At 37.5% G+C, this 288,358-nt stretch overlaps 15 protein-coding genes across 24 annotated transcripts; 5 read left to right on the top strand and 10 right to left on the bottom strand.

Annotated features, from left to right (window-relative positions):
* Positions 1-12,125: 12,125 nt before the first annotated feature.
* On the top strand, positions 12,126-15,072 carry LOC149942692 (uncharacterized). 3 transcript variants are annotated; one of them, XM_090178395.1, is made up of 8 exons: positions 12,126-12,252; positions 12,308-12,449; positions 12,506-12,733; positions 12,791-12,878; positions 12,941-13,310; positions 13,368-13,906; positions 14,106-14,210; positions 14,291-15,072. In XM_090178395.1, the coding sequence occupies exons 1-6, from the start codon at positions 12,160-12,162 to the stop codon at positions 13,410-13,412; spliced, it is 966 nt and encodes a 321-aa protein (XP_090034521.1). In that variant the 5' UTR covers positions 12,126-12,159; the 3' UTR covers positions 13,413-13,906; positions 14,106-14,210; positions 14,291-15,072. The 3 variants fall into 3 exon arrangements, with proteins under 3 accessions (XP_090034521.1, XP_090034520.1, XP_090034519.1); XM_090178394.1 differs by having other exon boundaries at positions 13,368-14,210; XM_090178393.1 differs by lacking the exons at positions 12,126-12,252; positions 12,308-12,449; positions 12,506-12,733; positions 12,791-12,878; positions 12,941-13,310 and having other exon boundaries at positions 13,440-14,210.
* A 1,137-nt stretch (positions 15,073-16,209) lies between these two features.
* On the bottom strand, positions 16,210-16,950 carry LOC149942691 (uncharacterized protein F54H12.2-like). The gene has a single exon (XM_090179508.1). It carries the CDS (start codon positions 16,948-16,950, stop codon positions 16,210-16,212), a length of 741 nt encoding a protein of 246 aa, XP_090035634.1.
* A 1,235-nt stretch (positions 16,951-18,185) lies between these two features.
* On the bottom strand, positions 18,186-18,716 carry LOC149942690 (uncharacterized). The gene has a single exon (XM_090179507.1). The coding sequence runs from the start codon at positions 18,714-18,716 to the stop codon at positions 18,186-18,188; it is 531 nt and encodes a 176-aa protein (XP_090035633.1).
* A 10,401-nt stretch (positions 18,717-29,117) lies between these two features.
* Positions 29,118-34,159, bottom strand: LOC149942689 (leucine-rich repeat-containing protein 40-like). 2 transcript variants are annotated; one of them, XM_090178490.1, is made up of 15 exons: positions 34,098-34,159; positions 33,752-34,034; positions 33,478-33,672; positions 33,194-33,411; positions 33,058-33,131; positions 32,826-32,955; positions 32,633-32,756; positions 32,427-32,569; positions 32,103-32,366; positions 30,420-30,583; positions 29,921-30,028; positions 29,733-29,846; positions 29,586-29,663; positions 29,339-29,524; positions 29,118-29,271 (listed from the first exon to the last, which is right to left on the bottom strand). In XM_090178490.1, the coding sequence occupies exons 2-15, from the start codon at positions 33,894-33,896 to the stop codon at positions 29,166-29,168; spliced, it is 2,049 nt and encodes a 682-aa protein (XP_090034616.1). In that variant the 5' UTR covers positions 33,897-34,034; positions 34,098-34,159; the 3' UTR covers positions 29,118-29,165. The 2 variants fall into 2 exon arrangements, with proteins under 2 accessions (XP_090034616.1, XP_090034617.1); XM_090178491.1 differs by lacking the exons at positions 32,103-32,366; positions 34,098-34,159 and having other exon boundaries at positions 33,752-34,086.
* A 688-nt stretch (positions 34,160-34,847) lies between these two features.
* Positions 34,848-36,636, top strand: LOC149942688 (clavesin-2-like; the record flags this gene model as incomplete). Its single annotated transcript, XM_090179506.1, has 6 exons — positions 34,848-35,022; positions 35,097-35,226; positions 35,282-35,459; positions 35,522-35,755; positions 35,819-36,027; positions 36,088-36,636. Coding segments are annotated over 6 exons (1,032 nt in total), but the record flags the coding sequence as incomplete, so codon positions are not given.
* Positions 36,321-41,130, bottom strand: LOC149942687 (protein Hook homolog 3-like). Of its 3 annotated transcripts, none has more exons than XM_090177022.1 (16): positions 40,712-41,130; positions 40,538-40,623; positions 40,404-40,476; positions 40,092-40,343; positions 39,558-40,028; positions 39,446-39,488; positions 39,289-39,374; positions 39,049-39,213; positions 38,809-38,878; positions 38,660-38,750; positions 38,253-38,593; positions 38,076-38,185; positions 37,914-38,006; positions 37,782-37,853; positions 37,591-37,718; positions 36,321-37,142 (listed from the first exon to the last, which is right to left on the bottom strand). In XM_090177022.1, exons 1-16 carry the CDS (start codon positions 40,742-40,744, stop codon positions 37,091-37,093), a joined length of 2,166 nt encoding a protein of 721 aa, XP_090033148.1. In that variant the 5' UTR covers positions 40,745-41,130; the 3' UTR covers positions 36,321-37,090. The 3 variants fall into 3 exon arrangements, with proteins under 3 accessions (XP_090033148.1, XP_090033150.1, XP_090033149.1); XM_090177024.1 differs by having other exon boundaries at positions 36,322-36,880; positions 40,712-41,129; XM_090177023.1 differs by lacking the exon at positions 36,321-37,142 and adding an exon at positions 37,173-37,427 and having other exon boundaries at positions 40,712-41,129.
* Positions 41,131-57,023: 15,893 nt separating this feature from the next.
* LOC149942685 (A disintegrin and metalloproteinase with thrombospondin motifs 18-like) lies at positions 57,024-94,486 on the bottom strand. Its single transcript, XM_090178653.1, has 22 exons — positions 94,424-94,486; positions 68,549-68,621; positions 68,102-68,484; positions 67,856-68,030; positions 67,468-67,787; positions 67,187-67,395; positions 67,064-67,116; positions 66,883-66,988; positions 66,685-66,819; positions 66,040-66,199; positions 64,188-64,289; positions 63,453-63,631; positions 63,301-63,367; positions 63,112-63,229; positions 62,846-63,040; positions 62,666-62,777; positions 62,154-62,196; positions 61,974-62,088; positions 61,477-61,637; positions 60,699-60,951; positions 60,021-60,147; positions 57,024-57,458 (listed from the first exon to the last, which is right to left on the bottom strand). Exons 1-22 carry the CDS (start codon positions 94,424-94,426, stop codon positions 57,278-57,280), a joined length of 3,270 nt encoding a protein of 1,089 aa, XP_090034779.1. The 5' UTR covers positions 94,427-94,486; the 3' UTR covers positions 57,024-57,277.
* LOC149942686 (uncharacterized) lies at positions 93,125-94,343 on the top strand. The gene is made up of 2 exons (XM_090178378.1): positions 93,125-94,092; positions 94,154-94,343. The coding sequence occupies exons 1-2, from the start codon at positions 93,264-93,266 to the stop codon at positions 94,285-94,287; spliced, it is 963 nt and encodes a 320-aa protein (XP_090034504.1). The 5' UTR covers positions 93,125-93,263; the 3' UTR covers positions 94,288-94,343.
* An 8,343-nt stretch (positions 94,487-102,829) lies between the features above and the next one.
* On the top strand, positions 102,830-105,098 carry LOC149942684 (KICSTOR subunit 2-like). 3 transcript variants are annotated; one of them, XM_090179887.1, is made up of 9 exons: positions 102,830-103,010; positions 103,074-103,220; positions 103,287-103,600; positions 103,668-103,805; positions 103,885-104,023; positions 104,076-104,134; positions 104,198-104,263; positions 104,327-104,489; positions 104,791-105,098. In XM_090179887.1, the coding sequence occupies exons 1-9, from the start codon at positions 102,888-102,890 to the stop codon at positions 105,064-105,066; spliced, it is 1,425 nt and encodes a 474-aa protein (XP_090036013.1). In that variant the 5' UTR covers positions 102,830-102,887; the 3' UTR covers positions 105,067-105,098. The 3 variants fall into 3 exon arrangements, with proteins under 3 accessions (XP_090036013.1, XP_090036012.1, XP_090036014.1); XM_090179886.1 differs by having other exon boundaries at positions 102,831-103,010; positions 104,076-104,263; XM_090179888.1 differs by having other exon boundaries at positions 102,908-102,975; positions 103,061-103,220; positions 104,076-104,263.
* Positions 105,099-105,135: 37 nt separating this feature from the next.
* Stt3A (catalytic subunit 3A of the oligosaccharyltransferase complex) lies at positions 105,136-108,807 on the bottom strand. Its single transcript, XM_090179882.1, has 14 exons — positions 108,680-108,807; positions 108,223-108,347; positions 107,982-108,164; positions 107,772-107,917; positions 107,502-107,699; positions 107,331-107,441; positions 107,177-107,257; positions 106,947-107,103; positions 106,635-106,870; positions 106,404-106,562; positions 106,154-106,342; positions 105,874-106,093; positions 105,469-105,657; positions 105,136-105,410 (listed from the first exon to the last, which is right to left on the bottom strand). The coding sequence occupies exons 2-14, from the start codon at positions 108,332-108,334 to the stop codon at positions 105,265-105,267; spliced, it is 2,127 nt and encodes a 708-aa protein (XP_090036008.1). The 5' UTR covers positions 108,335-108,347; positions 108,680-108,807; the 3' UTR covers positions 105,136-105,264.
* Positions 108,808-109,450: 643 nt separating this feature from the next.
* On the bottom strand, positions 109,451-197,477 carry LOC149942682 (epidermal retinol dehydrogenase 2-like). Of its 2 annotated transcripts, none has more exons than XM_090179885.1 (4): positions 196,375-197,477; positions 146,711-146,955; positions 132,364-132,480; positions 109,451-109,908 (listed from the first exon to the last, which is right to left on the bottom strand). In XM_090179885.1, exons 1-4 carry the CDS (start codon positions 196,828-196,830, stop codon positions 109,773-109,775), a joined length of 954 nt encoding a protein of 317 aa, XP_090036011.1. In that variant the 5' UTR covers positions 196,831-197,477; the 3' UTR covers positions 109,451-109,772. The 2 variants fall into 2 exon arrangements, with proteins under 2 accessions (XP_090036011.1, XP_090036010.1); XM_090179884.1 differs by lacking the exon at positions 109,451-109,908 and adding an exon at positions 129,486-130,174.
* Positions 197,478-197,795: 318 nt separating this feature from the next.
* On the bottom strand, positions 197,796-200,045 carry Fip1 (Factor interacting with poly(A) polymerase 1). Its single transcript, XM_090178488.1, has 5 exons — positions 199,862-200,045; positions 199,468-199,758; positions 199,077-199,409; positions 198,798-199,016; positions 197,796-198,722 (listed from the first exon to the last, which is right to left on the bottom strand). Exons 1-5 carry the CDS (start codon positions 199,988-199,990, stop codon positions 197,880-197,882), a joined length of 1,815 nt encoding a protein of 604 aa, XP_090034614.1. The 5' UTR covers positions 199,991-200,045; the 3' UTR covers positions 197,796-197,879.
* Positions 200,046-202,984: 2,939 nt separating this feature from the next.
* On the top strand, positions 202,985-204,319 carry LOC149942680 (uncharacterized). Its single transcript, XM_090178918.1, has 6 exons — positions 202,985-203,167; positions 203,227-203,372; positions 203,431-203,545; positions 203,608-203,879; positions 203,944-204,112; positions 204,179-204,319. The coding sequence occupies exons 1-6, from the start codon at positions 203,137-203,139 to the stop codon at positions 204,301-204,303; spliced, it is 858 nt and encodes a 285-aa protein (XP_090035044.1). The 5' UTR covers positions 202,985-203,136; the 3' UTR covers positions 204,304-204,319.
* Positions 204,320-204,353: 34 nt separating this feature from the next.
* On the bottom strand, positions 204,354-206,536 carry LOC149942679 (zinc finger protein 346-like). Of its 2 annotated transcripts, none has more exons than XM_090178920.1 (7): positions 206,352-206,536; positions 206,033-206,278; positions 205,900-205,972; positions 205,698-205,830; positions 205,486-205,632; positions 205,259-205,416; positions 204,354-204,948 (listed from the first exon to the last, which is right to left on the bottom strand). In XM_090178920.1, exons 2-7 carry the CDS (start codon positions 206,089-206,091, stop codon positions 204,856-204,858), a joined length of 663 nt encoding a protein of 220 aa, XP_090035046.1. In that variant the 5' UTR covers positions 206,092-206,278; positions 206,352-206,536; the 3' UTR covers positions 204,354-204,855. The 2 variants fall into 2 exon arrangements, with proteins under 2 accessions (XP_090035046.1, XP_090035045.1); XM_090178919.1 differs by having other exon boundaries at positions 204,356-204,951.
* Positions 206,537-234,094: 27,558 nt separating this feature from the next.
* On the bottom strand, positions 234,095-287,460 carry LOC149942678 (uncharacterized). Its single transcript, XM_090178295.1, has 6 exons — positions 287,099-287,460; positions 239,659-240,054; positions 238,760-239,332; positions 238,489-238,688; positions 238,148-238,415; positions 234,095-237,609 (listed from the first exon to the last, which is right to left on the bottom strand). The coding sequence occupies exons 2-6, from the start codon at positions 240,040-240,042 to the stop codon at positions 237,352-237,354; spliced, it is 1,683 nt and encodes a 560-aa protein (XP_090034421.1). The 5' UTR covers positions 240,043-240,054; positions 287,099-287,460; the 3' UTR covers positions 234,095-237,351.
* Between the last annotated feature and the right edge of the window lie 898 nt (positions 287,461-288,358).

Below are 288,358 nucleotides of genomic sequence, written 5' to 3'. Positions count from 1 at the left end.
GTTTTCCGTGTTTGTGTTGAGCTTCTAAAAGTATGGGGGGAATGAACAAAAAGGGGAATTTACTTTTTGCGACAGGTTTTTTAACATGAGGCCGCCGTTCCTTCTTTACTTCTTCCATGCTGTTACCTTCCCGCTGAAAGTCCAAGGGACGTTTTGGTCACTCTAGAATGACATTGTGCTCTTATATTTTTTGAAGAAATAAATCATTTTAGGTATCGTAAATAAATGCCCTTTCCGAAATTTGGTACCGATTTGGCCCCGCGCTCGCCATGTTGGGTGGAAATTTTTTATCTATAGGTTTTAGCATAGGTGACGTTGGCCTACGTCACACTGTTAGCTCCCTATTATGGAGAAAATATTTTGACAGTGTTTCTCAGAGTGGTACACAGTTAATTTTTAATATACCAGTGATTATAGGGAGCTAACAGTGCGACATGTTGTGACGTCATCCATGCTTTTCCCTATTGAAAAAAAATTCCACCAAGATGGCCGCCATGGCTAATGCTAGGACTGCCCACCGGGACTGTTATCTCCCTATTTCTCAGCCAGAATAAAATTCATTTATTAAATTGTGCCATTTCGATCCCACAGATCGTTGTCAGCACTGCGCGATACTGTGCCGTCAGTCTTACGATAACTATCGTCGTATCATAGATGATAAAATATGTGGATATACAAAATCTTTAATATATCAATGATGAAATCTAAACAAAAAAAACCCTACAAACCGTTGTCAGGAAACTATTTAATCCATATCTCACTCATTATTTTAAGGTGCGGTATCTAATCACGTTTATTATGAGGCCGGGGGTGCAACAGTCTGCAGTCTTGCCATCCGTAGGATAGTTATCGTCGTAGAGATACAAAATCTTTACTCTTTAATATATCAGTAAATGATTTTACGAATTATACAGTATACGATCAATTCAACTAGCTGGGGCTTGCCAGTTAGTGTATTTATATAGTATGAACAATAATAATAATTAAGATCAATGATGAAACAATGATTATGTGGCGACAATCAACGCCTTTTTTCCCGTTTCACGGGGGGGGGGGCATAATTTCACCTACGTTTAATTTCATTGCGTCGGGAGCCAATGAAATACCCGGATGATTTTATTTATTTTAAGCGGAAGAAAGTACCGGGGGGGGGAGGCAACGGGTAAACGGAAAGAAACGCTAAAGAACGTCTCGAAATACTAGACAATCTCCCTAGGTATAAATAAATACATTCTTGATATAACTATTCGGAAGTATTGAAAACTGAACCCTCCTCTTGCTTACGCCACTGAAGCCCGTGAGAAAAGAGGTTTCGTGAGACCTTCGGACGGATCATCTTGACGTTTTGAACCACGAGACCGCCATTGAAATTATACAGGTGAATGTAAGGAAACGGACGTTCCGTCCTAATGCAGAGAGGCCAGCTAAAAATGTGAATTTACGCCCCCTCCCCTCAATTATGTTCACGCGCCTATTGAGGACTAACACGATTTTCACTCGTATTTATAACCACCAAACCAAGAATGTATTTATTTATACTCAGGGAGAATGAATATGTAGAGACTATCGACGGACGCGTTGAGGCCCTAACCCCATCACGCTAAGGGGGGGGGGGAGGGAAAAAGGAGGCGGTCTTATTTTTTGCGTCCTCGCTGTAGCGTTAATCGCGTCGAAAAACGTAATTTTTAAGAACCAATGAGATTGCAGTATTATTTGATTTTATTAAAGCGGAGGAGCATACCGGGGGGCCCAACGGGTGGAATTGGAGAGACGCTAAAAATAATCTCGACATATTCATTCTCCCTAAGTATAAATAAATAAATTACTTTATATTTCCAGATATTTCTGTAATAATTTGATAAATCGGTAAATCGGTAACTTAAGCTAAAATTAAATTTAATGAATTAGGTATTTAGTGTTTACTTTTTCGATTTCGAATAAATTTGCATTTCCCTTTATACAGCAAAAAGTCATTGGCAATTTAATAATTTGAAAAAAATTTCTTGAATAAATGAAAAAACCATTCAGAGCGAGATAAACTTTACAGCCACTTTATTTCGGGAAACAAAACGAGGGCGGGGGGCGCTTTTTAACAACCAGTGCTTCAAGGGGTATAATCTTAAGCTTGACCGAGATGTCCCTAAAACCCTGATACCTTGCAGCAGAGAGTTGGCGCCTACAAGACACGACTCTTGTTGGCACAGAGGTTTTCACATCTAAATGGCGTCAAGGCCGTAAAAGGCTTCGCGGGCCATAGACGACGCGATTTTTCGAGCGACCACGACTCGCGGTCGTTTGTCCTTGAAAAAATCGTACCGTGTGTACCGTTGTTGGGAGACCAAAGACAGCGATTGCGACCGTCGCTGGTCTTCCGACCAGGGCGGGAAATTTCAGCGATTTTCCCAAGTCGCAAACAAAAATCTTCTCGTGTATGGGCTAGTCGGCAGACCAGCTAACGAAAATTTCTAATTTTCTTTAAATATCTATTATTTATTTATTTATTTATTAATTAATCTAAGTAATATAAAATTATGTTTATATAAATAATAAATAATTATTTATGTAAAATATAAATATATTTAAATAATATGTATTAAATATATGTATATATAATTTAATCAAGATTTGATTAATCTAATCAAGATTTGATTAATCTAATCAAGATTTGATTAATCTAATCAAGATTTGATTAATCTAATCAAGATTTGATTAATCTAATCAAGATTTGATTAATCTAATCACGATTTAAACGAGATTAAATCATTCTAATCATGATCTAATCGTTCTAATCATGATCTAATAATTCTAATCATGATCTAATCTTTTTAATCAGGATTTAATCATTTTAAACAGATTTAATAATTTTAATCAGATTTAATAATTTTAATCAGATTTAATCAATATAATCAGTCGAATCGAGATTTTATAATTAAAATCATCCGCTTGTTCTAATCACGCAAATTATAATCATTCCAATCACCAATTGTGATTCTCGTTCTAATTTCTAATCGCGATTTAATCATACTAATCACGTTTTAATCATTTTAATCAGATTTAACCATTTAATAATGATAAAATCATATTTAAACATTCGAATCACGATTAAACGTCATTTAATCAACATAATCGTGATTAAATTGAATTTAATCAAAATAATCATGATTAAATCAGATTTAATCTTTCGAGGGGTGCGTCGTTAATCAAGGAAGTGACCTACCCCTCGGTTTGGTCAAATCTTTCCAGTTTCGAAACATCGGGGTTTTCGCGTGTGTGGCAAAAACCGACGAGCGATCGCGATCTCCCGGATCGTAGTGACAAGTCGCCCCCCAAAAAATCGCATCGTGTACGAGTAGTCGCCTAACACCATTTATATATGGGATTGTACCATTATGAAAAAAAATTACCAGAACTTGAATTTTCAATAGAGTTTAACAAACAAATTTCTGGGCCTAGAAATTAGAATGCTAAAACTGTCTGCATATTATCATAAGTAACATAACGGAAGTATGACAACGAATGTTTTTTATAATAGTCCGTTTTATCAAGGGACAGTGGTCGATTGACCATATAAATCATTACGTGGCTAAGAATAAGCGTGCGCACGGGGGGACCGGGAGTACCTAAATTCTTCTGAGGGACGCAAAATTCAGGTAAATATGGGCGCAAAATAATGAAAAGAGAGTGTAAAATCCACCGTAATAAAACTTTAAAATATGTTTGATTTTTTTTGTACAATAGCGACAAGGCACATGATGCCATTTTGAGGGAGAAAAACGTCACCCCCCACTGCAGGGCCTGGGGTGCGCTAAATAATCAGTTAACACCCACCTGACGAAAAAGTTAAATCGAGTACATTCATTTCGATTCTGACGGTGGTTATTTTAGAATTTAAGGTCGTAACGCGTTTTACTTGCATATATAGGGAGCTAGCACTCCGTAGCATTTTCCATGGCCGCCATATTGGTGGGTAAGACGTCACAAGCATGGCCGTATCTAGACAGGTACGAGTGGGAATCTAAGAAACTGTTTTATTGCAATTGTTCAAGGTTCTAAATAACTAACTAATAACATAAATTAATAATAAATCCCTTCGAGAGTAGTACCGTTTGAAGGGGTTTATTATAAACTTCTGGTAATAAGAATATTGATACAAAAAAATTGAATATACACACTTGAGCCTACAACATTTGATCTGGATATAGGAGAGGTTATTTCTTCGGCGCTAGTACTTGGCCTAGGAGAAGAGTCGTTTTGGCACGGCATTCGCCCTTTTCCTCGTCTTCCTTCGAAGCAATTTCCTAAGGTTCTTCGTTATTTTCATCTAAAGAAAATATATATTAATTAATGTTGGAACAACATTCAACGAAAACGTATTGAACAAGCAATTATATTTGTTTTTGTAAGACGTTTTTGATTTTAATGGTGTTAGGCAGTTTAGTGGCGTAGCCAGGATTTGGTTTCGGAGGGGGCACACAATGTACAAAACAATTAAACAAAGAGTACATACAACCATACGTTTCGGGGGGGGGGACGTGCCCCTATACTTCCTCCCTGGCTACGCTACTGAGGCAGTTTCAGCAAAATTTCCCAAACACGAACGTCTAGGCATCCACAGTGCTTTTTATGTGACGTGTAAGCGCCTAGAAAATTTACTATGGAAGCCTAGACGTTCGCGTTGAAGAAAATTATGTTGAAACTATGGACTCAAGCCGAAATAACAAAACCAAAAAAATAGTTACCTTGAGCAACGTTCTGGTCCTCGATAGAATCTACACCAGACTCTTCCATAGTCGAAATTGGGCGATCAAAAAGAACGCGGTGCATCTCGTTATAAAATTTCACCTTTATACATCCGCTACCCGAATACTTCCCGGTTCGTTTCGCTTTATATTACTTGTTCTTAACTGCTCAGAAGTACGATCAACATCCGAAATTTCATTGAACTTAATCGCGACTTCTTTAAACACATTACTATTTTTATGATGCTTTCCATTTGAACTCTCTAAAATCTTTTCATCTGCAATTATATTAATCAAGCTATAAGTGTCATTATGCGACCACTGGAAATTTTTCTGTTTGTCCTCCATACCGAACGCCGAGCTTGCAAATGAACTAAGGTCAGAATTTTAACCTATAAAGATGACCAAAAACGTAACGGGAAAACCCCTACTTTCAAAGAAAAATCCCCCCAAGCCAGCGAAATACGCGTTTAAGTGTTTTAATTGTATTGTAATCTGGTTTTTCTGAGCAAATACGGGTAAAAAATCCAACCTACCGAAACACGGGTTTTCTCGCACCGCATGTGTTTTCATTGTAGATAGTTCGGATTTCCAAAATCCGTGCTACAAAAAAAACGGATTTTCTCCCCCGTGTAAACGTAGTGATGGTTACAGGAACCAATGACGTAAGCATATCCTATTACAGGAACCTTTTCTTCTTTATGAGTCCGAAGAAGTATTCTAGAGGGATGTAGCTTGGGCAAAGTGATGTCTCTGAACAAGTCCTTGAACGTCTCAAAAGAGACTAACGTAAATGCATCTTGCGTGTATGCTCAGCTCCTGCTGGTGCCGTCCCGGAGAGGGTATATAGAAAATAGTGTATTCGTCTTCTATCTTTGGAATTTCTCGCTTCCGAGATGGCGTAACGTCAGAATCGGTCGTCGTTTGTATTTCATGCAGTCGATTGTTACGATGACGACCTTGAGGATCTCTAGGAACAGTCGATTGGCCACTTTTATTTGCAGACAGACATACTCTCGCCACATGACCAACTTTCTTGCAATATGAACACACAGTATTCTTGTGCGCACATGTATTGGCTTTGTGACTTGGATGCCCACATCTATAACACTTCTTATCTGTTCCACCACCTTGGTACGGTTCTTGGATTATGAACCTAAATTCTTGCTCGCTTCGAATCTATCATCTTATTAATACTCCGTTTTGTGGTCGAAACAGGTGGTTTTGGATCTGAAATAGGTAATTTTTAATTCATTTCATTCATATTCTTAGTAGTTGACTCCATCCTTGTAGCAATTGAAACGACCTTTTGAAGTGTTAATGGCTTCATCCTGGATACCACTGATTAAGCGATCTCGCAAAGCAACATCCAGGTTTGCTCCGTGGTTACAGTGTTCAGCTAAACGCTTAAGCCAAATAAGTAGAAACTGAGTCCCCGGGGTGACGATTTCCGAATTCGTCTACTGATATTATGACGCTCCACTATGGCAGATGGTGGAAGGCAAAAATGACTGCTAAGTGCTGTTTGAAGTTCTGTTAGCGTCTTTTAAGCTGTCATCGTTGGACTGATGAAGTTTCGTAGTAATGCATATTGTAACGGACACAGGTCTGGGAAACGCCAGCAGCCCAGAGGGGGAATCCCGGGGACGATCGTCCGGGCACAGGGGAAAATACCGCGAACCGACCGGGAAGTCCCGGAGCCGACTATCTCCCCCCACTCGGACTCCCCCCGCTCGCCTCCGGGGAGTGGGGTATAAAAACCCCTGTCGCTGGCTCATCAGGGAGAGAAGCAGAGTGGGACTCGAGCGACCACTACGAACGACCTAGACGTAGCCAGCCCCGACCAGAACTACCGCCGCCAGCAGGAGGGAACACTTTGCCGCTTCCACGTCCACCAACGCCGCTAGTCCAGGAACCGCATCCGCCGCCTGTCCAGCTACCAACTCCGCCGCCCGCTCGAGATTTTTCGATCGCCGTTACCCGTCGCTACGATCTCCGACCACGCCGTACCCTGGTCTTTTACAACTCCTGTATTCTTAAGAACAAATAAAGTCTTCAAACCCAAATACACTGTTTCAATATGTAGTAGGGCCCAGTAATGAGAGGAAAGTAGCTTTCTTCATGGAATCGTCATCAAAGCCGTTGGCAGTAAAATAGTATTCCATGCGCTTCAAATAAATGGTCCAAATTGTTCGAAACGACCAATTAGAGGCATCTTGTAATTGAAATACCTGGGAAGAACTGATCGAACCCTTATTCCAGTAACAAGTTTAAAGTAAAAACTGACATACGCGGATCATCCCATCCCCGTCACAATTTTATTGTGATTTATATGTTAAAATAATAGAAACGTTTAGGTTGACAGTGCGAGTATTTTTCATGACATTTAAGATTATCAATACATATTTATACGTGATTAAAAATGAATTTATCGGAGTACGATAATATAAAAAACATGAAATACAAAGATACTAATTATACAGTCAAAAGTCATATTTATAAAAAAAAAACTAGATACGATTTGTATCAAGAACCATCGTACTTGATTCCAGACCTGAGCCAAGCTTTTTGCGTTTAGTTTCCCTTACGAGCCTCTTGTGTCCGTAAATGATAATACTCGATATAAAGGATTATATTTCATTCGGGAACATAATATCGAGCATAATATTTACATAGAAAATGATAAGGGAAAGTTTGGCATGGTAGAGGTGACCTACTCAAGGCATCGACGTTGGAGGTTGATGGCCCTTTTCGAAACTTGATCTCATACGAATATGCAGCGAGCATAAGAGACCACCGTTGAATCCTGGCGGCTGCCATTGGCGGAATTGGTTTGTGAGCAGCTAAAAGTGATACGATGGGTTGATGATCGGTGTAGAGCGTGAATCTCTTCCCATACAGGTAGTCCTTAAACTTCTTCACCCCGTATATTAAGGCTAAACGCTCCTTGTCGAGCTGTGAGTAATTTTTCTCAGCGAGGGTTAGGCTACTCGAAGCGAAAGCAATTGGTTTTTCCTGTCCGTCTATGAGATGAGATATGACGGCTCCAACGCCTACTGGAGAGGCATCACACGCGAGGGTGATGTCCTTGTTTATGTTAAAATCGAGGTTAAAATCTACCAGGAGATTTGACGTTTGCAGTGTCTTCTTTGCGTTTGAGAATGCGGCTTCTTGTTCTTTACTCCAATTCCAAGGCGTATCGTGTTGAAGCAGCGAGTAGAGCGGTGCAAGGCGTGAAGAATTGTTCGGGAGAAAGAGGGAGTAATAATTTAAAAGACCAAGGAATGACCGTAGTGTGTTTATGTTTTCAGGCACTGGAGCGTACATGATGGCGTTCATCTTGGCTTCCAAAGGATGAATGCCATGTTCATCAAGCCACTGTCCAATGAATTCGACTTCTCGTTCGTGATTCCATGTCTAGTTCGACTTGATTGTATGGGTCGCGAAGGTCCAATTTTGAGAAAAACGTACATCCGGCCAATCGCGCCAAGATGTCTTCTGGTTTTGGTAAAGGGTACTGATCAATGTTCAGTTGAGGGTTAATCGTTGTCTTGTAATCAGCGCATGTACGTATGCCTCCATTTGGTTTTTGTACCGTGACCATAGGTGAAGCGTAATATGAATAGTCCACTTTCGATAATCCCTTCTCTTTCCATTCGCCGGAGCTCGTCCTCCACTCGCTCCTTGCGAGCGTAGGGTATGGAACGAGCGTTACAATACTTCGGTTTTGCACCTTCAACCATGTACAGGTGAGCTTGGATTCCTTTCAGCTAGTAGTAGTTTAAATGAGAGAACTGAGACCGAGGGTATCACTTCCCATAGGGTATCATGGGGTTTCACTGATTCTATGCTGTGTGAGAGAACTGGGACCGGGGAGGTATCGTGGGGTATCGTAGGGTATCGCGGTGAGAGAATTAGGACCGGACTGTCAGTGGACCATAGGGTATCAGAGAGAACTGAGACCGAGGGTATCACTTCCTATAGGGTATCGTGGGGTTTCACTACCGAGAAGGTATCGTGGGGTATCGCGTTAGAGAATTAGGACCGGACTGTCAGTGGACCCTAGGGTATCAATTCTTCGTAAGGCAACGTGGAGTGTAAGACCCTTGATTTTTATGGGGTATCGTGGTATAGTTTTTTTTCGCACGGAAAATCGGTGCGGTATCGAATTTTTGACTAGATATATGAACGGGACACCGTGGCTTGCTTAATGACCAGATGACTATAATCTTGTACAAGATAGTAAAATGAAACGTGCAAAGTTCGGAAAATAAGTATAAAAAGAACGTACTCCTCACAAGTAAACCATCAGTTCATTTTGGTCATCACCAAACTTAAGAAAACGTTAAAAAATGTAAGTAAAACGTTTTTTTCCGTTAAAATAAATAAGTTGCATCTATTGAATAGGTCCAACGATTTTTCATGCGCAATTGAAGTAAATTTCCTTAGAGCTGAAAACAAATATATAATTAAAGAACTGGCGTTTCTAGTCTTGGAAACTGGCGAAAATGATGTTTTCACGTTTAAACCTCCGTTTCCGTATAGTGAGTTAAGTGTCAAAGACAAAAGACTCTGTTCGTGGATCTCTAGAAGTTTATGTGGAATTCAATGGAATGAGGGAGACTATGATATCGAAGATTTGGGTCATATACTGGCACGTATTTCACTTAAGGCGAAAACCTTTTTGACGAAAGGACTAGAAAAATCAAAATATTTATCAAAAAGTCTCGGAAAAAGTGTTATCAACGTAGAAAATAACGGGTGTCCCAAATTAAACAAATTATCGTTAGTGCGTTGTCCATTGTCTTGCAAGTATCACAACCATAATGACATGAATTGTGCATTATTTAAAGCGTACGGAATTTCTCTCTGGAGAAATAATACATGAAAATACTTATATTCAATCTTTCTGTATAATCTCAAAATAAAATTTATTATCAGTGTAGTGTTTTGTTTTCTTCAATACATATCAAGTACGTGTATTAGGAAATTTAGTTTTGAAATATATTAGTGGTGACAGTTCAAGATCAATTACACACAAGTTCACTATATAAAGGTCATCTCTATCTCAAAATAAAATATATTATCAGTGTAGTGTTTTGTTTTCTTCAATACATATCAAGTACGTGTATTAGGAAATTTAGTTTTGAAATATACTAGTGGTGACAGTTCATAGATAGTACACAGCAGTACACTATATAAAGGTCATCTCTCAATATAGGGAAATCATACCAGCCTCCTGATTCATTCGGACAGACTTAAAACTTTTCGTTGGACAATGAACTATTCAAAAGTAGACAAAAGTAAGGCTATGTGCATTCTACGATATACGTTGATTCCAACTTCCGACCCCGGCAAGAAAATGGTAAGCTTCGGTGTGCTGGACGCCGTGGTAAAAACCGTTCACGATAACAAATTCTACACAAAATACGTGGCAAATGAAAAAGAACGCCAGATCGATGTCCATACAAAATTGGAGAAATAAACTGGGAGAGGCGTCCACCTATATACAGGTATATGTATTACATTTATATGCTTTCAAGTAGATTAACGTCAATGGATTTAGTTTCAGTTGAATATTCATATGACTTTTTATTTTATTTCTGTAATAAAGTAATGTATAATATTGTTCTTTTAAGGGATGATTCGGTATCGCAGGAAGACGACGAACTTGCCAACATTCTAATGGGGTTATCGTCTCCATCAACTTCCTCGACGCCGTCCGAACCGACATCAAGTGTTACTCCTCAAAAAACAGGAAAAAATTTAAAAAAACGTTCGCTTGAAGCGGGTACGGAAACCGCACCAATTAAGGCAAAAAAACAAGGGACTTATTTATGAATCGGACCTCGACCATTTAATCGAGTTGGAGCAGAGAGCCTTATCTGCAGTAGCGTCCGTACATATTTCGGATTCTGAAAGTGAATCGGGCTACATAAATCGAAAATAATAAAAAAAATTGAATTTTTGTCAATAATAAATTTTAATTTAATAAAATAATTTCTATATAGGCTAATTCACCATAAATATAATAATATATTTCTCTTGAACGGGATAATTTAAGAGTTTAATTTTGTAAGGTCCGTAGTACGATGTACATTTGAAGATAAACGAATTGAAACGCTATTTTCAAGTGTCATGACGGATAAGGATTGGTACATTGTTGTCGATTTTTTTTTGAAGTGAAAGGTCTAGTCAACGTAGTATAAAACCCACGAAAAATTGTGCTAATACCATTTCCGAATAAGACGGGGAAACACCATCATGCTTTCTTGTAGCGTTTGCAAGAAAGAGTTTGCTAGAAAATGTACTCTAAATCGACACATACGCGAAGTTCATGAGGAAAATAAACATTCTTGCGAGGGTTATGGACAATCGTTCGCGCGCAAAGATCGACTTTCCAGACACTTTCGTGTTCACGAGTGCCACTCTGAATTAACTAACCGAGACGACCCTCAAACATCAGAGCAACAGCAACCTGTAAACTTAACAGATAGGTATGCGCCTACCGATAATTTTCGGGATAATATTGAAGAACTTTCAGTTTTGAGAAACGCCGTACTTAGTACGCGGTATTCACCAAAGTCGACCCACACAGACTTTCATCTATTAATTGAGGAAATTCAATTTGGATTAATAAGGTACTTGGAAAAACATTTAATTGTTAATAACGGTATGAAATGGAACATTTTCATACGTGGACGTTATTCACGCGAACTGAACAATGGGGAAGAAGTGGAAGCGCTTCCATATTTCCGAAGCAAAAATCAATGCACTTTAGTGTCCGATGAAATCCCCCGTCAAATTGATACGTGTCTAGATCAGATATGCAAGGCAATGGAGGAATTTCAAGACATCGGTAGTGGATGGATAATTAATAGCATTATGTTTTTGCAAGTAGACATAATAAAGTACAGACCACTTGTAGGTGGTGCGCTTGTTGTTCTCCCCGCTAATCTTCGTAATTGCAAAGGAATAGTGAATATAAAATCAAGGGATAAGAAGTGTTTTTTGTGGTGTATTCTCGCAAAGCTCCACCCCGCCAAATACCACAGTGAAAGAGTCCATCTATATACTCCATTTGAGATGGAATTAGATTGCTCCGATATTACGTTCCCTTTTCATCTTAACACATTTATGCTTAAAAAATTCGAAAAAAAAAACCAATCTGTCAATTAATATCTTTAGTTGGGAAAAAAATGAGGTCTTTCCTCGTCACATTAGTGATAATAAAGTTTCCCAAGTTAGACAAATTGACCTTCTGTACATTGTTTCCGGAGAAAAACACAATTTTTGTCTGATACGTAATATGAGTAGATTGCTGTGCAACTCCACTAAACATAATGGTAAGATTTACGTATGTCGTTATTGTCTACATCGGTTTTCTGGAGAAAATTCTAAACAAAACCACCAAAATCATATGGAAAACTGTTATATTCATGGACCCCAACGTATAAAAATGCCTCTGAAAACTCCCATTTTGAAATTTGACAAATTTGGATGGATACAAAAGGTAACTCGATATTGTTTTTTTCTTGGAAAATATTAAATGTACTTTATTATTTCAGGTGCCGTACGTTATAATTGCCGACTTCGAGTCTCTAATTGTGAAAATTCAGACTTGTTTTCCGGATTCAATCTTATCATCTACTACCACACTGTCAGAACACGAAGCATGTGGATTTAGCTACGTTGTTGTAGGACCAGATGGTATCGTATAATTGTAATATTTTCCTGTTCTACACTTTAATTTTATTATAATTTAGGCACACCAAACGCACCTGTGACTTATAGAGGTACAGATGCTTTCGACGTGTTTCTGGAGAGCCTACTAGCGGAACAAAAAATCATCGTCGATTTATTAAAGAAAAACGTCCCGATGGACCTCACACCCTCAGAAATTGAAACGTGTTCGAAAGCCACTCATTGCTATGTTTGCTCCGAAATTCTAACTCTCACCGATCCACCGGTCAAAGATCATTGTCATTATTCAGGTAAACATATAAATATATATAGCTTGTGTATAGAATATAATTATTGAACACCTTCAGGGCGTTTCCGTGGAATTGCACACAACTCTTGTAATTTAAAGCTACGAGTGGGGAAGTTCATACCAGTTATTATGCACAATTTATCTCGGTACGTTTATAGAATATAATTTAATCAATTTTGCTTAAAGAGTGTGGATTACATATTAACAGGTATGATGCTCACCTTATCATGCAAAGAATAGGTTTAAAGAAGGAAGAAAAAATTACATGCATCCCTTCCACCGCAGAAACTTACATTAGTTTTACTTTTGGACGACTACGTTTTATCGATTCCGTTCGATTTATGCCAGCATCTCTGGAAACCCTTGTCTCTAATTTAGCAAAGGGTGGACCTGACAAATTCCCTATTCTTAACTCTGTCTATTCACCTAGTGAAGTTACTCATTTACTTAAAAAATTATCGTACCCTTATGACTACATGAGTGATATGGATAAATTTAATGAAACAAAATTACCACCGAAAGAAGATTTTTTTAACGCTCTAACCGACGAGGAATTATCTGATGAATGTTACGAAAATGTACGTCAGGTGTGGGAGACATTTCATATCCAAACGTTTGATTATTCTATCTTACAGGAGAGTTACACGACTTTTATGTGCGTTTGGACACACTACAATTAGCAGATGTTTACCAAAGCTTCCGTACTATGTGCATTGAATTTTATAAACTAGACTGTGCACACGCTTACACCGGACCCGGATTAGCTTTTGAAGCTGCTCTTTACATGACGAATGTCCGACTAGAGCTTATACAGGATATAGACATTCATTTATTTATTGAGCGTGGAATACGGGGAGGCGTTTCCATGATAAGTCATAGATTTGCCCAAGCGAATAATAAGTATATCCCAGAAACTTACAATTCCAAAAATCCGAGTAATTATATAATTTACTTGGACACGAATAACTTATACGGTTATTCTATGATAGATTATTTCCCAATGAGTAAGTTCGCTTGGGTACCTTTAAATGATTTATTGTCCTTCACTAATAAACATGTGTTAAATTTACCAAACGAGTCGCCTTACGGTTTCATATTGGAAGTTGATTTGGAATATCCCCAAGAACTTCATCAAGAACATAATTGCTATCCACTCGCTCCCGAATCGCGGATAGTAAATAAGGATATGTTTTCACCATATTATAAACTAATGTTACAAGAGCTAAAGCTCCCGCAAAAAAACACGCTTCCAAAATTGGTCCCCAGTTTGATGAACAAGGAAAAATATGTTGTACACTACAGAAATCTTAAATATTACGTCTCCAAGGGGTTGAAATTAATCCGAGTTCATAAGATTTTATCGTTCAATCAAGGACCGTGGCTACGACCATTCATTGAATTCAACACCGAGAAGAAAAAAATGGCCGAAAACGATTTTGAACGTGACCTCTTCAAGCTCCAAAACAATAGTGTCTTTGGTATGAAACAAACAAAGAGAAAAACAAACAAAAATTTACCCTTTGTTTAATTTTTTTATTTTTTATTTTTTTTATAACAGGTAAAACGATGGAGAATTTACGAAACAGAATAGATTTCCACTTAGTTCAAACACCTGAACGGGCAATTAAAAAAGCGTCTTCCCCCTGTTTCGAAAAATTCACAATATTCCATAATGAACTTGTGGGTATTCATATGAAAAAGAGAAGTTTAACGTTGAATAGACCAATATACACGGGGTTTACCATTTTGGAGTTGTCAAAACTCTGTATTTATGAATTCCATTACGATTATATAATGAAGAAATACAAGAGTAATGCGAAGCTTCTTTTCACGGACACCGATAGTCTCACCTACGATATAAGGACTGATGACGTCTACGCCGATTTTAAGAATGATTCCGAACTTTTTGACTTCTCAGGTTATCCTATCGACCATCCTTCTTACAGTGACGCAAATAAAAAAGTGATATAAAAAATGAAAGATGAAATGGATGGAACACCAATTCAAGAATTCTGTGGTTTGAGACCAAAAATGTATAGTTTAATTTCGAAGAGGGGGGAGAAAAAACTCTAAAGGGCATTTGCAAAAAAGTGGTAAAAAACAAAATTCGACATGTCCAATATCGCGAGTGTTTGTTTAAGAGAAAACTAACTATTAGCGAGATGAAGCGCATCGTCAGCTTGAAACATGACCTTTATACAATATCTCAAAATAAAATGGCTTTAAACCCTTGCGACAATAAAAAATATATTTTGGGGGATGGTATTAGAACTTTATCTTACGGCCATTATTGGATTGACCTTTTGAAAAAGCATACAAACAGAAACAAAAACGCGTGAATCCCAATCTCGTTCTGATCATATTTCAGAATAAATAAGAGTTTAAGAAATATTAAACTATCTTTGTTTTATTGTTCATAAGCAAGTTTCGTTAATATTCAGTTTATTGTTCTAATAATTGAATATTTTGAATACATAAATTCTTTGATCATTTTGTCATTGACAGTTTTATTTTTCGAAAATCTAGTCACAATATGAAACATTTTTACACCTCTAAATCGATTTATAGCGAAATACACGCAAAACCCTCCACACGTCATACTGCGATTTGCTTGTAGTTGTAACGAATTGAAAGTAATAGTTTTACTGTTTCTTTCGACGAAGTCATGAAAGCGGAACATATCCGGAGGATTATCGTAGGAGTCGAAAAATTCAGTATTTTTGTTTCTCGAGAAGTACAATATGACCCAATGTTCTCCCGAACTCGACGATGTAGCCGTGTTAACGATATATAGCGATGGGAATGTCGTCACGAATTTAGGTAATTTGTTCGCGGCAAATACTCCACGAAATAGGTCCTTCGCGAATTTATCTTTCTCCATAATTTCGGTCAATTGTAGCGTATCCACGTAATTTAGTCGAGAACAACGGTTCTATTTTTATCAATCTCAATCAAACTCTGAAATTCCGCGTACACAATTACTGCGATAATTTCTGGTAATGAAGAAGCGAATTTTATTTCCAGTCTTAAATTTCCGTTTTTAACCAAATGGAAATGTGACGCGTTGCTTATCAAATCAGCCGTCAAATCATAAGCGAAAAGACAATTTCCTCCCGCGTAGTCTTCTCGACTGATCTGATTTCCTTCGTCTATATTCCACTGTCCAGTTTGAAGAAATAAATTAGCGTACGCCTGTATATAACTATTCTTAGCGAAATTTGGGGTAAGTGCTTTATGCGGTACACTACTACCGTCTACGTACAACCCAATGTGATTCAAATTAAAATGTTGGAAATTATATGGTGACAATTTTATGTCACCTAGAAAAGAACCCTGGGAGACTAATCCTATAACGACTTTAGACAAATGGTCTTGCACGGCGCCCATATTTCCGCTAGGAATCGAAAAAGAAGTACATTCGGTGCGGGTAATGGGGTATTTAGCTCTTGCCATTTGTAAAACTTTGGCGTGCTATAACTAAATTTCCGGAATTAGATTTACTTTTCTGAGATAAAGGGATGCAGATTTGATCTCTAACTGACATTTTACATCACTTTGTAAACAGAATTCTTTGTTTGGTTTTCCGAAAACAAATTTCAAATCCACTAAGTTCAATAGATATCGAGGTTGTTGACATATATCTAAATGAACGACACCGATCATATCTATCGTCCCCTGTTGCGCAAAAGAGGCCCTCTTTAAGAAACCTTGGTTTTTTTTTAAATCGTCAAATTTAGCGGTCGTGTCGCGATAGAACAAAGAACTAGTTAGATGGCTCGTTTTTGCCGAATCACCAAAGGTTAGCATAGTTTGAATCATACTTTTATACGGATAATTATTAGCGTTGGACGTAACAGACTTTTCGTTTAAAAATAAATGAACTTCTGGAAAGAGGCTGTGCAAAAATAAATTGACGGGTGCAATATTATCGGCAGGTGTAGTAACTGTACCATCCGGCGCAATAACAGCGGCTTTAGGGTAAGATCCATCTTCTTTTTTGATATCCACCTGAACGTGTAGAAGTGTTTGTGATAAATCAACATACGCTTCGGAATTTCCACTTATGCAAAAGGTTAATGATGAGTTGTTAGTAATGCTCGAAATGGGATTGTATTCGACCCATTCACCGCTGACGATACCAGTTTGAGACAGAGGAACTTGAAAAAGGTCCAATTCAGAATTGACACACCCGCTCGAGTGGGGATGTAAAAGAGCCATAACACTTATGAAAATAAATCAGAGTGAGAAGGAAACGATGTTTTCTTCTTCTTAGATTTCTTTCGAGTGACTTTGCGAACCACACCACGTTTCCTTTTAAGTCCCAATCCAGTCATATCCTTCACTCGCTCCCTCGCTGATAACAGAGTTTCTTTGCCCGCGTTCATTGATCTGTTTCTCAGAGCTGTTGTGATTGGAATTCCACTAACCACATCTGAAACCACTTTCGCTCCAGTGTCAAGGGCTTTTTTACCCAGAAACACTGCTCCACTCTTAATGAGAGGGATAGCACTCCTAAATAAGGATGCTAGTATGTTACCCAATCCATAACCTTTCTGAACACCTACACCAGTATACACGGGAATGGCTCCATAGCCGGCCTGATTCAAATAATATTTATCGTAATCATTAACGGCGGGGTTGTACGGTTGTCGCCGCATGATGTTGGTCTCGCGTTGAGCTATACTAAAATGATGTGTTAAACACGTCTACAGCGGATGTTATAGGGAACTCCGATCTCTTCGCGGTCTGAAATGTAAGGTAACGTGTACCTTACCACGCTCGAATTGGACTGGGTTCCCTAAGTCATCCATTATATTAATTTCGATAATTTGGATGTTTGGGCTGGCGACGGGTAAATAGTGTGGTTTAGTGAATATCGAGTCTAGTTTCACCATCTTTCCCTTTAACACTAATAATTCTTAAAAGAGGTACGTTCCTGTCCCCCACGATCGTACTTCCAACGATATCGGAATACACAAACAAAGAATGTAATCCCACGTCCATATCTACGGTATGTGGGGCTAGCGTAGATTTCCTAATTTTCAATTCGCCTTCTTGCTTAAGAGAAAACCCCAATATCATCGCTATATTAGGAGGTATTTTACAGTAAAACCCCTTAGTTATATGAACCTCAACTCGTTTCAGATGTTTATGGTATTTGAACTCGACCCTTTCATTCTCAAATTTAAACATTTCAAGTAAATCTTCGATAGAAGAGAAATTTGCTTTAGGTATATACCTAAAATCTTCCAACATGATATCATCCGTACCAACTCGTACTACCTGTTCTTCCTTGATATTGTTCCAAGTTCTAGGATAACTTATTTCCGCTAAACCTACTTCGTAAGACCCATTCAGCTGAACATTCTCCGGAAGGTAAGCTCTGAATTTGCTCAAAGTATTATCGGGAAAATAATTCAGCGAAGAATCGGATGGTAGAGTGATGTAAAAACTCATTCTAAGTCTACTTCTTGAACCCAACTGTCAAATTGCGGTCCGTACCCCTTCCAGCGTACGAGTAACTCGACTGAATTATCAGATTTGCGTCGCCTCCTGAGCACTTTTTCAATTTGGAAAGCGCACGTCTCGAGATCTTTACCCACTTTTTGTACTTCTTCCTTGTAAAATACTCCCAAAATGGGTTCTGAATCTAAAGCCTCGAGTTTATATACCGGAGGTTGTCTCGGTATCCTCTTAATCACTCGAAACAGTTCTTCCGAAAAATTGGCAAGGTAGCCTTTTTCAAATAATCCTTTCTTTTTGCTAATTCTTACAATGTCACCAATTTCGAAATCATACATCGCTGGTGGACTAAAGTCAACATCTCCGTACAGGTTGTTCCAAATCATTTTAGAGTTTTTAGAGGTCACTTCGATTGGTTTACATTTAATTGACCGATGGTAACTGTTATTATACGCTGCAACTAAATCTTGAAGCACGTCAATGTATATCATTGTATTTTTCCCGATGAAATATCGATACATTCTTGATTTAAACGATCGAATAAACCGCTCGACGACGCTCGCTTTAACTTCCGAGTTCGTCGCGAAGAAATCTACTTCTCGTGATTTTAACACAGATTGAACGTTTTGACAGACAAACTCATTACCGTGATCACTCTGCATCCGTTTCGGTTTTCTTCCTTGAGCTAAAATCTTTTCCAACGCGCTCACTATGGTATTCCCCTTTTTATCTTTCACTGGCTCAACAAAGGCAAATTTACTAAAAATGTCAATACAAGCCAATATATAACGATTTCCCTTATTTTGTTTCGAAAGTTTTTTTTAATCAATTAAATCAGCTTGCCACTGTTCATCAATACCGTACACTATGGTCTTGTTTCTTTTATAGCGCCACTTGGCTTTTTTGTGTAAAGTATACGTGTCTTGATCTTGTAAAAACTTCCTCACGGTTTTCAGAGTAACTTTTATATCCTTTTCTCTAGCGGAAAGATGCAACCCTCGAACACCTACGTACCCACCTGAGTCCGCTACGTTGTAATAAACATTCTTTAATTCATCCATAATAGGTACTATTTACGAAATTGAGTAACGTATAGCCCCATAAAATGAAATCAAACAGCTCAATTAGGGAAAATATTAATACTATTAAGAAAGCGGTTAAGAGTTTTGGATTTTTCGAAAAAGAAAAGGTTAATCTTGAGACGACATCAACAGCTACGGTTTCTGCACAACCATCCATCTTGGAATAATGATGTTAAATAAATACTCTCAACACACGCTTCACATTTTATTAATAAATCACAATTACACCGTTGCCCACTGTGATGGGTTAAGTGGTGGTGAACGGTACGATAGCGAATTTAGAATCCTTAATCTAGTGGGATTTTTGATATATTTTTTGGAACATTGTTGTTTTGTAAGGTTTCATAAAAGTTATTAGTGCCTATAGGATCGGTAACAGCTTTTGTTTTTCTGACAGCATCATGAATTAAATCAATAACGTTAGTTCCTAGAACGACTCGCCCTCCAATTTCCAATTCGCCGAGCTCAGACCATGATATATTTTTATTTTGCTGAGCCCAAGTGTACAACGAAAATGCATCATTGATAAGGCTAGGTGGAATTCCAGAAGCTATTTCTTCATACCACGTCTTTTTTACGTTTGTTTTTTCTATTGGTTGACGATTCCTAATTAAATATCGTTGTAGCGTTTGATTATATAAATTGAGTTTTTCAGATTGGTTCATATGGTCGTTATTGAGAATGGAATCTATTTCTTTATCCAAAGTGGGAACTTGTTTTTCTTCGGTAATTCCGTTTTTCAGTCTTCGAAGGACGTCTTCGGATACTAATATCATTTTGCGGGCCATTTATTTGTTGACGGCACGACTTATCACCGCTCCGGCTACTGAAGTAACGATCGAAAGTAGCGGTGCTAATAAAAAGGGAAGGAAACCTCCTTTTTGAACTAATATATCTCTTCTTTTTGAAAAAGGAATTTTTCCACAAATATGACGTAAAACGAAGCGATGTTTCTTTAACCGTCTCTTTTGAGCATCTGTTAATTTTACATTCCCACAGAGGACATTTATACAACATTCCACCAGCGCCAAGATAGCGTCACGACCCGCTAGCACTATTGCCGCTTTTCGTTGTTTGGTATTACAAGTACATAAGTATTTCAAAAAATGAACATTCTTTGAAACTCTGTTCGATGTCGTTCTGTTCATTTTCCTTTGGGGACAAAAACGACAGCTTCTTCTCCTGGTATTACTCCGGTTCGTAGTCGAAATTCATCTGGCGTATTTGGTTTTAAGTCAATAAATAAATAGCCATAAGGCTTCTGTACAGCTTGACGAAAAGCATCAATGACGAATTTCGTATTGGACGGGGATATTTGTTTAGCTATATTTAGTACACTGGAGACGTTTCTAGCGGAACGAAATATTATGAGGTATTGAGAATTCAGGTTGAGGGTTCTCACCTCTTTCCCATGATAAAACAAATTTTGCATTAAAATCAGAACCGATGTGTTCCGATGATGTGATCCTCGTACAAATAAGTTTGTCACTTCTTTATTGTTTGCTATTTCACATAATAAATCGTCCAGAATGATAAAATTTCTAATTTCAGGATTCAAACTACCAGGGTCTAACAATCCTTCGTGAAATTCCAATGATGGATTACTTTCTAATACTGAATTAAATAAAAGTGGTTGCTATTCAGTATAGCACCATATTACTCGCTCTGGTGGGGGATAAATGCAATATTTATTATGCTTAATTAAATTAGCGATAAAATGTGATTTTCCACACTGTGTTGGTCCCGCTACGAGTCCCGTGAAAGGGTGTTTCATGGTAGGATCCATTACTAAAAATGACGTACGAAATAAAAGACTTAGCAGTTTTAACAAAATATTTCTATTATAGTTTTAATTTATTCATCGTCACTCTTATACAATATTTTTTTAGAGTTGCATACAATATGAGCCATAATATTATCAAGTAAATCTTCTTTTAAAAAAGTATCAATTTTTGACGTAATTTTGGAATAACATAATTGGTTCATAGCGTGAAACAAGTGCATTTCTACTCTTGAGTTCCAATCCACCATTAAACACTCGTGCTGCGTTTGCGAAGGGTGCTCAACATCGCAACCATAACAATTCTTTTTTATTAAAATAGTAAGTTCTTCGATTACAAATTTTTCAATTTCGCTATAAACTCGTTTCACTTCATTGTGGTAGGCCATCACTTCATCATATTTATCTAACAAAGCTTTCCAATGACGATTGGTAATGGTAAATCCTTTTTTCGTCAAGTAACGCTTCGCGTAGTTAGCTCCAGAACCTTGCACAATTTCTCTAACGTCAACTACCCTTCTGTTTTTAAAAATACTTAGTTCGACTCGTTTCGTATCCGACCCGTCAAAAGACCAAACGGCGGTTGGAGTCAAATCGTTGTCCATGAACGTTGATATTTGATGACTTTCCCTCCGCAGTTGTTTGAATTCGTCTTCCGTAAGTGTCATGTCCGAACTTCCGTCTAATCTACCAACCTGGATAAGACACTCCGGAGTGACCGCAATTCCCTTGGTACAAGAAATGGGGAAAACTTTGCCGGTGTTCCTATAAAATTAGTTTTTAGAATAAATTTCAAATGTTTTATGAGCGGAAAATTCTATTTACATTTCTCAAAAATTCTGGCTTCTTCTTAGACTTGAGGAGGATCCAAATGAACTGATGGTTTACTTGTGAGGAGTACGTTCTTTTTATACTTATTTTCAGAACTTTGCACGTTTCATTTTACTATCTTGTACAAGATTATAGTAATCTGGTCATTAAGCAAGCCACGGTGTCCCGTTCATATATCTAGTCAAAAATTCGATACCGCACCGATTTTCCGTACGAAAAAAAACTATACCACGATACCCCATAAAAATCAAGGGTCTTACACTCCACGTTGCCTTACGAAGAATTGATACCCTAGGGTCCACTGACAGTCCGGTCCTAATTCTCTAACGCGATACCCCATGATACCTTCTCGGTAGTGAAACCCCACGATACCCTATAGGAAGTGATACCCTCGGTCTCAGTTCTCTCTGATACCCTATGGCCCACTAACAGTCCGGTCCTAATTCTCTCACCGCGATACCCTACGATACCCCACGATACCTCCCCGGTCCCAGTTCTCTCACACAGCATAGAATCAGTGAAACCCCATGATACCCTATGGGAAGTGATACCCTCGGTCTCAGTTCTCTCATTTAAACTACTACTTCAGCTTTCCCATACCTGAGGTGAAAAGATTGGAATGTTTTTCCAACAGCGCTTTGACACTTCGATCACCGCTCCGAATGGTGTGTACAGCTGCTGGTGACTGGTTGACAGAGGGTAGAATGTAGAGTTGCGAGTATAGCCACTTCCGGCCACAAAGATTTTGTCCCTCCCCTTTTACTATAACGAGTGGGAGGTTATCCTCACGAGCGCCAAATTTGATATGTACTTTGGCTTGGCCAATGATGTCTATGGGGTGTCCGGTGTAGGATTGGAGTCGACGTGAGAAAGGGTAAATCGCGGAATGTTCGTATAATATTTGAAAATCTCGTTCGCGAATCATTGTGTACCCGATCCATTGTCAATCTCGAAAGACACATTGTGTCCGCTAACTTTTAGTCGTATTTTATCGGGAGGCGGAACCTCTTCGTCAGAAGCGTGGATATTCTGGACCGAGGTCGTGTTTACGTCCTTCGTGGCTGGTGTACCGATGTCGGCGGTTCTTCCGGCGTCGCTAATGTGATAGACGTCGGCCTCGTACTCGTCATTGTAGCCCGATTTGTCTTTCGGAGTTTCGTCTATGTTGTTCGATTGATTTCCCCGCTTTGGTGGTACCTTTTTTTGCTCGTTAGCATTGCCTGGAGGGCTGAGGCACGCTTTCGCAATGTGACCTTTGCGGTCACATTTATGACACTTGGTATCCTTGAAGGGACAGGCGTTAGCTTTGTGTTGGTCGCTTTTTTTCATCGGAGACATCGGCTGTAATCAGGAATGATTTTTCCGTCTTCCTTGCCTCTGGAGTCGTGAGGTCGTGACCCTGAACGTCCATTGCCAGGATTATTAGAGGTGTAGTTGGACCGTCCTCGATTAGGCCTGTTGTCGGTGTTTTGCGAACGTATGCGATTTACTAGCGTCTGCTTTAATTTCTTTATCCTCATTTTTAATTTCACCAAGGTTGCGTTTGGAGTTTTCCATTGCGAGGAGTATCGCGGTGGCTCTAGTGAGCGTGATTGCTGTTTTCTCATCTTCCTCGGCTATCAATTTCTGCTGCATGGCGGGTTCGTTTATTCCAAAGATGATTTTATCCACAATCATCTCGTCCCGGTTAGTGAATTTGCAGTTTATCGATAGGGCTTGAAGATCGGCAATGTACGCCTCCACCGACTCTCCTTCGGCGCGGTTGCGGCGGTAAAAACGCAGGCGCGCGATGCATCGAAGCGGTACCGGGTTGAAGTGCGTGGATAACGCCACCACGAGTTCGGCGTACGTTTTCGAGTCCATGGTGTCGGGGCGCAAACGATTGGGTAATAACGTGTAAGTCGCCAGACCTAGCGCGGTTTGTAAAATTGCCTTCTTTTTGGCGGGAGCGGTGATGTCATTATGCCGTGAAATAAGCGACTCAGTTTTATTGTCGAAAACGTTCAAGTGTCCAAACAATGCCATTTTGACCGGTGCTGCGTCGTCTGTCATGGAATATTCTCACACTGGCTGAACGATTTGCGAACTCACGATAATCGGAGGAATTTCGCGAATATTTGTCACACGTTGTTTTCTTTTCGTATAATAGTAAATTTATTTACCCGATGGAAGCGGATTCACGTATCCGGATTCTTGTTCCACGTGGTTGAAGACAATGGTGTTTTGCTGCGTTAAGCCTTGTCGGCGCCCTTTTGTTTGATCGCTGGATATCTTCTAAAAGTCAGATGTTTTCTTGAACCTTTTTCTCTTTAGTGTTGACATACCATATCCGTCGCCATTTTGTTGTGTCCATAAATGATAATACTCGATATAAAAGATTATATTTAATTCGGGAAAGTTTACATGCTAGTGCTCAGTATGGAGCCAGGAACAAGAATATGGTCGCCGGTCTCGCGGGAAACTAGCTAGCTTATCTCGCTAGTTAGGTGGCGCCCTCTACATTATTGTATGGGGTCTTAGGGTTTTAATATAAAAATGTGTGGGTGTAACCGAGCCTATTGGGGCGTGACACTACGTGGGCGTATGACTTTTGACGGACGATTGCTCGTGCCTCTCTGAAGGAGACATCCTCTGTGCGGCGGACTTGTAATACTTTCTGCTCCCGTTTCAGAGAAGGGCACTCTGAAGACTTGGAGCTGTGGGCGCCTTTACAGTTGACACAATATGCCGTCGCTTCACACCTCTGAGTAGGATCATAGACGTGATCCTTTCCGCATGTGGCGCAGATCTCGTATGCCACCTGGGTTCTGCAAACCGAAGCAATGTGCCCGTAGTGCCGGCACTTGTAACACTATAGTGGGCGAGGGGTGTAATCTAGAACCCCAAAAGCCATGCCATACATGAAGATTTTCCTCGGAATGGATTCCTTGGTAAAACCGATGAGAAAAGTATTGGAACGGCCACCAAGACGGCGGACCGACTTGACCGCCTGCTGCCTGGAGTGTAAGGCCTCCTCTATATCCGCTTTGGTAATGTCCGTTGGGACATGAATAGTCCGCCGTAAAGCCACTTCCGATGCAGTCTGGGATCCCACCACTCCAAATTTGAAATCTCAGAAAGCGGTCGCTGATTTGATAGCCGCAGCCTGCTCCTCTGTTTTCGGGAAGACCAGCAGGTCCCCCTGTGGGAGGGGCTGAAAAGTGACCCTTTCGCCGAAAGCACCAACGGTATACAAGTGATATTGTTTTGTACCCAGGCTTGATAATTTCGCACCTTCTAAAGACGGATTCAGACGGGGGGGGACCGGTGAGGTGGTGCCCCGGGCGCCGAGAAGTCCTGAAAGTCGCGGTAGGGGGGGGGGGGGACGTACGTAGGAATGTTCCCCGACACTCGGTGAATGTGAACGCTTGGCTTGGTTGATCGGCCGGCCGCGGCGATCCACGGTGATGTAGCCGGATCATCTACCCATACGGAAACGTAGCTCAAGCTAAAACTTTAACCTAAGCCTATAGCGCCGTCTTACGGCATATATGTGAGTACATATAGTTTCGTCTGCTTGACGTATGAAATAACAAGTAGTAACGGGTTTTTCTTTGGTTTAGTAGTGGAAACTGATTTTAATTAGTGGAGGAAGCTAAATGTTTGGTTTTTGTGGCAAAATATTGTTATATCTAATTAAACAATATATATTTACCAATATTTGTCTCTTTTTTACTTTATTAAATATCATTATAGTTGTGTTTTATGAAATAACAAGTAGTAACGGGTTTTTCTTTGGTTTAGTAGTGGAAACTGATTTTAATTAGTGGAGGAAGCTAAATGTTTGGTTTTTGTGACAAAATATTGTTATATCTAATTAAACAATATATATTTACCAATATTTGTCTCTTTTTTACTTTAGTAAAAATCATTATAGTTGTGTTTTTGGGAAATTAAATTAAACGCTTTTCCCTGTTTCATTGTAAAAACTATAAAAACACGTGGCGTGCCAACAACTAGCAGACGATAATATTTTCTTAAGTTCAAACTATTTCCGCTAGATGTTCAGTTCAATGGCTTAACGTTGCTCAGCCTACCTACCCAGTCTACCCCATAATTTCCTAACCATAATTTCCATCCTCCTAGGTTAACCTATGAGCAAAAGATATGTGTAACTATGGTTTGAGCGCCCCTAGCGGAATATTATTTTTGGAATAGTTTTTGCATTGAATCCAATATAAAAACGAGCGTGGCACTGATCTCGTACAGTTTATAGGGGGAAAATCCTTGCTCACGGAAATTCAACGAATGGGTTGGCCGCTGTAGCGCGAGAGATCAAAGTTGGCCGTGGGCCAACTAAGCGATCGCCTTGAGCGCAGACCTCAGGGGCCGCAGAATTTAAATTTTGTACATATGGACGGTAGATAAACGGCTTGTTTACGTGTATTTTTTAAACCTTATTTACGGTGTGCAATAACTGGTTGCTTTACCGGGGAGTCGGGCTTCGGCTCTTGTAACCCATAAGGGCGGTGCCACACTGGGATATGTTGATATCGTTTTCCTGGACTTCCGAAAGGCCTTCGACTCAGTTCCCCACGAACTCCTCAAAACTAAACTCCACTCTTACGGTATCAAAGGGCATACCCTTAACTGGATTTCTGCATACTTAGAAGGCAGAAAATTCGGATTGGTTGTTCCCGGAGCCCAGTCGGAGTGGTATCCTGCGTCGTCGGGTGTTCCTCAGGGGTCTGTCCTTGGATCATTGTTGTTAATAATAATAATAATAATAATAATAATAATAATCAGCTAGGCTAATACATCAATGATCTTGGCGACAACGTGGTCTCAACCCTACGTCTTTGCGGATGATGTTGCTCTCTCTCTCGGGCAATTTTCACTAACCAAGACGGTGCCACACCCCAATCTGACCTTTCTAAAATTGAGGATTGGAGCGCGACTTGGATGCTACCGCTCAACTCCAAGAAGTGCACATTCCTATCGCTCCACAACCACCTCTCCCACGCCACAGTTTACTTTCTGGGCGGTGAGCCCCTCAAGCAGGTCACGTCCCACAAATATTTAGGAGTGACCTTAACGCCTACCCTCGAGTGGAACACTCACATTGGCCACATAACGTCTCGGGCTGCGCGTTCCTTAGGACTTGTAAGGTGCCACTTTTCGCACTGCTCATTCACCACGAAAACCTTAGGTATAACTAAGTACGTTCTGCCTACCCTCGAATACTGCTTCGCAGTCTGGTCCCCAAACTCCACCAGCAGTAATCATGAAATCGAAACCATCCAGCGGCGGGCTGCTAGGTTCGCCTCTAGCGTTGGGTTCTCCTAGAGTTTCAGTATCACCCACGTACTAGACAACCTCAAGTGGACATCCCTAGCCACTAGAAGGCGTCTGTGGGGCACTTACACCTCTGTCCAAAACTATATCGTCGTGGTCCCGCCCCCCAAGAGGCATCCGAAATGCCACGTACATTCTTCCGGGTTTTCGTCTCACAACGCGAAAGCACTCCTTCCGGCCGTCCTCTGTCCGCGACTGCAACTCCCTCCCTGAACACCTGAAGGTCCTCCCACAGCGTGCTCAGTTTCGGAAAGCACTCGCTGCGTACTTTGAAGTGCACGACTAAAATCCCCCTGTCTTGACGTGATGGGTCTATGACCCTTTGTTAAGCCAAAATTGAACTAAAGAACTAAAGAACTTAGCTGTGGTCAAATGGTCCTTTATCCACCTCCAACTTATGTCAGGTAGGGGCCGGAAACTGAGTTTCAGCTCTTAGTAACGTAGAGCTTCCAGGCATCCTGCTGTGGGGCGGTGGGTGTCCGCCGTATGAGGCGCAGTGACCCTTTTTCCCAGCCTTTGGAGCCACACCGGGATCTCTGGTGCCAGCTGTGCCGGGTTACGTGGGCTGCAGTGTGCACGTCATTCTTTTTTATGAGCCTTTACTGAAGGGCTGGGCTACGTACGTAGGGTGTTGGCGTGCGGTGCTAGAGCATCCGCTCTCTATCCCACAGCTGTGCGCGAAGTGGAACTGTGGAAGCTGGTTGCCCCATTGCTGTGTCTTTCGGCGGGATGAGTGGATTGCGTCGAGGGTGAGACCATCAGTAGTAGGGCTCTACTGCCCATCACTGTTTTGTCACCTGCCCGGGCTTAGGGCATAATTATGAGACCACCGGTGTAGTAGGCCGTCATGATACGCTTGGAGCACCGGTATACAAATATCTGACAACATGGGAATTCCTTGAAAAATAAATATTAATGTTAAACACCAATAGGCGCTTAAATAAAACATCTTCAAGTAAATCGCCAAAAAGTAATATTTCTGAGAGCGCTATATAAACGGTAACACGCAGGTCCTGTCTCTCTGAAATATTACTTCTTTACAATTTCCTATAATATAAGGCGAGTAAAAAATTAAATTTATATGGGAGACCAATAAGAAACTGATAAAAAAAAGTAAAAGCGCGCTTAATTTGAAAAAATAAAAGCACATCATTTTACGTGCGAACAATATTTATTGGGTATAAAAAAACAGCACAAGCTTTAGCTTGCTATATAACATTATATTATTTAACATTTAACAATATTTTAAATAAATATATGTAGTGGAGTATTTGATTTTTAAAGAGACGCTGCCAAAAATGTTCTGCGTGACTTTCAGGTATCAAAATTGAAAAATAAGCATGAATTTTGAATATGGTGTTGAAGGAGTTTGAATTAAGAGTAAAGGAGTAAAGTTTCAAGCTTTCTTTCAAGGTCCCTCGCATTTGCTTTTCATAAAGCTATGCCACAGCATTAAATTTCTTCCATTAAAGCTTCTTACTCTTCTACTACATACTATTCATATTCTACGATGATTTTAAATGCAAGATATTGTGTAATTATTTGAGCATTTCAGATCTTTTCGCATAAATCCAAGCTTATCCATCAAAGTAGCAGACTAGCTTTTAAATTAACTTCTATAAAATATTTAATAATTCTACAAAAATAAAATTAACAACAGCTGGCTGCCTTTAAATTAATTCTATAAACAAAAACAACGTAAAAGTCTAAAATTTCACTACAACATTTCAAAGGGTGGTGTGAGGGGTCGTAAGTTGACCGAAACATCATCAAAGTGTAACTTTGTAAATTCAACCCCTCCACAGCTCTCCCTCAAAAATCCCTTTAAAACAATTTTAAAAATTAAGGAAGTAACAAAATCCTTTTCTAAAAATTGTTCGATTTAACTTCTATGATATAAATTTGAACTTTTTAATGAAAAAAATTATGATTTAATGAAAAATTTAACGAGGTATTCGGTCCCTAAGATATTCAAGTATATGGGGTGTTCCTTTAGCTAAAACTGCAGGACGAGGACATCGAAATGGATTTCCCTCTAGCTGCAAAGACCTTCGAAAAAAGTCAATTTGTTCAAGACCACATAAAAAAAAATATTTCCTTTTCTAATATTACGTACCTTAGCTGCTTGAGGTTCCCCAGTTCGGGTGGAATGATCAAAATGTCATTGTTGGTTAGATCAAGAGTAGCTATCATTCGTAAATCAGATAAAGAATCTATCTCCAAAGAATTGATGCTATTGTCATTAGCGAACAATATCTCCAGCTTCAGAAAGTTGTATATCACTTTGGGGAGAGTTTTAAACCTGAAACCAGTAAAAAAATTTCCTTAAATAGTAAACTTTAACAAAAAGGATTAAAAAATACTTATTGCAAGAGATGGTCAATTCCCTTAAATTTTGGGCTGAAGAAAGTTCCATTGGCAAGTCTTCTAGCTGATTATTTCTAGATAAACGTTCAATTGTCTTCATAAAAATTTTAAAATTTGGTAGAGAAAAAACTTTAAAAATGTACCTTAAGTCAAGAAAAACCAGATTTGTGGCTAAAGTGGCACATTCAGGACGAAAACTACTTATTCTGTTAAAAGTCATTTTTAATTCTGAAATTTGAGGCATCAATGGGTCTAATCTACGTTTCAAAAACAGGGGCAATAAAGAAATTAATAAATTATTTTCAGTAAATTTCATCAGACATCGAATTACGTTTCAGGCATGTCTGTGAAGGCATTTTTGCTCAAATCTACGACGTCAATTTCCACTTCCACACATAATTCAACCAGCTTTTGAGGCAAACTTCGAATTCCCCGATTACTAAAAAGTGCCAATAAAACATTTTAATTAGGGATGTGCGAGTATTAATTTTACGTTTTCAAGTCGAGTATCGAGTATTAAAAATTTTGTTCTTTGTAAATTTTATCGAGTTTATCAAGTATCCTATCAACACCTGTTTTTAACTTAATTATCGAGGACCAATATTTAAACTAGCCTTTGGCTAATTTTTGATATCCTCAATAAATATGCTTTTATTATTATTATTATTGTAGGGCCTTTGCAAAAATTGGCCTATGGATTACTCGAAAAGCTAAGCCTAAGATTCGAAAAAATTTCAAGGTTTTTTTTTATAAGACTTTTTGCATATCGAGTAGAGCTCTCACAATTGCCTTATTTTAATCCTTTTTATTGTTTTTAATGAAATACTCACCAAATTTCCAGTGCACGCGCATTCCTCAAACTGTATTTATCATAAGCCCTCAACAGTTCGGCTTCAGTAGGAACATTCTGCCCGTTCATATCCAAACGCTTAGAGCTGGGGCTATCATCATCCATTCTGCTTTTCAACCATTTTAGAAGTTGAACTGTTCCACGCTGGAAAAAGAAAAAGCTTTTAAATTGGAGAATTATATTACTTGGGGTAGATTCACTATGGCTTATCTTTGTGATTTTTTATTTTTATGATGGGTAATCCCATTTTCCTAATTTTTATCAATGAAAAACCTATTTTATACTTAGTGTTGGCCGATATCGTGATTTAACCAATTCCGATATCAATGTTCAAAATATACCGATACCGATTAATTTACCAATATTGGAGATTGGGGAAATAATTACTACTACCATAAGTAATATAATACAAATTAGTATGACACTCCATATTCTCACAAAGCTAAGTTCTTTAATGATAGTCTGTTTCGCCAATAACCATATAAATCATTACGTGGCTAAGGACCTACAAGGCAATTGACTATCGAATTTACGATCATAATAATTAGTTATTATCAAATTTGAGACTTGAACCCATTTTCGCTCATATTTATAGCCAACAAACTAATTTGGAAGTAATTTCGCCAGTAAAGAGAGAAATAAAGGGAAAGTTTTCAGTTACGTGACTTCCAATAACGCAACCTCTCTTCGACAGACTATTATTAACCAAAATCGTTCAGTGTCATATTATTATTATAAACATATTATTATTATTATTATTATAATTATAAATACATTATTAATATAATAAATATATTATTATTATTAATATAATAAATATATTATTATTATTAATATAATAAATATATTATTATTATTAATATAATAAATATATTATTATTATTAATATAATAAATATATTATTATTATTAATATAATAAATATATTATTATTATTAATATAATAAATATATTATTATTATTAATATAATAAATATATTATTATTATTAATATAATAAATATATTATTATTATTAATATAATAAATATATTATTATTAATATAATAAATATATTATTATTATTAATATAATAAATATATTATTATTATTAATATAATAAATATATTATTAATATAATAAATATATTATTATTAATATAATAAATATATTATTATTATTAATATAATAAATATATTATTATTATTAATATAATAAATATATTATTATTATTAATATAATAAATATATTATTATTATTAATATAATAAATATATTATTATTATTAATATAATAAATATATTATTATTATTAATATAATAAATATATTATTATTATAAATAAATTATTATTATTATTATAATAAATACATTAACAGAAAACGCGGTCGCAAATATAAAAGGTTAGTAGCGCCTTCATCCTTATTTTTAAGAAAATGGGGTTAAAAATATCAGGAAAAAATAGGTAAAGGGTAAAATTGTGATTTCAGTAACCGATACCGATATTGGTTTCAGCCCATCACCATTTATAACACAATAGGAAAGCTTATTTTCCAGATGCCATCAATAGAAAACAGAATATGAAAAGGAACCTGGCGAAGGAGCCCTTACTTTCCCCATGCATCATTGTGTACAGCTTATCTTGATAATTTTATGGGAAAAAGCTTATCTACCCAAAAATTATAATACTTGTAAAATATCCCTCCTGATGGCCTTTAAAGGGTTTCCCTCTAAAAGCAATGATTTCAAATGTGGTAAGGTTGAAATTGAGTAAGGCAAACTGGCTAAGTTGTTATTTGTGATGTCAAGTCGTTCGAGGTTCCTAATATTGACAATATCATCCGGAATATCACTCAATTTATTATCTCTCAGATCAAGCACTCGAACATTAAACAAACATTCGCAGAATCTTGGAGTTATTGAGGAAATGCAATTGTTTCCCAGTTGAAGTTCCTGCCGTAACAGAATATTTTTTAAAATAAATAAGAAGTAAATAATTTCTATAATTTTAACCTTTAAGGCAGGATATTCGTGTGTATCCGGAAAGTTTTCAATTTTGTTATGACGCAAATAAAGTTGTTCTAAGTACGGACAAAGACCCAAATCCTCCGTTAATTCTGTTAAACAATTATTGGATAAATCTAAACATCTCAAACCTAAGGAATTAAAGTAGAAATTAAAATTAGTTTCCAAATGGTATTTTTTTTCCAATAATTTACCACTCATGCTCGATATCTCATTGGGAATATATTGAATCTGATTATTGGACAAATTAAAAAATTTTGCTCGACTGACAAATCCTATTGTATTGGGAAGCATTGTCAAATTATTATTCGACAAATTCTAGAAACCGAAAAAAATACGTAAATTAACATTACTTTTATTATTTTTCATATCATATTATATAGTTACAAGTTCTTCAAGGCCGCTTAAGTTTCCAATATCGTCATTAATATCCGTAAGCTGATTATAGCCTGCTAGTAATATCTTTAAGTCGGTCAGTTTAAAAATGCAATCTGGCAACTCCTTAAGTCTGTTACGGCTATGAAATTAAAGCATTATATGTTAAAATAAAGCTATAATAACTGGGATAAGCATGCAAAATTGTAAATAAAATTGGGAAGATTTTGAGAAAAGAAACCACCTGAGATCAAGCTTAGTAAGACATTTTAGTTCACCGAGAGAATCTGGCAAAGCTGTTATTTGATTATCATGAAGCTAAAAAATTAATGATAATAAATTTTTAGATTTTAAAATCTTCTCAATATATGTCTACTCACATCAAGAACAGTTAAGGAAACTAAGTTTTCAATATCACCAGGAATTGTAGAGAGTTTGTTAGAAGCTAATATAAGTTTGGTTAAATCCACATAGTCCCACCACCGTTCAGGATCTTCCTCCTCATTAAGAGGCGAATCAAAAGAGACTGTCATTAATTTGCCTTTACTATTAGATGGCTGACTTAATGCAGAATTCATGTCCCAGACGATATCAGGAACTAATTAAGGGTTACGTATCAGATTTACTGAAGCTCCGCTGGTTGGTGGAAAACATTCAATCTTACCCTCTATTAATCCTTTGTTTGAAAGATTTAAATAGCCTGTCAATCGAGCTTGTTTAATAGTAGTTGGAGGTAGTCCTTTTGGTTTCTCTTGTTTTTGAAAGCAAGCACCAAAGTTCCCAGAATTGCGAAAGCTTCCAGAACGATCCAAAGGACTGTGCAAAGAACGTGGTCTAGATCTTGATTTACAAGGCGTTCCTATTTTGGTTGAGAGACAAGTTTAACGATAAACAAAGAGTTTGCCATGGAGCCACAAATACACTATAATTAGTGATACCTTGATTCTCATTAGCACCATCGGGTGAATGTGATGTTGATTGAGAACGTGCCAATCCATTTTTAGTATTACCATCAGAAAAGCTTTTCCTTAAATATGATCTTCTAGTAGGTATACCACTTGCTCGTGAATTATTATTTGACATGTTTCACTGCTGTATTCCTCACTTCACCTTTTTCCTCTCAGGTTTCACATTCAACTACATGGCTATTTGAGATTAACAAAACTTCATAGCATTGATAATTTTTACTTCTTAAAGAAAATTTTAGGTTTTTAGAGTAGTCTGAAAAATCACCAAAAAATGTAAACAACTCCGGTCGATCAATTTTCAAAAGAAGCCATTGACCTTATCTTCACTGTTGCCAGTCGGAAGGGTTCGGATCGAAGTTATCGTAGGGAGTTTCGATTTGAAAATAAAAGATTCTGACCTCCTTGAGCCAGCAGCAGCTGCGTTCATAGAGCAGCGTTACTGCTGAAAACTTCATTAAGACCGTATTTTGCATGTGTTATTATTTTATTCCTCTGTTTAATTAGTAATAAGCTTTCCTAAGCTTAGTAGCTTTTATCTTTCGTAATAAAATATATACAATCCCATAATAATAATCGTAATAATTATGTAGTACCAACGTTCTGACTGTATGGCAGCTCTGCTTTTCTTTTCTTTTAAATAGTAGCACTAAAGTAGAATTATGGTAGTATTAAAAATTAACCTCTGTTCATTATTATTGGCTGTTAGCATGCTGTTAGATTAGATTTGGTACAAATAACTCAATTTGGTACAAATAACTCAATAAGGTTCATTTGGGTGCAAGTTCCGTGAACGACGTGACCTGTGAACTGTAAAAAAATTGTAGTTTTTTTAATTGTTCCATTCCGTAGGTTATTCTTAAATTAAGTCACCTAAGAGCTTTGACTTAGGTATATTATAGCCTACGATGTCTATTTTAAGCGTAAGTAATGGTAAAGAAGTATCTAATGATTTTAGCCTCAGGCCTGGGCGTTATAAGTATTAAAAATCACAGGATAGAAAAGCTTGTTTTCATGTTAAAAAAATTACAGAGGTAAAACTGAGTAACTGTATACCTTTTTACAGTGACTAGCTTCACTCAAGCTGGATAACGTAAAAGATGTTTCAGGACCAGCCGGATTTGGTTGGGATCTCACGGAACAAACACAGGCAAAAGCTAAATCAGAACTTAACGAAGTTCCCGAAAAGCGTGCTATTTCTATCAGAGAAATTAAACTCTTGATAACAAGCCGCCCAGATATATGTAATTATTCGTTTAAGTTTTTAATAATTTTCAAAAAAATGTATTTCTAACTGATACACTTTTCTTTGAACAAGGTTTCTTAAGAACAGATGATGCATTTATTTTACGTTTCCTCAGAGCTCGAAAATTTGATATCACATCCGCATTTAACTTATATTGTCAATATTTTCAATACAGACAAAAAAATAGGACACTTTTTAAAGCGTAAGAATTGAATGGTAAAAAAGCAAACTAAATTACCGTTAATTATCCTCTTTAGCTTTCAAGCATCCGAAATAGGAATTAAACAAGCTTTGCTCGATGGCTTTCCTGGTGTATTACCCCAACCTGATCATTATGGGCGTAGAATTTTAATAATTTTCACGGCAAATTGGGACCACTGGCGTTATGGAATGGTTTCTATCTATAGAGCCCTATTATTATCTCTGGAAAGATTGGTTGGTATCCTTTGAAAAAAATTTAAGATATGTGAAACTTACCCTAAATTACATCATTTAAGCTAGAAGATGAAGACACCCAGGTTAATGGCTTCATAATTATTGTTGACTGGACAGAATTTAGCTTCAAACAATCTTCCCAATTAAATCCTAAACTGCTCAAACTAATCATTGAAGGCTTGCAAGATTGTTTTCCAGCCAGATTTTCTGGAATTCATTTTATAAATCAGCCGTGGTATGTTGAGGCAGCTTTAACAGTGATGAAACCATTTCTAAAAGAGAAAACAAAAGAAAAAGTAAATACAATCTTATCGTCGTTTTTGGACATAAGCTCAACGAAAATCTAAATATATTTTTAGATATTTATGCATGGGAACAACTTGACCAATTTACATTTGCATATACATCGAGAAATCTTACCAGCTGAATTAGGTGGTTCAGGTCCTCCTTACAATAATGCATTTTGGGCTAAGCAGTTAATAGGTGATGAAACATTCAGCTACAGTGACAAACAAATATTTTGGCCTCTACATAATGAAGAACCTCGTTCGAATTCTTCTCCTTTAAGGTGCTTTATCTTAAATTAAACTGATATTTACTTTAGTTATAAAATTGTTTTTAATGTTAGAGCTCCAAGATCTGAAACATGCCCAGTAAGACTTCATAGAGGCACCAGCGAACTTGGACGCCCATCTTGTACAGAACTAGACGAAGATTTCTTTATGTCAGAATAATATCTTAAAAATGAGGCTACTTAATTTATGTTTTGCTTAATTTATATACTGTTTTGTTAATGAATTAACTTATCAAAGATTATTTATTTTTATACGCAATATTTTAACTTATTTCAAATATATTTTTTAATTGGATAAAAACATGGATGTTCTATAATGTTTAATTGTTTATCTTATTAAAATGGCTTTAAATTTAAAATGATTAAAAACAATTAAGGGTGAAAAAATGTTCTAGTATTCATTGTAAATTTTTTTCTTCTAAGCTACGCCTTGTGACCACACTGTGATGTTTTAGTGATCTTTCTAATTATTTTTTTAACGTAATTTACCCAATCCAAAACAAAAATTACTTTAGGAAAATTGGGGACAGTGCTTCTGTACTCGGTTAAATACAAAATTCACTACCATGTAATTTCAATCAGTTTAAAATAAAGATCCTAGAACTAGAATTGAAGATGGACTTTTTTTATCTTGACAAAATACTAATTACGTAAATTCCATTAGTTCACAATATATATACAATATATTTTTTTCATCACATTACATTTTTTTCAGAAACCGCAAATAATCCTATCATTAAGTACTTTTTCATTTTAAATTTTGTTCATCACGCAATTTGGAACTAAAACCTTTCATATATACACATTTGTCTCCAAATTCGTAATCAAGCATCACCGTTTCCAAAGCCTATCATATAACCATAAAAAAACCTATATTTATTATCTATACACAATTTTTATTAATATTTCTAAATCTAAAATGATTCTAATTATTAAATATTTTTAAATAAAAGGAGTTATGAATAACAAAGTTATATCCCCAACACAGACCTACATTTCAATCACCCACTTTCTAAAAAAAGTAGGTCTGGAGAAAACCACCAAAAGGCACTTTTTTTTATAAATGTTCCACAAAAAATTTTGTATATAGTTCTTTCATGCTACCTAAGCTAATTTAATAAAAAAAAAGAACACACTTTAAATAAATTTAAAAAATATATACCACTATGAAACATGTATTTGTAGGGCACACAAAAATCAAAATTGATCATAAACAACCTTTAAAAATTAGTATTTGGAATACACGTTAAACACATGCATTTCTCGAAGGGATAGATAAGGAAGGAATCAAAATCATCACTTTTTTTTAAATTAATCTTGTAGCAAAGGCAGGCCATGCAGATTAATAAAGGAACGAAATGGAGTCATAGTTGTCTTAATAATCAAAGAACTCGCTGGAAAATGGAAATGACAAAAAGTTTTTTTTTAAGTATAATCTTTGTAAAGATTTAAAAAAATCATGCTAGAAAAAAAGGTTTGTAAAGCAAAATGTGGCAGAATGTTATAATAGATAATTATCTTTAAACCATTAGAAAGCGTAATTATTAAGAAATTCACCTAGTGGCTACTCCTGGAAGATTTAAACGTTTTGATGTAGCTTGTCGTTGTCTAGATAAGAATGTTTGAGGTTGAGGTGATATCTGACGTAATCGCTCTTCGGCTGTTTTACGTTGAAGTTGAGCACTCTTTATCGCGTATAAGGAAAAATATTTGTTATATATGTAAATTCCGTGATTTATTATTCTTACCATATTGTAAAAAGCCGAAGTGACAAGTTGGGATTCGTACTCTCTCATTGCTGCTTCTTTCTGCGATTCTCGCTAATTGTGACGTAATTTAGTAAGAATGGTGTTAAACACAGATTATAATCTGTAACATACCTCAAGGGTGGCAATTATTTTATCCTTCTCGTGTAGCTGGTTTTTGAGCACCATAATATCAGGACTCTGTTCTGAATCCAATATTTTAGCAATCTATAAGCCAAAAGTAAAAACGGTTAGAACAAAATATATTGGTGACTTAATGTCAAGAAGAAAACTTACGTTTTGAGCTTTATCCAAGCACAATTTGTACTTGTCATTCTTCTCTTTGAGCTGCTTAATATCGTCTTCTTTCTTGCTAAGATGCTCTTGTAATACTGTTAATTTTTGGTCTGAAAATACAGGATCACAACAATATGGTGGATCTTCCTCAGTTTTCGTTATATATTGTCAAAATACCTTTGGTTTGAATATCTAGCTCAGCCTGATCGAGGGATGATTTCTTCCTATCCAATTCTGTTTCAGCTTCTTCAAACTTCCTAGCTAGCATTCCCATCTGTTTTCGCAACTCGGCTCCAACGCTGCTGCTACTAGCTGCCTGATTTTCCTGGAAGTCCTGAATGTTTCCTTCCAATTCCATAATGCGTTGGTTTGCCAGTCTGTTTTCAGATTCAAACTCACTAAGTCTAGATTTTGTATCATCCAAAAGAGCTTGCAAGAAAGTGACTTGTTGCTCATCAGCTGTGTTTTGTTTCAGCTTCAGTATATTATTTTCATGCTGAAGTCTTATCAGCTTCTCCCTGTTAAAAATTTAAGCTTAAAATTCTAGAATTCTAAGAAAACCTAAACAATAAAATTTTAAATACTTAATTTCGGGACTGACAGCATCGAGAATTTCAGCATCGGATATTATACCTTCGGGCCTTTTAGACCCATTTTCTTGCATCTCTTCATTAGCTTAAAATGAAAATAAAATTAACAATGAAAATAAAGGTTTAAAATGAAATTATAATACCAATTTGCACTTGCATGCACTTCAACTCTTCAATAGTTTCTTTCATCGAATTCCTTTCACTAATTAGTCTCTAAACGTGGATTTAAAATGAAAAACCTTTAATTTTAAAAGCCTCAACTAGTGTTTTCAGTTAAATAGAGAACTTCATAAACTGTTGGATTTTGCTATTATAAAACACAAGAATCTGCTTAGCAGATGAAAATCTAGCAATTTATGAGCTTCTTGAGTTGGTTAACTAACGTCTTTCTCTTTGTGCAGGGAATCTAACTTCTCCGCCAAACGTTTAGCTTCAAATTGACTTTTGTCAGCTCTTCGTGTTTCTTCGAATAATTTACTACTAAGTTCTTGAGACTGTTTCTTAAAGACATCCATTTGGGATTTCAATAATGATAACTTCTTAATTTCCTGTTTGAAAAAAATAAAATAAATACCAGAAGAAAATTGCAGAAATTGAACGCTCATTTGAGTTATTACACATACTTCTTCTAGTTCCATATTTCTTTCGACGTACGAAGTATTTGTATCCTCCAGTTTCTTAATTTGCCGTTTTAAATCACTTTGATCCACTAAATCGAAACATTAGTAATGTACAACGTTATTGTTCAGCTTCAATAACTTTTGAGGAAAAACAACTCACTCAATTTTTTCTTATAAGATTCAATTGTTGATTCATAGCCCTCCTAAAAATTTAGTTGTTAACAGACCAGAAGTAAGTAATATTTCAACTAAACATGATAAATATAACTCACAACTTTGTCAGCTTTATGCCTCAAAACATCAAGTTCATCTTTCATGGTACGCATTGTTTCATTGAATTTTGATAGCTCTTCATTTTTAGATTGTAAATCTGTTACTTCCTTCTCTAACAATTCTGCTTTCCCTTTAAATTCGTCTCTCACTGTTTCAAGATTAAAAACTTCATCTTGTAGTATATTAAGCTTATGTTGCATTTGCTGAAACCTCCGCCCAGCAATGGTACTCGGATCTTCTAGGCTTTCAATGTGATTAAGCCTCTCGTTTAATTTATCATTTTCAGAAACAAGCAGATTCTTTTCTTCTTGTAAAATATTGACTTGCATGTCGAGTTCGTGGCATCTAGCTGTAACTTGCTCCCTCGCATCATTTGCTATGCGTAATTCGTGTGTGGTTCTTTTCAGTTGCTCATTTAGCTCTAAGAATGAATCTGGAGCAATGGCTGTAGGAACTTCAGTCATTATAAGCTGTTTATTAAAAAAAATATTTTTTAAGTAAAAAGATTGTAAATATTTATACATAATATTCACTTCTTGAATAGCATTCATAACAACTTGCTGCACATTTTCTTCTAGACCCATGATTGCTTCAATATAGACCTGCTTTTTGGCGCAATTTACGGCACAGCCTAATATCAGTTGTAAAAGCCGAGCAAGTTGAGTGGGGTCTTCTTTTTCAGCAATTTCATTGATATTGGGTATTTGAAATTCCATAATTTGTTGGCCTAAAACTTCCATGTTGTAGTCTAATACCCCTTTGAGAACCTTTTTCAGATTGCTTTGCTGAGGTGTGAAAATGAATAATATAAAATGAATTACTGAAATAAGTAATAGAAAGCTTACTCGAAGTCTCCAATTATCAGGAGAAGCTGTTTTCAATTTGGATAACCATATTGGATTGAAATAATCCGGTGCACTACAAACAAACTATGTAGTTCATAAAATGTTATAATAATGAATACATATAAAAGATATACATCTGAGAAAGAATCTGAGCAAGAGCAACACCGTCACAAATTTCCGCAGCTGTGGTATGAGGTGCTTCAACTTTAAATGTTTTAACCTAAAACGTAAATTCATAAAAAGTAGGTAAACAATAAGAACACCTACTACAAAATACAGGTAAATAAAAACGAGAAGCCTTGGTTTACCCAAGTAATTAGGCTGTCAGCAATTCCTTCCATTTCTACAATTTAATAGGTATCAATAAAATTTATTTGGTTGTTAGTTTATGGTGGCATAATCAAAATTATTATTATAGTTTAGACTATTTTTAAAACTAAATAAATGCCAAAAATATCCCTATCCGTCAAGCTTCGCTACATTCCGATGACGACTGAACTGAGGCACAGCCAACTTAGATTCTATTCTAATCCCACTAGTGCAAGTAGCAGTGAATCTAAGTTGGCCGTGCTAGCTTTTGAATCGTGTTATCATATGTAACATATTTGCTTATAAGTATGCCACTTAGCTCTATTTCTTCACCACGGCCAACTTCGATCACGCGTACCGCGCTTTAGCGGCCCCGTAAATCGCCTCGCATCTAATGTTAATTTGCGTCTATGAATAATCCCGATAGGGGCGCTACATACGACCAAAAACCTACTATCGCCAAAGGCAGGGAATACAAGCGAAATCGCGGAAAAATGTTTTTTCTTCGGTTTTCCACTTTCCTATTTAGAAAAAACAAGGTATAGTAAGTTAAACTATCTTTTCGCAATATATTTATGTATAATTCATAATTTAAAAAAATATTACCTTATAAATATTAAATTAAGAAAAAGAGACGCGTTTTTTACGCGAAGGCGCCATATTAGAACACGTAGAGGTGTTTAGAGCGTTTTGACGCGTAAATAATGTATCTCTTAAAATTTATAAATCTTTAATAATAACAAATCGTTATTAATAGTATGTATATATAGTATTTTCTGTAAATCTAATTAGTTTTAAGAGTAAGAATCTTAAAACTAATATAATTGAAGTTAAAAGATGGAACTAAATAGGTAAAGATTTCAAGGAGGATGATTTCTGGAAAAATTTCAGTCAGATAAAATTACAAACGGGCCCTTTCTAAATATAAAATATTATTCTAGGTTTAAAAAGATGAAAGCTTAAAACTTGTTGAAACCCAAAATTATAATTTATTGCGCTTATAATATATTTTAACTTAATATTATTTAATAAAAAATGTTAAAATAATATATTTACCCTGAAGTTACAGTGATCTTCTTTTCACTTTTTGTTTTATTTATTTATTTACTTGTGTTTCAAGTATTAACAGTGGTTTAGTCGAGCCACGGCCAACTTTGATTTCGCGCTGCCGCGCTATAGCGGCCATAACAATCGCCGTGTTTTTGCAAAATAAGATTTTCCCGCCAGGGAGAAGTAGCGCTAGAACTCCTCACATATTTTCTCTTTTTATTGGCGCCATAGATATATACTGTCTATGTTGGCGCCTTCCAGTGCAATCATAGACAGTATATATCCCTAAGGATTTTGTAATGGTTCATTGAGGCAGCACTTCCTTATTTACGAGAATCAGCAAGAATTAGCGAAAATATTGAAGCTCCCGTGTTGCCGAAACTTACCAGGTGTCCAATTTTGCATTGCAATTTTAATGTCCCTCATGCCTCGATATCTGCCAAATTTATCTGTGACAAAATAATACCAACCGTAGTTTATAACATAACTAGGACAATTTGATTTGAGAAAGTAAAGGAACTAGTTTACAAACCTCAATTGAGAAAACTTCTGAAAATGTAAAGGTCTTTCATCTTCATTATGGATTTTCATATTTTGATCACCATACACCAGTGATACTTCATTGTTTTCCAGGATTCTTTCATATCTACCATTCATAATTACCAGTTTTCATTCATATCTACCAGTATTCATATTTACCAGTGTTCATTTATATCTACGAGTATTCATATAATCATATTTACCAGTGTTCATTCATATCTACGAGTATTCATATAATCATATTTACCAGCGTTCATTCTATTCTACCAGTATTCATACTTTTTTTTACCAATGTTCATTCGTGTTTTCGTTCATTATCACTATTATTCCAACTATATATGTCTCTAAAATTTTATGAAAAAATGCAATTATTAACTTTTACGTCAAACAAATTATTTCATAAAAATATTAAAAGTATTTTTTATGCTCATTACACTAAAATTTTAGTTGCATCACTTTAAATATCAGTTTAATTGTTTATCTACTTGCCATAAAATAGTTTAAAATCCAAACTAAAACGTTTGATGAAAAATTCCACATGTCGGTTTGTTTACATTCCATTCTAAACACGTGATTTTCATTGGCGCCTGAGCGGGCCGGTGGCACTTTTGGAAATAGTCGATCCTGGCGGGAAAAATGAATTAGAAAATTTTGAAAAGGGTTGTAAATCATGGAAAAAGGTTTACTCTACCTCTGACATCGACGAATATATCGAATAGTTTTCAATAAATTCCTTAAAGTAACGAAAAACCATAATCGTTCCATTCGATTCTATGCTAATAGTTAGGTCCGGAGGTGGCTTCAGCGCCTCCGTAGCGGCAAAGAACGAATTTCGCTATTTTTGATCTTTTGGGTAGGCCGCCTGGTGTGAGCGTAGTGAGCGCGCGAAGTTGGCCATGGTCGAGCCAGGGCGGGGCAGGGCGTCACCCCGGTGCTTTTTTCATTTTTCCAGGGCGCGCCTTGCTTCTATTTCGTAAATCATTTTTCTCGAATAAGGGTGTGTGAATTTATTATAAATTCTGCCCGCAGAAAAATACCATCACAATGTCAAATCGTTACCTAGGTACGGCCAACTTTGATCACGCTAAAATTCGAAGTTGTACCCATAGAAATCTCATAGGTAACTAAAATGCTGCCGTGTAACTGGCAAATGGACCAAACGCCGTGGCAGACGATAGCCAGATCTCAGCCAATCAGAGCTCAAAGAGTGGTTCTGCCAAGAATTTAATGTCACCCATCTCCCACTATAGTAGCAGAATCAAGAAGGATTATTATCCTCCTTGGCAGAACCACTCTACGGCCTCTCATTGGCTGAAGGTTCAAAATGAACTGGCGTCAAGCTCGGCCGTAGGCGGCAGCATTCTAGTTACATATGAGATTTCTATGGTTGTACCTACAATTATAGCAGCCGGTACAGCCAACTTCGGTTACGCGTGAAATCGAAGTTGGCCGTACCCAGGTAACGCCCCGGTTCTTTTTATTTTAGGACTACACCACTGAGTATTAAACAATAATACTGTGTTGCTGGCAGCATCTAGAGGATGTTCTTGGTTTCTGTTTAACTCTTTTATAATTTATAAACACCGTTAAAAAATTTGAATCATGAAAAAATATTATACTATTAGTTAAATATTAACCTACATTCGGTTTAATTCAATGTTTTTCAAAATTTATTTAAAAATAATTGTTTTTTGTGGATTTTTCCTATCTGACTAACGTTAAATTTTGGTCGTAGCGAAAGCCTGGTGGGAAAATATATACACGGTAAATTCAGGCGATTGACGGGGCCGCTAAAGCGCGGTACGCGTGATCGAAGTTGGCTGTGTCTTCACTAACTGTTTGTTTAACAGATATTGCGTCATCCGTACCCTACGTAATATTTGACGTCATCGAATCTCGGATGTCGATAATGCCGTCGTATAATTAGGTCCATAGAGATATAAAAGAAGTAGAGGGAAGATTAACGCGTTAAGGCACCCCTGTTTTTGACCGGGAAAATTCATCCCCCCCCCGCGCATGTATGAAAGCGGAGATAGGCAGAATTTGCAACGCCATCTATCCTTCTTTTGTTTACATTAAATGACAGTTGATTTTCAAAAAGGCGTAATGTATTTCATTTCACCGCTCATCGAGGGCGCCATGTAATCTGCCCATCTCATAGCTTCCTACATTGGCGAAAAGGGGGTCGTCACTCGCGGTCAACTTCGCCAGATACAATAATGCCTCTATTTCTTTTCTATCTCTATGATTAGGTCTACGTCTGATAAACCGACGGCCATTATTTTAGTATACTGGTATACTGCGCGTCCGGTGAATCCGCCCAGGCGCGAACTTTAAATGAAAGGATATACTCCTGCCTGGACAATGATATGATATGTTTTAAAGAGGAGGGCAAAAATGCGTATCTGATGGGAGATTTTAACGGCCATATTTCGGACTTGGGAAAGGAAAACGCTGGCGGAAAACGACTTAAGAGATTTGTGGAAAACCATGCCCTGGTCATTGGAAATTTGGCACCGATATGCGAAGGAATATATGCAAGAAAAGGCCTAAAATCATTAACGACAGTGGACTATGTGCTGTATTGCGAGACCTTACTCGAAGCTGTAACCCATGTCAAAATAGACGACACTGGAATGGAAAGTGTTACCAGTGATCATTTTGGGATTTTTTCTACTTTGGACCTAACTGCTCTGCACCAGATGAAGAAAGCGGATGTCGGGAGTACTCACGAAGTATTACACCCTAAAATCTTTTGGGCTTTTAGTGACGAGGAGGGTTTGAAAAACTTCTCGCTGGCAATGGAAAGTGAAGCGGAAGTGGGACTGCACTCCTACGATAGCTTCGTCAACCGCCTACTGTTGTGCCTGAAAATGAATCTTAAGACCAGGCGGGTGAGTGAGAATTTGAAAGGTGGTTTCACGCCCAAACCCTGGTGGGACCAAGAAGTAGCCCAGAGCATTACAGACCGGAAGCTAGCAAATAGGGACCACCGACATGCCATTTCAATGAACATGGGAGTGGAAGAAATATAAATGGCTTGAGTACCAGAAGGCTCGAAGGATCTCAAAGACCTTAATCGAAAAGAAAATAAACGCCCACAAATCCAGGTCGAGAGAGAAATTGAAAAATCTGGAAAGGATAAAGGGAAAAAATTCTGGAAGTTTATGAAGGGTATCTGTAATCACAACAAAGTTGAAGCCCGAAAGTTTCAGGGGGTCAAGGCTAGAGACGGTTCGATCCTAGTACGGAGGAAAGAAATTGCGAATCGGGTTACCGAATATATGAAAGACTTGGAAAACGCGCTTCTTTCCCCTGGAAGACAGGACAGCAACCGGGAGAATGACGTACAAAGGCCTGTTGAGTATATAAATAAAACTGCTGATCCCTTCACAATCCAAGAACTATTGACAGGCATTGCCAATTTAAAAACTGGCAAAGCTGCGGGAAGAGATGACATCTATGCTGAATGTCTCCGGGCATTGGGACCCATAGCAAAGGAGAGTCTCATACAACTTCTAAACACAATCCTCGAAACTGACAATGTATGGGCTGCTTGGCTGGAGGCTCGGGTCAGTCTGATCTTCAAAGGAAAAGGAAAAGATGAACTAGACATAGAAGCGTACCGCCCCATTGCAGTCACATCGGTCATCTATAAACTATATACGATTATATTGAAGAATCGCCTCTCGACGCTTCTTGAAGATAAAGATCTACTTACAAGGAGACTACCCGAGGTGTTACACACCGATTTTGTTCAAACTCGGTGGATTGGTAGACTTTCATTTAACTTGAAAAATCCTAAAGGGATTTTATTCAATGGGCAACAGGTTTGCCATGGCAACGAAAAATGTTTTTGGCAACATAAAATTGAAATTTTCCCATTGAAAATAACATGGGATTTTGTCCGATTTCCCTGTGAAAAAAAAATAAAAAAATTGATAAAAAATGTGAGAAATTTTATTTTTTTCGTCAATTTTTATTATTTTGATATTTTATTTTATTTTTCAATTTTGTAAAATGTTTCACAGGCGGACCCTTGGAATAAATAAATTCCAATTTTGCTGGGAGGGTCGTCATTTTTACCCACCTTTTAATAAAGGCCTATATAATTTTATTGTTGCATTTCCAGTACTCTTTATTTTATATTTTACGAGATATTTTATTTTTGGTTTACTGTTGTGTATTGTTGTTAAGCCGTGCTCCATTTAATTTGGTGACGCCGCCCCGATTTCAAGGGGTTGTACTTTGTACGGGTTTACCCAGGGGCGTGCTTAAATCTTAAATCTTAAATCAAAGACCACTAAGCAGCGTTGCCAGATCGAAAATCTAAAGTTATCTTTCTTTCTGCAAAATTATCGCACATTTCTTTTTGACACTAAATTTGAATTCATACATAAATGCGTTGAATAGACGCTTCAATAAATTATCCTCCAAGGAAATCGCCAAAAAGTAATATTTCCGAGAGCCAGGACCTGTACGTCACAGTTTATATAGTGCTTGTTAAAATAATCGATGACGTCAAATATGACATCAAATATGACGTCAAATATTACGTAGGGTACGGATGACGCAATATCTGTGAAACAAACCATTAGTGAAGAAATAGAGCTAGTGGCATACTTATGAGTAATTATGTTACATATGCTATTATCATTATTAACTGAACTTAATTTGTTTAAAAATATTTTAAAAACGTTTGACAGCTAGGAGTAATAAACTCACACTCAGGATTACGCAGCACGTTCGGCAGAAAATGTATATCATTAATTTTTAAGTAGAAAATCTATAAATTAATAATAAAATTTAAATCGTTCGTAGGTTTTTAAAAAAAAAATAATTATCGTACGTTGAGGCAGAATTATCGAAATAATGGTACGATATCGTACGCCATAAAAATTATAGTACAGAGAGTGTATAGTATACACTCTCTGTATACTATACACTCTCTGTTATATTACGCCCTAAAAATTTCGATTAAATTATCGCACTGTGTGATAATTATCGTACGTCTGGCAACGCTGCCACTAAGACAAGAAACAGCGTTGCAAAGTTACCTATTCAATACCAACAATTGAAAATTTTCGTTTTCTTGGTCGATTTATCGAAGGACTCTAAAATAAAATTATATCATATTACAATCGTGCGCCCTCTCGATTTGTACCTTACCCAATCCCCCCCTTGAGACCTTAAAACGTTTTAAAAATTTTAAATTGCATCCCCCCCTTGAGACACCTTCATGAAACCCTACGTCTAAACTGAAGAAAATTAAAAAATTTTTGATGACGTTGTGTTTTTACTATACTAATTTTTTTTTTCGCGGGTTTTTTGGTGCGGAAGGTGTCTTTTTTGTCTCCGTCTTTTCTTTTACCTTCCCTAGTTCCTTTTTTTCTAAGCCTATTGGGACTAGCTTCTTTTGACTTAGCTTTCCCAGTCCCTATCCTGCTTAGTTTTTTAGCTTTGCCCGTCCTGTTTTTTTTTCGCCTACTTTTGGGACTATGGCTTCTTCCTCGGAATTTGCCGGCGTTTCTCAAGATATGGAGTTGGCCGAAGATGACTCTTCCAGCTACATCACCGTGGATCGCAGCGGCCGGCCGATCAACCGAGCCAAGCGTTCGAGTTCGCCTGAAGCCGTCTTTAGAAGGTGAGAAATTCTCAAGCCTGGGTACAAAACAACTTCACGTGTGTACCCTTGGTGCTTTCGGCGAAGGGGTAACTTTTCAGCCCCTCCCACAGAGGAGCAGGCTGCGGCTATCAAATCAGCGACCACTTTCGGCGATTTCAAATTTGGAGTGGTGGGATCCCCGACGGCATCGGATGTGGCTCTACGGTGGATTATTCTTGTCCCAACGGACATTAACAAAGCGGATATTGAGTAGGCCTTACACTCCAGGCAGCAGGCGGTCAAGCTGGTCCGCCATCTTGGTGGCCGTTCCAATACAGTTATCATCGGTTTTCCCAAGGAATCCGTTCCGAGGAAAATCTTCATGTATGGCATGGCCTTTGGGGTTCTAGATTCCACCCCTCGACCACTACAGTGTTACAAGTGCCGGCACTACGGACACATTGCTTCGGCTTGTAGAACCCAGGTGGCACACGAAATCTGCGCCACATGTGGAAAGGAACAAGTCTATGATCCTATCCAGAGGTGTGAAGCGACGGCATATTGTGTCAACTGTAAAGGCGCCCACAACTCCAAGTCTTCAGAGTGCCCTTCTCTGAAACAGGAGCAGAAAGTATTTCAAGTCCACCGCACAGAGGATGTCTCCTTCAGAGAGGCACGAGCAATCGTCCACCAAAAGTCATACGCCCACGCTGTGTCACGCCCCAGGAGAAGAACCCCACGCAGGCCACCACCGTCAGCTGCGTCCGCTCCAGAGGTGAAGACGGCCGCGACACCGGGTCTTTTTTCGGCTGCTGATATTTATCTGATGGTGGCGCACATCATGGCCGCAGTTTTGGAAACCTACGAAAAGATCCAGGGCACCCAGGACAAACGCTCGGTCTTGAAATCCCTTGTGGCTTCTCTTACCTCCGGCTTTGTGGGAAAGTTCAATAGAAAATTGCATACGTTTCTGTAATGTCGGTGCTTATCGATTAAAATGACACTTAGTTATGAATAATAACAATCTTTATTAGTGAACTTTTCGTCGGAACCCAGTTCCTAACTCTAGCGTCGTCTGCTCTTTTTATGTTTTGGAATAGGGCTGATAATATTAGTACTAAAGTTTAGTTCTTCTGAACCTGACAGTTTCGAATTCTACTATGGCTTTTTATTTTGCACCGTTTAGATCAGGAACAAACTTCAACAAATACCATAAACGGGCTACTTCTAACATCGCAAAATGTAATCACTGGGGGTGGAAGCAGCCAGTTTGAAGTCAAAGCTGCTATGTAGGACTGGATGAAGAAACGAAAATAAGTATCATCAGAAGCGCTCTCCCCTCGTCAACCAGAAGCATAGAAATCTTATACTCCTACCTAGAATGCTCCCGTCTACGGGAGAACCTGACTCCAAGTCATTTTGTAGCAACGACTAATGATTATATAGTCTTTGCTTAAGCTTCAGCCAATCAGCCACCATTCGTTGACTACGGCAAGCCGCTACCGCCATAGAATGGCGGTTAAAAATAGTAGAAGCTCAGACGATGTTTACAAGATCCATCAGAACCAAGCTCGCACAATTCCCATAGGTTTTTGCTGGAGTTTTTCACATGAACTACTTCAACGTGTTTGGATTTTTATTTAATAAAAGTGTTAAGATTTTAGTTTTGTTTTCATATTTACTTATTATTAGGAATATTTAAATGCCATTGTGAGGAAGATAAATAAGATTTCGTTTAGGTACGCTTTCAAAATATTTAAGCCTAGGCCTGACATAGGCCTAACTTTTAAAATAGCAGGCAATGCCAATGGCAGTTTTGGGAGAAGCAGTGACTGAAGGTTCTTAGTATTAACCTTTGTATTTAAAGGTTATTTCACATTTAAAGTAAGTAATATTATATTTATTATTATGTTTGTAGAAACTTAGATAAACAAAAACCTTATGAAAGAGTAATTATATCCCAGAAAAATTACATTACACTAACGAATGACACTTATGACGAATGTCATTGAATTAAACAGCAACAATCATACTAATAATGGTTTTATTTTTCAAAACTTTACCTTCTATTTAATAATATGCTTTTTGTCTTAGAAGCTTAGCCAAGATAAATGCCTCGCACTCTGCCTAAATTCAACATTCCACTGTTAAACAACATAAGAGATAGTACTCAACGAAGACCGATGTTTACAATGTTAAATAAAGGGTTTTTAAAAAATCGGATATTTCAGTAATTATAGTCCTGACTCGTTGTTCCACTAGGCTCACTGAACTTCCTGAAGTAATTTTTACCAAATCATCAATTTGAAAGCCCGCCGTTTGTTAACATTTCAAATGGCCCCGAGGCTTAAGGAAACGCAAACTTTTACCTGTACAACGACACATTATCGTCTACCGCAAGTCGTTTTATACATGTGGAAATGAAGCATCGAGGAGCCATATAGTTATCCAAAACGTTTGCATATAGGAGAAAAATCTTTACGAGTAAAGAAACAGTCTACCATGTTTAAAAACTACATTAAACTCGATTGACGTGAGTCAATCAAATGCTGGTTCTTAAGGTGACGTAATCTAAAATCGAATTATTATTTTCAGTAAGTCAAACTAGATGGCAACGAGTCTTTGCCGTAATCACTCTTTGAATCGTTATTGGTTGATAATGACGAAACCTACAAAATTTTTGACCCATTTTGTATTTATACGGAATCATTCTATGTTATAAGATTTCTATGCTAGCGGCCAAGACTACCAAAGCTCTCTGCATCTCCCAGGCGGCTCAGATTGAGGGCCACCTCGTCGACTGAAACTCGAGCTGATCGCCGGAACTATTCTTCGTTCATCGTCTACCTTCCTGCGCAAGAAGCTCCCCTTGCTTTTGCGCCAGAACGTTGGACCAAAGGAATCACCGTGGACTTCTATCGTTCCCCTGCTCAACAACCTCACTCATCCTGTGCGACAGAGCAGCGGGATACTCCACCATCGTCGCAATGACTCGGTTGAACCCGGATCTCCCTCCTGTACACCATCATCGACTCGCTTAAGACGAAGCACTACGCACTCCGTGCCTATATTGATATACATCGTCCTCCCTTCATAGCGCTCACCGAAACCACGCTAGATGCTAACATATCGTCTTTCGAGCTTTTTGGTCCTGACTTCGATGTCTACCGGAAAGACAGGAACTCACACGGAGGTGGTGTTTGCCTGGCCGTCGACAAAGACCTCAAGTCCTACCCATTGGCAACGAGCTTTCTACATACTCTCCTGGCCTCTCACCCCAGTCAGCGTGTCACTGAGCCCCCCAGGGTACGTGATTCAGCTGCCAACATCCTTGACCTGGTTCTGGTTTCCGAACATTCTTGAAACTGTCTCCCATCTTCCGGGCAACCGTGACCATGATTTTCTCCTGCTCAATTTTCGTGGTGTCCGCCCCCTACCTAGGAATCCTCCTAGATCAGTCCCTGACTTCAATAAGGCCGACTTCGCGTCCATGACACGCTCGCTATCTGATATCCACCTCCCCGATGCTACTTGTATTGAAAAGACGTGGAGCGCTTTCACCTTGGCCGTCAGGCAAGCGGTGCCGGATCATGTTCCTATCCTCCAGACATAATCTCCAGTGGGTAGGTTCTTACCTCAGACGTCTGATGCGCTTCACAAAGCGTAGGTACAACCGCTCCTGGAAGTACCGTTCTGCTGCCAATGTACAAGCCTTCAGTCAGCATCGTGCTATGGTCAAATTTGCACTCCGAGCGGCGAGCACCCATCAGGTTGCAAAGTAGCGTCGGATATCACAACCCACAGGAAAAAGTTCTACCAGCTCAAGGTTAGTAAATTTTAGGCAATAAAAGGTTGCCTCGATACGCGGTGGTTTCTAAGGGCTAAGGTTGGTAACTTCGTTGCTAACGAACATCGTGATGTCACTGAGATGAGATCCTATTGAAAATCAATGGGATCTCATCTGGGTGACGTCAGCAACAGACGAATTTTGGAGGCAATCCAAAAATTATTTCAAATCGTTTGTCGATCGAGACCCCGTTGCTACCAGCTAGTCTCCAAGAAGGCGATCTCTCCAGCTCTGGAACGACGTTCACCACAGCAGTAGACAAAGTCAATGTCCTGGCGTCTACCTTCCGGCGTATGATGTAGCCGTAGTTCCGCTCTTGGCGCCTCTTGCGCCACCCATGTCGGACATCATATTCTCAGTCAAAGGAATACACCAGCTGTTGACCAAAGTCAAACAGCATAAAGCCCCTGACCCGGACGGCATCCAGTCAATTGTATTGCGCCAGTGCGCCGATGCATTAGCGGCTCCTTTTACGACCATCTTCCAGCTGTCTTATGACGCCGGTACTATTCCGTGTGATTGGAGTCGGGCTAACGTCACGCCAATACCCAAGGGTGGAGATAAATCCGATCCTACGGAGTACCGATAAATTGCTCTCCTGTCCCAAGTTCTGAAAGCCGATGAGCATGTATCTGCGTCTGCCATTTCTAAGCATTTCATCCAGCACGATCTGATGAACCCGTTCCAGCACGGCTTCAGGAGTGGCTTCAGCACCGAAACCCCGCTCCTATGCTGCGTCGAGGATTGGACCTCTGGTCTTGAACCGGCTGGCCGTGTCAACATCATCTTCCTTGACTTCCGCAAAGCATTTGATTCGGTCCCCCACGAGCTTCTAAAGGCCAAGCTCCACTCTTATGGGGTCCGGGGTCGTACGCTAAACTGGCTCTCTGCTTACCTTGAAAATAGGGAGTTTCGGGTTGTTCTGCCCGGTGCCACTTCCGATTGGCTCCCAGCATCGTCTGGGGTCCCACCTCTCCTCTTCATCATCTATATCAATGACATTGGAGACAACGTCGTCTCTAAGATGTATGTCTTTGCGGATGATCTTCTCGTCGCAGAACTGTAACACTCTACAATCTGACCTAAATACTATTAGCAAGTGAAGTGACCAGTGGCTTCTCCCGCTTAACACAGCCAAATGCTCTGTCCTTTCCCTTCGCAGGGTGGGCCAGCTAGCGCATGACGCTAAATATACTCTTCAATATGTCGACCTCCGTTTTTTCACATCCCAAATGTATCTTGGGGTGACCCTCACTGATAACCTCAAGTGGACTACGCACATCACCCGGGTCGCCACCCAGGCTGCGAGAGCGCTTGGGTTCATTCGACGTTACCTTTGCCACTGCGCTTTTGCCACGAGCTCACTCGGTGTCAAAACCTATGTATTCCCAATCCTGGAATTCTGCTCAGCTGTTTGGTCTCCTTCGACAACGAGTGGAATTCACGCAGTAGAAAAAATCCAGCGCCGAGACCTCCGCTTCGCTGCCAGCGTTGGCTACGCGTGGAGTACCTCCATGACGAGGGTTCTTCATAACTATAGGTGGAACACCCTGACTGCGCGCCGCCGTCTGAAGAGGCTTGTTATTGTGAACAGTGTCGTGCATCGCACTTCTGGTGCCCTAGCTCCACTTTCGACGGTCATTTCCGGTTGGCATCGCCTCCCCCGAGGGAATAGTGTAGCCTCCATGGTCCTACCGGGTTTCCGTCTCGCCGTTCGGAAACATTCGTTTCTCCCCTCCTCCGTCCAGGAGTGGAATTCAATTCTGGAACACCTGAAGGACACTCCAAGTCGCGCGCAATACCGGAAGGCGCTTTCCTCGGTCATGGACCTGTACGAGTAATGCTTCCCTGTCTCGACGTGATGGGTTTTAACCCTTTATTGAGCAAAAACCGAACTCAAGAACTATAGCACCTTACAGCTGCAACCGATGGAGGCGAATTTTTCAAGTGCCAGAAGTGGGTACTCGCTTCGCTATAAAATGGGCTGCGTTCAGTAACTCTAAAAAAGCCCATCGCTTAGCTCAACGGTCAGCGGTTTTTTACTGAACGAGTTTTTTACTTCCGGTTTTGACGTCACGTTGCCGGTCGGTTGAGCAACGAAGTCATCGGCTGTGGAGCAGGTTCTTCCGTTGCTCAATGGTCAAGTGACGTCGCAGCACGGAGTTAGGCTAGCTGCAGACGCCACCACAGACGATAATTTACAAAATTTAAGACAAGCGTAAAAACGAAAAATTGACCAATGTCTCAATAGAGACAACGGCCCGGGTTTCCTATTAGCTGATTTCTGGTTTAAAAATCTATATAACTCTACACTTGACACGTGATCATTTCTATGTATATTTATTCCCCCCTCTTTTGTATGTTTTTTATCGCGAAACGTAGTTTACTTCATTTGGAATTTGTATTCTCCTGACCAGACCTGATGATGCCTCTGTATAGAGAGCGAAACTAGTCGTCGATTTTAATTTGTTTTTAATTCAAATTTGTATTACGTAAACAAAGTGGTTTTTAATTTTTTTTCTTTATTTACCTTATACGTAAGTAACCGTCTTAGATCATTATTAAAGCGTAAAAAGCGTTCAACAATTAAGATCCTACGTCAACAAAAAAAAATTTCAGCTACTTTGTTGCGAGTTATTGAACGCAGCCATAGTCAATCGGAAAGCTCTCTGAATTCGAATCTAGGGTACGGAGTTCTATATTATCTTTGCTATTATCCCGTACGAAGACTTTCATCCTTCTAGCCATTATAAATACTCGAGAGTATATAGGACTACGTGAAATAGAGATAAATTCGCGGGGTGGGGAGTAGTCTATGTTGAGGAGCCTTAGAGCAAGCTTTAAGGGTGTGGAACTCCGATATATAGTGGTAGATATTATTGGTAGTGTCCATCACCAAGCGCCTCTGTATAAACTACAAAGCTATGGCCTAGATGGCCACATCCTCCGTTAGGTGGAAAATTTCCTGTTTCCTAGTGAACCACACGTCTCAAGTCAGCGTTAATGGAGAGCTTTCGGCGGCTTTTGCTGTTACGAAGTTCTGTCAGTCCCATTCTTTTAAACGTCATTCTGAACGGAATCCAACAGCTATGTCCAAGGTCGGTGGGTCATGGGGAACATGTTGACGATGTAGCTGCCTGGACTTGCGGTCGGGGTCTTCCAACTAAGTATTTGAAAATGCAAGCCACTCTGGACAATATTTTAACTTACACGGAGTCACTTGGGGCCTCAACTTACAACCACTTTGTACGTGGTCTTCACCAAAGCGAAATCGATCCCGGCAGGTCTCACCATCAAACTTGGCAGTGCTTTCCTGAGTTTAGTACTTTCCTACAGCCTATCCTGGAAATCCCATATCGACAACCTTACTTCCTCCTCGATTAAGCGCTTAAGCCCTTTGCGGGCCCTTTCAGCAAAATATTGGTGTGCGGGTCCTGGTGTTCTTCGGCTCTTGTACTACTCCAGTCCGCTCTATGCCCCAGCTACGGCAACCCAACTCACTAAACTGGATAAAGTACAAAATGCGGCTTTACGTGTTATTTTAGGTATTCCACCGCTGATGGAAGTGGAGGCGGCCAGTTGTCCAGTAATTTTTTAGATGAACCCTACTTTACCTACTCACATTAGCTACGGAATTCTACCCAGCTCTCCTGAAGGACGCATGAGCGCCGTTGCAGGTCCTCGAGCACCGCTTCCTTCCTGGCAGGCTCCCTTCACAATCTGACTTGGCTTTTCCATTCCTCCAGGCGGTGCCTACGTTATAATAACGTAGGCACCACTCCAGGCAATACATTCTTCAGACGTTGACTCCGCCATGGGAACCACCAACGGTGACGATTGTTTATCGTTGGCTCTCTACTCCGAAAGAGGCTCACTTGCCCGGATTCGGGCCGTTAGTTATATGTTCGAATTCGAAAGCGCCCTTACTCAGCTTGCCTCGTGTTCTACCGATCCGGTGGTTACATTAATCCATGCCCTCTTTCCGGACCTTTGCTATGGTGTCTGGCCCATGTTGGAATCCCTGGAAACGAAATGGTTGACAACCTGGCCAGGGTTGCTCTACTTTATCCTTCCTTCTACACTCGCTGAGTTAAAGGGTGTGCGTGAAAGAGGCCAGGAATCGTAGAGACAACCAGGACTGGGACCCCACCGATGTGATAGCCTGTCTAAAGGCCTGTAGACATGCTATCACATCGGTGGGGTCCCAGTCCTGGTTGTTTCGTTGATTCCTGCATGGCCTCTTCGTGAAGCGAAGCTCAACCCCGGATCCCACACTATCATGAGCGTGAAACTTCAGCGCCGGGATTATAAGTTGCTTGCGGCAGGCTTCCTACTAAGGTCACTTTATATCGTTTTCGGACTCCTGTGGTCACCCAGGATTTTTTTCCTTGGGGGGGATTGGGGGGGACGATGAGTCAAATTACATTTTTAGGTAGAGGATTGCCCCTTTAGGAGGAGGAGCCCCTCAAATTTAAGCGTTGCAAATATTTTTAATAAGGTGAATAATTAATCAAGTTCCCCAGAATATAGGCTGTGTCCGAAAAATGTTGATAAATAGAAATCATAATATTTTATTCGGGATTGTAACGTGTGGGACTAATTCAGTCCGCTCGTCCACCTGATTAATCAGGGCGAGATATGTGTAACGGCCACGTAAACAGGTCCTCCTCACACGGCCATCCGCAAACTCTGCCTTCCAGACGCTTGGGATTACAGGAGTACGCCACAACTCCCGGCCGAAATCATAATACATTGGAGATATAACCACAGACTAAACATGCGACAACTTCGACGTCCATCCGTCCGTCGCGTCGCAAAGCTGATATGTGTAAGAATTTAGCTCCATCTAAAATATATTTTCGCGAATACTACTGTAGGTCTGAGATCAAAATGATTATTTTGAAGTATTAACCAGAATGTGTAGGAGTGTTGCATGTACAAGCTGTATACAAAAAGGTACGGCTACACGTTATAAAAGTTTTCCCTACCTTTTTTAGAGCTGGCTTAAAAACCTCGCTACGTTGCTGAATTTGAGGTCAAGAACGCATTTTCACTGATATTTATCGGCGCCATCGTAACCTGGTAGTATTGACATGTGTGCGTGGTGTGAAGGCCTCCGCTATATACACACATTTCTCACTCTTGTTATTCTGCCCCCCCCCTCATTCTAACAACAAAAAGATATAAACTTCTACTATAAAGTATAGTTCAAAGCCCATTTAGCACCTGCTTTCATGGTGAAACAAAGATCATCAAAATCGTTAAAAAAAGCTTTATTAATTTATTAAATTAATTATCTTTTCTGTGTAAAAACGAACAAACACCGTCATCTTTGGCTGGTTCTTTGAAAAATAAATAAATTCCGAATTATTGGTCTAAAGCCAGGCGTCTCTTCTCGTAAAAATAAATACGTATTTGTACGTCGGCTACAATAATCGATCCATTCCGACTCTTCGCTGGCGAATACAGTTCCGAATACATCAAGATAATTCCAATTTGGAATGCCTAGGAAATCTAGGAACGCTAAACGAAACACGGCGGAAGAATACATTTTTCCGTGGACGCCGGACGAGAGTGTGGACAGAAATGGTCTTCGACTAACGCGAACAATTTCGCTTCAATCTCTTGGACGCAAAGGACATCTCTTCTCTTAGTCGCGGTACCGCAAGTCGAAGGACAAGTTCCCCACTCCCCAATTCGCCATCTAGACAAAAAATGAAATATTAAACTCTCTGGTACAAGTGGTTACGTTATAAGTTTATAATTATATTTCACGTAAGTGTGTCTGTTAGACTGTTCCTTATCTTCTTTGAACCTTTTCTTGGGAGCCATTTCAAGAGTGTCCACGAATTTTTGGTGAACTTCAGACTAAATCATTACTCGTAATATTTGCTCTTGGCTTCGTCGTAACCTAGGAGCAACAAACACAGCACCCCACACAAGGAGAACGCAACCCGTCAAAAGTCGTGGATTTTCTTGTGTACAATTTTCATTGGTTAGACGCTTTAGCGCCTGCTGCCATCGGAAGGGGAAAATCCTGAAATTGTCTTCCCCCCGCCCGTAAAACGTTCAGCGTAAAGGTTCGTCCAATGAAATTTGTACACAACACCGCCTTAGCGTGTTTAAAGGCTAGCTGCGTTCTCCTTGTGTTTGTTGCTCCTAGGTCTTAACAAGGAGACGTGCCAAAGAAAATATACAAGAGGAATAGAAATGGTCGCTTCAGCATAGTCGCATTAAAAATTGTTGTAAAACCGATTCCTTCTTGTTCATTATGGTGTGTAAAATATTAACTAATTCTATACCGATACCATATCTTAATTCTATATCGATGCCATATCCTAATTCTATATCGATGCCATATCCTAATTCTATATCGATGCCATATCCTAATTCTATATCGATGCCATATCCTAATTCTATATCGATGCCATATCCTAATTCTATAACGATACCATATCCTAATTCTATATCGATGCCATATCCTAATTCTATACCGATACCATATCCTAATTCTATACCGATACCATATCCTAATTCTATATCGATGCCATATCCTAATTCTATATCGATGCCATATCCTAATTCTATATCGATACCATATCCTAATTCTATACCGATACCATATCCTAATTCTATATCGATACCATATCCTAATTCTAAATCGATGCCATATCCTAATTCTATATCGATGCCATATCCTAATTCTATACCGATACCATATCCTAATTCTATACCGATACCATATCCTAATTCTATACCGATACCATATCCTAATTCTATACCGATACCATATCCTAATTCTAAATCGATGCCATATCCTAATTCTATATCGATGCCATATCCTAATTCTATATCGATACCATATCCTAATTCTATACCGATACCATATCCTAATTCTATATCGATACCATATCCTAATTCTAAATCGATGCCATATCCTAATTCTATATCGATGCCATATCCTAATTCTATACCGATACCATATCCTAATTCTATACCGATACCATATCCTAATTCTATATCGATACCTATATTATCAATTATTATAAGGTATACTAGAAATCTAATTTTGAAAGAATTTAAATAATTTTAAATAATTAAGGTTCATGTAATTGAGGAGGTTGCGAATTTGTTACGTAATTTCGGGGGTTGGGATGTCGAAAGGCCGTTTTTTTTCGATACATAATTTGTGGGCAGCTCGCGACTTTCAAAGCCTTTTAATCAGGTGGCCGTGTAGGAAGATAGTGGCAAGCCCTTTATGCCACTGAAGTAAACAGCTCCCTACACTTACTATTACAGTTAAGCTTAACAAGTTTTTATGGAAATGTTATGGAAGAACTCGAGGAAAACCCCTTTAACTAGTGGGGATCATATAACTTTCGAACTAAAAGCAGAACGAGTAGTTCCGAGTATTCACCCAGTGTCACAAACTGGGAACGAACCTGGCTCCTCTTTCTGCGAGGAGAAAGTGCTTATCAGCAGAAGTGCTATCAACAGAAGTCTTCAATAAACCCCCTTTGGGCTGGAAGTATGAACGCTTAGTCAAATCGAGTAACAACAGAGTACCACCGTAGTGCTCGCATTGGAAGATCGTGAATTCAAATCCTGACGAGACTGAAAGTTAATTTTTTTTAATTTCTTTAAAAATTTATTTTTTTGATAAAAAAATTATAAAAATTATAATTTTGTACATTATCAGCCTTGGTTCCCACTAGCGCGCGTAACGGCGCGTCACTCAATTTTGGGACGTACAAACGTTTTGAGGAGCTTAAAGAAAAATGCATTACGACGCGCGCTAGTGGAAAGCAAGCATTACGTGTGCTATAGTTTTGATTTTGACAAAACTTAGGCAAAACTCACGTTATGACTAAAGTGCGCAACGGCAGATGTCTCCACTGTGGCGAAAGAAAAGCACCGAGTTTTCAACAACTGTATTTGTTGCTAATTTTATAGTTTATGGTGAAACTCTGTTGTTTACGATTTTTAGCACGGTGGGTGTATGCGATTCCATACCCCCCTCCCCCGAAGAGGGTTTATTACAGATTTCTGTTATCAGTAATTATTTGACTAACTGGCACCAGTGGCGTAAATAGCGCCCCCGAAGACCACGCGAGAACTAGGGGCCCCCAAACGTTTATGACTAATATCGGTGCTATTTAAAAGGGCCCAGAGTTGTTTTTCGCGGGGGGGGGGTGGAGTTCATAGTTACGCCACTGACTGGCACACACGTGGAAATAATTATTTAGTTATGATTGACGTCAATTACCTTCCGGAACATTTATGACTGTTACAAATCATCCATCCCGGATCCGTAGGTTTCTCTATGGAACTGCAAAGGCTGTTGGACACTTTACGACCATTCAAATGGCACGACAATGAAACGTACGATTTTCCTATAATAAATATATTAAATATTGGTGTGGAAAGGTAACGTACTAACAAGGAGAGTACCCGAGGTGTTTATTGCCGATTTTGTTCAAAGTCGGGCGTAATGTAGACCTATAAGAGATATGAAATTTCACAAAAGGAGACGTTGCACTACCCATTCGTTTTGCTATAGCAACCGAAAATGTTTTTGATCACTTAAAACAATAAAATCTCCAATTAAAAAGCATGGGATTTTCTCGGTCACGAAATTTTTTGAAAATTTTGAAAATCACAAAATGTGTAATTTGGACCACATTTAGGTAAATTTCATCAAGTTTGGGTAAATTGAAACATTTTTAGGGTAAATTTGTAACAAATTTTTGGTAAAATAAGGGAAAAATCTTATTTTGGTTGTAAGTGACCAAAAACATTTTCGGTTGCTATAGCAAAACGAATGGGTAGTGCAACGTCTCCTTTTGTGAAATTTCATATCTCATATAGGTCTACATTACGCCCGACTTTGAACAAAATCGGCAATAAACACCTCGGGTACTCTCCTTGTAAGAGTAGAACTGACCTCCCCCGCAGGGTTTGGAACAATCGCTGACGGCCACCGCCCATCGGTAACTATTTTGACTCTTAGAACCATTATGCTGGCCAACTACAACGCTGACACTTTCATCTAACGATATCGTACTACTGTTCCGTCCAATTCTGTCCAGTTTGTCCATGGCGTTCAAGTCCCGCTTCCAAACTCCTTTGATCAGTTTACGGACTTCTACCACGTGAACCACGTCTTTGTCGGATGGCATATTTTGATGGTCGAATTCCTGTTATAAACGAGATAGTATACAAACCAACCTTTATTCGAAATTCGGTCATATCTATCGCCTAGTCACACGTACGTGCCAACATTTTGGCAAAACATTGTTGGTGAGCACAATATTCGGCTACATTTCATACGCTTCGCAAAGAGTTGCTGATATTTTGCGCGTTAACTGGCGAGGGAAATTAAAATACCTGTTCTACTACAAATATGTCAATTTACATTAATAAAGGTGGACATGCACTATTTTATTTATACACCCCGTACCGTAAGAAGAATACGAAGGTCGACAATATTAATATTTGCATTTTGTTCATTAAAGAGGACAAGTAACAAAATTATTCGATTTAAATATTTGGAGCTTAGCCTCGGCCATAAAAACAGCCGTTCTTCAAAACTTAACCAACAAAAGCGTTTATGGAAATTCTTTCTCGGTTCAAACGGAGCAATTCGGTTTGCGACTCGTATTGACAATCAATGTTTCGCGAAAAGGTTTGCTCGTGTGACTAGATCTGTAGTTGCTTCGTACCAAACATCTTCCTCTGAGACAGTACGCTTTGTATCTCAAGTCCGAACCGCTGCAGTCGGTTCCAAAAGGAAACATACCATCCTCGAAAACGTCCATTTGGTAATGAGTGTCCTTCCAAACTCTGTCTTGACAAGCAACTACGCAAGCCGAATGGCGATTTCCTTTGTTGCAAGGATAAAAATGATTAGATTTGGTCTTCTCTAACGACAAAAAACCTTATAGGGAAACGAACATTTACAGCAAAGTCATTAGAGGTTCGATTTAAATGCATTTATTTATAATAGATGGCGCCAATTTAAGATTTGTAGCGGGGAAGGCATACGTACGCATTTACTAAAGAAACATCCGAGACGTAAAAATAAAAATAAAATTGCGATTCAGCTTGTTGGCGGATACAATCTTATAAGACTTGCCGTATTTCAAAACCTACCTCTAATGTCGTTACCCCGTGAAAGGATCTTCTCCATTATTAAATGTGTATCGTATTAAATATTTACCAGGTCTGGACGGTAATTGTCTCCCCCGACCGCTCAACAAATTGGGGTACTTCCCGCTGTAACGAAGACAGACGTCGTCCGCGTAATCTTTCGCCGTTCGACTGGCCATACACGTCTTAACGATCAAATCAGAACTTAATTCAAAACATTATTCAGATCGAAAGTGCACTCGATATTTACCTTGTTACACAATCGAAAAGACTCCCGATTTCCCAAACACCCGCTAAGCAACGAGATAATTTCAATTTAAGGAACAATATTTTCGATATAATAAGCTTGGTTGTCTGATTAATATCGATTTGATTTAAATTAGTGATTGTACTCAAATTTCTTTTTAAAATCATTGATTTATATCGCCTATTATATTATATTATATTATTATTATTATTATTATTATTATTATTATTATTATTATTATTATTATTTTGAAATATGTACAAAAGTAGTCTTTGTAGCAATGTCAATTCCGAGAAAATTACAATAATTAAATTTAATTGAGATTAATTTAAATTTTAGTTTACAATACCGCTGCACGTAAATTATGAAGCACTTTCTCAAGTAAAAGAGACGAAATGTTTAAAGAAACATTAAAATCATTTAAAATAAAAAAATCTAATTGAAATAAAATAAATCGATTTTTCGATTAAAACAATAATAATCAACAACTTTGAACTGGTAAGTCTTTGTCTTACGCAGAATTGCATTCCCTCGTGGCCAACTGGAACCCAGCGCCGCTTAAAATACACGAAGACCTGCAATCGCTCGTCTCTCTCCAAACCAAACGCCTCTCTGACGTGGCTGAACCTTTAAACGATACATCACATCATTATTCAGTACAAAGAAATGGCGGAATTATCAAATAAATCTCTTACTAGAGCAAAGTAAATCGTCCTGGCCATCGGTACTTTGTCCATTACAATCAAAAGCCTGACATTTTCCATTCAGGCAGTAGCGATTCTGTTTGACGCCGCCTAGCTTCCAACAAGGAGTCCCGTCCGGGATCTTCCAGCCGTGCGTCATGTAGCCTCCACCCCGTTTGTGACACCAAACGTAGCAAGAATGAGAATCTGATAGACATACAAACATACAGACGTATAAGCCTGATAACGTACAAATGGCGTGTATTTGTAAAACATACTGTCATTGCTCGGGAACTGTGTGCCTCGAGTTTCGATGGAAGAGTCTCTAATGGACGCCCGAAGACAGGTATCGGCCACGTACTGGTCTAAGGATAACCGCCGGGATGTACTGCAAATCTAGCGTAATTTATAGTATCTTAGGAAACAAAATCTACGGAACGAACCAGGCTAAGTATGAGCTACGTTACTTGATGAGCGTCGCACATTCTCGACCTCTTCTCGCTGCCATCGCAAAATCTGCCCCCATTCTGAGGACTAGAATGTTAACGGGAATGTAATTAATTTCGTGGCCAAGTAACGGGTCGCCAAAAATGACGGTAATAGTAAGAATAATCCGCACTTGGGATTATCGCAACGTCTACGAGAGACCATGACGCCAATGACTTCGTTGTCCCTCATAACGCAGTCCGAGTAACAATTACTGTAGGGGCTCCAGGGACTCCAACCACCGTGGACGGCCCTTTGCGGCGCTTGCATCAGCGCTTCTTGCCTACTAAAACAACGACCCGATCTGCACCACTACATTCCGTGGACAAAAGATAATTAACGTCATCCGACTAAATTGTACCGGTAACGACAATCGAAATCGCACCGAAAAATTAAATCTTTTTCACTTTCGCTTTGTTCTACATATTAAGATTTCTATTTTTGATAAGCCTAATTGGGCATAGTATAAAGATGGGCAAAAAAAGTAATTTTAAGACCATTTAAAAGTAATCGAATACCTCAGGGCGCGAAGTTGGCACGGTAATTGGACTCAATGTGACGAGAAAAGAAAACGCGTTTTCGAAAAGTGTCACAAGGTCGGTCCGTTAGCTACGGAGAAACTCAATCCTGGTGAACCAGAAATAATTAGAGCGTGAAATTAAACGCTTTTTTTTTCTCATTCTCAAAAAGACTTACGAAGTCAGTTAAAGAAAACAAAAAACAGAGAAAGTATGTTTCTAAATTGTGGCCCCCTTTTTTTAATCCCCCGTTTTATTTTACTTTTTTTTGGGTAAGAAATAAATTGTATGAATATTAGTAATTTGACGATTGCGATATCGTTAAAAGATATAATGATGGTATTTCTTACTTTGTCTCTTCCGCAGCGGGTACCTTCCAAGGCGGGATGTGCAGTGAAGGATATCCCCGATCCGTGCGATCCCGTCTCGCATCGAAGTATCCGACAAACTTCCTAATAATTCGACACAAAGATGATTTTTAAAGTTAACAAAAACATTTAAACCGTACTCCTTTTAGTTTCAAATAGTCCTAGTCGATATTACGCCAAATTTTTAGTTATTTCAATAATCTGAATAGCTCTTTCTATAATATAGTCAACACATGCTTAAAAGTTATATTTTGTTGTCATACGATGTTCAATTCAAATCATAAAAAAGCACGCGCTCTTATCTTTAATAAAACTAACATAAACACGTGACCTCCCGTATTTTATAGAATCTCCTATTTGGGCTGCGTTCAACAACTATCAACGGAGAAAAACCGTTATCGTTGAGTTCTTTTAATCAACGCTACGTCACAAAAATCTAAAAGTTGTTGTACGATTTATAGTTCGCTGACTTAACGAACAAAATATCGTCTGCTACCCCCCCCCCTTTAACTTTGTCGAATGACGTCACGACACCGATGAGCAACGGAAAAACCATCTCGCTCAGCCGATGTTTCCGCTGAGTCTCCGATGATCAACGTGACGTCAAAACCGGAAGTCCAAAAACCCGTTCAGCAAAAAACCGCTGACCGTTGAGCTCAGCGCTGAGCTTTTTTAGAGTTGTTGAACGCAGCCCTAGTAACACCAAAGATAATATAAACCTCGATATAATTGCCTCGCGTGTAGTCAATAGCATTTACCCACTTCCTGCCGGAACTCCGAAAAAAATTAGCTTCATAGTTACCATGGTAGCCAACTATAGATACGACCACGGCCAAGTTTGATGACCAGAGCGTCACCCAATTTGGTCGTGATAGGACAAAGGGTGTACTTTGTACGAGCAAATAAAAAACAAACTTTACAAAACCGTCAATCGGAAACTATCAGAATTTGAATCTAGATAGGGTACGGAGTTCTATATTATCTTTGGTAACACTTCCATCTTTTTTTTTGGCCGTCTGAGACATTTTAGTCTGGCCGCGCTGTTTCTCCAGATCGAAAATGGCGGATGCTTAGTAGTTCTATAAATATTTTGGTACGTCGCCGTAAATTCTCGAAAGCTTATCGGTGGATTTTCAACCGTTATTTTGATTAAATATCGACCAAGACTATTCCAGATACACAAAGGAAGGCTTAACCAGTTACAATTAGGGGGTTATTTCCGGTGAAAACATTGCGTCATCTGTTATGATTTATTTTGCGTAATGCCAAACTATACCGGTTGCATATTCTGTTGCAGTCGATACGACGTTAAACTAGTTAAATCTTGCAGATTGTATTTGGTGCATTAAGTGCGTCAAGTTAGTCAGAACAATTTCTTATTTTAAAGAAATCTTTTAAGAAAAATTCATAAAGAACACTTTGTAAATCTGGCAAGTCAAACATACCGAATCATAATCTGAAACTCTAAGCCTTGAATTTTCATTGATAAACGTTCGATAAATTTTAATAAAAAATTAACTTCCTATCTGTAAGACATCCTATTTTTAACATAAATTGTGCTAATTTAACCCAAAAACGTTTAGGACTCGCAATTTTATTACTTTTAAATCGAAATTTCTAATGTGCCATATTAAATTCTCGTTCTAAACTATATCCAAATCAATCTTACGAATTTTGCAACAACGACGACTCTAATCGTTTTTCTTCCAGCTCGAAAAACCGTGAAATTGACGAAATGCCAACAAATCTTTCAAAACTTGCAAGATTTCTTATTAACTTGACGTACCCATTGTAACATTCTGTGTATTAGATTACAAAGAAAAAACGCCAGTACCTCCGGTGGTTGCAGGACCGATCTACGGCTTCCTTTGCCGTATCTGAGCACGCATTGTTGGTCGGCGTCAAACTTGTCTCCGGGAAGATCTGGTGGCAAGGGATACGCCGACGTCCCAGGGGCGCTGTTCAGTGTCGCCAAACAATACGCCTGACTCGTTCTGAATCCAAATACAATTTTTGTTTTCATATTATTTTAGTTATTGAAATTTATAACTCCTACTTTTCTGCTTTGGCGAGAATTTTAAATGGTAATGACAAGAATGCTTTCAGTTTCACGTGTCTCAGTACCTAAGAATATCTGAAGGCAGAAATACTAAAACTATCCTTATTGCGGAAGTTAGTCTGCTTTCGAATTTTGTCACACTACCGATCACCTTCTATATTTATGGTTTGTTTTTAAAGGAAATATAACCTCTAGTATTTCTGTCAGTGACCGTCAAATTGCGTTTGACATTTGTGTCGCTGCTTAATGGCTTGTTCAGTAAAGAACGAGTTTTATGATATATTCCCTTTAAAAAGCAGACGAACTTACGCTACGGTATATGTGAGGATGGTACCAGAAAGATGTACGTGAACACATTCTTAGTAGTCATAATTCATTTAAAAGTCTCGAAAGTTAATAAAATCTGTCATGATATTCTACCTCAGAAATTTCTCGAGATATTCGCGGCTGCAAGTGGACCACGTTGTTTTTCCAGCTCCAAGCGTCGGAGACATGATAAAATGATGCGGATCGCACATGTTACCGTCTTGGGGTCCGTCGTGTTCCATACCCAAACTTATAAATAACGTAAGCATTGTAATTACCGACTCGCTTAGACCTGGAAATTAAATCAAATACCTATGTCCTATTTCGTGGCCAGCTACCAGAACTGTTTGAAAGCTAGTGCCTTCGCTAATGGTACAGCTGTTTAACGGGTTACACATACCGCTAACCGGTGCCAAACCTTAATTGTGAAATGTACCAATTAGCAATAACCAAGTCTTTCATATCTACTCAAACGTGTTAGTTAGTTACTTACCTACAACGTGCCGTTTTCTTCGCCCTCTATCGTCAACTACATACATGTTAATTCTTGAGGTGAGAAAAGTTTCAATTAGGCTCAAATAAAAAGGAAATCTTCGTAACAAAGACAATGTCCTACCCGGATAATAGCAGAGCGTGATCCCAACGAGGTTGACCCGACCTCAAGTACATTCGGCGTTTGTGCTGCCAAACGCAGAAATTCGTCAAGTACGTATCGATGTTATCGGAAGGGTGGAGATCATGAGGTTGGGTTTGAAAAACGTCCAACATGACTAAACTTAATTCCAGACTTCTACCCAGCGAAGACTGCCGGAAAAGTAATTGAACCTTGGGGATGTAATTGATTTATTTTAACCGCCATGTCCACCGGGTAAATTGCGCGATTCGGACGATTCTTACCGCGTTCATGATTGTAAGGATGTAATTGACCAATCGCGGACCCGTGTCCGCTGGGAACGCCTTCCTCATGACGTCGTGAAGAGCTTGGTCGACGAAGACCGCCGTCTCGATGACCACTGGTTTTCCGTATGGAACGGATCTTTTGGAGCGTCGGCCCCGGCTGCGCAGAGAGTCGTAAGTGGATGATGAAGATGAGAAGGGAAGAGGGTGTTGGTACTGGTGGTAATGGTGAGATGGAGGGAAACGCGAATTGTAGGAATCCTGAGACGTAGAGTGGCCGGAATAGCTCATCATGCTCGGTGGGAATTGGTGACGGGTTCCTGTAACATTTCTACTATTAGACATACCTTCGTTATAAGATCTCGAATCGAAATACGAAGATAAGTACTCGAAGCATCTTTGGTTTTCTTGTGCGGGCACTGGTACGGTTCCGAATTATCCTGTTTAACCACAATATGCGGTACACTCGTACCATTTTCGTAGGGACGACCCGATCTTTCCCACACCGACCTTGGTAATGGTTGAATTAGGAAGAGCCCGTGATCCGTTTCGATAACGCCTCGCTGTATTGAAAGAACAAAAGCGAGTGAACTCTTTGTTTCGCGACGCGTCGATGGCCTCGGATGAAACCTACCATTCCCTTTTCGCAGAGAGACATCGCGACTGAGCAAGAGGTTCCACCGCCAACGCATTGCCCCTGGTAGAAACATTTCTTGGCCAGGTTGGCGCTGAATGACTTAGAATAGGGCTCTTGTTGCACCTTGAACCCAGGCGAGACCAAGTGGTCGTTGGGTCTCATACGAAACTTCAGGTCTTCCCCGAAGACCTTCAAATTGATGGCGAGCTCATTCGGCCTTCGCTCGCTATCGTAGTCTTCAGTTTCAACAAACTGACTCGTACCATCGCTGTTGTTCTTGTAGTGGAAGTTGGGACTCAAAACCTTGGGCGACCTTTTGTGCCTGCGAGGTTTGTATATATTTTCGGGCGAAAATGTTTCTAGTACTTCGTACTGTGGCACTAACAAAGAAAAGTAAACGCTTATTTACGGATAACTTCAAACAGAATCGTACCGTCGACCAACCTTGGCTTGAGGAACCCAACAAGAGAATTCTCTCTGAATTTGTTAAATAATTATGAAGATCTAATGTAGACCTCTGGAAAAAAAACAGAAAGAACATTTAATTTCATTTATTTACACCCGTGTCTCCACCCAATTTATCCCAATGACCGCGAGGTCAGATTAAATCAACGCGCTTTCTTTGACCACCGAGCTAGCACGCATTACACCCGATAAATGACCGCGTAATATACCCCTGGAAGTGTAGCAGAACGGCGCTCTTTCTATTACATTAAGGGATCTAAGACGAACCAAAACCGTCGAAAAAAACAACAGTAACGAACAATGGGGGATCATTCAAAAGCCGCGAGGGTCGTGCAACTCTTTTGAGTTTCCCTTCGCGGCGTTAACAAAAGGTTTTCTTTTTGTAAGAGATGCTACTGGAAATAATTGGAGGTGAATTCTTGACCATCTTTTGTATTCCGCTTGCCGGAAAGGTAAGTAGGGAGGGTGAGCGAGCGTTTTCTATACGTGAGTAAAATTAAATTTTACGAGATAAAACATATCTAATGGAATCAAAAACGTATTTAGGTTACTGAGAACGTACGAGTCGATCCGTCTACAGAAACCAGAAGTATTTACTCCTTATCCAGACTGAAATTAACAATTAAAATTATAACAGTTACGCTAACTGTTGATAACTTGTATTAAAATATTTTCCTTGATAGTCAACGAACTATTTTGCTTCTTGCGATAAAATCGTTAAATTCGATATTTTTAAAGAGATGGGCGAACTAAAATAAGGCTAAATATAAACGTTATATTAATGAAAAAGAAACGTTATTACCAGCGATACTAGATGTTACTATACAATAAGGTAGGAAAATGAAGAGTTTCCGATCGAGAGGAGGAGCTTAATCGCTAGACTCGTACTTTCATAGTAATCTAAATACGATCTTTAGGATATTAAATAACTTGAATGTACTCCTGAAATATTTAGTGACCCCATAGGTGAAATAGTTCCATCATGGGCGTAGCGGCTTTTCTTATTTGGAGAGACGGGTTCAAACCCATAAAACCATTGTCCTTTTTATCATTGAACTTTTTATCATTTTCTAAAATGGGTTTTTATGAAAATGGTACAAATCTTATAAATTTCTACTATTCATCATTGGTAGACCAAAATGGCTGAATTTTCACAATAAGTGTTTCCATAAAATAAAACTATAAAAAAATTAAAAGTATAAAAATGTTTTTATCCGCGTCACGAGCTTGAGCTTTTTAGTGCTTTATTGGCACGCGCGTTTCGCACGTCGACTTCAAAAACCAAAGTCTTGATCGACTCGAGCGCGCGCTCTCTATCTTCAATAACTTTAGCTAGTGACGTAGAAAAAACATTTACACAAGACCTCCCGTAATTTATAGAAACACCTATTTCATTTGGTATTTAATTCGGAGATTTAAAGAAGCATTTTCGGAGTAGCTAGCTACTAGGAGCAACAAACACAACACCCCACACAAGGAGAACGCAACCCGTCAAAAGTCGTTTATTTTCTCGCGTACATTTTTCATTGGCTAGACGCTTTAGCGCCGGCTGCCGTCGGAAGGGGAAAATTCGGAAATCATCTTCTCCCCCGCCCGTAAAACGTTCAGCGTAAAGGCTCGTGACGCTCGTCCAATGAAATTCGTACACAACACTTCGTTAGCGTGTTTAAAGGCTAGCTGCGTTCTCCTTGTGTTTGTTGCTCCTAGCTAGCTACAACTAGCTTTCCCCCCTGGGTTGAGTTTCACAGTCTTAAATATAGTTTCACATTGAAAAGGATGTATGACCAAATTGAACACCGTACTCGTGTTGACCTATACCCATTGAACTCCATATTACGTTATTTATAATAATATCCAGAATTTTAAAGACTCAATCGCGTTGTCAACCTTGGCAAGCTATTCCCTATATCGTCGTATTGATGGAAAAATTATTAATAAAATTAAAAAAATTGAAGGATGATCCCAGGAACGCGCGACATTTTGAGAGGATTGTCAATTCCACCATCCATACACGCGATGTCAATTTCCTTTGACCCCTCGAAGTTGAATGGCCACGCGGATAAAGTATCGCAATCGGATGGATGGTATTCCATTCTCAGTTCGTGTACCCTAATCCACTGGTCCACTACATTTTTAAAGCGACTATAACCCCCCCCCCCCGCCCTCTCCCCCATTCCAATTGTCCGATTACAGAAAGATCGACGTACACGGAACAATTTATTATTGTACATTTATACATTTAATCCACCCCCGATACCCGGTGCGGTGTAGCGTACTTGGACAAATAATATTGAAAAAAAGATAGTCGCGTTTCCTTCCCTTTCAAAGATCGCAGTTTTGACAACGCGAAATCATTTCTGTTTGGGGTTTCTCGTGAAAAAAAAAGCCCGTAAAAAAGCTGGCCAACAGACCAGAAACATGAACTTATTAAATGTGGGATGACCCATAAAACACTTAAAACATTATACATTTTTTTTTTCAACGAAGGAAACACGACAGATACCCTCCCATAGTAGTTACGCAACTTCGTATATTTATCGTCTATTCATCCGAGGTTAGACAAGGCAAATAATCTAAAAAAATCCATGGGAGATTGATTTTTTGGACCGATTTCTACTGGCGTGTAAGGAATGTTAAAATACGTCTTTCTCTTAAGAAAAGGGCTGTTATTTTGGATGAAATCGCGTGCCTTGGAAATCGCGCACGTACGAGCTATAAACTCCCAACTGCGATTTCACTTTAGCCGCAGATTCTTTTGTTTCGTTACTGACGCGAACAAATTGGTCTATTTCTGCCTCTCGCAATTCTTTTTCGAGATTTAAGAGAATGTTTAGAGAGTCGTGGGATAGCGCTCTATACGCTTATTTGCTTTCTGTAAAATATTATTATTTTTCAATTACCTTTTTTTATTACCTACAGATGTCTAAGGAAAACTATCCCAATAATAATGCCGATTATGCTGTTCGCCGAAATCCCACGGGCTAATGACACTGGCGGCGCCATAGGGTAGCCAAGGTACGCCATGACCTACCCTTAAATTTTAAATGGGCCCCTAAAGCCTATCAATGGAGGCCCATGGACATAAATACATTATTGCATGGAAGGGGTTTAAAAATTGAAATTTTAAATCCCCATATTTTGCTAGCTTTAATAAATTAAAAGGGCCTTAAAATCCTTCAAAGAGCCAAAAAAATATAAATAAGAGCCCCCTCCTATACTTGATCTACCTAAAATAAAAACCCAGGCGAAACTCATTGGAAAAAAGTTCCGCTTTTTTGGTATTTCAAACCCCTTTTGAAACGTAGCTTCAAGTCAAATTTCAGCGGATATCGTCGTCTCAAGTCAAACTTCTAGTCAATTAAACGAATTATTCCCGACCATTTGGCAGACGAAACTTAAGACACGTCAAATCCCCTTTAAATTCTGATACATTTCCTAGCCTCGCTAGACAGTGCCGCGTTTTTCGTCTAGATCTTTATTCTTTTCCGTTTCATTTGAAAGAAACGGGTTTCTCTGGAACTTAATAAAACCCGGACGGTATCCGATAACGCTGACGATAAAAAAAGTGCCCAGACAGCTAGTATAATAATTGCCCCTGTCAAATTATTAAAGCCAATGAAAAATAAAAAGTTAATAATTTTCAAGGAATAAAAAACACCACCCTTTGGGTCCGATAATTTAAAAAAATAAAGTACAGTCGTATAGAGGTCTTTTTTTCGGATGGAATATGACACCGCTACAAGCCCAATATCAACGTACTGGTACTGATTCTGCGGCCAGACTCGGCGGTGCTAGTTGGGTAGCGCGTCATCCTTCGCGGAGGCAACCCCAGAAGGACAATCCCGGGATTATTTTTCAATTTATTTTTCTTATGATACGAATAATTTTCCTTTCAAACCATTCATCACTCTAAGTATTCCACCACGGAAAAAGAAATGTTGTTCTTCTTCTTGGCCGCTTCTACGAGTGGGTTTTGTTTTTAAACCGGTGGGTGACGGTGCCCCTGACCTCTTGAACGTGTCGAACCACGTGACTAATTCGAGAAGGGGTGTCACTTTTACATTTCTCTCTCTTTTTTTCCGACACTGACAGGCGCTAATTGATCCGAGCCTTCAACGCCATCCTAGTACCACTACCACCCCCGACCAACAACTACTATTATTATTGTTATTATAAGACAGAGCGCGAGTATATTGAACCCCTCGAGACGGTAAAATAAACTTTTAGACGAAATATAGAGGTGTAGAGCCAAATAGAATTTATAAGCGAAAGATACGCGCTCAAAAGGGACTTGGTACGAAATCGCTTACTTTTTAGCAAGGACACATTTTTCATACCGAACAAGGTCGAAGTCTTCGGAAAAATACGATCGACTGATGGGTTTTGTTTCGTATCCCCCTTAAACCTTGGATTAACAGTCCTCCAACTGGACGCGGAAGGTTAAAACGAAATAACACGAACGCGTCCACTTTCTTCGCGCGCTACTGACCTATAATCTCCGGCGACATTATGTTTATTCCGGGAAAAAAATTAAGTATAAATAAAAAAGACTCTTTTAATACACGTATAATTTATAGAAGATTATACACTCTACAATCTTGGAAGAAAGGAGGGAAGAAGTGTGAAACGGTGCCCTTAATTAGCGTGTGACAAGCTATTAATTCCAAGCCTTGTTTAAGTAAAAAAACGAAAGAAAGCCAACTAGGAAACGTTTGCAATTTTTATTTCATTTAAATATAAAAAAGTCATTTTCTCGGCCTGGTTCGCGAAGTTTTACAGCTGGCGAAATGTTTTCAGAGTACTCCAGAAGGTTTTGAATCCCATTCCCCAGAGCCAATTAGGTTTAAAACACACGCGCGAGCTACATACACTAAACTCGTATTCGACTTTCTTAAACACAAGGGATTAAAATATTATTTATTTATCGCCCTCTCACCCACCTTCATGTTTTCAAGCCTTAATTACCGTATTCGCTGGATAGTTCGAGTGACCAAACTTTTCCCGAGAAAGGGTCATTTACACCGTAAGCAATATAGTTATATAAATTTGGCACTAATTAAGTCTCTTAATGTTACGGAAGAACGGGGGGTTGCCCGTCAAATAAATGTAAACATCTTATGAACGCGAGAAATTATGACGACTCTGCTTGAGAAAAGCGACTCGTTCAAATTAAAGGAAATTACGCAACGAAAAATAAAAAATAAAGTAATTTTGGACATTCAACTATTTCAGATTCCAATCAGGAAGGCTAAATTATAAAATCTAAATAAAACGTTGTTCTAACCGTGTATTTATATATATATACATTTTTTTTAAATCTTGTTTTGCCAAATGATGATGGGTTTTGAAGAGTAGGAATTTTGTTTTATTAAAAGTTTTAAGAGTATATTTTTTTAATTAATTTATAGTTAAAAAAACCCACTTCGAAATCGTATAAATAGTCTCCTTAATTACCATTTTATTTCCTAGAATAAGCCTTGGGCGACGATTATTGAATCAATTTTTCAAGTATTTCCTCATACTTTCTAAGACAATTAACGTTCGAAAAATGTCGGATGTACCACGAGCGACAGATCGGAACAATAATATACATATTTTTTAATATCGGATGTGGTCCAACATTTAAGTAGTTCACAGGGTAAATAACTAATCATGCGAAAACAATGATTAAAAAGTGGGAAAAAATATTCCGCCGCGGATGAGTCTAACGCTCTCGTAAAAACAATGGGATGCTCGTATCTTACATTAAGCGTATGTTTCCGTTTATTCCAATTATTGTTATTACCAGCAGCCGATCCATTGTTTGAAATATCCCAACGTGTACGTATTACCAGACAGCACCGATCTCGGTATGGCTCGGAATGTATTCGCGATAATTAAACCACCCGCCCACTACAAATATGTCGCCTTAAATTATTCATACGATGACGTCAATTTTAAAATAAATAGGTCAAAAATAGGCCTACGCCTATCGGAGGTTTAATATCCGGATACCTACCCATGTAATTATTTAGTGACAATGTCACTATCTAGATAGTGGTCTATCCCCTTTTTTTAAGTATATGAAATTGCGAGACAATTAAGGCAAAACTCGGTGTTCGAGATACTAACTGGTTTATGGAGAATAATAAGGAGGCTAAGCACGTCCTACAAAACTAGTAAGTAGTACTTGTAGGAATGTACACGCTAAAGCCACGTCTAGCGGTTCTTTCTATGCGTCTTTGGACGAGCTTAATTTCTCTAATTAAAAGCGACATAGAAGAAAGTTTATAGTTTGGGTTTTCTAACGTGTTCTTTCCTTTTATACTGTACGTAGAAATCTCTGTTCTCCAATAGAATCACAACGGAAAATATTTAACAAATCAGCTTGATATTGAAAAATACTTGCTTGAATCATTTCGACCAATTTTGGAATAATTTTCAAACAAATGCCATTGAGTTTTCTCTCGTTTTTGCAAACTGATTTATGAGTTGGAAATGTGTACATTTAAAACTGTTATCGTACACAATTAAGTTACGACCTTTACGTTCTTATTTAGCCACTTAATATCTCAAACTAAAAACGAAATTACAGAACACAAAATTGAATAATTCTATAATTCTGTGTTTTCTAACATGATTTTTAATTTTATACTCATAAAAGAGGTTCGCATTCAATGGAAAATATATGTCAAATAAATTAAACGTTTTCTCGAATAAAGCAAATATTAAAGTTTTTAACTTGGCGATTGGACGCGACTGTGAACGAAATGTAAAACAAAAACAAAAAAAAACGGGGTGTCACTATCCCGCATAAATTTTGCGTAAATCGTCTTTGAATAATTTGCAATAGCCGGTTAATAACAATGGCCTACCAGGATCAAAAATCGGGGCTAAGCAGAAAACGAACTCATTTACGAACGAGATCCGCGGACACTACGTTCGAAGGCGAGGATGAGGTCCTCCCGTCATCGATTTCGGTGTCCGATAACTCAATCAGCATATTGAACAATAAATACGGGTTTCGCTTGATCAACAACACCCCAACCTAACGAAGAAAGAGAACTCGCCCAAAGCATTTATTTGAATTATTTATATCATTATTTGGTTTTGGTTTAAAGGGAGACGTATAGTGCGATTTTTTCCTAATGGTCCAGTTACCCGAATCGAAGGAATTTATACGGAGCCAGTGTTCAATATAATATCAAGTGAACCTAATTTCGAAACGCGCCAGTATTTTTGAAGTTTGAAGTATTCGAAGGACGTATATTTTAGATAGACCCTTTATTTTTTATATATATAAATATATTGTGTGTTAACGTGAAATGCATTTTTGGTTCTTCTAAAGTTAGAAATAAGTGATCTTGAGAATATATTGTTAGTTTTGAAGCCGGGAAAATTGGCTAATTTGCCAGGGAAACCGTTTGTTAAAAATGTCTAATAAAAATAAGAGGTTTGAAATAAAACGTTGTAAATTATTTAAACTATAGAATAAATAAACTTTAGCTTAATATAATAGACCTGTATATGCGTTTGAAGATGGCAGCGTTTTGGCGAGAAGCCGAAACATGTAACGCGACCTTTAATTTTTTAATTATAATTAAAATTTTTATAGTGTACTTGCAATCGTTGTTAAGGTTTATTTATTACCTCCTAATGACATCTTACACTAGTTCCGAATAACGTACTCCATATTTCAGTTCAATTACTGCGAGACAAAATTGGTCAAATGATCGAAGACTGGTAGTGCACTCAAAATCTGTTTTTAGTGCTTCCAAGCGATTCTCAGATAACAGTTGCTTTGTCTGACCCGAGCAAATAATTGTGAGTTATCAGATATCGGATTATCCACGTTTACGTTCAGATATTATCAGATCAGTTGATACGGGCTAAAATGCAAACCAGGGCCGCGTCCAAATTCTATAAGAATTCTTCCCTTGATAGTGAGAATTTTCTATTTTCAAAATTTTGACGTTCCTTCTCACAGGAAGTGACGTAATCTCTTCTCACGAGTTCCCTTGAGAAAAGTGAGAATGCCACCGAATATTCTCACTTGGTCGAAAAGGGGCGGTAATTATAAAAAAAAATGGCCGTTAATATAATAATCACTTTACTTGATGCTGAAGAAAATAAACAGTATGATATTTTTGTTAACGAAAATGAATTTCAGAGAATACAGAATGGCAAAATAAAATGTTTTCTTCCGTTATATATGGCCTTAAAATTGAGTAAAAATAATATTTTTTGTCAAAGGCTTAGTTTACAACGTTCGTGGCATTGTCGTAAGCCGCCATCTTTAGAAGAATCTTTTTACATTTGACGCTTTTTAGCGAGTTCTCACGGAGATAAAATTTCTCACGAAGAACTCTTCTCAAGAGTAAAACAGAAACTGAACTCATTGTAGCCGACAGATAGAAAGTGAGCAGATTTCAGAGGCCCCACAGTTATTGAATTCCTTTATATATTATATAAGCACAGTAGTATAGCCAGATTTTCGGTTGGGGGAAACACAATGGAAAAAAATTAAAAACAATTGTACATATAACAATACGTTTAGCTGGGGCACGTGCCCCCCTGGCTACGCCACTGATTAAGCGTAATAACATGTTCAGTTAAATTAATCTGGTGAGAGGAATTAGAGCAGATTAGTTCAGATCGGTTACTTGGGAGAATACATCAGATACTGGGTGATGGGAATTTAAAAGATTTGCCTGATCTGAGAATTGCGATCTGAATATTCTGATCAGTTGGCCGTTAGTAAAAATAACGCTCGAATACTCCATAAAGGTTGAAATTTTAGCACTAAATCAATTAACAATCATTTAAAAAACTACTTTTGTGTGATTCTGTAACATTTTTTTTTAAACAAATGAAAAGTTTATCTGTAGCTAGGCTCTTTTAAAATATTTATTTTTTTACAAAATAAATTACTTCATAGTTTAGCTAAGATCAAAGTGTAGTATCTTTTCGCGTGAGCTGTGAAACGTATCTCGCCACGATCGTACGCCACCCATAGTAGTAACGTTCAACTAGATTTTATATTAATAAACTATTCACTATTCAGTATAGAAATTGAGACAGCTCCACACTTTTTTCTTCAATATTATTTTCCAAAATTTGGATAATTTAAATATTTATAAAATTATAATATCAAGCTTCAGGTATATTTAAAAAATAATACATTAAAAAAAGTACCGAATTTGTTATACGTGTCGTTCTCGATTTCATAATTTTCGACCCGATATGCAAATAATTTCGCTTTAGCAGTGAAAAAGGTCACAGGAACATTAACCCTTTTTTGTAACTTTTACCTTATTTAAATTAAAACAAATATACGTTAGTAATGAGAAAGTACGCGCGACAACGCGGATACGTTGAAAGTGAGCGGAGATTAAAGGCGAGTTAAAAACAAGAACGCCAATAGCTGATATAATTGTCGTTTCTCTCGAAACGACACCCGAAACTTCATTTGTACCTCGAGATAAACATCTTGGAAAACCGAAAGCGTTCTTTTAATCAAAGCTTCGACGCGAAACCGAACGCGTTAAGATTGACTCCGAAATAAAGGGTCCGTTCTATCGGAAAGTCGTCAACAACGTTTTGATTGTAAACAGTTCCCAGAAACAAGGAGATTGATCGTTTTGGGATGATAAAATTATGATAATGCGATTCTCCTTTTCGGGAGGTTTTGCGTAACATTTTCTGGTTCCGGGTGACGTTCGGTTACAGAGGTGAGATTGGAACACAAAAAGGCATTGTTTTAATCCCAAACTTCCTCACTGCCCTGTCATCCTCTGTATAACAGCCCTGCTTCCATGATTTCTACCTCACGACACGGGAAATTAATGTCACGAATATTTAGGTGATGTTAAACTCACTCGATATTGGACCTTTTCAAAATTAACTCCCCCCCTTCCCCCCACGTAGGTGGTATCAAAAGTTAGAATTAAATATAAAATATTGTTATAAGTCTTTCAGAGTAATATACATTTCAGGGTGCCCTATGTGTGCAATCCATTGTAATTTATAGTGAAATTCTTCGCCAATTATTGCTCGGGCTTCCGTTGAATTCTCAGAGTAGTTGATTGTTTTTATCAAATTAATTTTTTATTTGATTTAAATAGTTGTTTTTAAACAAATTAGTGAATAACTTGATTTAATGTAAACTATAATTTAAATTATTCTTAGTTAAATTTAGTTACTTTTTGTAATTTAGTTGGCTCAAAATTGGCATTGCTACAGGAACTACTTTTGTAAATTATAATAAATCATTTAAAGTGATCGGAGATTTAAATAACTAATTTTGATTAAAAAAAAGACAACCCTGAAATCTCGGTTATATTTTTCCAGGATAAAAAATAATTAACCAATTTCAAATTAACATTAAAGTAGATTATAAATAGCAATTATAGGAAATTTCGAAAATCTACACGATTATTTGGTTTCCAAACTGAAGGTAAAATCAGCTATAATTAAATATAACCGCACCAGAAAACGCATACGAGGAACGTGTAGAATTATAAACAAATTCTTATTCCTTATCCGTTCTCACTACAAGCTATTTTACGGAATGGTCTAAACCTATCAAAGGGTCCAATTTGATTCAGTTACACTATTCCAAAAATAAGTGATAATTTCCAAGAAGCACTCAAGTTTTCAAAGAATTTAAATTGGGCAAAATAATTAAATATAATTTATGTACTCCCAAGCGCAAAATATTATAATAATGGTTAACTTCCAATATTAACTTTATATTAATTATAAATATATAGATCTATCTATGAATTAAATAATATTAACTGTATTTTTCGAGCTGTCAGAAACTTGCAAATTTTGTTCGGATATCCGAAAATTGATTTTGAGATTTCGCCCATATTCCAGAATTTCCCAAGATAATTTTAAATATTTGTAAAATTTTTGTTCCATAGAATTTGAGGGAGTTTTAAAGATATAATTAATATTATCAGTTACGTATCTCGTTAATTTAAAAGGCGGATTTAAATAAAAATATGAAATGAAAATATTTCGTTCAAACCTGATGTTTTTGATGAGAAGAAATCACAAGATGAAAAAAGTTCGAGAATGTGTAAAAAAAGAGAGCGGTCCAGAAGATGACCGGCGGCGGCGTAAACCTTCGATTGTCCGTGCGCTTGATGGCGGTTTTGCATTTGGCGCGCCATAATACCAACATACTTAAGTACTCCGCGAAATTAAATTAAACACCAATCGCGTATCAACAAAACAAAAAAAAACACCGATTAATAAAAATTAGTAATCTACAGTAAATCCGTCATATTGGTCAAAAATTCTCTAAAGAAAAAACAAGGTTGAATATATATATTGGACGGTCCGCGAAATTGCAAACAAGCACGCGCTCCGCTCGCAGCGTGGCCTTTAAAAAATACTCAAATCTTTCGTGAAGCGAAACCCAAACAGAGTAACAGACATTATATATATATATATAAAAAAAAACTTTTTATATTTTGAATCTACGCGCTGAAAAGCATGAGGTGGGGGCGTCCGTAGCGTAGCGGGGGGGAGGGAAAAGGCGAGGGGGGTAAAGGGGGTTTCTCGGATTGCTGGCTACAGCCGACAGTCACGCGGGACGACGTGGAAGCTAATTTTTTTTGAAGGGGTATGGTACGATCCGTATCATAGCCAGGGAGGCTGAGGGATTATTCCAGGGGTCATTTATACCGCTGTGGCGATGACGCCCGTTTCATCCGTACCACGAATGTCATCCTGCCAATTGACTGTCCGTTTGACAAAAGACGAATTTCAAAGTCGACATTGATGGTTAGAATGAAACTAATACCCGCAAGTATTCGCTATTTCATAGCTATTAACCTCGAAAAACACGATTTTACGAAAATATTACATTATCTGTATGAAGCGAAAACTACCACTTAAGGGGGAAGAATACAGTAAAAGCCTCTTTTTCGTTCAAGCTGAACGTTTCTGTTTTAACAACTACATAATTGAATTATATTATTCTTATTAGGCTGAACCTTTCTCTAGTACTTAAAATAATTTTGATAATTCTAATATCAATAGTTAACGAGATATAAGGTCCTAACTAAAGGGTAGTTTGGGCGCTTGCCCAGCTTGTTTAGCTCCGAAGGTCCGAATTAAAACGTAATAATTAACTTAATTACTTTAAAATTTAAGATTGTCAAAATTATTTTAAGCACAAAACAATAGGCTGTTCTACACTTAAATATTAATTTTATAAGTTAAAATACAAAATTAAAAGAGTTCAGCTTGAAATAGCGCGAAAGTAGACAATCGCTACTGTAGTCTTCCCCTTAAGGGACAACTTCTGGTTTCTAGTATCAAAATAAGTATATAAATATATTTAATGTAAGTGTCTCAGTTTCTTTATCTTCCCCGCGTTAAAATTTGTAAAATGACTACACATTTTTGGTGGGATTGATACTACGTTCTTAGGCCTAATAAGTGCTCATTACCATACGACCCCGGCGCATTTACACTTAACTTTCGATACACCTATAGACTTATGGGTACACCCTTTATTTTTTATTTACACTATGAAGAACCTATTTATGTCCCTAAGAACTTTGTACCAAAGCAATACTGGGGCCATTGCCTTATACCTCAAATAAACAAGCTCGCAGAACAATCTGCAAAACTATGAGATTGATTTTATTGAGTAGATCAGGTACAAATCCCGAATTTCTTTGTATAACATTCTGCTAAAACGTATTATATTATTTTAAAATTGACTAAATAGGTAAAATATATTTTTACTGATGTTAAACTTAAGTTTTTGATAGTTTAAAATTAATTATTAAAAAATTTAGTTTAATTATTTAAAAAATATATCATGTCAAGAAAAATTATTATTATGCAAATTTAATGTGAAATATAATACGTTATTAAAACGTTTATTCAAAAAAGTTTAACCCTGGGTCACTCAATAAGAAAAATATCTCAGTCTTGAAACATCCAGATGGTGCTCCATACAGATGTTAGGGGCATCGCCAATGTTCTAAAATGTACAAGAGCATAGCAGTAAAAGCCAACGTTACCGTTGAAGGTTCTTAAAGACCTAATTTGGTTCTTGACACTATTAAAGCTATTTTTTAAACTAACTTAGTTCCACGAGGTTTTTTTAGCGCTGGTTGGCTTCACCTTTTATTGTTGATTAAAAAAGTAAATATTTAAAACGAGTAATTTTTTTTCTACCGACCCCCACATAATCCCCCTCCCCCCGATATAACCCTTTGCTATGGCCTCTAGGTCAACGTTCGACCATTAATTAACACATCGACAACCAGGAGGCGATACGAAAAAAAAAGTTATACAGGTCAAAGATTTGATCCATACATGGAATTTTTTGGTATTAATTCAAAAAATATCTAAATTAGACCAATAACGCTTATGGACTGGAATCTCACGGTGTTCCACCCAAATATTAAACACGCAATAACAATATGATAAGAGAACGACATTAGGCCTAATATTCTTAGCTCATTATAACGTGGTTTGTATTTGGGTGGAAGTATTTCGGGATTTTCTCGGTACAAGCGCTGGCGAGCGAAGCATATTGAAGAATATCATTTTTGTTTATGATTCGTGTCCAGTAGTTTATTTGTCCAAGGTTTAGCATGTGTAAGAGTCGATAACATTTAGTTGGGACAACTGAAGTTATTATTCATTTAGTAGACGTACGCGTCCTCGTTTGCGAGAAGGTTCTTAACCTCTTCCTTCCGTTTATGTGTAAAGCGAACTTGAAGATAAAGAAGATGGATTAATTTCGCGGTAAAATGTTACGAAACCGTCACAAAAAAACCCGTCATATCGTTTGACAAATTCTATTTTCATCCGCCTGACAATTTGTAGCGGACGAATTACACCCTCCGCCATAGACAGGGCGTTGAAAAATGAAGTTGAAAATGTTTGTCTTGGCGTTTTCTAAAAATATCGTCCTTCGCGAGTCGTAGATGATAGTCGCGATAAAGCGACGAACAGTATGCTATTGAAATTTTTACTTAATCTGACACTAACGGTTAAAGGCGTTTACCGTAAACTTTACCGCCATCCGCGTCTTTAACTTCCATGAGGAAATTATCTGAGCCTAAGGTTGGCAAAGTCGGGGTTCTCGACCCTGCCGCGCTTGAGTTTTTTAGCTCAAATTTCTATTTCTCTTCCTCCGGAGAACTTTGACATTAGGGATCTTTGTCTCGATTTAAATATTCACCCCCCCCCCCTCCAAAGTTGAATTTCTAATGACATTAAATCCCTAGAATCCCTAGCTGTATTTGGATGTACGCCGCTCTTGTTAATTGTTCGACGAAGTTCTCGCGAAATAAAATGCCTGGTTTTTGGGAAATAGTTTGTGAACTTCGCTGATGGGAAGACGATTTCGCGAACGTTGACTTTTAAGATGGTTATTCGAGATTTTCAAACGGAATTTTATTTTTATAGTACGATTTAAAAATGAAAATTACTCTCGAGATAAGAGTCGTCGTCGAATCAATTGAAACTTACTGTTTTCTTTCGTGTCGTTTACTGGAAATGTTCGTTACTTAAAGGGAATATAACCTCTAGTATTTCTGTCACCCCCCAAGAGTTCCAATATTGGCCGCTCGTAAAATTCTGGCACTGCTTAGTGGTTTACTGTGGGGATCATCCCTAATATTGTTGCGATCTTTCGTAAAGAACGCGTTGTAAAAGGATTACTTATTTATGGTGGATCCCCTAATTTCTTCTACCAGGCTTAACAGAAGCTAGAGTAACTGGCCCTAGTTACCTTAAAAAAACAGGTCGTTGAGCGTATTCACGGACGAATTACAATACAGGGTTGCCACAATATTTTCAAATTCAAAATTCCCTGACCTTTCTTTAAGGTCAAAATTAGTCAATTTTCAACTTTGATTTAATTTTTCTCATAAGTTAATGAATTTACTTAGTAAAAAATGTTAGGTTTAAACTGAAAGAGTTTTACCGCAAGGCTTACAAAATTTTAGTTTTTATAGCACAATTTCGTAAAATTTCCCCTCACATTTTACCTTTCAGGCACCCCTGGGCAACCTTTTTCATATGGCCAAACATATACAGGGTGTTTCAAAAGGTTATGCAATAATTTAAAGGAGTTGTAGGGGGTGAGTTGGGAAGTATGCCTGTGTTTTTCCCATTTTCCTTTCCATGAGTTAAAAGAGTGCCAGAGAGATCGAAAGTGTGGCCTACTAGCCCCTGGAAGTAGGCTGCAATAAGCACAAAACCAAGCAGATTATTTATTTGTCATTTTTGATTTTTACAGAATACAACCCTTAAAAATAAACCGCAACCATATGGGTAAATTTCCCGCCAGCTAGTAGAATTTTTCTTCAAGTCAGCTACCAGGGGCAGTTTAATCTTTTAAATGAACCATATTTAAAAAAAATTAAATTGCTTTAGAAATTAAATTTCTTTTTAAAGTAAAATTCCTTTTTAATAACATATATTTTATTAGAATAAACATAAGTACGTACGCTAAATTTCTCAATGTTGTTTTCGTGAAGTGAAAGAATGACCGAAAAGTGTGGTCAAATAAAAAATGACCCACTCGCCCCAAAGCCCAGTAACGAGCGCGGTGTCAATGATGTCCGCAACCCGCCCTTTTAGGTCAACATGTTTTCTTTTTGTTGCGTTTCTTTTTCGTCACATCCACCAGCGGGCGCTGTCAAGCGAGACGCCCGCGATGGCGAACCTTCAGTGACCTTACTTGTACCAGAAGTCGATAAATTGATTCGATAATTATTAAATGTCGGATTCTTCACGTTAATCTTTTTTACTGACTGCTATTCGTAACGCAGACTCTATAATGAGCTTTGTCGTAGTTTCGTGTTCGCTGGCTCTCGCGTCTAATGGAGCCTTTGACAGCGCCTCACTATAGAGCTATTTTATTCACCACGTTACAATGGGTCATACCGTTGTTAAAATCCCGTACACTTTACAGAAAAAAAAAGATTTTACAAATCTTAAAATACTTTGAAAATAGCAAAATTCGCTCGAAATCGATCCTGAAATCCAAATTTTGCGGGAAAATCCAGCCTTAAACCAAAAATACTGCACGAAAATGAAGTCTTAAATCAAAACCACTGCGTGAAAATCAAACCTTAAATCAAAAATACTGCGCAAAAATCAAGCCTTAAATCTCAAAATCAACATATTTAAACGGAAATTTTAACGAAAATCTTAAAATTGTATTCGTCATTTCCAAGATCAGCTTCAAATTCGAAATCGCGTATGCAAAATTCGAAAATGTCAAACCCGTCGCTTCGATAATAGCTCTTAGAAAAAGTTTTCCCAAAGAGACATACTTATGAAAAAAAAGCATTATTGACTTCTGACAACACGTAGCGGCAAATCGAGAAAGTTTCTGGAATCGTTTTCTTTTCTCTTGAATTTCTTTCTCCGTGTGTCTCTTTCAAAGTCCGCGATCCGGAACAGCGAGTCCGTCCTTCAGTATCAATTTTCCTCTTTACTCGCGAATGAAACGAACCCGTAACCTCCGATCCGCTCTCATTTGGACGTTGCCTCAGCACGGAGACACGGCCGAGGCTCGTCCTGCCATTCCTTGGGTGTGGATGGCATCGTCTCGCATCCAGAAGAAACAACGGCGGTTCTTCCCCGTCTCGCCGGTTGACACCCATCGTTTTCGCTGACATCAGACAATAATGTCTTTCTAATTGCCGCGTACTCGCCCGGTCAAATGGTCGACGCGAGGTACACTCAACTTTCTCTCTTTGTGTCGAAATACCAAAGCTAATACGTTATTACCTGTCAAACGCGAAAGTACGGCGTAACGATAAATCATTTGGGAGAGCCTCGAAGCGTTTATTTATGCTCTCCTCGAACAGCGTAAAGAACAATTTTTTCGTTTTTGTTAATTAAGAAATATTATGATTTAGTTGAGTCTACTAGTTGGGGAGATAATAATTTGATCTTAAATAAACGAAGAAATACAAAGTAATTAATTTATACGAAGTAGATTATTTTGTTGATACTTCACAACGGTTATGAAGTTTATTAATAAATTTAAAAAGTATATATTTTATACAACGTCATATAGTTTCTTGATCTTAGACAAGCCACGAAGAAGCTAATTATTAGATTTCTAAAAAAAATATTTTATACTTTATTGCGTACAATCTACAATTTCTGCCTACACTTTTTCAACCCGTAGATTTAGCAAAACCAAGCAGCAGGAAAATGCTAGGTACTTCACTTAATTTTTTACTTGAACTTCTCTGCGGCTGGTTCGTTACAAACGTATTGTTCGTTTTACAGAACAAATTCATCGTACCACTGAAATCGCATTTCCCTGATGCTTGGTTTCGCGCTTGTTGCATCCTACTTCCAGGGGCTAGTAGGCCACACTTTGAAGCTCTCTGGCGTCCTTTTCACTCATCGTAGGAAAATGGGGAAAAAACAGGCATACTTATCAACTCACCCACTACAACTCCTTAGAATTTTTGCGTAACCTTTTGAAACACCCTGTATAAAGCGGAAACTTCGTGGTAGCGGGGCCCTTATAAGGGTGCAAGTGGACCCTTTTTCACTGGGCCACCAGGATTTTGAACTACCCCCGTCTCTGCAACGCCTAATGGATGTATAGAGTATACCGTTAAGTAAGATGTGACTTGGAAATTAAATGGGACGGAGACTCATAACAAATACTCTAACACTAACTATTTCAACATTAAAACCAGCACCGGAAGAATGACTAAATATGTCTGTACCAAGTGTAAAATAATCACTATTAAGTATTCTATAAAAAAGATATAGTTCCTATTTCAAGGGGTTCAAGGGATGTGACGTAAATTGCGTAACTTCCAACACGTGATGAATTTCGCTTCATCAACAGGGGCGTAGTTGGAAGGGGGAGACAAAATTAACCCCAGCCGATTGGTGTACTTTCGGAGGTTTTCGGACTTCGAAACTCAACCAATGATAACCACGTCATATTTGTTCTGGACGAAAAAGACTAGATATTGTGATAATGTTATAAGTTTATAATTATTTGTTTTAAAATAGTGCCTTTAATCATGACACCTTTGTTTATTATTTGAATTGTAATTAAATAATGGTTAGGTTGACGACTAAATTCCTTATAACGCAAGTTTTAGATGAGAAAATAACGAAACCATTCGCGCTACAGCAAATTGGAAGGTGCCATAGTTAGTGATGCGTTTTTAGCGTTATTGGTCGGCCATTTTCCAAGATGGCGGATACTTCCTCGAGCGGCTGATTGAGGGAGACTGTACCACGCGAAAGAGAGCCTCAATTTCTGTACAGATGACGAGTTCTGTACAGATAATTATTTAGTGTTGTTAATTTTTGGGAAAAATAAAACGCGGAAAAATTTCCAGAACATTTTTAAGGGTTTTTAGTTTTTTTTTTACTTTTTATCGATATATAATGTCTAATAACGATAAACATACTACAAAACATTAATAATGTTACATTGTTAATCAGTTTAAAGCTAGTCTAGTGGTTTAGTTTTACTTTTAGATTCGAAAAAATGAGGCGAAAATGCCGCTTTATTTAAATTTGCAAACCATAAATTAGACTAATCATGGAATTAAAACTTTTTTTATTTTTTCTGAAAAATACGGAAAATTTTCCGGAAAAAGGCCTTGGTCATTTTCCAACTTACAACACTATAATAATTTGTCAAACCCTGTATTACGAATCTGGTCATCTACATTCAAAATACGTAATTACAACGGGGAAATTAAGAAAAATTTCCCTAAACAAATAAAAATAAGAAAATAATGTAATTATAGGAAGACATTGAAAATATAGGGGGGAAAATAAAATATAGGAGTGGTTGCCGCGAGAGGGCGATAAAAAGTTATAAAAAGAATAGTCGAGAGCGGACATGGACACGAGTATTAAAGCCTATTATATAAAAAGAACGATAACACCTTTTTAAATGCCCCAAATTCGGGAAATTCTAGCATGGAAATTATATTTAGTGAAAAAAAGATGGGTATCAAATAGTGAAACATCCCGACAGGCAGCCAACGGTAAATCCGGGGTACTCGAGATAATATGCCATCCACACAACTTTCCCTTTTCACCACCGTCATCATCGCATTCAAACGAGCGACGCGCTCTACCCAGAGAAACCCGAGTACTTGGCCCCATTAAAAAAAGGGAGGGGGGAGATGGCCTGTTTCCCGTGCACGAGGGAGGGGGCAGAGTGAAGAAGGGGTGAAACATGGTGACCACAGGACGCGGAGTCGCCCAATCCCTCTAAAAAGAATACTTTTCATTATTACAAAACAGGCTCTCTGGTAACCAAGAAATTATTAAAATAATGGGAAATGAGTTCACGGTTTCGACATTAAATAAGACCGCCTCATTATAAACAGCAGCGGCGACTAAGGTGCCAAATTCCGAGAAAATATCCCCCCCCCCTATCCTCATCCCAACGTGTCGTTATAATCACAGTCTCTGGTTAAATGAATACACCGAAAACACTTATTTGCATATTTAACCTCTCCCCCGCTATACGTGGGATTCTACTACGCCGATAAATTCCTCAAAGATAAGGGAAACATTTAACAACCGAAATCCCGAATAAAAGCGCGATTAAGAAGCTCCGAAACAACTTTCTCGTAGGTTTATCGGGCGTCTGTCATCTCCACTAAGATCGTTTAACTCTCCCACACAGCCAGAAGTGAAGCGAAGGAACATTAAAATAAAATATAAGATTATCTCCTAAGTTGTTTAAAGCTTAAAGCTATAAATAATAATCTAAAAAGTCATCTAGTAACACCCAAGAACCTATTTAGATTTTTTGAGAAAGTACGAGGCTGCCTTTATGTTTGGAGAAATAAAGATTGCATCTGTGACTAGTTGGCCGTTAGGGTCGATCGACCTTGGCGCCATCTCTATGCGGTGAAGGCGATTATATTCTTATTTTGAATTCACCGCGTATAATAATAATAATCAGCTAGGCACCACCTAAGTCATCATGCGACTTTTAAAGCCATTAATTCAGGTGGCCGGGTTACAATGCGTAGGAGGATGGTTGGAAGCCCCGCATGCCACGCGAGCCAACAGCTCCCTACACTTACTATTACCGTTAAACTCAACAAGTTTTTATAGAAAGGGAAACCGAAGAGCTCGTGGGAAAACCCCATTAACCAGTGGGGAGATAACTTGCAAACTCAACGCGGAAGGAATCGTTCCGAGTTTTCACCCAATGCCACAAGCTGGGATCGAACCCGGCTCCTCTTGCTGCGACGTGAAAGCGCTAAACACTCCGCCACCCCACAGATGAATCCCCTTTTTGAGGATATGCCAGCCATTCACAGGTGACACAAAACATCTACTCGCTACTCGTAATCTCAATTTAAAAATTCCATTAATTTTATAATAAAATAACCAAATGGTTGGTAGATTATCAACTGCTGTGTCAAGAAAAATATTTTTAAACAAGTCCCCGATATTTGAAACTGTCTATACTATAGGTAGTACTCGATAATGTAAACGCGTACGTTCTCACTGACCAAAGTAAGCTCTTGGTTAAAATCTGGAATAGAGTGATAGAAACCAATATTAAAAATTTAGCTTTTTGAGTTTACATAGCACCCAAAGCTGGGTTTTATGAATGACGAAGCGTCTGTTTAGTAGACGAAAAGCCAGCAGTTTGTGAGCTAATCGCGTTGGCTGTTACGTGGCTCTTTGTAAACTCAATGAAACGCACTATCTTCGTGTAAGTACTTTTATTATATACTTAGAATTAGACTTACTCACTGTCGATTTGGAAAAATACCAAACCAAAGTTTAACAATTTGCGAACTAGCAAATAATTTAACGTATTATTTAAATACGATTCAATTCATTTAATCATAAAATAGTAAATTAGTTGGTAGATTCCCAACTTCTGAAAACCCAAAAAATATTTTAAAACAAGTTCGTGACCGATGGCATTTTTGTTTCAATCAGGAACCAAATTGCCTTATATCGAGTAATACCATAAGTGTATAATATTTTTACATAAGTGTGACACTTCCTATTCTTCACATGCAAAAGTTTTACTGACAGATATTCACAAGGAAGACTGCATTACGGGCTTCATCACCGTTTTGAGTCCGCTTGATAACGCGTCACACGTAGCCTTTGATAGCGCATCGCTAGGGGGAGATGTTCGTCTTGGGATGCGTCACTCCGTTACTAGCTCTCTGTAAAATTTTCTCCAAAGTGAAAAACTTATGGAACAATATTATAGACTTATGGTAACACTGCTATCACGATTATCTTGCAGAATATTGGTTACCTTATTTCGTCAAAAATTATATTTGATAAAAATAAATTTAATTTATTAAAAATAGAACAACGCAATACAAAACTCATAAAAACCACCAATAATTTTGAAACTGTATCTATTTTTAGTATAAATCAAGGTTATTTGATTGATTTTGGAACTAAGGCTTAATATCAGTCTTCGAAAAAATGGCCTTAACTCAAATACTTTTTAACCACTACGGTTTCATTCGAATAAAAAATAATAAAAACAAGTTTGTGAAAAGGCACCCATCGGTTCCTAATTGGCCTTTCCTTTTCCGAAGTTGTATTATAGATATTTAAAGGGGGTTGCTTCAAAATGCTACCAAGCGCGAAATATTGTTGGTCCACCAAAATAAGCGTGTTTTGTCAAACGAAATTCGTTTTTCTGGAACGGAATTGAGAAAAATACCGCCTTCCGCCGCGCAACCTAAAATGTGATTTGTAACGCCAGAAATAATCCCAGGTTTAATAGAGGTCGCGACCAAAATCAATTGTTCGGAGTTAAGTAACCATGATTCTAGTTCGCCAGAAGAAAGCCAACGAAAAAAGGGGGACTTGACCTCTAACGTCCTCAATGACTAGCTACACATGCTATATTAAACACTTAGACACCATTTTGCCGTGTCGTCTTTTACGGTTTTCTGCGCGCTAATGGACGCTTCAATAAAAGATACTCGGTTTCTACTCCCCTCTCCAAATTCTTCTGGGAAGGAGCTATTTCCGGTCGGTCGGTTAAACGGTTAGAATGGCTAGCCACAAGTCATATTTAAGCCAATCGGAGACGCGTTTTTGCCCTTATGAGAATTTTGCGTCAGATAAGAAACGCGTCGTATAAGGAACATACTAATGTTTATTTTCGATAATATATTTTAAGGTAACATATATAATGTTTTTAAAACTAAGTATAAGAAGATAATATTATTATTATTATCATCCTCTTATGGTATAAATAATTAAAATTATATTTAATATTTTTATAATACCAGGCAATTTTAAAGCTTCTCATGGAGGCAAAGTTAATTCATTTCGTATAAAATTATCTTTTGGAAAAAGATGAAAACTCATTCCTTTAGAACTAAACATATTACTTTTGCGGTACGGTATGCAACAATTGTTTCCTTTTAACCAGGTAACTTTTTTGGCATGTTAAGGCTTAGCAAAAAACTGATGTTACGTTCGAGCAAAGATAATTTAAACTCGTACCCTAGATTCGAAATCACTCTCTCGCGCGTTGCCGATAGCGTTTACCCACTTCCCGCCGGAACTCAGAAAAAATTCGCTCCATGGTTTGCGCCTTACCGCAACCACGGCCAACTTCGATCACGCGCTGCCACGCTATATAGCGCGGCAGCGCGTGATCGCAGTTGGCCGTGCCACAACCGATGGAGCTTGATTTTTCTGAGGTCACGTGCCGGAAAAGGGTAAACGCTTCGTAACAAAACCGTCAATGGGAAAGCTCTCAGTATTCGAATCTAGGGTACGAGTTTAAATTATCTTTGGTTCGAGAAAGTTTCCAGCTTTCTATTCACCAAGCACTATATAAATAATAACTTATGAGTCCTGGCTGTCGGAAATATTACTTCTTGGCAATTTCTGGGTAGATGTTTTATTTAAGCGCCTATTAATACAGCGACGTTTTGGTACCACTGCAAACGCTTACTCCCATCCCTCTATCGGAGAAAATAGATATAACAGCTAGTGCCCATGCGCGAAGTTATCACCAGTTCGACAAGAGGGTGGGGAAGCCGGTACAAATTACCGGGGCCCGAGTAGCCTGGGTTTTAACAATTTTTTCCCCGAATGTCTCCTGGCAAAAGTATAGCTATTTCCAGTAGTAACGGTTTCCTTAGGGCCTGGAATTATTAATTTACAGGGGCCCGGGTCCGCTCTCGGATCCCATGGTATCACAGGAAGTGTCCATATTTGAAAATGGATCTTAATAATATTATTATTTCGATTTAAAAATTGGACATTAGTGAAGCAGAGTACGCTATTTAATAGGGTTGCCATGCTTATTTGGTTATAGTTTTTTTTAATCGAAAATGGTCTTCATTTAAGGAACCTATCTTGTATCTTGATAGGATTCCGACCAGTGTGAGAAATAAGGCACTATCACTGGCCAATCTCCAGTTTAAAAATTAATTGCTTGGGGTGTTAGTGACCACTTAATTAATTCAAAGTTTTTTCCCTTCAAGATTTTAGTTCATTAAAAAAATTCTATATTAATCCCTAAAATTGTTTGATCTTGGCTTTTATGCTGTGTGCTTGGCCTTGTGTCAATTGTGTGTATGGGCGGGTGACTGGGGTCGTGAGTCTGTCTACTCTACACTCTATTTGACCATAAATTATGCAAGCCTGATTTTGAAGGTTAAAAATGGTAAGTGGCCATTGGCCAGTTTTTTAATTAAACTACCTAGGCTCTACTGGCCACAGGTCCAGTTTAAAAAAATACCTTTTTTCTCAACCTGATTCCGACTAGTCGTTGGAAAACTTGGTTGCCATTCTTTTTCACGATAACTTAAATGATGCAAAAGATGCATGGCAACCCAGTTAAAATAGCGTCTGCTTCACCACCAAGCTCCCAGAAACTGCCGCTTGGGGAAACAGGTATAACGACAATTAGTACAAGTAAAGTTGCAGCACGCTTAGCAGGCTTGGAAATAAGCGGTGGTCACCGGGTCAAAGACCAGTTTATTAATTGCTCGGACCAGTTTTTTTATTCAAAAGCTAGGGGTTCACTGGTCCAGTGTCCAGTTTATTAATTCAAAATTATCTACCGTATTATTAACCAACTGGTCTACGTGACCACTTAAATAATTCAAGAGTTTGGAGTCACTGTCCAAATAGACCAGTTTAGAAATAAACCTTATTTCCAAGCCTGACGCTTAGTGCTAGTTGTCCGTGATTCCTCCAAGGTTGTACCCCGATTATGTCGAATAGTCTGACACTGCTAGTGTTAAAGTAGACATTTTATGACGCATTCTGATCGAAATAATGAAAATAAAATTAAAGAATAGCATCATACACTTATTCCTGTAATATTTTAAAAATGAGATGTAGCACAATTCCGCGCTATTCTATTCCCTCATGGACGAAGAATCGAAGATCCGTATGTTTATTTCGAAAACACGGACTATTAGCGCCATCTATTGCTTAATTATCTAGCTTGAAAAGTTGTACAAAAAAAATAATGGTGTGAAGGCCTCCGCTGCCATATACACCAATAAAGTCTTTCTTATTTTTGAAAAAAAAAAGTTGTACAAAAATGGCCGCGTCCATTCGATGTCTCAATCTTTTGAATAATATTTATAGAACTAGATTAATTATACGTAGTATTTCTTTAAATAGGTCAGTAGTTTATAACGAAGACAAGAATGAATTACCGACTAATAGAAGTTCAAATTCTATGAATGATTTTATAAAGCATTTATCTAACAAAACTATTCGTAAAACTGTCAACACTTTTACAGAAGTTCAGGAACCAAGATCGACAATCTTCACACTTGAAAAATCAAATAGAAAAAAATTTATTAATAAAACTGATGAGAAATGCGATAAGGAAATATTAGGAAAATTAAAAGAAGGCTTTGATGAAGCATTTGAGTGCTTAAAACGATACGACAAAGCTAACAGATACCCAAAGCGAGAAACATTTATGATTTTAATACAAACCTCTTTAAAAGAATTGGATTTAGAAAGAATGAACAAAGTTATAAACTTTGTATCCAGAGTTTATCCTAAAGAATACCAATGGGAAATGGAATACAAACATTACATTGCTGAATATTATTGGAAAATAGGCAACTACAATGAAGCCTTTACTATATTTGAGGAGTTATTCTCAAAACATCCCCAACGTAAAAAGAAACTTAGTGACATGATCAAGTTTATGGCCAGAAAAATTATAAATGAGGGCTCAGAAGATGAAGTGAACTTTCTAGTTGGTTTTGTCAATAGATTGATTGATAAACAGAACATTTATCTCCCCTGTACTAATGTTTGGTACCTGTTATTTATAAGTGAAAAGGGAAGTTACCACAATCTTTCAAGGACGCTACTGGGTTACAATCCAGATCAAATGGCTCCATTCATAGTTAATAAAATTAGTGGTATTTTGAAAGTTGCCTTTGAAAAATCAAATATCGATTATATTCAAAGATTGATTGAGACCATTTTATTCTTTCAACTTAAATCTGAATATACCAAAGTCTTTAGTGCTCTGTTGGAATTACATTGTAAGTTATCTAAGCTAAGCATTTATTACCTCAATAAATTTAAAAAAATATATATTTATAGGTTTGATAGGCAATTCTTCAAGTGCCAAAGAAACTTTTAGATATTGCAGTAATGAAGGAATTGCCTTAGAAGGAACTGCAATTTATCAGTATTCCGCGCTACTTTCTGGAAATAAAAACAACCCTCCACAATAATAACTTGAAATTGAAGTTTAATCTTAAAATAATACATTGGTTGTGTTTTATAATAAAATATTTAAATAATAATTGTTTTTGGTCTTTCCAGAAAATAGTTGATAGTATTTAACCCAATTAATTTTCTGTATCTTACCATTATTGATGAAAATGTAACATATTTAAGTGGTCAACTTTGTGTTTAAGCTTGATCTTAACAACAGCAGAATATGATCAAGAAATGCAAATAATAAAAATACACATGGAGCAAGTATTTATAGATAATATAAAAAACCGTAATGTGTATTATTTAGTATTTAGTGCCTATCCTTCTCTGCCTCTACTAAAAAAGTTTTTTTTGCTTCTTCAGCAACATGTTTGGTAAAATTATCTGCAACTATTTTATTTCATTGAATTTTCTGATTATGCCATTTGTAAGTGCACTGGTCACTGGATTTGTCACAAAAATCATCAGTAACATAGATCTGATTTCTATGGCTTGTCATCAGTCTCTTTAAGGTTTGAATTTCCCTAATTTCCCGCGTAACCCTTCCTGAACCTTCCAAATTAAAGACTGCGTTCAGCGAGAAACCGCTCGGTTCACTGACGACGTGAGAAAAAGAACCGGGAACGTTAGAGATACAGTGTTCATCATGACAGAACGTCGTGTAAAAAAAAAAGCTATATTGTTAAAAGGAAACATTTATTGCATACCGCACACGTGAAAAGTTTCCATTATTTCAACAAGGACTATATAAACAGTAACTTGCAGGGCTCAGTTTCACAATATAGACTGGCTCTTACCATAGAAATAGAAATGAGACTAGAGCCACTGCGATTTTCGCCAATCCCAAAGGAAACAGGCAATCTGGAAAGCTGCCATTAGGGTGGAATCGGGCTCATCGCGCTATCTGACAAGCGCTTTAAACATTGTTGCCATAGTTACAGCGGAAATTTGAAGGTTGCGAGCTACTGCGCGTCGCGATGCGCACTGACGGTACTTTTATGTTTGCATAACCGCGGAAAATTAAAAATTGTAAAAAATTGCGTTTTGGACCAGACCTGGGTCAAAGGAGTGTGAGCGTGTAGTTTATTACAATAAGTTCTGCAACTGCTACACTTCGTCTCTCTAGTTAGTATTTTGAAAAGGGCCCTTTCACGTGTGTAAGCCACCATAGAAATCTCATAGGTAACTAGAATGCTGCCGCCTACGGCCGAGCTTGACACCAGTTCATTTTGAACCTTCAGCCAATGAGAGACCGTAGAGTGGTTCCGCCAAGGAGGATAATAATCCTTCTTGATTCTGCTACTATAGTGGGAGATGGGTGACGTCATTCTCTCTGGTGACATTAAATTCTTGGCAGAACCACTCTTTGAGCTCTGATTGGCTGAGATCTGGCTATCGTCTGCCATGGCGTTTGGTCCATTTGCCAGTTACACGGCAGCATTCTAGTTACCTATGAGATTTCTATGTAAGCCACCTGATCCAACGAATGACCCATCGAGCATGCGGAATACGTTGACATTTCACTGTAGGACGCATAGAAATCTCATAGGTAACTAGAATGCTGCCGTGTAACTGGCAAATGGGCCAAACGCCGTGGCAGACGATAGCCAGATTTCAGCCAATTAGAGCTCAAAGAGTGGTTCTGCCAAGAATTTAATGTCACCAGCGAGAATGACGTCACCTATCTCCCGCTATAGTAGCGGATCCAAGGAGGATTATTATCCTCCTTGGCGGAACCACTCTACGGCCTCTCATTGGCTGAAGGTTCAAGGCGAACTGGCGTCAAGCTCGGCCGTAGCAGCATTCTAGTTATCTATGAGATTTCTATGGTAGGACGCTAATCATCTCCAGTAGAATGTGAAGTTAAGGCATCCTGATTGTTAGAGCCCTGACTCTGAGGGGGTTGTTGAACTTTTCCACAAAGCCGGCGGTAAGAGAAGCCGCAAGGGATTTCAAAACCAACCATGGTTGTCCTGGATCATTTCGTACGTTTCCACAACGGCGGTTACGATGTGCGCCACAAATCAGAGATATATCAGAAGCCAAAAAAAGACCCCAAGTGGCCGCAGCGCCGTAACCAGCCTTAAAATTTGAGTAGGGCACTAGTAGGGCACTGTTTTCAGTGGCGTAGTATAAGCGAGCGAGGCGCTCCGCAATGTATATTTTTAAATAGACCTTTCCTAATGTTCGTTACGGGGAAGGAAAACTGTTTTTGCAAGGATATTTTAGATCAACGTTATATATATTACTCCTTGATTTTACCCTCGCTCGATTCTTGAGCTCGGTATGTCGTCTGCTGCCGAGTGTAAGTATTTACAAAACAGGGCGGATTAAAATTAATCCCAGTAATTTTAATAAATTTGTGATATCAAATGTTTAAAGTATAAAATATTTCGTTTACTTCACTAGTCATAATAGGAGGGGATTTAAATATTTAAAATAACGAAAAATTTTACATGGTTTCGATGATGTTTAACAATTATGTTTATAGTCTTGTGAACTAAGGCTTAACATTTCATTGACAGCCACAGTAGTGTATCGGGTTAAGATTAATTGTTGTTTATCATAAAATATTAGCTAATAAATATATTAACAATACTTTCACAGAGTTGATATAAGTATTGCAATAATAATTCATTCAATTAGTATCAAAAATAAATTAAAATCAGTTTGAATTCTGAAGTCACTAAGCCTAACCCGAGCTCCGCGTAAAATGTTTCGGGAAATTTTTACCGGAAAATGCAAAAAGTACAGCCAACTTTTTGTTTAGTTTGAGCGAAATTGGTGGTGGGTGACGTAGAAAAAACAATGAAAGCACGTAGAAAAAATTGATGGAAAGGCCTATTGATGAAAATTATAATGTTTTAACTGTCATCCAATGTGCGATGGGCAGTCAATCAGAGACTGTAACCAAAGCTGAACGGGCTCGTCTCACACTAAGAGCCCGAGCTCGATTTGAGACTGAGCCCAAGCTTTATTAAGAAAATGATTCGAGCCCGAGAAGAGACCAAAACGTTTTGTTCATTTAATGTGAGACCGAGATGAGACCATTTTAATATAGCGTATTTTTGTGATCTCGAGATGAGACCATTCAAATATAGTAAATTGCTGTGAGGCTGAGCAGAGTAATATTATAAAGTCCAACTGATACCATATTTTTGTAACGAGCCCGATATGAGACCTTCTAATTTTTAAGAGACGCTTATGTGGCCGTTTTTCCACGATTATGTTTCCCTTGGCCACTAGGGAGTGCTGCGGCGCATAGCAACACGTGCCGTAACCGTACCACTTTTGTTCTCTCCGATACGACCAACTTTGATTACGTGCTGTTTGCGCTATAGTTTGGCGTGACATTTTATAGCTAAAGCTCGAACAGCGCGTGAGCACAGTTGGCCGTGTGAAGAGAGCTCTGGCCTACAGGGTTAATTCGGAGTTTACGTAAAAGACGCTTCAATAAATCATCCTCCCAGGAAATCACCTAGAAGGAATATTTCGGAATATTTCTGAGAGCCAGGACCTGCAAGTCACTGTTTATATAGTGCTTGTTAAAAAAAATTGACACTTTTTACCTTTACAAGCCACAAGCGTTCCCCATGGCGTTATATTTTAACCCGTTAGCTTTTTCGACTTAATAAGGCTTGGCAAAAACACGACGTTCTGTTTACAGGTGAAAACTTTCCATTATTTCCACAAGCACTATATAAACAAAAACCTTGCGGTTCCTGGCTCTCGGAAATATATCTTCTTGGCGATTTCCTAGGAGGATGATTTATTTAAGCGCCTATTGGCTATTTCGGATAACGTGACTTAGCCCAGTGGTTTTCTGATTGGTCCAAAGTAGTATACCTTCTGGTATTTTCGAAGATTGTTGTAGTGAAGAGAGTACCAAGCCTGGTCGCCCGGCGGTTTCGTTTGACTTCCTATTTTTCATATTGATAAATAAATCATAAGAATTAAAAGAGATATTGAGAGACTGGAATGAGAACCGCGAGTTATGCAAATTCTTATTAACTTGACTGATACGAGCCCTTGTTAGTAACAGAAATAAGTATGAGCCCGATACAAAGCACTAATGTTTATGGAGAGGAATGAGTTCGAGACGAGCTCTTGTGTTTGGGAGAAAATAATATGAAACCGAGACGAGCTCTCGTGTTTAAAAAAATTCATGAGTTCGAGACGAGCTCTCGTAGTTAAGAAAAAACTATGATCCCGAGACGAGCTCTCGTAGTTAGGGAAAAAAAACTATGAGCCCGAGACGAGTTCTCGTAGTTAGGAAAAAAACTATGAGCCCGAGACGAGCTCTTGTAGTTAGGTAAATATCTATGGGCCCGAGACGAGCTCTCGTATTTCGGAAAACGAACTTATGAGCTCGAGACGAGCTCTCGTGTTTTTGGGGAAATTCTTATGAGACCGAGACGAGACTAAGGCCAAACAAAACGTTTGGTGACACTGAGCGCGAGACCAAGTCTTGGTGTGCAGCTATGCCTGTAACGAGTGACGGGCGCCCCGTTTGTATTAGATTTACTGCAAGTTCATAATATTAACTTTTCGAGTGGGGTAGGTACACACCGTTTAACTCACACGATAGAAATATCTTTGTATATCAGGTGTAATGACGAAGAGAGATATATAGACTATGGAAAATTTTAGTTTATATTTTTTTTTATAATTTTATTTGTTTATATTAATAATTATAATAATAAATAGAAGAAAAAAAGAAAAAGAAAAATGCGTACAACTGAAAAACTTTAATGATCTCCAAAATATCTGGGTAGGGCAATTTCCTCAGATTTCAATTTCATCTCAAAATTCTAGGTAGGGCACTTCAAATTCCAGGTAGGGCACGGCCCGTGTGGCACCCCCCCCCCCCTGGTTACGGCCCTGAGTGGCCGCCACCTTTACCTCTGGAGCAGATAATTCCGACGGGGTGGCCTGCATGGGTTTTTACTCCTCTGGTGAGCCACAGCGTGGGCGTATGACGAGAGATCCTGGCATAATAATAATAATAATAAAACGTCTTAACATTAAATAAATAAAATTTCAAAGTTGGCACTTCATTAAGTGCATTTTACCTGAGAGTACTCTTATTTTCGCGTTTTCACGATAAGCAGACTGATCAGAATGAACCCCGCAAATCGCGTCTTCCTGTTGTGGACCAGGTGTCGCATCAAGTTTCCTTATAGCCTCAAGCTATTTCTTTACTTAAAGGGCAACGCAAGTGGTAATGCAGGGGGGGGGGGGGAGCTATGTTTTCTTCAACAAGCCGTAAGTAGGTTTTCCAAGGATGATTTTATACAGCGCGAAAGCCTTATTCTTTTTGGTGTAGCCACGTGGCGCAATTTCGCTCTCATTCGCGAATTTTTCGATTTTCTTCGCTGAGTTAGCTCGCGATCAACGAATCCAGGAATTTAGGCCTAGCTTAATTTATTTATTATGGAGAAAAGAACTGGGTTAGTTTCCGAGAGTTGGACTTTGATATTTTCGATTTAACAATGTTTTGGAATAAAATTATTTGTGAATTGAATATTTTTAATAATGGAAGTTGAAACATTAGGCCTTGGACGCGGTAAATCTCTGCCGCTAGCCTCACATTGGATTAAGAAAATTTAACATCACACACACTCCTATATCCCGTCTCCCTTAACAATTTCCCTAATATTATACCCCGACAGAATATTTATCTTTTTTTATTACATTTATTTTGTAGAAGTTTAGGATCCGATTTGTCGGTAAGCACGGAGACTTCACTTTCCTCGGCCATTTTCGCGACTAAAGAATGCGTGGATTTTGCGTAAAAACCGCGAGAGGCGCATTTATACAAAATAAATTCGGCAAATATGGTTCTGCTTTTTTACAGAGGGAAAGGCTATGGCAGATAGCGCATGCGCAGTCGTTCTTTTTATCTATAAGATAATTTACCCCCCTGCGTGGTCACTTGCGTTGCCCTTTAAGTCGGTCTTTTAATTGGGAATCTCAATATTAAATCATTACTTCTGATAAATCCCTTATTTCATATTATACACTTATGCATTGAACATTTTTGTTTCTACCGGTATTAACACAACCTTTAACTAAAACGTTTCGACCCATTATGGTGTTTATTAAACAATTACAATAGCTTATTAAACAATTACAATAACCTATTAAAATAATATTTAATAATAAATCACGGTAACTTCGAAACGCGTTTAGTTTGCTAAGCGTAATTCTCCGTTTAAAATTTTGCGTCAATTTCGCGCGAAGCAACGTCGTCTGAAAGTAAAATCCACGTAATTAAATACGCAAATCCGAATGATATACGTGGATTTTGCTTTCAGGCTTTAATGATTCCCACCGCTAGAGATAGATGGCAACATCGTCGAGTGATAACGTTTCTGATTTGAAGCTAAATCTTTGTCCCTCGACTACCAGATTTCAATTGTACCTTTATTGATTCCCAACTCAATAGCCCTATAAAATAAGTTTTCCTAGTTTACGAGGGCTTGACTAATCGACACACCGACACATTGTACACACCCGTCACACTTTTGTTCCATTCAACTCCGAGACTAAAAAAACACACCTCACACACCGTACACACCCGACACACCGGTTTTCTCTCTCGTTCGTAACGACTAATTTCCCAACACAAACAATTTTTCACATTGTCTCAGCAACATACTCGCATTCCTTCGTCGTTAAGCGACTCGATCTACGAATTGGAAAAAGGTGTGTACGGTGTGTATCGGAAAATAATACACACCTTTTCTAATTGACTCAACGACACACCGACACACCGTACACACCCGACACACTTTTTTTTGTTTCCGTCTTCGTAGAGACCGGCGAATTGGAAAAAGGTGGGTACGGTGTGTATCGCAAAATACACACCTTTTCTAATAGCCCAAAGCTGTGTAACGTACAATCATAAGTAATTATATCCATAAGTACGACACTGAATGAAGCTGTGAAACGTACAATCATAAGTAATTATATCCATAAGTACGACACTGAATGAAGCTGTGAAACGTACAATCATAAGTAATTATATCCATAAGTACGAGACTGAATGAAGCTGTGAAACGTACAATCATAAGTAAATATATCTATAGGTACGACACTAAATGGAGTTAAAAATGGTGTGTTGAACGTACAATCATAAGTAACAATGTCCATATGTATGATACTAAGTGAAATCTTAATATCAATTAGCGATGGTTATAAATGACGCTGTACGAGTCTTTGTCTTCGGTAGAGATCGACGAATTGGAAAAAGGTGTGTACGGTGTGTATCGCAAAATACACACCTTTTCTAATTGATTAAACAATGCAGTGACACACCTTAAACACTTTTTTGTTTCCGCCTTCGGTAGAGATCGGCGAATCTGGATGCTAACTAATGATGTTCCCGCTAGGTTCGTGACCGAGCTAGCGGTCCTCTAAGCAGACGATGGATAATTTTGGCATATAAAAGAACGTGTCGTCCGCTTAGAGGACCTCTAGCTCGGTCATGAACCTAGCGGGAACATCATTAGTTAACATCCCCATTGGAAAAAGGTGTGCGGATGAAGTTAAATAACGAGTAGTTTAGAAAAAGAGAAGGTTGGGGAAAATTACCAATAGTACGGTTCGATTCAGAGATTACTTTCCGAAAATGGAACAAGTCGTCGAAGTGGGATATTCCACCAGCGTTTTAAAAACCCATACCAAGCCTAGAAGAGTTAGGCCTAGGCTCAAAAGAATCTGTAGATGCCCCAGAAAAGCTGAACCTGAATTTCAACTATTTTTTCGATAAACCTACTTCTTTTATTTGACAATGCAAATTTATTTCAGAACCTGAGTCTCCGAAAACTTTATTAATTGCATTAACAGCACTTGACAGTATATTGTATTTCATTTTAGCTCCTAAGCCTTGGTTGTTCAAACCGGTTCGTTTACTAAAATAATGGCCGTCGGTTTATCAGAAGTAGAGCTAATTGAGCGACGGCATTATCGGCATTTGAGATTCGATGACGTCAAATATTACATCAAATATGACGTCAAATATTACGTAGGATACGGATGACGCAATATCTGTGAAACCAACCGTTAGTGAAGAAATAGAGCTAGTGGCATACTTATGTTACAGCTTCATTCAGTGTCGTACTTATGGATATAATTACTTATGATTGTACGTTTCACAGCTTCATTCAGTGTCGTACTTATGGAGATAATTACTTATGATTGTACGTTTCACAGCTTCATTCAGTGTCATACTTATGGATATTCTTACTTACACAGCTTTAGGCTATTAGAAAAGGTGTGTATTTTGCGATACACACCGTACTCACCTTTTTCCAATTCGTAGATCGAGCCGCTTATCGACGAAGGAATGCGAGTATGTTGCTGAGACACTGTGAAAATTTGTATGTGTTGGGAAATTAGTCGTTACGAACGAGAGAGAAAACCGGTGTGTCGGGTGTGTACAGTGTGTGAGGTGTGTTTTTTAGTCTCGGAGTTGAGGGGAAAAAAGTGTGACGGGTGTGTACGGTGTGTGAGGTGTGTTTTTTAATCTTGGAGTTGAGGGGAAAAAAAGTGTGACGGGTGTGTACGGTGTGTCAATTAGTCAAGCCCGTTTACGATCCAAGGTTTGGATATGGCGGAGAATGCTTTACTTAATGTCAGTGATGAATATGTTTTGGCTAAAGAACAACAAGTTTTGGAAACTTATTTTCATTCTCTGGGTCAGTTCTCTTACGATAAAGCGAAAGAGACTGTGGTTAGCATCATTAAATCCACAAATGACTTATTATTTTGATTTTACATTAGCCTTTCTCACTAGGAAAAAGAACGAGATGCCATTCATAAATCTCACCAAACAACTGCCGTCTACAGCAGTTTACTTACTGCTTTATCTCAACTGTCATCAGCTGAAAGAAATTACATTTCATTAATGTTCTTTGTGCCAAAAGGTTTTCTTAGAAAAGATGTCAGTACGCATTTCTAACACCTAGTAATATTGAATCCTTATTAACTTGAACTCTTTTCAAATTAGAGTTCGTTGAAAGCGATGTATGAAGCCTTGAAAACAGAATTTGCGAGACTCGATGACAGGAGTAAAAGCCAACCTTCTCCTAGTCCTAGCACACCACATCCTCCTCAATTACCAATTTCTCAAACCCCAACCTTTGTAAGCTTCATAACCAAAGTTTCTTCAAACTCCAAAGATGCCCCTAACCTCGACTCCTGGAGCTCTATGGGAACAAACCGGGGTCCCAAACAAGGTTTTGATGTGTTAGATAAACTAGCGGGACATATTTGTTCTCATTTACTACAATTTGTCTCAGCACGTCTAGAAACTATGGAATTGTATCCTTTTATTCAATAATAATTAAGTAAAATATTGTAGTTACTTTTTCCAATACCGTATATCAAGTTACGATAAACTACAAACCCTGTCAACAATTCGTTTTATTAAATATGACGAACTCTTGATGTGTTTGAATGAAATTTTAAGCAGATATCAGAAACACTTTCATCACCCTCTCTTAACTCCTTTAAAAACCACTTTCAAGTAAAAAAACTATGTGGCTTTATAGTCTATACGCAAATGCCATAAAGAAAAGTTACATTGTTCTTTTAATCTAATCCAGTTTTGAATGTGAAATCTTGCAAAAACTTTTGGAAGCCCAAATACAAATCCAAAATTGGCAGTTTTTACCGTCTCTCTTACTTATTCATGAAGCTCATTCTAAATTGACAGCGTGGGCTTCAGCTTCATTTGCTAAAGAGGTAGTTAAAATATTGAATTAATTAACTACCACTACTAATTTTAATTAATTAGAATAGAAGACAATATACTGTCATAGTCCGACCAATGTCAGCACCTGCTTTATACCTATGGTTGGTCAAACTAAAATCTCTCTTAGTTTCGAAGTTTACCCTTTATTTTCACGATGTTTTAAGTCAACAAACAACGCCTCAAGATATGAAATCTTGGAGTTCAAAGAACTTTGTAGATTTATATCATAAGTACTAATTATATTGCTAAATGTTTTTAGAACTATTTGTATTTGAAAAAAAAATATTTTTTAGAATTGTATCATTTCAACGCCGAACTGACGCTTTATGCATAGCTTTAGTGTTGGAAACAGATGGCTTTCCTTACAGAGGCAACGGAGGATACAACCACCCTGACAAATATTTTGAAGCGCCAAAGGGAATTGACTCCTATCGTGCGGTATTATGTTACCCAGGTGTAAGTTTGGTTAAGCGAAATCATAAGGGGCAGGAGAACTTACCTATATCATGGATAATTTCAGTTAGTGTACTTCTGATTCTAGCTAAATTGGGAAAAAGTATAAAAAACAACTTGTCAAAATTTTTGTTAAACCATTGCTAACAGCAGTTCCTCTGTCCATTTTTACGGCAAAAAATCAGTACAAATTAATAGTCATTATCAGTAAAAACCAATATCTGAACTGGTTAAATATAGATATCAGCCAACACTTATTTTTCATTAAGCCCCAAATGTGAAATTTTGTTCCTGTTTATTGCAGGAAAAACCAGCCTCACATTGGCCCAATGTGATAATGATAATCAACGATAAGAATCGAGAGCTTAACAATACAGACAATGTAGTTTACTTTTATGATAAACAAGTGAGGACTACTTATTACGTTATTAAAGTTGAGCCAAGGTTAACCCTTCTAGCTCTATTTGAAGCCAAGAAGTTAGAACGGTCCGATAATAACATTTCGTATTTCCTTCAAGAAACGTGTATTCATTTACGGTGCAATAAGCTCTTTTCTATGCTCAAACCTGGAAATAAATAAATATTAAAATGTTCAAAAGTAGCTTACTGTACAATGATTAATAAAATAATAAGACTTTTTTTTACAAAATTAAAGAAAAGAACCCTTTATTTATATTCTTTTGCACTTCCAATCACTCAACCCATTTTTACATTTTTTAAGTCATATCAAGTAAAAAATAGAGATGGTTTTTTTTGTCGCAATTTGTCTTCTTTCAAATTAAACGCCTCGATTAGGCAAATCTTTAACTTTGTAAATCCTAACGAGCCAATGTTCAGTAGTATAAGCTTCTTCCAATACGTCAAGTTCAAAATCTTTGTTGCCAATTTCAGCGTTTCGAACTCTATCGTAACCAGGTGGTTTTCCTAATCATAAGCCCAAAATTAGATGAAAAGTGAAAGTCAAATTAATAGAGTCCATTACCAGCTTCGGTGTAAACGGATCCAAAACGATAATAACACATTTTATACATCAAACAGTTCAACAAAGTAGGAGAGCCTTCTCTGTCCACTCTAAATTCTCCGGAAGAAGTGTAATAATCTTGTTCTTTAATATGTTGTCCTCGTTCAGTACTTCCACCAATTCTTACCATCCACAGAAATTTGTTTATATCTGCAAGTTTTTAAAAATATACAAGAGTAGTTTTTTTGTACAGTAAAGCTATTAGCACAATTATTTAGCCTATTTTTTATTACAGGGAGGGGTGGACACACACACACAAATGTGTTACATTACGGTGGCTCATGGAGAAGAAACCATCATTAAATTGTCAAGAGGAATACACTGCTAGGTAATTTAAATAAAGCCAATTGTAGTTAAAGAGCTTACCATCAGAAGAATAACCTGTCATGCCTCCAAATATCACTAACACGTAATTTACATCAAGTTCTCTCATGATTTCGTAAGCTTTCTCTTCCGATGAAGCCATAGCCTGTCCAACACGTGATATATGGGTATTGTTCCAAGTATTATTATCCACTAATATTGTCCGATTAGCCATTGCTGTTATCTGATATCCATAATCCCACCAAGACATAACTTTAGCATCCTATAAATAAAAAACCACATTTTATTTACCCTTATTACTTGTATATCATTTTAAACTCACTTCCGGAGTGTTGTGTCTTAACCAATAATAAGCTTCGCGAAAATCATCAAAAATAATTCTGGATCCGTCATGACTCCTGGCAGATAATACGATAGAAGGTGAAGAGTAGGCTTCTGATGTAACCCAGATGCAATGGAATGTATACGTAACCAAAAATACAGTCATGATGGCTATGAAAGCGGTTGCAACCTAAGGAGCAAAATATTCGTAACAAATAGGTTCCATGGATAAATATGGAATTAGTCATTACTTCATTCTTCATAAAGTAGTTGCTCTCAAATTTCTTAGCTTTCTTGTCACTAGAGCTTTCAAGTTGTTTGCAGTACGTTGACAGCATGGCTGAGACTCCGATTCCAGATAAAATACACATGACAGGGGCTAAGACTAACATTAAACGAACCATAACACCCTAAAAATGCAGTAAATTACTATTTGATAACTGAAATTAGACAAATGAAGATAAATGTTATAAGAATTATACCGCAAAATAAATGCTAGTAACTCCGTAGAGTATAATGAAAATGTTGGCATCTGTTAATTTAGCAAAGCAAAAATAAAGTCCAGCTGGAAACATGAAAACTAACAACTGCAAGTCAAAATAAAAAGAAGACCACGATGTCGGTTGATGTTCAGAGACAGATGCAATAATGGGAATATTGTTTTTGGCGTACGAAGGGTCTAAGAGGGAATAGAATCTTCCAGTCCAAGGTGATATTTCTATTTAACGCATATCGTAAAGGATAAAAAAAAATTGAAATTTTTTAGCTTCCCATTAAAAAAGGAAAAAGGATACTTCCGCTCAGAGTTAAAATAGCAGCTGCAATTGCCGAGATAATGCCCGTAATGGTAACTACAGTCTTAAAAAGTATTTCAAAATCTTCTTTACTCAATCGTGAACGCAGGTAATCAACAAAAGCATGTAATTGGCATAAACCAAATACACCCAAGGCCTAATTGAAGATTGATTAATTAATTAATAAAACTTTATTATTGAATAAATAGTAGCTAGGAAAAATTACGGACAGCCATATGTTCGCTAGATTGTACGGGTTGGAAGCCCACAAATGAAATCTGCATGGAAAGTAGCGTTCCTAAAACATACATCTTGAGAAAAATGAATAAATTAGGTTTTTGAGAAGAACCTTTTAAATTAAGATTAAAATTAGTATATTATTACTGTGCTGTAGGCTACATAAATTCGATGGGAAAATCGACCAGTGACCATAAGCGCAATAACATGAAGAGGAATGAGGTTAATCAAGAACACGTAACCACCCCATGAAGAAACCTGAAATAAAACAATACTTAGATACACAAAAAAAACATGAATTTAAAAAAAGAAACAAACCATGTAAAAATATGCAACGGCACAAACAGAAGACCAGAATATGGACCCAGTTTTAACTGCTTTTATCCAAGTGTAGTAAGTGAAAAGCATGCAAAAAATTGCAATGCCTTCATTATCGTATGAACCCGCAACTGATCTTGAAATGTAACCAGGTACTATAGATATCATGGCCGCAGCCACCAAACCAGCACCAGCATCCTACATTTGAATATTAAGAAAAGATTATTTCAATATTTTGCCAAAAAATTCAATGTATTCACAGATATTTGCCTTAAGTTCTTTGGTTAACAAATACGTGATGATTGTTGTAAGACTAGAAAAAAGTGGTGCAAGAAATACGCAGACATTTCTAATATCTATGGTTATGTTTATGTACTGAAGGACATGATATATTGCAGCGGATGTCACCATTAACCCTATAAATTATTGCACATTATATAATTTTGTGAAAAAATATAATATTAAACTTCTGAAATGCACCTGGGTAAATGGTTCCACCAATGATACGACCCAGAGGGTACCATGCTCTATCATCAAACCAATTGTGGAAACTATAAAATCCTTTTTCTGTTAAATACCGAGTGGTACGGTAGTTGAAATAAGGATCAAACTCATGAATGACACTTTCGAATCTCAAAACGGAGAAAAGACGACAGGAAAATGCTGCAAATTTTAATGGCCATTAAATTAACTACGCAAAAAAATAAAATGACAAACTTACATAGAATAGCAGCCATTGAAAGAATGAACATTTTTAACAAGGTATCTTGCTTTTCTGGTGACATTCTCATCCACCATCCTGGACGTTTATATAAAACCCCTGTCCCTGTCATTTTAACTTTTCCACTATCAAAACATAATAATGTTATCAAGAGTTATGGAAAACTAATAGGTTATATATTAAATAAAAACAATTAAATTTCATAATTTACAAACTGTCAAACTCTCAAATTCAATGGAGAAGTAAAGGGGGGGGGGGAGAATTAGTAACACGTGTAGAAAATTAGAAATCTTATCAAATTTGGCATAGGCTTAACACGCCGGTATGGTTTGTTGGTTTAAAGTATTTAACAGCTAAAATATGCGAAATTTAAATATTGCTTAGCAACATATAGTGTTAATTTTTTAATACACAATGCAAATTTGTTGAATTACTTATTTTAAATTGGAAAAATTACCTAATCCAACTTCAGAAAATTAGCCGACGTCTCCAACTTCTCAAGTGCGGCTTCAGTCCGGCCGGCTTGACGTCGTAGTCGCTGGATGGCGCTATAAGCGTAGTGCTTTCTGTCACATGATCTCCTCATTAAATTATAGTTATTCAATTTGAAATTAAAACTAACCGATTAAGTATTAAGAAAATTACAATAATTATTGTATTTAACTAAGCAATATTTTTATAATTAACCAAATTTTATTGTATAAATGTGTTTAATACGTAGGGATTATTTTATCTAGGAGTGCTTAACCATCTTGGCTTAACCGTAAATCGTTCGACATCGTCTGCTACACGGAAAATGTTAAGGCAATTCGAAAAAAAACATAAATTGAAAATATTTTGAAAAATACTTTAATTTCAAAACGGACATCAGTTTCTTTTGACACAAGAACAAAAACACATAAAAAAACTTTGAAGAATGTCCTAAACCTTATACATTACATAAAAACAAAATCGTCCCAAAAAATACTATCAAAATACTAGCTTTTAAAAATGTTTAATGCTTAAAATACTTTAAAAAGTGCCACGTTATAACAATAAAAATATTCTAATATACAATAATATTTTTGACAAAACATTTTGGCACAAAAATTAATATTGCGTCAATAAGGATGTACTATATATTCAAAGTTATGACGTTTTTCAAATTGCACGACTTCTTTAACAGTGGACACCATTACCGATAAAAATTCTTCTCTATGAAAATTAATTGAAATTTCAAATGGTTCATTCTTAAACTACAAACAATACATTTCTGGAACTTTAATTACACAAAGAAACTAACTAAAGGGTATTTCCAAGTAATATATTCGGCTTTGCCTGAGCTCAGTGACTAGTTTCGATCCAACAAAATCAAGACATTTTTCGTGGTTTAAAAATTTAAAATAATTGTTGCGTTAATTTGCGCAGTCGAAATCGAGACAAAAGTATTCTGTTGGGGAGAAAACGCCGCTACCAGCAGCGTATTCTGTTGAAATTTAAAAGTGTTTCTCGAAGTAAATTTGTGGTATGTTTCTTTTAGGAACACAAAAACATCGTTGGGGGTGTTTGAATCAGCCCCTTTGGCAGAGAGCCGTTTTGCCTTCAACTTCACCTTGCGTCAGAAGGTCACGACCTTTGAAACCTTCCATGGTATCGAAAACTCTCATGGCTCGGTAGGCTTCGTGTTGCGCTTGAATGGGCATCCAGCTGTAGGCGTCCGCGAGAAATACAAAAAAGGAGGACAATGGGAGGGGAGGGAATCCAGAGGATTTTAATGACGTAAACACAAGACAGTGCACGTTACGATCATTTACAACGACACCACCAACACCAAAACGAAATAGAAAAACACAAATTATTCCCTTTACAGAAGTTCAAAGAAAGAGATAGACAGACAGTAAAACGAGAAACACCAAACGAAAACTTCGTCTTCTCGAAGATAGATGGCGACATATTCGCTAAAAAACGTTAAAAAATATTACAATTCTCTTTCTGCCCCACAAACTTACTTTCTGGATAAACGTGTCCACAAATAATAATCTCGTATGGTATTTTAATAAATATAGTAAAAATATTTACATCTATGATCGATAGATAATTTTAATATTAAAAGCCTTTCTAGTATATCATTAAAATTTAATTAGCAAAATTATTTCAACAGTATTAAATGAACCGCAAATAAAGATAGCTAAATAATGGCAACAAAAACAAAGTGAAGTTTATGGGGACTGGGGAGTGGTTACAGGGAGGGGCCCGCGATAGACGAAGATTAATGAGTGGATTAAAGCTATCGGAAAAGGAGACGAGCCAAGTATTATCCGGAGGAAATGAGCCGGATAAACTCGGACATTCTAGGCCTACCAACGTTATTTTTTTATATTATTATTATTTTTTCTAACTGAAAAATAGAAGTCCCCTTCTTTCTTGACAACATTTATCTCAGTTCGAACTTTATTTTGCTTCGACCTATTTTTTTAACGTTCAAGTTTCAGTGCAGAGTCAAGTTGAGGCCCAGCTGACCAGTTTTTGGCCCCCTTCTGACAACGTCAGTTTAGACGAGATGATTGTATTTTGAAAATAAATCAAAAATCAAAAAAATTGAAGGTTATCAAGCCCTCAACGTAACAGAGGTTCAGGGCGGGTTTTTTAATCTCTCAAGATGAATATTTACGAATGCCTCTTTGGAGCCTCTTTAAAGGGAATGTTAAGTAGGATGTTCAACTAAATGTCAGTTTTTGACACTAGGAGCGCCGTTGATTAACTTTTAAAGTTAAAAGTCTGTAGGAGCTTAAACTTTTCCCAGTATGCGTTCCTCCTAACTTAGTAGGAACTGAGTTCTTCAAAGAAAACTCTACTAAACAACGCATTGCGTAAACTGGAGGAAAACTGCTATTATACTATTCCGGAGTGAAGATTTGTCAGAGTGCGAAATGGGGATTGGAAATTAATTTACTGTCCACGTAATTATTAGCCCCCAATTTTCAAAACACTTTCTACTCCCTTTAAATACAGATTTTAGACGATGAGAAATTTCAATACGCGAATTAATCGACCTCGAGGGATGGTATTCTTTGCGATCTAATCGTGGCGTGCTTATTTTACCAGTCGATAGTTAATGATTTTGCCAAATAAATGGGAAAAACACCGAGTAATGCCATCGGCGGCTGATTGATGTCTTCTATTTGTCTGGCTATTCCAAGCGCAAGATTGAAGACTTGTAAAAACGGCATTCCAACAAATATACAACATTTTAGGAACATTGCACATACTACAATAAGTACGACACACGCCTATTTATTGTTTTGAATTTTTTTACGCCTCGGCTTCGTGCGAGCGGAGGCGATTACGTTCACGACGTCGCTACCGGATGGCGCCAGTTCCTCCGAAAGCGGGCCCGGGCCCCAATAAAATATTAATTTCGGGACCCAAGGGAGTCGCAACTACTGGAGATAGCTATCCTCTTTAGGAGAGAAACCCGGGATAAGTCCTGGGCCCCCAGTCTGCATGGGCCCCGGGAATTTGTTTCGGCTTTTCCCCTTACTTGTCGGGCCTGAATATTTTCGGCGTCACTGTGGAGAAAGGATGCAGTAAAACCATTTAAAGTAGTGTCATACTTATCTTGTTATGTTACTTATGATATTATTGGTAAATATATGGTATTCCGGTAAATAATGATAAAATATTAGTAAATAAATATTTACGGTGAAATTAAGTAAATTACTCGAAAACAGGTTGAAAAGCTCGCTTCTATAAAACTTTATTTACATTACAAAAACAGTTCATAACGTCAGCATCGGATAATTGATTAATTACCATTAGCTACCATATCTATGAGGTTTTTAATTTGATTAAAAAACATTATTTAACACCTGTTAATTTCCATTTCGCAACGCTACTTAAATTTTTTTTAGAGTGAACTGAGAAAGAGCACGGGATAACTTGTTCGCGGTTTCGCGTGAGACACCCAAATGGACCCGCACTTTTCGTGGGGTTTATATTTGATTTTTTCTCTCTACTAAATTTCCTTCGGAAGAAATGTGCGGCGCATTTTTTTGGCCGTTTCTCAAGAGGGAGAGAGAGAGAGAGAGAGAGAGAGAGAGAGAGAGAGAGAGAGAGAGAGAGAGAGTATGAATAGATTTCGAAGCCCATCAACATCAAGGCTATGAAGAATAACCCTTCAAAAAGCGCGAAGAACGCCGACTAGAGAGAAATAATAAAAAAATATCCTCCCTTGATATTGAAAATATGAATGCCAACCAAAGGATAAAAATAAAAACGCGAAACGGTTTTCTTCTTATTTTCTGTTTTTTTATTTATTCCCACTTTAATAAAAGACAGAACCAAAAGAGGGGTGGAAAATCGCCCCCCCCCCCCCCACCTGGCCCGTTAAGTCTGCACCGAATAATAATAAAGGTAGGATCTTTTTTCCCTCTATCCAGCACCGAAGGATATTACTAAGTGAAATTACCCGGATAGCCTACTTTATTTTGCCTACAGCTGTTATGTCGTTGTAACCGATACTGTTGGCTCCACTCGAACGACCCATAAAAACTTTAGAATAATTAAGCAGCATTTATTTTAAATATTATCTAATTAGGATTAGAGACGTTAATGAGATAGAAAAAAAGTATACGATTCTAAGGAAATATTTTTAGTAAAAGTGAATTAAAATTTTTCAAACTACAACTTCGATAATTTTTAAGTAGTGACCGATACGGTAATTTAACCGATTTCAATATCCATATCGATAGTGAGGTTCGGAAAATCGATTGCGTTTTGTTAACTATTACGTCGGGATGTCAAAGCAAAAGTATCGGCAGTTTTTACCCCTTAATCTATTAAAATAGGTATCGATAAATATTTCCCGATTAATCGGTAAAAATGGATAACGATAAATTTTCCCCGATTAACCGGTAAAAATGGATCACGATAAATATTCCTCGATTAAATGGTAAAAATGGATAACGATAAATATTCCCCGATTAACCGGTAAAAATGGATAACGATAAATATTCCCCGATTAACCGGTAAAAATGGATAACGATAAATATTCCCCGATTAACCGGTAAAAATGGATAACGATAAATATTCCACGATTAACCGGTAAAAATGGTTAACGATAAATATTCCCCGATTAACCGGTAAAAATGGTTAACGATAAATATTCCCCGATTAACCGGTAAAAATGGATAACGATAAATATTCCCCGATTAACCGGTAAAAATGGAAAACGATAAATATTCCCCGATTAACCGGTAAAAATGGAAAACGATAAATATTCCCCGATTAATCGGTAAAAATGGATACAGATAAATATTCCACGATTAACCGGTAAAAATGGTTAACGATAAATATTCCACGATTAACCGGTAAAAATGGTTAACAATAAATATTACCCGATTAATCGGTAAAAATGGATAACGATAAATATTCCCCGATTAACCGGTAAAAATGGAAAACTATAAATATTCCCCGATTAATCGGTAAAAATGGATACAGATAAATATTCCACGATTAATTGGTAAAAATCGGTTAACGATAACGATCTTATATCGGTTTGTGACCTGCATCAATAAATTTAAAAGTGGCGAATTTTGTAATAACACTAGAGGGGATTTGTTCAACTTTATTTTTCAGGGATTAAACCTAACAAAAAGTTGACGCGTATTGAGGTATTTTAGTCGCTGTCGTCTAGACATTAAAATTAAAATATTTTAGAAATTAATATAGTGTTTTATAAATGGGGGTGACAACTTGTCAAAATATATCCCGTCGTTAAGACTGAAAGTCTTCGAACCGTGTTTAAAAGTCTCCCCAGGGCTTAACGTTTTAGGGTTTAGTTGCTTAAACAGCATTTTTAGCCGCTTCATTACGGCCTAAAACTTTCTCTCAGAATATAAGTTACGCACGACGGAAATATACTAAAATTGATTCGAAAATTAATCAAATTAATGAGACTGCACGTTTCTGAAAAGTGTCGGTAACGATTCGTTATTGCCGCAATTCGTTCACTCAGCAATCACGCACGTTATTCAACTTTTGTTTCTCGAACTCGACCTCTCATCAACAACTTTGAGACAAAATGTTTGGATCCTGTATATAGATGAATAGAATATAAATAATTTAATAATAATATTATTATTATTATTATTAAATTCAAATTCTTTATGATGATATTATTGATGTTATATTATTAATAAAATGGATCTTGTATATAGCTGAGCATACTAATATAATTAATATTTAATATTATTAAACAAGATATTTTTAAGCTTAAAGTGTCAAAATGGATATATATAGAAGTTTATTTTTGGTTATTTATGAATATTTAAATATTGTGTTATTTGTTGTGTACGTCTGAGCTGTTGGTATGCACATTAAAAAGCACAGAACATAGTCATTTTCTTTAATGAACCTTGTTCACGGGATATGACGTAAATTACGTCACTTCCAACTCTGTGTCGAAAAACGCGTCATCAGCTTTACTAATGAAAAATAGAAGCTAATGAAGCAGATTTTTAAAATGCGCAAAATTCCTCGCGATTTGGCCAGGGTTGTTCCAAATGCAAAATTCCTCGCGCTTTGGCCAGGGTAGTTCCAAATGCAAAATTCCTCGCGCTTTGGCCAGGGTAGTTCCAAATGCCAAATTCCTCGCGCTTTGGCCAGGGTTGTTCCAAATGCAAAATTCCTCGCGCTTTGGCCAGGGTTGTTCCAAATGCAAAATTCCTCGCGCTTTGGCCAGGGTTGTTCCAAATGCCAAATTCCTCGCGCTTTGGCCAGGGTAGTTCCAAATGCAAAATTCCTCGCGCTTTGGCCAGGGTAGTTCCAAATGCCAAATTCCTCGCGCTTTGGCCAGGGTTGTTCCAAATGCAAAATTCCTCGCGCTTTGGCCAGGGTTGTTCCAAATGCCAAATTCCTCGCGCTTTGGCCAGGGTAGTTCCAAATGCCAAATTCCTCGCGCTTTGGCCAGGGTAGTTCCAAATGCCAAATTCCTCGCGCTTTGGCCAGGGTAGTTCCAAATGCCAAATTCCTCGCGCTTTGGCCAGGGTTGTTCCAAATGCAAAATTCCTCGCGCTTTGGCCAGGGTTGTTCCAAATGCCAAATTCCTCGCGCTTTGGCCAGGGTTGTTCCAAATGCAAAATTCCTCGCGCTTTGGCCAGGGTTGTTCCAAATGCAAAATTCCTCGCGCTTTGGCCAGGGTTGTTCCAAATGCCAAATTCCTCGCGCTTTGGCCAGGGTAGTTCCAAATGCCAAATTCCTCGCGCTTTGGCCAGGGTAGTTCCAAATGCCAAATTCCTCGCGCTTTGGCCAGGGTTGTTCCAAATGCCAAATTCCTCGCGCTTTGGCCAGGGTAGTTCCAAATGCCAAATTCCTCGCGCTTTGGCCAGGGTTGTTCCAAATGCAAAATTCCTCGCGCTTTGGCCAGGGTTGTTCCAAATGCCAAATTCCTCGCGCTTTGGCCAGGGTAGTTCCAAATGCAAAATTCCTCGCGCTTTGGCCAGGGTAGTTCCAAATGCCAAATTCCTCGCGCTTTGGCCAGGGTTGTTCCAAATGCAAAATTCCTCGCGCTTTGGCCAGGGTTGTTCCAAATGCAAAATTCCTCGCGCTTTGGCCAGGGTTGTTCCAAATGCCAAATTCCTCGCGCTTTGGCCAGGGTTGTTCCAAATGCAAAATTCCTCGCGCTTTGGCCAGGGTTGTTCCAAATGCAAAATTCCTCGCGCTTTGGCCAGGGTTGTTCCAAATGCAAAATTCCTCGCGCTTTGGCCAGGGTTGTTCCAAATGCAAAATTCCTCGCGATTTGGCCAGGGTTGTTCCAAATGCAAAATTCCTCGCGATTTGGCCAGGGTTGTTCCAAATGCAAAATTCCTCGCGCTTTGGCCAGGGTTGTTCCAAATGCAAAATTCCTCGCGCTTTGGCCAGGGTTGTTCCAAATGCAAAATTCCTCGCGCTTTGGCCAGGGTTGTTCCAAATGCAAAATTCCTCGCGCTTTGGCCAGGGTTGTTCCAAATGCAAAATTCCTCGCGCTTTGGCCAGGGTTGTTCCAAATGCAAAATTCCTCGCGATTTGGCCAGGGTTGTTCCAAATGCAAAATTCCTCGCGATTTGGCCAGGGTTGTTCCAAATGCAAAATTCCTCGCGCTTTGGCCAGGGTTGTTCCAAATGCAAAATTCCTCGCGCTTTGGCCAGGGTTGTTCCAAATGCAAAATTCCTCGCGCTTTGGCCAGGGTTGTTCCAAATGCAAAATTCCTCGCGCTTTGGCCAGGGTAGTTCAAAATGCAAAATTCCTCGCGCTTTGGCCAGGGTTGTTCAAAATGCAAAATACTTTCTCCATAACTCAAAATGCAAAATGCAAAATACTTTCTCCATAAGTCAAAATGCAAAATACTTCCTCCATAACTCAAAATGGAAAATGTAAAATGGAAAATGCAAAATGCAAAATACTTTCTCCATAACTCAAAATGGAAAATGTAAAATGGAAAATGCAAAATGCAAAATACTTTCTCCATAACTCAAAATGCAAAATGCAAAATACTTTCTCCATAACTCAAAATGCAAAATGCAAAATACTTTCTCCATAACTCAAAATGCAAAATGTAAAATGCAAATAGCAAAATGCTTTCTCCATAACTCAAAAATGAAAAATGCAAAATGCAAAATACTTTCCCCATAACTCAAAATGTAAAATGCAAAATACTTTTTCTAACTCAAAATGCAAAATGTAAAATGCAAAATACTTTTTCTAACTCAAAATGCAAAATGTAAAATGCAAAATACTTTCTCTAACTCAAAATGCAAAATGTAAAATGCAAAATACTTTTTCTAACTCAAAATGCAAAATACTTTTTCTAACTCAAAATGCAAAATACTTTTTCTAACTCAAAATGCAAAATACAAAATGGTATATTGGATTTTGCATTTTCGAAATGCATTTTGGACAACCCTGGCTTTAACCATCTTAATTGTGTCTCGCGATCAATTGATTTCATGTCCATGATAACCTTTTCAATAGAGCAAGGATTATAAGAATTTTGCATATTTGGGTCCGCTTATTGTATGTACCGTGTGAAACAATGTCTGGAAAACATTTCAATGGAAATGTTATACAGAGGCATACATACGATAAAAGTATGTGATATACTTCCTCTATTATTAAATGTATAGTAACAAATGGTAGCGTAAGAAAAGTATACTGGTCCAATTCCCAACAAACAGCTACAAAGAACAATATTGGAGGGCAGATTTCTAAAAGGATCTAAAGAACAAATATGAAGGACGTTTATGGCAGGATCATTCTCACCGAGTTAGCGAGGAAAAAAATCCAGGGAAAAATGAAAGAACGAGAGGGGAAATTGCCGGAGGGCAGAAGAGGCAGCCCGGTTTTCACTTGAGCCAAAACGACGCGACGCAAAAAAATCCGCTTTAGGCCTAATACCATTTTATGGCGACGACGGTATCCGTCGCGGCGTTTAGGACCTAGTGAAAACTAGGCTTTCTATCGGGTGCACTAATATTGTCGTAACCGAAACTGACGTGAAGGAGCCGGGAGTCGTTATTATTGACCATTTCGACAGAAACCATCGGGGGCAAAGTTGCCTGCTTCCATTAGATAAGGAAGAGAAAGCTAACAATTAAGGGATCTAGCGACCTCTGGAGGCTGTCCAAGAAAACACTTTTCCGCTACATTTAGCGTCATGTAGTCTTCCACCCGTCCTACTTTCATTTATTTAGGTTTTTTTTTGTTCTTAAGGCTTTTATAACGTTCCGCAAATTCTTCTAATTTTGGTAGGCTCTTTCTTACCGCATCCTTAATTTTATTAACACTAACTTTAAAAGGAGTACAGGCTTCTTGGGGAGTTCCAATTGCTCTCGGAAGTAACGATGAATGAGGGAAAACTGTCGGTTCTTGCGCAAGCCTAAATTTTGAGCTAAAAACATTCATATACGAAAGCAGTCTACTTTTTCCTCATAAATTTTGTCAAGCTTAGGAAATATAGCGCCATCTGCCTTAATATCAGTCAACTAATTACGTGAAGAAATAGCAGACAACTTTTCAATTTCTATGTTTTTAATTTGAAACTTTCACCTGTTGTGCAGAGATAATTTTGAACGAGCAGACAGCTTTCATATATTCAATTTGAAACTCATTCGAAAGGTGGCGATACTTTAAACTACGTACGAAGCCTATTAAAAGAAAATTGTGCTATTTTTTTTTGTAAAATAACGCGACTTACGGGGAAGGCTAGTCGTTCTGTTAAACTTAGCGAGCCGCAGCCACTGGCAATGCAGAGTACAAGCGGATGGCAGCGCCATCTAGGAAACGCTGTCGTAAATCTCGTAATGTACTAAATCGAAAAATCGTCTGCTAAAACGCTATAAGACTTGTTTTTTAACGTAATTAGTGCCAGATACCCCTATTATCTTTGTTAAAAATAGTGTAACAAATTAGCTATAAATCTGTAACTTGCTGCCTTTAGAAGATGGTAAAAACAAAGAGTATGGAGGAAATAGAGATAAAACAACCGGGAGAGGTCCGCAACGAAACGTTCCCCACCGAGAGGGGGTTGACAATGGGGGAAAACATCTGTAAGCCGAACTTCAAAATAGCTACCGCAGCGCCATTTCGGGATTCTTCGTAATCGAAAAGGCACACATTTAATTGCAACAATAGCGGACCTCTCCCGGTTGTTTTATGTCTATTTCCTCCATACTCTTTGGTAAAAATAATATTAATTCATCCCGTTTTTGCTAAGCCTAAGCCTAAAGAATCACAATTTGTTGATATTAGAAAAATAAGAAGCATCTTGTAAGGGGAATATATCTAAAAAAACAGCCACGTCGCAAAAATGTCACTCCAGATATCTCGGGTATATGGTTTGCCAATAATTTACACAACTTTTTTTTATATCATATGATAGTTCGGGGGGGGGGGGGTGGCAGATTTCAAACGCCTGAACGCAATAGCCATTAAACCCAGAAACAAGCCCTCGTTTCCAGCTGTAACGGTTTTCGTTCCATTGACCGCCGTATATTTTTGCGTCTCTCGTTTCGGGGGGGCGTTGCCGAAAAAGCGTTTTTCGCGTTCTTTTCGGCTTTAGGTTAACGCGCCGTTTGCGTTCTCGTTGCATCGCACAAAAGACGAAAGTAGTTTGCGGATTCATAAATTCGCCCGAAAGACGGCGTCATTTTGATTTTGCGGAGTTAATCGTCCTAGGTCTGCTTTTATGGCTTGAATTACTTCGAGTTGAAAATCCGGGAATAGAAGTGGAAAGAAAAATATATATTGGTCCGTAATAATAATATTAACGCCTAAGTCATCAAGCGACTTGTAAAGCCATTAATTCAGGTGGCCGGGTTACAATGCGTAGGAGGGTGGTGGCAAGCCCTTCATGCCACGCGAGCCAACAGCTCCGTACCCTAACTATTACCGTTAACCTCAACAATTTTTTATGAAAGGGGAAAACCCCTTTAACCAGTATGGAGAAACTTGCAAACTAAACGCAGAAGGAGTTGTTCGGAGTTTTCACCCAGTGCCACAAGCTCGGATCGAACCCGGCACCTCTTGCTGCGAGGCGAAAGTGCTAACCACTCCGCCACCCCACTATTAGACTAGAGTCTCCATGGAAACCGGGAGGGGAGATCAAAAATTCAAACTCTTTCGCGCGTAGCTACGAAATAGGTAGCCATTTTGTTGGTCATCTCATCAAACCGACAAAACGTACAAAAATTAGATTTATGCTTTAAAATTTTTAAATTAATAAACAAAGGTTAAGATTTTCAATCCGGGTTATTTAAATAAAATAGCATAGGACGTCAGGAATATCTACGAAAAGAAGTTGTTGAAGTTTATCAAATTAGGCTTTTGACAATTACCTTCGGTATCGAATAAAATGACAACTACTCGAACAATTTTTAACAAGGCAGTTAACCATTTTTAACGTGCAACTAAATTCTTAATCATTTGCAACTAATTAAAATCCGTAAACAGACGATTGCAACTTAACTCTCGCGTTTTACTAAGAAATCTACACCAACAAAATGGCGGCATTGTACGGTTTATTTTTACTTCAATTAAATATTTATTCTTGGTTCATATATACTTGGAACTGCGTCATTGATGACGTAAGGATGCAAACTATGTAAATAGTACTGGTTATTTCAACTTTTTTATTTTTGTATTCAAGAAAGTAGCATTGAAGCTAAATTCACGGTAATTTTTGAAAATTGACGGAGAATTTAGTTCTTTGGCCGAAATGCTTAGGCGGTTTAAGGACAGCCTACCCATTTAATAGTTCCGAATAGCCATGGCGCAACATTTTTTCGAAACTATAGAAAAAATTTCCCTAAATTACAAAGAAATAAATCCAAGAACAATATCTTAGCCGCATCTTTGGCGGCAAATCTTTAATTCCTTTCACCCAAAAACTTAAAAGTACTTTTCCAAATCCCATTCAGCAATTGCATTCCGTCAGTTCCCCTATTCAGTCAGAGGGCTTACTTGGAAAGGACCCAAGGTCCTCTTTTCATCCGGGGTGCCTCCTCGCAAAACCGTCCCGCGATTTACAATCATTCCATAATCAACCAGCCATCATCGATTGATAAAAGGTCAGCGACGATTCGCGAATAAATTCTTAAACGAATCTTTAATAGAAGAAGCTTTGAATTCGCACCCTTTTAATATACAAGAGTCGGTCCAATTTTTCGCTCGGTGCCAGAGAAGAGAATCTAAAAATAGGGAATTTCTTAAGAAACCACCGAGGCTTATACCGCCCGAGTTGCTGGCCAAAATAAGAAGAAAAAGTGGCCAATTGCGCGGCTTAAAAAGAACTTTCCTTTCCCGGAGTTTTCCCCCTCAAACTTGATCCATCTCTCTCTCTCTCTCCTTCGATATTTTGGGGCTCTTTTCGATTGAGAAACTTTTTTTCTTCTTTTTCAGAGGTTGGCTTTTCCGCGGAAGATTGGAAAAATTTATTATGGAAATTTATTTAGTTTGTCGGGGCGGCGACGCGCTGAAAACCGATGGATTCCGGCGCTCGCTTTAAGATTCCCGCCGCGTGTTTCATTCTACATCATCCGCGAAAGAGAAATTTTTCACTTGTTTACTTAGTGTATTTTCTACTCTCTTACAACCGATCGGTCAGTTTAGTAGTTGTCGATTAGTCTGGGAAGGTTTTGACTTTTGGAAAATATTTATCCAAAGTTTATATACTGGTTAAATTAACGTTTAAGTCGACGTAGAACCAACTACTAGATTTTCGTTTGCTAAAAGTGCAAAACTACTGGATTTTCGTCTGCTAATGCAAAAATACTGGACTTTCGTATCCTAAAATTACAAAACAGCTGGATTTTCATTTGCTATTGTAAAACAACTGGATTTTCATCTGATATTGCAAAACAACTGGATTTTCATCTGATATTGCAAAACAACTGGATTTTCATCTGATATTGCAAAACAACTGGATTTTCGTTTGTTAAATTGAAAAAACATCTGGATTTTCGTTATCGTTTCCTACCTCAAAACTACTGAATTATCGTTTGCTACTGCAAAACTACTGAATTATCGTTTTCGAGGCGGACTAAAATCTAGCAGTTTATGAATTTCTATCGTTGTTCGCTAAGTGCCCCCATAATTTTGTCTACAAACGCCTGTAGAAGTGTTGCACTTGCAGTACTCCGGTGTCGATTAAGAAGTTAACTTTAATGGGACCAAGAAAAATATGAAAACGGGTCAAAATTCGGTTTGTAAAACGAATTTAAATTTGATCTATTTTGACCTACAAACCCCGGTAAAAATGTTCCAGTTGCGGCACTCCGGTTTTCTGAGAGAAGAGAAGATAACTTTTAATTTGGCCGAACGGGTAGTCAAATTCAGTAAGGGTAACGGAACTTTATTAAAACTACTCCCAATACAACGCGATAAGGAAAATAAAACTATAAATTGTATCAAACCGGAAAAAAGGGTTCTAAAATTCTCCAGATTGATAAAATGAAGCGGAAAAATAATAATACGAAGGACTTGTATTTTAGTCACGTCTTACGAAAACGAGATGAAGCGATTCGTTAGAGGAATAAAATTTATTATATATACAAAAACCGTTCAGAATGCAAAACATCTTAAGAATAATTTACGTAAAACGTTTCTTTGTTTCCTACATCGTGGGAATATTAAGAACTTTCCAAATCCTTAAAGACATTAAAAAATTCCCTCAGTATTTTAATTTTAAGAACTTATAGAACAAATAAATTTAAAGAATATTGTTAGAATCGCGAATTGTCCTAGATAGTTTTTGGTTTTTGTAAATTATATTGAAAATATACGTTATTTCATTTCATTTATTTTTTCTCTTAGACGCAAATTGATATAATTTAAGGTAATTTTAAGTACGTTTGTATAATTTTTCCTTCATCGAATCAGGAATAAAATTTATTTAATCTTAGCAATTTAGAAAAATGACAATAACGTAATCATAAATAACACCAGGAGTTATAATATATACTACGATAGAAGTATCCTTCTATGCCCCTAGGCTTCGAGCTTCTTTGTGATGCATGGGCCCCAGCTCTTGGTGGGTCCCTAGGTTTCAGACTAGTCAGCCTTATGGAAAATGCGCCACTGCTTATAGGTCATTTTTTCATGGTATAAAATTGTAAAATTTAACACGTGGACATTGTTGCAACAAAAAACATATTTACAAGAATTGTTGAAAAACAAATGTAGTAATTCGACCATACCTCAGTCGCAATTACGCCAACATAATGGTGTTTTTACATTTTTAAATTTATTATCGTAAAAGTTTTACTTTATCCAATTAGAAAGTAAATGCTTGAACGATGAATATTCATTTTAAAACAAGGCTACTTTGTGCCGCAAAACCTACAGGAGGTGAAGTTATATAGCCCGCCCTTAATTCGTTTTGCATAATTTTCGAAAACTAAAATAAAATACCAGTTAACGTAAACTTAATTGCGTTATAAATACTCTAAACTTTGATATAGTTATGATAGGCAGATGTGGGCGAATTTACTAAATACACATCTTTTTAAATGGTTGAATTTTTTCATGAAAAAAACGTTGAACCTTTGGAGATTTTCAATTCTCATTATTTAGTTTTTTAAAGAAATGTGCATTAATTTTTTTTAAATTTTGCCGGAAATTTGCTGAAGGAGGAGATTGTTTCACGGGGGTAATGCCATTAGAGGTTGATTTTTAAAGAACCTCAGTCTTACCAGATGTCGCCAGTAATCTAAAATTACGAATCTTAAAATTTTTTTTCGTATTTTGTTTATAGTTTATACATAAAATATCGTTTAAATTAGTGTTAAAATTATTTATCGTCATTAACCATTATTTATTTATATTTCGATCAAAAGGTATTTATTATTTATAAATAAAAATGTTAAAAATCGACTCGTGAATCAGTCTATTGTATTGTACTTTTTCAAGTGGACGAAACAATTTTTTTACCGCAAAGTGTCTCCACTTTCTGCTAAAATTCCAAACAGTCACGGGATCTAAATGTACGCAACTTCTTGTTGAACTAAAAAAAACCCAAAAAAATTCGCGGCCATTGATCTTGATATAGAAAAATTGCGCGGCTGATTTCAAAGGGAGTCGGCGATCCGCAATTTTTGAAAGTAAGAGAAATCTTCACTCTTATACGCGGATAAAAAAAACCCGAAGCCGGAGTTAATCAAACATTCACCGCCGTTTTCTATCGCCTAAAATGGGTTTCATTCTCAAGAGGATGCGAGAGTTCATTGCGCCAGAAGCCAAGTTCAGCGAGCGTCTGCCGACCCACTGACACACTTTTGGCCGAAGAGAAAATACCCCTCAAAGAAAAATACACGTCTCATTTAAATCTGACTGAATGTATAGACATACTTTCGATCGTACACGCTCGAGATGAAAAAACCGTAAATCTCTATATTCGCCGCTTATACGAGGCTAACAAAATTTACCATATCATTATACTTTGAAATTATAATAATTACATTATAATATTTGCGGTAGGGTTAAAAATAAATATTTTCTACGTAAATTTCCAAACATTGTAAATTATACTTCGTAACGTAATAAAAAATTATATTATTTTGTTATATTAATAATATTTTAAAAATAATTATAATTTTAAATAAGAATAGTCACATTAAAAACGAAATATTAAATCGTAGTTGGAAATGTAATTAATTCGTAATATTAATAATATTTAAAAACCATTATACATTGAAATTATAATATTCATAGCAGGGCCGAAAATAAATATACGTAAATTTCGAAGAGAGTTTATCAAATTACATTATTTTGTAACATTAAAAAATAATGAAACTTTAATTATTATAATAACTACATTATAATATTCACCGAAATAGGAATACAGACATTTCTCAGCGAGTTTAAAACGAATTATGAAATTGCAGTTCAAAAAATGACATTCTTACGCCATATTAATATTGAAACTTTAAAGATTAGTGGAGGCGTGTTTAATATCCTAAATAACGCTGTAAATAATTAACCAAAAACATTTTTATTTAAAAAAAATTGCCTTTAATAGTAGTGGCTTATAAATTGAAATCAGGAGCGCAAAAGTTCATCCGTTATCGAAATTGTCCGCTGGGGATCGTAACACATAGCATTCATTACGACAGCATGTCGACCCGAATCGACAGAGTCCCAGCCCCGCAGTAATCTACAAATGAGATCGTATACGTCACGTCGAAATACAGTTGGCTACCGAAAGTCGTACTTAGTTCACCTTAATGTTTTTTTAATTTAAAGTAATTTCGATAAATATAATACGAAATAAAGTTGAAATGGGTGAATCGCCACATTTCGTCATAAGGGTTAAGATTCCCCGAAACAGGTTTGACCAGAAACGTACGTTGCGCCATTTCATTCGGCGCCAAAGAATTCGTATTGTATAAATTACGAACCAGAAAATACGACCATCTTAATCAGTTTCTTTAAGACGACAAATTATACGTATAAAACAAGTTCCCTTTAGATAAAAATACCGAAAAATTACTAAAGGCAGAGGTTCATTACGAGTGAAGTATCCATTTTGGACGTACAAATGAAACGTTTTCTGTACGCAAATTCCAGTAGAAATTATTTTCCGGAAAAAACCCGCGGAAGCATACATCGAATCACGGCTGAATATTTACCGGGTATTACTCCGCCTGACGATGGAAAAAATTAAAATTTACTTATTTCTAAGCCATATTTTATCTTTGTAATATCCTCGCACGGTTTTTAATTACGAAAAGTAGGGCGTAGGAACGGGGCGTCAGGGAGGCAATGCCCCTCTAAAGCCATTTGCCGGGGGGAAACTAATGGAATTGCCCCCCCCACTTTATGCTCGGTTGAAAATTAAAATTTATGAAATAAAGGTAGAAACGGCATAATCGAGCAAATATTAAACTATGGTCCTTAATTTCTTAAAAAATACTTACCAAAATATCTTCTAGTTTTATGTTAATTATCAATTTAAATTTTCCAAATGAAAAAACTACTACTGCCCCCGGACCACCGGATTTAAACTGCTTTGCCTCCCCACCCCAACTTCTCCAACTTCATCGTTAGAGATGTTATAACCACGAACTAAATGTTGAGTTTTTAAAAAATTCTTAAGAATTAGGGACAGCTGGTACTTTGTTTATTGCCTTTTGTCTTGTCTTTGAAGGTCAGGGTTACTGATTTTGGTTTTTTAAAAAAACATTTATTATTTTTATGTAAATCGAAATTTTATTATTATATTATTTTTTAAATATTTTGTGCTCGTTTCTCTTGATAAATTAATAATTTACTTGTAGTGGTAATGTAAACTAAAATTTAATTAAATTTAAATACTTGTAATTTAGTTTACTCTTAACTGGCGTTGCTACAGAAATTTCTACGTTTTCATAAATACGCTGAATTACCAGAATTCAACTATTTAAAAAATCATTCGATTGAAATCAGACAAAACCCGTTGAAGATAGAGATGACGTAGCATACAGCGGATTAAACTAAACCTTCTCCTATAAAAATGTTAGTTTATTCGTAGGTTTAATTTAATATAAAATAAAATATACTAGCCTAAATTTTAACAGACAACACACTATTACCGATTCAAATATAAAAAGCCTTAAACGTCTCAAAAATGAATAATTAATGAGGTGAAAAAAAACCCCCTAAAATCTGTTTTGCAATCGTGGCGTAAGATAAATACTTGACGGTTTAAAGCGGAAAGATTCTTTCCCGCGGTAAAAAGAAGTGGCCTAAAAATATATCTTTTTTCGGTTATGTACAATATTCCATTCGACTGTTAAAAAAAATAAAAGTTTCGAAAAAGAGGTTATTTTTTGTTGGAACGCGCGAGTTAGATCCATAACTCCTTTCCAAGATATAGTTTAGCCTAAGCTCCCTTAGATCTACGAATAGCATTTTACAGAATATTTTCCACAAAGAGTGTGAATAAAATAAAGAGAATTCGAGAGCGGAGGTTTTGAGGGGAAAAAATATATATTTCTTTCTCTCGTTTACAAAAATATAAAATTGTATATTTCGCGCGATGTTGTACAAAAAGAAAATCTTTTTTTTTAGTTCAAAGTTTGAAAACGGCCTTGCAGAAAACCCCCTTTCATATTTTTTTTATTACTTTTCAACGACTAACAAAGTATTATAAAACCACTGTCAAAATGAAAAATAGCAAAGAACTTCTATGGCCTAGAATTTCTGGAAACTTTTCAATTACGTACCAGACGCCCTTATGTCTTTATGGACAATGATATAGAAGTTAGCTAGGATTGAATTTTATTAGGGAGTTTAAGCACCGAAAAAAAAACGACTAGGGAAAAACGTGTAAAATATTAGCTTTTATTCAGAACGTTATTTAACCCTAACTAAACGCTACGCTTATTGAAGTTAATATTTTAGACGTTTCTTCCGACTCGTTTCCGCATTGTTTAAATATCAGACCACTTAATATCCAACGGGATTAGTAACGCGGAGGGTATTTTTATAAGTCGACTTGTGGGACATCTGTTGTCGGTTTCTATAAGCTTTGAAGGGGCTTCGTCAAATACTTAAAATTATAAATATTTTATGAATTATTACGAATACGATAAGAGCTTTAAAAGATCGTATGGAATTTTACGAGTAATTATATTTAAAAGGCACTGTATGTTGATGGCGCTGCCAACAATTTATCCGCTGTCGTAAGGTGACGAATATTTTGGTTGAGCCGTTACGAGTCCCGTTGGACGTAAATGGTCTTGGTTTAAACTCATCTTATTTTATATTTATACAAATATACAATGTGAAAAACTAGCGCTTCTTTCAAATAAAAATTGCAAAAAAGATAAATATTCAAGGTTATGTCAGTCGCGAAAATTTAACGAATTTAAATAAAACAAGTTTTTGTTATTTCGAAATTCCGCCGTGGGGAGTCCTCAGACTGATTCTTGGAGCTCCACGTACAATAGAGATCAAGTCAACATAAAAGGTCTCGTTTCTTCCAAGACATTTCTTATACGTAACACCCTAAGTCCATAATCATGTTCCATAAGTGTGTCGGTTAGTGGAAATAATTACTGGTTGAGTCATACCCAAAAAAGATTGGTTTCAGAAGTTACAAGTTGACTTTAGCCAGAGTGGTTCCTTGGGTACTTAGCTGATGATTATTATTATAAAATATTAAACAAAATATCACTCGTTGGTCCTAAGCGTTGGCAGGGCTCCCCGCACGCGCTTACTATGACGACGAGGCAAAGAACAGGTATTAAGTCTAATGACTTAAGTGTGAAGTCCACCGAAAAATGTGTGGTCATTCTAAAAATGGATCTCAGTAAAAAAATTAAAACGAGGAAGACAGGGAACATGACACACTTTCGCGTAACGTAATTATCAGAGGCGTAGCGAGGGGGCGCTAGGGGCACCCAAAGTATTACATGTAAAATGGATTTGTTGGATCATATATTAAACCATAAGCCTATCATAAGGTCCCCCATAAGTAAAGGTCTAGCATAGAGCCCCATGTTAACGGCGTTGTCCTGGAGATAAGAAAATGAACGTACACTGTTTAAAAAGTCTTCGACAGGTGAAATTTTGGCCCTCTTTTTAATTCTGCTAGAAAACTATAATAGATAGATCGATGAAACCAATTGCAACTATTATTTATTTTCCAATATCATTCGTTATTTATCGGTTTCGTCCACCAAAAATTAATAGTTTTGGAAGCTACCGTCAAAACTCATTTTTGACAACTTTTTAAATATTGGTTCTACGGCACTGACTCGCGCGTTTTTGAATTCACAATGGTCGATTCATATTTAGAAAGTGGAAAAATTTCCCTCTACAACCAACGGTTAAGAAGTTATCGCTTTCGTCGAAATTGGGAAACACCTAAAATGCATCAAGCGATTATTAATAACGCAACTTCGACAGTGATTCAATAACATTGAAAATATATTTAATTAAAGGCCGGTTTAAAAAAAAACAAATCCCAAGAACAACTTAGCAAGTGGTTTTAGGAATATGCTTTTTATACGCTAAAGCTTTTAAAAAGCTATTTGCGTTAGAAATTGTTTATAATAATGGTTACCACAATTTTAAACCAGCCTTTAATTAAACATGTTGTTGGATCGCTGTCGAAGTTGCGTTATTAATAATCGCTTGGTGCATTTTAGTTGTTTCCCAATTTCGACGAAAGTTTGTAAACGCGATAACTTCTCAACCGTTGGTTGTAGAGGGAAATTTTTTCCACTTTCTAAATATTAATCGACCATTGTGAATTCAAAAACGCGCGAGTCAGTGCCGTAGAACCAATATTTAAAAAGTTGTCAAAAATGAGTTTTGACGGTAGCTGCCAAAACTATTAACTTTTGGTGGACGAAACCGATAAATAACGAAAGATATTGGAAAATAAATAATAGTTGCAATTGGTTTCATCGATCTATCTATTATAGTTTTCTAGCAGAATTAAAAAGAGGGCAAAAATTTCACCTGTCGAAGACTTTTTAAACAGAGTGTACGACGATAGGGCAGTAGCGACATCTTCTTTTTAAAAATTTCTACATCTAAAATATTATCCTACTTGTAGAGCAGCCACGCTCGGGTTGATAAATGCCACAAAACGCGTCTAAATCTCAAATTTGAAAAATAAATACCTTCAGAAACGCAACTCTTATTTCTAATAAGTTTTACGTTCTAATTTTAAGTTTTAAGGCGATAAATTGCGAATAAGCTACGGTACTACGGGCAAGGGGTGGATATTTTTCTCCCGTGTGGTTCTAAGTTTAAAAACGTTCGCGCACGGCTTCTGCGAATTCATAATGCATTTCGCGAAATTTATTTCAGAAATGCATAGTTGAAGGCGTAGCCACTAGGAGGTGCAGATTTTGAATACCTACCTCTTAATAACGGGTAAAAATTTGGCCTAGACCTTTGCTTATGGGGACCTTATGATAGGCTTATGATTAAACTCATTTTTCTTAAATAAAACAAAATAATGTGGTTTTCCAGAGGCAACGGAAGGAGGGCTCCAAATATCCTCGCTACGCCACAGGTAATTATAAACTTATCCTGAAACGGGTCGTTAGGCTTAGGAAATGTCTTAAAAACGCTTGATACAGGGTGAGATTTTCTGATAATAAAATGATAAATTAAGATTTTTACATTACGATCAGGGTGAAAGAAATAATTGCGCTGGTTTTAAGTCGATGTATGGTTGGAAACGCGCGTTAGTCAGTTCGCACTATCTCGAATGATTGAAAAAAATGAGGCCAGATAGTTAGCCCAAAACAACGCGTCAAATGGAGACAGTCGAGGTGTGTTTAACAAAATTTAGTGGCAAGCTTTGAGGTCATTCTTGACTGGCAAGTTGTTATTTAAGTGTTGGACATCGTCCACGTTGGGCTGTCGGCCCTTATAGGAGGACATGGCGGTAGATATGCCAAAGACACGCATCGCGTCGTCAACCACTTTGCTGGGGAACCACCTGCAAAGAGAGACACACGCGGGTCGAGGGTCGTCGTGTCAGTCAATTGCGCAATGCGACGCCTCCACGGACGCGGCCAGACGGACAAGACAATGGACAATGGCGCTTAAACCAAATCAAAGCATCGACCTACATCTCCGGAACGAGCCTACTGGCGAGGGTCCTATTAACGTTAAACTAGGTGCCAAACAATAGCCTTTTGTCTCTCAGTTTTTGGGGCTTCGTGAAAAAATGCCGCGGCGAGAAAACGAAACAAACAAACAAAAATGCAGCCAACTTTCCTAACGAACAAGCTTCTAAAGGAAATACGATAACAATGGGTCACTCAAATTGGATATATCTCCGTTTCCCTAAATCGAATTGACGTAACGTGGGTTAAGAACAATAGCGTCACTAGAGGTGGTGATTGATGGCTTTTAGAAATTATTCAGATTCTTCTGGTCGTTATTCCCTTTCGTTCGCGTTGTATTTCTATTTCATTTTTCAAATTTGTTATTTTATTTTTGGGCAAACAAATATGGAATGTGCCACTACAAGGATTACCAAGAAATTATATACGTAAGCACTTGACTTTGAAGGTGGTACCTTGGATAAATAGTAGTTCCTACCTGGATATATCACTGTAGCGTTCCGCGTGCATTTCCTAAGTGTTTGTTACGGGTTAAGTCCCGCTCGTTTCTTCCGAAGCATTCTCAGCACGGAATCCATGAATGATTAGACATTCCAAGTGTTTACATATATAGATTCCTGGTATTACTACCTAAAATTAATACTAAACTTCTAGTATTATATATACTAACAAGGAGCGTACCCGAGGTGTTTATTGTCGATTTTGTTCAAAGTCGGGAGTAATGTAGACCTATATGAGATATGAAATTTCTCAAAAGGAGACGTTGCACTACCCATTCGATTTGTCATGGCAACCGAAAAACCAAAAAATCTCCATTTAAAAAAGCATGGGATTTTTTCGGTTTAAAAATTTAAAAAAAAATTGAAAATCACGAAATGAGTAGTTTGGATCACATTTAGGTAAATTTCATCAAGTTTGGGTAAAATGGAACATTTTTGGGTTAAAATTGTAACATTTTTGGATAAAATAGGGAAACTTTTTTAATTTGTTTTAAGTGGTCAAAAATATTTTCGGTTGCCATGGGAAAACGAATGGGTAGCGCGACGTCTCCTTTTGGGAAATTTCATACCTCATATAGGTCTACATTACGGCCGACTTGGAACAAAATCTGAAATAAATACATCGGGTACTCTCCTTGTCAGTGATATATCCGCAATAGTACGAAAGTTATTATTTAGAAATTAAAACGATAAATGTTGCTTATCCTGATAAAGATGGTGCAAAAAATGACATCATGATTTAAAGCACCCAGTGACACCGCCCTTAGTGACGCCACTGATTTAGAATCCGAATAAAATGAATGTTCTTAAATCTAATTAACTTTTCAATGAAACGCGCTTCAAGTTCATCCGTATAACAAAAGCCAGATCAAAAGCGGCAACAAATGACGAAAAACAACAAGTGCAACACGCCCATAGGAATTCACAAATCAATTACTCTAAATTGAAGACATTTCAAGGATACTTCCTGGTACACTGTTAGCGATAAATTTTAGTACGTCGCTAACGACAAAAAAAGATTTTTCGATTCGTTTTTTTCCTCGTTTACAAAAGCAATCGTGTAATCGGGTGAACGGAGAGTGTAAGGGCAGCACCCTGTATAGTGGAATCTAGGAGCAACAAACACAGCACCTCACACAAGGAGGACGCCACCCGTCAAAAGTCGTGCATTTTCTCGCGTACAGTTTTCATTGGTTAGACGCTTTAGCGCCTGCTGCCGTCGGAAGGGGAAAATTCGGAAATTGTCTTCCCCCTTTCCGTAAAACGCTCAGCGTAAAGGCTCGTCCAATGAAATTTGTACACAACACTGCGTTAGCGTTTATAAGGCTAACTGCGTTATCCTTGTGTTTGTTGCTCCTAGGTGGAATCGTGAAAACAGAGGCTATAGTGGCAGTTACATATTCTCCGTGAACTCGAGCACATTCTTGATAGAAGTCATTAAGATAGAAACACAATATCATGCAAAAGCGTTCTTCACGCCGAAGCCAATAGCCAGCCATGCCAGTTAAGCTCGCGATATAACGAGGCTTAAAAGAAAATTAACTCGGTTTTTTTCTTACGATTTGAGCGCCACCAAAAAGTAGAAAACGCGAGGAAGCATCAGAATTTCTTGGTTCGTCCTGATCGCCGCCACGATCTCGTCCGCCACGTAGTTAGGATCCAGCAACGAGAAGCACCTGCAAAAATTACAATATTTTAGACAACGATTGATTCTCGGAACTACTTTAAATATAATAACAACAAACAGCTAGGCTAATATTCAAGGCACCACCTTAGGCCTAAGTCATCTAGCGACTTATAATGCCTTTAAACAGGTGGCCGGGTTACAACGCGTAGGAGGGTGGTGGCAAGCCCTTCATGCCACGCTAGCCAACAGCTCCCTACACTCACAATTAAAGCTTTTACCCCACAAGTTTATATGTCGGGTGTTTTATAAAATTAATTTCGCAGCGCCATCTGTGTGCAGTTCTACTGTATATGGATGGTTCTAAAATTGAGTATACTATCCCAAAATTTTCAGTCTGGAAATCATTTTGGGTAGTGGTAAAATTGGTTTTGGGAACGAAATTTGGAAAAAGCTATATAACTTTTCATAAATTTTGGTTAATTTTGAGACGTAAAATTTTATTTACAGGTTTATCGTTGATCACTAAAACGTTGGTTGTTAAAATATATTTATATTATGAACTTTCAACGGTTTTTGGTCTCATAATTAATTTTGTTTCGTTTCACAATGCGATTCTCACTTGAGTAGTTTTAACAAATCCTTAAAACAAGCATTGTTAAAAGTAGCTTGACTAATTTACATAAATGTAGTTTTCTCGATGAAATGGAGTGTCTATTGAAAAAGACTTTATCCAAAATGATATCTTTTCAAGAATGCGTGTAACGTCAAAAGAAGTATCAAGTTTGCATTTCGTAAAACCAGAACTTTATTATAGAATGCTAATAGAGAGGTTAAGCAGAGCACCCTAGAAGTTTCAACAACAACGTCGGGAGTCACGGGAACATTTTAGACCTTTAACTTTTCCCGTTTGTACTTCGGAGTGGAATATTTCACAACTTCAAGACGACGCCATATTTATGTCAAGCCAGTGGCGTAGCTGATGGTCCGCAGGGCCCGCGGTACGGGGGGGGCCTCGAGCTTCGGGGGCCCCGCTAACCATAAAAAAAGAAAAAGGGGGGCCTTATAGAGATTTTTGCGGGGGGGCCTCTGAGTTCTCAGATACGCCACTGTGTCAAGTTCACGTGACGCGTCGTAATATATTTATACTGTTTAAATAAAAATAGTGATAATTATGATTTTCCAACCCAACAAATCGAGAGAGAGTTATGACAACTTGTTATTTATCTGGAAGCGTACTGGTTAAAAAGCGTTTGAATTGAAATACGGCCAGGCCTTGTACAATTAAGACTAATTTGGCAAAATAAGTACGAGTATACAAAGAGAGATTTTCGCGGTACACAAGGGAACACGAAGAAACAAATAATTGTATTTCGAACAACACTCATTTTTAATTCTTCGTGTACCATGAGAAAGGTGTGCAATTGGTTAAAATTCGATTGCAAACGTACTTAAGTGCGTTAGCCGGCGAACTGAAAGCGCGCTTTACCGATTTTGAAGGGAATATAACCTTGGATCAGAAGTGAAGAGAAGCACATTGTGAAAAACTAAATGAAAAGAGACTTAAAACGGTTTTAAAATTCATAATATATTTATTTAAAAATCCAACGTTTCGGAGGAACTGTTCCTCCTTCTTGTAAAAATCCAGCTGAAGAAGGAGTAACAGTTCCTCCGAAACGTTGGATTTTTAAATAAATATATTGTGAATTTTAAAACCGTTTTAAGTCTCTTTTCATTTACCTTGCATCAGGGTTACCAGATAAAACATTTAAGGCCCGCCCAATAAATATATGAAAACCGCCCAATTTCCCACCCAAAAAAAATAATAATTTGTCTGAAACAAGCCCAATTTCCGTCCAAAAAATATAAAAAAAATAAAATTTTTAAAGCACTTTTATTGATATTAAAGATTAAAACATCGTAAATGGCACTGTTAACGGAGTTCAACAAGTCAGCGGGAGGTACAAACTGAGAGGATTTTAATTTTAAACGCATCAGTCCAAATTTTATATACAATATGCTTCTAAGCATATCTGGCCGCATTTTATTTCTTAACTTAGTTTTAGTTAAACTAACATGGGAAAAAACTCGCTCCACATGAGCATTAGATAGTTGTAAGCATAAGAGCTTAATTGCTCCGTAAGCGATATCTTTCAACAAAAATCTCCCGACGCATCTTATAAAGCGAGGAATTAAGATATTGTTACTGGATATAGCACTACCGCTTTTTCTTGATTTTCAAAGTTCGGATGCGCGGCCCGCGCCATCTAACGGTTTTCCGCGTTTTGGTGAGACACAAAACGACGTGATACCGCAGAGGCCTGTAGGAAAACGTGGCGGCTTGTTGGTGGGTAATAAAGCTGATTATGAAGTGGAGGTATTTGTATTAATTACGGAAAACCCATGAGGCGATTTGGATTTAATTAAAATTTATTTAACAAAATGAAAATTAAAAACATACATTTTAAAACGTGATGTTTGAATCAACGTCCGACACTACGTTTCGGGTCTTACAAGATCCTTTGTCAAGTGTTTTTAATTTAATATACCTATTCATTCAGCTCTAAAGTAAGTAGAAATGTTTTTATTACTTAAAAATATAAATATAAAGTAACTGTAATAATTTTAGATAACCTAACTTTCCGTGTTGATCTTATCATTTTTTCCAACGGTATGATACACAGCCAAGAAAGGTATATCGAATGATGTATTTCTAAAATTTCAAACATTTCGGAGAAGTCTAGCGTTAGTTAAGGCGATAAGACAAAACAGATTTAAAGTATACTAATAGCGTTCCGTCACTTTGCTCGTTTGTCCAATCACAGACAATCGTCACTAAGTATAAAGACAATCATCCTTGGTACTATCCTAATTACCTAACCCATATCATCAAGGCTTTGTCTAATTAACTTTGTTCCTTTAAAATTATATCTATACATTTTGTCTATATAATTTCAGAACGGTTTCAACGAATGAATAATAACTTTGCAATAAGAAATAATTAAATACATATAGATAGATACACAGCGAAACTTTTCAAGAGAAAATATTGTTACGACGAGAAAATGCGAGGTAAACTCAGCCGCTCGTCGATGGACTTATCGGAAAGGACATCGCGTGTTTATAGCGTGAATAACGACATTAGGAGCTCAACTGAAAGGTCCGAACTGCTCGATATCGTCACGTTCGTTGCCATCAACGAGTGTAGAAGGCGCTTTATAGCTGACGCATTGTTGACAGTTAATCTTATCGGATGAAGCGGACCGACTTATACACTTCAGTTATATCGTTAAGAAGCTATTGTTGTCAGAGGGGAAGTTCCGACGAAATATGACTTATCGCGACTATAAAAGAGACACGTATTTACCCACCGTCCGCTGATTCGGTCACTCTCGATTGGAAATCCTCGGAGCTACACGTCGGGGAATTATCCAGAATCCTCCGAAGTTACTTAAAACTTTCCCTAATGGAGAAAGGGGATTGCGCCCCGCTGTACCCAGAATGTATTTGGGTTGACGGAGAATGTGTTCCCGCTAATGTATCCATTACTATACGGGATTTACGAGAGCATTTCTGTGGGCGCCGTCATAAGATGTCGGCACGCCTTTTTCATTGGCTGACATTCCTTGTCGGTGCATCGAAGCCGGTAGCTTCCACAGCACTAGCCTCCAAAAAGGGGGCGGTTACCTCGTAAATCGCGTATACGGTTCTAGCAAATTTATTTATTTTTCTAAGTCTTTCTTATTAATGAGTAAAATTTCAGAAAATAAAAAATATTATTAATGAAATGTAATTAAGGGGAAGCATTTTGGACTATTAGTACCAATGAAAATCAACTGATGGCACTGACCATTACACCTTTCGCGGGCGTTCCATTCTTACTACGGCATCTACAAAACCGATATATTTAAATTTACAAAATGACGGAAAAAATACACAGGATTCTTCAATTCTTCCATTGATTCGTATTTATAAAAATATATTAACTTAATAATAAAATAATACTTTTGTTTTATTAGTATAATATTTTCAACTTTTAGTCGCATTTAATATAACCAGATAGAATGATTGTGAAAAACGTTTTCCTCCCATAGAAACTCTATGGGATGACCCGGATGAGGTCTTGCCGTGGGTCACCTGGTAAGCTTGCTTGTGGGTGGGGCTTGTGTTCGTTGCCATGGTACCGCGTATAGGTCGGCCATGACATTAAGACGCCAATGGTGGTCACGTGATTATTTCGCAGGATCGTGTGGCGTTTAACCTCGTGATCTGTCTCGCGAAACTAATGTCATGGCGGCCGTTTCAAGGCGGGGCTTAGCTATGACGTATGCCTACGACGCTACGAGCAAGCACCCAATAGCATAAAACAGAAATCCATACTTGGAATGCTTATCGCGGCAGATTTTCATCTCGATGTGGCTGACGGTTTTTTTGACGTCACTATGTTAACTTAACAAACAACAACGTGAGAGGGGAGCGCGCGCAGAGGGGATTTTTTTTCTCGTAGGCGAGGTCAAAGTCATCAGAGTGATCTTACTGTACGCGATACGCCAGGATAAGCATTCCAAGTAGAGATATGGATTCCCGTATAAAGTATAACGTATTTGCCATAATTAAATAATTATAAGAATAATAATACTTTTGAATAATTTTTCGTATTCCATTCAAGAGATGGCGCTTTAGACCTAAAAATCATAATGGAGTCGGTATAACAGCGTAATGCCGGATTTCTTCTGCCTGTTTTCCTTTAAGTTTACTTCCCGCCGCGCAAATATCCTGGTGGTAGGCCAACGCGACCGAAGTCAGAGCCTGGGCGGGTTTTATCTTCAGAGGAATCACAGCCCACGTATTCTCTGAATACCTTCTTGTTATACGAAGAATAAGCCTTGTTTATCTCGGGGGGGGGGGGGGGCCGCTATATGATACTGTTAGGTCATTAGGGGAGAAAAAGCTTTCTACTTTCATCTACATTGGCGCGGTAGCGAAACATACACTACGAGCAGTCGATTTGATTTATTACATTATGGGAATATTCCCAACACGCCACTGCAGTATTATTGTGGCGCCATTTTCGGAGGTTTTTGGAAAGCGAATACTTCTTTTGCAGAAACGGAAGGTAACAAAAGTGGATGAAATATTAATTTTCTAAATCGAAAAATTGTCTGACATTGATTTAAACCTAACCGGCGCTTTTGTTAAACCCCACGACAAAAGATGTGAAATTTTGTTTTTGGAAAAAAACCCGTATAAATTTTAAGCTTAAGTAGAATTATTTACTCTATACCTTTTCAGGAATAAAGCAGGCATACATGAGTAGCGCGTGGGTGTAGGGTTTTAGCTCTTTGAATGGTTCTTTTGAAGTCGGGTTCATTTTCTCTTGGGAGAGAACGAATGGAAAGAAATTGGGGAATAGTTATCTCTTACGAATACAGATGGCGCTAGACGAAAACGTTCCGCAACTTGGAGCAGGGTTGTACATAAGGATTTTTTTTGGTGGGCAGCCTGACTAGTGACCCTAATATCTTAACTTATTTTAATAGTCATTGACTAGTGGGGGTAAAAATGGGGGTATAAAAACAAGGAGGCCAGCCAACATTTTGCTTTACCCGTCCGAATTAAAATAGGAGTTTATTATCACACGAGCTACATTACGTGATTTTTTTTGATGAATGATGAATCTAGAGGTCGGGGATGGTTACTTTTATTCAATAGATAAAGCTCTCAAAATTATTCGTAAAACGTTTCGATCAAGTAATTTATATTTCTGTATTATCCGATTAATTTTTTGATAAATTTGTAAAATTAATCGGAAAAACGACGTTTTTTTCGATAAAAAGCTAAAATTTTCGAATAATACATGTTTTTTAATCAATTTCCGAAATATTAACCGGTAAATTTCTTTGTTTACATTTTTTTCCCGAAAAAAATCAATTTAAACATGGATAATGATTAACCGTTACCGACCTCTAGATGAATCTATGATTCGCCATATTCGCCATTATTTATGAATATTTAGGTAAATTTTTCACTAGTCAAATTGACTAGTGAGCCCCCAGATTTCTATTAATTTTAGTAGTCAAGAGCATTTATTTTAGTAATCAAATGCCGTGACTAGTGCCTTACGTCCAACCCTAACTTGGAGGGCCAGCCTTCAACCTTCTGGTCGTCAATCAGCAGTCTTTCAAATTCATTTACGACGAAACATTTTCCGATAAATAATTGCTGCCGTAAAGAGCCAACTCGTTTCTCCAGTTTGACCGTAAATAAATTAAAATTTACGTCTAAATTTTCTCCCAAATTGAAAATCAAACCGAGCGCAAAAACAGTTACACACGATTCTCCCAACGTATAGAAAAAAATCCCATTGTCTTCTATTGGACATTAGGGAGAGGGTCCTACAAAAAAAACAGAATTCAATTAAAACTTTTGGAAGGGGGTAGGGTGGTATGGGGGCGGGCAATAAGACGTCTGTCGCGATTTTCTCTCGCAGTTTTAAGGCTCCCCGGATTTCTACTTTTCCTTATTTCATTTTCTTAACTTTTTTCCTCGTTCTTTTATCCCTTAAGGGGGGGGGGGGGGGCTAGTCGGTCCCGCGCTGAGTCCGCTCGACTGAACGTTGCGTAATGGTTGCAACGGAGGCGACACATTTTCAATCGAGTTTCGATACTCGAGGAGCAGAGAACGCTCGCCGAAGCGCGAAACTTTCGTAAAGTATAAAATCCCAACTGGGAGATTATTTAGACAGCATCGTGTAGCCCCCCCCCCTCCCTCCCTTCTCGCTTTCTTAGCATCTTTTGACCCCCTCCCCCCGCTATAAATTTAATAGAAACTTTATACGCCTTGATCCCTTTTCCCTGCAAGACTAGACGAAACTACAGGCTAGGAAAAAACAGGGAATAACGAAGAATTGGCTGGTGGTCTTATACACTTGCTATGATCTTTTCTTAGCTTTTAAACTAGATTACATTCTATCAGAGTTTTTCCGCTGAAAGATTTAACAAAAAAAAGGTTATTAGTATAAACAGAAGTTAATAATATTCTTTCGTAAGTGTGTTGGAAAATAATTTATTTACTAAGAGTCGATTTATTTATTTTAGAAGGAAGTGAAAAAATCTTGTTTATTAGAAAAAACTTTTTAAACAAGAGTTCCAACTGGAGAAAATTCTTTATAGAACGAAATAGGGAAAAAATGAACTTTTCGCGGTTTTAAGATATAAATTTCAACGTTTCTTTCTGTTGGCGCCATCTGGTAAGAATTCGATTATGTAAAAATTGCCCTCTAATGGCGTTATCCTCGTGTCAAATGTGTATCGGGGTATAAAATTAAAAATTTGTGTTTGTTCCCTCATCGACTTTCTGTAAAACACTTTTCTGGGAAAGTTGTCGGGTCGGATTCCATCTAAGAATGTTACTTCCGCGGAAGAGGAGCTCAACTCCGCGCCGAGTCGTAAAAACAACGCTGTGGGGCCCCGCATTAAATCCGCTCCCAAAACAATTAAAAGTGTCGGGATAGCTGGTCGTTAATCGACCGAGAAACGAGCGCCAGAAGGAAATGTTTTCTTAGTTCTAGGACAGAGATGGCATTTTTTGTTCATCCAGGCAACATTTTTTCATCGCAATCTATCATTTTGGAGATTCTATCCGAACGCTGGCGGTCTGTAAAAACATTAAAGAAAAACAAGAACGTGTTGTGGGGGCCATAACGAAGTTTCTCCACGACTGTTAAAAATAAAACAAATCAACGATTCCGCAAACGTTACAACTTATTAGTTCCCCTCTGGTCGCTTTTCAATTTCGATTTCAAATCGAGAGACGTAATCCGCCGAAGCTACGATTGCAGGGGCAGTTCACAAATTACACGAAAGGTGGGGGTTGTATAAGTATTACCAAAAGTATATAGTATTTCTTTAGAGGAGAAGTATTCATCTTCTTACGCTGCTAATGTTATTTCCTCGAAACTTCTATCTTCGCAGGCTCCCGTTATATTTCCAGAACTATTCCTTTGGAAAAATGTGGATTATAAATAAGGAAAACTAATAGTTCTTTTTATAAATTCAGCTACGCTTGCCGAACTTGTTTTTACGTTGCTCTTACGTCACGATGTCATAGCTTTATTAGAATAGTTTTGACACGCGCGGTTCGCACGCGCACATCAAAATCCGAGGTTTCTCGCGCCCTAAGCGCGCGCTCGTAATATTACCAAAATTAAAGTTGTGACGTAGTGGCTACATACAAACAAGAAGGCCACGTTAATTTATAAAAACACCTATTATGGAGTGTAATTTATACATTTTATATCGTCAGACGGTAAATCTTGATCCGTTGCGATGTATACTACGCTCGCGGGGCTCGGGGGTTTGAAACCACTACTGTCTTGAGCCTACCAATGCATGTAGATACTTCTGCCTCGTAAGTGATGTATTACAGGGTTCGTACAAAATCTCCGGAATTAAATTCCCTGACATTTCCCTGACCAAATTGCCAAATTTTCCCTGACCATTTTTGTAGAATAAAAGAATGGTTTGAGGTCAAAATCATGAAAAAGATTTTCTTTCAAAAATTTATTTGCCTGATTTTTTTTGGGTCATTTTGAAATTACCTTACTTTTAGGTACCATTTTCAAGTTCCTTGATTTTTCCCTGACCTTTTGGGAACATTTTCAAATTCCCTGACTTTCCCCTGACCTTTTGGGAACATTTTCAAATTCCCTGACTTTCCCCTGACCTTTTGGGAACATTTTCAAATTCCCTGACTTCCCCTGACCTTTTGGGAACATTTTCAAATTCCCTGACTTTCCCCTGACCTTTTGGAAACATTTTCAAATTCCCTGACTTTCCCCTGACCTTTTGGGAACATTTTCAAATTCCCTGACTTTCCCCTGACCTTTTGGGAACATTTTCAAATTCCCTGACTTTTCTCGGACCTTTTGGAAACATTTTCAAATTCCCTGACTTTTCTCGGACCTTTTGGAAACATTTTCAAATTCCCTGACTTTTCTCGGACCTTTTGGAAACATTTTCAAATTCCCTGACTTTTCTCGGACCTTTTGGAAACATTTTCAAATTCCCTGACTTTTCTCGGACCTTTTGGAAACATTTTCAAATTCCCTGACTTTTCTCGGACCTTTTGGGAACATTTTCAAATTCCCTGACTTTTCCCTGACCTTTTGGGAATATTTTCAAGTTCCCTGACCTTTTGGGAATATTTTCAAGTTCCCTGACCTTTTGGGAACATTTTCAAGTTCCCTGACCTTTTGCGAACATTTTCAAATTCCCTGACCTTTTGGGAACATTTTCAAATTCCCTGACCTTTTGGGAACATTTTCAAATTCCCTGACCTTTTGGGAACATTTTCAAATTCCCTGACTTTACCAGGTTTTCCAGGTCGTCGAACCCTATATTATATACTTCTGGCGTTACTAAATGTTACACAGGGGTAGGGCTGGTTAAGGTTAATGGTGCTACGGTCATTGAGAGGTCAGAGCATTTGCTGCTTAATTTAGGAGGTGGGCTTTCCAATTCTTACTCTTTGTTACGACGGAGATGAGGTGTTGAAAAAGTCTATTTTCATCAGATAATTTATAAACGGTCTAAAATAATAATAATCAATTTACGTTCCGATTAAATCATTTTCGTTGTTTCGGCCGCGGAATGGTTAGTTTTACTTTAGAAAGAGTTTTAATTTTCAATATGCCTGGGCATCAAATGAAAATTAGATATCGAAGGAAAATCCTTGGTATAGTTACCCGGAAGTTACAAATAGCGCCAAGTTGACTGGTGGGAACTTTATTATTTGGTGGACAATTCTTTTCGCCATGCCCCCGGGTTGGTAAGAACCACCATGGTAAAAACCACCATGGTAAGAACCACCATGGTAAGAACCACTTTTTTTATTAAAATAACTATTGAGAAATGAATTAGAAATATGTTATTTATTTCAAATAAAAAATTCCGAATAGAATATTCGGCATTTTCTATTCCAGAACGAAACTAAAACTTAACCTTCACTTTTTGTCATTTGCTACGTCGTCTCACGAAGTAATGATGGCTAGATATAAGCAATTGGAGGATATTAAAATTCATTTTGCGCGTGAAAATACGCCGCCATGTTAGGGTATAAAAGCGGGTAAATAAGCCCGCTATACCTCACAATGTAAAGGTACTGTCACGCGCAAAAACGTAATTTTGAAATCGTTCAATTTGAGTATTTTCGAAGTAATGAGGGCTAGATATAAGCAATTTGAGCATTTTTTATTAGTGGATTTAACCGGTTTTTTTTCAAGCATGCCACGCCCAAACCAGGATTATCACCAACTTTAAGATGAAGGAGCAAAAGTTTACGAATGATCGTACGTCGAGATATGTTCCCACCGACGTGATTGTTCCAACTACAATAGTTTGGCACGCGTGGCTAAAGGCGGCTAAAAGCGAAAGAGGACTCGAGAAGATTCGGGGAATAACGGGTAGTCGATGTTCCGAGAATAAGGAGTAAAATTCCATCGGCTTTTGGCCCTTCAAATTTGCTCGTGGCGAAATGTCCCCCCAGAACGGCAAGGGCGCTTTGAAATACGCGCCTTCCGTTCCCGGGGCCGTTCGAGTCGCGACGAAAGTGACATAAATTAGGAGATAAGTTTTCCGGGGCTTATATACATCTTGAGGAATTTGATAGCGTTTGGAATTCCTCAAAGGGGTCGGCGTAACGACGCGCAGACACTCCGTGGTTGGCTGACTCGGTGCCTCTTGTTTGAGCCGAACGGGTCCGCCGGGGACGCGGACGCGACGAAGTAAACAAACTATAGTTTTACGGCTCGAGTGTTTCCTCGGCAGTCCAGAAAATACGTTTCTGGATATTCGAGTAATTGTTTTGACGCTCCTTTTAACGGGATGGATGCCAGGATGCCTTCCAGGGGACATCCACCTAAGACACTGTCCGCTTTAAGTACTGACGGGATAATAAGCGAGTTTCAATAAGCACATCCCCATTTATCCGCCTTAAAAGTAACTATTAGGATGGGTACTGGTCGAAACAGAGGAAGCCTGAGCTGACGTCATAGGTTAAGCAGGTCAGGCTGTGGTATGACCACAAAAGCAGTGCCGTATTTACGCCTAGGCCAACCTAGGCCGTGGCCTAGGGGCCCATCCTTGGAAGGGGCCCTCCAGTGACCGTAATTACTGTATTCGAAGGCATAAATCTATAATATCAATCGTAATTTATATTGGAGAAATTCCTGGGTAGAAGAATTTGTTTTAAAATTACCAAACTTTCTGCCTGGCAGTTTACGGACGCAGCCTTAAATCGCAATGTTGCATAATTATCGCGTATTTAGTAGACGATTTTTTAAGAGCTTTTATTTAGTAATATAACCGTAGAGCTCAGACTTCTACGCTCAATCAGGGAAATTCAGGCACAGCCTAGTTCCAGGGATAAGAGTAAATGCAGCGCGTGAAAAGGGGGCCAGACTCCTTATCTGCCTATGGGCCCAGGATCTCTAAGTACGGCCCTGGTCAAAAGGTGGTTTCTTTTCGATTGTTCCGGTATCTCCGAGTAGGGTAAGAAGAGTAACGCTATGACTTCATTTTAGTCCGATTCTGTGGTGGCGAATAGTTCGAGTTCCATGATTAGTCTAATATATTGTTTTCAAATTTAAATTAAGCAGCATTTTCACCTCATTTTTTCGAATCTAAAAGTAAAACTAAACCTCTAGACTAGTTTAAACTGATTAACAATGTTTTTGTAGTAGGTTTACCAATATTAAACATTTTATATCGATAAAAAGTAATTTATGTTTAAATTTTTTATGTTTCCGCAATTCAAACAATTTTCAACAACTCTGTGGCTGCCTGTGGCCTTTTCAGCAGATAAATTCTAGCTAGCAGACGACCAAATCCGATTTACTCCTTTACACCTCCATTTCAGAAGGAGTAAGAAGAGTAGCCCTAATACTCCGGAACAAGCGAATAGTTTCTGGGCCGGAGTAATTCTCATCCCTGGAACAGGCGAATAGAACGTTTCAGGGTTAAAAGACAACACTTTTAGTCCGAGAACAGGCTAAAAGAAACCACCTAAAGTACCATCTTCGTCTGTTTTGTCGTCTAACTGCGCGAGTGTCAGATATTATCGAAAATCGCTTATTCACGACACTATTTGTTAAATTAAGGAAGGATTTAGTTTTATTTACTTTCATGGATGTAACTGTAACATATATGTCAAATATTTCGTGACGTCATCACGCTTGAAAACAATTTTATCTTCAGTTCGCGGCCATTTTGGTTGGTTCGATTGCGTGTTGTAGATATCTGCATAGTCATTTAATAGATTTAATGGATAAAGTTCAAGAATACCTAGAGCAATGTTTCACCATAAGTTACGAAACGGTACGCCAAATAAAATACCTAGAAAATGGTACTATGTACCAAAAACGATAGCAAAGAATTCGACCAAGGCCACTAAGATTTAGTTAAGTTGATAGGAATTTACAGAACGCGATCAAAATAAACCTAGTGGCGCTTTAGTTAATGGTAAATTAAAAGGTCTAAGCTATCGTCTGCTATCTTAAACAGTCTTTCCAGGGGTTGTTCAAAATGCATTTCGAGTTATAAAAAGTATTTTGCATTTACATTTTGTGGGTTTGATATGTAGAAAAACATTTTCAAAATGCTTTTTCAAAATGTTTTTACTCTGGTACCATCATCGCAGCTCTTGTAGAGAAAGTTCGTCCGCTATTTATTCCCAAGAAATTATAGATGGCGACACTCAGTTACTCAGAAGCAGACGAACATTCGTACAGTGCCACGCTGGCTGCGAGGATGATTTTGAAATATCTACGTAATTATTATTAATTATTAATTATTAATTAATAATAATAATAATTATTATTATTATTTCATATTTAATAATTAATTACTAATTAATTATTAATAATTACAAACTAACTGTGCATTTGTAAAAACATTTTCAAAATGCTTTTTCAAAATGTTTTTACTGTGGTACAATCATCGCAGCTCTTGTAGAGAAAGTTCGTCTGCTATTTACTCCCAAGAAATTATAGATTGAAAAACCATTTTCAGAATGCATTTTGTATTTTTCATTTTGAGTTATGAAGAAAATATTTTAAATTTTGAAAAAAAAAGCATTTTGAACAACCCTGGTCTTAATTGTTAATTTTCGATTGTATTGTATCGCCGGGAGTAGTGGCGTACTCGTGTGGAGTTTGTGGATGGCCGTGTGAGGACAACCACCAATCCCCCAACGGGTGGTTGTCATGCTTCCGCCACGGGTGTCCCCACCCCTGTCCTCACGTATTCCCCCGTTGGCCGTTACACATATCTCGCCCTGATTAATGGTTGAGCTGACTGTGTTGACCCACACGTTATAATCGCCAAAAATAATTTATTGTATCAAGAATGAATTTTGGTACCTAAGAATATGGGTCTGTAGAGATTCGAAACTCCAGCCTCGCCTCATTTGTTGTTCGTCTACTGTCGATTTTTAGTGACACTCTTTTACACAGGCGATCGCCATTTATGTTTACGTTTTGGCATTAACAAGATGTCACGCACAATCCCCCCGATGCATTAACTATATTTTAAATATTAAATTTAAATTTTAACAAATTTTTTAATCATCTTGTACGTTAACTTAATAAACCCGAGAGGAATTTTACCCAAAATGATTTTTTCGAGTTACCTGGTTTTAGAAATAAGGTAGCGAAACGCAAATGTTTTTTGGAGTTAGATGGCACCTGTCTCAATTGATACAAAATTCAAATATCACAATAGTGCGTACGCGGGCTAAATCTCACTTAAAATTAAAATTTCTTAATAAAACCGAAAAAGTAGTTTAGAAATGATCAGTACTACCTAAAATATAATTTTCAACCAAGTCTGTCTTAATTTAAAAATGTATGTAGATTTAAAGTTGAATATCGCCATATAACACTAAAATGGACAAATGACCGACTTGTGGGGCCCCGATCTCCCAAATTCATAACGGGCTACCGAGGGCATAATATTTCCTTTCGATTGAGATATCCTTGGCCCTTCTAAGCCTAATTCTTGGAGAGTTACGTGGCGGCATCGGCATCGGCTACACTGTACGTCAGTGGCGTAGCCAGAAATTCGTCCAGGGTGGGTCGAAGTATGTGAATGTTAAGAAGAGGGTCGAGAAGGGGGTGGAAATTTAGTACAGTCAAAGGTTACGCTATTGAACCCTATTCTTAGATACTAAACTTCATTCTAGATTGTGTCGGATTGTAATGACGAAGAAGAGATGGTGGACTTTACCCGGTCCGCACTCCGTTGAACATTCCGGTGGAGGTGAAGAAAGGGCAGACGACGGTGCTGTGGATGCCCGAGTGACCTTCGACCAGCAGCTCCAGACGGAGGGCCTCCTCGAAGCCAATGGCCGCGAATTTGGAAGCGCAGTAATCGGTCAGTCTGACCACGCCGGACAGACCAGCCATGCTCGAGATAGAAACGATGTGTCCGTGGTCAGACGAGATCATGTCGGGCAAAAAGGCTTTGCACGTCTGCAAAAGAAATATACCAAAATTACATTTCCAAAATAAACCAAATTAATAAATAAATTACATAAAATATAAAAATAATGTAGTAACCAAAATAAAATAACATTTGGAGTTCTAATATCGTAAATGTAACGGCAAATAATAAGCTTTAAGAATCTTAAAATCCTTTCATTGAAACGCAAGAAAAAAACCAGTATTATTAAAATAGGTCAAAAATAAAATATTGTCTCGCGCAGTAATGTATTCTACGCCTAATATTTACCTTTATAGGAACGGATAAACCTATTGGTCGACATTTTGTTAACAACAGGGAAAAATCTACTTAAAAGATTGAATTTATCTTCCTACTAACGCCAAATACCAAGTTCCCAATAGTACGCCCAAGCCGGAAGTGAATCTAAGCAGACTCAAAAAGTATAAAGTAAAAAGTGTCGAAAGTCAGCACGGGGAAATGTAATGCTCTAAATCTAGCATCGTGTAAAAGCTAAATTAATGGTTTTCAAGCGGGTTGAGTGTCTAAACGCAAGGAGGAAACCCATCTACTTCACACCGAACTCTAACCAAAATACCAATAACTCGAGACGAGCTCCGCAATAAAACGAAACAGACCGTACCCAGTTACCCTTAAGCCCAACTGTCAGCGAAGAATGTCCATTACTTGAACGGTCTAGTCACGATAAAATTGAAAGGATGATCGTTTCCGGTTAATTGGGATCGAGTTTCGAAGCAGACGTTGTCCACTTCCTCGTGGTTGCTTTATCCGCGCGGTGAGTGTGGGAGGAAGTTCACGGGAAAAAAGCTTGGACAATCAAATCAAAATCTATCAAAATAACTCTCGATTCATTTTCCTTAACAAACTAAGAAGACCACAAAATTTAAAGTATTTTTTTTATTTTGTGAAATACTTTCCTGTTATTGGGTTTTATTTTAGACGGTATTTAAGACATTTATGGATATGTATTTTTTTGTTATTATAATGTAAACTAGATTTCTTATAGCACTAAGGAAACTAAACGGGGGTTCTGAGTGGGATTTCAGACAAACAACTAACGTTTATAAAATCTTACTCGGGCATTTTAGTTTTTTACTTCCTGTATAATTTTGCTTTTACTAAATAAGAAGTTAAAAAAAAGGTTTAGACAGTTTGACGTCGAAATTAAATATCTTCTCTTCAAATTCAGTTACTTAAAAAATAAAATGAAAACAAGATAGTCGGGTCCATACTTTCCCATCACCTATACTCGGACGAATTTCATACCGGAAGTATCTCATCACGGATTACTAGCGATAAATAAAAAAAATATATATATATATATATATATACAAATTTATATTTAGAACATTAAGTGCAGTTTTATCCAAAGCGACAGTTACTGGATCGTTGTGATTGTATTACCTAAGCATCTTCACCCGCAGGGGTGAACTAAATAAAACCATAAAAGTAAACGGAGAGAGGCATAAACAAGATATCACAGACATTTTAATACACCTAATACCCTCGATGTGTTAGAAATTATTAAATGAGCAAATACCCAACGCCTGCGCCCCCAAGTGATCAATATTGGTGAATTCAATATTTCAGTTGATGACTTTTACATTAAAATTAAACCACATTGTGTCGAAATATTCAATTGGTACTAAATACAAAAATCACATTTGTTCCGCAAAATGGGTAGAAACCTTATTTCAAATTAATATTTTGTGATGATACTTCTATGCAAAGTGTCAAGGCCTAACCGAAAATGTTATTTATAATCAAATTTGGTTTACATTTCCAGCCAAAAACCTGAAAAATCACTAAACTATTCAAATTACCAAGTTGAGATATCGAAAGCTAACAAGTTATCATGTTATTTGTACACGTATTGCAATATCCTTTGCAACAAGTTAATTTTGTAGTGCAGTTAACTCGAAAGAGCGCGGGAGAGATAGGCCATTATTTGGCGAGAGCGGGACGGTCACCGTGCGTCCGAGATGAATAGAGGGGTCAGAAGGGGTAGCCACATACCCGCCTGAACCCTTTTTTTCAGATTCAAAGTGAAACTAGGCCTTTAATTTCCTATCTATTGATGTATCATTTACCATTTTAATTCTAACGTTTGAAGAGTTACGTAGAGTACGGCGGCCGAGGCGGCAGCTACACCATACATTATTTCAATACACACAATTCCCTTTGGGGGCTCGATGTAAAAAAAACGTGATTTGGCTAGAAGGGTAAAGGGTATGGTAATTAATCAAAATTTTCGGACGAGAGGAAGGGGGAGATGCTATTGATAAAGCGAAGAGAGCTCAAAATTAAGCCCCCCCCCCCCGCCGTAAGATAGCTCTTCATTATTCCGGAACACGAGTCCACTTGAAAGGCCCGCTTCGGTCCGCGATTCCCGGGCCCGCTTCTCGAGGCAATTAAGGCCCTAAAGCACGTCCATAGACACTGCAGTTAAGTCCCCCGTACAAATTAATTTATATTTTATATTGTTTTATATACATTATTAAGAGCATGATGAAGAGGGCGATAATTGTCGCGTTGAATTATAATTTGTATATCTTGAATCAACTTCAGTTGCATTTGCTTATCTTAAATAATCTAGGAATCAGTTGTATTCGGTTATCTGAAATAAATCTTGGATTTAGTTGAGTCTGCGAAGCAATTCTTTTTTTGTTTTGTCGGGTTTTTCTTATTTTGTTTTCGTGATTTAGGGCATTTTTAAAAAAAATTGATGGTTTTGTCGAATTTTGTAATTTTTTAACGTTTTTTAGATTTTTTTGGTGTTTTCCCATTTTTTTGCAGTATTTTTTTTTGTTAATTTGGAGGTTTTGAGCGTTTTCTTGTACTTTTGGAAGTTTCGGCCTTTTTTGTTACTTTTGGAGGTTTCGGACACTTTTGGTAATTTTTGTGGTTCTGGATCCTTTTTTTGAGCTTTTGGAAGTTTCGGCCACTTTTTGTAATTGTGGAAGTTTTGGGTCCTTTTTTGTACTTTTGGAAGTTATGGGCACTTTTTTTTGTTTATAATTGAGGTTTCGGGCGCTTTTTGTAATTTTGGAGAAGAGTTAGAAATTCTAGCAGGGATCTAATACGGATCAGGACCTCGGATCGTGATTGGTCCGAGGACTGGAGACTGCCAGAGAAAAGTAATTTGAAGGGAATCCGGATCCAGCGGGGGCGCGATGGACGATTGATAGCCGGACGATTATTCGGAGATCTTTGCAGAGCGACCCCCCCCCCCCCGGCTTTAACCAACATCTGGCGCACTTCAGATAGCTTATTGAAGAAAATATTTCCACAAGTCAGAAGTTACGAACTTTTTACCAAAGAAACTAATTGGTGGTCGTTACACCTAACACTCTACTGGGATTGGTATTTTCAATCGCAAATTTAAGTTTTGGTACATGTCGAACTTACTAAATCAACCCAATTGTATAATCAACTAAGCTAATACCCAAGAAGCTACGCAGGCCCAAGTCAACTAGTGACCCGCGAAGCCAATAGCTCCCTACACTTACAATTACCGTTAACCTCAGCAAGTTTATATGGAAAATGGAAACCGAAGAGCTCGGGGGGAAACCCCTTTAACTAGCAGGTAGAGAAATACACATAGCGAGACCGATGCGAGGATTACTATAGTAGACTCGAAATATTTGCGTGTGTTATTTTGGCGAGATATCTAACGCCAGATTTTTTCCATAAAGGTTAACATTTTACCAATGTATCAATTCATATAACTTTGCGTAATTCTGTAACATACTTACGAACAATTTAAATATATGCGCGGATAAGTACGTTTAAAACATTTTATTTTTAAGTGAATAACAAGTTATTCCGTCGTGTGTATTATCTTTTAACTGTTTTTAACATCATTTGCGAGACGTATCTTGGCACGTCCACGACGCGTAGTTGCATCTTAGACCCAAATAAATATTTTCGATTTTATGTACTGCCAAAATAAAGCGCGCGGAAACTGTATACTCCAAAGGTAATTTCAAAAATATAAGAGAACTTTGAAAACTTGGGTTCTTGAAGCCATAAGGACACAAATGGCCGAACAACTCCTTTTCTTTTTCCCGAACCGTTTCCGTCTGTTTTACGGTTATTTGTAATGTAGTTTTTATAAACCGGGAATAATATAAGACTTCCCGTCTGCGGCGTTCTCGATAGCCATCTTTAAGGGCTCTTCTAGCGAGAGCGGAATGGCCGAGGAAATTAGTTTTCTTCTTACGGCTCAGTTTGAAATGGCTCCTCCTTTTCAGTTTTCGTCCGGGACCCGCGAAAGAAGAAAACTAATCCCCTTCAAGTTGACTTTAAATGACCCCCTCGTTTATTACCGAAAAAGGCCCGCCAGTAATGACCAGGGTCATTGTTTTGATTCGCCCCCGTCCCAGGAGTGTTTTGCTTCCACCTTCTCTAAGTCCGCGTTTTTTATGGTTGCTTAAATATATTACGCAATAGATATTATAAGAACGGATATATTTAGGTTGTATGAGGGAACTATGGATCTCATGAGCCCTAATAATTTCCGAAATAAGACTAATGTTAATCAAGGCTTAAGAAGCAGAAATTCAAATTTATTTTGAATTTAGTGGGATCTACGATAGGACTAAACGAGTATGCATCTAATTTTAGTGTTGGACGTGCTTACGAGCTGTTTAGTAAAGGTACTACACTTTGATCTTGACCAAACAACGAAGAAGTTTATTTAATTATTTTTTTCTACAAACAGAAATATTTTATTTAGTAATATACATTCACAGTGATAATTGGTGAAGATTTTCACTATAAATTGCAATGGATTGCTCATATATAGGGCAGTCTGAATGCATATTAGTTTTACTGATATCGGCAGATTTCCTAGTAAAGTCAGAGTTCCTACACAGTACTGATGAGCCCCAAAAGGGCGAAACCGGTGTACTGTTGGAATCTCTGGCTAAAATTGACTTTTGATATTTTATTTAGGTTTCAAAAAATGTGATTTACAGAATAACACAGCAAAGAAAGTTATATCAATTGATATATTTCTAAAATTCCAACCTTTTTTTTTTGGAGAAATCAAGTCATCGCTTCGGGACCAAATACAAACACACTATTAGTCCTAGTTCGATAGGGCAATAATTTATTTTTATTTTTGAGTTACGATACTATTGTACGCGAATAACGTAACGACGACATTTGAGCCACCAAATACCGACACCAGGCAGCACCAGAACGTCATAACTTCCAAGAAACGAGTTATTTACGACGCCCTAGCCGTAATTTGGAGAATGGAGATCGGAAATGGCAAAGAAAATATTTCAAAATGAATGATCGAAGACAAAAAAAGTTAGGTTGACTCTGCCCTCTGGTGGTAATCAAATACAACGGGTTCGTATCAGTTCCTATAATAATAAGAGTCTAGAATGGATCTCGGATTTATCCATTGAAAAAAATGCAGGAAGCTCGTGGCTATTTGGTCTTTGGTCAGAGGACACCGTTGAGAATTGATGGGCGAAAAAGGGCGGACGTGTCGGATTCCGGGCTAACCCTTCCCTGGTCCCCAAATGACCGATGACCCCCGCTCTTTTGCCCATCCTCCCGCGCCCGCTCTTTCAAACTATCCCGCAGTGTCGCGGCGAGCTCTCCCGATAGACTTGCAAATGATATCAGTGACATCTAGATCCCTTCTACGTTCTCCGAGATTGGGACAAAGACGTGAGAAATCTTTTCCCAGGATCGACGCTTCATATTTAGCGAACTCCGGGAACGGTCAGAGGGCGGGGGGGGGGGGGGGCGCTTTTAAATAAAACGACATTCCGGAGAAGAAGGCCAAAAGTATTTGAATATAAAGTGCGTTTATCTCAAACTTCTATACAGGGTCATTTATTCATAATAAATTTCGTCAAATGGCGTTTTAGTGAAATACGTGAATAAATTGCGGAATTTCCCCTCAACTGGTGTTAGACTGGTCAAACAACGGCAACCAATTTGGCTCTAAACTAGCAGCCGAAGTTTCCCTAAGCTGGTGCTAAACCGGACGTAAAACGGCTGTCAAATCGGCCCGAAACTGGCAGTCAAATCGGCCCGAAACTGGCAGTCGAATCGGCCCGAAACTGGCAGTCGAATCGGCCCGAAACTGGCAGTCGAATCGGCCCGAAACTGGCAGTCGAATCGGCCCGAAACTGGCAGTCGAATCGGCCCGAAACTGGCAGTCGAATCGGCCCGAAACTGGCAGTCGAATCGGCCCGAGACTGGCCAGAAACACCTAACTGGTGTTAAACTTCTTAAAAGGACTGCCTAACTGGCCCTAAACGGCTCCCGAAATAGTTTTAAACGCATCGCGAAGCCTAAAATCAACAAATACTGCATTAGACGGGGTTTAATATCGCTTATCTGTCCCGTATCTACATGGCGATTCGGGGAATGGATAAATTCCCGAATCATAAAATCTCTCAAAAGAAAAGCGAATGCGCGGGGGCCATTCGCCGAAAAGGAAATTACGCTGTTTTTTTTCTCTCCCTTCGTCGCGCAACCGCCGATAATCTTTGCCCTCCACGATTAATGGCCCAATCGAGATTACCAGCCGACCTCTCACCCCCTTATATACGCTTACCGAGAAGGGCTGAAATGGAGCCGGCCTTTGCCCGAGACTATAAGTATCATACTACGCCTATAAGTGTAAAGTTGAAACATTTCCGTTAATGGTAAAGTGTCGCGGAATCGGAACTTCCGGCTCCCTTCGTTGGCAAAATTACAAGTTTAATTAATAATTAGTTTAGTGTCGATAAAAGGGATCAAAAACGAGTTTAAGTCTCAATTTAAAAAATAATTACCTTTGCAGGGTTCGTACTAAATTTCTAGAATTAAAATCCCTGACATTTCCAGGTTTTTCCTGACCAAATTGTCAAATTTTCCCTGACCATTTATGTCGAATAAATCAATGATTTGAGGTAAAATCTTGAAAAATATTTATTATATACGTCTTTCAAAATGTATTTGCCCGATATTTTGGGGTCATTTTAAAATTCCTTGACTTTTCCTTGACCATTTGGCCACATTTTAAAATTCCCTGACCTTTTGGAAATATTTTAAAATTCCCCGACTTTTCCAGGTTTTCCGGGTCGTGTAACGAAGCGAGTGTTAATAATAGCATTATATTTAGTTTTAAATTTCGCTTAGCCTCGATTGATCCCTTAAAAAGGCTGGCTAAAAAATTAGCGTTGGGAGAATACGAACTGTCATACTTATGTAGATTATTTTACTTATAGAGAGACTAAAGGTCGAAAAGAGGTTAACTCGAGTGATATATACATCTGATATTGCTGAATACAAACAGCCTACTTTCGTGGAACTATCGCTCGTTCTTTGTTGACTAAATAAATATTTAGAGGGACTTTAAGTCTCAAGTAGAAGGTCAAATAGTATAAGGATAGTCTCAAGCCCCCTAGACAGAGTGATTTAAAACATTCATAAAAAATAAAGTGTGCTCTCTCACAAAGGACCAAAAGAAAACAAATACACTGCGAAACAAACAGTCTCGGGTCACTAACAAAAATTCATCTTAACTTTTACAATGTTTGTTTATTTATATTGAGAATGAACCAATACACAATTCACGAAGATCTTTTAAATGGTAACGACATCCTTATCAGATGGCGCCAGTAGTCTGAAACGCGGACATCTAAAATATTAACGATAAAATATTAATATTTTCGTATTTCTTTTTGTGACGAAGTATTTCGGAGTTGAGCATTTTGAATTTTGTATTTACTTTTCTTTAAGTAGTGTTAGAAGTGGTTTTATAATAAATCAGACTTTAGTATTACCATAAATTGGCGCCATCTAGTATCAATATAAGCGTTATGATCGAACCTCTAATGGATTCGCTTTAAATGTTTGCTTTTTCGTAAGAATATTAGCGAATCGGTCCCTAAATTAATATTTACAGTAAATTAAAATTAAAATTTTTGTATATTGTGACAGGAAATTGCAACAAAAATACAGGGACTAGATAATAAAGCTGGAGCGATACCATCCCAAATTTATTACAAAGCAAGTAAGATTTACATAGGGTCGGCTCGGGGTGAAGTATATTAAAGCGAAGTTTAGCAAGAATTTGGTCAAGATGGCAGTCCATAAGCTTAAAAGCAGACCTTTCGTAAACTTTTGAACGACAACGTCGAAAGTCAGTTGATGAATTCCAATTTTCATCGGGTTAAATTTATTTTCACAAACTAAAGTAACTCTTGGAAGCAGAAGACCAACTATATGACTTTAGTATTCAGGTGGTAATCTAAATTTAATCGAGCCAGCAATTACGAACTTCAGAGAACCAGTAAATGAAATTGAGAACTGTTGGTCGCATCCAAGGTTCGTAAAAATGCTCGCCGCATCAAGAATGTTAACGTAGTTTAAGCCCCGCCCGTTTCACAAGACGCATCCGCAGCACGGTGACAATAGATCCTTAGACTTTCCAAGTGTACTTTTATCATTTCCTGGTGGCATCTAGTTTTCGGTAGCCATATAGCTGAAATAAGTGAGGGGTTGGACATTCTGCAAAATGTGTAGTTTGTGTACGGGATTTTGAAATCCGGGATTTCACGCTGGAATTCGGATTTCTTAACTTTTGTCCCGGATTTCGCGATTTCTCGTCGGATTGCAAAATTTATCGCCGAATTTAAAGATTTCCCCACAGTTTTCGGGATTTCCCCCCAGTTTTCGAGATTTCCCCCCAGTTTTCGAGATTTCCCCCCAGTTTTCGAGATTTCCCCCCAGTTTTCGAGATTTCCCCCCAGTTTTCGAGATTTCCCCCCAGTTTTCGAGATTTCCCCCCAGTTTTCGAGATTTCCCCCCAGTTTTCGAGATTTCCCCCCAGTTTTCGAGATTTCCCCCCAGTTTTCGAGATTTCCCCCCAGTTTTCGAGATTTCCCCCCAGTTTTCGAGATTTCCCCCCAGTTTTCGAGATTTCCCCCAGTTTTCGAGATTTCCCCCAGTTTTCGAGATTTCACCCCAGTTTTCGAGATTTCACCCCAGTTTTCGAGATTTCACCCCAGTTTTCGAGATTTCACCCCAGTTTTCGAGATTTCACCCCAGTTTTCGAGATTTCACCCCAGTTTTCGGGATTTCACCCCAGTTTTCGAGATTTCTCGTCGGATTGCAAAATTTATCGCCGAATTTAAAGATTTCCCCCCAGTTTTCGGGATTTCCCCCCAGTTTTCGAGATTTCCCCCCAGTTTTCGAGATTTCTCGTCGGATTGCAAAATTTATCGCCGAATTTAAAGATTTCCCCCCAGTTTTCGAGATTTCCCCCCCGTTTTCGAGATTTCCCCCCAGTTTTCGAGATTTCCCCCCAGTTTTCGAGATTTCCCCCCAGTTTTCGAGATTTCCCCCCAGTTTTCGAGATTTCCCCCCAGTTTTCGAGATTTCCCCCCAGTTTTCGAGATTTCACCCCAGTTTTCGAGATTTCACCCCAGTTTTCGAGATTTCACCCCAGTTTTCGAGATTTCCCCCCAGTTTTCGAGATTTCCCCCCAGTTTTCGAGATTTCACCCCAGTTTTCGAGATTTCACCCCAGTTTTCGAGATTTCACCCCAGTTTTCGAGATTTCACCCCAGTTTTCGAGATTTCACCCCAGTTTTCGAGATTTCACCCCAGTTTTCGAGATTTCACCCCAGTTTTCGAGATTTCACCCCAGTTTTCGAGATTTCACCCCAGTTTTCGAGATTTCACCCCAGTTTTCGAGATTTCACCCCAGTTTTCGGGATTTCACCCCAGTTTTCGGGATTTCACCCCAGTTTTCGAGATTTCTCGTCGGATTGCAAAATTTATCGCCGAATTTAAAGATTTCCCCCCAGTTTTCGGGATTTCCCCCCAGTTTTCGAGATTTCCCCCCAGTTTTCGAGATTTCCCCCCAGTTTTCGAGATTTCACCCCAGTTTTCGAGATTTCACCCCAGTTTTCGAGATTTCTCGTCGGATTGCAAAATTTATCGCCGAATTTAAAGATTTCCCCCCAGTTTTCGGGATTTCCCCCCAGTTTTCGAGATTTCACCCCAGTTTTCGAGATTTCCCCCCAGTTTTCGAGATTTCCCCCCAGTTTTCGAGATTTCCCCCCAGTTTTCGAGATTTCCCCCCAGTTTTCGAGATTTCCCCCCAGTTTTCGAGATTTCCCCCCAGTTTTCGAGATTTCCCCCCAGTTTTCGAGATTTCCCCCCAGTTTTCGAGATTTCCCCCCAGTTTTCGAGATTTCCCCCCAGTTTTCGAGATTTCCCCCCAGTTTTCGAGATTTCCCCCCAGTTTTCGAGATTTCACCCCAGTTTTCGAGATTTCACCCCAGTTTTCGAGATTTCACCCCAGTTTTCGGGATTTCACCCCAGTTTTCGGGATTTCACCCCAGTTTTCGGGATTTCACCCCAGTTTTCGGGATTTCACCCCAGTTTTCGGGATTTCACCCCAGTTTTCGGGATTTCACCCCAGTTTTCGGGATTTCACCCCAGTTTTCGGGATTTCACCCCAGTTTTCGGGATTTCACCCCAGTTTTCGGGATTTCACCTCAGTTTTCGGGATTTCACCTCAGTTTTCGGGATTTCACCTCAGTTTTCGGGATTTCACCTCAGTTTTCGGGATTTCACCTCAGTTTTCGGGATTCCCTGTAGAATTTTTCGATATCTTGCTGGAATTCGAGATTTTGAAGAAATCTATCCTGAATTTCAGAAATCTTGTCTGATTTCTTGGACAGTGAACGGGATTTCTTTGGATGTCCGACCAATCGGAAATAAGCGCTTAACCGTTTTGAAAGTCTAGGCGTTGTCGTTCCATCTTCTAGAGCGCTGCGCGTAACCTCTTCCATTTAGCCCATTTCAAGCATTCTTTTAAAGGGAGCGCGTATAACACGTCAGAGGGAGCGATTAATTTCTTGCCGCCTCTATAAACGACTTTCAAAGTTAAGACCGGCTATATATCTTCGCCGATACGTCCGCGTGCGTGGACGAATATCCAGCCTACTTAAAACCATTGAAGGAAAAGAGAACTTCTCTTTTAAAGGTAATAATCCCAGATGGCGCTTTATAGCTTTAACGCTGAATATATTATTCTCGCGCGGAAGGGTATCGACACTTAAGGCTTAAATATTTTAGGCGAAATCTTAGAAGCTGGTACGAAAAAATTGTTCCGTTTGCTTAAAAAAGAGGTATTTAAATCATTCGACACTTTTTTTGACTCCATAAAGACGAAATCCAGGGTACTATAAATTGAAATGAACGCGATTCAAAGCAGAAATTTTAAATATTTCTTATGACCATAAGTAAATAACATTTCTTAGATAAGTTTCCATTTCCGAATACCGCTAATTAGCTTGAAACATCTAAGTTCATAAGTTTCAAAAAACGTAGTTACGTTCTGAAAATGTTGCATCAAAAATGGCGGATAAATATATAAATATCCATTATATTTACATAACTACGCATTAAAGTTTGACCCGTGATCAGGTCTATAATAAATCTATAGATTTTCATTATAGTCCAAGAGCCCATGACAAAATAAGCATGTGATAAGGTACACGATGGGTCAAAGTATTTTTAATTAGGTTAGTGATTTTTAACAAAGAACTGTTTGTCTTACGGGTCAAAGTGGAGGCTTTCCGGTAATGCGAACCACGTGATGTACTTGCGGTGACCTTGAAAATTGATATGACCTGATATTGGTATCATTCGATTGGTCTCAACGTGCTCTTACCAAATATCGCTAAATTAACCTTCATATCTGAACCAAGAGGCGTATAAGATTAAAAAACTAATTTCGAGTCCCTCCCAAATTTATATGTATAAGACAAAATTACTTATCACACGCTTATTTTGTCATGGGTACTGGGACTATTAGTAGGACACTTCCCATCATTAAATCTTAACTGAGAGCTATTTACAACACAGACTCATAGATATGTTGAGACAGTGCGGTTGGACAGCTCCTCGCTAGGGGGGTGATTTTCTTCCAGCACTTGGTAACGTCACTAGCAGTAAAACTTTCCAAAATAGTCAAAATTATGAGAGATTGAAACCTGCAAAGGTACATGTTTAACTTTTCCGTTCTTGAAATAGGCATTCAGGTACCTGAAATTATGGGACCGAAGCATTGGACTCACTGTTCAGGCTTTAATACTGGGAATAGGAAAATCACGAATAATTTTAGTTCAATGTGAACAAACTTGGCGTCGCTGAAGTCGATTTCCGGCGCAGTTTCTTAGAGAGGGTGCATGAGCGTTCAAGTTTAATTTTAACAAATTGGCGCCGTCGTTGTCGGTTAAAAGATTAGTTTTAGACCTTTTATATTTAAAATTGCTTTTTCAAATGTTAAGTAATGGTAATTAACCATTGAGTTAAGTAAAAATAACCAGTAAACCGCGTATGGCTGACGTGTTTTTAATCAAATTAACCTAACTTTATCGCACATACTGTCGCCTAAGCCCCGACTAAGATTATCGTCGTTATAGTTGAACAGAATTCTTAAGGCGCTTCAAAGCGGCTGATTTAGGCCTAAAATATCGGGAACAGTGAGTGCCCTTAGATTCTTGGTCCATGGCTAGGCTAATACCCAAGTGGGAGATAACTTGCAAACTCAAAGCGGAAGGAGTGGTTCCGAGTTTTCACCCAGTGCCACAAGCTGGGAACGAACCCGGGTCGTCTCGCTGCGAAGCGAAAGTGCTTATCACTCCGTCACCCCAAATTCACACAGTCGATCACCATGAAGCAGACGAAGTTTCGCTACATAGTATGCTAAGGTTGAGATTATAATCTCCGCAGTCCAATAATTCATTTATTCTTGATACGATGTATTATATACTTTTGATATTGCTTAATATTTGATTTCCACAAACGCGTAAGAAATAAAATGGAGGCCAGCAATTTGAGCCATAGTTAAAAAGCGTCCTTTTATAATAAAACGGTCGTGATCCAATTCATCACTCTCGCCTCAAATCAAATTATATAATTCCCGGCAAAACTTTTCTGGGCCGATTGTATTCGCTTCGGCCCTGTGGGCTGATAAAAATGTCGTTTGGGAAACGAATCTCCATTAATAACGACGTCGCTTGTCGCCTCTTTCGAAACGTATTAAGAGATACGTCCCTTTTCTCGTTTTTAGGCCGCCGACATCCTCCGATTTCGCCGGAATTCTACTTTCATAAAGAAACGATTTTCACACATTTCGTTTGGCTAGAAACTATTGCCCACGGTATAAAGGGCTTTTCGCTTCACTACGTCGTTGTCTGTTCTAGTAATACGAAGCCTTCAATCTAGTGGTGCTGTAGGTTAAACTTCAAAGCTTAATTTTAGAATTAAATTATTATTACATTAAAATGAATATTTAAATTATTATTAAATGAAAATGAATATTTAAATTATAATTAAATGGAAAGGAAGATTTAAATTATTATTAAATGAAAATGAAGAATTAAATTATTATTAAATGAAAATGAAGATATAAATTAATATTAAATTAAACATTAATGCTTAAGTATTAAATTTATAATTTCATAATTAATTAGGATTAATCCTTAATGCTTAAGTATTAAATTTATAATTTCATAATTAATTAGGATTAATCATTAATTCTTAAGTATTAAATTTATAAGTTAATAATTAATTAGGATTAGCATTTAATTGATAAGTTGATATTTAATTAGGATTAAGCATTTGATTGATAAGTTGATATTTAATTAGGATTAAGCATTTAATTGATAAGTTGATATTTAATTAGGATTAAGCATTTAATTGATAAGTTGATATTTAATTAAGATTAAATTGATAAGTTAATAATAAATTAGGATTAAGCATTTAATTGATAAGTTGATATTTTATTAGGATTAAGCATTTAATTGATAAGTTGATATTTTATTAGGATTAAGCATTTAATTTATAAGTTGATATTTAATTAAGATTAAATGAAAATTAAGAATTAAATTGATAAATTAATATTAATTTAATGAAGATTAAATGAAAATTAAGAATAAATGAAAATTAAGAATTAATTGATAAATTAATATTTAATTAAGATTAAATGAAAATTAAGCATTAATTGATAAATTAATATTTAATTAAGATTAAATGAAAATTAAGCATTAAACTGATAAATTAATATTTAATTAAGATAAATGAAAATTAAGCATTAAACTGATAAATTAATATTTAATTAAGATAAATGATAATTATTAATTACATTATTTTCAAATTATTTCACGAACGTTGATGTCGACTTGAGCACCGAGCTACTGATTCCGTTGGTGAGCTTGTTTACAATTCTTAAAAGTCCATTCGAAGAGCGGGACTCCGGCCTTTACTTATAGAGTAATAAAAACCCCGAAATATTGGAACGAAGAGGGAAAAAGAAGAAGTTTGCGAAGAAATAGATACGACCAGACTGTGACACCCAGTTCGGCCACCCAACAAAAAAAACGAGTCACCGAGATTGTAAAATGAAAGAAATAGTTACAAACAAGATAGTTAGGTTAAAAAATAGTTTTCACTCCGCACGGCTTTCCTTACTCGTACCTTGGGACAAATCAACTACTGGACCTGGATTCTGGATTGCCCATTTCAATACCCCTTTTTAGTGCAGCGCCGCAGTGTCCAATATTGAAAATATTTTCACCCAAAATACTGAACATGAGCTTAATATACGCTAATAATTTTTAGGCATAATACCTCAAACTCGGCATGTTTTTGTATTTGAGCGACTTTCTCGGTAGATTTGAAGAATGGGGTTTTTATTTATGATTCCGGGTCCATTAGGTTATTTGTTCAAAATTACCTTTGTATTACCTTTATTTATATGGTAAAAGTACTATAAATAGCGGCCATATAGCTTACCTATTTTTACTATTGCCTAATACTATATTTCCAAACTTAAATTAGTAAAAAAAATTAACATATTTTGAGATACTATATTTTGGAAATAAGTTTGCGACTAGTAGTTCTCAACAGTCCGGGTTATTAATTTTGAATAAACTAACGTCGTAGCTCTTTAAAACGCAGAATTGAAATGCTTTAACGGCTTGCGAGACCGTAGAGCTCTACAAGTGTCTTGGGGGAAACGACAGTTACTACTACAGCAGCAACATACCGGATTTTATAACGTTCACCAAGGATAAAAGTCAGAGCGGAAAGTCGAAAAAAGAACGAGAGAGACAAAGTTAGGGGAGCAAATGCGAATTAATTCTTTATGAGCGAGCCAAAGGGTCAGAAAAAGGTCATCCCTTATCTCGGTCGTTACGAGAAGGCGCGTTAAGCGTACAAGAAAATAACGGCGGTGCGCGCCCAACGACCTGTACCCGAGACGCCACCGACGAGGTCAGCGCTGTGATGGACATCGCTCAGCTCATTTCACAGGTTTTGGCATTTCGAACGCTAAATTATCGTTTTTTAATAAAAGCGATAAGAGCACCGATTCCACCGATAAAATGAGCGCTAAAAGAGGAACTCCAAATATTTGCCACCTCAAATGAGCGCTAAAAGAGGAACTCCAAATATTTGCCACCTCAAATGAGCGCTAAAAGAGGAACTCCAAATATTTGCCACCTCAAATGAGCGCTAAAATTGGAACTCCAAATATTTGCCACCTCAAATGAGCGCTAAAAGAGGAACTCCAAATATTTGCCACCTCAAATAAGCGCTAAAAGAGGAACTCCAAATATTTGCCACCTCAAATGAGCGCTAAAAGAGGAACTCCAAATATTTGCCACCTCAAATGAGCGCTAAAAGAGGAACTCCAAATATTTGCCACCTCAAATGAGCGCTAAAAGAGGAACTCCAAATATTTGCCACCTCAAATAAGCGCTAAAAGAGGAACTCCAAATATTTGCCACCTCAAATGAGCGCTAAAAGAGGAACTCCAAATATTTGCCACCTCAAATGAGCGCTAAAAGAGGAACTCCAAATATTTGCCACCTCAAATGAGCGCTAAAAGAGGAACTCCAAATATTTGCCACCTCAAATAAGCGCTAAAAGAGGAACTCCAAATATTTGCCACCTCAAATGAGCGCTAAAAGAGGAACTCCAAATATTTGCCACCTCAAATGAGCGCTAAAAGAGGAACTCCAAATATTTGCCACCTCAAATGAGCGCTAAAAGAGGAACTCCAAATATTTGCCACCTCAAATGAGCGCTAAAAGAGGAACTCCAAATATTTGCCACCTCAAATAAGCGCTAAAAGAGGAACTCCAAATATTTGCCACCTCAAATGAGCGCTAAAAGAGGAACTCCAAATATTTGCCACCTCAAATGAGCGCTAAAAGAGGAACTCCAAATATTTGCCACCTCAAATGAGCGCTAAAAGAGGAACTCCAAATATTTGCCACCTCAAATGAGCGCTAAAAGAGAGGAGCGTTGATTTCAACCACTGAAATAAGTGCTAAAAGAGAGGAGCGTATATTTCAATCACTGAAATGAGCGCTAAAAGAGAAGAGCTTTGATTTCAACCACTGAAATGAGCGCTAAAAGAGAGGAGCGTTGATTTCCACCACTGAAATGAGCGCTAAAAGAGAGGAGCGTTGATTTCAACCACTGAAATAAGTGCTAAAAGAGAGGAGCGTATATTTCAATCACTGAAATGAGCGCTAAAAGAGAAGAGCTTTGATTTCAACCACTGAAATGAGCGCTAAAAGAGAAGAGCTTTGATTTCAACCACTGAAATGAGCGCTAAAAGAGAGGAGCGTTGATTTCAATCACTGAAATGAGCGCTAAAAGAGAAGAGCTTTGATTTCAACCACTGAAATGAGCGCTAAAAGAGAGGAGCGTTGATTTCAATCACTGAAATGAGCGCTAAAAGAGAAGAGCTTTGATTTCAACCACTGAAATGAGCGCTAAAAGAGAGGAGCGTTGATTTCAATCACTGAAATGAGCGCTAAAAGAGAAGAGCTTTGATTTCAACCACTGAAATGAGCGCTAAAAGAGAGGAGCGTTGATTTCAATCACTGAAATGAGCGCTAAAAGAGAAGAGCTTTGATTTCAACCACTGAAATGAGCGCTAAAAGAGAGGAGCGTTGATTTCAATCACTGAAATGAGCGCTAAAAGAGAAGAGCTTTGATTTCAACCACTGAAATGAGCGCTAAAAGAGAGGAGCGTTGATTTCCACCACTGAAATGAGCGCTAAAAGAGAGGAGCGTTGATTTCAACCACTGAAATAAGTGCTAAAAGAGAGGAGCGTATATTTCAATCACTGAAATGAGCGCTAAAAGAGAAGAGCTTTGATTTCAACCACTGAAATGAGCGCTAAAAGAGAAGAGCTTTGATTTCAACCACTGAAATGAGCGCTAAAAGAGAGGAGCGTTGATTTCAATCACTGAAATGAGCGCTAAAAGAGAAGAGCTTTGATTTCAACCACTGAAATGAGCGCTTAAAGAGAGGAGCGATGTTCTGTAGCAATCAAATGACCTTTAAAAGAGTAACGATTTTATGCCCACTAAAATGAGCGCCAATTCAACCACTCATGTGAGCACTAAAAGAAAGGATCGCTGATTTGGGCTTTTCAAATGAGCGCTGAAAGAGAGGAGTGCCAATTTCGCCGATCAAATGTAAACTCTCGAATGATCGCCAAAAATTAGGAGCGTAGATTTCACCTCTCAAATGAGCACGGAAAGAGAAGTAAAATGCCCATCATAGGGTCAGCGTAGCAAAAAGAAGGGTTGTTCCATCCTTCCTCTTATTACATTGGCGAATGGAGATTCCAAAGGGCGCCGTGTCTACAAACGCGTGCCTCGCAAACGAAAACCACACTGTCGTCGCAAACTGTACCCCCTGCTTAAACCGACATAAGCCTCGTCTCTAACTATTACATGACGTTAAAAGCAGGGCTCGAGACGCGCCGGGATAAAAACGCGCGACGCAACCCAAACAGATCCAAACAAGTTGTTTATGACGCTATAATAGCTTAACACTTTGCTCGCTTCCACTAGGCCGAAAACGCAGCGACGGTCTGCGCCGATACACAAAAAATGTATTAGATCTAGTAGCTGTTTTGTTCACTAGGGTAAAATCACTGTTCCGTTAAGAACTAAAAAAAGGGCACAAATTACCCCTTAACTAGTTTTGTCATGAACCAAGAATCTAAACTAGGGACTCACTTATATCTAAACAATTGTTTTTGAAATATTTCGTCGCCGTTAAAACAAAACCGCGTATCTTTTCGGTGGCCTTTTTGAGAAGAATGGATTTTTTAATTTTGCAGGGACTTGTGAAATAGCGTGTTAGGTTTTTACATGTGAGTTAATTTTATGGTTAAATAATTTAGTTTCAATATTGAATTTATGAGGATTTTAATTTAAAAATATTTTGCTAAAGGGGAATTTTTAGAGATACGTGGTTTCGCGTCATGAAGTGAGATAGGAGCTGAAAATCAGCAAGATACGTGCTTTTGCGCGAAATGCGTTGTGAATATCAAAGATACGTTTAAATGTTTTCTCGATTTAAAAAAAGAAATCCAATTGCAACCTATTAATGTTTTTAATGTTATATACGTAATTTGAGGTGTAGAATCTAAATATGTCAATTTAGACAAAACCACGTATCTCAAGTTACGTGGTTTTGTTTTAACGGCGACGATTTGTGCGAACTCTTAGGTATTTAGATCATTAATTTTTTCTTTATTTTAGGTTTAATTAGCTCTCCTCTGATTAGTAGAATATTAAAGTCATTTTTGGTTGTAACTGAAAATGTCCTTAACAAAAGTTGGCCCCAGGTTATATTTTGCACGCGCGAGCCACAATCTACTAATATATCAAGATTGCGCGCCCAAAAAATTAACATGTATTTGTCGATAAATTTGAAAATGAAGAAATAGTGTTGCTAGGGAGATTTTAAACTTTAATGAGTATCACGAAGTAGCGATATTTGTAATATTACTCAATTTCTTTAGATTTTCACCCCTCAATTTCGATAATTTAAAAAAAAAACCCTCGATTTCGAACCTGGATGGGTTCCATATTCAGTTTTGTTAAAGCCAAAATTCCGCTACCCCCACAAAAAAATGTTTCAACTCTATCACTAATATTGGCTCCATTAAGTTGGCCCCCCCTCTCTACAATTTTAAAAACTTTCATTTGCGATCGAATGCGACCTCGATGCGACGTTATGCGAAACTAAAAAAAAAAGATGCGACATAATTGTTAAGTTGGAATAATTAAAACAAAAGGGGGGGCTAACTTAATGACAGCCCCCCCACTTTCAACTATCAACCCGGAAACACAACCAATAGAATGCGACCTCAATGCGACGTTATGCGACACCCTTACTTTCGAATGCGACATCTTAGTTAACGAGATAATCGCTTTCGTAAGTGGGGGGGCTAACTTAACGCGAGCCCCCCCTATAACAGTTGAGGCCTCCAAACACCTTTATTCGATTGCGAACTCAATGCGACGTTATGCGACACCCTTACTTTCGAATGCGACATCTTAGTTAACGAGATAATCGCTTTCGTAAGTGGGGGGGCTAACTTAACGCGAGCCCCCCCTATAACAGTTGAGGCCTCCAAACACCTTTATTCGATTGCGACCTCAATGCGACGTTATGCGACACCCTTACTTTCGAATGCGACATCTTAGTTAACGAGATAATCGCTATCGTAAGTGGGGGGCTAACTTAACGTGAGCCCCCCCTATAACAGTTGAGGCCTCCAAACACCTTTATTCGATTGCGACCTCAATGCGACGTTATGCGACACCCTTACTTTCGAATGCGACATCTTAGTTAACGAGATAATCACTATCGTAAGTGGGCAGGGCTAACTTAACGCAAATGAATGGGCCGCCATGTTAAATGAATGCAAATGAATGCGACCTCATTTTAAATGAATGCAAATGAATGCGACGCCATTTTAAATGAATGCAAATGAATGCGACGCCATTTTAAATGAATGCAAATGAATGCGACGTCAATGCGAAGCAATGCGACACCATAATTATCGAAATAATCACCGCTATTCGAATGCGACAGCCGTGTTAACGAGATAATCGATTGAACCAGATCGAGAATCATCAAATATAAATACGGAAACACAGGTCGATTAAGTTGGCCCCCCCTTTTTTGATATCCCAGAAAATTTCTCTATCAATTTTATGCACCCACAATGCGACAGCAAGTGAAAGAGATGTGACTTAACCATTATCGAGATATAATTAAAATTAAAAGGGGGCTAAATTAACGTCAGCCCCCATAATTTCGTTATTCAACCAGAACAGAATATCATAGCCACTACATGGCAATGCGAAGAAATGCGACAGATATAATTTTGATTGCGAAAAATAGTTTATGAGAAAATTAATAGAGAAAGTGGGGGGGTGGCTAACTTAACAGTAACCCCCATATTAATTCATAATTTTAATTAACCTTAATATAAAGAGACGTCAATGCGAATTAATGCGACACTATTTTTAACGAATGCGACAAATTAGGTTATGAGATAATAGACAAATGAAAAAAGGGGGCTAATTTAATGACAGCCCCTCCCCCCCGAAATATAAAAAATAAGTTCTATAAAAAAAATGAAGTCGTCAACGCGGACCAAAGCGCATTCGAATAGCGGTGATTATTTCGATAATTATGGTGTCGCATTGCTTCGCATTGACGTCGCATTCATTTGCATTCATTTAAAATGGCGTCGCATTCATTTGCATTCATTTAAAATGGCGTCGCATTCATTTGCATTCATTTAAAATGGCGTCGCATTCATTTGCATTCATTTAAAATGGCGTCGCATTCATTTGCATTCATTTAAAATGGCGTCGCATTCATTTGCATTCATTTAAAATGGCGTCGCATTCATTTGCATTCATTTAAAATGGCGTCGCATTCATTTGCATTCATTTAAAATGGCGTCGCATTCATTTGCATTCATTTAAAATGGCGTCGCATTCATTTGCATTCATTTAAAATGGCGTCGCATTCATTTGCATTCATTTAAAATGGCGTCGCATTCATTTGCATTCATTTAAAATGGCGTCGCATTCATTTGCATTCATTTAAAATGAGGTCGCATTCATTTGCATTCATTTAACATGAGCTCGCATTCATTTGCATTCATTTAAAATGAGGTCGCATTCATTTGCATTCATTTAACATGGCGGCCCATTCATTTGCGTTAAGTTAGCCCTGCCCACTTACGATAGTGATTATCTCGTTAACTAAGATGTCGCATTCGAAAGTAAGGATGTCGCATTCGAAAGTAAGGGTGTCGCATAACGTCGCATTGAGGTCGCAATCGAATAAAGGTGTTTGGAGGCCTCAACTGTTATAGGGGGGGCTCACGTTAAGTTAGCCCCCGCACTTACGAAAGCGATTATCTCGTTAACTAAGATGTCACATTCGAAAGTAAGGGTGTCGCATAACGTCGCATTGAGGTCGCAATCGAATAAAGGTGTTTGGAGGCCTCAACTGTTATAGGGGGGGCTCACGTTAAGTTAGCCCCCCCACTTACGAAAGCGATTATCTCGTTAACTAAGATGTCGCATTCGAAAGTAAGGGTGTCGCATAACGTCGCATTGAGGTCGCAATCGAATAAAGGTGTTTGGAGGCCTCAACTGTTATAGGGGGGGCTCGCGTTAAGTTAGCCCCCCCACTTACGAAAGCGATTATCTCGTTAAATAAGATGTCGCATTCGAAAGTAAGGGTGTCGCATAACGTCGCATTGAGGTCGCAATCGAATAAAGGTGTTTGGAGGCCTCAACTGTTATAGGGGGGGGCTCACGTTAAGTTAGCCCCCCCACTTACGAAAGCGATTATCTCGTTAACTAAGATGTCGCATTCGAAAGTAAGGGTGTCGCATAACGTCGCATTGAGGTCGCAATCGAATAAAGGTGTTTGGAGGCCTCAACTGTTATAGGGGGGGCTCGCGTTAAGTTAGCCCCCCCCCACTTACGAAAGCGATTATCTCGTTAAATAAGATGTCGCATTCGAAAGTAAGGGTGTCGCATAACGTCGCATTGAGGTCGCAATCGAATAAAGGTGTTTGGAGGCCTCAACTGTTATAGGGGGGGGCTCACGTTAAGTTAGCCCCCCCACTTACGAAAGCGATTATCTCGTTAACTAAGATGTCGCATTCGAAAGTAAGGGTGTCGCATAACGTCGCATTGAGGTCGCATTCTATTGGTTGTGTTTCCGGGTTGATAGTTGAAAGTGGGGGGGCTGTCATTAAGTTAGCCCCCCCTTTTGTTTTAATTATTCCAACTTAACAATTATGTCGCATCTTTTTTTTTTAGTTTCGCATAACGTCGCATCGAGGTCGCATTCGATCGAAAATGAAAGTTTTTAAAATTGTAGAGAGGGGGGGCCAACTTAATGGAGCTACTAAGATTTTAAAAGTCAAAGTTTAGTAAAACCTTGCCTTTGGGCAGTGTACTGAAAAAATTAAATTGGGCCGTTTTGGGTCAATTTTTTTTTGTGGAATTGATAAGGGGTTACATATCCACTAATGATCTATATATGTAAGAAATCCTGTATAAAAAAATCAAACAGTGACGTAATGCGCTCCAATATTTTATTGCTTAAAGGGAAGATATTCTACATTGATAAATCGTCCACCAACACGCGCTACGACTCGTTTTAAACGTAACTAGCGCCAGTTACCCCTAGCTTCTGCTAAACGTTGTGGTAGAAACAGCAAATTATCAAAGTTGTTCAAAATGCATTTTGAAAATGAAAAATACTTTTTTGCATTTTTAGTTAGAAAAAGTATTTTACATTTTGCGTTTCTAGGAAACTATTTTGTATTTTACACTTTACGCCAAAAAGCTAAAATACCTAGAAAATAGTACTATGTACAAAAAACGATAGTAAATAATAATAATCAGCTAGGCTAATACCCAAGGCACCACCTTAGGCCTAAGTCATCAAGCGACTTTTGAAGCCTTTAATTCAGGTGGCCGGGTTACACTGCGTAGGAGGGTGGTGGCCAGCCGAGCCAACAGCTCCCTACACTAACTATTACCGTTAACCTCAACAAGTTTTTATGGAAGGGGAAACCGAAGAGCTCGGGGGAAACCCCTTAAACCAGTGGGGAGAGAACTTGCAAACTCAACGCAAGGTCACCAAGATTTAGTTAAGTTGATAGGAGTTTACAGAACGCGATCAAAATACACCTAGTGGCGCTTTAGTTAATGGTAAATTAAAAGGTCTAAGCTATCGTCTGCCATCTTAAACAGTCTTTACCAGGGTTGTTCAAAATGCATTTCGAGTTATAAAAAGTATTTTGCATTTACATTTTGTGGGTTTGATATGTGGGAAAACATTTTCAAAATGTTTTTACTCTGGTACCATCATCGCAGCTCTTGTAGAGAAAGTTCGTCCGCTATTTACTCCCAAGAAATTATAGATGGCGACACTCAGTTACTCATTTACTCAGAAGCAGACGAACATTCGTACAGTGCAACCGATTTATTTTCCACGTTGGCTGTGGGGATGGTTGAGAAATCTCTACGTAATAATTATTAATTTCTAATTAATAATAATAACAATTAAATTAATAATTCATTACTAATTAATTATTAACAAGTACAAAATAACTGTGGAATAATTAGTTACCACAGCTAGTGCTAAAAACATATGTAACATATGCTTCACTAACGGTTTGTCTCACTGATATTGCGTGATCCATACCCTACGTAATATTTGACGTCATCGAATCTCAAATGCCGATTATGCCGTCGCACAATTAGCTCTACGTCTGATAATTCGACGGCCATTATAATTTTACTAAACAAACCGGCTTGAGCAACCAAGGCTTAGGAGCTAAAATGAACTACAATATAGTGTCAAGTGCTGTTAATACAATTAATTTGCAAATTAATGAAGTTCTCGGACACTCAGGTTCTAAAATAAATTTGCATTGTCAAACAAAAGAAGCAGTTTTATTGGCAAAATAGTTGAAATTCAGGAAAAAGGTTGGAGTATTTGCAAATTCTTTTGAGCCTATTCCTAAGTCTTCTAGGCTTGGTGTGGGTTTTAATAACGCTGGAGGAATTTCCCACTTCGACGACTTGTTCCATTTTCGGAAAGCGATCACTGAACCGCATTACTCATTTACCCCAACGCTTTCTCTTTCTCTAACTAAACTACTCATTTAGCACTTTCGCCTCGCAGCAAGAGGAGCCGGGTTCGATCCCAACTTGTGGCACTGGGTGAAAACTCGGAACAACTCCTTCTGCGTTGAGTTTGCAAGTTCTCTCCCCACTGGTTTAAGGGGTTTTCCCCCGAGATCTTCGGTTTCCCCTTCCATAAAAACTTGTTGAGGTTAACGGTAATAGTTAGTGTAGGGAGCTGTTGGCTCGCGTGGCTTGCAGGGCTTGCCACCACCCTCCTACGCATTGTAACCCGGCCACCTGAATTAAAGGCTTTAAAAGTCGCTCGATAACTTAGGCCTAGGGTGGTGCCTTGGGTATTAGCCTAGCTGATTATTTTTTTTTATTATTATTATTTACCTTCATCCGCACAAACCGAGCGAGTTTATAAATTTCAATAAAGCTACATTGGGCTGACTAAAATTCCGACGCAAAAATTCCTTCTCAATTTACAGGTTATCCATTGGCTTAAATACATATGTTAGTAGCCAATAGTGTGACTTCCAAAATTACAAGGATGAATAAAAAGGTTAGTGAAGATTTTTGAATGGAATAAAGGTACAGTGGCATACTTATAAGTAATGATGTTACACATGCTAAAAGTAAAAAGTGCATTTGTAAAAACATTTTGCATTTTACAAAACATTTTCAAAATGTATTTTGTATTTTTATTTTGAGCTGCAAAAACCATTTTACATTTTACATTTTAGATTTGGAAAAAACCATTTTTCAAAATGCATTTTGTATTTTGCATTTTGTATTTTGAGTTATGGAGGAAGTATTTTACATTTTGCACTTTGAGTTATGTAGAAAGTATTTGGTATTTGGCATTTTGAGTTATGGAGGAAGTATTTTACATTTGGCATTTTGAGTTATGGAGGAAGTATTTTACATTTTGCACTTTGAGTTATGTAGAAAGTATTTGGTATTTGGCATTTTGAGTTATGGAGGAAGTATTTTCCATTTTACATTTTGAGTTATGGAGAAAGTAGTTTGAATATTGAAAAAAAAACCCCACATTTTGAACAATCCTGGAAATTATACGATTTATTAGGTGAGTAGGCCAACGCTAAACGATACAACTACCCCGCACATCCTGACAAATTGTATAAGCTACCTCGACGGAAGAAAAGACCAAGATGATCGAAATTTGGCAGAATCCTAATATCCCCGGGTGACTTTCGCGTGGCCCTTTTGACCTTTTTTATCCGTGGCAACGCCGCGGATTGGCGAAGATTTGTCGGCATTTTATCCCCTGATCGTAAAAAAAACGCAGTGCCGGTCACGACGAAGGCGGTCATTAAAGATAAGGCGATATATATAAGCAGAAATGAGCCAATGAAAGCTAACTTTGCTTAGCTCCCTAAGTTCGCTATAATCTTTTTAGTAAAGGCGTCGACTGATCTTTACTTAAGAGCGAAGCCCACTAAAATCGCTTACTTTGCAACGAGCGCAAAAACTCCTTTAAAGAACGGGCGAACTTTATAACTACTTGACGACGGGTGTTCGTTTTGACGCGTTCTTCTCGAAGTAAACTTTGTCCTTTTCCCTCAGTCTGTCGCTCTCTAAGCTGCTGGCCTTGTAACGAGTTTACTTTAAAATGACGTTGATAGATGGCACTTTAGGAATGTCAATTTAATATTACACACATAGCCCGTGGCTCGCCAAATTGTTCTACAGCGTTCGTATCAAAAGCCAAACTTTAGACAACCAGAAGTGTATAATATATGTCTTAAAGAATAAGTATCCATCTTCCTATGTTGTGTGGGACATATACCACCGACGTTTCACAATGCATTTTTCAAGAAAAATAATGCAGGGGGAAATACGTCATATATTGACTTACCAAGACTATTATACGTCATACAGTGACTTACCAAGACTATTATACGTCATACAGTGACTTACTAAGACTATTATACGTCATATAGTGACTTACTAAGACTATTATTCGTCATATAGTGACTTAATAAGAGGTAGAGATATTATTAACTTCTGATACAGCTAAGCTGCCGGAAACTTTTAAATCCCATCTTCACAGTGGATTAATAAAGCGCTTTCTATACAATATTTGTTCAGTCCAGTAGCTAAAGAAAATTAAAGTCTAGTTTAATATATTAAGAAACACGTTCTACGCTAGATATAAATAATATCAGGGGAAAACATGATCTTATTCATTGAGTCAAAGAAGGGTCAATATCGGGGGGGGGGGGGGAGTCGAGGAGAGTGGTCAGTGTCCCAAGATCAAAGTCGGGAAGCGATTGGTAATATGTTTGGCAGCTGCGTAACAGCAGGAGGGAGCTTCGTTCTAATACGAGAGTTATTACGAAAAGGTCTCCATGAAAAGAAATCTCGGTCCGAACTGGTCCGAGAGAAATAGGAATATAAACTGGATACGAAAAAGAACTGTTTCACACTTTTTATTGGAAAAATAAATATAGAAAATGTTTAAAGTCGATAAAAATACGGTCCAGTCAATAATACTTCAAGTATGAAGAAACGGTAAGGAGTTGTAAAACAATTTTAAGGTAGTGGTAGAATGGGGGGTATGGTTTCGCAGCGTGGTGACGTAAGACCCACCGTTTCTGATACTGACTCTCTCACGCTGCTTCACGTGTATTTTCAAGCTGTTTACCAGGGCCCCGATAAAATATAAAATTCGGGTCCCAAGAGAGTCGCAACTACTGGAGATCGCTACCCCATAGACATAATAAAGAAATAGACGCAAGATTCTACGGGCGGTTAATACGGCAGTTGTTCCGTATTCCTGGGGTACTACGTTTAAGCGACGCCTGTCGAGTAGGTGGGAAAATAAAAAATCATCACGTGTTCGTGTTTGTAATCTTTTAGGTACTCTGACGTGATTCACGTATATTTCGGCTTGAGAGGTTAGCATCACCGTTTTTTTCTATTTCACTTTCAAGTGGATGTAATTTCTTTAAATATTTTTTTTAACTTTAATGTAGGCTATTTTTACAAAACCTGAGTTGGAATGGCTTTTTGCGTGAGCCACCTTTTGCCATTTACAATTTGTATATCCCGTTCTAAAAAGTGATCACTACAAATGAAATCATGATTTGAATGTGTCTAGTTTTTGCGATTTACAGCAATTATCCATGGAGAAAGTATTGTAGGTTTAGAAAGGGGAAACTTATAGTTATATAAAGATTTTAAATAAGAATGTAAATTTATCTAAATAATATTATAATTTAATGCTACTTATAGAATGAAACATTTTCCGGTATTATTTTACTTGTTGAAAATTTATTGCAAGGCGTAATAGCACAAATTTTAACAATTTTTACCAAATAAAAACAGATTTTCAGAAGAAAACACTTTTTCTACTACTTTATAAATTTAAAAATCACAAAAACTTGGGTATTCAAGAATTGATCTATTTATATATAGAGAGAATGTTTATATCCCGTCGATTTTTACCTTCACTCCCGTTGCAGCTCTAGGATAAGAACCTGGCCCCTCCCCTTCTAATTCAATCAATTCCAGGCCGCGCATTATTGGCTCCCTAAATATTACGTCCTTTTGACGCGGGGGACATTCGCGTAAGAGGCGCGTTAAAGACCGACTACATAGTTATTCGGTTTACTCTGTCTTAACTGGAAGCTGGCTGCTTGCATAGCACATGTGTCTTGCAGCGAGCCAGCTTGCAGTGAAAGACCGAGTAAACCGAAAAACTATGTAGTCGGCCTTTAAATAAGAACGCCTCCTTTTCCATTTCCTCCCCCATTTAGTTTATTCCCCTGGTTCATGATGCGTCGCGACTGACGGAATATAAATATTATCTCTATATATAAATAGATTAATTCTTGCTGTTACCAAGAATCTATTTATTTATATTTAGGAAGAATGATTATGTTGCGACAATCGCCGGGCACGTTGAACGCCTTACCCCCGTCTCGCGCGGGGGGAAAGACAAAACGTCACCGGCGTTTGATTTCCATCGCGGTAGGTGACGTAAATTTTAAGCAGCCAATGAAATACCCGGACTATTCGTTTTATTTTAAGCGGAGGAGCGTACTGGGGGGACCAACGGGTGGATTGAGAGAAAGGCTAAAAACCGTCTCTACATAGACATTCTCCCTAGGTATAAATAAATACATTATTGATGTTACCTAAGTCATAAACATACTACCCGTTTTTCAAATTCACCGCTAAAGTTTTTGCGTCTGATTTTAAACCCGATACATATTCTTAAAAGCATTAGGTGGCTCTTTACACGGAGTACGGTTGTCTGCTATAGTTATCACTCCCGTATATTTTTGGCAGATCAAACTCCGCGTAAGGTGTCTATTTCTTTATTATATGTAATGATCTAGCCTCTTTAGTATACCTAATTTGTAAAAACCCGGTAATTTGTACCGGTTTCAATCGTTTCTTGTCGTACTTGACCCTAAAATCGTTTTACAATACGACTCCTTATCGTTTTACTCAGTGATTCAAATTACGCAAACCAAAATTAAAATGTAAATAGACCGATTTCAAAATAATGTTTTAGCGCGTGACACTAACTTTACATCGTGAAGTATAGCAAGCTTATTTCACTGCTTTTATACTCTAACATTGCGGCGTATTTTCACGCGCAAAATGAATTTTAAGATCCACCAATTCTTATCAGAATTAGCGTGACCTCTAGTACTTCTATCGCCTCCAAAGGGTTCCAATTGTGTCCGTTCCCTCCTATGGCGCTGCTTAGTGGTTTGTTGCGGATATAAAGTTGTTGGAATCCTCCGTAAAGAACGCCTTGGAAGTTTTATCCCCTTTAAGTCAGACCAACCTTCAAATTTAATCAAAACCAACGACCATGTCTCCCTCCATATAACCTTAGATGTCAAAAAGAAACGTTTTCATCGTCGTCTCACGCAACAAAATCCGTCCCAATCGAGACAACGCGGAAACGGGTCACGGGTCCTCGAGGGTCCAGTTATTATAGGTCTAAGGAGGATGTTCGACTGGCAGAGAGAGCAAATTGTAATCAGGGCCTTCCCTCTAAACGCATTTCGTCGTCTTGGAACGTAAAGAGATCCGAGGCGACAGAGGCCCACGGGGATTTCTAGACCAGAAGTGTGTAGCGACTGAAAGGATAGTTTGCGGAGAAAGAGACGCCGGGGACAACAGAATAACGACAATAATATAAGTAGTCTGGGGTTAGTCCAGCAACAGAATCCGAGAAAAGACAAGGTGTCCACAGTGGCGTCTCCATATTTGTCGCGAGTCGCGGAAGCGGTGCGTGATAATATTACCGACGCGGAAAAAGTTGCTAGGTTGGATGAAAATAGAGAAAAGGCAAATTTCCGCTTTGAATTATTCGGTTCAAGAGATGTGGGGCCTTTTAAAGACACGCGGAATTTCAACGAACTGAAAATGTCACCTTTTTCTTATAACAGCTAAGATTTTACTACGAATGATTCTAATTACCAACCGTAACGTGGCTTACAATACTGGAGTTCAGAAACGTAATCTTCGGGTCACTTGTAAAGAAGACAGGGCAGAGAGTGTATTCGTTATACTCCGATAGTTGGAAAATATTCGCTTATTTGAGGCATAGAGCGTAGTTAAAATACTGTAAAGATATTTTCCAAGATGGCGTGTAAAAGCTTTGACGAATAATTAATGAAAGACTTTGTTAAACTATAACCAACACAATTTGAAGCTACGTATACTTTCTAACATTATATTTCAAAAATGAAACTCCATTTTCCAAATTGTACATGAAAGTATTTGCTTATATCTTTCGAAAAAATGTGTACAATTAGTTAACGAAAATATAAAATTTCAATCTTATTAGTTACGGAAAAGATTGAATAAATCTAAATTTAGTTCGATCATCTTTAACAAAAATTGAATATAACTATTTAATTTAAAATTAATTTATTTTATAAAAAATATCAAAATGGCAGATTATCAATTTACAAAATATTTTACAGATGGCGTTAGTGTTTTAATTTAAATAAAGAGTTTCGTTCCCGCCTAGGTAGTACCGCTTGCTTCCGTTAACGAGTCGACTAGTACAAGTTCTTAGTATCCTAAATACGTTTTTTCTTAAAACAATTTCAGAAACTATTAAGTGCAGTCACCGATTAGATGGCGCCCCTAAGTTTAAGCTATTTCCATCAATGGGAGAGTGGGTGAAAGGTCATTGTCCTTTACCCTTCTTTTCTATCGGGCAATGGATTGGTGGAAATAGCTTAAAACCCTAGTACTTAGTGGCGCCATCTAATCGGTGGTTGCACAATGTACCTTGGAGGTATTTCAAATGTACGTTATTTCAGAAAGTCCATACCGAGTTAGTTTCAACAATTTTGATATTCCACGAAAATAAATATCACAAAATAGCGTCTCCATTCTTACAAAGGGTATTTATTTCCCTTTTGACACTGACCGATTAGACGAGTGACAGATGAAACACTTCACGTCCGAGAATATCGGCTAACTTCGCATCTTCCAGGGCGACTAGTCAGCGAAGCCGAAATCGAAAAAGTCAATTCAATTTCTTCGTCCGTTTGTCTCGTGTTTCAAACGACCAGCGCGAAATCGACGTCTGTTTCAAAACGTTTCGGACGGATCAAAGTCGACTCTATCCGAAATAAAATCATTTCTTTCTCTTCGCGACGTTGATGGCCGCCCAGGGTCACCCTCCATTTCTTACCTAGATTCCCTTCAAATTCAACACAAATATAAGCCAGCCTGTCAATCTCCAAAATATTAACTACCTGGGTATCTCAAATATGCATTTGCCTACGCACGCAACCTTGTTAGATTGAGATTGAGGAAGTTCTGAAATAATAATATATAATATTTTAAGTTATAAATTATTAATTTGATATCAATATTCAATAATTTGATTAATATCAATATTCAATAATTTGATTAATATCAATATTCAATAATTTGATTAATATCAATATTCAATAATTTGATTAATATCAATATTCAATAATTTGATTAATATCAATATTCAATAATTTGATTAATATCAATATTCAATAATTTGATTAATATCAATATTCAATAATTTGATTAATATCAATATTCAATAATTTGATTAATATCAATATTCAATAATTTGATTAATATCAATATTCAATAATTTGATTAATATCAATATTCAATAATTTGATTAATATCAATATTCAATAATTTGATTAATATCAATATTCAATAATTTGATTAATATCAATATTCAATAATTTGATTAATATCAATATTCAATAATTTGATTAATATCAATATTCAATAATTTGATTAATATCAATATTCAATAATTTGATTAATATCAATATTCAATAATTTGATTAATATCAATATTCAATAATTTGATTAATATCAATATTCAATAATTTGATTAATATCAATATTCAATAATTTGATTAATATCAATATTCAATAATTTGATTAATATCAATATTCAATAATTTGATTAATATCAATATTCAATAATTTGATTAATATCAATATTCAATAATTTGATTAATATCAATATTCAATAATTTGATTAATATCAATATTCAATAATTTGATTAATATCAATATTCAATAATTTGATTAATATCAATATTCAATAATTTGATTAATATCAATATTCAATAATTTGATTAATATCAATATTCAATAATTTGATTAATATCAATATTCAATAATTTGATTAATATCAATATTCAATAATTTGATTAATATCAATATTCAATAATTTGATTAATATCAATATTCAATAATTTGATTAATATCAATATTCAATAATTTGATTAATATCAATATTCAATAATTTGATTAATATCAATATTCAATAATTTGATTAATATCAATATTCAATAATTTGATTAATATCAATATTCAATAATTTGATTAATATCAATATTCAATAATTTGATTAATATCAATATTCAATAATTTGATTAATATCAATATTCAATAATTTGATTAATATCAATATTCAATAATTTGATTAATATCAATATTCAATAATTTGATTAATATCAATATTCAATAATTTGATTAATATCAATATTCAATAATTTGATTAATATCAATATTCAATAATTTGATTAATATCAATATTCAATAATTTGATTAATATCAATATTCAATAATTTGATTAATATCAATATTCAATAATTTGATTAATATCAATATTCAATAATTTTATTAATATCAATATTCAATAATTTTATTAATATCAATATTCAATAATTTTATTAATATCAATATTCAATAATTTTATTAATATCAATATTCAATAATTTTATTAATATAAATAATACTTATTAATATCCATAATAATAATAATAATAATAAATTGATTAAGATCAATAATTTTAATCGGAATATTTGATTAATATCAACAACATTAATCGGAATATTTAATTAATATCAACAACATTAATCGGAATATTTAATTAATATCAACAACATTAATCGGAATATTTAATTAATATCAACAACATTAATCGGAATATTTAATTAATATCAGCAACATTAATCGGAATATTTAATTAATATCAACAACATTAATCGGAATATTTAATTAATATCAACAACATTAATCGGAATATTTAATTAATATCAACAACATTAATCGGAATATTTAATTAATATCAACAACATTAATCGGAATATTTGATTAATATGAATAATATTAAATATAAAAAAAAACACGAATGACAGCGGGAAGAGTACGGAAAATGCCGAAAATAATAAAATAGTTTTATTACTGGATGTTTGGCAATTTTGTAAAAATTATTTAAAAAAACGGGGCCGGGATTTTATTCTGTAAAAGCTAAATTTCGCTTAAGATGGAATTTTAATTAAAAATAAATTAAGAAAAGCCATCAGCGTAAAATTATCGAAAGGGGAAAAAGCTCAGACTGAAAAGATTTTAATCGGGGATATAACGGCAAATTAAATTAACCTTGTATATTCCAAACTGCCTTGAAATTAAAGGAAAATTGGCTTTGTCACACGGAATGAAGTATTTTATTACGATCTAAATAAAATATTTTGTGAAATCAAACAAGCCCGACGATTCGGAACCATTTACACCGAATAATTTGGGCTGAAGCGGTAAGTATTATTTGGCTGCTTAAGCCTTAAAACAATTATAAAAGCCATGGCCACTAGGTTTGGCCGATTTAAATCAATTGATTGAACCACAATGTATCAAGTAATTTTTTTTATAAAAATCATTGAAACACAATTTATTTCAAGAATAAGACTTCCAAAATAGGTTCTATAAAAATTCCAATACAAAGCAAACATTAAATGACTACGCAAATAAATTGAATCAAAATGACTACGCAAATAAATTGAATCGAAATGACTACGCAAATAAATTGAATCGAAATGACTACGCAAATAAATTGAATCGAAATGACTACGCAAATAAATTGAATCGAAATGACTACGCAAATAAATTGAATCGAAATGACTACGCAAATAAATTGAATCGAAATGACTACGCAAATAAATTGAATCGAAATGACTACGCAAATAAATTGAATCGAAATGACTACGCAAATAAATTGAATCGAAATGACTACGCAAATAAATTGAATCGAAATGACTACGCAAATAAATTGAATCGAAATGACTACGCAAATAAATTGAATCGAAATGACTACGCAAATAAATTGAATCGAAATGACTACGCAAATAAATTGAATCGAAATGACTACGCAAATAAATTGAATCGAAATGACTACGCAAATAAATTGAATCGAAATGACTACGCAAATAAATTGAATCGAAATGACTACGCAAATAAATTGAATCGAAATGAATACGCAAATTTAATCGAATTGAAACGAAATGAATGCACAAATTTAATCGAATTGAAACTAAATGAATGCACAAATTTAATCGAATTGAAACGAAATGAATGCACAAATTTAATCGAATTGAAACGAAATGAATGCACAAATTTAATCGAATTGAAACGAAATGAATGCACAAATTTAATCGAATTGAAACGAAATGAATGCGCAAATTGAAAATGAATGCGCAAATTGAAACGAAATGAACGCGCAAATAAATTGAAACAAAATGAATGCGCAAATTGAAAGGAAATTAAACTAAAATATTAAAGATCAAATAAATTTCAATTAAGATTTAATTTTAAACGAACTAACAGAAGCAAAGTCCCTATCAGTTAGATTGGGGGAAAAATTAATTATTAAAAAATCAATAAATTAAAAAATAATTTAAATTTGAGTGGTATTAAAACAAAATCAGAAAGTGCCAACCCCGTTGGCCAGAGATTAACTTAATTTCTAAACCACACACAAGGAGCGAAAATATTTAGCTTTTTAAAATTTTGTATTCTAGAAAAAAAAAGTCATTTAAAAAAAAAAAAGGTTGTCAGTGAAGGGGACTAAGTTAGACAAAGCGTGAGAAGAATAACAGAAAATGCAGAAATGGCAGCTCCTTTTTCCAAAAAAAATATTTTTCTATCTCGATAAAAAGCGAAATAACGCGAAGGCCCGGCAAAAATAAGCGGGGAGTTTCGCAAAAACGAAAATGAAGACCTTTTTCCGTGGTATCAAAACCCTGCAGATATATAGGAAAGCGACACGTGAGATTCTCCAGAGTTAGCAAATACTGTATTCGCGACACATACACGCAATCTTTTCTTCTTAGCTATCCGCTATATCCAAAGTTAGAAAAATAAAATTGCGAAATAGACGAAAACCTCCTTGCTCACCTTTTGGAAATATTTGTATTCTACAGTAGCGTTTATCTCGCGAGCGATTTAGGTACGCCACCCGATAATTCTAACAAAGGGAGACGATACGGTCAAGTTTTCGCGTTTTACCATGTCCCTTAAACTCAACTTAACGAGGTATTTCACGTAAGAATCGTATCGGAAGATAGTCCCTACTTGATAGCCAAAATCAAGCGAGTCTAAAAAGCCCAATTTGATTAAAAATAAAACTACATTTCCGTTTTATATCTTGAGTAAAAACAATAATAATCTAATAATTTGTATCATGGTTTGATTCGATCAGGTCCGAAGACGTACGTTGTAGGAAACTGATTTGTTTGGTTTTTATGGTGATGGAATTTACTGTTAGAACGTGAGATGGATAGGGAGCAGAGCTAAAAATCGACTCAACACAGAAACATAGTTTTAAAAAACTATAATCAGATAGGCTAATACCCAAGGCACCCTCTTAGGCCCAAGTCAGCGAGCGACTTTTAACGCCTTTAAACAGGTTGTCGGCTAGATACTAATAATTGATTTTTAAAGTAGCAAGTGCCGGCAACGGTCTAGTTGCATTCGCTCGCACTAGATATCGTTAGCGTAAGAATCAAAACAAATTGAGTAAGCATCAGAATCTAACCTAAAAAGTGTGGCTTTTTGGAATCACGTGATTATTAACTTACTAAAGACGTGGTACAATAGATGGTAAAAGGTGCTGCCACCTAGAAGCGTTTTTAGAAGCATTTTTGTTAACTTATTTTATACTTTTTTTTTGATAGAACCACCACTTGCTTTAAAATTAAGTAAGCCTAACTCAGGTATAATAATCTCAGTTGAGCTAATACCCAAGAAACCTCACAGGCCTCTGCCAACTAGGGATTTGTGAGGCCAATTCGAATTGTCCCTTATCTTGAGTTGCTTAGCTTTGGCTCTGAGGTAATTCAGTGTTAGTCGGGAGTACAAAGAGTAGTATATCCAAATCGAAGAAATTCTTATAAGCCTCCTTGCGACGGTGAATAAAAGTAAAATGACACAATAGCTCGCACAATAGGGTTACCCAAAGAAAAACAAGTTCGCCAAGAAGGCGATAATGTTATTTCGTGCCCGTATTCCATTTAAGCAGGTAGCATAAAATCATGAATTAGTAATACACCTTAAATTTAATTGAATTATTACTTCACATTTATTTATTACTTCTGGCCATACACGGATTTGATAAGTAAGTTCCACACTTATTTATTACTTTCGAATATTAACAAACCGGCGTTCTGAATAACGAAAGTAACTCAGCGTTATATTACAGTACATAAGTACGGGCAAAGAATATAGACCCCAGGAATCGAAAGAAAAACCGTTAATGTCTCGGCTTCGGGTTGTCGAGAGAGCTTCCGGCTAGGTGAATCAATAGAACCGGAAATAAGCCCGTCAACCTAGGTTTGCCTTTGGAGGCTAGAGACAAGCAAATTATACTAGATGGAGCTGCAGTTTCCATTCCTGGGGTCTAAATTCTTTGGTACGGGCAACTTTGATTACTCGCTACAGTGTGGTAGCACTTGGCCATAGTTGGCCGTGTCTCACATTTATTTAGGCGCAAATTTTAAATTTATATATTGGAATATTATAGCCCCCTATTTACATTATTAAGTTAACAAAAAGGTAAGTTCTAAAACTTCTTTAATTACCGCCCAAATATTGGAAATATATTTAAATTCTCGCAAAAAGCGTTCTATACAGGGTGTTTCAAAAGGTTATGCAAAAATTTGAAGGAGTTGTAGAGGGTGAGTTGAGAAGTATGCCTGTTTTTTTCCCATTTCCGTACGATGAGTTAAAAGAGCGCCAGAGAGCTTCAAAGTGTGGCCTACTAGTAGGCGGCAACTAGCGAAACACCAAGCAGCAGGGACTTTAAACACTGTTTAAGTTTACCTCGATTTGTTTACAATGTCCTTTTTTACCTATCACACCTTAATATTCGCATTTCCCTGCTGCTTGGTTTTGCGCTTGTTGCCAGATTAATTTTAATGATCCCGCATACTCAAAATTGGGAAACTTGCCCAAAATCTCGCCCAAACAAAATTTGTTCTCTCTTCGATACAGCCCAATTCCAGCCCGAGGAAACTTTAGCCTTTGGTAGTGGCATCAGGGAAGGTATATAGCCTTTTGAACGATAATTCGAAAAAAATAAAGAAACTTATAGCAGTAAGAATATTTATCGTCGTAAATATTAGCGTATTATGAACCATAAATTTAACAATTTTAAAAATTATGATAGAAATAAACATTTTTTATTTGTCCTCGTACATTGCCCAACGCTTTTTTTTTCCGCAATTGCCCAATTTTGTCGTGAAACCGCCCATCTGAAACACTGCCAGCGTCGTCCCAATCCCTATTTCAATATTTCGTTAATTCCCCCACCCCCCTTATGGGGGGGCACGAAATAAAAAGGGTTTATTCTGTGTTCTTTTGGGAGGTACCGAGGGGCTAACCACTCTTAGAAAATCTGTACACCGGATTACGCTTAGATTAGCACTGCCAAAGGCAGGGACTTCAAAGATTACGCGTAATCCCATTAGTACAGTCAAAGGTACGGCTCTGTACACCGATTACGCGGAGTGATCAGCCCCTCGGGAGGTACGCGACACAACTCAATAAATACAGTAGAAATAACCGTAACCTTAAAATTAAATCTATTTTTAAACAACCCCCCTATCAAATTACGAGAGTCAAATACTAATTGCTAGAAGTTGAAACCAAAATATAACTGACTTATTTCTTATTTAAATAAGGGGGGCTTTGCAATTGAAGGAAATTTAGAATGATTTTTATCGTGAAATACCCTCTAATGTAAAAGTAAAACAAATTTATGCGCGCGTAAAAAAAACGTCATTTCAAACTGACCTTGAAAATATTAGAAATATACGCTGAAAAACCACAAAAATCGTTACAGCTGCCGATAAAATCATTTGCCGTTATTTCAAAAATATATTTCATGGTAAAAAAAGATCTTACTTAGGTTACTAAGAACGTACGAGTCCCGAGCTTACAGAAGAAATACTACCTTGACCAGCTTGAAATTAGCAATTTAAATTTGCACAACGACGCCATCTGTCGGGGACTTGTTTTAAAATAGTTTTCTAGTACGCGATTGAAGTTATAGTTCGGAGAAATTCGAAAGGTTTATCCATGGATTAACAATAACTCACAGGGATAGTTCTCTTCGAAAATAAGTTTGATTCAAACGCCATCGGTCCTAGCTGGTGAAATCAGAACTAGGCCTAAGCGGAAACGATTCAATTTGGTGAGTTTTTTTGGCGCCGCGAAATCTAATGAATTTTTTGCATCGCGTTTCTGTTTTCAGTTTTTTAAATGTTTTCATCAGGTAATTTTTTTTTAAATAATAATAATAGAATCCAATAACTGTCGAATTTTTATTGATGTAAGGGTAATTGCTATTTACCTATGCGATAAAAATTACGGCTTAAACAATGACAAATCCTATTAAATTCAGAATAAAATAATCTGCGGACCAATTTTACTGACAATCGCCATTTTTAAAAACCATAGTGTCGATTTCAGACACGAGATGGCGTTACTATATCCGGATTTGAATCGTTTTTGGGGCGGAAAGTGGGGAGTGTAGGACTGTAAGGGGGAAGAGTTTGTAGCAAACGTATTTTTGGCTGGCAATGATAGTTCTATGTAAGAGAACTATCCCTGTGATTTATTGTTAATCCATGGTTTATCCAAGGATCCTTGGTTTATCGAACTGCACAATAACAATAACACGATTGGCAACGCTAAACGGAAGTCGAATTTCGCCCCGCGATATCTCTTTGCAAGGAACTTTTGTCGTTCCGAGAGGATCGCCCTCTTTTATCGCGCCAAGCTGTCTCCGTGACCCAGCAGACGGTCCGACACCGCTGCAGCTCATCTAAAGAAAATTTGGGTTTTGTCAAAAGTAAAAACCCCTACTTTTGGTACATGCAAACCCGCACACTTATTTATTACTTCTGGCCATACACGGCTTGCGCCGTCGACATATTATTACTTCGTCAAACTCATTTAGGATAGTTTGGATTATGTGTAATAAAAATTTAAATATAATCCCCTCTTTTTCGCCCATGGTTTTAGCTGGTGTTAGCTCCCAAACATACTACGAAATAACAGGATTTACGTTACGTGGCTTTAGCTCTCAAACACACAACCGAAGTACACGAATTACGTTACGTGGCTTTAGCTCTCAAACACACAACCGAAGTACACGAATTACGTTACGTGGCTTTAGCTCTCAAACACACAACCGAAGTACACGGATTACGTTACGTGGCTTTAGCTCTCAAACACACAACCGAAGTACACGAATTACGTTACGTGGCTTTAGCTCTCAAACACACAACCGAAGTACACGAATTACGTTACGTGGCTTTAGCTCTCAAACACACAACCGAAGTACACGAATTACGTTACGTGGCTTTAGCTCTCAAACACACAACCGAAGTACACGAATTACGTTACGTGGCTTTAGCTCTCAAACACACAACCGAAGTACACGAATTACGTTACGTGGCTTTAGCTCTCAAACACACAACCGAAGTACACGAATTACGTTACGTGGCTTTAGCTCTCAAACACACAACCGAAGTACACGAATTACGTTACGTGGCTTTAGCTCTCAAACACACAACCGAAGTACACGAATTACGTTACGTGGCTTTAGCTCTCAAGCCTGCGAACGGCGCGCGGATTCCTGCTGCGGAGTTGCCAGATTAATTTTAAGAATCCCCATACTAAATATTGGGAAACTAGCCCAAACAAAAATTGTTCTCTCTTCGATACCGCCCAATTCCAGCTCAAGGAAATCGCTGTTACCTGATGATTAAAGCAATGAACTACGAAGGCACTTTAGCCTTTGGTAGTTGTATCAGGGAAGGTTACGTTGTATCAGGGAAGCATTTTGAACGATAATTCGAAAAAAATAAAGAAACTTATAGCAGTAAAAATATTTATCGTCGTACATAATAGTGTATTATGGAACAAATTTTACATAATTTTAAAAATTATGATAGAAGTAAACATTTTTTATTTGTCGTCGTACATTGCCCAACACTTTTTTTTCAACAATAGCATTCCAAAGTAGCCCAATTTGGCGGGAAACCGCCCTTCTGGCAACCCGGGGTAGGTACATTTGTTCGAATTTCAATCGTCCGAACCGCCGAAATAACAAATTTTTCAATTGTTCGAATTGGACAACTTGTTTGTTTCATTCTTCCGAATCGGTAGCATCACTTGTCCGAATTCTGTCGCTAAATTAGTATTTCTTATTGCTGTTTTTTTTGGTCCGGATTTTTTTTAGTGCAAGAATTAAAAATAAAAAACTACATGGTAAATATCGTTGTTTGTTAGTAAGTAAGAGGGAATTGCGTTGAATGTTGTGGATATTTTAGGTTAGGTTAGGTTCACGTTAATGTTACTATTTTCTTATATTGACAATATTTAAAAAAAAAAAGTAACCAATTCCTAATCTTCGAAAAAACGGACAAACGACGTCAAACGATTATTCGAACAAATGAAATTCGCCAGTTAAGTTAACATAAATTGAACGACTAAATCACCAACAAAAGTTGTGATACATTTTTCGGACATTTGTATCACCGTTCGGACGAATGAAATTCGAACAAATGTACCCAAATCGGACCAATCCCTATTTCAATATTTCATTCCTTCCCCCATCCCCCGTATGGGGTGGGGGCTCAAAATAAAAGTGGTTTATTCTGTGTTTTTCTTTAGGGAGGTACGCGACACAACTCAATAAATACAGCAGAAATAACCGTAACCTTCAAATCTATTTTTAAACAACCCCCCTATCAAATTACGAGAGTCAAATACTAATTTCTAGAAGTTGAAACAAAAATATAAAAGACATTTCTTATTAAAATAAGGGGGGCTTTGTAATTAAAGGAAATTTAAAATGATTTTTATCGTGAAATTCCTTCTAATGTAAAAGAGTAAAAATAAAAACAAATTTGTGTGCGCGATTAAAAAAAACGTCATTTTAAACTGACCTTGAATATATTAGAAATATACGCTGAAAAACCACAAAAAACGATACAGCTGCCGATAAAATAATTTGCAATTATTTCAAAAATATATTTCATGGTAAACAAAGATATTACCTAGGTTACTAAGAACGTACGAGTCCCGGGGTTACAGAAGAAATACTACCTTGATCAGCTTGAAAATTACGCATTGTAACCCGGCCACCTGTTTGAAGGCATTAAAAGTCGCTCGATGACTTCCCAAAAAAGGGAAGCCTAAGCTGACGTCATAAATGTCACACTGATATGACGTCAAAGTACCATCCTCGGCTGCTTTTATGCCTAACTGCACGTGTGTCAAATATTATTGAATCTCTTTAATTCAACAGTAATAATTAGTGTAGGGAGCTGTTGGCTCGCGTGGCATGCAGGGCTTGCCACCACTCTCCTACGCATTGTAACCCGGCCACCTGAACTAATGGTTTTAAATAGAAGTCGGGGATGGTTAACTTTTATTCAATAGATAAAGCTGTCAAAATTATTCGTAAAACGTTTTGATCAAGTAATTTATATTTCTGTATTATCCGATTAATTTTTTGATAAATTTGTAAAATTAATCGGTAAAACGACGTTTTTTTCGATAAAAAGCTCATAATACATGTTTTTTAATAATTTTCCGAAATATTAACCGGTAAATTTCTTTGTTTGCATTTTTTCCCCGAAAAAAAACAATTTAATCATGGATAATGATTAACCGTCCCCGACCTCTAGTTTTAAAAGTCGCTCGATGACTTAGGCCTAAGGTGGTGCCTTGGGTATAATTAGACTAGCTGGTTATTAATTTAATTAATAAATGCTATAAACTAAAGAGTGAAATCCAACTTTGTCGAAACTAGTATACCTTTCCTCGAAAGATAGAAGAAAATGTTATTTCACCCGATTCTAGATGGCACTACACAATTTGGAAAATGGAAGGTTTCCCTTTGCAAGATGAGCTTATATAGTAGATTAGGCTAGCGGATAGACTCATGCGTTCTTAATAACCTAAATACCTTTCTGGTAATAATCATATTACGAGCCCATTTTTGAATTTTCCGTTGTTGGTCCTAAATTAAATTTAAAATAAAATAAAATATACAATAATATAGACTAAAATATCGTAGGTCTATTTTGTCTAGGAGCAACAAACACAGCACCCCACACAAGGAGACGCAACCCGTCAAAAGTCGTGCATTTTCTTGCGTACATTTTTCATTGGTAGACGCTTTAGCGCCGGCTGCCGTCGGAAGGGGGAAATCGGAAATTGTCTCCCCCCCTCGCCCGTAAAACGTTCAGTGAAAAGTCTCGTCAAATGAAATTTGTACACAGCACCGTGTTGGCGTGTTTAAAGGCTAGCTGCGTTCTCCTTTCGTTTGTTGCTCCTAAATTTTATCCCGATCAAACAATAATTTTTGGGACAACCTTTTCGATGTACCAAAACCATTCCCGTGTCGGGGGAAAAAGGATTTGTTTTAGATGTCAGTCTCTTTATAAAACACGAAGAAAAAACAAGGGTTTCCGTGTTAGAGTTGAAATTTAGACGAAATATTTTCCAAATAGTTATAGATATTTCGAGAGGGTGGGTGCGGAGAGGCGGGGGGTATTAAATTATGTTGAAACAAAAACGCTAAAACGCAAACTTTGAAAACGGTTTCGGTCGGAAAGTGGTGGAGAATTAATGGAATTAATAGCGAAATGTTCCTCTTCGGAGGCACTTTGAGGCGGGCCAAGCCGAAAGAATCGCGGAGCAGACCAAGCGGAAAGGCCATTAGTAATTTCAGTTGACCAAAGATAGCGAGCCACTCGAGTGTCGACGATTCGAGCGGAGATTACACGCTAACCTTTTAAGGTTTTTAGCAAAGACTATATATACGCTTCGCTTACTAGACAGGCGTGTTCTATGGCTCAACTTGCATACCGATTGTGGCTCCATCTCGACGCTGGTCAAAATTTCACCCTAGCTTGAGCTGTGTTACTAGTGGCGCCTCTAGCCACGGGTCAAAATATTACCCCAGCTTTTACAGTGCTACAGAGGTGTTAACAGGTTTTTCCTAGGAATACGCCTGTCTAGTAAGCGAAGCGTATATATAGTCTTTGGTTTTTAGAAACATTCAAACGTTTTATAACGGCCACTAAATGCTACCCTTTTAAAGGGAGTATCAAGTCGGATGTTTGACAGTGGATTCCACGAATTTCACGTTTTTCCCGCTAGAAGCGCTGTTGATTGACTTTTAGGGTGAAACGTTCGTAGGATCAAAAGTGACATAATTACCAAAAGAGTGACAATCCCTGTAGTTTCTTACGCTAAAGGTTTAATGAATGCTCGACTCGAGATCGACCACATAAAAGACTATTTATCGTCGCCTTTCTGGATCTTTTTTTAGTCAATGGTATTATATTGTAGGTAGATGGTGATAGCATCTCCACAGAACGACGAAAAATAAAAAATATACTAACTTTGACCACTGCTAGTTAGTTCCTCCGTTCCTCACTACGAGGCGTTATTTGTTGGTTTTAACTTCCTTCCCTCCCCAAGGCATACTTTCCCTTCTCCCCTCCCAACTTGTATTTCGCTCGTAACATTCATTAAGAAATAGGTCCGATTGACACACTTTTGGTAGGATCTTCTATTTCGGTTTGCGCGCTTAAAGGGCCACATAATAGTTTGAATTTCGGAAATGGGCCTTGAAAAATGGAAATATTTGATTGGTTGTACATTCGCAAAATTTCGAAAGGGGAGGGGCTAGCTGAAATTCTGGTCGAATTTTGCAAATAATTATTTGGCCCCTTAAAGGCCGACTACATAGTTATTCAGTTTACTATGTCTTTCACTGGAAGTTGGCTCGCTGCAAGACACTTGTGCTATGCAAGCTGCCAACTACCAGTGAAAGACAGAGTAAACCGAAAACTATGTAGTCGGCCTTTAAAGGAAGTATCTGCTAAATTGACCACTCATGCAATCTACGTAACTATTACTATTACTTAACGTAGCTATAGCACGCAATCTACAGCCATTTACTAAACGCAACTAGTGGGATTTACCCATAGCTTCTGTTACACCTGGTGGTGGAATTTGAAATTAGGTAATCTAACATAAACATGGAACTTTATATTGATTTCAGAACGATTGATTGACTTTTAGGGTGAAAAGTCTGTAGAAGCCTCTGTTCCTACCGCCTTATGCAAATTTCGTAGGCGTGCTTCCCTTCCAGCTTAAGTGGCCAAGATTATTCGTTCCAAGAAGATTCTACTAAATGACTAAACCGCGTAAACTGGTGGTGGGAAAACTCCTATCATAATACTATACCGGAGTGTAGATTTGTCGAAGTGTGAAATAGGGATTTGAAATGGAGTCTACGTTTACTACTACCAACTTTCAAAACACATTAAACTCCTTCTTAAAGGGAAATCGTCACCAAAAGCAAAATTTACGAGGTTTTTTACAGAATGATAGATAATATATTAATGAGTATGTCCCTGAAATTTTATAGTTATTGGAAAAGTATTTAAAAATTTACGCTACTTTTTCCGCAACATACATCAAACGGCTCCAAAAATTTCAGAAATCGCGGTGGAACCTACGTGCAGCGCCAAAAGAATGAAGTGGCAAAAATTTGAGAAAGGGCGGCGTGTATGGCATTTTAAAAACACGATAAACTACAATCTACGAATATTACTCGGTTAAAAAGCCAAGGAGAATGTCGTAGCAGACGATAGTTCCGACCGGAAAACGATAAAACCGGGGAAAATAATATATCGTTCACGAGATGGCGCTGCAGGTAGGTTCAACCAGGCGGTTCTGAGATTCTCGAGTCGGGGGGATAAAACACGAAATTTGGTTGCTAATAATAAATCAAATACGGCGAATATTAACATGAAATTTTTTGTATAACCATTTTCGGACGTCCTCTATCCAGTTAAAGGTTGACTACATAAATCTTCGGTTTACTCTGTCTTTCACTGGAAGTAGGCTGACTGCATGGCATACGTGTATTGCAGTAAGCCTACTTCCAGTGAAAGACAGAGTAAACCGAAGATTTATGTAGTCGGCCTTTAAATGATTTTAACCAATTTTAGAATGGTGACAATTCCCCTTCAAGTTATACTGTTTCTGACGAACCCAATCAGTCGTATATTTTTAAAAGGAGCAAATATTTCACTCTGAATTGAATCTCTTAAACTTTCATATTATCCAATTACGCAGTTCCTCACTCCTCCCCCCTCATTGGAAATCCACGGACTAATGCATTTGGTAATTGGCTCGCTATTGAAATCTTCCGATTATATTTCATATAGTTTGGAAACTTTCGATGGGGTTACGTTGTCATTAAAATTCCCATCTAGACGCGGATTTCCTGGGGCATTCTATAGAACGCGGATGGAAGAACTTTCAAATTATACACTTAATAGTGCCAATGTTAACATTGACGATTTTTTTCCTCAGCCAAAATTACGCAAAAATAAAGGAATTAGATGGGATAAAAAAATTAAAATAAATTAAAATGTTTGGTTGATTATAGGACTATATTATGATAATCTAATGATTTATAGAAGTTTTATAGGGTTAAAATATCAAAATATAGCGGTTTTATTGGGTATAAAATATCAAAATATAGCGGTTTTATTGGGTTTAAATATCGAAATATAGGGCTTTTATTGGGTTTAAAAATCGATATATAGAAGATTTATAGGGGTAAATATCTAAATATAAGAGTTTAAAGGCCGACTACATAAATTTTCGGTTTACTCTGTCTTTCACTGGAAGTAGGCTGACTGCATGGCACACATGTTTTGCAGTAAGCCAACTTCCAGTGAAAGACAGAGTAAACCGAAGATTTATGTAGTCGGCCTTTAATAGGGTTAATATATCAAAATAAAGGGGTTTTTGTTGGGTTTAAATATCGAAATATAGGAGATTTATAGGGGTTAAATATCGAAATATAAGAGTATGATAGGGTTAAAGAAACGAAATATTGGAGTCTGATAGGGTTAAGATATTGAAATATAGGAGTTTTATATAGGGTTAAAATATCGAAATATAAGAGATATATAGAGTTAAAATATCGAAATGTAGGAGATTTATAGGGTTAAAACATCGAAATATAGTATTTTATAGCATCAATTTGAAAGCTTTCATAACACCGTAAGAGAGATAAGAGTAGAAACGTTACCGTTGGTATGCAATCATTTTAGATATTTTATCAGTAGGATTTTAACCAAATATGAAAATGGTGTCTACTAAATATAGGAACAAAAATGAAATTATAAGATTTTATGGGACCTTGTCAGAGTTATAGGAAAACATAGTAATAGGATCGGTGTGTAGCCTATAAGAGTGAAATTCAAAGAATAGAAAATCTTCTAGAGATGGACAGAAATTCAACGGGTGATTTAAAAAGCAAAGTAAAACCAACAAAAATGGGAATTTAAATTTTAATCATTGTGCAAGGATATCATGTTAAAAATCTACTACGTAAAACAGGAAGTGTAAATATTGCAACCGGTTGAATAATAAAAAACTTTTCAATCGCTTTAATTTATTTTGTTTTAAAATATATTTTATTGATTTTTAAACATTTTATACCTCTCCTTAAACAGAATCTCGAAGGTATTTGTGTACTAGTTTCACGTATAATGTAGCCGGTGCAGCCGCCGCCGTATTCTACATAACACTCCAAGAATTAGGCTTAAAAGGACCAGAGATATCTGTAGCGTACTAGCGTTGCGATGAGATTCGAACAAACGCGTGCAGTGAGCTCGAAAGGGCCCTCGGTAGCCCGTTATGAATTTTGGAGATCGGGGCCTAACAAGAGGGTCATTTGACAATTTAAATGATTTTTGGCTATTTTCGGCTTGGAATCTACATACCTTTCTTCAATTAAGTTTGATACTGTTGAAAATTATATTTTAAGTTAGTTTTGGCCATTTCTATGTTTATGGTTGAGTTCTTCTGACACCCGTGAGTCCATTGTCTTCTACAGGGCATTTGTTTGATATACAGGGTGTGGTCTACGCTCTTGGATAATTATGGTTCATTTATTACAAGATCATTGAAACAAATTTCAATTTAAATTAAATATTCAAAATATAGTTAATACATCGGGGGATTGTGTGTACTTAAATGTCCGTGACATCTTGTTCTAATAATAATTATGACTAATAATTTCCATAAAATTTAAATAATAAATAATAATTACATTTAATTTATAATTTAGTTCCCTATGAAGTGGAATTTGTACAAAAACAATTTTTGGGGCATTTCCGTAATTTAATTTAAGTATCAGGGGTGATTTAAGTCATTGATTTTTTATAAAAGATTTAAAATTGACAACCTTCAGGGATGTTTTAAATACAGCTATAAACTTAAGTCCCAAATTGATGGTAAACACAGCAAGGCCATTCTATAGAGTCATAATTAATTTAACTTTATCAATCTTTACCAGCGTGTACTCTTTCAACGTGAAATATCCGTGTGGAAACTAAAACGCGAAGTGCGAAGCAATTAAGGTTATAGTTCAGGGCCTAGATAGCGCTAGAAACTAAAGCATTCAAAATATGAATAAGGAGTTAAAAGTTAGAAGCGAAATACTTCGTGACGTCACGAGGCTCGAAAACGATTTAAACGCTGTTGGCGGCCATTTAGGTGGTTCGATAGTGGGTTGTAAGTATCCTCCTTGGTAGTAATATTGCGCATATTGAGACACTAGGCTGCTCCGCGCTGAACTAAACTTTGAAAATCAGTTAGGTGATAATTTTTGCTAATTGATAATTCGTACTCCAAGCCTTTGGAGCCCAGGTTTATCCCGGAAAATGTATAGTTATCTCCCGAAATAACAGCTATCTGGGCCCCAGAATGATTGTTTTACCGAGGCCAGGGGTCCGTTATCGGCTGCCCTGATCTGGAGCCCTTCCCAGTCGAATGATAGCGACGCTTAAATTTGCCTAAGCACGAGTTGATTAGGATTCGCTGTTTCGAGAAAAATGTATACAAAAAAATGCCTTTTAGTTTCTAAATTCAACTCAATGAACCCTGTGGGAGAGTGCAAATTAACCAAAAATCGATTCATCACAGTCTCCGTTTTAGAGGGAGGTCTTAATTAAGCTAGTCCGTCAAAAAATAAACTAGGCCCTGATAAAACATGCAAATTAATTAAGAAATAATTTTTTGGTAAAATAAGTTTCCACCCATCAAAATCAGCAGTCTATTAACGGAGCTTGCTGAATATTTAACGAAATTTAGGATTCATAAATCTTTTTTTTTCTGACTATAGCTTATTTTCCTATTAATAAAAATTGACTTGGAAACCAACTAGCGCGTGAAACCAAAATTACATCGCTAGAAATAAAGCTAGGGCAAATATTTCTGTATAAAAAGCGCGATTTCTATCGTAAATTTCCAAGAATGACCAGGGGCCTATATATTATCAATAAAATAAAATTCATATTGCCGCGGGCAATACGGCGAATCCCGCCTACGAGGACGCTATCAGCTCAGGATTTTGATCTAGCTTGGAATCTCGGTGGTCCAATTTTTGGGGCCGCATATTCAAGGGTAAGCTATCGTCTGGAAGATGCGACTAGAGGCTCGGCTGAGATTTGACCCATTTTTGGCGAAAAACCGCGTCTCGATTATAAATACAATAAAAAAGCGTTTTTTTTTGTTGGAAAGTACTAGCAACAATTTCTTCTTTATTTTTTTTCGGTTTAGCAGGTATATTTTTATAAGGTTAAAAGAATTTAGCTGGAATTAGCGTTTTCCTCTCTCCAATGTCGACGGCGGAAAACGAGGAAAACTAGGCGTTTCGGAAAGGTCAACGCACTCTACGAAAGGTTTACCAAACTGGCGACGCAACGACCCATCAAAAGTTTTCGTTAAAGAACAAGCCAGTCGTGTCTTATAATGTAAGCCTAACAAGACTGATTTGTTAAACGAGGCGTTAAAAGGTACTTTCGGTTTAAGCCCAGGTTTACAGTTATATTATTTACGCGAGTTAATGTCTTCGGCTTACGAAAAAAAATTCTACCTTGCTAAGCAAACGCTTTCTTTGTTTTAACAACAGACCGTCAACTAAGATGAAAATCAAGAATTTAAATATTTGAAAATATATAATGAAAAATCTAGAAAGTTTGCCAGGTCGGCGATCGCCTGGGGCCCCGTCTCAAGAAGCCCCCAAATTGCTTATAATACATTTTTCCTAAAGGTCCTTTAGACGCGTTTGACGTTTCAAATTAGTGTGCGCAGAATCTAGTACACTTTAAACGTTATTTGTTGTCCTACAAATTACCATTTAGATTTTTATTCCATACACTCACACCGCCCGGTAAGGCGATTTAGCAGATCGTATTTTGCAAGGGAGCAGATCATTCCAAAGAGCTATCAGATTATATTTAAGAGACAAGAAACTAAATCGTAAAAGCGTCCACTAAGACGCGCTACCAGATGTTTTAAGTTAACTAGAGACAGTAACCCATGGCTTCTGATAAATCTGATGGCCGAAATCAGGTGATATACCATAAATACGAAACCTCGGATTCCATTTAACGGTCCTCGTGTAAATAAACAGATCGGAAACTCACCCAGAAATGGGACATGATATTGACATCGAAGGTCTGGACGATTTTCTCATCGGGAATGTCGAGGAATCGTTTACCAGAAACGACCCCGGCGTTGTTGATTAAAATGGTGACTTTTCCCACTTCGTCTTTGACGCGGGCCGCTAGCTGATACACTTGTTTCCGGTCCGATATGTCGCAATAGTAAGCGAAGGCCTCACCGCCACTTTGCCGGACAAGTTCGGCCGTCTCTTCGTTGCCGGATTGGTTGACGTCCCAGAGCACCACTCGCGTACCCAACTTGGCCAGACGAAGGGCCAGCAGACGGCCCATGCCGCTACCGCCTCCGGTGATGACCGCGGTTTCGCGGCTAATGTCCTTGACCTTGAACCTTCTGGGCACAAAAGTCATGACGATACCCTCGATCCAGTAGTAAAGGATCAACAAAGTGTTCGCTATGACTTTGAATAACGTATTCATGACGACCCCTCTCGCGATAGTAATCCTTCGGAAGACGCGAAAAGCGAGAGACGAGGGGCTTCCTCGAAGTTGACGACGTATTAAAAAAATCAAGAGCCGCGTACGAAATGGAAGAGGCAGATACGGAAGAAACGCGAACTCCGAAAGTGGTAAGGCGAGTGAAGTCTCATCCAACTTTCCGAGAGAGGTGAGGTCCCGAACGTGAAAAAAAAAGTTAAGTTTTCCTCCTTTGGACGGGTCGTCCCTCGGGCACTCTCACCAAGCTGCTCTCACTGACCCAATTGCTAGACACTCGCCGCCCGCAAATCGGCTTAAACTCCCACTTTTTCCTTTCCTCCTAATTCTTAGGTTTCTAGGACTACAGCAACCGATAAAGCGGCACAATTTGAAGCAGGAAAAAGTTACTTGTTTACCATATCAGAGCTAAAATAACACGTCTTCTTATTATCTTGATTTATGAGTAAAAATAACCATATTGGGGTTTACGGTTCAAAATATCGTCTAATAGGGAAGATAAAGCCGTAGAAATAATAAACAAAGTTACTTTTCGTAATATAGCATTCGTATCGAAGGCAAAAAGGGTTAATTTTTTTAACGGCGTCTTTCTACATCCGCGATCGACTCTGGCCAACGTCCGCGTGACTAACTTCCCGCCATAGAAACAGACTTCGATATGGATGGCGAAATAAAAATACCGGCCGTCGCGTTACGGACTCTCAGTCGCCATCTAGCGGAAATTGTCCGCGCTGTCAGAAATTCACTCAAGGTTTCGTACGCCGTTCGTATATTAAAAAATGATTTAATGAAAAATTAAAATATATATATATTTCACTTTAAAAACATATTACATCTAACAATGAAAAAGCAAAAGAATCTAAAAACAGTATTTCAAAGATCAAAGCAAATTATTTTGGTGCAGGGGAAAAAACAACTTAATATGGTAAAAATTTGAATTAAAAATAAACTGATGTTGAATAAGCTTTATTTGATATACGCTATTTGTTGCGCCTACACTGATTAATTAGGCATAAAAACCCTAACAATAAATATTATTCCTGTTTCACGTCTAACTCGGTGGCATCTTGGGATTCAGAAGCGGAAGGGGGATTATTGGATGAAGTTTCTTCATCTTTCTCTCGCTTCGAACGTTTATGTTTATGCCGAGATGACCTGTGTTCATACTCTTCGTCACTTTCATGATGGTGGCGCCTACGAGACGAACGTTCTCTATGGCGATCTTCCCTTTCTGATCGGTGTTCCTTATGACGTCTTTCTCTTTCTCTATCTCGTTCGTAATCTCTGTCATACTCTCTCTCATACCCAGTGCTCCTTTCTCTTTCCCTGTCTCGCTCTCTATCCCGAGAACGTTCATGGTATTCACGGTGTCTTCTACGGTCATATTCCTCCTCTCCAACAACCGATCCTCGACTGCTCATTCCTCTTTCTCTCTCTCTACCCTCGTGTTCCCGGTAATCCCAGGCTCCATACGCCCTATCGTGATCCCTTTCTCGACTCCTTTCACGATGATCTCTTTCTCTGTGTCCCTCCCCTCTGGTGCGTGTTGAAGATGGCCAACTTTGCTGAGTTGTCTCGTCATACGTTCCCCCATGAGATAAATTACTTCCGTTGTAATAAGCAGTATGATCCTCGTAGGAGGACATGGGGCCAGCTACGGGAGGAGGGGGCACTGAATACCTTCCAGAAGCGAAATGATCGAATGGCGTTCCAGGAGGAGGAGGAGGGATATTTGTTGGAATTGGAGGAGGAGGAATTGATAAATTTGGAATCCCAGTTATAGGTGCGTCAAATGATGGAGGAGGTAAATGAGTTGGTGCTAAATGAGGAGGCGGAATGCCAGGGGGAGGTGCGTCAAATTTCCTTCCCGTCATTACCTGAAATAGATGATTTACATAATTTATTAAACAAAAATTGAAATAAACTATAAAATAAGAACATGTAGATCTTACAGTTATGACATTTTCCTTAGTAGTGGTGACGGGTCGTCTACTTGGTAGGGAAGGAGCTCCCCCTCCGATAACATCTATACTACCAGATAATTTGCGGCCTGGTGGAGGCCCGGCCTTCTTCAGACCCAAATTAATGGCAACTGCTGCTGAATATTTGCTATTTTCATTAACTGAAGCCACTGGAATCAATTGATCTTTCAGACCAGTTACGTGGTTGACCTATTGAAAATAGGGTTAAAATGAATAAATAATAAATTTTGAAATAACAAATCTACTAACTGAAATTTTCCCCGAAACATTATTTTCAAGTCTTAGTTTGCGTTGTCTTTCACAGTAAATCTTCCAAGAATCCTCATTAAAGCCATAGTTAAAGTAATCCGTTATGTCAGCGCCAGGTTTTCTCCAGGGCTTATCTTCCATTGTGTCCAAATTAAAATCATATAGCGGAACCCCATTGACATTTCCAACTGAATCTATATCTAATCCTTTTGTTTTAGTAGCAGTTGAACCAGCACCAGCAGCTCCAAAACCAGCCACTCTTTTTATATTTAAATTAACAGGAGTTGTTCCATATCCATAAGATGGTATAGCTTTTATATCTCCAATAGTGACCTATCCAAATAATGAAAATTAATAGTGAACTTCAAAATAAACATTTGTAAAAACTTACCTGAACGTCATCATCAGAATCATCATCATCAGAACCAGCTTCTTCCTGAGAAACAGGTTCTCCATCTGCTAAACTTTCATCTAATACGCCAACCGCAGTACTTCCATCATCTAATAAATCACTTCCTATCATTCCGTCTTCAAAGTCCAACTTGTTTGGTGAAGACTCGGTATTATTTAGGTTCCCAGACTCATCATTCATGGGCTCATCCTCAGCTTCACCTTCACCTTCACTAATTTCACCAGCGATATCTTCATTAGAAACCATTGCGTCAGTGACTGGGGTTAGAAGCTGAAAAAAGTGGGGCATATAATAATAACCAAGGCTTACAGAAATACTAATAAAATTCCGAAATAATCATATTTTTATCTTTGTTTAATACATTAACACTTACATCACTTTTTTCATGAAGGTCGGTTTCCTCGGTATCTTTATTTTCTTCGGAGATTTCTTGCGGTCTTTCATTATTTTCGGCACCAGCGCCATACAAATAAAAATCATCATCTTCCTCCGTAGCAGCCATTTCTAACAATGCTGAAATACTAAATTTCTCACAGGCGCACTTAACACAATCGTCAAATAAATACGGTTAACTTTAGCCTCGGTGCTTTAGCGGCTCGTGGTGTAGCCCACAATCAAAGTTGGTAGTGTGTTTAAAGTACCGATAAACATCGTCGAGAATATCGCCTCTCTTTCTAAGTAGTCTACCCGCTCGTCCGTTAGCTCCACTATACTCACCTCAGTGTACCTTGCCCACTTTCTTATTTCCCATTTGTTCACCCTCTATGTTTATTGTTTTTTTTTTAGATGTTGTAGTGAATAAGTTAAAGGGGCTCCAAAGTTCGGTGGCAAAATGTGTGTAAATTCAGTAAAGTGCGAAATTTACGGTTGACTGTGCCCGCCTCTGCTCAAGGTTTATAGAGAAATTTATAGTATTTCTCAAGGCCGAGTGAGGGGATAGGGGGAATGAAAAGCATGCTCAATTTTCTTTTTTTTTTGCCACCAAACTTTAATATACCCCATTTCTACACTAGTAAATGTAATTTCTTTTTTTTTTCTATTTTTCTTGAATCCCCCCCCCCCCCCTGTAGTACCCTGGTTATTTCAAGTAATAACATCAGCTATAGTTATGTATGTAAACTTATTGTAATAAAAGGCACTTGGCAGTGCTACGTCATAGTTTTTTTTTCAGTAGTTTTTATCGTGGGGAGAAAAATATGACCACAATGGCGGCCATGGCCAAAGCTACGGAGTGCCAAGCATAGATATAGGAAACGTATATAAAGGTCTAGATAAAATATTTCAAAGGGAGTGAATACGGAGTTGACTGGTTGGGATAGCACCGGGATTAGGGGTTTTTTTGGAGGACGCATTGAATATGGCGAAATATCGTTGAGTTCCGTCAAAGATAACATAACTACGTACCCTAGATTCGAAATCTCGGCGTTTCTCGATAGCCCGTTTTCTCTTGAGGCTTTTACCAAGGAGTATAGGAAGGGAGGCGAAGTAGGAGGGATGAACCAAGGATTCTTTATAAAGAATCCTTGGATGAACGCGCCAGCGTCCTTGTAAGAAGTTTAGCGCGAACTCGGCTATAAAATTTCGGAAAAATGGCGGCAACACGTAGCGTAGCGGCCGCAATCTTGCCGCCGTTTTTCCGAAATTTTCCCGCCGAGCGCGTGCTAAGCTTCTTACATGGATGCTGGCGCGTTCATCCCTCCTACTTCGCCTCCCTTCCTATCCTCCTTGCTTTTACTGTGTTCGCGCCGGAAGTCGGAAAAATCTGGCTCCATAGCAGGGTGAGAAATAAGGAATTTCAATAGATAACCCAAAATTATATTACTCATCTTTAGTTTTCTTTCGTTTAGAAACATTTTTAGAGCTACAGGCAGGATCCATTATTGTTTTAAAACAATATAACGCAAAAAAATCTGGTATCTTGAAAACCGCAAGTCAAAAACCACGGCGCAATTTTCACTAAAACCTTTTAACTAGATGTCGGTAGCCCTGCCAGCAGCGGCTCTATGGAGGTAGTTTTTTCCGACTTCCGCCGGGAACTCAGTAAGAACCTGCATTACGTGCAAGGAGCTTGATTTCCAATCTAAGGTACGTAGTTATATTATCTTTGGTGCCGTGTCCAGTAGTTAATACACCCAAGGGAAATTTCTTCCGAGGAGAGATAAACAAGTTGGCAAGCTTGCCAAAATATACAACGACATATTAAAGGGGCTCCAAAGTTCGATGGCAAAAAAAAAGAAAATTGAGCATGCTTTTCCTTCCCCCCAACCCCTCACTCGGCCTTGGCAGAGGCGGGCAGAGTCAACCGTAAATTTCGCACTTTACACATTTTGCCACCGAACTTTGAAGCCTCTTTAATGTCAACCGAGAGAATGACGACACTTAGCTTCCGCGATAGTAGCGGAACCAAGGAGGATTATTATCCTCCTTGGCGGAACCACTCTACGGCCTCTCATTGGCTGAAGGTTCAAAACGAACTGGCGACAAGCTCGGCCGTAGGCGGCAGCATCTCTGATCTTTCTTGATTCTAGTTACCTATGAGATTTCTACGGCTGAACCATAGATATAAGAAATGTATATAAAGGTCTAGATAAATTTCGGGACGTCTAAGCCTAACGTAAAGTACGGAATTGACACCTAGCAGACACCGAGGAAGGCACGTGACCAAGAGCGCGAGGTCTCTTAGCATTTTAGTACTAAGTGCTTGACCTTTCCGCAGGCCGTAGTCTTTAGACACCATCTGTTGGTGACTTTTAGTATAATTTATAAAAGGAGACAATGGCTCTCGCGACGATAGCACGAGCTTTCTTACCGATAGATAGCGCCTTATAAGAATAGCCTGCAGAAATTACGCGTTTCTGCTAGCTGTCACCTCCGTATTCACTCCCTTTCAAATATTTTATCTAGTCCTTTATATACGTTTCCTATATCTATAGGCTGAACCATAGAGATAGAAAAGAAATAGAGGGAAGATTACCGCGTTAAGGCACACCTGTTTTTGACCGGGAAAATTCATCCCCCACCGCGCATGTCCTGAGAGAAAAAGTCAAGTAAGTCGAGATACGTGACTATTGAAAGAAATTCAAAATAAGAATCCTTGTGTGTTTTAAATTAAGGTGACTCGGTACAAATTTTCAATAAATATTTTCACTCTATTTTTATCAATTTTCATTATTAGATTATCATTGTTATTATGCTAGATTTCGAACTTTAAACTGGTTTTTCTCAAATAGGGGTTTTCAGACTTGCTTGACTCTTGCTCTAAGGTAGCGCTATGTAAGCGGAGATGGGCAGAATTTGCAACGCCATCTATCCTTCCTTTGTTTACATCAAATGACAGTTGATTTTCAAAAGGGCATAATGTATTTCATACGCGAAAAAGTCACAGTCCATAGGTGGTTTCTTCTAACTTAACATAATGTATTTCATTTCACCGCGCGTCGATGGCGCCACGTAATCTGCCCATCTCATAGCTTCCTACATTGGCGAAGAGGGGGTTGGCACTCGCGGTCAACTTCGCCAGATCACTGCGTGCCTCTATTTCTTTTCTATCTCTATGGGCTGAACTAACGGCAGGCTTAAGAATTGAGTGGGAATTTTAAGCAGGAATAAAATTATTGGAAAACTTAAGTCGTCATATTCATCTATAACATGAATTTTAACTCACAGAAAGATAATATTAGTAAGGTTTTACTCAACTTTTAAAATATTAAAGAGTTAACATTGTGAAATATTTTTAAGGAAAGCGTTTGGTAGAAGAAGCTCCCCAAAAAATAGTCAAAATTCAAAAAGTAATCCAGGATATTGAAAGTATTCCAAAAAGAGAACAAACAAACGAATTGAGAAAAGCGAAGGAAACTTTGAACACACGATTGGAAGAATATATAGTTTGTTAAAATCAAATTTGTAGCGTTTTCAATTTCGAATAGTATATTTTACTTACAGAAAACAGTGGAATATTTTAAAAATCAACTTTCCCAAGTGGAACCAGCTGAAAGTGAAATTCTAGATGACAATCTTACTGATGAGATTTTGGCTAGAAAAAAGGTTTCATATACAGGCAAGATATTAATTTTGAGTATTAATCAAATTTATTTTCTTACCTAAATTAATTCATTATAGAAATCCTAGTTTTAGAAGCTGATGAAGATTATGTAAAAGTGAAACTTATTCCTGGGTTAAATTTAGAGGATAAACACGAGTTTACTTTGAAAATAATGAATAAAAATGGGATATTAAACATTAAAGACTACGATTTACCAAATTTTATACCATCATCTCTTGACTTAGGCATGAAAACTGGAGAGTTTGAAAATGTAGATGAGCTAATTAAAATTATAGTTCGATATTTAGAAGCTTATCTTCTTCGTAGGGAGAATGTGTTGAAGTTAAAGGTAACTTAAGACATCTGGAGTATCTAATAATAATAGTAATGTTAATAAATTAACATATTTACAGAAAAAATTCTGTCCTGAAATTGTGAAAGAAATTGAATATTGCACATCATTCAGCAATGTAACTTTTGTGTTGGTCATAAGCGCAAGCCAAGGAGATAATGACCTTGCGGTACTACTTCATTACCCATACGGAAGCAATATTGCTGATTTAATCAACTTTACATTACCCGGTACCTTTTAGATTATTATTGAACTTCCAAGGGTATTAAGGTTAACTAAATTTTATATATTTTCAGAGGATGCAGAAAACATGTCATGGTTTCAAAATGTCAAAGATGAGATTAACATTTTCAAGACTTATCCATTGTACGAAGCACTTTGCAGATTTATGGGTATCAGTAATGATGATGAAAGTGAATAAAAACTCTTTTATAAATTGTACATAATGTGTCGCTTATTCTGTTTAATAAACAACAACTTAGTAGCACACATTTTCACAAATCTACAATAAAATGGATTTTACGAGGAATAATTTTCCTTTAAACCTCTCTGGCTCAATATTTTTCATTATATAAGATATACTTATTTTAATTATCATTATGAAAAAAAAAAAGGTAGCTTTGCTCTCGTTCAAACCTTATTTACATGAAAAAAGGAGGGGTAAGGGGCTAAGTGGGAAATAATAGTCAAACTTTTACCATAATTTAAATTCTTATCCACTTTTTAAGAAGCTAAACCTTTTTAACTCCTAATAATTTTTGCATCATAAACATTTTACAAAGTAAAACTTTCACAACAAATAGTACCAAGTGTTTTCTATTGTATAAAGTAGAAAAGATTAAATTAAAATTAAAAGCTAAAATAGTTCAGCTAGTAGAAACACGATTGGGTTTTGTACAGCATTAAATAAAAAAAGCATTTAAAAAAGGTGATGCGTAGATGAAAAAAATCCGGAGAGGTGCATTACTTCGGATTAAGCCATGGTAGAAGTCTGCAAGAAACTTTGGCTCAAAGGAGGGATGCCAAAGCCAGCATTGTTCGATTTGGTCACACCTCCCTTCTTCTTCTGCTAATAAAAATAAAATTATTTCAATATGACACTTCAGTTAAATATGGCTGCGTTCAGTAACTCTAAAAAAGCTCAGTGCTGAACGGTCAGCGGTTTTTTGAAATCACGTAGCTCATCCAGGAGCAACAAAGTCATAGTTTTTCCGTTGCTCAATGTTCACGTGATGTCATAGCCTGGCGTAAGGCTAGCTGAAGACGCCGCAACAGACGATATTTTACAATATTTACAACAAGTGTAAAAAGCATTCAACAAGATTCTAACGGTCTCAACGAAAATAATTTTTCAGATACTTCGTCAAGTTTATTACCTTCTTCTTTTTAGCTGGAGTACGGCCTTCTGATTTATCTATGTGTTTTTGGCTTGAAATATGCTGCTGATATTGCTGAGTTGAATTTAAAGATAATGAACAAACCTCACAATACAACCGCGCTTGTTTAGCCGGTGTTGGTTGACAACCATTATTGTCTACAAAATTTTAAAAAATAAAATTCATATGATGACAATGGGAGATATTTAGATTAGACTTGTCCATACCACCAACTTCCATCGCTTCAGACTTTCGACACTTATTTTTATGTTTGCTACCCGCCAAATGCATTTGCAGCTGCTGCGAGCTATTAACTACAATGTTACACAGGGTACACTTCAAAGTTGTAAGGTCTTCATCTTCGTTAACTTGGCCTATAAGAATATTACTCTGTTTATTTTAGGAAGGAAGAAACTCACATTTGGATGACAATTTTTACCTTCTTCTTGCAGAGATTTAAGAATTTGTTTTGCTTTAACTTTCTTCGCATGTTTAGCACCATTCACGTGGGTGTCATAAGTTACTTGAGAATTAAATTCAATATTGCAAACGTTACACCATATTGACACTTTCTGCAACAAAACCCAAAAATTCATTCCTCTCTTTTGCATTTTATGTTATAATAACCTTCTTATATTTACTGGTGCTTTGATTTTCTTCCCAGTTAAAGTTCCTATAACATTGTCAACCAAAGCGTTGTTTACAGGATTGTTCCTAAAACAAGTGGAAGAAACTTGAGATATGTTCCAGAAAAAAGATCTACATATAACTTACTCTTCATAAGCGTAAGCGAGAGAAGCAAGTGGTTCACTTTTAAAGCCATTGAAGCTCATTTTTGTTAGGATTATAAGTTAAAATTAGGTAAAACTACAAGTCAGGGCAACCAAAAGTTCCCTCTCTCTCTGGATTTAGTTTTCAACAAGGGCCAGATAAAAATTCTTTGCTCTTTTGTCTATACCAGACTCTTTGCCTCTACCTCCGAAATGACGCCGAATCTTCTTCCGCCGCAGCTGAGCAGCTCTGCCATAGAAATTTAGTGTAAGTTACCAAGGCCTAACAATCAAGGTAAGATTTTCACCAAGGGCATTGTTACCTTAATAACCGGAATTTCTTCAAAAATCAACAATTAAGTTTCCTTATATTTGACTAAAACTAAAACTAAACTCTCTAATACGCAGATTGTCAACGAATTTCGCGTTAGCTAAGGCCCCGCTAAAACCGTAAAGCGGCGAGGGTAAAATGCTAAATGCCCAACAAAATGGACGCCGTACTTCATGCAGCACGAAATTACTCTCTCGCGCGTTGCCGATAGCGTTTACCCACTTCCCTCTGAAACTTCATGGGCTGCGTTCAACAACTATCAACGGAGAAAAACCGTTGAGTTATCGTTGAGTTCTTTTAATCAACGCTACGTCACAAAAATCTAAAAGTTGTTGTACGATTTATAGTTCGCTGACTTAACGAACAAAATATCGTCTGCTACCCCTCCTTTAACTTTGTCGAATGACGTCACGACACCGATGAGCAACGGAAAAACCATCTCGCTCAGCCGATGTTTCCGCTGAGTCTCCGATGATCAACGTGACGTCAAAACCGGAAGTCAAAAAACCCGTTCAGCAAAAAACCGCTGACCGTTGAGCTCAGCGCTGAGCTTTTTTAGAGTTGTTGAACGCAGCCATGGTTTGCGCCTTACCGCAACCGATGGAGCCCGATTTCTCTGAGGTCATGTGCCGGAAAAGGGTAAACGCTTCGTAACAAAACCGTCAGTATTCGAATGTAGGGTACGAGTTTAAATTATCTTTGCCTTTATGTACCAGTCCGTATAGCCATGGACTGTATTATAGCTAAAGGGACGGGTTATCTTGTAGCTTCCACAATGCTATTTACCTAGTTCGACGACGATTTGTCGCGGGGGGGGAGAGTGAGAGATTTTCTTAGGATCTTCAAGGCCATTTTGTCGCCTGAAAGCAAAAACCAAGTAACTTTAACTAGGTATAAACAGGTTAAATTTACGTAGTTTTTGCTTTCAGGGGCCGATTTTCTTTTTTCAAAATGAAATGGTAACGGTTTTTAGCGCTCCTCGGAAGTTTTTTTAACGTTGATTATATTTGTAATTTTTGGCTTTTTATTCAGTTTATATTTAAATTAATGAGAAACTTAGCATTTTTTGTAGAGGCTAAAGTTTATTAACAATTTAAATATGGTTAAAAAGCAGTGTTCGTATTCTTTGTGTGGTAATAAGGACAATTCTATTGCCTCTAGTAGACAAATTAGGTATTTTCCTTTTCCTCGCCCTAAAAAAGACATCGCAAAATGTAAAAGATGGATTTCTGCTTGCGGTAGATTTGACAATCGCTTAGAATTATCAAATATCAACAAATCTACACTTAACATTTGCTCTGAACATTTTGTCGGTGGTCTTGGTCCCACATCAGAAAACCCTGACCTCGTTTTGAACTTTTGATGAAATTTTCACAATAACCGAGGGGCTGATCACTCCACGTAATCGGTGTACAGAGCCGTACCTTTGACTGTACTAATGGGACTACGCGTAATCTTTGAAGTCCCTGCCTTTGGCAGTGCTAATCTAAGCGTAATCCGGTGTACAGACTTTCTAAGAGTGGTTAGCCCCTCGACAATAACCTTGAAAACCCTTGATTTAGGAGACTGCCAACTATTTTTAACCTCACCAAGTTGGCCGCAAACGGACTCTCCTCCCGCCGATTTTTTAGCTGGATAACCCGTCCCTTTAGCTATAATACAGTCCATGGTATAGCACTATAGCTGCTATACAGGTCAATGTATCCGATAGATGGCGGTAATATGGGGCAAATAAAAAGCCGGATTTTTCAAAGTAAAGATTTTGTTTCACCCTAAGCCTTAAAATATCAATGCTATTATAAAAATATAACTAAGTACCATAAGTGTATAAATAAGTGTGGAATTAATGGAAACTTTTCACCTGTAAACAGAACGTAGTGTTTTTGCCAAGCCTTAATATGTAAAAAAAGCTACCTGGTTAAACGGGAACGCTATGGGGAATGCTTGTTGCTGCCGTAAAGGTGAAAAATTTCCATTATTTTAACAAGTACTATATAATCAGTGACTTGCAGGTCCTGCCTCTCGGAAATATTACTTCTTTCCGATTTCCTGGGAGGATGATTTATTGAAGCGTCTATTCTTTAATATCAATTACATTACATGTATAACGTTATCATAGAAAGTAAACAAATAAACCTTAGCTTGATATATTAAAACGTTTGGAAAATCACACGCGCCACCGTTTAAATCATTGAAATCTCATAAGTAACTAGAATGCTGCCGCCTACGGCCGAGCTTGACGCCAGTTCGCCTTGATCCTTCAGCCAATGAGAGGCCGTAGAGTGGTTCCGCGTATCTATAGCGGGAGCTAGGAGAGGTCATTCTCTCTGGTGACATTAAATTCTTGGCAGAACCACTTTTTGAGCTCTGATTGGCTGAGATCTGGCTATCGTCTGCCATGGCGTTTGGTCCATTTGCCAGTTACACGGCAGCATTCTAGTTACCTATGAGATTTCTATGGTTTAAATGCAGCAGTTGACTGGCAAGCTGACGTCACACTGGTGGTTTTTTTTCTCCATATTACCGACATCTGTCGGTTATCAGATGCGGAAGCTAAGAGCCATATTTAATAAAATGACTGTTCATAATATGGTTATGCACTGTCGCAGTACTTTATTCCATTCAAAAATCTTCACTAACGGTTTGTTTCAACACGAACAAAAGGTGGACTACGTTAGATTTTAACCTTTTTATGAATCCTATTATTTTTGGGAATCACACTATTGGCTACTAACCATAGAAATCGGATAACAAACTAGAACGATTTTTGAAATTTTGTCGCGTGGTCCGATTAGAACTTTTAAAAAACCCTGCCTTTCGCCCATGCTTTTCGTTTCTGGCAACGAAAGTTACGCCATCTGTGCCACTCTATTTCGCCTAAGATTAAATGGCCGACTTTAGCTCGACACTAACGTGGTTTTTTTTACATCTTTAAAGCGACTTATGTTTAATTAAAGTTGAAGAATGGCTCAAAATTGCGTAATTAAATCATGCAAGAGTAAATACACAAATCTTTTCACAGGTTAGTGTTAGAAATAGTTTTCTTTTTACCATAATTTCCAATCGCTAAGAACGCACTAGAAAACGCGTTTCTTTCAAATCATAGAAAGCTAGTTTTTTTAAATAAAAAATGAAGAATGGTTAATTAAATATTTTAGGAGTAATTACTCAAACAAAAAATATCTTTTCACAGGTTACTGTTAGAAATAGTTGTTTTACCTGCAATGATTATGAGGGAAACCGGTGCACATTAATTGTTTATCACGAATATCTACCTTAGTATTGTATGTACGGCTATAAACCCAATTACCAACATTAGGGCCCAGCTATTTCCTACAAAAAATGTACATATTCGCAGTTTTAACGTTGTACTCGAAACGCGTCTTACAATTTTGCGCCTTCGTTGACTTAAAACGCGCCCACCGCTCTTCATGTAACCGCGTTTAAAATTTACCACCCAGCTAACTCTTGTTATTTATCAAATAAATCTTTTGAAAATGAAGCTATTGTGAAGGTTGTGTGAGATAAAATGATGGGAAAGTCGGAATAATGGGTCACTTCAATTTAAGTTCATATTTACTGCCGTAAGTATTAAATTCACAAGATCAGTATCAATAGAAATTATGTTTAATTCAGAGAAAACGGCATGGTATTAGAAGATAAAACTTATTTTATACAAGACGTTTCGAGCCGAGGCTCTTCTTCAGTCGTTCGAACGACTGAAGAAGAGCCTCGGCTCGAAACGTCTTGTATAAAATAAGTTTTATCTTCTAATACCATGCCGTTTTCTCTGAATTAAACATAATTTCTACTAATATTCACCATGGTAAATAATAAGTTTAATATATCAGTATCAATGCTTTGAAAAGAAAACACGATACAGATTAGACTGTTCGACATGTAGAACGCGAGCGAATCAAACGTATAATAAATTATATTTAATACTTTAAATTAGTATATACATCGTGTATTATTTCAACGCTAAATGTAGACCTCAGAGCCAGTGTGTCAGAATTTATAGCCCGGTGTACCTAGTAACAAAGACCATACCACCGGAGGCCTATCATCATAGTGCCATACGCCAGCGTCCCCCTAGCCCGGACAGGTGACAAATCCAGCATGGGTAGCAGAACCCTACTACCGATGGTCGCACCTTTGACGCAAGCCACTCAACCCAGCAGAAGGTGCAGCAATGGGTGGACCAATCCCCACTTCGCACACAACAGTGGGATTAAGAGTGGATGCTGTAGCAACTCCAGCCGACACCCTACCTACGTAGGTAAGGAGTCAAACCCATTGGAGAGAGCTCCTAAAGGGGAACGACGGGCACACAGCAGCCGAAGTAACCCGGCACAGCTGGCACCGGAGATCCCGGTGTGGCTCCAAAATCCCGGGAAACAGGACCGCCGTGCACTCATACGGAGGCCCGCCGCCCCACAGCAGGCTACCCAATCCGCCGAAGCGGCCAGTTTGCACGGACCCTCTCCGTTAGCCTGAGCCGAAGCTCCGTATCTAGCCCAAACCTGACCGAAGTCGGAGGTGGAGATAGGACCATTTGATCGAACCTAACATCTCCCAGTGCGCCACCGCCCTTATGGGTTACAAGAGCCGGACCCCGACTCCCCGGTAAAGCCACCAGTAATTGCACACTCCAAACCATTTAGGGCCGACCTCAGAGCCAGCAAGAATATACTTGGTTAATACCCTATATAAGCCTTTAGCAAAGACAGTTTCTCTAAACAAAAGTACATTTAATTTTAACAGAAGCCAACTGAAAACCTACTATAAACTAAGTATTATAAATAGTTAGGCCTATGCGACCAAGGTAAAATTTCCAAACAAACAGATCTGAGAAGAAAAAATTAATCAATAACACCTGTAAATGGTTATTTGCATCAGTGCCTACGTTATTCACACAGTAGACCTGATCACTAGTCAAAATAAGCTTCGTGCGCGCGGTGTAGATGGTGTTACTGTCGTTTTAGCCAAGAATCTAATCGGTGGTCTGCGAGCCATTCGATTACGCGTTCTAGTTTGTTAACCGATTTCTATGCTACAGAGTAGTGTCAGTGCCACATCACGCAACGTCACCCATGCTTTTTCCTATAGAGAAAAAAACGTGCCTAAAATGGCGGCCATGGCCAAAGCTACGAGGTGATACTACTCTACTAACATATGGAAAACCTCTAAATTGAGATGGAATTTTTGGTGTCGGAATTTTAGTCAGCCCAATGTAGCTTTATTGAAATTTATAAACTCACTCGGTTTGTGCGGATGAAGTTAAATAAAGAGTAGTTTAGAAAAATAAAAGGTTGGGCAAAATGACCAATAAATGATTGCTTTCCGAAAATGGAACAAGTCATCGAAGTGGGATATTCCACCAGTGTTATTAAAACCCCTATCAAGCCTAGAACAATTTTTTTCAATACACTTGCTTCTTTTATTTGACAATGCAAATTTATTTTAGAACGTGAGTCTCCGAGAACTTCATTAGTTTGCAAATGAATTACATTAACAAGCCTTGGTTGTTCCAACCGGTTTGTTACTAAAATAATGTCCGTCGGTTTATCAGACGTCGAGCTAATTGTGCGACGGCTTAATCGGCATTTGAGATTCGATGACGTCAAATATGACATCAAATATGACGTCAAATATTACGTACGGTACGGTTGACACAATATCTGTGAAACAAACCGTTGGTGAAGAAATAGAGCTAGTAGCATACTTATGAGTAATTATGTTACATATGCTACTACCAAGGATGATAATATAATACCAAGAACGTATATATGTATAAGAACGTTGAAAAACAAATCGCTTGGGCCATGATTTAATCGGTTTCCTAATATATCCGCCTTAAAATCCGCGTGCAGCGCGCGCTTGAGCTAGAAACGGTTTTAATCTTTAGCGCGCGCCGCACGCAGTTTTTAGGGCGGAGTTATTCTGAATCCAATTAAATCATGGCACCAGGTGCCAATTTGATCGTTCAACGTTCTTATACATATATACGTTCTTGATAATACTCAATTCGGTTGCAGGTCCAAGTCTCATTAAAACAATAGATATATTATGGTTATAGGTATAATATTACTTATGCCATTAGTAACCAAATAGCAAGAAATTAGCTGATCTCTCACCAAGAAACCTATATAGTTTACTATAGGAGTAACGTCACAATGTAAAACGCGATTCTCTCAGTGATTTGCTCTCGATAGCCCAATGGAACACGAAATGATTTTCGGAGTACCTAGCTGAGGAGCAGCCTAAGGTATCTTCCTGGAGCAGACAGAGCAGCCCAAAGAAAAAAGCCATCTGTAATACAGGCCATATTATGAACAGTCTCCGAGGGGACCATGTCCTCTAGGAGGGGTTTTACAATCACCGTTTTGTCTGTCTGTGTGCTGCGAACGCGTTACCGGGGCAAAGTCAAAAACCGTGTTTGCAGTTTAAAGGGAGGCAAAACCACCGTGTGACGGTGAGCGTTAATGGATGAATTTGCGGTTGGGTTGGATGCGGTTGTTGTTTTCGTTAACGCTCACCGTCGCGACGATTTCAACTCACGTTTATTGGAAAGTTTGTTTTCTGTAATGTTTATGTGTAGTGTGGGAATGTTGAGTTTGTGTTATGGCGGTTGTGGGTAATGAGTTTGTTGTGTATGCGTTTCGTATGTATGGGTGTTTTCTCTACAACTTCTTCTTATTGATTTTTGGGACGGACCAAGTGCTGAGGGTTACGATAAACGTCTCAACGTCCAAATGGCAGGGTTTCCACCAATTGTTAACGGTATTCATCTTAGTATCAATTTGCGATCGCATCGGGCGGGATTCGCACCCGAGCCCTCCTGCATGACAGGCGAGTGTTCTACCACAGAACCACCGATACATGCAATGGTTAATTGAAAATTATAAGCTCAGCTTATGCGGAAGAGTATATTAATAGTTTTTAATGTCTAAATGTTTTTACGTATGAAAATTTAAAAGTCAAATCTTGTTTTAGCGCAGTCAGAAGAGATAAGATGGTTAAAGGGTAGAACCCGTGGGTGGTCCACCTAGTTAGTTTTTGGTAATTTATTTGTTTTTTTTCAGTCGCATATTTTTATCTATTGTGTGTTAAGCGTATTTAGTTTTTCAAGCGTAATCGTCCATTTATGAAGAAAATTTCGAGTTGTATACATCGTGCTCTTACACTTATGTTGGTCTGGTTTTTAACTGGGTCGTCATTACTTCGTAATTTATTTTAAACGTTTTCTCGACGGATTAAGATGTTTAATGCAGTTCATCAATTGGGTTCGTTTGTTTTTATTTGTAAAGAGCCCTAACTATTCCGTCTACGGTCATTTATTGATATACGAGCTGTCGTTTAGTCAAGTGGCTTTCTGTGCTTTGTGAATGGTACGTTTTTCGCTTCTTGTTAATACATTTTTTATTGGTGTGGATATTTGGACATCTACGATTCCTAATGCAGTCATTGATTTCCTGGGTGTGCGAGATATTGGAAATTGGACGGTATTGGTCTTTTTCATGAGGTATGTGTCACAACGCCAACAGGAAGTCTACGAGTCGTCCACTACCAGATGTCGAATATAGCTATTCTACGGTATCTTCATCAAGGGCGAGTGTTGAAATAAAATGAGCGTTAAAGATGCGGCAAGTATTTCGTAAGCGAGAAAAATACAAATACCCTCTGTAGATATTTCTTTCATTAAAATTTGCTTCGTATTATATTTAACTGATAAACTTGTTCTGTAAATAGGGTTAAATTCAATTGTGAATTGTTTTAGTACGTCTAACTCGCTGTTGTAACTACTTAATTTATATTATTCTGAATAAATTAAACTCGGTTGTTTCGTCTCAATTATTTTAATTAAAATGAAAATTTTATAACGGGCGGGAATGAACCGGGATTACGTTTTTAGTAAATAACTCTGAATTGCGGAGATATCTTTAAGGGTCGTCTCGAGAAATTAATACCACTAGGGACAATTCTTTCGAGGAGAGGTATATTTTGGCTTGCAAACTTGTTTTTTAATACGGCTCTGAGCTTCAGCATTTGATAACCGACAGATGTCGGTAATATGAAGAAAAAAACCAGCAGTGTGACGTCAGCTTGCTAGTTAACTGCTGCATTTAAACGGTGGCGCGTGTGATTTTTCAAGCGTCTTAATACAATCAAACTAAGTTTTATTTGTTTACTTTCTATGATAACGTTATACATGTAATGTAATTGACATGAAAGAATAGACGCTTCAATAAATCATCTTCCCAGGAAATCGCCAAGGAGTAATATTTCCGAGAGCCAAGACCTGCAAGTCACTGATTATATAGTGCTTGTTAAAATAATGGAAATTTTTCACCTTTACGGCAGCAACAAGCATTCCCCATGGCGTTCCCTTTTACCAGGTAGCCTTTTTTACATACTAGGACGTCTCAAACCCGGAACCGGTTTTCTCCACAAAAACTTGAGCGGAACGCGCGCGCAACCATAATCGTTTAATATATTTAACATATTTAATACGGTCAGTAAGAATGTCTAAGATCTTAATTAAATAACGTAGACATTGGACTGTATTACAGACAGCAGCTATGGACTGGTACATAAAGGTTAGCGAATCAAGTTCAGGCTTGGTTGGTAGTCTCATTAGCAAAGTTGGCCGCGGCTTGAAGTTTTTACCCTCTTTTTGAATCCGAGCAAATAACCAAAGCGTCTTGAAGGTTGACCGACGCGTAAGACAAAGCCATTTGAATAGCGAAGAGTTCGATCCTATTTATGGGATGACCGAGTCCATAGCCAACGAGCTGTCGGTATAGATTACTTAGCGTCCTTTTCGTGAGGTTCGAGAGTCGCTAGGAAAAGATGTCGCAGAATATCCGAACTGTTGTCCTCCTTAGCGGTAGTTAGCCCAATCGAGAGAATTGTCGCGGTCAGGGTCGTTTTAACCTTTCCGTATGGCTTAGGCCAAAATCTCTTATAAGCCGACTTTTCGGACCTTCGTAGGCCCTATTATATGGAATCGTAGGCCCTAATGTCTTCAAAAATTTTCGTAGGCCCTAGGCACTTTGCCTAGTCTGCCTTATGGATATGATCGTGGTGGGCCATTCCCAGTATGGCGAACCGTTGAAAGATAAATGGCGACGGGAGGTATTGAAGGGCCAGCTCAGGTTGTGGGCCTGTGCCAATCGCCAAGCCCTGAGGAGGAACGGTAAACGTCCCACCGGGAAGCAATGTTCAAAGTCTCGAGAGGAGACAATCCATCCCTCAAAAAGGATGTGTAGTAAGTAGGAGTGTCCGCCGCGCAGCATGGAGCGAGGTTGAAATCGCGTCTCATGGTTTTATGATCTGTTTCGATCTTAACTGTTATACCTATGATGTAATAATGACATTTTGCACAAGCGTATACTATACCCAGTAGTTCCTTTTTCGATGTGGGCATAACGTTGCTGAGTAGCGTTTAAAGTGGTGGATGCGAATTCGATTGGATTTCCTTCTTGAAGAAGAGCTGCCCCGATGCCTTTTGAACTTGCATCAACAGAGATCATACATGGCTTCTGTAGGGAAAATGCTGCCAAAATTGGTGTTGAAGAAATTGTTTTAAAGAGTCATGGTCAGTTTGTTTTCATCCCAATAAAATGCAGCATATTTTAAGTAGTTCGCGAAGTACAGCAGCTTTTTCTGAGTACGCTGGGAGGAATTTCGTGACGTAGTTGACCATTCCTAAAAATCGTTGGAGGGCTTTGTTATCGACCGGGGGTGGTAAGTCCATAATTGCTTTCACCCTGTCTGGGTCGACTGATATCTGCTCCGGCGTTATGTAATGACCTAGATATTTAATTTTACTCGCGGCCAGTTGCAGTTGGTCAGAACTGAAAGTAAGGCCAACGATTCTTGCCCTTTCCATGATGCGGCGTAGATGGTTGTTGCGGGATTTTATATCCTTATCCAATAGTTTCTGGAAATTCATCACTCGGAAAAAACCTGGACATCACCTGCTGGAACACCTCGGAAGCTGTGAAAATTGAAACGTACCAAACGTAAAAGTATATAAGTATGAGCTAGCATCGGTTAAATCGAAAGTAAGTTCATTTTTTTTCTAATAAAATAAAAATTTACGCTTGTGGGTGTTAGTAATAAACTGTATAAACATCCCAATTTCTTCTAAGCTCTACGGTAGTTTCTATTAGCATGATTGGTTACTGTCGCTAAATTAATTTGGCAGATTTATTGAATCATGATTGTGTTATCCGAAATTCAATTAATAAATAGCAACGTTTTTTGATTCGATGTTAGAGTATCTTATTTTGTTCAAATAAAACCGCCGCTTTTGATGAAATATTTATAACCTTTGGTTAGACGAAAAATAGGCTCGAAAACAAAAGGAAAAATAGTAAATTGCAAGGCAAATTGGAGTACGCGACGAGGTAAAAATAAGACCAATTTTAGGGTTAAACTGTAAACGTAGCTTAAAAGTAACACCAAGAATTTTCAGGTTGGTTAACTCAATCCGTTTCGAATTGTTTTCTACTCGTAGTGTAACCGTATCTGGGAAATTCGTGTAGGTGAACTTTTAAGGCTTGGACTAGTGGGCTACTATAAAGAATTCTGTCGGTTGCGTTTGTTGAATGGTTGAACTCGAACGTTTTATTTAAGTTTTTAATTAATAATTGCATAATATAGAATATTCCGGAAATTGTTTTTTTTTGCTGACCTAAACAAAAAACTGAGCGCTTTTCAGAAGAGAAAAAGGAATAAGGAAAATTTGGAGAAAGAAAAAGAGTTTCTTCGTAATGTTCCTAAGTTAAAATTGTTCTTTAGCCCTTCCAAACCTAGTACCAGTACATCAACCACAGGCTCTGGCGATTTCAGTGAAGATTATCCACCGACAAACATGTCTGACTCTGATTTTGACGAAGTTAACGAGTTACCTCAAATTTCTGAAAACCCTCCATCAGTCTTAAAAACAGATTATGTTTTTAGTGACGATCTTGCCGAGTGGATATTGGATGGTTCCCAGAATTCCGACGCTACTATCGAGCACTTCGTACAAAATGGCGTGAAACAAAATATGGATTCCGATTTTTCTGGTTCGAAGCGCCAGTACGCAAATAAAATTAGGTATCTAACCTTTTCACTCTTTAGTCGAACATTGCCAAATGGTGAAAAACTATCTAGACCTTGGCTAGTATTTTCTAAAACCAAAGGTGCAGTGTTCTGTGCTCCTTGCAAGATGTTCGGAATATCGCGTTCACCGCTGGCTAATAACGACTAGAAAAATGCTAATCATAGGATAAAAGAACATGAAAATTCAAACGATCACAGATCAGCATGTGCGAAGCTTTTAGCAAGGAAGAACGCTGGCGGTAGAGTTGACAAGAATCTAGTTCTTCAAACGGAAGAAGAAATAAAATACTGGCCTGAAGTTTTGAGGAGAATTGTGGCTGTTATCCGGTCATTATCTGCACGTGGATTCAGAGGTACACGGGAGAAATTTGGATCTAGAAACAGTGGAAACTATGTCATGACATTAGAGCTTTTGGCAGAGTTCGATCCTTTTTTGGACAGGCACATAAAAAACTACGGAAACAAAGGATGCGGCACAACATCATACCTTTCGTCTACAGTATGCGAAGAAATTATCGATATCATGGCAGAAAAGGTCAAAAGCACGATCGTGATTGAGATAAAGCAGGCTAAATATTTTTCCATCTCTGTGGGATTGACTATTTTGTTGAATTTCTGAACTGTCTGAAATGCTGAATTTAGAAGGTAACCTTCTATAAATCCTATTATTGGAACTTTTTGACTATTTTGCTGAATGCTGAATTTCTGAACTCAAAATTTCAAATCGCTTCATTTCGGCTTCGGCACGGTTTCTGAACGGTTTCTTTTCGGTTCTTTCTGAACTTTTTGACTATTTTGCTGACGGCTATAAATGCGTTGTTGAAATTTTGAGTTCAGAAATTCAAAATTCAGCAAAATTAATTACTTAACTTGTTACTTGGTTGGGTTATTATTATATATTTTTCTATTGGTTATTTTTCTTGTTTTATTTCGTCTATCGAAAGTGTTCATAATGTGGGGGAGAGTTCATGTCTACGATTTTTTGTTTGCATTGATTTTTATCGGCTTCGTTGGGTTGTCGTCATGAGCCCACGCAGTATTTATTAGTGCTTTCACTTATAGTTTTGGTTTTCGCTTTAACTTTTGTTTTCCATATAAATTTGATTGGTTGGTTTTTGTCTATAAAATAGTTTCTCGCACGTATATTTTCGGTTTTCTATTTTCTATTTCTCATTTTGTTACTTTGTTAATTTAATAACTTTTTTGTCTAAAGTTTGTGTTTTGTTCTATTGATATTAGTGCTCGGATTTCGATTAATTTTTATCCATGAATAAAATAAGCTCGGTTATATTTAAATAGCCAATAGTTGAATAAAAATTGTAAAATGTTTAAGTGAATAAGCCTATTATTTAAACAAAACAACAATTATTTAAATAAATGCCACTTTTATTCAAATAAATGCTTGGTTGCGTAAAAACATAATTAAATAAGTTAAAATGATATTCTTTTTACCAACGTTTTTTAAATAAATCAGAAAATTTGTGGATAATGAATAAACGATTCCGGGCACTAATTGATATTGTAAATTTGTTTAAGGCAATAACATATTTACTATAATTATAAAAAAAACTACTGGTTGGGATAGCACCGGGATTAGGTTTTTTTGGAGGACGCATTGAATATGGCGAAATATCGTTGAGTGCCGTGTCCAGTAGTTAATACACCCAAGGGAAATTTCTTCCGAGGAGTGATAAACAAGTTGGCAAGCTTGCCAAAATATACAACGACATATTAAAGGGGCTCCAAAGTTCGATGGCAAAAAAAAATTGAGCATGTTTTACCTTCCCCCCAACCCCTCACTCGGTCTTGGCAGAGGCGGGCAGAGTCAACCGTAAATTTCGCACTTTACACATTTTGCCACCGAACTTTGGAGCCCTTTTAAATTTAATAACACTGTAGAGAACAATCGTACTAAAATGAGCGAACTGCGAACAGAGTAGAGCGCGTTCTCATTAAATGAAAACCATTATGTACAAACACTAGAATTCAACGCGTAGTGATAAAAAAGTCTTCAGAGTGATAAAAGTCTTCAACACTTTCCCTCGATGAAGACTCTTTCGTGCACATGAAAATTTACCGCTGCTAGCTGGTCTTTACTGTGGCATACTGGACGTCGATTATCCCTTCTTGAACCAGTTTCCGTACATAGTATTGGCAAAAACCGATGTGTTTAGTCCTTGGTAGAACTGTGGATTTCGAATAAAATTGATGGGTCCAGCGTGATCGACATGATAGATTGAATGACAAGAATCAGATGTCTATTGCGGCTTCTGTGGCATCTCAAGTTCTGTTGTCGAGAGGTCGAGTAAATTTCTTTTCGGCTGACCCAACTGACTGTTTTTGATCCCATGAGACAAGCGATCGTCTTGTCTTCTCACAACCTTCGCAATCTGCGTCGCTGTATGGTAAGATGATCGAAGCGTAATCAGTTCTAAACCACAGTTCTAGAATTGTTCCTCTCAGGTAGTGAAAGTGTTTTCTTATAGCTAGAAAGGTCCGATTGACAGCGAACTCGATGTCGGTCGTGTGCCTAAGACTACGTAGCATAGGCTCCTGATAACTGAGGAGTATATCGTTGAATTGAATAATTTCCGGCCTTCTTCACTCGTATCTGCTGTGCTGGTAGGCGTCTTTACAGGTTTACAGTTTTTCATGTTGAAACACTCGAAGATGCTTTCGACATAGGCGCTCTTATGCAGAAAAACCGAGTCATCTATCGCGTGGTCGGTCTTCAGGCCAACGTTATATGAAGTGATCTAGATCTCCTCTGTTGATCCATATTTACGTAAGACTGTCAATTCGCTCGTTCCAGCAGCGTGACTATTGCTTCAGACTTTTTCTAAATCTTCAAACTCCTTGAAGAAACGCTGACTTCACGTCAAATTGCTGTAGATACTGTTGCAGGGGACGATACCAAGGAAGACTCAATCGGGTGACTGTTCGGAAAAGTCATATAGTAGTCGATTCCTTCACGTTGCATAGAGCCCTTTGCTACCAGCTGAGCATTGCGTTTGACGATAGTGCCAACTTCGTTATTCTTCGTACAGAAGATCCAAGATTTTCTGATCAGGCGGGAGACTGATTATCTCGTAAACTTCTTACTTTTTCATGGCAGAGATCTCGTCGGAAATCACTTTCTGTCATTTCGTGGACTTGAAAACACTTAAGTCGCTGTTTTTGGAAAAGCGTTGCAGATCAAGATGAATGCCTTATTTCTACTATGACAGGTATTGCAAGACGTTGGTTTCATCAGCCCTGAACGGTCTCGAAGAACAGGACTGACTGCTTCGGCTGACGTCGAATGTTTACGAATCATTTTGTTCCAAGATTGAAGGATTTGGTTTCCCAGTTCACAGCTCATACGGCGTCTTCCATGAATACGGGTTGGCACGGTGCGATTTAAGGTGTCATATTTACTGCTTCAGCTCAAAGCATCATTGGCAAATATGGCTTGCAGTATGGCTCAAACAGACTCAATTATTGCACGGTTCTCCCTCTCAGCAACCTCTTTCTGCTCTAGTGTGTACGGCATCGTGGTAGGATGATTGAGGCCTTGTTGCTTTGTCACTCGGTGAAACTCTTCGTTAACGTACTCAGTCGGTGACCAGCTCTTGATCCATGTAGTTGTAACTGGCAAGAAAGTCTTTAAAGCGGTATATAACCTCCAATTTCTTTGCCAAGAAAAACGCAATTCACGCTCGTGGCAATTCTGGAAATTTTCATTCTTGTTTCCCGGATCAGCCGCGAGATGTGCAGAATTCATTGCACATTCTACCTTGATGTAAAGATAGAATAGGTTTTTGACTTTTCCTGGTAGGCCATTTATCTTTGATATTCTCGGCATGAAGTCGCCGTAGCTGTGAATTCCAGGTTGACGTTTCGTTTCATAGTGCTCTTAAAGGGGAAGACGTTGCAAAACCACTGATGTGACAAAAATTATAGATAACCTCTCGGTGAATCTTATACCCGATGTGTAAAAGTACAGAAATAGCGCCTTCACAGTCTACATCAGATTGTTGTATTTATATACCCCGTGCACCGCCAAAGCATTACAGGGGTTACTCATCATTTGTCCTGACCGAGCCGTCGACCTGTATACAAAAATAGGAAACGCTTCCTAAAACACGTACACAAAACAGTATACACCCGTATACCTGCATCACCTACTCACGACTCACTCGTGAGTTCGTCAAAATTCACAACGATATAACGCATTACACGTTCAAGATCGTTGATCGTTTCGTTATACAGATTATGGAGACCATTCTCGTGGATTGGTCTCCTTAACAGATGGTTCGTTTTCGGACAATTACGGACATAGGGCTCTGAGTCTGCTTCCAGAGCACCACATATGCATTTGGGCGATGCAATATGACCCAGGTTGAACAGGTAAAGTGGGAACTACCGTGCCCACTTAGGATTTGCGTCAAATAGTAGTTCGTGTTGAAGCTACCATTGACCTTAGGAAAGTACTTCTTAGTTACCTTTCCTTTCTCACTCTCATCCCACGACTCCTGCCACCTTTGAGTCGTCACCTCATTGAGCCACCTTTTAATCACCAAACTTAGTTGGCTTCATCTCCTTCACCTCTGGAAGATCGGTTGCTGACTTTGCAAGAAAGTCAGCCCTTTCATTCCCTGCACACCCAGTGTGCGACTTTATCCAAGTAAAGTTTACTTGAGTCTCCATCCGTTTTAACACCTTACGGATATCATGGCATAAACCATGATTGTTTTTATGATTGCTTATTGCGTTTATAGCAAAAAGACGTTGACCATGCGTCATTAACCAGCAAATACCCTCGTGTATTGCTAAGAGCTCAAGAGAAAACGCATCCACCTTACCTCGTTGTACACTTCCACACCATCTCTGTACACAGCAAATGCCACTCCGGCACCCCGACCGGACAACGAACCGTCAGTAAACACCTCTATCCCATTGCCATTGGGTAGTTGCTCTGTGATGTTTATAATGCTTCTGACCGCTGGGTGGTCCTCCCATGGGTCGCCTGGGTAGAGGTAGTTACCACGTCGTAACTCCACCCCACAGTGCTTGCTGCCTTCTCTAAAAGAAAAGGATCTGAACACAGCAGCTTCCTGACTCACCACCAGGTCCAACGGTTGAATACCAGAAAGGACCCGCAGCGCATCGCTCGAGACAGTCTGGTAAGCACAAGTAATACGAAGGGCCGAAATTCTCTGTATTGAGCTTAACTTCCTCACCATCACACTGTTTTGTGTGCTCTTCCACCAAGCACCGGAAGCGTAAGCCACTACTCTCACAATACACCCATTGTAGATAGTCCTTAACGCTTTATGGTCGAGGCCCCCCTCGACCTTTGCAAAACAAGCAATGCTTTGCACAAGCTTCGTCACCCGGACACTTACTTCCTCGAGATGAGGAAGAAAGGAAAGCTTGCTGTCGATGGTGACACCGACAACTTTCAACTTGTCAACGTTTGCAATGTTGACGGCTCCCTTATAGATTGGGAGCCTTTTCATTATGGATTTTGCGGCGAAGTTGATAGCCGCCGACTTTTTAATGGAAAAACTCAGCTTATAGACTTGGCTCCACTTAGTCAATTTATCCACGATCACATTACCCCCAAAATAATGACTGCGAGTCATCCGCGAAGGCTTGGATTCACAGTCTACAGACATTTGCGCTTTGTTTGCGATTCCGTTACTCCGTAGTCGAAGTACTAGCAGCTTCAAACACGGTTCGAGCAACCAGGCCATTTGCCACGAAGAGACCTCCGCCGTTGTTGCTACTTCCATTAATTCCTCCGTTGCTTCCTGCCGACGCTTTCTTTGGTTACAGACAGTCCTTCGAGATACAACCCAACGTATCGCTATGTTGCATTTCGGCTTATATCTTCAGATTTCCGTTTCTTCGGACAGTTCTCGTTTTCATCACTGGATGTCATCGCTAAGCTACTTGGCACTGAACGCGACTTCATGACTCAATTGAAAGTATTAGAGACATTTTTAGAAACTAACTCAAAACTAGGTGGTTTCTTTTCGCCTGTTCTCGGACTAAAAGTGTACTCTTTTTAACCTAAAACGTTTTATTCGCCTGTTCCGGGGATGAGAATTACTACGCCCCATAAACTATTCGCTTGTTCCGGAGTATTAGGGCTACTCTTTTTACTCCTTCTGAAAAGGAGGTGTCAAGAGAGTAAATCGGATTTTTTCGTCTGCTTGCCAGAATTTATCCGCTGAAAAGGTCACAGTCAGCCATTTTGGAAAAACGTTTTTACTCCGACTCAAAATATTCGCTACCACGTAATCGGAGTAAAATGACGTCATAGCGTTAATCTTCTTACCCTACTCCGAAATCCCGGAAGAAGGAAATTCGCACGCGCCAGCTGAAAGGAAAAATGCGTGCGCTATAAACTTCAGCGTTACAAATAAAACCTAGGAGCAACAAACACCAGGAGACCGCAGCTAGCTATTTAACAAGCTAACGCAGGGTTGTGTACAAATTTCATTGGACGAACCTTTACGCTGAACGTTTTACGGGCGGGGAGTTCTGCGTTTCTTGCTCCTAGATAAAACTAACATATACACGAGACTATTTTATTCGGTGACATAGAAATAGAAATGAGACTAGAACCACTATCGGAAGGGGGGAGATGTACCAGCTAGAAGGCCGCCATTAGAGTGGAATCGCGCACATCCGCGCCATCTAATAAACAAATTATAACTAAATATGATCGATCGGTTTTCGACATTGTAGAGTTGTAAAAAAGACAGATTTATTATTTTATTATATTATTATTATATTATATAAGTTATGTAAACAGCTACGAAAATCATTACGTTCGCAAGAATCTACATTTCCGTAAAATGCAGTTTTATAAACGTTTTAGATTTACTGGCCTTGAAATAAAATTAGCTTAAGAAGCTTGTCTAATTGCTTTCCTTTTCATTTCCAGGTTTTTGTCTCTGGAAATTTTATTCCGGCGAACTTTGGCATATAACATAATTGGATTCCTAATTAAACTATTGCGATGATTACCCATCCCCAACTCAACTTCAAACATCAGGTCTTGAAGTTCGCTGATAATGAAAAACACTTATATTCCCAGATTAGTTTAAAATCATTCCTATAGTATTACATACCAGGAAACTATATAGGTATACACTTGGAATGTCTAAGGAAGATTTTTACGGCCGTGATGAAGCTCGTAGAAACGGGTGTGTCTTAAAGCGAGAAAACTCTCGCGCCTCGCTATCCTAAATATTCCTAATTTGACGAATCTCGTCATTAAGCCTAGTCATGGTTATTATATTATTAGCTTACCTGATTATCTCTTTTATAACCAAACCTGAAATTAGGTATCACTACACTTTTTTCGCGAAGAACATTATAATTACTTCAAAATATTAAGTACAATAAGAAATTGAGGTTTTTAAATCCATTGTTTTATAAGGCTTTTTTTGCGCGGGAAGATCGCCTATTTGTTACCATGACGACGCATTCTTTTCGCGTCAAACCTCGAGCCAATGAATTTGTTACGTAGTTAAGCCCCACCTTTTTCTCGACGCGCTTTCGTATCACCGTCCCAATGGAACCTTAGACATTCCAAGTGTATACCTCTATAGTTTCCTGGTTACATAGTGACTCTCTAAAACAATAACATTGGAAAACTATGGAAATTACCATGCAGAAAGTATAAATGTAAGATTTTGGTCCGGGATTCGGTTCTTGTTTCCACGGTTTTATTAAAGAAAAACATTCTTATGACTTTTTTATAGACCCTTAGATAAAACATCTTCAAGGAAATCGCCAAGAAGTAATATTTCCGAGAGCCAGGACCTGCAAGTCACTGTTTATATAGTGCTTGTTAAAATAATGAAAATTTTCCACCTTTACGGCAGCAACAAGCGTTCCCCATGGCGTTCCCTTTTAACCAGGTAGCTTTTTAAGTTTTTAGACATATTAAGGCTTGGAAAAAACACGATGTTATGTTTACAGGTGGAAAGTTTCCATTATTTCCACATGCACTATATTAACAATACCTTGTGGTTCCTGGCTCTCGTAAATATTACTTCTTGGCGATTTCCTGGGAGGATGATATATTTAATCACCTATTTGACTATAGCAGACGCTAAATCATAGGCACTACCTCGGAGAACAGGCTGAGAAATAAGGAATTTTTTATTAAACTGGACCTGTGGCCAGAAGAACCTAGGTAGTTTAATTAAAAAACTGGACACTGGCCACTTACCATTTTTAACCTTCAAAATCAGGCTTTCATAATTTATGGTCAAATTATCTATTCTTGACAATATGCGCTAGGGCATTGGCTTCGAGCTTAGAAAAGATAGCGCTATCTACTTTAATAGTTAATACCTGTCAACTAAATGTGTGAAGAAATAGCAGACGACTTTTGAAAAATAATGTAACATTCAGCTTGAATATCGAGATAATATTGAATGAGCAGACAGCTTTCATACATTTGATTTAAAACTCAGTCGGTAGGCGGCGATACTTCTGACCCAAGTTTAAACTACGCACGAAGCTTATAGACCAGACCCGAACAAGCCTACTGAGAGAGAGACTTTTTATATTTCTTTTTGCTAACTGCTAAATTCGCTTCTTCTATACTGTCTGTAGAGTGTAGAATAGACAGACTTACGATTTCCATACACGCAATTGACACAAGGCCAAGCACACAGCGTAGAAGCAAAGACCAAACAATTTTAGGGATTAATATAGTATTTTTTTTATGAACTAAAATCTTGAAGGGAAAAACTTTGAATAAATTAAGTGGTCACCAGGGCCACTAACACCCCAAGCATTTAATTTTTAAACTGGCCCAGCTAATTTTTAAACTGGCGATTGGCCTGTGATAGTGCCTTATTTCTCACACTGTCGGAGAAGCTAGCGCTGCGCCGTTACGCCACCTATACTCGTTTCACTCACGAATATACTGCGATTTAAAAAAACGGACAACGTTATCGTTAAAAGAAAACAACATGTACAAACTCTAGACTTCAGTGCCTAGTGCTAAAAAAGCAATTACCGGTTTTTATGTTCAACAGCTTGAAACTGTTAATTTGAAGTTTTAGCTAATTTCAAAAATAATGTTACAATACAAAATGTTTCAGTCGACAACCTGAGAGTCCAGAAGTTTTGAAAAATCGGCAGAGCAGTCGAAAAATGCATTTCGCCGCCCAGTGACGTAAATGAATACTTATCTTGTAAGATATATATTATATACTTATGATATTATTAATGAAAGGCTTTATGCTTAAGTAACCGGAGCAAATAAAATACCTTCATAAATCAGGGAGTACAGAACGGGAGTCGTTTCGACAGATCTTTTAGGGTTCTCAACCAAGAAGCCAGAGAATCGAGGTGGGGTGGGTTGAAAGTGGGTGGAAAGGTTGGCAAAATACGGGACAAGATACGGCTTTTTGCGCCATCTACCTAATTTTTGTGACTTTGTTGTTTATGGAGGAAGTGGATGCTGCCGTTTTTCATTAGATAACGTAGATCCTAATTGTAAATATTTAAATTATCTTACGACCGGCAATATTCCAAGTTTCTTGAGTAAAGCGTATCATTTTTAGGATATAATACAACGGAAATCATAATACTAAATCAATGTAAATATAATTTTGTATCATATTTCAAACCTTAAGCCTTTGCAATGATTGGCTAATATATTTCCCATTTTTGCCTTTAACATGTCCTTTTTAAACACATTCCCTAAAATAGAAAAATAAATTGTATTAAATTATATAAAATAATTATAAGATCTGTTAAAATAATTACAATTTTTTTTCTTTTGACTTTTGAAAGTCGATTTATGTAACATTGGTCCATGCTTATTTTCACCACGTGTGTAAAATTTGAATTTCTTAACAAAAACCACATGGCCGCTGATAATAGATGGCGTTATTTAGTCGAGGTGTCCCGTATTTTGCAGAGGCGCCGGCTGAAGTGTAGCTCATTGCAGCAGAACCAAAAAACCCCCCTCTTTTCATCTCCCGTTCTGTACTCCCTGCATAAATAGTCTTTTCCACAAAATAAGCTACGCTTGCCATAGAAATAGAAATTAGACTAGAAGCACTGCCCTTTCCGCCAATCCCAAGGGAAACAGGCGAGCTAGAAGGCTGACCAAGGACAGTAGATACAGGGACGAGAAAGTGTATTGGCGGCCTCTGTTGGAATATATCACCTAAAACGACCTAAACGCAAGGAGAGTTAGTTGTAAACAAAAAAAATGGCGGTCACCTAATTTTAGCGGTGCTTAAGTGTTCAAAACAAATGGGCATTTTATTATTTACGCTCGTAGTTTTATTTTTAATTTATCATCAAAATGGTAAAAACTAACTACAATAATACTGTCCATGGTGAACCCATAGATATAAGAAATGTATATAAAGGTCTAGATAAATTTCGGGGCGTCTAAGCCTAACATAAAATACGGAATTGACACCTAGCAGACACCGAGGAAGGCACGTGACCAAGAGCGCGAGCTCTCTAAGCATTTTAGTACTAAGTACTTGACCTTTCCGCAGGCCGTAGGCTTTAGACACCATCTGTTGGTGACTTTTAGTATAATTTTTAAGCAGGAGACAATGGCTCTCGCGACGATAGCACGAGCTTTCTTACCGATAGATAGCGCCTTATAAGGATAGCCTGCAAAAATTACGCGTTTCTGCTAGCTGTCACCTCCGTATTCACTCCCTTTGAAATATTTTATCTAGACCTTTATATACGTTTCCTATATCTATGGGTGAACCACGCCTGTATCTACTGTCCTTGGGCTGACATTAGGGTGGAATCGCGATGTACGCGCCATCTGACAAACGCATTAAACATTGTCGCCATGGCTACGACGCGAATTTCGAAGAGGAAAAAAAGGCGATCTACTGCGCATCACGTCGTGCGCAGCGGTGGTCTTTTCGTGTTTAAATTTTTGCGTCTAAAAGCATATCCGCAAAAATGGTTAAAAACTGCGCTTTTTCACATTGTAAAGAGAGATCTGGGAAAGAAATCAAATTCTCATTTCATAAGTATGTAATATTATAGTAAATATTTTAAATTAATCTTGGAATAAGAGATTTTTTTTTACAATAAGATTTCCTCTGAGAAATACTGAATTACTAGGAAAATGGGTTTTAGCGGTAAATCGCGAAAATTGAACTCCATCTTCAATTACTTCATATGACTGTGTGTAGTAAACATTTTCTGCCGGATGAAATATACTTTCAAAATGGAAGGCACCATTTGAAAGCAAATGCTGTACCTACACAAGTAAAAATTACCCTTTACATTCTGAAATAAAAAACTAACTGAAATATGAATAATTTCTTTATTAAAACAAGAATTTGAAAGAGCTCCAAAAATATCTATTCCAGAACAAAGCATATTTACATCTTCTAGAGTATGCCAATTTATTGATTTTAGTAATTGTTATTTAGTATCCCTATTTATCAGAGGTTATTTCAGAAAACCTACGGAAAAAGTGAACTACCGGAAACCACTCAATTTGACTTGACTAATACTGATGATAGTTTAAAAGACACTGAAACCAAGATTTTGGAATCTCATGTAGGCATATTTTAAACCACACCGAAATAATTAAAATTTAGTTAAACTGTGATGATTTGTGGTATTTCAGACTTACAATGATTGCGCAAAGTTAGCTTGTGACTTTAAGGGTGACACGGTAGATATAGTAGATTCTTGAGATTTTTTATGATTTTCCTAAAGCTGTTTAAATAACTTAATATAATGTCAAATAAATAAATAAAAGTTTTTAATACGTTGCCTACGATCTGTTTTATGTTATTCCACGTGACCATTTGACTTATTTAGTTTAAATTGTTTCTATGAGATGGCGCGACTATCGCGATTCCACTCTGATGGCAGCCTTCTAGCTGGTACGTCCCCGCCCAATCCAATCGTGCTTCTAGTCTAATTTCTATTTCTATGACGCTTGCTGATCTTTTTTTTATAGTTACAAAGTGGTGTCGGCCCGAGGCCTTAGACACTAATGCTTGCTGATCTGGTTTTTATGTAGATCATTTGTCACGATATACGTAGAAATTCAGTTCAGCTCTGCTTAAAAACAGGGTGCGTCGTGTGTCCAGGGGTTATCGTAGTAAAACGTCATCGATACGTCACCCGTGACGCAGAAGCAACATCAAAACATGTAAGGTTATTTAATCCATGATCTAAACAATAACTTTATAGAAACGCCTATTAATCACTCGAGCAACATAATAATTTGACAGACAAATTCAAAACATCTAGTTCAGTTTTACCAATGTAGATGGCTCTATATTATCTATGCTCGAGAGTTAGAAAGAGTTTCGGGAGAGTTTAAGTAGTTTACATTTTTTCAGGGGCGTAGGAACCGGGAGGCAGGGAGGGGCACCGAATGTTATTGCCCCCTCCAACTTTTTAGTCAGTTGAAATCTTCAAAAAGGCTCAAATTCTAATTTTAAAAGCATATTAAGCTTATAGAACCTCAACTGTGTTTAAATTTCAGTCTTTTCCCGCCAATTTACATAGTAGTAAACAGTACACATGCATTCGGAGAAGCTACACTCCATTAAAAATTAAAAACCATTCTCCAGACCCCTTTTCGTTTCTCTTTGCCCCCTCCAATTTCTTGAACGGTCCTACGCCCCTGCATTTTTTTAAAGGATTTTTAAATTAAGCTGTTTTTCAGATAAAATTTTGAACGAGCAGACAGCTTTCACACGTTTAGAGTTTCAGCCTAGAAACATTTTAATCTGCTATTTCTTCACACATTTAGTTGGCCGATATTTAAGCAGATGGCGCTTTATATTTCTAAGCTCGAACCCCCATTGTGATTTCTCACTCCACGACTCTTTACTTTATTTAGATGTCAGCTAAAATGTATCAGTTGAAAAATAATGAATGGCCATGGAAAAAGACGGGAGGCGAGAGTCGAGACAGAGAAAACTCATTACACCTGAAATGGTCGCCCATCAACTCCCAAGGCGCGCGATATGGTCCAGTGGCGCCCCCGTCATTTGAAGCTTTGTTATTTTTCATCCTCCGTCTTTCTCACTCAGATCCGGAGGAGAAACGGATCTCCATCCTTGAAAAGGGAAGGGATTTGCTTCACTGCAAACCATAATAGAACCAGAGGCCTACCAGGGGGTGAGGGAGACGGGACCCGGACCCGAGTGAGATTTGAGCTAGCAAAAAAGGGGGTAATAGCTAATTAAGGGTGGCGCGATTAAGTTTCACGAAAAAACCAAAAATAAATCTCGTATCGTCTCTTCAATCTATAAAAAAAAAGATTGGAAATCAGTGCCCCTTTAATTAATTTCTGGGTGCGCCACTGCTAAAGATAATATTTCTTTTGTTCACCATCGACCAAACCCAAACTAACAGCTCTTTAAAGGAAAGAAGATTGCCTTATATGATCTGCTACTTTTACGTCTGATAATTATAATATGTGTTTCTATAAAATAAAATAATAAAAAATTCCAAGTATAAAGTATTTTTCCTCCGCGTCACGAGCTTAAACTTTTTAGTACTTTATTGGCACGCTCGTTTCGCACGAGAAACTTAAAATTTCCAAATCTTTATCGACTTCAACGCGTGTTCTATATCATCAATAACAGGAATCCATACCTCTACTAGGAATGCTTATCGCGGCAGATTTTCGTCTCGATGGGGCTGACGGTTTTTTATGACGTTACTATGTTAAATTAACAAACAACAACGTGAGAGTGGAGCGCGCGCAATGGGGATTTTTTCTCGCGTAGGCTGGGCCAAAGCCGTCAGAGTGATTTTACCATACGCGATACGGCCAGATAAGCATTCCAAGTAGAGGCATGGATTCCTATCAATAACTATTAGCTTTATAGGAATTATACAGTTGTTCTGCTGTTTTCCCAAAAGGGTTTTTCGTATTTATGTTTTCAAGCCACGTTTTTCACCTATAATTTCATTCATTTGCTTTAATATAATTTAGATTTTGTTGATTTAGTAATAAAAAATTTAATTATCTTTGTTCTTCTTTGGGAAACTTGAAAAAAGACTAGACATTTTGTTATAAATATTATAACAATTTTTGGACGCGCATCTATTTGGAGCCATGCTTAATCATTCTTATAATTTCATTCATTTGCTTTAATATAATTTAGATTTTGTTGATTTAGTAATAAAAAATTTAATTATCTTTGTTCTTCTTTGGGAAACTTGTAAAAAGACTAGACATTTTGTTATAAATATTATAACAATTTTTGGACCCGCATATATTTGGAGCCATGCTTAATCATTCTTATTAAATTTACCATGTGATTCTGAATTATTTCCTTTTTCCTTTGGTTGGTTTTACTTCGTACCAATAGATGGCGCAACATACGGTCTTCGGGAAAAGTTTCATATCTCCCATAGCCCAGCTAATATAGGATCTCTGCTATAACTAGTGACGTGAAAAAAAACATTTACACGTGACCTCTAGTATTTTAGACAAACGCCTATTCCAGAGAGTACAACGCAATCGGGAGTTGCAAAATTTACAATAGAAACCAAAAACCACCAAAATCAATTCAGTTCTTGCATAATAAAACGAGTTTATAGAATCAAATCCCCCTTCTTTTTAGGATGAAATTATTAATCTTGAATTTGATCTCGATGAAGACAAAGATCAAATTATATCAAGAATGCATTTCAAGTACCTAAGAATATGGAACTACTCGCATACGTTGTAGCAAAGGCTAGTCTTCTTTTGAATTTTCGTCACAATTTTTCAGGCAGTAGATCGCCATCTTACGTTTGTTATTTAAAAGCAGACGAACTTTCGCTACAAATTTTGCCAGGATTGCACCCAGGGCTAGACCAAAGAATAAGATAATATAGACCTCGTAGTACCTAGATTCGAAATCACTGGCTTTTACTTAGTCAATAGCGTTTACCCACTTCCCGTCGTAACTCCGAAAATATTCACTCCGTAGTTACCGTGATTAAGCCTAGCTTTTTGAAACCGCCTCATTAAGTATAAATCAAAGAGACATCTTTAATTAATACGAAGCAAATAAACAGGCGTCGAAACGTTAAAATGTACCCCTTATTGTCGGTAGGCGTGCACCGTCCTTTATAATAACGTAGGCAATGAGCAGACAGCCATTACATACTCAATTTAAAACTCGGTCGGTAGGGGGCGATACTCGCGTCCAAAATTTAAACTACGTACGAAGCCTATACACGCATATTCTTAGTATAACCGAATGAATTCTCGATTCTACGTGGTTAAAAGGGCCCTCCAAGAAAATATAGGGCTAAATATGACCTTTGTAATTTATGGGTTATAATGGTCGAGCCGAGATAATCAAATGTTTCCTTCTTCGCTATAATATTAAAAGGATATAAATAAATGGGTTTCCACGTGAACCGGCGCGAAGTCACGTCCGTAATAATCCACAGGGGTCACGTCCCGCCCATATTATGTCGAGCTAATTTCGCGAGAGGCCGGAAAACGAGCTCCGTAATTAAAAGTAACGTTATGTCGTTGCCGCGACAGATTATCCAAAAGAGGGGAAAGTTTCGCGTCTCTGGGGAACGAACTACTTACCTCCTCGGGTTCGTGGTCAAAATAAAATAAAATCGCGCAACGCTAGATGGCGACGGAGAAGGCTGCTTTTAATGGCGGTCCACTCGACTCCTTATCTGCTCCTTACACGCCGTTTCATTTCTTCCAAGACAATGGCTTCCAAGATAGCGCGATTTTCAAGTTCAAGGGGATTTAAGAACAAGCTTTAAACTTCATCTACATAGACGAAACACTACTAACTGGGGACAAGCTAGTAATTTGTTATATCTTTTTGTCGGCAGAATCACTACCAGGTTACGTTGGCGGTGATAAATACCAGTGAAAACGCGTTTTAGATTTCAAATTCCAATAAGTAAATTTTACGCTCCGATTCAATAGTTTGTAAATATTTCGCGGAATAGGCGCTTAAATAAAATAGCCAAGATGTAATATTTCCAAGAACCACGACCTGCAAGTTACTGTTTATATGGTACTGGTAGAAATAATGGAAACTTTTCACCTGTACGGTTTTAACCAGGTAGCGTTTTTTGACATATTAAAGCTTAGCAAAAACACGAAGTTCTATTAACAGGTGAAAAGTTTCCATTATTTCAACCAGCACTATATAAACAGTAACTTGTAGGTCCTGGCTCCTGGAAATATTACTTCTTGGCGATTTCCTGGGAGGATGATTTATAAGCCGTGTTCACACTAGACACTTTGGAACCGTTTTTAAATGGTTTCGAAAGATCATATTGAACATTTTCGGTGTTAACTGTATTAATACCCATACGATAAATACATTCGAAAGCAAAATTTTACAAATTAATCGTTCGAAACCGTTTTAAAACGGTTCCAAAGTGCCTAGTGTGAACGTGGCTATTGAAGCGCCATGTAGTTCTCATTATGAAATAGTTTTAATTTTCAATAGGCCTTGGTTAGAAAAGGAAATTCTTCGCCGTCGTTACCCAAAAGTTACGCACAGTGCCAAATTAACTAGCGGCGTACGTGTGAACTTCCCAAATTTTAGGTATAGGTGTATAGGGAGTTTAATAATCCTTAATGTACGAAACACAGGAAGGTATTTATGGAACATTTGAATTTTTATTTTCGTTATGTTACTCCAACTCGATTTTTGGTTCGTAAAAGAATTTGGTTTTTCTTTGTTCTTCCAAAAACTTTTTTTCATTTTTTTAAAGAGATTATTTTTCCATCGTGGGATAGATAGTAAGGGAAAAATTATTCGAATTAAAATTATCGGGTTTTTATTTAAATTAAGAGCAACAATGATTTTCGAGTATTTTGGTGCGAGCGATATCCCACAAACATTTTTTTTCGTATACAGACAACAAATAACGGACTATTTCCAAAATATTTTCAAATTGGTAACAACTCATTTTATGAGGATCAGCGGGGTGATAAGACATTTGATCTACGAAAAAAACGCACCAGATTTAACAATGTCGGCTATTTTATAAGAAATAATTTTACGTTTCAACGAGATTATTCAAAGACACGATGCTTTTTGGTTCGTAAATTATTCGCAATTCATATTTTCGATCAACGCCGATAACATTTTTTTTACGGTGTATATCTCGCGCATTTGCATAATCTCGATATTACACACAAATTCGATCGAACAACTAAATGCTTGAATGTATTCATTTCTACCAACTGGGGCTAAATGGGCGGTGACTTTTTATGTAGTCACTTAAGCCAATCAGGAGACAGGTGTTGATTCGATCCACAAAACGTTTCTGGAATTGCCAATTTTAACCGGTGAAGAAAATAACTCATAATTTTAAAAATTACCTGTATTACTTCCAAATTAGTTGATATTTAAAAAATAAAAGTACATGCTGTTAATATTTTTACCTGTTTTCGTTCCATAGAAAATACGCGAGTTTAAAATTTACGAAAAACATTTTTGCTCTAAGCCTTGGCAAAAAAATAGTCATTTCAAAAGGTCATAATGCCGTTCGATATGCATGGTTGAAATGAATACATTCACGCGAAATATTTATGGAATGTTAAAATACAATTATAAAGTGTAAAACAATTGAATTGAGCAAACGGTGACGTTTTACACTCGGAAGTCACAGTCGTGGACTAATTTGAATATCCCGTTACTATTTTTTTGTAAACCAACCGTATCTCTATCTTATCGCGGAAATTAAGATTTTCTACAAACAAAAAGTGGTCTTTATTAAAATTCCAATAAACATTTAATTTAAATAACCTAATATATAACTATTCGGTTCACAACCCACACATGACAAAATTTTAACCGGGGTGTAGGGGGGGGGATTTAATTGGTAAATTCCGGTTAATAAAGGGAAATACATCGTTTTTACCTTTTCTTTTTAAAACTCAATTTCCGTTTTGTTCAGAAATACATTTATTTATACACACCCTGCACTTTCGTCTTACAAGTTTTTAAACAAATTTAAATTAAAAAACTACAAAATATTTGTTGTTTTTGTTGTTGTGTGTTTTTATTTTTTATATAATATTATCACAGACTAGAAAATAAAGTTTGTTCATTTAAAAACCAAAAGAACAAAATTGGAATGACGCAAAAGCTCTTTAAAAAGCAAAATTAATCGTAAAGCTTGGAATCTGGGAACAAATGTATAACTACTTCCCCGCAAATCGCCTCTTCGTATACGTATTTTTATCATGAAATTAAAAACTAGAACATTTAATGTACGGGAAATATTTTGGAAACTTGTGATCATGCTAATATTTAAAGCGCCCTCGATTCTATTTGGAAGACAGAATACACTACTTGATTTCATCTTTTTTTTCGTTTAAATATTAGATTTTAAAAGTTTATACTCCAATAGTATTTTCTACATCTCTATAATATATTCTCATTAACTGATAAATCATCTACGTGTATAGGAGATATAAGGGTGGGGTATCTTTCTACATACGGTCCAACCTCGTTACAATTTTCACCGGCTATAACAATCAAGTACACGATTCTTTTATCTTATCCGTTTCCCAAATTAACATTCACAATATAGCTAAAATGTGTACGATACTAATCGTGACTATATCTAAAATGAAGGGGAGGATATGGTCTAAATGTTACCCTACGAAAGCTAACGGGTTCTAAAGGGTGCGTATCCATATATACTATTCGCCTATAAGCTACGCAAAATACGCCAACTGACTGATCATGGGAGCATCAACTTTACGAAATCTTCTTAAAGAGTATTTTCAGTTTTAGGGTTGAAAATAAATAAATCGTGTAGGAAGGCGGGGGCGGAAAAATGCCATCGAAGTTAAGTGATATCAGAAGTTCGTAAAATATCTTTTACGAGAGAAGTATCCGCTTAGGGCATTCAAAATGAAATACGTTCGAGGCTGTTTTCAATGAGCCGAATCCCAGCCCAAAATAAACTTTAAAAAACGTATTTTCCAGATGTAATTAATTCAGAAAATCAATATTTGATGTATTTCGATCCGCCGGCGAAGCTACATGTATCAAGATAATAACGTTAGCCATATTAGGGAGATGCGTACTTATCTCGTAAGAGGTAAATTATATACTTCTGGTTATACGAAAGTACAAAACAAAAATGATATTTACCTCCGGAATACTGATCTTTAAACACCATTATAAGTGCACGAACTTTATACGTATACTTTTGAATGATTTCAACCCGCGTTTTCAGTCCATTCAGGGTGGTAGTCGTTGGTAAGGTAACGGACCAAGGGTTTGTAATAAACTGTTTAGTCTTTGGCACAAAAAGTAGCGACCTAATCGGCTCCTTTTGACAGTTAGTAAAAACATTTTTTCGATTTTGAAAAACATACGCGTGTTTCTGGTAGAATGTATATAGACATAACTTAAAACGTTCTTGTTTTAACAAATGAGGATTTAACACGGGGTGGTTTTTCCTAATTAAATAAATAGGTAAACACCTCTACCGAACGAACCGGGACTACTTTCTGTAAATAGAAAACGCGTTGTTTTCCATTTCAGGAGGCAGCCGAGTTGCTAAGTCGACGGGGAGCGGAATTGCGATCAATAAAACTGATGAATTTTGGAATGGAACTAAGGCTAACAAAGAGCCAACGGGAGTAGTTTTCAAAATGTGTAAATTGACAAAATATGAGATCGTTGGATATAATCTTCTTCTTAGGAGAAGTTCCGTTATTATATAGTTCGTATCGCGATCGTACGATAATAATAATAATAATAATAATAAGCCTATATAGACTACTTGTATTTGTCTTCCGAGGCTCGACTTCAAAAACGCGAGGTAGGGTCTGTCCCGTTCGACGACCATCTTGTTAGCTCGGTTTACGGAGACGAAGGAGGTCGGATCTACTCCACGTTGGACCATCTATCCTCTTGCCAGTCCTGCTTCATCTCCAAGGTGGCGCTGTAGGCGCGGTGGAGGCGCTCGCCCTGCAGTTCCAAGCGAGTGCGCAACTCCTGGAGGGTTCGAAGGAGAAGGAGGCGCCGGAAGTGGACCATCTCTTGCTGGCACAGGAGACGCTCTTCCCGCCGCCTCTGCTCGTCCTCGCGGGCTTCCTTCATCTTTTCCTCCACTTGCCTCTGCTCCGTGCGAAGACGACGTACCTGCCCCCGAAACGATTCGCCAATTAACGACCAAATAATAATAATTGATTATTGTTGAACTAGAACATCAAATGTCTAAACCCGCTACAAAAAGGTTGATTCATATTGGTAGGTGCTTTCTTAAACTGTCCGTATAAATCTATTTGGAAGTCAAAATATCGAATCAGCAAATCATCTAGACTAATACTCAAGTCATCTAGCGACTTTTGATGCCATTAATTCGGGTGGTCGGGTTACAATGCGTAGGAGGGTGGTGGAAAGCCCTTCAAGCTACGCGAGCCAACAGTTCCCTACAGATACTATTACCGCTAACCTCAACAAGTTTTTATGGAGCGGAAAACCGAAGAACTCCTTTAAACAGTGGAGAGATAACTTGCAAACTCAACGCGGAGGGAGCTGCTCCGAGTTTTCACCAAGCTGGGATCGAACCAGGCTTTTGTTGCTGCGAGGCGAAAGTGCTAAGAGTGGTTTAGGAATATTAAAGCGCTTTCTGGGGGTATTCTAGAGCCCTGAAAATAAGGATGTAAAATATGGGTACCTTGTCTTCCAGAGACTCGACAGGAACGCTGCTTTGCGGTTCAATTTCGGACGAAGGAGTGGTGCTGCAGCTGCAAGCGCTGTCCGCCTGAGGACTAGTGGCTTCCTTGGCTCGCGACGTCTCGAAGGCAACGACCGCTTTGGTCTCCTCCTCCTGATCTTCCGACTGGACAAAGTCTTCCGAGTAAGCCTCGTCGGGTTCGCTGCTGTCTCCTTCCGCCAACGGACACACCGTCTTGACGTCCACCGTCGGGAATTCCCACTCCACCCTAAGGAAGGAGACAACTCGAAAATTGGTACGCTTCAAAATACCCGAACTTCCGGAAGTGGCGTCAATCGTACCTCGGCAAACTTCTGCTTCTCGGGTCTTGTTTGGCCGGATGACCTCTGCGCTGAGGCGCCGGAATGTCGAGCAGGCGATCAGCCCCGAACAGTAATAACCTATCCACTTCCTTTTCCGCCCACAGGCCGTGGAATTTGCTTCGTCTCTCCAAGCTGGTCACTTTGCGAGAATCAAAAGCCAGCTTGTCGTGAGAAGCCACCTGATACGAACGAAAGGTTTAGGAACAATCCGTGGACGATAACAAACAAAATAAACTGGCACTACGGTTACCTTAACTTTGACCTGATAGGCGGGACTAGATTCCCGGTTACTTCTGAGCGAGGTAACCGACGACCATCCGCACCAAGGGGTGCCGGACGACTGACTTCCGAATACGCTGTTTCCGGAACCGAATCCTTCGGCGGTTTCCGGGCTGTCGGAACCGCTGGATCTGGTGCCGCTCCATCCGCTGTCCCCCGAGCTACTGCTACTGCAGCAGGAACTCCTGGGCGACGGCAACCAGGGGTTGGTTTTGATCCTCGTCCTCTGGCGCGGCGAACCCACGTCCTGGACCGAAGTCTCCTGGAAACTCGTCTTGATCTGCAAAGGAGGCCTTTTCCCGTTGGCGTTGTTGTTCACGCTGTTGTTGTCGTTGTTGTTGTTGTTGTTATTGTTGTTGTTGTTATTATTTTTGACGTTTATGTTTTTCTCTTTCGAATTCGTGGTGGCTTCCGGCGCTTTTCGCGGACTATCGTTGGCGACCGTCTTGGTGGCCTTGATGATAGGAGAGCACGCTTTCGTCTGACCAACTGTCTTCGCGGCCACTTGGTTGTTGTTGGCGTTATCCACCTGAGTGACCAAAGGCTGCCAAGCGTCAAAGAAAACGCAACCATTCAGAACCCATTAAAGTTTATAAAACTGAATTAAATAACGGAGTTTGGGGCGTGGTTCTATTGTTAAAAAGGACCAGAGCATTGGGGCCGTAAGATTCGTTTAACACATTTTAATAAATATTCGACGCTTGCTCGTAGCGTCGTAGCAACGGTCACTAGTGACATTCTTTTATGGAAAAGATTACAAGGCGATTACGAGGCCTTCGTGTCACGGCTGACCTTAACTCGTTACCGTGGCAACGAAAACGGGTCAAATTAACGAGCAAGCAACGAATAAGGCGAGATACGTCGGCGTACCTTGGAATCGCTGGTATCGTGCAGCTCATCCGTATCAAGCGAGTCAATGAGGACGGAGTCGTCGAGGTCGTTGGTGTCGTCTTCGTTCTTCCACCGATAGATGGCGGTCGAGAGGTTGGGCGAGCTGGTGGTCATGTCTCCGGAAGACCAGGGTGAAAGAACGCGCAGACTTCCGTCCAAGCTGGAATCGGCACCTCCTCCAGCGCCGCCACGACCATTTCCGGCGAAGGAAGGAGAAGAGCCTGGCAGCGTGGCGCCAGCGCAACCGGCCAAGTCCCCTTTATTGCAACTGGCGGCGGAGGCGGCGGGCAAGACGGGCCGATCCTTCTTGCCTTTTCGCCGAGAACGCCCGATGTGGACTTCCACCCAACGCATTAGCTTCATCTCGGGTCGAATCTGTAAGAGAAAAACAAGGCTTAAATCATACGTACGCGCGTTTAAACAAACGGGAGAATACGGGAAAACGGGAATTGGGGTCACCTCGGCTCCGAAATATATATTATTTACATTTTAAAACGGGCTCTTAATTCTTATTTACCCTTCTATAATGTACCGAACCATTTCGAATTAAAATTCCCACGCGAATTAAATCCCCATTTCGAGAATCGCGCCGAGATTTTAATGGAATCTCAAACACTCCGAAATAAAATTACAAAATCCTTTCAAAAAATTAACTTTACATTTATGAATAACATCAAATATTCAAAGCAAACAGCATTCTTAGAATATTTCGTTGAAACCTAGAAGGAACATTTTGTAGTGCAATCTTAATAATTAAAAGCTATCCGAAATTCGCTCGATGAACTAAAATAGTAATATTCTAATATTTTAATCGAATTAACAATGTATTTAGGTGATCTACTAAATTATTGGTTTTCGTTTGATCAGGTTAGGTTTTATTTATAAAAAAACGATAAGGGTTAAGATGAAGTAGGAAAACTTTAAATACCCAAAAGTATTTAGGTTATTGAGAACGTACGAGTCTACCTTACAGACCCGCTAGCATGATCTACAGTAACTAACTAAGCTCCTCTTTTAAACGGCTTATGTATAGCGCCATCTGGTATCGATCGTAAAAACGTTTTCTTTACTCTTTCGTGAAAAAGTATTGGCATAATTAGTTATGAAAAAGTTCGATTTTTAAATTTAGTTCGAGCAACTTAAATCATTTTATTCAAACTTTATTAATTTCAACCTAAATAGAAAAATTGTTTATGGATTCTTAATAACCCTTAGGTTGTTAAACCCAATATACTATAGTTAGAGATTCAACATGGTGTAAAGTACCGTAATTACACGACCGCCATCTCTACATTCGTTGCCGAACCAGTATTTAGCTAACGACAGTTTCAGAAATTCCGAGAGCTTTCCTAATTAATAGTTCGGAAATTAATCCCGGGATGGCGCCACGTTAACCACTGACACGCGCTTGTCGCCATGAAAGGCAGAAGGATCTTCCGGCTCTTCCACCGAGTTTTCATATTCCTAGATTCCACCACGAACTTACGAAATTTAAAGGAGAAAAAACATTTGACAGATGGCGCTACTGTTTCAATTTCAATCGCGAATGACGCTAGTGTATAAGACGATAAATTAAGCCGTGAAAAGATAAGGTCATCCATTGTCGCTAGAGGGCCCCACCCTTCAAAGAATTAAGACACTTTCGAGCGGTAGGAAAATTACGGAGCGTATCGCCCCTGACGAAAACAATAGGAAGGACCAGTCGAGAGTCCGACGATCCGAGCTGTCAATTTCTACACCTTTAACGTCCATCGTGGACGCTCTTAACGGGGTTAAGAGCGAGTTCACCGGGGAGATAATGGAGGGCAGTGGCTGGCTCCCCGCGGGACATTTCGAGATCAGGCACCTCGCCCATTTCTCCCGGGGACGCGCGAAGAAAGGGTTTTGATGCCGACAATTTCCAGCAGACGCTATAAACGTTTCCTAGCTATTCTTGGAAAAAGGGGAGTACCTAATGCCCCCTTAATCATCGGAAATCAGCTCCGTTCGTAATGGGCGGGGAACAGTTGCCAGAAAGAGAGCAATGATAAAAAAGATTCCCGCTTGTAAAGCCAGTCTACAATGAAGAGGCTGGATTTCCCAGAGGATTTCCCGTTCTACAATGGCCGCTTCCAAAACAGAGGAGGGCCAACTTCCGACGCTGACTCCAAGTGCGCGCTACACCCATTCGCTTAACTGGAGAATACACACTTGGCTATCTCGCGCTCGCTATAAATGAACCAATTTCACTTCTTTCAAGGATTGGAAACAGCTTTGAAAATAACTTTGATCGAATTGAATCTACGATACAACAATTGCATCGAGCGACTATGTATCGTAAAGGTTGATACAATTTTAATGATGGACAGCTGATGGTAAAATATACTACACTTGGATCCGAGGGGTCGGACATTTACCAAAATCCCGTACACTTTGTCTAAAATCGCAATATCTTTTAACTCTCTTTATGGTAAATTAACATTGAAATCCCAAAATCACTTCAAAAATAATGATAAAATCGCCAAAATCTCTACGAAATACCGAAATCCCGTACAAAATAATGGCAAGTGTCCGACCCCTCGCTTGGATCTTTGCTAAACGACAAAGAAACCTGTTATTAAACTCAAAAAATTATACGAATTCATGTATTTTCTTGATCTTAGCCGGAATTAATTCACTTCAACGTTTATTTAATTTTGATAGTAGCTAAATTATCTTAACATTACATTTCATAAAAATTGTTTTCTATGAACTCATCTATTGGTACAAAACCATATTTAAATATAAATATATAAATATAAATAAAATAAAAAATAAATATTTATAAAGGTGGAAATTAAAAATAAGAAAAAACCACTATTGCACAATTTAAAAGGTTTTATTATAAAAACAGCTCAGCCGTTTCGACGCCAAACACCTGACGACGACGCTGGTGTTTGGCGTCGAAACGGCCGTAGCTGTTTTTATAATAAAACCTTTTAAATTGTACAATAGTGGTTTTTTGTTATTTTTAATTTCTAAATTATGTACAAGATTTGTCCTTCATTGAGTTAATTTGAGTTAATGTATTTATAAAGGTGATAATTGACATACGAATGTTTTCAAAGACGCATAATATATATATTATTAATATACCTATATATTATTATTACATCAAAACCGTTTAGCAAAAGGTAGTGTTTAAATTTCAACCTTTTTGGAGAAATGTAGGTCAAAACACAAAAATTTATTTTTATAAATATTTTATAATCTCTAAAGTTTTGCATATTTAACTCAGTTTGGAAAGAGATTTTAAGTATTTAAACTTAATACGAGCCAAGGAAAATTTATTTCTATCCATTCCGAAATAAATCTAAGTTTGCCGGGATATTTTATTTTTGAAAGCTTTAAAAAAGCCATCCCATCTAAATATAGCTTTTAAAGCTCGGATCAAAACTTTGTTTACTAGTATCTGGTTTGGGTCTTGGAAGATCCATCAAAAGATTTACAATTTTCTTTTTTATTATGCTAAAAAAAGTGGAGAAACGTCAAAATAGAGAACGCTTCTCATATTTCTAAATAAACTCTTTCGCGGGGGTTGCGATAGACTTGATTTTTTTCGTTTTATTTTCTCGGGTTTCATCCAAACGAAAACACGTTTACTGGCGAAATCCCTTTCTACAAACGAGCCAATGGCTTCCAAATGTCCGCTTTCGGGCTGGCTAAGAAAGCGCGTCTCAAAATAAATAAAAAATAAATTCAGCCTAGAAGAAGACCCTCGAAAGCATTAGAGTTTTATTGAAGCCTTCCGGATAGTCATTACTAAAAGTAATTTGCCACGCAGCGCCCAAAACGCCTTCGGGCCGTTTCGCGTAGGAGTGTCTCGTATATCAACGGAGTAAACATTTCAGGGTTTTCGAGAGTAAACAAATTATTTGACTCGGGTAAAACCGGACCTTAATATTTACGAAATGTTTTAAATTTACGTTTAAATAAGTTTTAATAACTTTTACATTTAAGTAATGAAACTAAGAATTAAAACTTAATACAGGGTGTTTCAAAAGGTTATGCAAAAATGTTAAGGAGTTGAGAAGTATGCCTGTTTTTCCCATTTCCCTACGATGAGTGAAAAGAGCGCCAGAGAGCTTCAAAGTGTGGCCTACTAGCCCCTGCAAGTAGGCTGCAACAAGCGCAAATCCAAGCAGCTGGGAAATGCGAACAGTAAGGTTTGGGTTCGTGTGATAGGTAAAAAAGGACTTTGTAAACAAATCGAGGTAACCAGCGTAAAAAGGTAAACTTAAACAGTTTTTAAAGTCCCTGCTGCTTGGTTTTGCGCTTGTTGCAGCCTACTTCCCGGAGCTAGTAGGCCTTACTTTGAAGCTCTCTGGCGCTCTTTTAACTCATCGTAGGAAAATGGGGGAAAAACCGGCATAATTCCCAACTCACCCCCTACAACTCCTTCAAATTTTTACATAACCTTTTGAAACACCCTGTATAAATTGAAATATATTTATTTTTGTACAAACCGATTTCCTAAATCCGTAAAAAAAAACCCCAAAAATAGCGGATATTTTTTAAAAAATACACCCGAATTGTGATTGTATATTTAACCGACGTGTGGCGCTACCGGTTTTAAAATTTATGGATGGAATAAACAAAAGGGGGATTCAGTGAGGCGAAAAGCCAGAAAGGGGAGGAGGAGGAGGTCTGATGGAGAAGAGAGAGAGAGAGCGATGGATCACCATGGCAACGGAGAGATTTCCCTCCGTTTATTTTTCGGTGCGTTGAACGCGTCCCCCCACTCCTTCTTTTCTCTTTCGGTGGCTAGTGGGTTCTAAGGTCGAATAAATAGCTTTCTTTATAGCCGAAAAGCCAAAAGCCGAAGCTTAATGCTTCTCCGCGCATTTAATGGGGAAAACTTTAAGTCCGCCAGCCTGACGGAGCAGCTCGGCCTTTCGTAACTTCGCGGCTATCCCGGTTAAAAGAAATTCCAGGTTCGACTTGCGAGTTAAAAGCACGTTCTTCTTCTCGATAAAGAGGGAATTATTTAAAAGCGCAGACGTCAACGCAACAACTAGGAGAGCGCTTCCCTGCAATACCGCTTTTCGCAAAGGAAGTTATTACCTAAATCGGATTTCATTTTGGTTTGCTTGAACAATTTACTCAACCATTTCACTTTTAGTGGATTATATTGATTCTAATATAAATTATTAAGTTACGTTTTTTATCATACTAATACGCCTTTAAATAAGAAGCTATCGGCTATCGATGATAATATGATTTCCATGAAAGAAGCTAGCGGCTATCGATGGTAATATAATTCCCACGAAAGAAGCTAGTGGCTATCGATGGTAATATAATTCCCAGAAAATAAGCTAACGGCTATCGATGGTAATATAATTCCCACGAAAGAAGCTAGCGGCTATCGATGGTAATATAATTCCCAGAAAATAAGCTAACGGCTATCGATGGTAATATAATTCCCACGAAAGAAGCTAGCGGCTATCGATGGTAATATAATTCCCAGAAAAGAAGCTAACGGCTATCGATGGTAATATAATTCCCACGAAAGAAGCTAGTGGCTATCGATGGTAATATAATTCCCAGAAAAGAAGCTAACGGCTATCGATGGTAATATAATTCCCACGAAAGAAGCTAGCGGCTATCGATGGTAATATAATTCCCAGAAAATAAGCTAACGGCTATCGATGGTAATATAATTCCCACGAAAGAAGCTAGCGGCTATCGATGGTAATATAATTCCCAGAAAATAAGCTAACGGCTATCGATGGTAATATAATTCCCACGAAAGAAGCTAGCGGCTATCGATGGTAATATAATTCCCAGAAAATAAGCTAACGGCTATCGATGGTAATATAATTCCCACGAAAGAAGCTAGCGGCTATCGATGGTAATATAATTCCCAGAAAATAAGCTAACGGCTATCGATGGTAATATAATTCCCACGAAAGAAGCTAGCGGCTATCGATGGTAATATAATTCCCAGAAAATAAGCTAACGGCTATCGATGGTAATATAATTCCCACGAAAGAAGCTAGCAGCTATAGATGGGAATATGATTCCCACGAAAGAAGCTGGCGGCTATAGATGGGAATATGATTCCCACGAAAGAAGCTGGCGGCTATAGATGGGAATATGATTCCCACGAAAGAAGCTGGCGGATATAGATGGGAATATGATTCCCACGAAAGAAGCTGGCGGCTATAGATGGGAATATGATTCCCACAAAAGAAGCTAGCGGCTATAGATGGGAATATGATTCCCACGAAAGAAGCTGGCGGCTATAGATGGGAATATGATTCCCACGAAAGAAGCTGGCGGCTATAGATGGGAATATGATTCCCACGAAAGAAGCTGGCGGCTATAGATGGGAATATGATTCCCACGAAAGAAGCTGGCGGCTATAGATGGGAATATGATTCCCACGAAAGAAGCTGGCGGCTATAGATGGGAATATGATTCCCACGAAAGAAGCTAGCGGCTATAGATGGGAATATGATTCCTACGAAAGAAGCTGGCGGCTATAGATGGGAATATGATTCCCACGAAAGAAGCTGGCGGCTATAGATGGGAATATGATTCCCACGAAAGAAGCTGGCGGCTATAGATGGGAATATGATTCCCACGAAAGAAGCTGGCGGCTATAGATGGGAATATGATTCCCACGAAAGAAGCTAGCGGCTATAGATGGGAATATGATTCCCACGAAAGAAGCTGGCGGCTATAGATGGGAATATGATTCCCACGAAAGAAGCTGGCGGCTATAGATGGGAATATGATTCCCACGAAAGAAGCTGGCGGCTATAGATGGGAATATGATTCCCACGAAAGAAGCTGGCGGCTATAGATGGGAATATGATTCCCACAAAAGAAGCTAGCGGCTATAGATGGGAATATGATTCCCACGAAAGAAGCTGGCGGCTATAGATGGGAATATGATTCCCACGAAAGAAGCTGGCGGCTATAGATGGGAATATGATTCCCACAAAAGAAGCTAGCGGCTATAGATGGGAATATGATTCCCACGAAAGAAGCTGGCGGCTATAGATGGGAATATGATTCCCACGAAAGAAGCTAGCGGCTATAGATGGGAATATGATTCCCACGAAAGAAGCTGGCGGCTATAGATGGGAATATGATTCCCACGAAAGAAGCTAGCGCCTATAGATGGGAATATGATTCCCACGAAAGAAGCTAGCGGCTATCGATGGTAATATGATTCCCACGAAAGAAGCTAGCGGCTATAGATGGGAATATGATTCCCACGAAAGAAGCTAGCGGCTATAGATGGGAATATGAATCCAACGAAAGAAGCTAGCGGCTATAGATGGGAATATGAATCCAACGAAAGAAGCTAGCGGCTATAGATGGGAATATGATTCCCACGAAAGAAGCTAGTGGCTATAGATGGGAATATGAATCCAACGAAAGAAGCTAGCGGCTATCGATGGGAATTCGCATATCCAGTCAGGAAACTAAGGCCCGCCAATAGAATTTGCATTCCCGCTCAAGAATCTAGCGGCCACTGACGGGAATTTGCATTCCCACAAAACAACCAAAACGGCCATCATTAACCATTTGCGGTAGATCTGAATATTTCAGTGGTAAATAAATAAATGATTTGCCTTTCGTTGTTAGCATAGGCTTAACGCGGATATTTTTATTCCAGAGTGTTGTAAATGTGAAGCAAAAAATGACAAATAAAGAGGCGAAATGGGAATTAATTAGGCGCGGGGTTGTCCCCGAGACAAAGTGCCTTCGCTTGGCAGAAAATCTGAATTTGCTCGGGGGAAAGAGGGACCAAGGATCTCGACCCGGTTCGAAGCTTAGCGGGGAAGCCCCCTTCCGCGCTAAGACGGGTTTCCGAGCGGATTCCGTCGCGTCGAGTCCGCAACCCTTTAAAGCGCCTCCCGCTGGTGGTCTCTCCCCTGGATGGGCGCTCTCCATCCCAGCATCCCTCTCGCTGGCGCGTCAGAGAGACGAGAGTGGATTTTGCGGGAATTCATAATACGAAACATAATGGCATACAAACTGATGACTAACCCCTTCACGAGAGAGAGAGAGAGAGCTAGGTAAACGTATCGGTATGCGCGGAAGATATTCGTCTTCATGACTCAATTGAAAATATTAGAGTAATAGTTCTTTTTATAAAATAACCTTGGCCATATTGTTGAAATGTTGCCTCCCCGCTTCAGCTGTGGATACGTTTTCTCTCCCACTAAAGAGCTTATGAACTCATTCTTAGGCATTGGCTGAACTATTCCAGGGCAACATTTCAACAAGTTGGGCAAGCGTAAAGACATTTTATAAAATCAACTATTTTTAGAAACTTACTCAAAACTAGGTGGTTTCTTTTCGCCTGTTATCGGATTAAAAGTGTACTTTATTTACCACAAAACGTTTTATTCGCCTGTTCCAGGGATGATAATTACTCCGCCCCACTTGCTTATTATTCGCTTGTTCCGGAGTATTGGGGCTACTCTTTTTTCTCCTTCTGGAAAAGAGGTGTAAAGAGAGTAAATCGGAATTGGTCGTCAGCTGCTACCCAGAATTTATCCGCTGAAAAGGTCACAGGCAGCCATTTTGGAAAAACGTTTTTACTCCGACTCTAACTATTCGCTATCGGAGTAAAATGACGTCATAGCGTTACTCTTTTAACACTAGGGGTACTCCGAAATCACGGAAAAAAATGAAAAGAAACCACCTACTGTGGAATTTTCAAAAAGTAGGGGTTAACTTCATGTTCTATAATTTCTATTTTTATTGGTTTTTCTAAAAACGCAGGGCCCGGTGAAAAAGGGCCCGAAAGCATGCTTTTTAGGGGCACCATGCAGCACCTTCTTTGAAAATTTCAGTTAGTAGGCCCCGCAAATGACATAATTCAGCGCTATACCTATTTTGAATTAATATATTATATACTACGCGTGTAATATTTCATAATGTGACGTTCCTAAAGCGCCATCTATCAACGTCAAGTTGACAAGATTTTTTGGAAGAAATGTAAAAATTATCGCGAACCGTACGATTTTTAAAACCAGAAGTAAAAATTACTGACGTTCATGTTTTTGAAAGATTCGTAAGATTACTTTGGAGGTAGATTATAAAGAAAATTCAAAATGGCAGCGCCTTTAAATTATTCACGTGAAGAATTTTAATTTAAAAGTTATAACAAATTGCCGCTTCTGAACACAAATTATATTAAATAGATGATGCGTTACATTATGTACTTAATTGTATTTTAAAATTAGAAACTTTAATATAAGCTGAATCGAATGATTCAATTAATTAAATTTATTAATTAAATATTAATAAATAACAAAAAAGTAGTTTATCAATAACTGTCAATAAAATTTACAATTTGAATTACGTAAGTAGTGCTCGGCATTCGATTAATTTTTATCCATGAATAAAATAAGCTCGGCGATATTTAAATAATATTTATTTAAATAACCAATAGTATAATAAAAATTGTAAAATGTTTAAATAATCGAAAGTGAATAAGCCTATTATTTAAATAAAACAAACAATTATTTAAATAAAAACCACGTTTATTCAAATAAATGCTTGGTTGCGTAAAAAACATAATTAAATAAGTTAAAATGATATTCTTTTTACCAACGTTTTTTAAATAAATCGGAAAATTTGTTTATAATGAATAAACAATTCCGAGCACTATACGTAAGTCAATAATTATCCCATAAGTGTGTCAGTTAGTTAAAATAATTACTGATAGCTAGAGTGACGTAGAATTGACGTCTATCCAAACTTTTACGCGTTCACTATGACAACGAGACAAAATCTGAAATCCATCAAATTGCGTGATCAATAAAAAATTTACCAGTCTTGTTAGGAAAATAATTTTCAACTTAGTGTTTTCTGCTTCTTTAAACGGGTCGACTTATAGTAACCTAAATAACGTATTAGTTCTATAGGTTAACTGCGTTTTAAAATATCGTCAATTGAATCGTCATGTTTTAAGAAAATGTCAATTTCACAATGTTTAAAATTTTAAAACATTTGATCATCCTTTACAATGCAATCCATATGTGGTTCCTTTTAACTTATCATTTCGTATATACTTAGTTTCTTTTTTCGGTTAACAGTCGCCAGCCAGATTTCCCGCACGGTACTGACGAGTCCCAAATAGGACGAAACCGGTCTACCGTTGGAATTTCTGGCTATTTTATTTAATTTTATTTAGTTTTCCACTCGAAGATCTATTTGGTCCGAGTTTCGCGTCTTTATGTTTGCTCGAAGACCTATCGGTACGAGCTATTAGTAAGTTTTTAAATTTCTTCAATATTGTTTAGGGTTTAGCTTTTTTATCCTTTTTCATTATGAACTATTCTACTTATTCGCTAATTTTATCATCCTTTGCAATGCAGTCCATAGGTGGTTCCTTTTAACTTTAAAATTTTAACTCAGACATAGATTTCGAATTTCTTAAAACTGAAAAATTACAATTAAGTTGATATATTTTTTATTTTACGATATTGATTAGACAAAAGAAAATATTAGAGTTGTTAATTTTCCGGAAAAATTAAATGCGGTAAAATTTTGGTGAAATTTTCCAAAAAATTTCAGCAAATCTGAAAATTAAAAAATTTTTACACATTTATTTTTAAGAGTTTTTATTCTAGACTAGTCTAGAGGTTTAGTTTTAAATTTTGAATTCGAAAAAATGAGGCGAAAATGCCGCGAAATTTAAATACGCGAACAATATTAGGCTAGTCATGGAATTAAAACCTTTTTTTTTCTTATTTTTGGGAAGAATACAGAAAATTATCCGAAAAATGTTCTCAGAAATTATCCGGAAAGGTTTCCGACTTACAACTCTAGTAAATATCCTCGATACAGCTACGAGGAACTAACATATGTCCTAGTATCTTAGAGACGCCAAAAAAACCTTAGGAACCCTATCAACATTCCAGTATACGTATAGAGCAACCCGACTATAAAAAAATTCCAGCGACTTTAGATAACGAAATTCAATATGGGTTCGTAGCTACCAGCGATCCGGGTTTCTAACCGAGTTACCACCCCACTCGCTATACAATGGGCTTATATACGGGCGGCCAACATTAAACATTCTACCCCAGAGTCACCCGCATCGGGCCATTATCAAAAGCGTTCTGGAAAACGACCTCGTAATAAATAGCCTCTCGAACTGAGCTCCGACGATGCCAGCAATTTTGCATATTCCCGGCTTTCTTCGCGATTTTCTCGGGGTCTTATATGAACCCCTGAAGAAGAATGGCGTTCTAACGCGTCAAACCGTCTCGAGATGGGAGGCCTTTAAACCGGGGTCACCCTCGTAGACTCTGGAGGCACGTCACGGACCTGATATACCCCTCCGAAGGTGGTACCGTCTTAGGGACGGGGGGGTGTCGGTGTCAGGAATTGATGGGAAACTTTGAACTTTCGACAACCCCGGGATTTTCTACCGTCTTTCGATGGCTTTGGATTTGAAAGAAATATAACTATAAAAAAATCCATCCAAATCTCAAAGGTATTCGCGAAAAATTTAGACAAGATGGCGACCGTGGATTCTAAGGGGAATAGCGAAGTCAAGATGACGTCACGAGAATATGCAGTAATGGTCTCTCTGTAGAGCAATGTACGTATGATTGGTGACCCTCCATTTTTCTTATCACTCCCAAAATGGAAAAAAAAATAAAATCTCAAACCCGCACCACCTTCCTCTACAAGATGGGGTTAGTGAGTGAAGGCGTTCGAAATAACCTGACATCGTAAGACGAGGATTACTACCACACACTTTACCCGTTTGCAGCTTTGGAAATATAAAGTAAGGTAGCGGGATTCAATTGGAACGCCATTCTTTAAAAATATATATATTCCCTTCGGGCGCTAAATCCGCGGGGCCGAGCACCCAGGACTTGAAAATGAAAAAGTTGCCCCTGAGAAGATGCGCGTCTACAGGGTCCCTTTGATAATAATAATCGGTTAGGCTTGGAGCGCAGCCAAGCGGAAATATAATTTATTGGCTTCGGATCTTTGTTTTTTTTTCCTTTTTAAATTTTATTCGAACGAAATGCTATTAAATAAAATACGTCTTTAACTGAAAGGAATTTCTAAAGACGGTCCGGGTTCTGGAGAGAGATGTCTCTAGCTTCGGAATTTTTGAATGGAATTCTTTTCTATTAGCTCTCTAGTCTCCCAAGACTTTTAATCAATTTAACGGTATACGCCATTTTCAAAACGCGAGCAACGAAAATGGCTGAAAGAGGTTATTTACGATTAAGGGATAATTCCACCGAGACGAGATTTTATGGACTTATTAACGTCCTTATGAAAACATTTTACGAGAATACAAACGTTCTGATGGAGTTTGACTAATAAGTACTATCTAGTATATATTTAGGTTAGCGGATAATAAGTAGCTGCAACTGTAACCTACGTCACAATTAATTAATATATCATGAATTATAAAAAGGTAAATATCACTACACGGTGTAATTTTGACATTTTACCTTGTACATTTTGAGGTGTATGTTTTCTCGGTTTCGCGTGGAATTCGATGATCCCATTAAGACCAGCATGTTTGAATAGTTCTTTTTATAAACTAACGTGGCCTTCTTGTTTAAATGTTACGTCACAGTCTCTTACTTTCACAAGCCTACTAGCGCGCGCTACAGTCGCGAGGAATATAGGTTTTTCTAGTGCGCGTGAAAATCGCTCGTGCGCAAAATATACTAATAAAGCTGCTTCTTGTGACGTAAGAGCAACATTTTAACAAGTTGGGCAAGACCACTTTTTATTTTATAAAATCAACTATTAAATGGCCTAAATTCATAATCTGATTATATGGGCCACAAAATTAAAAATAATTTTTTTAAGAACCGTATTTAGAGTAGAGTTTGGTTGTTGTAGGCGATATTTCTATGAAAATAATCTCAGTTTTAATTTTAACTAACAGAATCTTTATAGGTACTCTAAAACACTTTAAGAACCATAAAATATTTATATTTATATATATTTTTATTTTTAATCAGAATAACGACGTAAACACAAAGTCATTGCTCATTTAAATTTAATTTTTAAATCATTGCTGGGCAATGTTAAATTTTGATATTGAAATATATATAGGATTAAAATAATAAAGTACGTTTAGATAAAATTACGTAAATTATAGGAGAATTACGTAAATTATAGGAGAAATACGTAAACTATAGGATAACTTATTTCTTAAATTATAGGAGAATTACGTAAACTATATGAGAATTACGTAAACTATAGGTGAATTACGTTACTTATTTTAATACATAAATTTTATTACAATTTATTACGTAAATTATAGGATAATTTATTACGTAAATTATAGGATAATTTATTACGTAAATTATAGGATAATTTATTACGTCAATTATAGGATAATTTATTACGTCAATTATAGGATAATTTATTACGTCAATTATAGGATAATTTATTACGTCAATTATAGGAGAAATACGTAAATTATAGGAGAATTACCTGAATTATAGGAGAATTACGTAAATTATAGGAGAATTACCTAAATTATAGGATAATTACCTAAATTATATCATAATTACGTAAATTATAGGATAATTACATAAATTATAGGATAATTACATAAATTATAGGATACTTACATAAATTATAGGATAATTACATAAATTATAGGATAATTACATAAATTATAGGATAATTACATACATTATAGGAGAATTACATAAATTATAGGACAATTTATTTCGAAAATTATAGGAGAATTACGTAAATTATAGGAGAAATACGTAAACTATAGGATAACTTATTTCTTAAATTATAGGAGAATTACGTAAACTATATGAGAATTACGTAAACTATAGGTGAATTACGTAACTTATTTTAATACATAAATTTTATTACAATTTATTACGTAAATTATAGGATAATTTATTACGTAAATTATAGGATAATTTATTACGTAAATTATAGGATAATTTATTACGTGAATTATAGGATAATTTATTACGTAAATTATAGGATAATTTATTACGTAAATTATAGGATAATTTATTACGTCAATTATAGGATAATTTATTACGTAAATTATAGGATAATTTATTACGTCAATTATAGGATAATTTATTACGTCAATTATAGGATAATTTATTACGTCAATTATAGGATAATTTATTACGTCAATTATAGGATAATTTATTACGTCAATTATAGGATAATTTATTACGTCAATTATAGGATAATTTATTACGTCAATTATAGGATAATTTATTACGTCAATTATAGGAGAAATACGTAAATTATAGGAGAATTACCTGAATTATAGGAGAATTACGTAAATTATAGGAGAATTACCTAAATTATAGGATAATTACCTAAATTATATCATAATTACGTAAATTATAGGATAATTACGTAAATTATAGGATAATTTATTACGTAAATTATAGGATAATTTATTACGTAAATTATAGGATAATTTATTACGTAAATTAAAATCAAAGAGAAAAAACCACGTTTTTTTAATTAAGTAAATTACGACGTGGCTCAACCGGGGTGGTTAATTAATGAGTTGGCGCTAGAGTTTTGTAACGCCATTAACTATCCCCGAGGCGGAGATAGTCGCCGTATATTTCATTTTTGAAATGTCCGTCAAAACAATGTCGTTCCGGCTAAACTAGGTCCACAACATAAATTAAATTTCCCGAAGGACCTGGCTGGCCTTTCGTCGAGCGCAAACACCCCATTCATCCGGCCCTCGTCTTTGAGATAATTTTAGACCAACGCCTATCCAAACCTTTCAAGACAGTCATCGTAAGTGAAACCTCGTATAAAGGAAGTGGGTCGAAACAGCCCTGGACAATTTAACCGCGGCCGAACATTATTGTACGAGATTCTCTAGAGGCCTTTGCTCCCCGAACTATAATACTGACGTAAACAATAGACACTCGTCTGGTTAACTGTACCAAAAAGGCTTCATTTCAACTATTATTTTAAACGTAAATAATCAACTTATAAAATACTTTTTTTAAGCCTAAACTGGATTTTTCTATAATTTTCTTACAAATAAAATTAGTTTGTTAATAAAAATGCTTAAATGTTTTAGAAAATAATTATTTTAAGTTTTTAACTTAACTAGCGCTAGTTACGCTTAGCTTCTGTTAAACCAGGTGGCAGCATCTTAAAAATGGTTTCCAGCCAAAATTTAAACATTGGAAAAATATTTAATATAATAATATAGTAGTGTTGTAAGTCGGAAAATTTTCCTTATTTTTCCGAAAAAAATAAAAAAAAATTTCATTCCATGATTAGTCTAATATTGTTTGTAAATTTAAATAATGCACATTTGCGTCTAATTTTTTCGAATCTAAAAGTAAAGCTAAACCTCTAGATTAGCTTTATACTGATTAACAATGTAACACTTTTATTGTTTTGTAGTATGTTTACTGTTATTAGACATTTTATATCGATAAAAAGTTAAAAACCCTAAAAAATAAATTTATGTTTAATTTTTTTATTTTTCCGCATTTTATTTTTCTGGAAATTTAACAACACTATAATATAGTAAATAACTATAACATAGAAGAAGCGATTAAACGTAGCAACGGTTCCCAAATTCCATTGTTTCTATTTCGGGGTATAGTTTTTCGTGCTGTATTTATTAATTTAGGTTAGGCTTAGGTTAAATTAGGATAATATAAGAAAACCTAGGTCTTTTTGTTTTAAAAGTACTTTGGGTTGCTTACTAAAACCCTAATACGCATTGTAACCCGGCCACCTGAATTAATGGCTTTAAAAGTCGCTTGACGACTTAGGCCTTGGGTAATAGACTAGCTGATTATTTTATAAATTTTGACCAATGAAAATTAAGAACTGTTGATACGTTTAGTTACACGTAACGTAGATAGAGTACGGACAACTTCGTTACTTATGGTGCGCCCTTTTAATTTATTTAAATTGGCCATTGCGGTACTTGGCGCGTGACAAATGTAAAAAACGTACTTTCATTTTTACTGTGAAGTTACGTTGATTCTGAGTATTGAAACTTGTCTAACAACAAAATTTCCATATTGCTTTTCTTTTAACTCAAAACCCCGATTTGATAACGTGTCGATAACACTCGCGGCTTCAGCCTGTCAACAAAATCGAGGGGCCGAAATAATATTTTCTTCCCCTCCACACGGTTTTGGTTCTCCTTAGCGGATATTTTATTTCTTATTTCTGCAGCCCCCCTACATTTCCAACCCTATCCTATCCGTAGATCGGTCTGGCGGAAACCCAAATCTAAAATTCGATATGGAAAATACAAAGCGAAAAAAACGGGTCAGAAATTTCCATTTTTTTGGTGGAATACATTTTCATCGCGGGAAAAGATTGTACGCTACGGCGGGGAAGATGGGATTCCAAAGGATGGAGACACTGACAGGGAGGGAAACATTTGAAGAAGAAAGAGTTTGCGGCGGAAACAGGCGAACGGAAATACGGAAATCCGCACCCCGAAAGAAAAAAGAAATCACGTTTATTTTTCTCTTATTTATTTTTTGGAAATGAGTTCCGAGTTCGTAGAAGCGTTTATCCGCTGAACTGGGTTTTTTTTCCTGCTTTCGCGATATTAACCGTCTCAAATATAAAATGTATCCGGATAATAACGGAATAAGAAAGGATATTATTTTTTTGTGGTGTGGAGTGTAGCGGTTTCGGTTATCTATAGGCCACTGCTAGCCTATCGTTGTCTGGCCACAATTACGGTGCCCGTTATACCGAGACTTTTAAGGGCGGTAGTTGAAAATATTCTGATTTCTGGTAATTTAATTATTAATTTTTTAAATTAACTGAAAATAATATGAAATATTGACCGGTTCACGGTTAAGATCTTATGAACTGATCGAAGCTAACATAGCATTCTCAGACTGCGAGTTAAGATTAAAATGTACCTTTCTAAGCTATATAGCAGAGCGTTATCAATCTACGAGTTTGGATCCAATGTACTCTTCAAAGCTAGCAGAGCATTCCCAGACTGCGAGTTAAGATCCAAATGTACCTTTCTAAGCTATATAGCAGAGCGTTCTCAGTCTACGAATTTGGATCCAATGTACCCTTCAAAGCTAGCAGAGCATTCCCAGACTGCGAGTTAAGATCCAAATGTACCTTTCTAAGCTATATAGCAGAGCGTTCTCAGTCTACGAATTTGGATCCAATGTACCCTTCAAAGCTAGCAGAGCATTCCCAGACTGCGAGTTAAGATCCAAATGTACCTTTCTAAGCTATATAGCAGAGCGTTCTCAGTCTACGAATTTGGATCCAATGTACCCTTCAAAGCTAGCAGAGCATTCCCAGACTGCGAGTTAAGATCCAAATGTACCTTTCTAAGCTATATAGCAGAGCGTTCTCAGTCTACGAATTTGGATCCAATGTACCCTTCAAAGCTAGCAGAGCATTCCCAGACTGCGAGTTAAGATCCAAATGTACCTTTCTAAGCTATATAGCAGAGCGTTCTCAGTCTACGAATTTGGATCCAATGTACCCTTCAAAGCTAGCAGAGCATTCCCAGACTGCGAGTTAAGATCCAAATGTACCTTTCTAAGCTATATAGCAGAGCGTTCTCAGTCTACGAATTTGGATCCAATGTACCCTTCAAAGCTAGCAGAGCATTCCCAGACTGCGAGTTAAGATCCAAATGTAACTTTCTAAGCTATATAGCAGAGCGTTCTCAGTCTACGAGTTTGGATCCAATGTACCCTTCAAAGCTAGCAGAGCATTCCCAGACTGCGAGTTAAGATCCAAATGTACCTTTCTAAGCTATATAGCAGAGCGTTCTCAGTCTACGAATTTGGATCCAATGTACCCTTCAAAGCTAGCAGAGCATTCCCAGACTGCGAGTTAAGATCCAAATGTACCTTTCTAAGCTATATAGCAGAGCGTTCTCAGTCTAAGAATTTGGATCCAATGTACCCTTCAAAGCTAGCAGAGCATTCCCAGACTGCGAGTTAAGATCCAAATGTACCTTTCTAAGCTATATAGCAGAGCGTTCTCAGTCTACGAATTTGGATCCAATGTACCCTTCAAAACTAGCAGAGCATTCCCAGACTGCGAGTTAAGATCCAAATGTACCTTTCTAAGCTATATAGCAGAGCGTTCTCAGTCTACGAGTTTGGATCCAATGTACCCTTCAAAGCTAGCAGAGCATTCCCAGACTGCGAGTTAAGATCCAAATGTACCTTTCTAAGCTATATAGCAGAGCGTTCTCAGTCTACGAATTTGGATCCAATGTACCCTTCAAAGCTAGCAGAGCATTCCCAGACTGCGAGTTAAGATCCAAATGTACCTTTCTAAGCTATATAGCAGAGCGTTCTCAGTCTACGAATTTGGATCCAATGTACCCTTCAAAGCTAGCAGAGCATTCCCAGACTGCGAGTTAAGATCCAAATGTACCTTTCTAAGCTATATAGCAGAGTGTTCTCAGTCTACGAATTTGGATCCAATGTACCCTTCAAAGCTAGCAGAGCATTCCCAGACTGCGAGTTAAGATCCAAATGTACCTTTCTAAGCTATATAGCAGAGCGTTCTCAGTCTAAGAATTTGGATCCAATGTACCCTTCAAAGCTAGCAGAGCATTCCCAGACTGCGAGTTAAGATCCAAATGTACCTTTCTAAGCTATATAGCAGAGCGTTCTCAGTCTACGAATTTGGATCCAATGTACCCTTCAAAACTAGCAGAGCATTCCCAGACTGCGAGTTAAGATCCAAATGTACCTTTCTAAGCTATATAGCAGAGCGTTCTCAGTCTACGAGTTTGGATCCAATGTACTCTTCAAAGCTAGCAGAGGATTCCCAGACTGCGAGTTAAGATCCAAATGTACCTTTCTAAGCTATATAGCAGAGCGTTCTCAGTCTACGAGTTTGGATCCAATGTACCCTTCAAAGCTAGCAGAGCATTCCCAGACTGCGAGTTAAGATCCAAATGTACCTTTCTAAGCTATATAGCAGAGCGTTCTCAGTCTACGAATTTGGATCCAATGTACCCTTCAAAGCTAGCAGAGCATTCCCAGACTGCGAGTTAAGATCCAAATGTACCTTTCTAAGCTATATAGCAGAGCGTTCTCAGTCTACGAGTTTGGATCCAATGTACTCTTCAATGCTAGCAGAGCATTCCCAGACTGCGAGTTAAGATACGATTCTCAGCTACCAGATCAATCTCAGTTTGCAATCTAAGATTAACTGTACCTTTAAAGCTAGCAGATCGTTCCCTGTTTTCGAGTTAAGATCCCATGTATTATTCGAAGCTAGCAGATCATTATCAGTCGGCGAGCTAAGATCCAATGTACCTTTTGAAGCTAGCACAGCGTTCGCTGTCTGCGAGTTAAAATCCAATGAACTTTTCTCAGCTAGCAGATCGATCTCAGTCTATGATCTAAGATCCAATGTACTTTTCTTAGCTATAGCAGATCGATCTCAGTCTGGAATCTAAGATCCAATGTACTTATCTTAGCCATAGCAGATCGATCTCAGTCTGGGATCTAAGATCCAATGTACTTTTCTTAGCCATAGCAGATCGATCTCTGTCTGGGATCTAAGATCCAATGTACTTTTCTTAGCCATATCAGATCGATCTCAGTCTGGAATCTAAGATCCAATGTACTTTTCTTAGCCATAGCAGATCGATCTCTGTCTGGGATCTAAGATCAAATGTACTTTCCTTAGCCATATCAGATCGATCTCAGTCTAGAATCTAAGATCCAATGTAGTTTTCTTAGCTATAGCATATCAATCTCAGTCTGGAATCTAAGATCCAATGTAATTTTCTTAGCTATAGCATATCAATCTCAGTCTGGAATCTAAGATCCAATGTACTTTTCTTAGCCATAACAGATCGATCTCAGTCTATGATCTAAGATACAATGTACTTTTCTTAGCTATAGCAGATCGATCTCAGTCTGGGATCTACGATCCTATGTACTTTTCTTAGCCAAGGCAGATCGATCTCAGTTTGCAAGTTCAGATCCAATGCACATTTTTAAGCTAGCTGAGACATCTCAGACTGAGAGTACAAAATCTACTACACGCAAGCGGGCAATCTAGATTGTAATGAATATGGACCCCTCTGCTTGCGTAGAATATAATGAATTTGAAAAATAAGAAAACCACCCTTGGAATAACGCAAAAACGTAATTGAAAAATAACATTACCCCATGGTTCCGAGTGCGTCGGCCCAAACAGAACATTGCGTACACGCCAGTTTCGTTTCCTGAAGAAGAGACGACGAACCCGACTCTCGCCCGAACAAAACACCCACGAACTAATACGAAGATGGATCCCCATAAGCCCCTCTCCCCCTTAATCATATCAGCACTTCCCCCGTTGCTAACCCCTTTTTCTCTTTCGCTAATAAATTCCTTAATTAAAAAGTAAAGGAGGAATATTGGATTAATTCTTGGCAATAACGGGTGGCCAGGGGGGGGGGGGGATTGCGAAGTGTCACGCTCAAAGACACAGGTGGGCCTTAAGAATTCCATACTTTAAATTAACGACCGTAATTGGGACAAAATTCGAGACGCCATTGAAGCGTGCCACTCACTAACGCCCCGCCACGGCGACCTTCGAATTTAAAAACATACCGTTTAATTTACCATTTTAAAACATATCAAATTTTTGGCACGCGTTCGCGAAAGCAGTCTAATTCCAAATGAGTATTTTCAACCATTATCGGTGATAGGGGGATGGGGGACTTTTTTAAAAAAAAAATACGTCAAAAAACCTTTAATCACGTTTGAGTTATTGAATTTTTGAAGACTTTAAAAAGTGTAACAACCCAAATGTGGAACAATGTAAATATACCTTTGATTAAAGCTCTTTAAAATATGGGTGGTTTAAACTTGAATAAATTAACACGGCTGTTATTATCGCTTTTTCGGTGAGAATTTGTGTGTATTAGTTTCATCATAAGTTTATAATATTATTTTATAAGTTTGTCACTTTGGGGAGTGACATAATCACCATAAAAAAATCTCCCCCTGGCGAGGCGCTGTCAAAGGCTACGTGTCACGCGTTAGTAGGTGGACGCGAAACGGCGACGAAGCCCGTAATGCAGTCTGTCTTGTGAATAGCTCTCAGTAAAAATTTTGCATGTGAAGAATAGCAAGTGCTACACTTATATAGCAATATTATACACTTAAGGTTTCAAAGACACATGATACGTCAATGAATTGCAAATATCATGCCCTCACCGGAATTGTTAACATTTGTTAGATCGAGGCCCCGCAAGTGGGGCATTTGCCGATTTTAATGATTTTGGCCGATTTTCAATTTAAATTTACATAATTTTTTAAATTAAGACCAACTTGTTAGTTGAATATTATATTTTTAGCTAATACCGATCATTTCTGAACTACGTTTTCGGTTGCGTTAAGAAATTGTAATTTTTCGTTTGATTTCTGGCCAATTCGCGGGACCCCACAACCCGCGTACGCACTATTGCCTTATCTGAATTTCGTGCCAAATGATACAGGCGCCATTTGACTCGTTCGCGTTTCGCTACCTTATTTCCAAAACCAGGTAACTCGAAAAACGTTTTCGATAAAATTCCTCTTGGTTTCGTTACGTTAATGTACAAGATGATTTTTAATTTGTTCAAATTTAAAATTAATATTAAATATTTAATACATCGGGAGGGATTGGGTGTACTTAAATGTCCGTGACATCTTGTTTTGATACGTTTTTCGCGCATTTTACCATATTTATTTGTCCGCCGATAGACTGATAATATCAACGCGTATGCCTTTCTATTTACGTGGGATATTATTGTCTTTAATTAATCCAAACTTTAAAAATAATTAACGTTTTAGCCAATTGCAATTCAATATTAAACAATTTTATATCGAGTTGTCTTAGTCGAATATTAATTTAAGCGATTGAAATGTACATGGTTCAATCTACCCCCCAACGAGAGGGGGGAAGTAAAAACGCCACAGCTACGCGCTTCAATAGGCCGATAAAAATATTATCCTACGAGGAGACTTCCCATCAGTACTTCCCCCGCGTAAACCTGCGAAAAAGAGGATTTCTCTGATTGGTCGGAATTTACGACCAACTTCGACGATTTGTTTTTGCAGTCTACGGCAAGTTTGAAGCGATGGATTCTCCAAAGAAAAGGTTTGTTAATGTTTTTGATAAATGTAAATTAAAAAGCATTTAAATAAAACAGCAAACAGATCCTCCAATTCCAATTAGACGATTCATTTTATATTTTTAACTTATAATTGACGTGTTTATCATAAGAAACGTTGGAGTAAGGCCACGATTCTCGCTAAGGCTTATGTTTCCCACAAAAATACTGCAGCAGACGAAATTTGTTTTAAACGTTTTTTATAGATTTGATATTTGTACATAGACGGCGGGGCTGTTGAACATACGTCACAGACTTATATCCCCTTCCTACCCCCTTTCCGAAATCCTCTAGTAGTTAGGGATAGAGAACAACTTAGGCGAAATATTTTTATCGGCCTATTAGGTCGTCAGACTAAGTTTTAGGGAATCAATGAACTTTTGATAGTTTCCATAGAAAGATTTGGTAGCATTTGTCCGAATCGAGGCGCATTTTTCCGAATACTCATTTGTCCGAACTGTAAAAATACGACTCAGATGGCCGAATTACGGTTTCATTTGTCCGAAAATTATTTTGTATAATTTGTTGGCAATCTAACTGTTCTATCCGTTTGTCAAATGTCCGAAATGTCATTTGTCCCAACGTGATAAAAAAATAGTAAAAATTCGAAAGAATCACATTTAACCGAATCCCAACGTGCGTTTTTTTTATCTTAACGTGAATAATTGTGGAACTTCAATCTAACCTAAATTCCAATGAAAACAGACACCTAACCTAACCTAACGGAATCATTCCATTTTAAAAACCAATTAATCTAATTTTTATACAAAATTATTAAAATTTGACCTATAATTATTATAAAACGAAAAATTCGGACATAATGCATATACGAAACACTATTTTTGCGATGTAAACAAATTTTTAAAACGTCACCGCGAAACAAAATGGCAGATCGCTTGGCGGGTAAATTTGGCTCGTTTAAAAATTAATTTCTCGTCATTAAAAAAAGATACAATTTTACGACTGATATTTTTGAGTTTATTTAAACATGATCTTTCAAATAGACCCAAGTTTTACCCAACCTGGACTTTTCCTTTAACACAATGGTTAAATACCATTACTTAAACTTTTAAAGGCAAAATTTAAAAAAATAAAAGGTCTAAGACAACAACAGCGCCATTTTGTCAAAATTGAACGTGAACGCTCCAGCTTCTCTACGAAACTACGTCGGAAATCGACTTCAGCGACGCCAAGTTTGTCCACATTGAACTAAAGTTAATCGTGATTTTCCTATTCCCAGTATTCACACGTGCTTTTTAAAACCTGAACAGTGAGTCCCCTTAGATTCTTGGTCCATGACCACAACATCGCGTCGAATATTGGCTACAAGAATTACAAAAGACAAAAAACTGTATTTTACATACGAAAGGGACCCTTGTAAGGACCCCAGTTAACGACGTTAAAGGGATTGGAAACTATAGCAAAATTGTCTACTAAACGAACTCTAACTAGTTTTTAACATTCTGCTGAACCTGGTGGCTAGAATTTTAAATTTGGTGATCTACCATAAATATGGAAGTTCCTACTTCTTTAAATGGCTGGTATTCACTCCTCGACACGAAAAATCTCGGTTAAGCCTAGTAGAATTCTTTCGCGTCGACGCGTTTTGGGGCGAGCGCAAACCAATCCCATAATTCTAAAGCGAGTCATCTTTAAATTAAGACGACGCGCATCTTCCACCCGTCGAAAAAATTTCCATCATTAAGAAAAGAGGGATCAGGCCATGAAGAATGGATCTCTTATTTTGACAGGGCTGCCATAAGCTAGTTAATAAGGAGAAGGGCCACTCGCCAAGCTGACACTTCCGATCGAGGGCGACGGACGGGGTACAGTCTGTCAAGCGTTCATTCCGCAATGAGGCCCCACTTCGGCTCTTTTCGCGTCCGCACCGTTTTCTCATTGCCGCTTTAATTAGACGCCAGCTCCAGCCAGCACTCTGAATACCCCGAAACGCGCTACCGAAGGTCGCCTCGGCCATCCTGGTCGCTTTAATGAAAATTTATCACTATCTTTCGCAGCGCCATTAAAAGAGGATTTGGGCTGCTCGCCGAAAAAGAGGCACACGCGACCGTATATTTCTATTTATTTCATACTGCCTTTAAAACGTTGACCATGACACCGTCTTTCAGTCGTAAATTTCCCCGTTATATGGCGCCACGTACATGGACTAGCAACTGGTACTATCAAAAACTATAGAATTTATAGTCTTCGGGTACAATATAGCGGTAAATTAGAGATATTAAAAATGAAGATTTATTATTATTATTACCATAAGTTAATAATGCCTCATACATTTTTGTTTTAACCTAGATACGAAAGAGGGTATTTCAAAAATCTAATGTTTATAAATATCTACTATAGAAAAGTATACATTTAGGCATAAATTTGATAAGTTATCTCCCTGCTGGTTAAAGCGGGGTTCAAAAAAACCCACTAAAAACCCAGCCCAGTGGGTTTTTAGTGGGTTTTTAATGTTTTTTTTTAAATTTAGTATTTTATTTCCATATTTGTATTAGACGATATTGCGAAATAGTTTTAAAATAAGAGAAATTAGACATGTCTTATGACTAGCCCTGCTAAATAAAGAATATTTTCATCGTTCGGCCACCTTTGGTCAAAACTAAGAAACCGACTTGGATCAGAAAAAGCAGAAAAGCTTATAAAGGTATACAGATACTGCAAAGCTGAACCAAGTTATAAATTTCAAGTGAACTTTGTAAAGTTTGTATCTCATTACAATTCAGTCTAAGATATATATATTAAGGTGGTTATTGCACATTGAAATAGTTAGATTTTCATTTAAAATGAGATTTGAAAGTGGGTTTTTTCTGAGGCGGGTTTTTAGTTTTCGAACCCTGGGTTAAAGGGGTTTTACTGCGAGCTCTTCGGTTTTCAATTTCCATAAAAACTTTCCGAGATTGAGGGTTATAGTAAGTGTAGGGAGCTGTTGGCTCGCGTGGCATGAAGGGCTTGCCACCACCCTCCTACGCAATTCAAGGAGCAACAAACACAACACCCCACACAAGGAGAACGCAACCCGTCAAAAGTCGTGGATTTTCTTGCGTACATTTTTCATTGGCTAGACGCTTTAGCGCCTGCTGCCGTCGGAAGGGGAAAATTCCGAAATTGTCTTCCCCCCCCGCCCGTAAATCGTTCAGCGTAAAGGCTCGTGACGCTCGTCCAATGAAATTCGTACACAACCCTTCGTTAGCGTGTTTAAAGGCTAGCTGCGTTCTCCTTGTGTTTGTTGGTCCTAGACGCAATTTAACCCGGCCACCAGTAATTGACTTAAAAAGTCACTGTGTGGTTCCTTGGGTATTAGATTAGCTAATTATTATTTTATTACTATTAAATGTGAGCAGCGTATACAGCTCAAATTTACCGCCAAAAAATGTAAAATCCGAAAATCAAACTGCGTAAAATCATATTTTCCTCACACAATTTTTTGATTTCGAAGCATATTTTAAAAATTAATATGGTACGTATTGCATTAGCAGTATTGGGTATTAGCCGAGCTGATTATTATTATTATTATTATTATTATTATTATTAGTATAGGTCGAGAGATACTTCTATCTTAAGAGATATATTATATACTTCCGGTAAGCTTTAATTTTCGCCAAAATTTAAACAAAAATTAATAATTCATATTTTGTTTTTGCAATCACGGAGAAAACTAGTAATATTTTATTTTTCGAAATTTGCAATCCATCCGTTCAAAATTCAGAATTTCAGCGTTAAAAAATGGAAACGAAATTTTGAGTATAGTTTCGAAAAATATTCTCGAGAAAAAGATTAAACAAACGGAAAAAGAATTAAGAAAGAATATAATTCATAATTTCATAAAACGAAATTTTTTTTTATTTAATTGGAAATTGTAGAAACTTCGCCGGATAAAGGCTTCCTACGTCAAAATAACGATTTCGTATATTTAGAAAAAAGAGAAAATCGGAAATTTTTTGTTGGAATAGCGAAGATAATGTCTTGGCGTCATCTTTTATTCATGCTCAGGTTGTTCCTTCTGACAAGTACCACGCGCATTCGAGAATTCACAGAAGCGGACAAAAATAAAGAAAACATATCTGTAGTTTGGCGCGGCTGTTGCGGATAAAGAGAGCCTTGGGAATATTGGAATTTTGCGCAGTGTGTGTGTGTGTGTGCTAAGTGAAACGACTCCGCCACCGTGTCACTAGTGTCGTATATTTTAATAAAATCAGATATTTGCATAGCCAAATGGAAAAATACATCAACATACAATTGTAAATTCTTTCTCTAACGTTATGTTTCACCATGGACGAGCTATTGGTTTCACGTACCTTTTTACAACTCCGTTTGAAATGAAGAACGTATTTAGGTTACTAAGAGAGTATGAGTCTACTTTATTATCCCTTTAGCTCCTCCCTCAAGAATAAACTCATTTCTCCCCCAATTAAATTGCGCCATCTAGTATAGGTCGTAAGAACGTTTTTAAATATCTTTCTAGAACGTGTCTATATTTAATTAGCTCTTTAATACAGTTCATTCAAGTTTAATAAAAACATAATTTATCGATTTATCAATAAATTGTAAATAACAATATAAATTCTAGGTACTTCTTGCGTCTGTAAAATGTTGCACGTTCTCAGTAATATAAATAAGTTCTTGGTAAAAATATTTAGGGGATAAACTATACTTACTAAAAAAATTGTGGTGGCAAATTAGAAACTAATTTACATATCAACCTAAAAAATTCCTGATTTCAAAATAATTCCCAAGACCATAACTTAACGTACCTTCTAAAGTTGTTATATCAAATTAATTCCAAGGATCAAAACTTAACGTACCCTCTAAAGTTGTTATTTCAAATTAGTTCCAAGAATCAAAACTTAACGTACCCTCTAAAGTTGTTATTTCAAATTAGTTCCAAGAATCAAAACTTAACGCACCCTCTAAAGTTGTGATTTCAAATTAATTACAAATGCCACGAATTAACCTAAATTTTAAAGTTGTGATACCCAATTATTTCCTAAGACCACAACTTAACGTAACCTCTAAAATTGTGATTTCAAATTATTTCCAAAGACCACAACTTAACTTAACCTCTAAAAGCTATGATTTCAAAGTAATTCCAAATACCACAACTTAACTTAACCTCTAAAAGTTATGATTTCATATTAATTCCAAAAGATCACAACTTTATCAGCCTCCGAAAATCTTTAATAATCAGAGCATTAAACTCAAAAATTTTGATTTAAAAAATATGAAAATTTTCTCAACATCTACTGTCTACAAAACAATAGAAATATTGAACAGGTTCGAATTGCTACTAATTTGCATATATCCGAAATTAACCATTCTAACGAGGCATTATTCTTTCGTATTATCTTTGTATCAGATTTGTTAAACGGAATTGTTCGAGAAAGACGCGATCAAGTCAAACTTTTCACTTTCAACCGCATGAAAGGAAAAGTTTTGTCTCAAACACAAAAGAAATTATCATTTGCCTTTCAACGCAACTTCCTCTCCGAGTGAATTTAGGATTTACACAATCATTAAGACTCCGAAGACGAGATTTAGAAAAGCGACGGGTTTAATTCGCTTTTGAATAATAATGGATATTAAAGGCGCTATAATTACAGCTGGCGCGTACGGGGGACGGCTCCGTAATTAGCGACCTCTACGATTCGACGCGGTATAATTTCTAAATTAAGAATATCTGCCATTAAAGTTAGAAGCGAGGCTCGTGCCACCCTATTATAGACTTAAGCCACGTTCACACTAGAGCCTAAAGCCCAGTTAAGGTCGGTTTGTATGCCAGTTTTACGATAATTCTTAGTTCACACGTGCGAAATCGCTTCACCCCGGTTCGCTTATAGCCAAGGCTTAACGCCATTTCAAATTATGACTAGAATTTTGAAAATATTAAAATGTATTCCAAAACAATTAGTTAATCATGTTTACTATACATATAGTAATATTATTGGACATTATTTAGAATTTTATTCCCATTATTTTGGAAAATACGAGCAATTTTACTTCCCCGCCTTGTCGTTTTGAAAGCGATTCTAAGCGACTGGGACGAGTAGCTTCCCGAACCTGCAACACGAAGCGATTTCTTACGCTGGTTTCGAAAACTAGTTATATTAAACGAAGCGATTTAGGGGTAAGTGTGAACGCGGCTTAAGAGACTACGTCGTCGAGCGCGTTCGCTCTAGCAAACCGAGTTTCGAAATGAAAATGAAAGGTATATTTTTCCCCAAGTTAGACCTACCTGATGTCTTCGTTGAGACGCGCCCTAACTATGTAGCGAAATTTCTACGAAGACGACAATTAAAAGTAATGAATTTTAAAGACTGAGAGGAACTTAATGGAAAGCGACTTTAAATACTTTTACCATTTGGGGCACTAGACTTAATTAAGTTTCGTACTTGATTAAAGATGATTTTCCTCTAGTGTTAATTAAACGGATATATACTATATCTTAATTAAATATTAATTAGCGCGTTAACTTGTCTAAATGGGTAATGAAGGATTTTGGAAAGTTTCTTAATTACAAATTTTCTAAGCTACTAATTCGTTTCTGGCTAAATGAACGGATTTGGGTTATCGTTTCGTGTATAAAATTAACCGAATTTGTTATAACGATAAAATGTTATCGTACCTACACGTGTACCCTTTTGTAAATTTACATAAAATTAACTTAAGATGGAGCCTGACACCTTCAATATACTTGAGCCGTTGTCCTTTAACGTTCTATAAATAAAAGAGATAAGTTCTAAACTTTTCTTTAAACTGCTCAAATTTCTTTAAATTTCCGTTTGAAGAGAAGTTAATGGAAGATGGAGGATATAATCCTCGTTCAGGTGGAAAGGCGGTGTCGGACAACGGGCGATAAGTCGATGTTAAACCGATTTAATCCCTTTGACCCGGCAGAGAGCCGCTAATCCCCCTAACACCCGCGGGGAGGCGCTATATCTAAACATGACGAGTAAAGAGTCTTGTACTTTATTAATTGGAAATCGACGAAAAGCAATTATTTTTTCCCTCCCGCGGGTTCCTGATTAAGTCTCGCCAACAAAAGACAACCCCGAGTTTTCACCCAAACCTGTCCATTAATTTCCTCTCGCGGATCCGCCGAGGGAAGAGTTCTATGGGGTTGTTTAAGTTAAGGAATCGGCCGCTGATCACCCGACAGCGCGGCCGAATAAGCCGTCGAGGCCGAGTCTACCTGCGAAGATTTAATCCTAGCCCAGCCTCGGATCCCCGCTGTCAGGTGACGGGGAGATCCCTCCATTTCCTAAATATAGCGAAAGAGGAAACGGCGCGGCCCTATTCCATCAAACAGCAACGCCTCCTGGCGACAGGTGAGAGCAGCCTTTAATCAAGGCGCCCGCTCGTTTCTATCTATGGCCGCGTATCTACACTATTAAAGATATCGAAAACTTCAAATCTATCACGATTAATAAACACGATGGAAAAGATCGTAGTTGTCAATAATCGCGAATGCTCGCTACGAAAATAAACCAACTACACCGAGTGTGGACTCGTTACCGTAACAGATTCCCACTTTAAAGGGAGTATAACCTTTTCAGGATTTTGGGGCAATACGTAATTCCCTCCCGTCATTTTTCTAACCACGTGTTATACGTAGTGTGAAATACAGTGGTTTTTGGGCAATTATCCCACTAAAAGTATCCCCGCTTTGGTAGTGCTTTCATTTGTCATATCTGCTAGAACGCCTTTCGTGAATCTAAAACCACGTACCTCATTATTAAGAAATTATATTTGAATAAATATCTAAACTATAATGAAAATAATTAATTTATAGCTTGGATATTGTTGTTTATATGTTAATTAAGGGTGCATTTAAAATATAAACACTAAATATAAACAATAAAGGTTTCAAGTGTGAAAAACTCTTCAGAAAACCTCAAATAGAAGAATTTGGTGTTTCTACTATCGTTCTAGACTAGACTAGCACCATGAGCGAGAAAAGAGAGAAGCTATGGGGCACCCTACCAAATAAGGAGGGTTCTAGTCCCTTTAAATACGCTATACGGCCGTGTCGAATTTCGCGTCCCGCTACCTGGCGGCGTCGAAATGAGTTAAAAATCGAGGGATGAAATATAGCAGCGTGCTTCTTAGAGCATTCTTAAAGGGAGTATGAACTAGATCGAAAAACTATCGCCAATCAGCCCTAGCTTACGTTAAACTTAGTGTCCAAATTGTGCAAGTCGTTGATCGACCATAAAAATGGAAGTTCACTTTTAAGCCTTTGCCAATAATCACTGGAGAAAACGGAAATTTAAAAATAAATAGCTCACTTTAGCTATCAGTGACGCCAGGAATTCTAAGCAAATTTTGATTTATAAAAAAAGCTATTTTAGAGAGGGGTATGAATTTTTATGATATTACAAAATTCATAATCATTCTGACAGCTCACGGGCTGGGAACTTGGAAATTATTAAATATTATTAATTAGTAGAATTTTAGCAGTAGTTTAGTCTATAACGTACGCATATATAGTCTACATCTTGTTTAATCGACGGAGAAAGATTACAAAACTCCAAGAAACAAACCGTTTCTAATTTATTTCGTCTGCTCTCTAATGCCGGAAAAACCTTTCAGTAGCACCAGATGGCTACGGTCAAACTCTTAAAAGTATCTGGTAACAAGTCCCTCTTTCGGGTTGTTTGTTCGCACGCTGATAGGAATGATTAAAACAACTTCTACCGTAACTTTAACCCTTCCGACACCGTAACTTGGTACTACGAAACTCCACGCCAGATAGTATACGGGCTGTTATAAGCGTGTGAACGTATTTAGTGCCAAGTCAATCTGACGCGGCGTAAATATTCAGGAAGCAGACAGTGGGTTTACATTTTACCTTATTTTTTTGACGGCAACGAAATTTCAACGTGGGCCTAAATATTGTTGGATCTTCTTATGCAAATCGTATACCGCCTTGAACAAATTACAAATCCTAAACGCCCAAGGCTTAAAAATCTAAGAAATCGAAGGAGGAAAAAATGGAGGGTACACTGCCCTCTTTAAAGTTTTGGGGTATATATTCGTGGTGTCATCGCAAAAAAAAATGCACACCGGACCAAAGGTGTTCCAGATACACTTTTGAACCTATTATATAAACCCCGGTTTGGAGGCGCCCGCCACGTTTAGAACAGAGCTCAAACGTCCGCGTTTTTGCGTCGGCGATTGTTGTTATGAATTAAATATAAGAGCCTACTATTTTTGACACGACGCCACCCAATGAACGTTGGAAGTACTGAAGCGATGCCGCCGATGTAGCGCTAGTAGTCAAGCAAAATGAACCGAAGATTATCAGTTTCTAAAAGTAGTTTATCATAACTGGAGTGCGAATATATTATGGGCTAGTCCGTATTGTTTTTTCCTCCTATTTTTTCACTCAAAGTTCTCCGATATGTTTTATGATAGCGGATAAGGATGAGCTTACGTTACAATGTAGGGAGGGGATGAGTAAAGTCGCTCAATTCTCAAGTCGCGGTTCGATGGCAGGTTACGAAGCGTCTAATCTATATAAGGTTTGACGCACGTAGGACGGCCCAAAAAACAATAACTCATTGAGAAGAAACGGCTAAAAGGGCCACGCCAAGCTACGTCTCAACTTTGACACACCCCGACGGCGAAAGAAAACACAGCCTACGGGTAATACCAGACAAGCAAACAGACTACGGGACAAGAAAAGAACGAATTTTACGCTCCTTAAACTCCAATCACTTCTTTTATTCTATAAACGGTGCTTGAGGCCATCGCGATGCGCATAAGCATTTGGTTCGAAAGAAGATCATAACATCGATAGAAATTTGCGTATGTACGAAAGAAGCTCACGAACATCGATGGCAATTGGTCTAAGTACGAAAAAAGCTCACGATGGCAATAAACATTTGCTTGAAAGAAGCTCACGGTCATCGATGACAATTTGCATTTGCTTGAAAGAAGCTCACTATCATCGATGACAATTTGCATTTGCTTGAAAGAAGCTCACTATCATCGATGACAATTTGCATTTGCTTGAAAGAAGCCTTCTATCATCGATGACAATTTGCATTTGCTTGAAAGAAGCTCACTATCATCGATGACAATTTGCATTTGCTTGAAAGAAGCTCACTATCATCGATGACAATTTGCATTTGCTTGAAAGAAGCCTTCTATCATCGATGACAATTTGCATTTGCTTGAAAGAAGCTCACTATCATCGATGACAATTTGCATTTGCTTGAAAGAAGCTCACTATCATCGATGACAATTTGCATTTGCTTAAAAGAAGCTCACTATCATCGATGACAATTTGCATTTACTTGAAAGAAGCCTTCTATCATCGATGACAATTTGCATTTGCTTGAAAGAAGCTCACGGTTATCGATGACAATTTGCATTTGCTTGAAAGAAGCTCACGGTTATCGATGACAATTTACATTTGCTTGAAAGAAGCTCACTATCATCGATGACAATTTGCATTTACTTGAAAGAAGCCTTCTATCATCGATGACAATTTGCATTTGCTTGAAAGAAGCTCACGGTTATCGATGACAATTTGCATTTGCTTGAAAGAAGCTCACGAACATCGATGGCAATTGGTCTAAGTACGAAAAAAGCTCACGATGGCAATAAACATTTGCTTGAAAGAAGCTCACGGTCATCGATGACAATTTGCATTTGCTTGAAAGAAGCTCACTATCATCGATGACAATTTGCATTTACTTGAAAGAAGCCTTCTATCATCGATGACAATTTGCATTTGCTTGAAAGAAGCTCACGGTTATCGATGACAATTTGCATTTGCTTGAAAGAAGCTCACGGTTATCGATGACAATTTGCATTTACTTGAAAGAAGCCTTCTATCATCGATGTCAATTTGCATTTGCTTGAAAAAAGCGCACGGTTATCGATGACAATTTACATTTGCTTGAAAGAAGCTCACTATCATCGATGACAATTTGCATTTGCTTGAAAGAAGCCTTCTATCATCGATGACAATTTGCATTTGCTTGAAAGAAGCTCACTATCATCGATGACAATTTGCATTTGCTTGAAAGAAGCTCACTATCATCGATGACAATTTGCATTTGCTTAAAAGAAGCTCACTATCATCGATGACAATTTGCATTTACTTGAAAGAAGCCTTCTATCATCGATGACAATTTGCATTTGCTTGAAAGAAGCTCACGGTTATCGATGACAATTTGCATTTGCTTGAAAGAAGCTCACGGTTATCGATGACAATTTACATTTGCTTGAAAGAAGCTCACTATCATCGATGACAATTTGCATTTGCTTGAAAGAAGCCTTCTATCATCGATGACAATTTGCATTTGCTTGAAAGAAGCTCACTATCATCGATGACAATTTGCATTTGCTTGAAAGAAGCCTTCTATCATCGATGACAATTTGTATTTGCTTGAAAGAAGCTCACTATCATCGATGACAATTTGCATTTGCTTGAAAGAAGCTCACTATCATCGATGACAATTTGCATTTGCTTAAAAGAAGCTCACTATCATCGATGACAATTTGCATTTACTTGAAAGAAGCCTTCTATCATCGATGACAATTTGCATTTGCTTGAAAGAAGCTCACGGTTATCGATGACAATTTGCATTTGCTTGAAAGAAGCTCACGGTTATCGATGACAATTTACATTTGCTTGAAAGAAGCTCACTATCATCGATGACAATTTGCATTTACTTGAAAGAAGCCTTCTATCATCGATGACAATTTGCATTTGCTTGAAAGAAGCTCACGGTTATCGATGACAATTTGCATTTGCTTGAAAGAAGCTCACGAACATCGATGGCAATTGGTCTAAGTACGAAAAAAGCTCACGATGGCAATAAACATTTGCTTGAAAGAAGCTCACGGTCATCGATGACAATTTGCATTTGCTTGAAAGAAGCTCACTATCATCGATGACAATTTGCATTTACTTGAAAGAAGCCTTCTATCATCGATGACAATTTGCATTTGCTTGAAAGAAGCTCACGGTTATCGATGACAATTTGCATTTGCTTGAAAGAAGCTCACGGTTATCGATGACAATTTGCATTTACTTGAAAGAAGCCTTCTATCATCGATGTCAATTTGCATTTGCTTGAAAAAAGCGCACGGTTATCGATGACAATTTACATTTGCTTGAAAGAAGCTCACTATCATCGATGACAATTTGCATTTGCTTGAAAGAAGCCTTCTATCATCGATGACAATTTGCATTTGCTTGAAAGAAGCTCACTATCATCGATGACAATTTGCATTTGCTTGAAAGAAGCTCACTATCATCGATGACAATTTGCATTTGCTTAAAAGAAGCTCACTATCATCGATGACAATTTGCATTTACTTGAAAGAAGCCTTCTATCATCGATGACAATTTGCATTTGCTTGAAAGAAGCTCACGGTTATCGATGACAATTTGCATTTGCTTGAAAGAAGCTCACGGTTATCGATGACAATTTACATTTGCTTGAAAGAAGCTCACTATCATCGATGACAATTTGCATTTGCTTGAAAGAAGCCTTCTATCATCGATGACAATTTGCATTTGCTTGAAAGAAGCTCACTATCATCGATGACAATTTGCATTTGCTTGAAAGAAGCTCACTATCATCGATGACAATTTGCATTTGCTTAAAAGAAGCTCACTATCATCGATGACAATTTGCATTTACTTGAAAGAAGCCTTCTATCATCGATGTCAATTTGCATTTGCTTGAAAAAAGCGCACGGTTATCGATGACAATTTACATTTGCTTGAAAGAAGCTCACTATCATCGATGACAATTTGCATTTGCTTGAAAGAAGCCTTCTATCATCGATGACAATTTGCATTTGCTTGAAAGAAGCTCACTATCATCGATGACAATTTGCATTTGCTTGAAAGAAGCCTTCTATCATCGATGACAATTTGCATTTGCTTGAAAAAAGCTCACGGTTATCGATGACAATTTGCATTTGCTTGAAAGAAGCTCACTATCATCGATGACAATTTGCATTTGCTTGAAAGAAGCTCACGGTCATCGATGACAATTTGCATTTGCTTGAAAGAAGCTCACTATCATCGATGACAATTTGCATTTGCTTGAAAGAAGCTCACGGTCATCGATGACAATTTGCATTTGCTTGAAAGAAGCTCACTATCATCGATGACAATTTGCATTTGCTTGAAAGAAGCCTTCTATCATCGATGACAATTTGCATTTGCTTGAAAGAAGCTCACTATCATCGATGACAATTTGCATTTGCTTGAAAGAAGCCTTCTATCATCGATGACAATTTGCATTTGCTTGAAAGAAGCTCACGGTTATCGATGACAATTTGCATTTGCTTGAAAGAAGCTCACTATCATCGATGACAATTTGCATTTGCTTGAAAGAAGCTCACGGTCATCGATGACAATTTGCATTTGCTTGAAAGAAGCTCACTATCATCGATGACAATTTGCATTTGCTTGAAAGAAGCCTTCTATCATCGATGACAATTTGCATTTGCTTGAAAGAAGCTCACGGTTATCGATGACAATTTGCATTTGCTTGAAAGAAGCTTACGACCACCGGTGATGACAATTTATGCATGCACGTAATAAGCTTATGACTATCGATTTCAATTTAACGTATGTACGAAAGAAGCTTACGAACAATCCGACGCAAATTTGCGTATTCTCGAAACAACCTTACGAAATCGATTTCATTTTAACGTACATAAATAAATTTACGATCATCAATATCAACCTTGTGATCATCGATTACAATTTAGCGTATGCATAAAAGAAGCTTGCGACCATCAATATCATTTTAACGTACGCATAAAAGAAGCTTGCGACCATCAATATAATTTTAACGTACGCATAAAAGAAGCTTGCGACCATCAAGATAATTTTAACGTACGCATAAAAGAAGCTTGCGACCATCAATATAATTTTAACGTACGCATAAAAGAAGCTTGCGACCATCAATATAATTTTAACGTACGCATAAAAGAAGCTAGCGACCATCAATATAATTTTAACGTACGCATAAAAGAAGCTTGCTACCATCAATATAATTTTAACTTACGCATAAAAGGAGCTTGCTACTATCAATATAATTTTAACGTACGCATAAATGAAGCTTGCGACCATCGATAGCAATTCAACGTAGCGCAAAAGAACCTTACGACCATCAATATTATATCAACTTACCCATAAATGCAGCTTGCGACCATCAATATCATTTTAACGTAAACGCATAAAAGAAGCTTGCGACCATCGATGGAAATTTATCGCAGGCATAAATGAATCTCACAGAGTTGTAGTTTCTTCGGTATATTTCGTAAAGTTATATTTTTGATATTTCTCAAAAGCAACTATCGAAAGTCATACTGCGCGTGTATCTTGGTCTGGAATCTACGGCAACAATTCGAAAGAGCGGAAACGCATCAGCTGCCAAGCGAGTCACCCATTAAAAAACGAAGGCTGCTGCCTCAAGAACAAAGTGACTCGCAAATGGAAAGAAATAAAGCCAAATAAGAGAAAGCCTTCTGCACCATGTCCCCAGCTCCACTCGTCGAACGAAAAAACCGCGCGTAACAGCCCAACGCCCGATAACAGAATTTCAAACAAGAGGTCCCCGGACCGCTTAGAAACGGGAGCCACCCTCGACCTTCGAAACGACTAAATTCACAGACAGACGAAGAAACCGAACCGAGATAGATGGACGGAGTTAAAGGTAAAGGGTTGAATTAGATAAATTAATAAACAGAGCCCGCAGCGAACGCGGAGCAATAAAAAAATAAAAGTGCTTTTAATAATACCACTTTCGAGAGATACGCTAAACGGATTTTTAAGCATTATTTGATTATAAGACATTACGTTATGCAGCTGGGTAATAAAACGGATCAACAGGCAGACTTCACCCTGCCCCGACACTTCCTCCGTCACCACTGACAGCTGATTTCAAAGAGGTCAAGATCGGCTCGAAAATACGTCAGAGCAGAAGTTTGTAATATCTCTTTTTTGAGAAACAATCATCAGCTTATACTGCTAAAGTTATTTGAAACAGGTACGAGATCTGTTTTTTTAATCAACGTTTCGGAAGTTAAATAATTAAAATGAAACGTGTACCTTTGCGGGCTCAACGTATCTTTCATTGGGTGCGAATAATTAATCACGGCCAGGCCCGACAAGAGAGGGGGGAGCCGGTACAACTTACCAGGGCCCGTTCTGTCTTGGGGACCCTTGCAGCCTTGGGAGCCCAGGATTGATCAAACGATAAATACTTATGCCGGGTTTCTGTCCGAAAACGTATAACTATCTCCACTGCAGTATTAACTGTAAACTTTGGGGCCTGGAATTTATATTTTACCGAGGTCCGGGCCCGCTGTCTGTGGCCCTGATCGCGGCTCAAAATTGTCCAACTATATTACTCCGAAATATGTTCAAATTAAATTTACTAAAATACCTCATTTATAAGGAATCTTAATTTAATAGATTAAGAAAGTCAGTACAAGACGTATTTATTATTTTATTATAATTATCATATAATTATAGTTTATTATTATTATAATTATAATATAATTATAGTTTATTATAATTATAATTATAATATAATTATAGTTTATTATTATTATAATTATAGTTTATTATTATTATAATTATAGTTTATTATTATAATAATTATAGTTTATTATTATTATAATTATAGTTTATTATAATTATAATTATAGTTTATTATTATAATGATTATTATTATAATATAATTATAGTTTATTATTATAATGATTATTATTATAATATAATTATAGTTTATTATTATTATTATTATTATAATATAATTGTAATTTATTATAATTATAATATAATTATATCTTTCGAATCACATGGAAAAATTAAGCGGGATCTTGTTTCGAGTGAGCAAAATTATTCGCATATCAAAATGATGCTTCTCACGAAAGAAATAAACGATAAACTTCTGTTAAGAGTAAATTTTAGGCTTAGGAAATGCCCTTAAAAAGACCGACATTAGGTACGTTTTTTATCTATTGTATTTTGTAGTTTACTAAGTACGTTGGCCTTAAACTACTTTTGAAACTTTTGCTTTGAAAACTTTTTAATCTAACTTTTTCCCCGCTAAACAAGTCTTCGAATGGTAACTCTATAGCTTAGCGGAGTCAGTTCGAACAAAGGGAAAATATGGAAATATCTTTGAAAAGGGAATTCGGGAAAAGGGGGAAACGAAATATAAAAGCCAGTCTACGTGATGGCGAAATCCAGTTCTTTTTTGCAGTCATCTTTATACAATAAGCGCGTTTGCAAAACTGGCCTTGAGCGATTTTTTTTTCATCTTTGCTAGAAACTATAAACACCCCTTAGACTTATTATTATCTCTGGTTCTTTTAATTTTAACTCAATTCTTTTTGTGACAATACGCCAGGCTCGTGTTTCTTTCCCTCTACCATAATTACACGGAATGGGATACAAATTTATCAAAGCCTCGTTTATATTACGCTATCGGGCCTGGCTTATACTCCCAGAACAATCGTTTTTTTTGAACAGACGGAAATTTTTACATTATTTGTTATAGATAAAATGGAACACTACATGTCTTGACTTTTAAAGATCGTCTTTAATGGTTATGTAATTATATTGGCCTAGGGTCGATCTCGATGTTTCACCCCTCAAGTTCCTTAAAATAATATTTTATTTTATTACTACTAAGATATCAAATCTCTTTACGGGTTTCAATGTTTGATTTAAATCAATTTTGTTAAAATCGGCGTTATGGCTTACATGTTATTTAAATCAATTTTGTGTAAATCGGCGTTATGGCTTACATGTTATTTAAATCAATTTTGTGTAAATCGGCGTTATGGCTTACATGTTATTTAAATCAATTTTGTGTAAATCGGCGTTATGGCTTACATGTTATTTAAATCAATTTTGTGTAAATCAACGATATGTATTAAATGTTATTTAAATAAATTGTTTAAATCAGCTGTGTGGAATTAAATGTTATTTAAATATATTTTGTAAAAATCAGAAATATGAATTAAATGTTATTTAAATAAATTTTGTAAAAATCAGAAATATGAATTAAATGTTATTTAAATAGATTTTGTAAAAATCAGAATATGAATTAAATGTTATTTAAATAGATTTTGTAAAAATCAGAAATATGAATTAAATGTTATTTAATTAAATTGTTTAAATCAGCTGTGGGAATTAAATGTTATTTAAATATATTTTGTAAAAATCAGAAATATGAATTAAATGTTATTTAAATAAATTTTGTAAAAATCAGAAATATGAATTAAATGTTATTTAAATAAATTTTGTAAAAATCATAAATATGAATTAAATGTTATTTAAATAGATTTTGTAAAAATCAGAAATATGAATTAAATGTTATTTAAATAGATTTTGTAAAAATCAGAAATATGAATTAAATGTTATTTAATTAATTTTTTTAAATCAGCTGTGGGAATTAAATGTTATTTAAATAAATTTTGTTAAAATCAGAAATATGAATTAAATGTTATTTAAATAAATTTGTTTTAAATAAAAGATTTGAATTAAACGTTATTTAAATCAGAAATATGAATTAAATGTTATTTAAATAAATTTGTTTAAAATCATAAATATTAATTAAATGTTATTTAAACAAATTGTGGGGTGGCGGAGTGGTTAGCACTTTCGCCTCGCAGCAAGAGGAGCCGGGTTCGATACCAGCTTGTGGCACTGGGTGAAAACTCGGAACAACTCCTTTTGCGTTGAGTTTGCAAGTTCTCTCCCCACTGGTTTAAGGAGTTTTTCCCCGAGTTCTTCGGTTTCCCCTTCCATAAAAACTTGTCGAGGTTAACGGTAATAGTTAGTGTAGGGAGCTGTTGGCTCGATCTCGTGGCATGCAGGGCTTGCCACCACCCTCCTACGCATTGTAACCCGGCCACCTGAATTAATGGCTTCAAAAGTCGCTTGATGACTTAGGCCAAAGGTGGTGCCTTGGGTATTAGCCTAGCTGATTATTAAGTTGGTTTTAAATCAACGATATGAATTAAAAATTATTTAAATCAATTTTGTTTAAATCAGAAATATGAATTAAATGTTATTTAAATCAATTTTGTTTAAATCAGAAATATGAATTAAAAATTATTTAAATCAATTTTGTTTAAATCAGAAATATGAATTAAATGTTATTTAAATCACTTGATTTAAGTTATCTATTATATTTCAGTGTATCTATAGCAATAACTGTCGATATTGTTAACCTATTTGTCGGAAACTATCCGCTCTGCAGGCTAGCTGGTCACACCCAGTAGATGACCTTTCTTTTAGGCTTGAAATGCGATGCTGTCTTGAAAATTTCGGATAAAATTATTTTGTATAATATTACTGTCGTATAATTTTTAGCCGATTTGGTTGAAATGATCTGTGTTGATTAAATATGGTCGCCATCTTGGAAAATGGCGGATACCGTATGAAATAACTACGGTTATTTTTATTTGATTTGGCTAAATTCTATGCCATCCAAGAATTGGAAACCTCACTGATTCTTACTCGGTTCATTTAGGTGTAACGCAATTCAACTAAATTCTAGTTTAATTAAGACTAATTAAATAATAAGCGCGAGTTCTTAATTAAATCGAGAAGAAGAAAAAACAATGTATAATTCTCGGTTTATGGTACAAAACTTGAAATAATTTTAAATATAAAAATAATTTAAAATCAAATAAATCAATTTTTGATTTGAAAAAAAAAGCGTTTTATTAATTAAATAAAGACGCGTATGGATTTTTAAATTAAAATTATTTAAGAAACCCGGGTACAAAATGCTAGAGCTCTCGCCCTCGTAAGTCCTTTGTCAATTTATTAATTAGATAATCTACGAGCTTTTGTTTAAAGTACTTAATTATCTTATGGACCGGACCTTGAAAGATTTTAATATTGAACCGTTTTATTATATTTACCATTCAGAAAACCAAATTGTTGTCAAATGAATAAGATAATTCCGAGCGATCGAATCCAAAACACGCGAGCCCTTTACTGATACGCCAATAACGAGCGGAAACAGCACGGTTCAAATCAAAGTACATTTTAACGACTAAGCGAGCTCGAACCGATCATTTGGAATTCGCAAGGACACTTTTTTCTTTCCACGAACGTTCAATTTAATTAACTTTGATAGGATTGATTACGTATGTGGACTAAATTGTGTCCGCCGCCAATTCCGTTCTAGCAAAAGGGCCTAAAAGTTAATTAGATTTGGGTACGGCGGGGGGGGGGGGGTGAAACGAATTATGACGTAACTGAAGCTATTAATTAATGTGAAAATTTAGAGAGGAAACTCGCGACCGCCCGAAATCATGTCCATTTATTGAAATGAATTTCGCGAATTGTTTTACATATTCAGCGGCATTACTGCGTGGAAATTAATTACTCGCTGCTTCGTTGAATAATCAAACAGTTTACGCTAATGAAGGGTTTTCTGCTTTTAATGAGTTTTTCGCCTCAGCAATTAAAAGAAACATTTTAACAAAGAGACTGAAGGGAAATACTTCATTGCCGACACGAGCCGAAGATGGACAACTTTCATTAATGGACTAGAAATCCGTTCGAACTTGCTACTAGCAAATAATGACATTTATATAAATTGCTACTATAAAAATGTTTTTATTTTAACAATTACACCAGTGTTGCCGTACTCGTCGATAATTTCGAGAAAATTTTTGTACGATACTTTGTACGATAAAGTACGTTATTTTCGATAATTCGGTTTGAACTTACGATGATTGTCGAGTTTAAAATAGTGATAATTAATATTAGGTTTTTTCTTTTATTCAAGATTTATCAATAGACCTATTTTGATTTAAGGGTTGATATCGTAAAAAGTAAATTTCAACCAAGTTAATCGTGAATATTCAGACAAAATTAAAATTTAGCGCCAATTTTCAAACGTTCTTTAATAACGCGGATTTACCCGAAAACTATTTTTCAAGTTATTAAAAGTGTTCTGGTGATTATCAGTTGATTAGTTAATGAGGTATAATGTAGCTTTAACTATAATTATAGGATGTAAAATGAATGTAGCTTTAACTATACTAATTCAATTATTGAATGTAAAATGATTGATATATAATGTAGCTGGTATAACTATACTAATTATTGAATGTAAAATTAATTAGATATAATGTAGCTTTGACTATACTAATTATTGAATGTAAAATTAATGAGATATAATGTAGCTTTAACTATACTAATTAATGAATGTAAAATGAATGATATAAAATGTAGCTGTAACTATACTAATTATTGAATGTAAAATTAATGAGATATAAGGTAGCTTTAACTATACAAACTATTGAATTTAAAATAAACGAGCTTTAACCATACTAACTATTGAATTTAAAATTATTGAGATATAAGGTAGCTTTAACTACACTAATTATTGATTTTAAAATTATAAAAAACTACTTTAAATACAATTACGTAAAGGTATTATAGGTAAAGGAGAAAACGAATAAAATATTAAACCAAATACTGCGCGTGAAATATCCTTCAATAAGAATGTCCTTAATCCGATATAAATCGACAAATCGGAGCAAATCGCGTTTTTTTAGAAATTTACTTCGACAAAAAGCAATTGTTTCCGCACCTTTTTCGTCTTTCCTTGTGTGAAAGTTCTATCAGCGTTTGAACAAAGATATCACTGTTTGGTTTTTGCTCCTCCAACGACAACAGTCAACTAAGGATATGTTTGCGTGGTTGATTTTCGATTAACCCTTTAGTTATTTAACAAAAAACCTTACTGGTGTCAAAATACGATATTTGCCAATTCCAAAAAACGTCATTTTGTTAGAATGGTTTGGACTAAAAAGCTGGGGTTTGTTAAAAATGACGTTTCGTTAAATATATTTTAAACTAGAATCTGTTGAAAACGCAATTTTCATTCTGTCCTTAATTATTTTAAAATTGTTAATTTTCCTTTTTTAGGCAAACTTATATAGTTTCAAAATTGATTAACTATTACGCTAGGTACCTTTCTAAATGTAAGACAACTTTCAAGTTTTTAATTTAACCACTTTATAGTCGATTTATTAATTAATCAGACGTTTTAAACTTAAAATGCTACCTAAGACTAAAAGCAGAGAAATATGAGGCTATTTTAGACTTTTATAGAAGTCTTTGCGACATGCTTGAGTTCTATTTTAAGCTATCCCACCAGTGACAGCACTATTAAAGGCTAGAAGACCTTCGTATTTTTATGTTTATATACTTTAAAGTAACTTGGTTTTCAATTATATTTAATATTTAAAATTTACAATTTTTTATAAAAAATGTGTAATGGAATTTAATTTGCTACCATTACATGCATTTATTTCCAATAACAATTTTTTATTTCTAACTAAATGGCTAGAAAATAAATAAGGTAGATTTCGTCCCCCAGCGATTTAAAAATAAGGTAGATTTCGTCCCTCAGCGATTTACTACTCCGTCTGGCGGAAAGAACTGGTACTAAGCTTTCACCTTAATCGTGATCATTCTGCTGATTACCCCAATTTTAACGAGACATCAGTCTTCAGGTTTTGTTTACTTTCAGGAATTCACGTGAGAATTTTCAATAGAAAATTTAATAAAGGAAAAAATTATGTTTTAAAAAAAATATTTTTTTAAGTAACTTTTTCCTCAAATGTAATTAAAAACGTTTTCAATGAAAGTAATGAGAGTCCGTGGGGAAAGTAAATTAAGGAGTATACGGCTCGAGTTTTCCTGCTTTAGGAACGTGGTTGTTAAAAAATCATTTAATTTCTCTTTCATAATTAACTTTCTGTAATCGACGCTAATTTTCCTGGTCATTCAACACGTGAAAAAACTTAATTGTTGCTCAGATAAAATTAACGATTTACAACCAACCCTGACGATGACCTAAATAAGTCGTTTTTTATAAGTTTTTAATACACAGCAAAATAAATACCGTTGTTTTCAAAATGTTTTTATGCTTTTAATATTGAGCGCAATAAATAAAGTTATTCAAAACATTTAGTTTTTAATAATTGCGGAAAAGACCGTTGTTTTTCCCATATTTTAACTTTTAATATTGTGTGCAATAAATACCGTTATTTTCCAATATTTTAAGCTTTCACGATTGTGCGCAATAAATGCCGTTATTTTCCAATATTTTAAGCTTTTACTATTGTGCGTATTAAAAGCCGTTATTTTCCAAAATTTTAAGCTTTTACTATTGTGCGCAATAAATACTGTTATTTTTCAAATAAATTAAGCACAATAATTTAATTTTGGAAATTTTTCAAACAATAATTTAATTTTTAATTTTCAAACAATTATTTAATTTTTAATTTAAAATAATAATTTAATTTTTAATTTAAAATAATAATTTAATTTTTAATTTAAAACAATAATTTAATTTTTAATTTAAAACAATAATTTAATTTTTAATTTTAAAACAATAATTTAATTTTTAATTTAAAAAAATAATTTAATTTTTAATTTTCAAACAATTATTTAATTTTTAATTTAAAACAATAATTTAATTTTTAATTTAAAACAATAATTTAATTTTTAATTTTAAAACAATAATTTAATTTTTAATTTTAAAACAATAATTTAATTTTTAAGCTCTACCCATTTGAAAGACATATGACCTTCAAATATTTTCGACCCAATTTATCGGATAATTTCACAAATATATTCTTTCATCAGTACCGCGTCAAAACTAAGTAAAAAACTATAGAAAACCGCAACGGCGAAATATTTATCACTTCAAATGTAATCCAATTTCAAATACGCCTTTTCCTACAGGTGTAATGTTTCGACAAAATAAATATTACCCGCCGCTATATTTACGTAAGATAATCCAGCCGTCACGCGAGGGTCTAGTGACCTTCGATATAAAAATAACGATTCCATTATTACACTCGCGTTGTTTCTATATACAATTTAAAATAAAAGCTTGATAAACAAAATTGCAATTTTCCGCGTCATGTAGCATTTTGAAAAGCGAGTGTGACAGCTGATAAGGAGGGAGATCTCTTTATAAAATTGGATCGCCTTTCGTTTAAATTAAGCTAGCGTGATTTATATAAGTAGCCGAGGAGAAGATGTCGTATAGCGGAAAGACGCGTCTCGCTTCACTTCAACTAACTGACGCTCGTCAAAATGTCCAAAAATTTATAGGTTTCGTTTTGCAGCCTCGCGACGTCCTTATTTCCACAATTCGAAGCTTCATATTATATTCAAATAAAATATTATCGCGTACTTGATAAAAGATTTTAAAAGGAAACCGGTTTCAACGCGTTAAATACAAACGCAAACACGAAGAAAAAGTTCCGAGAAATGCCAAGTAAAGCTTATAATCTTTATTGATATTTATAGGTGTAAAATGCTTGCTATTATGAAAGTTCCCATCTGGTTCAATAGCCGAGGAGCTAGTCACTGACGTCATCAAATGTACAAAATTTCATTTTAGATAGTCAAGGGAATTGATAGAAAGAATTGAGATAACTCAGTGGAAGTCTTAGAAAAATTTACAGAGTTGAGTGGAAACAGTGAAAAATTAATAAAACTGAGTGGAAACAGAGAAAAATTAAGAGAACTGAGTGAAAATCATAGAAATATTAAGAGAACTGAGTGGAAACAGAGAAACATTTACAGAGCTGAGTGGAAAAAGTGAAAAATTATAGAACTAACTGGAAACAGAGAAAAATTAAGAGAACTGACTTATGAGTGAAACTAATAGAAAAATTAGCAGATCTGAGTGCCAACAGAAAAAATAATAGAACTGACTGGAAACAGAAAAATTTACAGAACTGAGTGAAAATCAGAGAAAAATTTACAGAACTGGGTATGAATGAAATCAGAGAAAAATTTAGAGAACTGGGTATGAATGAAATCAGAGAAAAATTTAGAGAACTGGGTATAATTGAAATGAGAGAAAAAATTTACAGAACTGGGTATGAATGAAATCAGAGAAAAATTTACAGAACTGGGTATGAATGAAATCAGAGAAAAATTTAGAGAACTGGGTATAATTGAAATGAGAGAAAAATTTACAGAACTGGGTATGAATGAAATCAGAGAAAAATTTACAGAACTGGGTATGAATGAAATGAGAGAAAAAATTTACAGAACTGGGTATGAATGAAATCAGAGAAAAATTTAGAGAACTGGGTATGAATGAAATCAGAGAAAAATTTAGAGAACTGGGTATAATTGAAATGAGAGAAAAATTTACAGAACTGGGTATGAATGAAATCAGAGAAAAATTTACAGAAATGGGTATGAATGAAATCAGAGAAAATTTTAGAGAACTGGGTATGAATGAAATCAGAGAAAAATTTACAGAACTGGGTATAATTGAAATGAGAGAAAAATTTACAGAACTGGGTATGAATGAAATCAGAGAAAAATTTACAGAACTGGGTATGAATGAAATCAGAGAAAATTTTAGAGAACTGGGTATGAATGAAATCAGAGAAAAATTTACAGAACTGGGTATAATTGAAATGAGAGAAAAATTTACAGAACTGGGTATGAATTAAATCAGAGAAAAATTTACAGAACTGGGTATGAATGAAATCAGAGAAAATTTTAGAGAACTGGGTATGAATTAAATCAGAGAAAAATTTACAGAACTGGGTATAATTGAAACGAGAGAAAAATTTACAGAACTGGGTATAAATGAAATCAGAGTTAAGATAAAGAAAATTTAGTATAAAATTAAATGTTTTTCCAATTTAATCAATATTGCATAAATGTTTTACGAATCAAAGACACGTGACGTTGTTGGCGAGGTCGAATTAACTAATGCAATGCCGTCGGACTTTCCGCGCTCTTCTTCCAAAATTACTTTCAGAAAGGCAATCACAATGTGGCTCTCCAACCCCAATTTACCCCCCATTTATTCTCAAAATTCTTAGTTTATTATTATTATTCATATTCAATCTTTATTAAGCTCAATTTATCAATGAATATTCACGTTTATCTTCTTTTTTTAAATTTTGTATTTAACCATTTTCAGACCGCCCATAAGCCTGTTGTGGCTTCGTGGTCTTTGTTGATGTCAAATAAATAAATAAATAAATAAATCAGCGCGGCGTATTGTTTGTTAAAATCGCGGTATTGGCTCGAAAGCGAAGCGAGTCTTAAATTAGACTAAAAATTTACTTAAAGCTACTTTTTAGTCTAATTTAGTTACGAGACGAATTAAGTCCAGAATGTCAAGGCATTCAATCCTCAGACTATTACGACAGCACGCCTTACAACGCGAGAAGGACCAATAAACAAGCGTGTCTAACCTTTCGTCGATGCCCTGATGTATGGCTTTATTCTCCGGTTGTCTTCGGCGTGACTCTTTCAGCGTCTCGTTGTCGCTCTCTTCGCTTCCGTCAACGGAATCTGGCAAGCTGGACGTCACGTCCTCGCTCGTTAGCCGCGTCCATCAGCGCTACGAATGACGCCTTTCCCAAATCGAATGTCTTTTCTCAAGACGCCGTCGCACTAAGAGAGTCCGGATCAAACGATTAGAACGGAATCGGCGTCCGCGATTCACCAGCGCTCGTTCGGGAATGGAGCACAGTGAGGGAACTCGCTCGCTCGATGTCAACTTTACATCGAAACCCTCGCCTCCTTTCCAGCCAGCTACCTTCGCGTCGCACTCTGCCGACTAAGAAGTGGCGCGCGCTATTTGATTTCGGGCCTCGACGGAGGCAGCTCCCTCTCTTGTGCGGATTGCGTAATATTACCGAACGGGGGGGCGACGCTGGGGGAGCAAGCGTTGCTAGGCTACGATCGGGAGAGCGAGACAGAGAACGTCGAGTCCATTTTATTTTTCACCGGGATAAAAAGGGGGGGGGGAATTCAAAGTCGAATAGGGAGTAGATGGAGAGGGGAGGGGGGTGGAAAAAATAGGGAAAATACGCCGAGACTCTCGTCGATATTGATTCGCTATAGGGGGGGGAGACAGGGGGGAGACACTTTGGGAGCACGCGGGACGTAGCGCGAAGGGTTGGGGGGGCGAAGAGGGGTCGTCAAAGAGTTCTGTTATTGATGTAACGCTACTCTCTGCCCCCTATTTCTGTCCTCCCCCCGTCCGTGCTACTCCCGAAAAGGCTCTTGGGAAGAAAGGAGAGATCCTGCCTCCCAAGACACGCGAGCGTGAGCGGCTGGAGAGATTGAGGGAATGCCCGGGAATTGGGGGCTCTAGATTCGGGGCCTAGCCCCCCCCCACGTTCCTTTGAGACGCACCGAGTGCTGGGGGTGGGGAGGGGGCTGGAAAGCCTCGCTAACCTTCGAAACTATAAGTAGGCGATTTGCATAATGAAGGTGCTCCGGGAATTGTTACAAGAAAGTAAGCGACGGCTGATGAAAAGCGTCAGCCATAGAGACAGACTCCTTTCGAGATGGTGGACGAGACTGGTGGCTGCAAGTACTTGTACCTTTAAAAGAGCGCCTAAGTGATGACGTTAAATCGTAACAAATATAAAAGATAAATTGCGTTTATCGTCTAGGGTACTTTACGTTTATTAACTTCCAACAATGTTATGACCAGGGTTGGA

Source organism: Leiobunum rupestre, chromosome 6 (genome assembly GCF_980474605.1).
Source record: "Leiobunum rupestre chromosome 6, qqLeiRupe1.1.hap1, whole genome shotgun sequence".
NCBI lineage: Eukaryota > Metazoa > Arthropoda > Arachnida > Opiliones > Sclerosomatidae > Leiobunum > Leiobunum rupestre.
This window is presented reverse-complemented; position numbering and strand designations above follow the sequence as displayed.

Bases quoted from the DNA above. Each gene is read 5' to 3' on its own strand.
- Stt3A (XM_090179882.1), bottom strand. From the start codon at position 108,334: ATGACAGGGACAGGGGTTTTATATAAACGTCCAGGATGGTGGATGAGA. The intron at 107,442-107,501 runs GTTTGTTTCTTT...GTTTTATTTCAG, and splicing joins CCGTTGCATATTTTTACATG to GTTTCTTCATGGGGTGGTTA. The intron at 105,658-105,873 runs GTAAGCTCTTTA...AAAAACTTGCAG, and splicing joins GACAGGTTATTCTTCTGATG to ATATAAACAAATTTCTGTGG.
- LOC149942684 (XM_090179886.1), top strand. From the start codon at position 102,888: ATGGCGGAGAATGCTTTACTTAATGTCAGTGATGAATATGTTTTGGCT. The intron at 103,806-103,884 runs GTAAAAAAACTA...AATCTAATCCAG, and splicing joins CCTTTAAAAACCACTTTCAA to TTTTGAATGTGAAATCTTGC. The intron at 104,264-104,326 runs GTACTAATTATA...AATATTTTTTAG, and splicing joins TTTGTAGATTTATATCATAA to AATTGTATCATTTCAACGCC.
- Fip1 (XM_090178488.1), bottom strand. From the start codon at position 199,990: ATGGCTGCTACGGAGGAAGATGATGATTTTTATTTGTATGGCGCTGGT. The intron at 199,410-199,467 runs GTAAGTTTTTAC...TTATTTGGATAG, and splicing joins ATTCTGATGATGACGTTCAG to GTCACTATTGGAGATATAAA. The intron at 199,017-199,076 runs GTTAGTAGATTT...TATTTTCAATAG, and splicing joins ATGTTTCGGGGAAAATTTCA to GTCAACCACGTAACTGGTCT.
- LOC149942686 (XM_090178378.1), top strand. From the start codon at position 93,264: ATGAATGATTTTATAAAGCATTTATCTAACAAAACTATTCGTAAAACT. The intron at 94,093-94,153 runs GTAAGTTATCTA...ATATATTTATAG, and splicing joins TGCTCTGTTGGAATTACATT to GTTTGATAGGCAATTCTTCA.
- LOC149942687 (XM_090177022.1), bottom strand. From the start codon at position 40,744: ATGGAAGGAATTGCTGACAGCCTAATTACTTGG. The intron at 38,594-38,659 runs GTATTTAAAATT...AATTTTTAACAG, and splicing joins GCTGTCAGTCCCGAAATTAA to GGAGAAGCTGATAAGACTTC. The intron at 37,719-37,781 runs GTAAGAATAATA...TACGCGATAAAG, and splicing joins CTTCGGCTTTTTACAATATG to AGTGCTCAACTTCAACGTAA.
- LOC149942685 (XM_090178653.1), bottom strand. The intron at 67,788-67,855 runs GTACTTATCTTC...GAAATGTTACAG, and splicing joins GAAAACCAAAGATGCTTCGA to GAACCCGTCACCAATTCCCA. The intron at 63,632-64,187 runs GTAAGAAATACC...CACGGAATGTAG, and splicing joins CCCGCTGCGGAAGAGACAAA to TGGTGCAGATCGGGTCGTTG.
- LOC149942689 (XM_090178490.1), bottom strand. From the start codon at position 33,896: ATGTCAAATAATAATTCACGAGCAAGTGGTATACCTACTAGAAGATCA. The intron at 33,132-33,193 runs GTGAGTAGACAT...TTAATTTTTTAG, and splicing joins TTTCCTTAACTGTTCTTGAT to CTTCATGATAATCAAATAAC. The intron at 29,525-29,585 runs GTATTTTTTAAT...TACTGGTTTCAG, and splicing joins TTGACCATCTCTTGCAATAA to GTTTAAAACTCTCCCCAAAG.
- LOC149942690 (XM_090179507.1), bottom strand. From the start codon at position 18,716: ATGTATCGATATTTCATCGGGAAAAATACAATGATATACATTGACGTG.
- LOC149942691 (XM_090179508.1), bottom strand. From the start codon at position 16,950: ATGGCTCTTTTACATCCCCACTCGAGCGGGTGTGTCAATTCTGAATTG.
- LOC149942679 (XM_090178919.1), bottom strand. From the start codon at position 206,091: ATGAGCTTCAATGGCTTTAAAAGTGAACCACTTGCTTCTCTCGCTTAC. The intron at 205,831-205,899 runs GTAAATATAAGA...GTTTTGTTGCAG, and splicing joins GGAAGAAAATCAAAGCACCA to AAAGTGTCAATATGGTGTAA. The intron at 205,417-205,485 runs GTATGGACAAGT...AAAATTTTGTAG, and splicing joins TGAAGCGATGGAAGTTGGTG to ACAATAATGGTTGTCAACCA.
- LOC149942682 (XM_090179884.1), bottom strand. From the start codon at position 196,830: ATGAATACGTTATTCAAAGTCATAGCGAACACTTTGTTGATCCTTTAC. The intron at 132,481-146,710 runs GTAAAGTCCACC...TAATTTTTGCAG, and splicing joins TTCAACGGAGTGCGGACCGG to GTGCTTCTCGTTGCTGGATC. The intron at 130,175-132,363 runs GTAAGAAAAAAA...CTCTCTTTGCAG, and splicing joins TTTTTGGTGGCGCTCAAATC to GTGGTTCCCCAGCAAAGTGG.
- LOC149942678 (XM_090178295.1), bottom strand. From the start codon at position 240,042: ATGAAGCTAATGCGTTGGGTGGAAGTCCACATCGGGCGTTCTCGGCGA. The intron at 239,333-239,658 runs GTACGCCGACGT...GACGCTTGGCAG, and splicing joins ACGATACCAGCGATTCCAAG to CCTTTGGTCACTCAGGTGGA. The intron at 237,610-238,147 runs GTACCCATATTT...TTTCGGGGGCAG, and splicing joins TCGAGTCTCTGGAAGACAAG to GTACGTCGTCTTCGCACGGA.
- LOC149942692 (XM_090178393.1), top strand. From the start codon at position 13,517: ATGACGAATGTCCGACTAGAGCTTATACAGGATATAGACATTCATTTA. The intron at 14,211-14,290 runs GTATGAAACAAA...TTTTTATAACAG, and splicing joins CCAAAACAATAGTGTCTTTG to GTAAAACGATGGAGAATTTA.
- LOC149942680 (XM_090178918.1), top strand. From the start codon at position 203,137: ATGAATTTTAACTCACAGAAAGATAATATTA. The intron at 203,880-203,943 runs GTAACTTAAGAC...ACATATTTACAG, and splicing joins AGAATGTGTTGAAGTTAAAG to AAAAAATTCTGTCCTGAAAT. The intron at 204,113-204,178 runs GTACCTTTTAGA...ATATATTTTCAG, and splicing joins AATCAACTTTACATTACCCG to AGGATGCAGAAAACATGTCA.